A 288,358-nucleotide genomic window follows, 5' to 3' on the forward strand; every position below is an offset into this window, starting at 1 on the left:
GAAGAGAGTAAAGGGATTTGGCTCAAGGGACATTGAATTGGAAGTACGATGAAGACCACCTGATATGCGGACCAAGTCCCCAATGGGGATGATTTGGTAGGCCCACAATCCCTTGGTAACTCAACGAAAATCACAGTATAAACTTTTAAATGGGTAGACCCATGGTTCTAAATAAAAAACATTTCATTGGCATAAGGCTACTCCGCAACACAATGAAAACCATGATGAAGATCAATGAATGGGCGGACCCAATGAAAATTTCAAGATAAACTAATTCAGGGCTTTCAATGGAAATCATTCGAGAGACTCAAAACCTCTCTAGCAACATCATAAAATTTCAAGGGAAATCGTCAAAGAGATGCACAGTACAAATTTCTAAACAGATGAATCTAAAATTTTCAATGAGAATTATTTGCAGATTGGATCCTATCGATCCTAACAGAGGAGGAGAAATTTGCAGACTCTGTAGCTACCTCTAGCCAGTTATGTGGTCTGCCCGAGGTTCCACAAAAGGGGTGATTTAGTTCACCTATCCCGAAATTAAAACAATTATTTCAAAGAACAAGGCAAAGTAGAAACCCTCCTATATAACGACCCCAGTCGAAATTCTTTGCATCCATTTTACCAAATCGTGGGTCTATAGCACGTAGGGTTTTGAAATTTTCCCCAAAGCAGCTGGCATGCCTTAACATAATTTACTTGAAAACCGAACAAAACCTTAGAAATTTCATGCCAAATCACTTGATATTTTGTATTCTTCCCTAAACACACAATCAAATGAAAATTGGAATTGCAGCTGTTACTCCACCCTAATCAATATGAATTATGTATAAAAAAAATGAAATAAAAAAAGAGGCCAAGGACATCATTACCTGGACTGCTGGGCAAGGATAGTTAGAAGGATGTTTTGATGTTGGATTTGCTCAAGATAGGTGGCCGCTGCAAGCCCTTTTTCGGTTGTAATGGCGATCGGATCCGACGTGAGTTTTATTTTTTATTTTATTTTTTTGGGTAGATAGGGTCTGATGGAGAGTGATTTGGGTGTAGATGGTGGCTGGAGATCAAAGGATTGGGGTTTCCGTAAAAAAAAAACTTAGCAGAAATCAAATGGGTTTTGAAGTAGTATTGGCTGAAATAAATGGACAGAAATGAAGATAGTGATGGAGATGGCCATGATCGGAGAAGAGAGGGCTGTATATCTCAAATTTGACGGAGGGTTTGATGATTGACAAAGATGGGTTTGTAGATGTTAGAAGGTGTATTGCATAGCCTAAGGGCATAGTGGTCTTTGTATGTTCTCTTTATATATAAATACTATAGTAAGGGGGAGCATACCCTAACTTCTTCCTTTTCTCTCTAAACTCTTCTCCTCTCAACATGGTATCAAAGCCCTAGAGGTTTTTGTGCCCTAGGGACCATTGGAGGAGCTCTCCTTCTCCTTCTTCTCTCCTCCCTCCCTCCATCACGCTCCTTCTTTTTTATTTTTTCTCCTTCTTCTCGCCCACCCTTCCCACACGCCCTTGCTCCTGCTCCTCCTCCTCCCTCGCTCTCTCTCTCTGTCTTCCACCCCAATTCTTCCTCTTTCTTCCCATTTTCACCCTTCCCTTCATTTCCCTCATTAAAACCCTCATTTTTCCCTACTAATCACATTTCCTATCCCTCATGAAACCTTAAATCCCTAACCCTCCCACCCTAAGTTCTACCCCTCTTTCTCTCTATGGTCTAAATTTCTTCCGCCCCTCTTTTCTTCTTCGCTCCGCGACTCCGACGTTTCATCTTCTCCATTTATGCCCTAAAGGCCCTATTATGCCTTTTTTTTTCTCCTCTCCTTCGTCGGAGTCGCGCCACATTCTCTCACCACACATAGTGGTCTCTTTATGCCCTCGAGGCCTTCTCATTTCTCTTGTCCCTTACTTTGACGTCGTGTGTGGTCTATTTTGACTTCGTTCCTTCTATGGATCCTCCTATTGTAGACAATCCCTCTCTCGGGCAAACCTCTTCTTCTTCTACCCCTATTTCCCATTCATCGGGTGATGCCTCCTTCCTCCCGATGACCACGGTCAAGCTTGATGGTTCCAATTACATGAATTGGAAAGTGGCGGTGGAAGTTTATCTCATTGCCAAAAGGAAGGTCTACACCATACGTCGTGACCCTCCTGCGGCTTTGGATCCCACTTATGAGCAGTGGGAAACGGATGATGCTCATATCCGTAGTTTACTCTGGCAGAGTATGATCCCACAAATTTCAGGGACTATGATGCAGCTTCCGACTGCAAAGAGGATTTGGGATCATACTGCGGTTATGTTTTCAGGCGTTGGTAACCTCTCCCGTATTAGTGCCACATATTCTGCGTGGATGCATCTTCGGCGTAGTGACACCCCTCTTTCTACATATTATGGTCAGTTCGTCTCTCACTGTCAGCAGCTTGACATTTTTCTGCCCTTGACGACAGACTTAGCCGTCGCCGCTCGGCAGCGGGATCAGCTTCGCGTTGTTCAGTTTCTCAAGACCTTGGGCCCCGAATTTATGTTTTTTCGCCAGCAGATTTATGGTTCTGGCACTATGCCTTCCCTCGAGGAGGTCTATCAGCGGGCACAACAGTGTCTAGGTGGAGCCTCTCTTACTCCTGCTGTTTTTGATGGTCATGCTACCGCGGCATATGCAGTAGGAGATCGTCCTGCCCGTGGTGGTGGGATGTTTGGCCGAGGCCGTGGCCGTGACTCTAGTCGTGGCGGACGTACCATGGGTACGGATTTATCTAGTGGCAGGGGATATGGTGGCCGACCTCGTCCATATTGTACACATTGCCGGCGCGAGGGCCACCGTGATGAGACCTGTTATCTGCTACATCCTGAGCGTCGTCCCCCGCCGCCATCTCAGTTCGGGCGATCAGCGCACCTTTCTACTCTGGACGACTCTGATCCTCGAGCATCTTCCTCCGGCTTCAGCCCAGTTGTACCGTCTTTCACTCAGGCCGACTATGATGAGCTCCAGCGCCTACGCTTGGCCGCCCATCCTCCCAGTGCTGGCTTTGCACAGCCAGGTAGCACTCCTGCCTCTCTTCTCAGTAGCTCGAGCTCTTGGATCATTGATTCGGGAGCCTCGAACCATGTGACAGGTAGTCTATCATCACTCAGGTCTTTTCACCCTCTTTCCTCTCAGTCTATGACCCTCCCTGATGGCCGTACTACTCCCATTTCTGGTACAGGGAGTACCTCTCCCTACCCTGGTCTTACTCTCTCCTCTGTGCTTTGTGTTCCCCAGTCTCCCTTTAACTTACTTTCAGTCAGTCAGCTCACTAAATATCTTAACTGCTATGTCTCATTTTATCCATCTTATTGCTTATTACAGGATCTTGCGACTGGGAGGACGATTGGTAAAGGACGTGAGGTAGCTGGGTTGTATCGTCTGGATGAAGGTCCCCCCCGTACCATTTTACACAGTTCTGTCGACGCCTACCAGTGGCACTGCCGCCTTGGTCATCCATGCATTGAGCGCTTACGGCGCACCTCTATAGTTTCTGTTCCTATTCAGTCTTTTCAGTGCGAGGCCTGTGAACTTGGAAAACACCACCGTGTGTCTTTTCCCTCTAGGCTTGTTAGTCGGGCCTCGCACCCTTTTGCTTTAGTGCACTCTGATGTATGGGGTCCCCTGAGAACTCCTTCTATTTTTAGATATAGATATTTTGTTGTTTTCATTGATGACTATTCTCGCATGACTTGGCTGTATTTGCTTCACGATCGTTCTGAGGTTTTCTCTGCTTTTCGTACCTTTCATTCTGAGGTTACAAATCAGTTTGATTGTACCCTCAAATGCTTGCGCACAGATAATGCTAGAGAATATTTCTCCACTACCTATGGGTTCCAGGATTTTCTTTCCAGTTGGGGTATTCTCCACCAGTCTTCCTGTGCTCACACCTCTCAGCAGAATGGTGTGGCTGAAAGGAAGATGCGCTCTTTACTTGATGGGGCTCGCTCTCTTCTTATTCAGATGCGAGTTCCCAAGAGCTATTGGGGTGATGCTGTTCTTACTGCATGCCACCTTGCCAACCGGCTTCCATCTTCGGTTCTTGGTGGCTCTTCCCCCTTTGATGTGTTATACCCTGGTCATGACCCCTTTCCTATCACCCCTAGGGTCTTTGGGTGTGTGTGTTTTGTTCACCACCTTGGTCCTGGCTTTGATAAGCTGGACCCTTGGGCTGAACGATGCATCTTTCTTGGGTACTCCCGTACCCAGAAAGGTTATCACTGTTACAGTCCTCGCCTGCGTCGGTCCTTTGTGTCTGCTGATGTCACATTCTTCGAGTCTGAGTCCTACTTTGTATCTTCTCATGAGACTCCTTCCACAGGTCCTGACTCGGACCTTCCTCTTCCCCTCCCCACCCTTCAGGCTCCTCTCCTCTCCCCTCCTGTATTAGTTCCTGAGACTATTCCTGTTTGTGATCCCTCCTCTTCACTACAGGCTCCTGAGGCTACTGAGGCTCCTCCTCTCGCTCCTCCGCAGACATATCCTCGTCGGCCGAGATCTACAGCTCATCCTCGTCGACCGAGATCTATAGCTCATCCTCCTCCGCCTGCGCCATCGTCCTTGCAGCCGGAGATCACACCCCCCACATCTCAGGTACCTATCTCTCCTACTCCTACTTCAGATTCTCCCATTGCTTCTCGTACTCGTTCTCACAGTACTGCTCACCCGATTTCCTCTGTTATTTCATATGATTCTCTCACCCCGATGTTTCGGAGTTTTGTTTCCTCTTTGTCCTCTGTTTCTTTGCCACAGTCCTTACTAGCTGCACTTGATCATTTGGGATGGCGTGCGGCCATGGATCTTGAGATGGAGGCCCTCCAGGCCAATAAGACATGGGAGTTAGTTCCTCTTCCTCCTGGGGCTCGACCAGTTGGTTGTCGCTGGGTTTATGCCGTCAAACACTTACCTGACGGTACTATTGAGCGCCTTAAGGCGCGGTTGGTGGCAAAAGGCTATACTCAGACCTTTGGTGTTGATTATTTAGAGACTTTTTCGCCAGTCGCTAAGATTCCGTCTGTTCGTGTTCTTCTATCTCTTGCAGTTACACATGACTGGCCTCTGCATCAGTTAGATGTCAAAAATGCCTTTTTACATGGTGAGCTTACTGAGGAGGTGTATATGGAGCAACCTCCTGGGTATGTTGCTCAGGGGGCGATGTCCTCCTCAGTATGTCGGTTGCGGAAGTCTATATACGGTCTCAAGCAGTCTCCTAGAGCCTGGTTTGGACGATTTAGTGATGCTATCATGCACTATGGCATGAAGCAATGTGCAGTTGATCACTCCGTCTTCAGTTCTCATTCCACTACTGGTTGTGTGCTATTGATAGTATATGTCGATGACATCATCATTACAGGCAGTGATTCAGAGGGGATACGCAGGTTGAAAACCTTCTTGCAGAACGAGTTTTCAACCAAAGATTTGGGTCGTCTCAGATACTTTCTAGGCATTGAGGTTGCATATTCTACTAGAGGTCTCTCCCTCTCACAGAGGAAATATGTACTAGATCTTCTTGAGGAGACAGGTCACCTTGGAGTGAAACCTGCGTCTGTTCCGATGGACCCAAATGGGAAACTTCTTCCAGAAGAAGGAGATTTATTAGATGACCCTGGCAGATATAGGAGGCTGGTGGGTAAGCTCATATACCTTACAGTCACTCGTCCAGATATATCATTTGCTGTTGGCTCAGTCAGTCAACATATGAGCTCACCCCGTACTTCTCACTGGGCAGCAGTGATTCAGATTCTTCGCTAGAAGCACCAGGGAAAGGACTCCTATTCAAGAAGCTTGGTCATACCCGAGTAGAAGGCTTCTGTGATGCAGACTGGGCAGGATCTCCAGCAGATAGGAGATCTACCACTGGATATTGCACCTTTGTTGGTGGCAATCTAGTGTCGTGGAAAAGTAAGAAGCAGGACATAGTCTCCAAGTCGAGTGCCGAATCAGAGTATCGTGCTATGTCTCATACCAGCGGGGAGCTTATTTGGTTACGTTCTCTCCTTTCAGAGATTGGTTTCTCTTCATCTGCTCCAGCTCAGCTGTATTGTGACAATCAAGCTACAATTCATATAGCTACCAATCCAGTCTTTCATGAGAGAACCAAGCATATAGAGGTTGATTGCCACTTCATTCGCCAAAGGATACAAAGAGGCGAGATTCATGTTTCTTTCACGAGATCTGCTGATCAGTTAGCAGATGTGTTTACAAAGCCCTTAAGCTATACAAAATTGAGTGACATATGTAACAAGCTTGGAATGTACAATATATACATTCAAGCTTGAGGGGGAGTGTTAGAAGGTGTATTGCATAGCCTAAGGGCATAGTGGTCTTTGTATGTTCTCTTTATATATAAATACTAGAGTAAGGGGGAGCATACCCTAACTTCTTCCTTTTCTCTCTAAACTCTTCTCCTCTCAACAGTAGAGATGATGGTGGCATGCGCTGGAGGTGGAGGTAGAAGGTGGAAACGATGGCTGAAATTTAGGCAAGTAGAGAGAATGGGAATGGGTTTGGTAATGGTAGAAGGAGGTATTGGGATTTGATTTGCAGGGGAAAGGGTGGCCGGATTCCGGCGGGATGGCCGGAGAAGATGAAGGGTTGAGTCTAAATCTAACAAATCGGGAGTAGACCTAGGACTAGTTGGAGGTAGAAGATGGTGGTTGGGAGGAGGAGGTGAAGATGGTGGTAGATGAAGTGAGGAGGATGAAGAAAGGGTCGGATTCCGGCGAAATTGCCGGAATCAATGGAGATGGGAAATGGAAGAGGGTGATGGTGGTTGAGATGGTAGTGGTGGGTTTTGGAAAAATTGGCATGGGTTTGGTGGAATGGGTTTTGTGGTCGGAGGAGAGGGGATGGAGGTGGAGATAAGGACCGGCCGGAGAAGATGGACTCTCACCTCTTTTTTCTTTTTCTTTTTTTTTCTTTCCTGCTCTCCCTTTCTCTAAAATGAAAATGGGTCTTGCAGCTGTTGTTGGGTCAAGGTGGGGAAAACGGCTGGAGCTCCGGCAGCCTTGCCGGATTCAATGGAGTTGGCCGAGGTAGGGGCCCTGGCCGAAGCTCGGTGTGGTGGCGGTGGGTTGAGCTTGAGCCTCCTCTGCAAATCCCCTCTTCTTTTCCTTTTAATCTCCTCTCCCCTGCAACTCCCTCTCTTCCTATGCTCCCCCTGTTGGGAGCCGAAAATGGGGCTCCCCTCTTTGGGGAAGAAAAATGAAGCCGACCCTTTGGAAACCCAAGTTCATGGGTTTTATTCAAAGGAAAATGATATATTTAGCCTCCTTTTCTCCCATGGGCAGCCCCTACCAGTGTATTTATCACTACTCTCTTATGGCTAGGCAGAGGGGAGGGGCAAATATATCATTTCTCTTTTAGGACAAGGGATTGGTATTGGCAGTTTGGCACACATCCCTTGTCCAAAATAAATGCCCTTCTAGTCTTGTTTAACTAAGAAAATGATACGAGAACAACCATTTTTTTGGTAAACGCACTCCTCCAGCTCACCCTTTCTCTTTTGGGTTAAAAGTAGATGTGAACTGACATGGAGACATCTCTGCTTCGATAAGCCACCCTCCTTCAACATTGAATGAAGAAAAATGATATCAGTACCTGTTTCCGGGTTTTCAAAAATATTTTTTATGTAAACGGGGGAACTTTGGATTTTTCAGGCTCTTTCGCACTCAAGACTAGGGCTGCAACTCGAGCCGGGTTTTACCCGACCCGCATCGACCCAACCCGAAAATAGCCTGGGTTGGGTTCAGGTTTCATGGGTTTCGGGTCGAGCCGGGTTTGAAGGGGCTCGACCCGACCTGACCCGAGTTACATAAGTTATAGTATGTACATTTTTTTCTATTGTTAGTTAAAAGTTAAAAGTGAAAACCCACGCACCCACTGTTACTATATGTGAATGTAATTTCTTCTTCTATGAGTTGAGTTGATTCAAGTGTTTGATTCAGGATTGTTTGATTGTAATTACAACATTGTTTGATTCAAGTGTGATGTGAGTGTAATTACATCATTGTTTGATTCAAATGTAATGTGAGTGTAATTTCTGCTTCTATGAGTTGAGTTGCCTTGCCAAACAAGAATTTTCCTTAAAAAATTGCGTCAACGTGAAAAAACCCGACCTGACCCGAACCGACCCGAGATTTATCATGGGTAGGGCCGGGTTTGGGAATCGTGGGTTTTCCGAAAAAAAAACCCGACCCGAGATATTTCTTGGGTAAGGTTGGGCTCTCCAAAACCCGACCCGCCCGACCCGAGTTGCAGCCCTACTCAGGACTAGATTTTTTTTTTTTTAGAAATTTTGAGATCGATTTTGAGAATTTGAAATTGACTCTGAATTCGGTTTCGAAACTCGGGTTTTAGGAACTTTAATCAATTTCGGACACTTTAGGGTCCGGTCAAAATTGGATGTCTACAGTGTACACTAAAATTACATTTGTTGGACATGAGACCCATATCAATTCATGGATCCCATTATAAGGACAAATTAATATGATTAATGATCAAAAGGTGGAGACGCAAATAATCGAAGTAAGAACCACAAACAGAAAATAGAAAGAGGTATAAAAATGGGAGTTAAGTTCTCTTAAGTGAGAGGTAAAGCTAAAGCTTTCTCTTAAAGACTTCAATTAACCCCACTTATGCAGGTGGTGACCAGGAAATAAGTCCCAATGGTACAATGTCTAGAGAACAAGATTGCCCCTCAAGTTCAAGGCCACCTGTATGCCCATCCTTAGAGAAAAAAGACAAGTGAAAGAAGATAGTCTTATTAAAAATGAGACCTTAAGTGTGGCTTTCCACCCCTTAACTGCTTGGTTAAAAGGAAAAGAGGGTTGTTTCTTTTGCTGAGTATGATGGGCGTCCTCAAAAGAGGATATATTAGGAAAGTAAAAGTTGGATACATCACACAATATTCTATCAAGGAATATACAACAAAACTTTCCCAATATTCCTTAATAAAAAACTATCCGGTCCCACCTCTGTAAAAGTGTGCTCTTGGCTCGACTTGCTTATGGCCTTTGTTGAAACATAGCTAAAAAGATATAAAGTGTGAGGTAGTTGTCTATGAGATTTTGTGAGACAAGGTGATGTGTGTCCACTTACTAGGCATCAATGTGATTGCACTGTTCGGATTCAGTAGGCAAAAGCCCTCTAATCGGACATGGATCGCCCAATCAGTATGATATTAACAAAATTGTATATTCCTAATAGGGTCCCACACAATGTAGTTAAAAACTTGATCTTGTTGTTGGGCATGGTTGTAATTATATAAAAGGAGGGATTTGCTAGCGTCCATCGCAGGAGCCACGGATTGTTATCTGACACAGAGTATGTCTTCCGAGGGCCTCCCTATAAAGAAATCATAGCTCACGGATTGTTTAATTCCAATGATCTCTTTGGGTCCCACCTATGCCTTGTGGATATGATTAGGTGATTTGATTGGATGAGCAAACACAAGTCGAGAACATTGTCATTGGCTTGATTGGATGATCCTAAGCTTTGATTTGTGATAGACTTCCAATCTTACGGAAGGGAAGCTAAGCATTGGGCTAAGAACATGTGGGTCCCCTCATGAAGTTCCAGCAGATCACAATGGTCTAGATTGCACACATATCCTTTTGTGGGCCCAATATTCAGCCTGGGCAAGACATTGTTGCCATTATGAAGGTCTGTAGTGCCCAACCCCCCACGTTCCCATATTATCAACCCATCATCTTCTAAGCTATGTTAAACCCGGTGCTCTCTTTGGTTGCCGGGTTTTTTTGGTTCTTGGGATTTATGTGGGAGAAAAAAAATCCGAGGAGATTGGTGGGAAAAAAAGTCCTAGAAGTATCCCGGTAAAATAAAAATCACATGTTTGATTAACCGGACTATGGTGGGAAAAAAAAAGACTTCATTTAGTTGCTTGAACTGTTGGGAAGAAAAAAAGTCTTCTCAAGCTTATTTTTGGTTCCTGGGTTTATTTTTGTTCCTGAGATTATTTTGGGATGCGATGAAAAGGCAATCATTACAAAAGTGGGATTAAAAAATTCACCACACAAGCAATCATTACGAGAGTGGGATTAAAAAAACCTAGTGCTAAAAGGCAACCAAACATGGGATGAGACCAAAATTTTACTAAAACTTCCTGGGACAAAAATTTAACTAGCAACTAAACGGAGCATAGAACGCAAAAATCCTAAATCATTACAAAAGCAAAGCAAGTTAGTGCGGTCAATAACAAACAACTTACTTTTTTTCAAAGGAGATGATATATTCGACCCCCATTTTTACTTGGAACAGCCCCATCTAGTAGAGTACCGAGTAGTCATAAACATGGTTTAAAATTTCGACTGAAATATGAAATTTCGGACCAAAATTTCGGATACCGGTGGGGACCGAACCGAAAATTTCCGAAATTCAATTTTTTGCCTTTTACCAAATTTCGGATTTCGGTCCGAAATTTCGGTTTAAAGACATTATTTATATATAAAAAAAGGGGGAAATGTTATCAGCACTACTGTATTTTGATAAGGACACTCCTCACTTTATTAAAAGTACAGTATGGCCCACACCATAGTATGATCCAAACCGTACATTAGATGGGACATAGCCTAAATAGGTTGTGCCCCAAAAATTATTTCTATAGGTTGATTCTAACCCTCCGATCTATAGAGGGTTAGGATCAACCCTCAAACATTCAGATCAGAGGGTTAGGATCAGCCTATGGAAATGATTTTTGGGGCACAACCTATTTAGGCTGTGGCCCATCTAATGGACAGTTTCGATCATCCTATGGTGTGGGCCATACCGTACTTTTAATAAAGTGAGGAGTGCCCTCATCAAAATACAGTAGTGCTGATAACATTTCCCAAAAAAAATGTGTTACAAAATTTCGGAATTTCGGTCCGGAATTTGGAACCAAATTACCAAATTTCGGTTTTTGGCAGGGTCCGAAACGGTTACCGAAACCGAAATTTTAAACCATGGTCATAAATACACTAGAAGGGGCTGAACTAAGTTGAGAAAAGGGGGCGAATATATCACTTCCAGTTTTTAAAATGCATGTTCATATATTTGGGAAAATGGACATAGTTATAGTCATAGTCGCATGTCAAAGTTCTAAAATAAAACAGCATTATTCGGTATACCTGAGAAGAAGTGGGAAAAGGATAAGCTGGCCTGCACTGAAAATCAACAGCATTATTCGGTATCCTCTATTCCTCTTCTCCTACTTTCTAGGACGAAAATCGCGAAATTGCCATCTCAAATTGCTGAAAAAAATGGCATCAGGTTTGGGACCCTTCCTAATCTCATAGCCTTTTCTCTCTTTTTTTTGGTCTTCTGTTTAGGAATGACAACCATGGATCTTCATATCCCAACACAAATAAGATTCTGGAGGTCCGTTTAGCCTTGCATTCATTTGCATATATACAATTGTTTAATTGTGATGAGTGATGAATTCTGATTTTAATTATGCCAACTTCAAGCCTATGTTCTGTTGTTTAAAGTGAAAGCCTTGTTTTAGCATATTCTCTGAGGTATTGGCTATTAATTGTCTTTTATTTGTGAAGTGAGGAGCTGAATTACAAATAGCATTTTTGTTTTCCGGGATATGAATTCCAAATTCTTTTTTTTTTTTAATGATTAAGCTGGGGTTAGCCAGGACCCCTACCAGATATCATTGATAAGAAAAAGAAAGTTACAAATGGGGGCACTAAGGCCAGCAGGAAGGGGCTAATCGCCCAACAACAAAAACAGCAAACAGTCTCAATACCTCAGAGAACTATGCTATGAGATGAGGAAGGGTCCTAATCGCCCAAATTCTCAAATAGCCTGCAAAGGTCTCCAAAAATAAACACAATTTCAGTAGACTATAACTGATCTCAGGCTCAATTTCATCTCAATATTCACATTTCTGATAATTAATCACAAATTTCAAACCGAAAGGACCATGTGAAAAGTTTATAATTCTAAGAATAAGGTTGGACTCAAAGCTCGGTCTTGGTAACTTTCGAACTCGTCTTTTTCCCCCTCCACCACCCTTGTACCTGTTGTGATGCCTTGCTTAGATGCCTTCGTATTTTTATCCCTGTGTTTTTTATTCCTTCCACAATCCTCTGTTTCTAATCTGCCCTGCATATATTTTATCTCTCAACACTTTCCCCAATTTCGAAGGGAATATCTTTTTCACTGGTGTTTTGGAGGAACGTGAGATGGGTATCGATGGAATCAACATAGCAGAGAGTAGAATGATGGCTTGGCCGGAAAAAAACCGAAGAAGATGAACATATATGGAAATTACAGCCATTTTTTCGGGGAAGAAGAGATTTTTTTTTTGTTTTCGTAAGTATTGTGGCCCTAAACAATAGGAAAAGAAAAAAATGGCTTACCTGTTACCTAAACCATCCTGTTTTACCTCTTTTTAATATTACCCGTCAAACCGATCGAACGGCTCTGAAGTAGGCGACTGACTAACGCAATTGCGCTACGTCGCGATGCATGTAGAAATGTTGGGCGCATCAACTGAAAACAGAGAGTTCTCTGCAATTTTATCTGATCTGACTTGAGTTTCCAATATCTGAACTGATCTCCTTTTCTAATTTGCCATCATTTTATGATCGTTGCATTCATAAGTGTATAAATTTCTTCAACAGTTCAGTGCTACATTTGACTCTCTGTTTGAACCAAGATCCTTCAATTTAGGCAATTATTTTCATTAGGTAACTCTCATTTTCTTTAAATCGTTATTTAGAATGTATGATATGCTGAATTCGATTGTGAGATCATTGGATGTTTCTCTGATTTTTTTTACAAATTTCATTTTAATTTTTATGATCTCCATAAGAAGCATGACTTCATGATAATGTTCTGATTTTGTATTCCTAGAGGTATAAGAAAAGAAAATTAGTTACTTGATTTCATGGTTTGGCCTTAGTTGTGATGAGTTTCATGGAAAATATATTATAGATTGGCATCTTTATATTAAAATTCTTATTTTAGTTTCACGAATTGTGTTCATTACTAGTTGTATGGGATAATGGTCAATCGTTTGGTTTCATAAGGCGTTTCGATTTTAACAATTCTTCTGTTGATTTCTTTTTAAATGTGATAACAAACGAGGATCAGGTTTATGATTTTGTTGGATGCGTACTTTCTCTTGTTATATAAGAAAATGGAATGTTGTCATTATTTGATGCCCGAATGAAAGTAAGCTATGATAATGTAGAGAACAAAATGAGAGCAATGCCAATAGTGTTAAAGTAATGATAAGTAATTGCATCAGTTAGGCTTTTGTTTGTCATTTCAATTTGTTTTTTTTTTAATGACTGTTCTAGTAGTGATACAAGTAAGAGAGGTATGTTTAAGTCAAATGATGGTGGCACACTTGCATCAGACTCCCATGTTTTGATCAGTTTATTTCTAAGCTGTAATTTTTATTTGATCTACTCATCTTCTGCAGCCAACAACTTCAACATTGACTCGAGTCTACTCACCACACCCCATGGCTCATCTGGAGATAGGACATGGATTATCATCGGGGTCATTGTCGGGGGCATTGCCGGGGGCATTGCCGTTCTCGGCTGGTTAGCCACCGGTTGGTGGAAGAAAAAATGCGCTCAAGGGGCAGTGAATCCTGCCCCACAAGATGTCGAGCTGGGCCGAGCCTAAGCATGGGGTAGTTTATGTTAGTATTTGGTTATCATTGCCTCTTTTGTCTTGCTTTTTGGTTTATGTTGATTATCTATTCTGTATGGCACATTCTTACTTACTGCTTACTGTTGATCATCCATCCTTTATTTCTAAATTACATCTCGCTTTCTGATTAATTTTCAGCTCCCAACATAACTGCCATGCTTAATGAGGTAATGCCAAATGATATCTTAAAGATAAAAAACTTTGACTGAGAGCCTTATCTTTTTCAAATTTTGGTCGGATGACTTTACTAGAGCATGGGTGAGGGAACCCCGACTGGTTACTGAAGAGTATTTGGACCAGACCAATCATTCAAAAAGTTAAAAGAGTATTTGGACTACACCAATGGCAGATACCATCTGCTTGAAAGAATCTACAGAACTTTCCTTTTCGAATAACTTCACTGTAATGAAAAGAACCTACAGCAAGGCTTACTGAAATTTTCAGCAAAAAGAGAAGATATCACGATGAAGAAAATCCACCTCACAATTGGCTTCCTAGTAAGCATGTAGAAAATCACAATCCACACACCTAAAAATATCAAACACCAATCGAGTGAAATGATAAACAAGTACCTAGAGACAAAGATATATGAATGCATGGAGCACGAATACAACTGTTCGACAAATAGAATGAAGATCATACCACGGGTTTGGTTTTTCCTATTCTTCCCCTCCAGAGGATGGCAGTTGTGGTTGCTTAGCCAGATGGCTGAACTTAGTGGACTAGGCATGAGCATGACAAAATAATTACAAATCATCATAATTATTTATATTAATAATATAAAGATAATAAGGAAAGTAATAACAAAATAAAATATAATATTTGGAACAAATTCTGATTCTACCAAAGTTTCTGAATACGAGGTACATTATACAGAAGAATGGAAATTTTTCATCAAGAATATTAGAAAAGGATTAAAATTACGCAATTAGTAATTTTCCCATGATGGAGACCTACATTTGCAGGTAAACATGACTTGTTCATTATGGTTGATGCTATCCTAGTTAATGATATAGGTGCATAGAAAGACCTGTGTGTATTCTCCAAATGAAAGATTTCATAAAACAGTGCCAGTCATTAATTAAATGGATAATCTTTTCGATATCTGCAAGATTTTATTGTAATTACAGTCAAGTCCATGTACAATCTTCCAATGAAAGTTTTCTTAAAATGAGTTATTCATGCATTAATTGAATAATCTTTTTGAAATCTATTAAATGTTACTCTGTTTCAATACTTTTATTTTCATTGTATCTACACCTCAAAGCAGGATCGCAATCACCATAAGACAGTGTTGAAGCAAAGCTTACAAACAAAAGTTCGTTGATCAATCCTTATCTAGAAAAGAAGGTTAGTAATTCAATACTTGAACAAAGTAATGGCAGCTGTGATTCTTGGAGGGCTAACAGTACTTTTTTTCATGATTAGATGCAGAGGGGAAAAACAGGGTTATTGTGTAAAATCCTTTCTATAATGTCAACTTGGAGAATACATGCAGTGAAAATAGTCAGAAAAAAAATCAAACAGCTACGAAAAATATTTCTCAACCATCACTATACTGAACTTGCAAGGTAGGACACTACTGATACTTTTATTTCCTCCGGGATCTCAGACGCCATAATAAGAAAAGTAAATAAGGAGTAGAAACAACTCCAAGTTCCATTGATGAACACAGTATCTAAAATATTACATCAACAGAAAAAAGTCCAACATTTTTCATAAATTATACAAAAAAGAGTACCCCATAAAGCAGATCATATGTTCATTTGTGGCACTTAGGGTAAAGCCACACTGACACTGATCTGTTAATTTCAAGTTCTCCTTAAGAACTTGAAATTCCAATGGATCAACCCATATTATTTTCCACAACGTATAGATACATGGATTGGTAGTATACATTATGAAAGTGAGAAAGAGATTTTTTTTTTTTGCTTCTCATGCTAGAGTTTGATAGTTCAGGACATCATGTGTTGGATGGAGAATAAAAATGGAAACTTCCTTTGGAGTGACCATGATATCTAAGTTTAGTAACCATGTAGAACCAGAGCAAAAACCTTGATCACAGGGGAAGAATTGAGTTCCTGTTTCTGCCATATCTGGATAATAAGAACTTGCCACCACTTGAGAAAGATCTTTTCATGGAAACAGGCCCTTTCTGCAGAGAAGGCGATTTAGAACTGCTAGACATCAATCTGAATATGCTCGAATTTCGACCGTGCGTGGGAACAATAGCCTTCATCCTTGACAATTCAGTCAAATTGGATTTCTTATCACCTATTGATTGGGTCGATGAACTTCCTTCTGAAACTATTGGAAAAAGATTAGCCAATGATAGACAGATCATTGTGGCAGTTGGCGAATCCAACGAAACAGATCGCCTAATGGGCTGTCTCTTGTCATTTATAATATCCATTGCATATTTAGTAGGCCGGTGACCGTCTGTCAAATCGCTGAGAACCCTAAAACCATGATTCAAACCCTTAGCAGTTTCAATATTCCCTCTACCATTGTCATCCTCTAATTCAACTTCAACATCTAGTCCAAAGTTCTGATTCCTCCCACTTTCATCATTTTGATCACTTTCCAAACCCAAATTGTTACTCTGAGAATTCAAATTCTCCATCTGGGTTTCGCCCGCCAAATCAGAAGAATCCCTATTTGGGTCCGTAGAAGAACAACTCGCGGTATTAGAGACGATATTAGCACGGCACAACGGGCAATTGACATGGGATTCCAACCATGTATCTATGCAGGGGAGATGAAACGCATGGCTACACTTAGGCAAAAGCTTAAAATTCTCATCCTCTTGGAATTCATTCAAACAGACAGAACATTCAGTCCCTTCTACCAAACCCTCACCTCTTTTATATTTACATATAGTGATGGATTTTATGACAGATTCTTCAAGGCCAACAGTTCTAACATACCATATAAAATCCATTGGGTTCTGATTTTCTTCAATTTCTTCATGGGTTTCCTCAGATTGGGGTGGGGACCTTCTTGACCTTCTTCTGGTATTACATCTTGAACAGCACTTTATAAAGATTACGTAATAGCTAATAACGAGGAAAGTGCATGCAAGGATGGATATTATGATTATGAGAAGAGGGGTAAAAGGGTTCTTTGATGGGTCTTGTTGTGTAGGAGGAGGAGAGGGACATGGGAGAATTTCAGGACACAGAGTACAATCATACTGTGTTTCATTATTACATAGAGATGAATCTAACAAGCTCCAATGGAAAAAAGCCATGAAATAGAAAGAAGAAGAAAAAAAAGGGAGAATTACCTTTGATTTGAGGGAAGAGAGAGAGGTTATGCTCTGAAACAAAACCAGGTTCGGGGTTTCATTCTTTTGCTGCAACTCTCTTTTCCTTACTGCGTCAATGAATATTTTATTGCTGAAGTCAATGGTAGGTTGTGAATTGGAAAACTGTAGTGATATTGGCGCTACATGTTTTGATGATTGCACTGACGCATCTTGTCTTTTATCCTTTAAACAGCTGTCAAAAGTTACTACTACTCCCAAAAGGCAGTCACAGGCTAATTAAAAAGGAAAAGACAAGTTAATAGTGCCAATATCACTAGCCTTGGAAAATTACTGTATTTAAATAGGCTACTGATACTGGCACTACCATATTTTAATAATTGCACAAACACAGCTTGTCTTTTCCTTTTTATTGGCTTGTGAGAACTTTTGGAAACTGTGAAAACCTTGGACAGGTGTTTAAAAAATAAATAGACAGGGTGAGTTAAGTACAATTATCAAAACATGTTATATCAGTAGCCTTTAATTAGTGCAATTATAATGTTATGCACCTTGACGATTGGATCTACTCGATCTGATCCGTTCATCTGAGAACATTGATAGGCCCATTTTAAAAAAGGAAATGTTACAACACAACCATATTTTGATATTTGCACATACCCAGCTGTATTTTTTTTTTTCTTTAACTGGCTACTTGCCTACTTGGCTAGTGACAGCTTTTTGGGACATGTCACATGTGATATAGACAAATGGTTTGTGAAAATATCAAAATATGGTTGTGCTGATATCATTTCCCTTAAAAAATTGTGAAGTTAATCTGACCGTTTCAACGAGGCATGTAATGGACCCCACCTTCGGCTGATCCTGACCATGGATCTGTAGGACTTGCCTTGGATCTTTAATTGCCCCAAAAGCATATGAATCGGAATAGAAACGGTGTTCACATCCAACGGCCATATTATGATATTCTGATTGGCATGATTTCAGGTTACTTAAGACCGTCAATAGGTGCTATGAAATGGACGGTTAGGATCAGTCATGAGTCTGACCCACTAGGTATGGAAAGTTCGATTTGTCTTGTTCTTCCATCATTTGTTTTTTCTGGAGGGTATCTTCTTACATCACCAGTTATCCCTATTTCAAAGAAAGAATAATGGGATATGACTTTCATAATTGGTATTTGCTAGGGAATTTCGCCCAAAGGCATTTCGCGGCTGACTATTGCATAAGAGGACAGCTACCTCGTATTAATTACATGAATGAGACGAAATCCTCTGAAAAGTGAGTCTCTGGCTGTTCTCTTATGCAAAAGTCAGCTGCAAAATGCCTTTCCGCAGAATTCCCTAGCAAATCCCTTCCTAATTTTATCTTGGTATGACATTTTGTGGGGGATTCGCTATGCAATTTCAAGGAAAGCCATTTCAAGGCTCAATTTTTCAAGAGATAACAGCCACCTCAGATGAATTAAATGTGTAAGACAAAAATCTGCTTAAAAGTGAGCCTTTCTGGCTGTTCTTTCCTGCTAAAGTGATCCGCGAAATGCCTTTATGGGAAATTTGCTAACAAATCTCATTTTTTGGATATCGAGGAATACCAAACTGAAGGGCACCCTTGTAAAAACCAGCAGCAAGGGTGCCCTCATTGTATCCATGTCAACAAGTGCATTAAGGCTAAAAGTAAAAGAATAATGAATGCACTTTGGTGAGGTGGGTCCACTAACGTAGGTACTTATTTGACCATTAAAAAAAAAGTAGGCACTTATTTGCAAAAATGAGAAGAATGCTAAACTGAAGGGCGCCGCCTTTGCAAAAAATCAGCGGCAGAGGATCCAACAAATAGTATCTGTAATAGCACTGAAAAATAATGTAAATATTATGGAATAACTAGTCGCAGACCCGTGCGATGCACGGGCGCTAAAGAGAAAAATGAATTAACGGTATAAAGAGCAGTCGTCTATGGGCTAAAAAGTAAGAGTACGCAGTTTCACTTGTGTGTTCAATTTGTTCATTTTCTTGAATAAGCAGGTCAGAGCCTAAACATGAATTACCAGCTTCACCATGCACTGCTTGGGTTACTTGGGAAGTGATGCTGGAGCTGACACAATCCCAATTTGGGTCCTATTCATGCATTAGAAAACAAAGATTGCTACAACATATAAGACCATAAGAACATTGTAGGAACCAAACTAACCATACTTGGGAATACATGTTTGGACGAAAAGAAATACTCCAAACACTTTCCGGCAAACAGTAGAACTTGTGATTGGAATGACGGTATCAGGAAGTTATGCGAGGTAATACTTATTGACAGATGTAATCAAATTAATGAGAGAATATCATTTAGCTGAACCTATAATAGCAAATACCTTGCATTCAATGTAGCAAATACTCATATAAAGGGCTCATGGTAGTAGGAATTTGAAACGGAGATAAAGAGAAGTTTAGGAAAAGATTAAGAGACATTTATATTTATCTCCCTCTGTTTCTCAAATCAAGAATGCTTCAAATAAAAATCACAAATCAACAATAAACCCCCTCGAGTAAGACCAAAGTGACCATCAATAGAATGAGACCAGACTATCTGTCATGAACATTTTTTTTTTTTTTTGAAATGGTCTGTTACGAACATTAATAGAATTGCAATATTGAAAGAATAAGACTTAAGTAACCATGAATATAATGAAACCAAGCTAACCTTATGAACATTAATAGAATCAAACTATTGAATAAGCCTCGCAACATTTCCCCTCGAACTGATGCTTAGATGTATAATAGGTTTTTTTATAAGTATGAACTATGAAGTATCCTCACATCGTTTTGGTCTATCAAATTGCATGTATTTATAGAAGGATTTGCAAACGAATATGTTTTGGATTCTATCAGCTTCTATTCTATACTATCCTTGTTTAATGAAATTTGCGTCTCATATGACCCCAAAAAGTGATAAAGAAGAAGCATCAATGAAATAAAAACAAATTAGAGTACAAAGAAATTTAATAGTACGAAAGACTTCATTGCAGGTTTGTCTGTTAGCTGAATAGCTTGATGTAAGGATCTCTTAAAAGAATTTTCAAAATCCTACCTTTGAAAGGTCTGTCGACCAAACTAATGTGTCACTATTCAGACAACAACTTCAGATGTAATGGCAAAAAATATAATAGCAATTAACGTAAGCAATGGAAAAAAATAGAAATCATGGATATGATTTAACATTGGCGGAGTAGACAGGAAATACGCATTTCCCTTGCCGCATTGCAGACATCTTCATTGGTTGATTTTAGGTCCTTGATTAAAAAAAATGAAAGATAAATTGAACCACTGCATATCTATTCACTAATTAGTGTTTACCTTCAAGATACTCAATGGATCGTTTGCCATCATGTTCTTCAGACCTATCAAAAATGAAAGATAAACAACTTTTTATTGCAACAATCTAGAATGGAAAAATTTTTAAAAATTCACCATGCGATGCACGAATTGATATAAAAATCTCAAACCTAAAGCTTCATGATATATGAAAAAAAAAACATTCAAGCACCAATCCTAAAGCTTCGCGAAATATGAAACAAAAAATTGGTATCTGATTAAAAGGACTTGATTAAAAAGGACTTTACTTGAGTCCCTCTTTTGATTGCAAGAAAAACATTGTGACGGAAAATTTATCTTAGGAATAATGTTTATTTCAGTTGGTATTGCCATTTGGTTTGGTTCACAGTTCTTTTCATTCAAAATATACCCTTGTTTTTGGTAAAACTAATTGCATGTTGTATGAAATCATATAATATATACAACCATTAACTGTAATAATAAAGAGTAAACACCCAAACTCTATGTCAAGATGGAAATGAAAGAATCCAAATATACCAACTTAGATACCAGCAATTAACTGTAAAAGAAACGGAGATGACAACTGATTTAGAGATCTAACCTTCCATTTTTTTCAACTAAATGGTTTGGATAGTGAAAAAAGTGGGAGCCACCCATGCGAATGTAGAAAATAAGAACAGAAACACCCACATTATTTTGTTTATATTTTGTTTTTGGGGATTTATACTTTGATTTCAAGTTTCATATATTTTTGTAGGAAGGGTTGAGCTATATATTTTGACTCATATAGGTTTTCGTTGATTTTCGTATAGCATGCGAATGTAGAAAATACAAACAGAACCACCCACATTATTTTGTTTATATTTTGTTTTTGGCTCATTGATTTATACTTTGATTTCAAGTTTCATATATTTTTTGTAGGAAGGGTTGAGCTACATATTTTGACTCATATAGGTTTTCGTTGATTTTCGTATAGCATGCGAATGTAGAAAATACGAACAGAACCACCCACATTATTTTGTTTATATTTTGTTTTTGGCTCATTGATTTATACTTTGATTTCAAGTTTCATATGTTTTTATAGGAAGGGTTGAGCTACATGTTTTGACTCATATAGGTTTTCGTTGATTTTCTTATAGGTGTGGTTGCACTACAATCTGGGTGCCTAGGTTTATCTGGCATGGAATTTTTGGTTTTGGACTGTCAATTTCTTCTATGATCTGGCAGATATCTTCATCCGGAAAAGTGAAGAAGATATTTTGCTCATTGCGTAAATGGTGTAATTTTCATTCAACTAAAACCAATGAATAAAGGCCAATCATATTTGACTATATGTCGGAAAAGATTAGAAATAAAAGATAAAATATGCCATAATTCAAATTTGTTTCAATGAAAGAAGGAAATTGAATGAAACCAACGGCGTCAACGATTTGAATAACCTGGACCACAAAACAATTCAAGAACATGAGAGAGCTGAAGATGAGGTTGAAGAAATGGATCAAGAGTTATTTCAAGAACGAAACTATCCATAAATTTTTGGAGCAACTCTCTTTTGGGCTAAGTTGTAAAGAATTATAAAAAAAATCATAGACATCATTGAACAAAATTAATTCCACATCAAGAATCCCATGAAAATGGATGTGACATTATATGCAGCTAATAGAGGATGAAAGCAATGATATAAGAGACAACAGACATGGTATATCAAAAGGGGAAAAAAGTTACAGATGTTTTATTAAAACTATTATACTTGTAAGATGAGGCATGAATATACCCTAATTAAGATTACACAAAACAAAAAGGCCTTTTAAAGAAACGAAAACCACCATCAGCAGAAACCCACCACCCAAGACACCCGAGTAAGAAGCCGCATCGAACACCAAATTTCCTGAAGAGATCAACGATTCGGAGAGAAAACCTACATCCCTGTAATCCACGGAAAATCTTCAATAAACATAAAATCAATCCAACAAAGCCATAATATTCAACATAAAATCAATCCAACAAAACCATAATCATATCACCAGATAGAGAGGACCACCGGATGGTACAAACGAAACACCACTTACTTTTCTTTGGAGATTGCTACAGCCCACGAACAGAGAGAAAGGAAGAGGAAGTAGGTTTTGGAAATGGCAAAAGGATAGCATTAGTAAAACAGCCCTGAGCGTTAAGAATAAGGGTAGATAAGGCGTGTAGAGAGATCTATAGAGATATGGAATGACAAAAGGCAACCAATCATAAGACAACCCTTAATTGATTTCTTATAAATAAATGGAAACATGCTTTAAATTAGGGTTGCAACTCGGGTCGGGTTTTGAAGAACCCAACCCTACCCGAGAAATATCTCGGGTCGGGTCGGGTCGGGTTTTTTCCCGGAAAACCCACGATTCCCAAACCCGGCCCTACCCATGATAAATCTCGGGTCAAGTCGGGTAGGGTCGGGTTTTTTCACGTTGACGCAACTTTTTTAGGAAAACTCTTGTTTGGCAAGGCAACTCAGCTCATAGAAGTAGAAAAACTCAAGCATGACAAACTCTTTAATGCATTAACTAATAACTAGTCCAAAGAGAATAAATTGATGCATTATCAAATGAAAATGATAATACTCATATGAGATAAACAACAAACTATTTAGTGCATTAACTATTTAGTTGAAACTTGAACCCCTAGAGCTAAAGGGGGGAAACGAACAGAAGATGGAAAGAGCCCCTGTGGTTGCGTGCGTGCGTGAGTTTTACTTTTAAGTTTTCACTTTTAAAGTAACAAAGTTTTAGGAGAAAAAAAATACATACTATAACTTAAGTAACTCGGGTCGGATCGGGCCCCGTCAAACCCGGCTCGACCTGAGATTCATGCGAGCTTTTGGATCGTAGACCCGGCTTGACCCGAAACCCAAGAAACATGAACCCAACCCAAGCTATTTTCGGGTCGGGTCGATGCGGGTTGGGTAAAACCCGACCTTTACCGGACCCAAGTTGCAGCCCTACTTTAAATACTGATATAAGAAACTTCACATATAGAATGGCTTTTAGAGAGATGGAATGGCAAAAAGCAACCAATCATAAAAACAGCCGTTCCTTATAAATAAATGGAATTATGGAAACATGCTTTAAATACGTATATAAGAAACGTTTTTTAATTAATTTTTTTGAGAGACAAATCTATTTAATAGGACCCTTCAACGTTTATAAACTTATCAAAAATTACTTGCTAAATTAAATGACTAAATTAATGACTAATTAAAGCCATTATTGGAGAGGGGCTAACATGTGGCACCACCACGGCTTAGAGGATTCCGCTTTACTTATATATATATATATAGGATGAGGGATGCTAAACTCACAGGAGCCCTTGTAGAGATAGTCCAAACAAACGGGGAAACAAAAAAAAGACAAGCAAGAAAACAAGAAGGATCAAAACCTCCCCTCTCCTAATCTCCTCGAGTACATCTGCGAAGTGCCACAAATAACTTTTGCCCTCTTTAATCCATCTAATTACATTAAGAGAGTCTCGTTCAATGATAAGGCCATCCAAAAGAGAACAATCATGGAGACAAATATCTGCGAGGAGAGCTTGCATTTCACTCGCATTAGAATCATGTACCCCAATGGGGCTAGAATAAGCCAGAATGATCTCACCAATAGAATTACACAGAATACCTTCCAAGACTTGATTTGTCAAAATTCAGCTTGAGTGGCTAGAGGGAGGAGGTTCCACTTGAGAACATGTCAACCAGCAAGGACTCTGTTGATTAAAATCTCACCCTAACTAATTCTCTGAATTGGAGCATCATAGTAGGCCCAGGCCCACATTGGAGTTCAACTTACAAGAGAAAGCCTTTTCAATGTGTGTCACTAGACCTCACTTTCATCAACAAATCAACCATTGGCATCCCTCTACTTGAGCATAGTGTGTCAATCGGTAGACATTGATTACATTTATTATTGGCATATGTGGAATATTATTCTGTATAAGAGTTACATCTTACCAATCTTGTCTGAGATAAGATAGACAAGAGTAAATTAGGTTACTAGGCAAGAGTAGGTTATTATTAAGGAAGATTATTCCTGTACAAGTAGGGAGATTCCACCCAGGGAGATTCAAACCTGATCCCAGTAATATATATCAATATTTATCATATATGAACCCAAGGGAATGTTTGACAATAGTGAAAATTTATTTCATGGAATACTCGTTGGCTCAATTGTGAAAAGAGGAGATGAGGAGGGAGAGTAGACCCTTTGAGAGGTAGGAGTGGAGAGCAAGGGATAGAACAAGAGAATTCCCTAAGAACATTGAAAAAAAAAATACTCGACGTACTACAAATTGATTTTTTGTTTTCTTGTTTTTTGAGGGGCTTTTTATGCTCCCCTCACTGCCACACTCTCAAGTCTCTCCCTCTCTACAGATCCCTAGCTTACAAGTGGCCCCACTAATATTCCATGGAATATTTTTACATGGCTGCCAAGCATGCCTTAATTAATTGGGTCATGCATGTGCATATCTGGTGGGATTGCTTGCAATGCATGACAAAGCATATATGAATGAGTCCAAGTGTGATACATGGACCCCATATAAGAAGCGAGCTTTCTTGTATATGACTTGGCCTATGTTTGGCAACCATAAAAAAAAATCCATGGAATACTAGCCCAACCAATGGTGAGGAGGGATGGGAGGGGGAGAGACTTAAGAAGTTGAGAGTGATTGAGGTGAGCGTAAGAGAATAAAATGAAAATAAATTACATTAACTGAGGGAGAACAAGATAGCAAGATATCTTGGACACCAATGGTGGTCTACGCTAAGTCTCGAAGCTGTCAAGGGATAAAAGTACAAAAGATAAAGTAAAGACGATGGGTTTGGCAAGGCCCCTGAACCAATTCAATCGGAGGGTTTGGGTATTTATAGCATGCATCTTCTGGGGAGTTGTAACGTCTTTCGTCTTTAGAGTCTTTCAGTCTTCTTGCAAGTCTCACATACCATCGCTTCGTACCCGATGCATTGAGCTGGGGATGATGGTTTTGTGTGACGTGGGGCGCTACCCTCTCTCTATGGCTTAGGTAGTGGCCCCCATTTTGAAGCTTCTTCCACTCTTTCCTTGTGGTATATCTCTTGTGGTATGCCCGGGAATGATGATATGCAACATGATAAGCCTAAAAAATGGAGTAGATGCAGATGGGTGAGTTGCTAATAAAACAAATCTTCTCCAGGATGATCCTTTGGAAAATGAGGCACATTATAAAACCCCTATAAATCCTACGGTTAGGATCATCTGATGAAAATATTCAGGTTCATAACCTATCTAAGTCAGGCCCAACACAATACGTGGTAGGCCCACCATTTGACCAGTTCTGATCTCCATATAAGGACAAATATATAGGTGGTGGAGAGAGTAGCATCCACCAATTCAGGTGGACCCACGAACCAGTAATCAGAACTTCAGTAGCTAGCAATATAAAAATTTGGTAATGAAATCAGATAGAGGATTAGGTAATTACAGGGCAATTTTTTGTAAAAGGGAAGACCAGGGTCAAACAAGTAGTTGAGTGTTGCTTCTCATTGAGGAATGTTGGAACTCATGAAATGTAGTGGGGAGCAGGTGGCCCAACTAACCCTCACCAAACCAAAATTCTGATTCGGTGTGGTTCAGTCCCTTCGGGAGTCTCGTGTTTGGTGGGCCCCACCTATGATTTTAACCAGAGGCTGCCACGTCAGCAAGATCATTTCAATGTGGAATCTCCCTGGTGTTGTAGGTGTTGAATCTGAGACATGTTTATGGCATCCAAGCCGTTCATTTGGTGGGTCAAGCATGTATAGAAACTAATTAGTACTTGACAAAAAAATAATGCAAATATGCACTGCAGGAAGCTGTGATAATTAAACCCATCTGCAATACATTGATAATTGGGCCCACCCACATGATCTCATAATGATCTATGGAGGGTTAAGATCATCTCCAAGAATGATCCGACCGTCCGATCTGTAAATATTTCTAAAATGTGTCGTCCTACTCAAGATCGGAGGTTAGCATCATTGGCTTGCAACAAATCCAACAAATGAATGGCTTGGATCATTTAATAATATGGCCTACTGTACTTTATGAAAATACGCTAACGTACATGCGAACGCTGTATAAATACTCAATATCATATGGCACCATTGTGTCTAGAGCATTTTTTTCTGAAGGGAAATCCTTATTACTAAATTATGTATAAAATCAGTTACTAAGGAGTGTCTAACCCATTTCGCGGCTCCTTTTTTTCAAAGGGAAAGAACTAACTCAAAGTAAATTTATCATATTAATTTAATTTATGAGGTGGCACTTCTTATCTGAAAAAGAGGGGCTCCAAAAGTGCTTTTGCAAGCTATTTTTACGGTCGGGCATCATATAAATTATCTTTGCAAAATTGCTTAGACACTCCGCCCAGGTATTATATCTTGTGAGGCAAATTATATGATAAGCAACAATCCTTCATGTGAGAAGAAAATCATAAGAAAAAAGAAAAGGGGAGAATATAAGAAAAGTTGCCAACCACTTCCTTAGGAATGGAGTACAACTCAAGGAATCCCACTTTGAATAAATGCATGTAAGAATTTTTATTTTTTATTTTTTAAATTGAAAGGAAGAGCTTCTAAGAGGTGATATAAGGGAACCAGCTTTACTTGTTTCACTCAGCCTCCCCCCTATAAGATGCACAACCCTCAACCAACATAACACACCTCTCTCTCTCTCTCTCTCTCTCTCTCTCTCTCTCTCTCTCTCTCTCTCTCTCTCTCATGGCTATAGCCATGGCTAGAACCATGGGTGCTATAATAGTTCTGTGTTGTGTCGCGTCTGGCTCGGCCACGGTTTACACAGTAGGGGATACGAATGGTTGGGCGACGAACGTTGATTATAGCACATGGACAAGTGGCAAATCCTTTGCCGTTGGCGACAGCCTTGGTAAGTCCTCTCTAATCATATAAAAGTCTCAGCCATAAAAATAAAATATTTTTTCGATTGGTTGTTGATAGCATATTAAGTATTGGGATGCCATTAATAAACAAGGAGTGTGTATATAATATCCATTTATGATAATCTTACTATAATTTATTTTCCTTTGATTGAGGGCGTTCGATCATGTATTATTTTATGATAATTTACAAGTGTCTATAGATGTCCCTCTTAATTCTACATTATAAATTACAATAAAATAGCTGAAAAATTGTTTACAAAAAGATTATAAAAACCCTGCTTATAACTAAATCTCTTTAGGATTGTAAAAAAAACTATTTCTAGCGGAATTTTTTTTTTCATGGGAATTTTTTTTTCTTTCCATGATTTAGAGGGAAAAAAATGATGATGGTAAATTTAGAGGGATATTTGCATAGCTTGAAGAGAGTTGGAATTGCTCCCACCAGACATTATCATAAATCAAAGGTCCCTCTATTTAAAAGTTGAATAGGGTTGGTTCAAGTTTTTTTTCTGTGTGAAAAAAAGTAGAAAATTTTAGGAATATTTTTCTTTCCAAACTTTTCAGATAATTCCTACAATCCAAACAGGCCCTACGGATTAAAATTTTCTTTTACACTCCTTGTTATTCTATTTCAAATTCATATGGGTGATATTCCATTGATCTGAAACTATGATCCCCACCCACACGTTCATGTGTATTGTTGGGACCCGGGTAGGACTCACCCTAAAAAGCTAGCCGTTAAGGGGAGGGTGCCCAAGTCCTAATAAGCCCTTTCACATGCATTAACTTTTTCGATGTCTGATGTTTGATTTCGCATGAACCCTCCAACATGTATGTCAATGTAACATCTGTTGAAGTGTTTGATTAGGAGTTGTGCTTTCTTCTTCTTCTTCGTCCTCCTCCTCCCTGTCTCTCTCTCTAATAGGGTACATATCCATCAAATTGGATATAATGTCTTAAATGCATGACCCTCAAAGCTTCTTTTTTCACTTGTATTTTTGGCCATGACAGTGTTTAACTATGGAGGAGGTGCACATACCGTGGATGAGGTGAGCACAAGTGACTACAGTAGCTGCACCGTGGGGAATTCTATTACCACCGATAGTAGCGGAACGACAACTATAACTCTCAAGACGTCCGGAACTCATTATTTCATATGTGGAGTGGTCGGACATTGTAGCCAAGGGATGAAGTTGGCAGTCACAGTCGGAGGCGGAACAACTACAACACCTAGCACTCCCACTTCAACCACTCCGCCTTCCTCAACCACCACGACAAGCCCTACCACTACCACCACTACTACTACCACTCACTCAGATTCTAGCACACTCTCTCCTTCTATAGCCATTTTTATCTTTGGGGCGGCATTATTGAAGTTGGGTATCTACTAAACTAGTTAGACATGAAGTTGGCTTTCTACTAAGCTAGTCAGGATCGAGGCAGTGCACTCTCTCTCTCTCTCTCTCTCTCTCTCTCTCTCTCTCTCTCTCTCTCTCTCTCTCTCTCTCTCTCTCTCTCTCTCTCTCTCTCTCTCTCTCTCTCTCTCTCTCATGTTAGTAATTTATTCTCTTTTTTTTCCCCTATGTGTATGACAGAAGACATTTTCATCTTCACTTTTATTGAGTGTCTCGTTTATTTGAAACATTTAAAGGTGATATGTTAATCATTATATAGGCCAAGTTTAGCAACCATGAAAAAAACATATTCCATGGCGTAGGTGGACTTCGATGGAATGAGGGGCACTATGATATGAGCTTTCTCAGGTCCCATTGGGATCACTGACTCCAATGAAGCGAAAATAAGAGTGGTACATCAAAAAATTAGGATGATTGACCAAAATATTCTTGATTAGGTCATAATGGAGGGTGACTCCCTCAACGTGATAAAATTGAAGGACGGGAAGCGCACCCACCATCTTTGGTGCATGGCATGCAAATTGGATTAATGAGATCTTTGATCCAGTTGCATACATCCATCTCATTTCATCTTGTAAGAAGATCAGCTAATTGTGAGGCCGATAGTCTAGCTAGGAAGGGTGCCTCAAGGGCAGGAATGGAACCTCCCCCTTAGGGTCTAATGTATTGTAGTTGGCGTCTTTTCCTTTGTTTATTATTTGTATTTGATCATCTCGCCAGGGTTCTCCTTGTGTTTTATCATCACAATTCATTTTAAGGGCCCGTTTGGAGACCTCATATTTTGTATTTGGATTTGGAATTGAGTTTTGAATAAAAATTAATAGATCCGCCAGCTCATGCCGAGGGAGACAAATCGAGAGGAAAGGGGGTACTTCTTAGTGGAGGGGAGAGGTTGAGAAGCAAAGAGGGGGAAGGAGACTGCCACATTTGTGGATTTCCAATTACTTATTTCCACAGCATATTTTGGAAATCTGATCTTTTCCACTGTCAACATAATCTAGCAACTCAACTCAGTACTAGTTGTTGTGAGAATACAAAATCTAAAAAATTTCTTCTTGTTATATGGTATGTATAACTTTGGTCCAACATGGTGAAGATTTCATGTAACATTGATCGTGACTTACCTAGGTAGGCAATGGATCTTGGGTCCTAATACTAAAGTATTAAGTAAGTTGCCCGAAATCTGTCTTTCACTTTTTTGTGAAGAGTTGGGATTAATCTCACTAAAAACATGTTTTATAATCTCAGTCGGAAAAACAGAGTGAAAGGCTGATTTTCGGGCCACACACTTAGTTGGAATGGATGTGAAATACTCTAGTTTTTCAACGTACATCATTGACAAAAAATATATATTGGGTTTTAGGACTGGATTACTCGTCTGATTCTTAGTAGGGGTGTCAGCGGATCCACTTCGGATTGGATCCACCTATGATTTGGTCACGATCCGTTCAGATCTCTAACAGCTGGATTCTTTTAAGAGTGCATTTCAGACCCTACTTTCCAAGTCTAGATCATGATTGATTTCAAATTGGACCGTCCATTGGATTATCCTAGGTCCATTGACAACCATAATTTTTGGGCCTTGGAGATCAAGCCATTTCGCCCAAATCCGATCCATTATAGTTGAGTTTATTAAAAGAACAAAAAATGCAATACTTATATTTCTTTTTGATTATCCAGTTGGCATGATCAATCAACATCTTATTTCAATTTCTCCATGTCATTCCTTTCTTCAACAGTTACATACCTGAGCTGTGTCTTCATTGGAATTTTTTTGTTGGGTAGGGAATTAAAGGCATGCTAACTCTGTAGATTAATATGTGGGTAACCAACACCATTTCAAATAAATCTAGTTTCAAATGGTTGAATTGCGCCGAAAATTGAATTGGAGGTGCTACAGGGATTTTGAACCAGCTCTCTAATTGCTTGTGAAAATTCCTCAGGGAGTGCAGAATTCCAACTTCCATCTATAGTCATCTAGATGTCCTTGTTTAAGAGAAGCAGTTAATGTTGATAATATATTTCACAAGTTAATGTAAAGATTATTAACTATACAATTTTTGGGATGGTTTTAACGAGGTCTGAATATTAATTTCATGGTTGAACCTACCCTTGGTTGCATGTGTGGTTTGGTCTGAATTCGTTTTTTTATCCGTAGAAAGCAACCAATTGGGAGCCCACCTAGCAAGGAAGATGAATTAGTGAAGAAGCTGCTATCTTCCTATGGATCTTTAGCAGTCCATTTCATGCTTGCAACTATCTTCTTATGGATCTTTAGCTCAAATGGAAGAGCACTTGGGAAACATGGCCTAACCTGTGGTTCTCAAAAGTATGGTGGTTCGAATCCATCAAGATCCTTAATGAGGGTATTTTAGAAATATTTGTTTACCCTACGTCAGTACGTGCTTAGTTGACCACCCTTGATGAGGCTATTTTAGTTTTTGACTATCACAAATTGATGGTGCATGTACTTCTTCAGCTGAGAAATGTTCATTGTTCCCTCTCATTATTGACAAAATCATTCGCAGAGACAAGGAGAAAGAAAAGTCTTGCACTATGGTTGAAAGATCAAACTGAGTCCACAAATCTTGCTCAGGGGCTAATGAATAGCTTGGAAAGCTTGGAGAACAGGGGAAGCAAAAGAATCAACAGATTACTATGATCATTCAAGGCACGGACAGCTGTTGTGGAACTAGACACTCAGCACAATCTATGACCATAGGACATGAGAGAATATGCAAATAGAAATAGTGAGGACCATAACACAGTCCTACTCTTGATCAAGCTAGCATGCATGCAACAGACAGAAGAAACAGAATTTAAAAAAAAACAAAACAAAACATAACAAAACTGATGGTATGCATGTTGATGTAGAAATGTAACTTTATATCAATCGATGAATAGTTATACTTAAGAAAAAGCCAATGCTAAAGGTCAGTCAGTACAGGGTTTTCTTCTGAACAAAACATCAAATTGCACAGACAATTAGAAGTACAGCTAGTAATGGTAAATATTTAAAAGAAAGATAATGCAAAGTTTAAACATTTAATGCACTTGTTCAAAGTTCAAACATCCCAATCCTAACTTTGTAAGTGATGGAGTACTACATTGATGAATTCATGAACTCCATTAGAAGGCTCGGTGAAGATCAGAAACAACCTTGCTGATGCTATATCCATCTTTCAAGATAATTCATGATTTGTTTTGTTGATGTCATTGACGAAACTGAGAACATCACAATCAGTTTTGACTCAATTGTGACATTGAGAATGCACTGCCCAATTGTAAAAATCTCTTGCATTTTGTTCCTCTTTCATTAAAATAGTTCTTAAAATTGATATAAAAGATGGTAGAATATAGAGTTATGAAATGTCAGTAATTTTATGGGACCAAAATTAAATGGCAAAAAGAATGAAATGTATCAATAGAACATCTGCATAACACAGTTGATGGACATGAATCAATAGAATTTATGAAATTACGAAATGCTAGTAAAGCGAGGGAGTTCTCAAATCTCAACTAAGATGCTGAAAAACTTAGTAGAGGATGACAGTCCCCATTTAACATTCCTGAAATTGAATCGTTCTTCAGCCCTATATAAAACTAAAACAGAGTATTATGTGGGGTTAGAAAACATAGCAAGGTTTAAGAACTCAAAAACCAAGTTGGACTTGATACGTTGAGTTTGAATTCATCAACAATATAGATAACTACTCAATTAGAGCACTTCAAGATATAAAAATCTTTCTCAATTTAAAATTTCAAGTTTTCAACTGCAATTTTGGGTTCAGAAACTTTAAGTTGTGTCTTTTAACCCAATCCTACTCTTGATAAAGCTAGCATGCATGTAACAGACAGAAGCAAAGGAAAAAAAAAAACCAAAACTTTGGATACCTCAGATTTTTAAAACAAAGATCGATTGTGCCCGGAATATTTATCTCCCTGGTGTTGTAGGTGTTGAATCTGAGACATGTTTATGGCATCCAAGCCGTTCATTTGGTGGGTCAAGCATGTATAGAAACTAATTAGTACTTGACAAAAAAATAATGCAAATATGCACTGCAGGAAGCTGTGATAATTAAACCCATCTGCAATACATTGATAATTGGGCCCACCCACATGATCTCATAATGATCTATGGAGGGTTAAGATCATCTCCAAGAATGATCCGACCGTCCGATCTGTAAATATTTCTAAAATGTGTCGTCCTACTCAAGATCGGAGGTTAGCATCATTGGCTTGCAACAAATCCAACAAATGAATGGCTTGGATCATTTAATAATATGGCCTACTGTACTTTATGAAAATACGCTAACGTACATGCGAACGCTGTATAAATACTCAATATCATATGGCACCATTGTGTCTAGAGCATTTTTTTCTGAAGGGAAATCCTTATTACTAAATTATGTATAAAATCAGTTACTAAGGAGTGTCTAACCCATTTCGCGGCTCCTTTTTTTCAAAGGGAAAGAACTAACTCAAAGTAAATTTATCATATTAATTTAATTTATGAGGTGGCACTTCTTATCTGAAAAAGAGGGGCTCCAAAAGTGCTTTTGCAAGCTATTTTTACGGTCGGGCATCATATAAATTATCTTTGCAAAATTGCTTAGACACTCCGCCCAGGTATTATATCTTGTGAGGCAAATTATATGATAAGCAACAATCCTTCATGTGAGAAGAAAATCATAAGAAAAAAGAAAAGGGGAGAATATAAGAAAAGTTGCCAACCACTTCCTTAGGAATGGAGTACAACTCAAGGAATCCCACTTTGAATAAATGCATGTAAGAATTTTTATTTTTAATTTTTTAAATTGAAAGGAAGAGCTTCTAAGAGGTGATATAAGGGAACCAGCTTTACTTGTTTCACTCAGCCTCCCCCCTATAAGATGCACAACCCTCAACCAACATAACACACCTCTCTCTCTCTCTCTCTCTCTCTCTCTCTCTCTCTCTCTCTCTCTCTCTCTCTCTCTCTCATGGCTATAGCCATGGCTAGAACCATGGGTGCTATAATAGTTCTGTGTTGTGTCGCGTCTGGCTCGGCCACGGTTTACACAGTAGGGGATACGAATGGTTGGGCGACGAACGTTGATTATAGCACATGGACAAGTGGCAAATCCTTTGCCGTTGGCGACAGCCTTGGTAAGTCCTCTCTAATCATATAAAAGTCTCAGCCATAAAAATAAAATATTTTTTTGATTGGTTGTTGATAGCATATTAAGTATTGGGATGCCATTAATAAAGAAGGAGTGTGTATATAATATCCATTTATGATAATCTTACTATAATTTATTTTTCTTTGATTGAGGGCATTCGATCATGTATTATTTTATGATAATTTAGAAGTGTCTATAGATGTCCCTCTTAATTCTACATTATAAATTACAATAAAATAGCTGAAAAATTGTTTACAAAAAGATTATAAAAACCCTGCTTATAACTAAATCTCTTTATATTTTCAACCATTTGCACAATATTATTTTTGGCCCTGTTTGGATTGTAAAAAAAACTATTTCTAGCGGAATTTTTTTTTTCATGGGAATTTTTTTTCTTTCCATGATTTAGAGGGAAAAAAATGATGATGGTAAATTTAGAGGGATATTGGCATAGCTTGAAGAGAGTTGGAATTGCTCCCACCAGACATTATCATAAATCAAAGGTCCCTCTATTTAAAAGTTGAATAGGGTTGGTTCAAGTTTTTTTTTTTGTGTGAAAAAAGGTAGAAAATTTTAGGAATATTTTTCTTTCCAAACTTTTCAGATAATTCCTGCAATCCAAACATGCCCTACGGATTAAAATTTTCTTTTACACTCCTTGTTATTCTATTTCAAATTCATATGGGTGATATTCCATTGATCTGAAACTATGATCCCCACCCACACGTTCATGTGTATTGTTGGGACCCGGGTAGGACTCACCCTTAAAAGCTAGCCGTTAAGGGGAGGGTGCCCAAGTCCTAATAAGCCCTTTCACATGCATTAACTTTTTCGATGTCTGATCTTTGATTTCGCATGAACCCTCCAACATGTATGTCAATGTAACATCTGTTGAAGTGTTTGATTAGGAGTTGTGCTTTCTTCTTCTTCTTCGTCCTCCTCCTCCCTCTCTCTCTCTCTCTAATAGGGTACATATCCATCAAATTGGATATAATGTCTTAAATGCATGACCCTCAAAGCTTCTTTTTTCACTTGTATTTTTGGCCATGACAGTTTTTAACTATGGAGGAGGTGCACATACCGTGGATGAGGTGAGCACAAGTGACTACAGTAGCTGCACCGTGGGGAATTCTATTACCACCGATAGTAGCGGAACGACAACTATAACTCTCAAGACGTCCGGAACTCATTATTTCATATGTGGAGTGGTCGGACATTGTAGCCAAGGGATGAAGTTGTCAGTCACAGTCGGAGGCGGAACGACTACAACACCTAGCACTCCCACTTCAACCACTCCGCCTTCCTCAACCACCACGACAAGCCCTACCACTACTACTGCCACTCCCTCAGATTCTAGCACACTCTCTCCTTCTATAGCCATTTTTATCTTTGGGGCGGCATTATTGAAGTTGGGTATCTACTAAACTAGTTAGACATGAAGTTGGCTTTCTACCAAGCTAGTCAGGATCGAGGCAGTGCACTCTCTCTCTCTCTCTCTCTCTCTCTCTCTCTCTCTCTCTCTCTCTCTCTCTCTCTCTCTCTCTCTCATGTTAGTAATTTATTCTCTTTTTTTTCCCCTATGTGTATGACAGAAGACATTTTCATCTTCACTTTTATTGAGTGTCGTTTATTTGAAACATTTAAAGGTGATATGTTAATCATTATACAGGCCAAGTTTAGCAACCATGAAAAAAACATATTCCATGGCGTAGGTGGACTTCGATGGAATGAGGGGCACTATGATATGAGCTTTCTCAGTTCCCATTGGGATCACTGACTCCAATGAAGCGAAAATAAGAGTGGTACATCAAAGAATTAGGATGATTGACCAAAATATTCTTGATTAGGTCATAATGGAGGGTGACTCCCTCAACGTGATAAAATTGAAGGACGGGAAGCGCACCCACCATCTTTGGTGCATGGCATGCAAATTGGATTAATGAGATCTTTGATCCAGTTGCATACATCCATCTCATTTCATCTTGTAAGAAGATCAGCTAATTGTGAGGCCGATAGTCTAGCTAGGAAGGGTGCCTCAAGGGCAGGAATGGAACCTCCCCCTTAGGGTCTAATGTATTGTAGTTAGCATCTTTTCCTTTGTTTATTATTTGTATTTGATCATCTCGATCGCCAGGGTTCTCCTTGTGTTTTATCTTCACAATTAATTTTAAGGGCCCGTTTGGAGACCTCATATTTTGTATTTGGATTTGGAATTGAGTTTTGAATACAAAATGAATAGCTCCGCCAGCTCATGTTGAGGGAGACAAATCGAGAGGAAAGGGGGTACTTCTTACTAGAGGGGAGAGGTTGAGGAGCAAAGATGGGAAAGGAGACTGCCACATCTGTGGGTTTCCAATTACTTATTTCCACAGCATATTTTGGAAATCTGATCTTTTCCACTGTCAACAAAATCTAGCAACTCAACTCAGTACTAGTTGTTGTGAGAATACAAAATCTAAAAAATTTCTTCTTGTTATATGGTATGTGTAACTTTGGTCCAACATGGTGAAGATTTCATGTAACATTGATCGTGACTTACCTAGGTAGGCAATGGATCTTGGGTCCTAATACTAAAGTATTAAGTAAGTTGCCCGAAATCTGTCTTTCACTTTTTTTCTGAAGGGTTGGGATTAATCTCACTAAAAACATGTTTTATAATCTCAGTCGGAAAAAAAGAGTGAAAGGCTGATTTTCGGGCCACACACTTAGTTGGAATGGATGTGAAATACTCTAGTTTTTCAACTTACATCATTGACAAAAAAAATATATTGGGTTTTAGGATTGGATTACTCGTCTGATTCTTAGTAGGGGTGTCAGCGGATCCACTTCGGATTGGATCTACCTATGATTTGGTCACGATCCGTTCAGATCTCTTAACAGCTGGATTCTTTTAAGAGTGCATTTCAGACCCTACTTTACAAGTCTAGATCATGATTGATTTCAAATTGGACCGTCCATTGGATTATCCTAGGTCCTACTTACATTGTACATGGTATGGGCTTAGGGTTAAGGGTGGGAAGTGTGACGAAACTATAGATAGAAAAGAGGAGACTCGTCATTAGAACGAAAAGCGAAAAAATAAGGTTTGGTCATGATCCAAAAAAAAAAAAAAATTTGGACCTTAGGATTTGAATCCAATGGACATGTTTGGATCCAACCAATGTGCCCAAATCCCATCCATTAATGTTCTCATTCTCTAGATCCACCGGACCGTCTAGGTCCATTGACAACCATAATTTTTGGGCCTTGGAGATCAAGCCAATGCGCCCAAATCCGATCCATTATAGTTGAGTTTATTAAAAGAACAAAAAATGCAATACTTATATTTCTTTTTGATTATCCAGTTGGCATGCTCAATCAACATCTTATTTCAATTTCTCCATGTCATTCCTTTCTTCAACAGTTACATACCTGAGCTGTGTTTTCATTGGAATTTTTTTGTTGGATAGGGAATTAAAGGCATGCTAACTCTGTAGATTAATATGTGGGTAACCAACACCATTTCAAATAAATCTAGTTTCAAATGGTTGAATTGCGCCGAAAATTGAATTGGAGGTGCTACAGGGATTTTGAACCAGCTCTCTAATTGCTTGTGAAAATTCCTCAGGGAGTGCAGAATTCCAACTTCCATCTATAGTCATCTAGATGTCCTTGTTTAAGAGAAGCAGTTAATGTTGATAATATATTTCACAAGTTAATGTAAAGATTATTAACCATACAATTTTTGGGATGGTTTTAACGAGGTCTGAATATTAATTTCATGGTTGAACCTACCCTTGGTTACATGTGTGGTTTGGTCTGAATTCATTTTTTTATCCGTAGAAAGCAACCAATTGGGAGCCCACCTAGCAAGGAAGATGAATTAGTGAAGAAGCTGCTATCTTCCTATGGATCTTTAGCAGTCCATTTCATGCTTGCAACTATCTTCTTATGGATCTTTAGCTCAAATGGAAGAGCACTTGGGAAACATGGCCTAACCTGTGGTTCGCAAAAGTATGGTGGTTCGAATCCACCAAGATCCTTAATGAGGGTATTTTAGAAATAATTGTTTACCCTACGTCAGTACGTGCTTAGTTAACCACCCTTGATGAGGCTATTTTAGTTTTTGACCATCTCAAATTGATGGTGCATGTACTTCTTCAGCTGAGAAATGTTCATTGTTCCCTCTCATTATTGACAAAATCATTCGCAGAGACAAGGAGAAAGAAAAGCCCTGCACTATGGTTGAAAGATCAAACTAAGTCCACAAATCTTGCTCAGGGGCTAATGAATAGCTTGGAAAGGGTAGAGAATAGGGGAAGCAAAAGAATCAACAGATTACTATGATCATTCAAGGCACGGACAGCTGTTGTGGAACTAGACACTCAGCACAATCTATGACCATAGGACATGAGAGAATATGCAAATAGAAATAGTGAGGACCATAACACAGTCCTACTCTTGATCAAGCTAGCATGCATGCAACAGACAGAAGAAACAGAATTTAAAAAAAAACAAAACAAAACTGATGGTATGCATGTTGATGTAGAAATGTAACTTTATATCAAAATCAATGAATAGTTATACTTAAGAAAAAGCCAATGCTAAAGGTCAGTCAGTACAGGGTTTTCTTCTTAACAAAACATCAAATTGCACAGACAATTAGAAGTACAGCTAGTAATGGTAAATATTTAAAAGAAAGATAATGCAAAGTTTAAACATTTAATGCACTTGTTCAAAGTTCAAACATCCCAATCCTAACTTTGTAAGTGATGGAGTACTACATTGATGAATTCATGAACTCCATTAGAAGGCTCGGTGAAGATCAGAAACAACCTTGCTGATGCTATATCCATCTTTCAAGATAATTCATGATTTGTTTTGTTGCTGTCATTGACGAAACTGAGAACATCACAATCAGTTTTGACTCAATTGTGACATTGAGAATGCACTGCCCAATTGTAAAAATATCTTGCATTTTGTTCCTCTTTCATTAAAATAGTTCTTAAAATTGATATAAAAGATGGTAGAATATAGAGTTATGAAATGTCAGTAATTTTATGGGACCAAAATTAAATGGCAAAAAGAATGAAATGTATCAATAGAACATCTGCATAACACAGTTGATGGACATGAATCAATAGAATTTATGAAATTACCAAATGCTAGTAAAGCGAGGGAGTTCTCAAATCTCAACTAAGATGCTGAAAAACTTAGTAGAGGATGACAGTCCCCATTTAACATTCCTGAAATTGAATCGTTCTTCAGCCCTATATAAAACTAAAACAGAGTATTGTGTGGGGTTAGAAAACATAGCAAGGTTTAAGAACTCAAAAACCAAGTTGGACTTGATACGTTGAGTTTGAATTCATCAACAATATAGATAACTACTCAATTAGAGCACTTCAAGATATAAAAATCTTTCTCATTTTAAAATTTCAAGTTTTCAACTGCAATTTTGGGTTCAGAAACTTTAAGTTGTGTCTTTTAACCCAATCCTACTCTTGATAAAGCTAGCATGCATGTAACAGACAGAAGCAAAGGGGAAAAAAAAACCAAAACTTTGGATACCTCAGATTTTTAAAACAAAGATCGATTGTGCAAGGAATATTTATCTAGGAACCCGGGCGGCACTTTAAAATTTTGTTAATATAGAAAATTATTAGAGGAGGACATAGGACCTTGCCTCTAACCCACCAACATACAAGAAAAAAAAATGAAGTACAAATACATTGTGAAGTACAAGTAGAAATTAACGACTTAAAAATTCGAATCTTCATATTTCTTCAGGTGAGTCGGTTAGTCATCTTATCTTCTGTCTTGTGCTCTATCATCTGCATCCAACCAGTCCTTGAGGCATACGCATACGTCTACTGTTTTTGGTGACATTCCGCTTCGTGTGTCATCTAAGACCCTGTTACCTGCACTCAAAGCAGACTCCGATGCTACTGTGGACACCGGGGGGGGTTAGTAGATCACGTGCCATGGCGGATAGTACTGGATATATTTTTTCATGTTCTTTCCACCATGTCAAAACATCAAAAGTATCCCATTCATCAGGATCAATGTAGCTTGAATAATCATTTCCCAGATATAATGATAGCTCATCAGAAGATGTACTAGCACTATTTCTCGGTCTTTTTTAATTTATTAGTGACCAAAGTGGGTTATTTCTAAGTTGGTAGTTTTGTGAAGAACTCGGTCTTCTATGTCCATGTTCTGTCTCATACAATGCATACATAGAATGTAATAAATTTGTAATCTCATCTATATTATGCTCAGATCCAATACCTGCGTTTTCATTGCATGCATCTAAAATAACCTCTAAACCTTGTAACTTGATCCATGGGCCAATTATTGTACTTCAAAAATATAGAGGGGAAATTTCTTAAAAATATTTTCTAAATTTATCCTCCATTCTATGAAGTAGACTTCTATTTCTCACTCTCGATCTAATGTTTTTAAAACAAATAGTAATTTTATATATTTGACCCAAAATTAATTGTGAAGTTGGATAGTAAACACCGGAAAGAAGATAAGTTGCATTTAAAAATACTTCTAATAAATCTGCAATAATTTCACAATTGTTCCAATATTTTAGAGATGTAGTATGATTGCAAGGTGGAGGCATATGTGCTTAGCAAAATGTTGTAATTATAGTTTTGAACTCAAATGATGCTTTTAACATTTTATAAGTTGAATTCCACCTAGTTTTAATATCTAAGGGGATTTTTTTGTAATTTTTTTCAAAACTTTTACATAAAGCTTTAAATTCTTGTCTTCTATGCCCTGAAGACTGAATAAATTGAAGACAATTCTTAATAATCCCTATCTGTGGTGCAATTTTTGATAAACCATCTTGTACAGTTAAATTTAAAATATGACATGCAAATCTAATATAAAGTAGTTGTCCATCTAAAATAGGTTTCAATTGAGATTTTAATAACCCTATTGATGCAGTATTATTACTAGCATTATCGAAGCTAAAAGAAAAAAATTTATTTTGAATTTTAAAATCGTGAATAGTAGATAATATATATTTTGATATAGAATGACCATTATGTGGGAATTCTAATTGAGTAAAACTAAGTATTCTTTTTTCTAACATTCAGTTCGAATTAATATAATGTCATGTTACACAAATATAGCCTTCATTTTGTTTACTAGTCCAAATATCAAAAGTAAGTGCAATTTTTCCATTAAAATTTTCAAAACTTGAAATCAATTGTTCTTTGCTTTCAATAAATAATTTAAAGGAATCTGATTTTATAGTATTTCTAGTCACATTTTTAAAAGCAGGATTTAGAGCTCTTTGAATATATTTCTCAAATATTTTACTTTCGGTCATAATAAATGGTTGCTTATCTTGTATGATGTACGATGCTAGTTCTCTCCTATTCCTATCTTGAGAATAAGAAAAAGTTCTTAATGAACTAGAAGTGAGGCTTAATTGGGTTTGTTTAGGGTCTAATGACCCATGCTTTGCACTACAAACAGCGGAATGCCATGTTGTGGACCCCGATCCGAGATACGCTGAGGGAACGAGTCCTCCAACAGCCTCTGGATCCTCCACGTGAATAAGAGCTCTGCCAAGGAACTCTCGAAACGGTTGCCACCCTCATAGCATAGCACGAGTGGCGATATATACTAGATACCTCTTGATCCAAGGATAAATCCTCAAACCATGACGTACCTAAAATAACTCATAGTCGCCATCCATGGATAGGCTATGGAACCCCAAAATCAAATCCTCTGTAGAATGGATAACCAGAAATATATATGGGCTCGTGCCTGATTACTAATGGAGAAGGTCCGAAGAGCACCCCCAATTCGTCCGAGTGCAAGCACTTGGTCTCTTATGCCATTTATTATTAACCTCGAAGAGTTTCGGGCGAAAATCATATAAAATGGGAACAATCCTCAGGAGTCGTCTACCTAAACATGCATTTCCTGAGGATAAAGTAATAAGCATGCACAAAATAAAATGAAAGATGTATCACCTAAGCATAGCTAGGTTATAAGTGACATGCCTAATGAGTGTCTAAGTTCTGATGTGCAAACACATGCATGCTACAACTAAAGGTATAGGGTCTGTACAAGAAAGTAAGAAAACATAACCAAACACACAATCATAACAAATCCTAAAACTCTAAACCATTTAGCCCGAGTCCTTGGATAGTCTGATATTCATCCAAAGAAGCCTACGTATCCCCGCCTCCGCAAGAATCAGAGCAACGTAGTTCTTCGCGCTTATTCTAAGCTATGATGCCTAAGACACATAGACCTCTATCCTAGACTCGATCTAAAAGACCGGACCAGTTATTAAAGTTTCTTGTACGATTATTTAAATTCCAGTGAATTGTGGATTTTAGGACACCCTATATGCCCTAACTAAATGCAGATTAGCCCTAAGCTAATGCAGGTGGTTCCTACTACCTATGTGTAACTAGGCTGTGTTTCCTAAGGAAAACAAAGGGTGGACTAACGTATCATATTCTAGTCATCAATAGGCGATATGGATCGCCAACTGACCGGACAGAGGCGTTCCTATAACTCTAGGACAGACCCCTAACTCTAGAACAAGCACACAACAAACAAACAATCAAACACCCTATCAAAAGAAACTCATAACTCTAAAACTCTCTATCTAGGAGAAACTCCTAACTCTAGAGGAAGATCTTTTGAAAACAAAGTTTTAAAGGCTTTTGAAATTTTTTTAAAGTTTATTTACAAGGTTTGGCTGAACTCGGGATAAAGATCCCAAGCTGCACTACGTACCTCGTGAGAGATGATCAAGCCAACGTAGTTCAAAACGAACTCTCCTAATTACTACTTCTAAAACATTTAACACTTTAGATTCCTTTTCCTTAAGGTTTTTCAAATGTTTTTTATGTTTTTGAATTTTGAATGTTTTAAAATATTTTTGGATTTTAGATTTCTGATTTCACCCTTTTGGTCAAAGACCGGAGGGAACATACAAAGCAAAACCCTAGGGCCAAACCCTAGGGCAAATAGGGGAAACCCCTAAACAAGGTAAACTAATGATCAAGGATAAAGACAACGATCTAAAAACCCAAAAGGTAAAGCTCTAATGAGACTGTGCTAGTCCCTAACAAATAAGATGGACGACAACACTAAGGAGAAGCTCCTAAAAACAACTAAAAAAATGGGGGAAATTAGTCAAAGACTCTCTAATACCGCTATCATGGGCGAACGAGTCAAAGACTCTCTAATAAGGACAAATGAGTCAAAGACTCCCTAATAAGAACAAATGAATCAAAGACTCTCTAATAATACAACTAAAGAAAACAATGGAGTCAAAGACTCTCTAATAGAACACGAAAGAAAACAAATGAGTCAAAGACTATACAATAAAGACAAATGAGTCAAAGACTCACTCTAAAAGAAGGGAAACTCTAACATAACGCTGAGTAAGCCTCCTAAAAGGGGAAACTCCCTAATGAGACAAAGCCTGTCTCCAAATAGGGGCTCTAGATAACTCTCTCATTGCCCTTGCAATGAGGAATAGATTAATGAATAAGGGTGTTTAAAAGACTAAGTAAGTCTACTAAGTAAAGAGGGGAGTACTACTTGGACTGAGCAAGTCCCCTAAGGATGGGCTTGGGCTAGCTCCTTCATCGCCCTTTCGCAATGAATAGAGAACTAACACCTGAAGGCATCCAAAATACTAGGCAATTGCTTCATATACTCAGAGCACTCAAAGGAATGAGTTCTACTCAAAGACAATATTTCATAACATGCAAACTTAACTAAATTACAATTTCAAAGCCTATAAACTGCAAGACAATAATTATGCATTGATGGACAGCAACCATATATTATTTCACCTAGCCAAAATGACTACTACAGAGTATATAACCTGTGAGACAGCAACTATTCATTGTAGGGCAGCAGCCATATATTATTCAACAAGCTAAAATGACTACTACAGAGTATATAGCCTGTGAGACAGCAACTACTCATTGCAGGGCAGCAGCCATATGTTATTTCAACAAGCTAAAATGACTACTACAGAGTATATAGCCTGTGAGACAGCAACTACTCATTGCAGGGCAGCAACCATGTGCTTTTAACTCTACCAAAATCACAATTATGAAGCAAAGAAACTATAGGACAGCAGCTGTGAGTTTTTTTTTTCTTTTTTACCAAACAAGATCTCAATTGTTAAATGTATACCCTGTTGAACAGTGGCTATGCGATGCAAGGCAACAATTATATACTCTTATCTCAACCCCAAAATCACAAATCATGTAGTATATAACCTGTTGGAACAGCAGCTATACACTACATGATATCACATTTGCTTTTTCAAAACGCACATATAATCATACATATACATAAACACCTTCACATACACAAACACAAACCCACACACATACACCTTCACCGCCACACCCATTCATTGACATATATATTCATACGCACAGTTATGGTTGAGCTGAAATACAAAAATGGATTAACTGGTTTTGTATAATTACTAAAACATAGGCCGATCTACAACTGACATGGGCTGAAATACACATGGTAGTGATGACACAACTGAGCTAAAGTGGAACATATGACGGATGTTATAGACTTAGCTGAACTGAAATTGAGCATTCACATGATAATAGAAGCATAAGTGAACTGAAGTTGACTAAAACAGAAATATGCACAACTTGTACACAATCTCGTGAAGTATTTCTTAGCATTAATGGCCATTAGGATATCTCAGTAAACGATGCAAATATACTGTAGGTATTTGGAACTATTTATGCAAATATCAAGGATCCAAAGCAAACATTTCCATGTTACAACATCAGTACCACAACCTTAATGACCAAATTCCTTTGAGCACAATTCAAAGATTATGGTAAAAAACCTTAAAATCTAAGCCAACCTCGAAAATCCAACATTTATTCTTCTTACATTTTAAAGTCGATTTATTAGAAGAATTATTAGAATAACAAACAAGATTATCAACCAACAGATTTTTATCATATTCCAAAAGAAAATTAGTAATGTGCTCAATGAGACTGAGATAAGATTATAAGACCATCTCGCATATTCCAAGAAAAATTGACCATGCACACATGAGAATCATGGCAACAGTACGCAATCAAATTTATAAGAGGGCTATCATTAAGGCTGTCAATATCATAAAGGTATGGGTGATGATAGTTCTACCCGTAGGCAAGAATGTAATTCATTTTCATCTTTCCGTTTATTTTCAATAAGTCTGTGTGTTTGTTCTTTGTCTTTGTGATATTACAGACATGTAAACATCTCCCACAAGTAATGAAGTCTCCTTTGCGGTTATCTATCTCCAAAAATGATTACTCCATAAGCATTCTCCACGACGAGCGAGCTACGAACGAAGGATAAAGGATGTGACCCATAAACCGACGCCCCAAGAGGCTCGCTAGAGCGTCCATCTACCTAAAAGATGTGACCCATAAACCGACGCCCCCAAGAGGCTTGGTAGAGCATCCATCTACTTAAAAGATATGACCCATAAACCGACGCCCCAAGAGGCTCGGTAGAGCGTCCATCTACTTAAAAGACGTGACCCATAAACCGACGCCCCAAGAGGCTCGGTAGAGCGTCCATCTACTTAAAAGATGTGACCCATAAACCGACGCCCCAAGAGGCTCGGTAGAGCGTCCATCTACTTAAAAGATATGACCCATAAACCGATGCCCCAAAAGGTTCGGTAAAGAGTCTATCTAATTCAAGGGAAAGTTAAGCATTCTACGAGGATCGACAAAAAAGTCATCACCGCCAATGAAAGGTAAAAGTGTTTTAAGTGCATCTCCAAGAAAAGTAAGAGTATCTTAAAGTACATCACCAAAGTCACTTCGAAGGACAAACCCCTTCCATCCACAACAAAATAAAGTTAAGTTTTTACAGAACCAGATTATAAAAGGTAAAGATAAAATTTCAAGGGACCTGTCCCTAAGTTTCCTTCTCTAAAACTTCCTCGGTAAAAGGCGCCACAATAGCAGGGACCGATGATTCTATTCCAGGAGACGTAACCGCCAGATTTGCCTCATTGACTTCGGTCACCTCGGAATCCTCTCCCTCAGAAAGCTCAGTTCCTGGCGGTCCCTCCAGTCTTTCGATGGGAAAAGTAGAATCTATGGCCTTAATTTGGCTTTGACAGTCAACGAAACCTTTCGCCTCAAACTCCAGAACGTGGAGCGCCATATCCATTTGATACTCCTGAGATTGGCGGAATTCGGAGATCGCCCGGGACCGAACCTCCTCCTCTCACTCAGCGGCCTGTCCAGCGCCTTCTCTAGTTCAGCACGAATCTCCTTTTCACTGACAAGTTCGTTTTTGACCTTTTGGAGCTCAGCCTCAGCATTCGCCCGAACGTTCGCCAGGGAATCCTCGAACACCTTCTGGTCATTCGCACGAGCTTCCACTTGATTCTTCATCTCCTTGGAGGCATGAGCATAAAGTGAGTGGTACTTTTCCATTCGCCGCGAGGCATGGGTGCAAATATCTGACAACTACAAGCAAAAAGAGAAAAGGTAAATATGGTTGCAGGAACCAAAGGATATCCAGAAAAGTAAAAATAAAATACGCACCTTCCTTGCTACAACGACCATGTCCCGGCCTACGGCGGAGTGCGAACTTCTCTCCAAATCCGCCAAGTCTCTCGGTAGAACACTCGTCATCGCCATTTCTACAGCCACCCTGGGGTTCCAAAAGCCGGAATCTTCAGTACCCACTTTCGAGTTAGGGTCGAAATAAGACCCTTGTTGGGTCGCCTGATCTTTCGGAAGAGTCCCCGGCTTGAAATAAGCATGGGTTCCCTCGCAACCCTCGACGGGCAAAGACTCCTGGCTCACAACTTGGCATTTACCCTTACCCCCCTCTTCGATCGACTTACCCTTTTTACTGGGGCTCTTCTCCAACATTTCTGCCTGCCGCTTGCTATGCACGGATTTCTCCGGAGATGCGGCCCCCGTAGTCCCCACAGTCAGGGCCGGCCTTAGCTGCCTGGCGCTTCACGGCTCTGTACTTTTTTTGCCGAGCCACTTCCTCGGCCTTCAATCTCTTCGCCTCCTCCATTGCCGAGGTAGAAATATTAGTGCCTGGACCTTATGCCGCCATTTCTGCGATAAAACCAGAAAACCAGTCACAATACAATAGAAGGAGAGTGAGCAGAAATACGAAAAGGACGATCGGAGAAGAGAATCACCAGACTGACTCTCGTCAACACTTGTTCCGTATTCCTCCCCCTCGCTCCGAGCCTCGTCCTCCGAGTCTAACACGACGTTGCTCAAACCAAACTTCACCAATACATGTTCGGATTTGAAATCCCGAACGTTGAACCTCTCCTTCCCTACATCCACACACCTACCCACGACATCGTTGAAAATTAACTGACTCAAAGTCCCTAGAGAAAACTGCAACCCCATTTTCTCCCCATTGGGCTTTCTCCAATCAAAGGGGAATCGCCATCCAGCTGTTTGAGGCGATTTTATAAAAAAAGACCTCATTCTTCCACCATTTAATGGAAGAGGGCTCCGCCCATGATCATCAGCGTCCACCGCTGGGACACGTCTACCTAGTCCCCTTTCATCTTTATAAGGAAACACTTCCTGATAACATCCAATGATAGTGGGGCCCTCACCATTTTACTTTTCACTATGTACGCCAGAAGACCCCTCCACCCATTTGGAAAAATCTGGGAGGTGCCAGACCAAAAAAATCAAAAAAGTCTATCAGAATTGAGTGGAGAGGGAAGCGGACTCCCACTTCAACAACCTCCTTATAGAAGGTTGTCTCTCCCTTCGCACTACTACTACACGCACGTTCATCAGGGCTGGGACGCCGGACCTCATAATCGTCCGGAATGTGATACTTCTCCCGCAGATGATCAAGGTCTGAAGGTTGAAGGATACCTATCGAACCCATGACTACTTCAGGACGATATGCTACGCCATGGGGCATCCGAGGCTTATGAAATTCCACAGATTCCTGAGCCACAACTCTAGCCTGGACGTCCATCGGTGCCGACCGTGAATTGCTCCTAACCTCTCTTAAAGCGGCAATTACTGGTGCGTCACCCGGTATCGACTCCGCCACACCTGGAGGTTCGACTGGAAGAATCGGACCCACCTCCTTTCTTGGTCGTGGCGCTATCCTCTTCAATGATCCTCTGATCCTTGCGATCGTCATGCCACCACCAACCTTTTTGGTCTTAGTTGTAGGCCTCACCTCTGACGGCCGCCCCAAAGCGCTCCTCGCCTCTATCTCCGACGATTGCCCCAATATGCTCTCCACTTCCGTCTCCGACGAGACTTGGGGAGAAGGGGATGTTTCCTCCATCCCCATGGGCTCAATCAACTGATTTTGAGAATCCGTGTTCTCCAACATTATTACTCTAAAGAAACAAAATGAAAAGTTTGGGTTAAGAAACTCACCGATGAGATTGGAGGGAGGAAACCGTGAAACTCGCAGAAGAAGATGAGCCAGCACCTTGAAAGAAAAGAGAAATCAAGCCGAGAAGGAACTTAGCGCCCTCCAAATCTCCGGTTAACGCAAAAGAACGAATCTAAATGAGAGATTTTAACGGAAAAAAGGAAGTGAACCACCGGAGAAAAGATCTCGCCGGAGCAATGGACGAAAAGAGAAAAAAAGAGAAAAATGGTAGAAAAAAAGAAAAATGGGCAGGCTTTTATAGGTCCACGCGCGGGAAAACTCAAAAGTCACGTCACTCTGACGTTATACGACACGTGGCACCCCGTGACACTCGCACAATTACCAAAGTCATTAATGCGCCGTTTCGTTATCATTGTTCAAAGCGTCAAACCACTGTTTCCCAAAAAGCCACGACCGTTACACATGTCTCCTCGAAATACCCCTCAGAACGAATCGACAAACACTCCTCCGGTACCGAGTATCTCTTGATAAAGTCATACATTACACTCAAACTACGTTACGTCTGCGACGAGGTTAGAATATGCCCGGGACCGAACGTTCTCATTTGTGTCGTGAGCGTAACTCCAACTAAAATGACGTTCCTTCGCATGATGATGTGTAAGTCGCGATGTTCGATTCTGATTGTCATTAATACTAAGTTCACAGTTTATCTACAAGCTACTTGCGACATTGAATACAAACAATGCAGGAAGACATAGAAAATGACAAAAATCCTTTCATTCACAAGTGAAGGAACCTTTACAAAAGGTGGGCTTCTAGGCCAGATACAAGAAAAAGAAAATACATTCGGGACCGTGCTAAACTACGGCTAGCTAGAAAAGACAGGAAGGAATTGAGAAAAGTCGAAGCCCGGAGCTTCAGTATCCTATGTCTGGTGAACCGCCAAGCGCTACCGGACGTTGGACCTCAGCATCGCCACGGCGCCCACTTGGCACGATCTTCTTTGCCCCTGAAGGAGGCTTCAAAACCGACCGTGCCAAGGTCGTAGCCGAAGGTCTCATCATTTGCCTAGATCTTCCTCCTAATCTGCCTCCGGATCTTCTTCAGAGTCCTCCTCCGGCGAATTCGCCTCCAGATGAGGCTCGAGACCGGGCGACGCGGAGCCGGCCCTTGTGCCACCTTCGGCACTCCTTGCAGCATCACCCTTAGGGCCTCGTTCTCCATCTCCAACTTTTCGACTTTGGCCCTCAGCCGGAGAACCTCCAAGCCTTGCTGGAGAAGTTGATCCACCACCTCGTGTCCCCTCTCCATGGTATGCTTCAGGGACCGCTTATAATTGGCGACGAAGTGGGGAACGTCGCCAGGAGCAAGGAAATCCCTAAGAGCGGGGGGAACCCGAGTGTTCTGGGGTCTCCACCTTCCGCTTCTTCTTGCTTTGGGGGCCGTGACTCACCCCCTCAGCTCCAGCCGATGAGGATGCCACCGCCACCAGAGTTACTATTTTCGGCGGACTAAGCTCCACCGCCGGTGAATCCTTCAACCTCTGTGACCTCCTAGTTCTGCGGGCCACGGGAGGGTTTTATTCATCTCCGTCCGAAAGCAACTCCACTTCCACTACCGGGACTATCGCCCCTAGTTGATCATCACCGGCGGCCTCTTGAGACATTTTTTAATAGAAAAGTGACAAAAGGGGATAAAGAAAAGGAAAAAGATGACGGATATCTCTCTCCCTCACCGCCCTTTTATAAGTGCCATCAGGCGAAAAAATCTAGCGGGATTCAATGTCCCGCCGATTTTCGAAATCTCCTATAAAGCGGGAAATAATGGCCCGACCCGTTTTCCGAAAAAACATGTGGAAAATAGGCAGGAATTAAGTGTTTTTGTCGTTTCCCAAAAAACCTTAAGGATAGATAACGCGCCTATTAAATGAAGCGACATTGAGTTCCCCCGCCGATTCCCTAGAAAGACGCTTCGACTCCATCACCTCCAGAAGGTCGGCACCGGCCTACCACTTGAAAATTTAACTACTTCCTTGACCCTTACAAAGGGACAAGAAAGTAGGGGGGCAGTATGTTAGGGTATATTCGGCACCGAACCTCAAACCCCTTCTCCATTACTCAACTGGATCGACACAGTCCCCGCAGCAACACTCAGTAATGAACCTTGATTGGACCTCCTTGATACTCCTCCCTTGAACGGTACCGAGCTACCAAGGGAACCAAACACAATCGCGGAGATCTCGCCCCCAAATGGGAAATCCGGACGGCCGGTACGCGTAAGGCGCAATTTTCGAATTCAAAACATCCCGCCTAAATCACCATCCCCGATCTTCGCCCATAATCATCGGAAATCATATCTCCACGTGTTTATTCGCCAGCTATCAAGCTATACGTGGATCGAATCTAGGGTATGATTGATGTCTCCACGATCTTATTCTCCCGCCATCACGCTCCACATGGGCGAAACCAAAGGCACGATTGATATCTCCAAGATCGTGGATCTCCACCCCTACAAAAAGGATACTACGCACTCAAGCAAGGGGATCCAACCCACCCTCTCTTCTTCTCGGGTCTGTTAACTTGACTGAGCTCTCTCTCATTCCCTGTCTATTGTCTGTGATTGCCCGTCTCTGACTTGAGTGTCGAAGTGGCCGTCCGGAGCCACAACTCTGGGCCCGCTAACGCTTTTTCTATGAGCGCAGGATTATAAGTTCTGCGAAGTTAGATCGTGCAGTCAAATTTTGAGTGTCATCAATACGGATACCTGGGTTTTGTCGTTTGGGGGGGGGGTTTACAAAAATACGAAAACCATGGATTTCTAAAAAGGAAATTTTGGGGGTTTGTTCAAAACCCTAGACCCAATGGGAATTTTTGCAAACCTTCGAAACCCATGGATTTCTAAAAAAGAACATTTTGGGGGTTTGTTCAAAACCCTAGACCCAATGGGAAACGACAAATTGTCACAATGCCTGACAAGGACTCCCTCTGGTCTTTAACTTTTATTCCATTTTTGTATGGAAAGAAATATGGGTGTTAAGACTTCATGCCCCACCCTCTTATTTGGGGGGAGTTTTACAAAAATACGAAAACCGTGGATTTCTTAAAAAGGAAATTTTGGGGGTTTGTTCAAAACCCTAGACCCAATGGGAATTTTTGCAAACCTTAGAAAACCATGGGTTTCTAAAAAAGAAAATTCGGGGGGTTTGTTCAAAACCCTAGACCCAATGGGAAACGAAAAATTGTCACAATGCCTGACAAGGACTCCCTCTGGTCTTTAACTTTTATTCCATTTTTATATGGAAAGACCGAAAGAAATATGGGTGTTAAGACTTCATGCCCCACCCTGTTAAATTTGTTACAAACCCTAGAATCTCTCTCTCTCTCTCTCTCTCTCTCTCTCTCTCTCTCTCTCTCTCTCTCTCTCTCTCTCTCTCTCTCTCTCTGCATGATGACAAAAAAGAAGCCCTGAATTACCATTGAACTCATTCATTAATGAGAAAATTTAAATTATGAGGCAAAAGATCGAAGGATGCTTAAATACTTGGAAAATGTGAGAGGGAAAATCTTCCTCTTCAAAGTATTTGAGATTGTGAAGATTTCTAGAAGTCTTAATGCAAGAGCCGATGCTTTATCTAGAATGGCCTCCTCTGAAACAACTAGCTGGGGAAACGTGTATACTGAGGTCCTCTCCCGCCCCAGCATACAGAGAGAAGAAGTTACCCATATTGATCACGAACCCAGCTGGATGGATCCCATAATGTAGTACCTCAAAGATGATATCTTACCTGAGGACTGAAAGGAAGCAAGGAGAATCACTGCCAAACCCGCCCCTTATATCCTAAAAGGCGAAGTACTTTACAAGCGATCATTTTCTTGGCCACTACTAAAGTGTCTTAGACCAACAGACGCCGACCGAGCAATGGTTGAGGTACATGAAGGCATATGTGGATATCACTCGGGGGGCAAGGTGCTAGCTCACAAGATCCTTCGCCGAGGATTCTTTTGGCTGACTATACTTGAGGATGCTCAGAACTATGTCAGGAAGTGCGAACAGTGCCAAAAGTTTTCATCGGTACCTCGCCAGCCAGCAACCCAATACTCCCCTATCTCCAACCCAATTCCCTTTGCGATGTGGGGAATGGATCTATTATGCCCCTTCCCACCATCAATCGGCGGACACACAATGCTATATGTCGCGATAGACTATTTCACCAAATGGGTGGAGGCTAAGGCGGTTAAAAAGGCCACTTCTAAGGCAACAGAAACCTTCTTCTACCACGACATTATATGCAGATATGGTATACCAAGGGTGTTGGTTACCGACAATGGGCCCCAATTCGCTAGCAAACAATTCAGGAATTTTTGCGAAAAGGCTCATGATCGAACAGAGATTTACTTTGGTCGGTCACCCACAGGCAAATGGACAAGTTGAGGTAATCATTCGGATTCTCCTTCAAAGTTTCAGAAAGAGAGTTGAAGATGCCAAAAATACTTTTGCGTCGGAGTTACCAAATGTCCTATGGGCCTACCGACTACCCCACGCACCGCAACAGGTGAATCCCCATTCAACCTAGCATTCGGTGTCTAGGCAATTATTCCAATTGAGATAGCCATCCCTTCTCCAAGGGTCGAGAGCTATAATGAACAAATGAATGACGAACTCATGAGAAGCAGCTTGGACCTCGTTGAGGAGACCAGGGAGAAAGCTTGGATCAGATTCGCCGCATATCAGCAAAGGGTCGCTCGGTACTACAACCATCGGATGAAAGAAAGAGCTCTTAAGGAAGGAGATCTGGTACTCCGACGGGCAGAGGTTTAAGACCCAAGGAACGCCGGAAAACTCACTCCCTCATGGGAAGGGCCCTACAGAGTTATAAGAATCCTACGCTCCAGAGCCTGCCAATTGGAAAATCTGGATGGAACACCGATCCCCAGGGCATGGCATATGCAGAACTTAAGAAAATTCTATCAGTAAGTCTAGTTAGTTTTCTTTTATTTGCTTTTATTATTTCATTTCGTTTTTCTTTCAAATGCATGAATAAGTAGGGACAATTCTTTTTAAAGAATGTAATAAGGAATTTAGCTTAATGAAATAAAGTTTAAATCTTATTTCAAAAGTGTTCCTATTATGTTTCTATGTATGAAAAATGTTTCTATACATGCTTGACAAACATTAAATAATTTCAGTCCCCACCAGTCGCGTAGGCAAACTTATCAAACAAGGTAAAACGCTTGTCCGACCCTTAAAATGGGTAGAGACAAAGCTTATATATACTTATGTTTAAAAACATAAATCATATGGCTAACCTCATAAGGTTAATGCCCACCCACCGAGTATATAAACCGGCCGAGTAGGGTGAAGCACTCGTCCGACCCATGAGACTGGAGGACTCGATGCCATTACATTAATTAACCTCATAAGGTTAATGCCCACCGACTGAGTATATAAACCGGCCGAGTAGGGTTAGGCACTCGTCCGACCCAAAGGCAGGAGGACTCGATGCCCAGATCTTCGGATCAACCAGATGATATATGAAGTGCAACCGAGGTTGATCATCCCGGATGCCACTAAAAATATCACTGGATAAAGAGTTCCCTCCTCATAAAGGAGGGCGGGTCAGTCGACTTCGAATTGATCAATCGAAGAAAGACAACCGACGTGCAAAGCACAAAGGGAATACCCGAAAGTTGTTGCCTTTATAAAGGAAAGATAGAGTGTATCCCTAACTAACATGAGGAAAAAGGGAAAAGGACCTAACGTCCGACTCATTCCTCGCAAAGGAAACAGGATTGAATGTCCGACCCATCCTTTTACCTAGGTTCCCCCTTTTTTATTTTAAAATAAGAATGAGAGAGGAAATAACCAGCATAATAAAGAAAACCCCGCCCCTCATAGAGGAAAGGCAGGAGGTTCGTAAAATTGAAAGCACGATTCTCATTCCCCCCATAGAGATGAGGAATAGAACTTGTGTATCGTATCCATATAAACAAAAAGAAGGTACTTATAAGTACCAGATTGACAGTGCCGATAAAAGGCACGGTCCTACAAAGTATACACCCCACTAGAGAGGCAAATATTACAGACCAACAAAATAAATAAGTTTTACTCCAAAGTGCATCCAAAAAAAAAAAAAAACTTATAAAGTTAATGAAAAGAAGGACCTAAGAATCTGGATCGGTCACAAGCGGAGGATCGGGATCGACCGTACCAGAGGAAGGGGCGGTAAAGCGGTCGACGGTGAATTCCGACATAATTTCTAGGACTTGCCTCCTACACTGTGCGAACCCCTTCGCTTCAAAATCAAGAGCATAAAAGGCCATCTCAAAGCCGTATTCTTCGCTCTTCTTGAAATTGGCCACCACTGTGCGAACCCCTCCTACACTGTGCGAACCCCTTCGCTTCAAAATCAAGAGCCCCGGCCGCCGTTCGATCTTTGGTAAGCTCTTTAAGGGCCTCCTCGGACTCCTTAAACTTCTTCTCCGCACCTTCTAGATCGTTATATAAAGAACTTATGAGCTCCTGTAGACACCCCATTTTGACTGAACCCTAATAAGCTTTGTTAGGATAGTAAACTAGTGTTTTAGAGTCCCAAATTGTGCCTTAGGGTAGTTTAGGATCCCAAGTAGGTCCCTTCAAATTTTCGTTTAGATCCGTCAATGTTTGCCTAGCAAGTGAACATAATAGATAGCGTAGTTTAAAGTAGTGTAGGGGAGTGGTATGTCCAGTCTAGGGGTGGCTTAGCTAACTAATTTGTAGTATAGGGGGGATGTATAAGTATCAAAAGGGGTTGACTTGGGTAAGAAAGAGAATGGATATATCATTTCCATTTATAGTGATGAATTATCCTCAAAAAGCTAGCTGTTAAGGGGAGGGAACCAATGTCCCCCTCCATGTGGAAGCACCGTGGACAATCTCGCCCCTCCACGCTGCAGGAACGTGGGACTACGAGATCTTCCCCGAGGGATTTTTCCGTCCTCGGAGGCATACCGAGGTTACCGAGATCTTCCCCGAGGGATATTTCCGTCCTCGGAGGCTAAACCGGGGTTGCCACGTACCCGGCTTTGATACCACTTGTTGGGACCCGGGTAGAACTCGCCCTCAAAAAGCTAGTTGTTAAGGGGAGGGAACCCATTCCCTTATAAGCCCGTCCATATCGTTACACTTTTTCGATGTGGGACTATTTTGCTTTCACGTGGAACCCCCCAACACAAACAAGTCAACAAAGGCAATAATCATCGACAAAGCAAAGTACCCACCATAATATCAGATGTCCATAGTGTCAAATTTCTCTGAGAAGCTGCATGATCAATGTGATGCTCTTGTACGATTCCTTGCCCAAAGTGTCCAGCTCTGAGATAGCTTCATCAAAAGCCTGCAAGAATAAAAGTATCAGCATCATGTAAAATTTGACATGAGTTCAAGAGAAGGCTCTATTTTGGCTTGACAAACTTGTCTTGAATAGGATGAACAAGGACTATAATTGTAAGTTCTTATTTAATAAACTCAGTTTCACAATTATTTACAGAATTGAAGGATCTTGCAGGTGATGTTAAATGGTAGACTTGGTGTCACCTATACTAATCATCATGGGAAAGTAGTGGAACTCTCACCATTTTGGCCTCATTCTTCTAAAGAGGAAGCCCTTATGGCAGAGACTATAGAGTCAAGTCGTAGAATGAAATGTCTCCTTTCTAAAAATAGACGGAAAATAATTGATTTCATCTAACCGACTTTTGAATAGAGAAGAATTACAAGATTAAGACATAATACACACATAATACACAGATGGATCATCATCAATTCATCATCTTAACAATGCCTACACCTAAGTGCACCAACTAAATGGACTTCCATCTTTAGCCACTCATATCATCTTTTCATGTGGAAGCAGGAGACTCATCAGCAAATCTTTGACGTTTTATTTGGTCGAGGCTTAGTTGCAAATAAATTTCTCTGATTTGTGAGGGAAGATATTGCAGTATGTATCGATGTTAATTCGGGCAGTGACTCAACATGTTTCTTCTCTAATTTAAGTGAACACGGCTAGCTGCTTTATGTAGATGGAGAAATGTTTTTCATGTGTATATTCGGTGCAGTTAAGATCAAAAGTAGTTAAGACCATATTTAGCGCCATTTACATATTAGAAGGTCAATCTATAGCACATTGTATTTTGGATTGAGTGGATGCTGTTGTTAAGTGATTCATTGGGAAGTTTTCATTTCTGTATTATGTGATGATAAGAGGAAGATGCACTTCAGAGGTCTTGCCTCAAAGGGAAAAAAGATTCAAAGATGCATCTTCTTTGCCTGTCCACCACCAATGAAATTGAGTTACCCTGCCCCATCAGTCTATGGAGGGCATCTGTTCCCAGAAGTATGAGCTTCCTTGTTATGCCTTCAATCTTCTTAGTTTCCAAAAATACACAGTAAGGTATTGTTGCGGACTATGATCAACAGAAGAAAAAATTTGTATGGTGTTCAATTTAGTTTGACTGGTTTATGAGATAATATTGCTTTAGGCCCTGTTTGGATTGCTGGAAGTTTCTTCAAAAGCCTTTCAATTTATGATAATATCCCATTTAATTAACCATAATTATATCATTTCCCTGTAAATAGTAGAAAGAAAATATTTTCTTACGAAAAAAAAATTTCCCTCAGAAATGTTTTTGTTGCAATCCAAACAGGGTTATGAATAAAATTCTGTTTGTAGAACATGCTTCTGATCATTAAAAAAAATCAGCATAAATTAGCTTCGGATATACCTGACACTAATTTTGTATCTAATTTTCCACAAAATTGGTCACTAAAACGTCGCTCATCCACCTAACAAGAAAGCACATCATGGATGCTGAATCACAATTCACAAAGCAGCAAAGCAGAATTTCAGGAGGAATTCCTTGCAAAAGAAAAATAGGAACATCTAAGAAAAATGGAAACAAACCTTAACCTTGCATGAAGTTTACACCCTTTCAACCGTATGGTGGGAAGCTGGGATTGATCCCATTAACTTAACATTATGAGGCTCATAGCTATGGCAGAAAAGCAAGTTGAGTCTTGAGAGAGAGAGAGTTGCAGTCCAAAATGAACACAGAAAACTCAGGCTTAAAAGAAATTAATAAACGAAAAATCGCATGAAACAAAAAGTAAGAAAAAATCAACAAAAGAACAAACAAAAAACTATGAACTGGTTTAAAAGAAGGTGGCTGTTAGGCTGGTTGCTAACCTACTTTCTAGTCGTTTTATCTTATGTGAAATCAACGGTCCTGATTTCATCCTAAATAGGTTGTGCCCCAAAAATCATTTCCATACGATGATCCCAACCATCCAATCTATAGAAGTTTCCATAATGTGAGTCCGTTAGAATCATCCTATGGTAATGATTTTTTGGGCACAACCTATTTATGTTGTGGCCCATCAAATGGACGGTTTGGATCATCTTATGGTGTGGGCCGTACCGTCCATTTTTTAAAATAGTGGCTGTATTCAATTTAATTCCACTATTACAGCCACTCAAACCCAAAAAAAAAAAAAAAAACAATTCCGGGTACCCGCAGGTTCACCCGACGCAACCCCTGTTTTGGCGGGTTGGTTGAGCTGCGGGTCAACTTTGACGGGTCACTCAAATGTTAACCAGTACCTACAAATTTACAGGTGGGTTGGGTCGACCCGCGGGCACGGGTGGATTTTGCCAGGTCTAATTAAAAGACTAAAGAAAGATTAACGGTTTGGATTATCGAGAAAATTGGCCCCACTTGTACATTTACCCACTCTTAAAAGAACCACAAAAATGAGACCACCACAAGACTTGCCAAAGGGAAGGGGTCAAAGAGGTGACAACTGGAAAAGAAAAGAAAAAGAAAAACCATAGATAGCAAATGGAGGAGCAAAACGGTTGGAATTGAACGAACAAGCTTCTTGCCCGTTGAGACAGAGAACCTTTGCCAGCCTAAATTATTAGTCCAAACACTCACTCCTTGAATTAAAAACAAACACCAACCCTTCAAAATTCTAACCCCAATCAAAATAAATAGCCAGGATTTCTCCTCCTATTTTTACTTACTTTTAGAAAAAAAAAATCAAAAATAGCAGTTTTTGAATTGAACGGTCACTTTCTTCCCTCCCTCTTAACTAACTCTCCTCCTCTACTCCTATATATATATTTCCCCTTACACCCAAAAGACCCAACCCAAAAAAACCCATCTCTCTCTTCTTTCACTACTTCTCTCTCCTTAGAAAACCCCATCCCATTCTCCTCTCTCTCTATCAGAAGAAGATGGGGTTTTCTACCAAAACACTAGTTGCCCTCCTCATGATAGTGGGCCTACTAACCGGGTCCACTTTGGCCCAAGCTCCCGGAGCTGCCCCAGTAGCCGGGCCCACCACATCGGCCTCGTCCCCTCAGTCCTCTACGCCCGGGCCCACAACATCCACGCCGGCCGTTAACTCTCCGGCATCATCCCCGTCCGGCCCCACCGTCACGCCCCCCACAACCGCTCCTACCGCAGGCCCGGTTTCATCCGCCACATCACCTTCCCCCATGACCGTCAATTCTCCCCCGGCTCCACCCACATCCTCCCCCACGGCTTCATCTCCATTGTCCGATGAAGCATCGGCCCTCATCACTCCATCATCTGCACCGTCCGATTCTCCATCAGAGTCTGAGGTCAGTGGGGCCACCCTTCCTGCCTTCAGAATGGCAGTAGCCGGGACCGGCATCTTCGCTGCGGCTCTCTTGTTCTAAATCCGAGATATATCCACCGTTGATTAGTGGATGGTGCAGATCTAGAGTAATGGGACCCGAGCCAAGCAGTTTTTATTTATAATAATTTTTCATTCTCTCCTAAACAAGATTTTTTAACCATTGATTGTACTCTCAAGATTTATTTATAATTGAAATCTATTTGTTTATTCATTTTTGCCAAGTGAGGGTTCTAGTTATTTAATTATCAAGTTTAACATTTATTGAACATTTATTTAATTATCAAGTGAATTTTGGGTCGGGCTAGGGCGGGGTTGGCATTTCCATGGGTTGGGTTAGGGTTGAGGCCTGGGCAACTCGACCCGACCCAAACCTGACCTCCACCGTCTAATTTTATCTTGATTTTCTTTGGATTATTGTATTTTTCTATCCGGCCCAAGGTGAACCCGAACCAACCCGACTCAATCCGACCCGATTTTGAGTTAGATGGGTTGGGCTAAGGTTGAGGAATTTAGAGGTGGGTTGGGTTAGGGTTAACCATCCTCGACCCGAGGCTCAGGTTGGGTTGGGTTGGGTTGAGGGAATGCTATCTCGGGTTTGATTAGGGTTGGCCTCAACCCTATCCAACCCGACCGAGTTGCACCCCTACATAGAGCCGGCATAATGGGTGCCACATTCGATTGATCAATACTCGTATGATCCAAAAATTAGAGACAAAAAAAAAAAAAAAATTATTAGATTTTATGCTTGCATAATTAGTGTCATTTTTTGCCCTATTAAATGTTAAGCTCGCATAATTAGTGTCATTTTTGGCCTTAGGAGATCCAAAGGGAGAGATATCAAACGAGCCATTTGGATCAGACAACAATGGGACCCACTATGCCACATTCGTGGATCACATGGCATTGTTCGATCCGAAAAGCTTACAGACCACAGGAATTAATGGTCAGGATTGCTCGATCCCATTTCTTCGGCATCATCCCATGGGCCCTTCAGTTATGAGTTATGACCATGCAAATTGATGGTCATAACTAAAGGCTACACAACCTCTTGGTAGAGAATGCAAAATCCAAAGTTGAAATTTCACTCTGACTGTAATTTCCATGTATTTGGTTGCAATCTCAATCCTTTCAGAATCACTACACAATTTCTTGGTAGAAGATTTTCCTTCTCTACTGACTTGGCACAGATTTTTGGTCCTACCACTTTCCGCCCCATCAAAGCCGAAAATGAAATTTTCCACAGAAAATGCTTGAGCAAACAACGGAGAATTCCTCTAAATTAGTTACAAAACAAAATGATTGAAGAATGATAATGAGATTTTGATTAACATTTGCAGTACAGAATTTCTTTACATACTAAACAGGACTAAGCATCAAGCGAGACAAAGAATGGAATCCACAATACCTGCAATAAGAACAAAATTTTCAGATAGAATTAGTCAAAATTAAGCATGTTAAGATCAGTCTTTTAAGGACCAAAATTTTAAAAAAAACATAAGAGAAAACCCCCAAAAACAAAAGACATAAAATTATAAAATTCTATTAAAAATATAAAATTTTAGCAAAAAATTAGGAGAAGAAATAACATCCTATATTTATCGCTATATTTCAAGATATTTTAGGGGTAAAAAACAAAATATGAAGATTTCTCGATGATTTCAACATCTCGAGAAAATGTCGGGATTATGTCGTTTTATCAACAAAAAAAAACGTAAAATATAGCGATGTTTTCGAAAATGCAGAGATATTTGTTACTATACGATTAAGGCAAGGAGTATTGAAACAAGGATTTGAACATATCAGTAGAAAGAACAATTTAACTTTACCTCAATTGTTGTATTGCCAGTCTAATTTGGTTGCCAATGGCCAATATGTTGACTTTACCATCTTCCCCACAAAGGTACGGTTGTATCACAAAACCCTATTTGTCTGCAAGGACGCAGAGGCTGCCGAAGCCTCCGCTATTAAAGAGACCGGTTGGCGAGCCTGCAAGCAAGCGCCTATATCGAATGGGTGCAACTTAGATCCGTCAAAAATAAGATTTACCCCCGGAAGGACTACTTCTCTACTGTCAACATCATCAGGTTCAATTTTTACTGGAACTGATGACGATGATTCCTCTATAGGCCTTGTTGCTGCCTCATAAACAGGAGTGAGAGCATATGACCTGTACAAAGCCTTTCATAATCAGGTGGAGTTTGTAAGGTTTTTTTTTAAAGGGAAAATGGACACGGCTAAAAATTGAGATATGATTGGAAATATTCACAATGAAAATCAGTGTCAACCTAAAAATATGAATTTAAATATAGATTGGAGCGTGTCATATGCACCAAGTTAGGGTGGTAACTAGGTGTATTTTTGGACTATCAGATCATTAGTTTCAGGTGTTCATATTTTTGGAAGATTACATATAGTGAAAGGAGAATGATAGAACAGTGATAAATTTCATGGATTTTTTAATCAGAATTCTATGCACAGCTATAATTCTAACAATAAGATGTAGCCCGTGTGTTGTTGTCGTTGCAGTCTTCAATACTTTTCAAATCGTTTCACCCTCCCAGCTATTGGATTTTTTGGCATTTTCACGAATGTGAAAATGACTAAATATTCTGTATTATTAGAGCTATTTCCACATGCATGTTCTACTTGATTGTCTATTTATGCATTTTTTTAGAACATCCCCTAAACATGATAGTCCTTGTGACATTGTCTTACACGGTTATTGTGAAAAGAAGTATGGCCCTCGAGAAGCTTTTTGTGCTCAATTCGGATTTTTAGCATTTATCTTGTTCTTCTACAAGAATAGAGAGGTATAACACTATTGCCATTTGAGTTATAAGGCAGTTTGGTAACTCTTTTTTAGTTGAATGGTAAGTCAGAGAAGTTTTTATATCTATGTTTTCATTATTCTACTCATTATATTAAGAAGTAAGAACCAAAAGGTGAAGAGACTTGTTATATAAATGGAATGTCTCTAGGAAGCTAAACATGGATATTTTGTAATGAATAATCTGAAGTTAATGAAATATAATTTAGATATATAGAAAATTCATGATAGAAGAACATATTACAGATAAAAGGACATCTGCATGCAACCATATAAAAGAAGACAAATTAAAAGTACCTGAGGATGCTACCATCGAAACTTAAAATTTCAGAACGGCAACGGTTCCGATTAGCAAGTTTGAGCCGTTGATGGTCACTTGAGGTTCCAGATATTGGAGTTGAAGGGTCCACAAGTGGGTTCCACCTTCCACTCGCATAATTTATTAGTTGACAAGATGGCTCCTTTGCTTGTCCTCTGTTGTATAAGAGCTTTGAAATAGGACCTGTTGCTTGGTACTCACTACAAATTTCACGCAACCTTCTCCTTAAACCATGCATGGCTTCATGATGCTCAGAAAGTGAATCTGTTTGAAGTAAATGTGACGAAATTACCCTTTCACAAATACTATTGCATAATTTTGGACTGAAAAGAGGAATTCCAAATTCTAAGCTCAAAGGAACCCATTCATATTCTTCATTATCGGGGGCAAAAAAATTAGATTCCTTTTCTTTGAAAAGTTTCAATACACGGATATAACCCATTGTCCATAATTCTATCTTATTCGAGAGCTCGCTCAATAGTGAGTTTAACTTTGTATCTTTCTCTAGGCATAGCCCCATGTCCTTTCCCATATTTGCAATTGAACCATCAAAGTTCTTTAGGGGTAATGGAATATCCATTGTCATGGTCCTTCCAGACCCATCTAGGTCATATTTGCTCAGGGGCTGTACAAGCACAGCTGAGTAGCTGAGAAGTGAGTTTAAACAATGTAAGAGTATATTTCCTTTGACCAAGTTCCCTTCAAACTTGCCTCCTAACCCTCCAATTGTAGACCCATCCCAAGACCATATAAGGGCTTTCTCGCAACCTGCCAATGGTGCGGGAAGCATTCTAAGACATTGTCCTTTCATTAGGACAACCGATAGTGGACCATTACCCGCAGCTGAGTATAAAACAAGCTTCATCCAAGCCGTCATAGATGAATATGAGGGTGGGCCAAAGTGGATTGGACCCGCGGGTCCGGGTAAAACCGATGAAGAAGGAAGAGGAGCCATCGATACAATAATATCATAGTCACGATGAAATAACCGATCTAACGTGGCTGGTGCAAGAGCGGCCAAGCTTTCACAACGAAGAATATTTATATGATATTTTCTTTTCATCTTCAAATTGCCCTTTCCAGTATTCAAACCATCCAATGAGATCAAACCCTCCTCACTCTGAAAATCGTGGTCTGGTTTGATATCCTCATTTGAGCTTAGCTCTATGCTACTTTCTAAGGGGTAGTTATCACTGACTGCCACTGGTTCATTTGACTCCGAGTTATGAGAATCTACAAGAGAAATAGTCTCCTCTGTGATTGGAGATTGTATTTCCATTCTATCGTGGGCCCCTTCGACTATTGGATCCGTAGTTACTCCACCTGATTGGAGGCACTCCAATACACATCGAAGACTATATGCATGATTGGCAAATTCCTGCAATTCACCCTCAAATTTTGTTCCTTCTAATGTAGTCAGATCCTTGCAAAGTTCTGAAATGCTTGCGTCACCCAATTTTCCTGCTTCATATAGTGTCACAGCATGAGACTTCAAGCCTGCAAAAGAAATTGAAAAAATGGAGAATAATATCTTATGATAAGTTAGCATGCCATAGATATGCCTTTGAAGGGCTTACAGAGTATAAATTATGTGAATCCAAAAGTGCCAGCTATATAATTTAGACACAAGAAAACCTTTCTTGCCTTTCTCTCTTTGTTTCTATCTCTCTATTTTGGCCTCGAAATTTTCAGAAACACTTGGGATGAAACCAAGAACATGGCGGCGATTTAGATGTATACTAGAATCATATTTTAAGAGAAGCAAATGCCATTGCTTATTGTCACTCAAGAGAAGATTTTGAGGCAATTGGAGCCCTTACCCTACTTTTATGCGGTTTCATTTGAATATTTGTCTATTATCAGTAAATGAGTTAATTATCTAAGAAAGTATTGCAAAATGAGCCAGGTCGTTAGACTCGAGTGCACTTCATTGGCAGAAAAAATTAACAAATACACATTTTAGTGCTTGAAGTCATCGTATGAAAGAGTAATAGTTCTAAAATCAGCATCCATCTCACACTGACCTAACAAAATATAGCAAACAAACAGTGATAAACAATGAAATATATTTAGAAACCCAAAAGTATTTCTGGTCGACCGACCAGATAACTTATCTGGTCCGTCGACCAGAAATGGAGTGAGGCTCACATTATTAGGGTGACCCAAACCATTCCTTTGTTGGGCCCTGGCGTAGATGGGGGTGTGCCCAAAAAAATTTCTCAATAGGATGATCCTAACCTTCTAATCCGTGGAGGTATCTATACTGTGCTGTCAATTTTAAAACTCCGTAAATCGGAAGGTTAGGATCACCCTATGGAGAAGATTATTTTGGGCACGCCCTATCTACTACAGGGCCCAACAAGGATCACCCAAACAATGTGGGCCCCACTCTATTTAATGCAACGGACCGGATAGGACCGGATAAGTTATCTGATTGGTTGACCAGAAAATAGGACCCATTTAGAAAATGCTATACATGAAAGAAAGATCTAACCTGGTGAAAGGGAACCCATCATCAGGTATGATGTTATATTAGCATCAACAACGAAAGCAACACGAACAGGACCAGAAATTGTCCTAGAAATTGCCCGATTGTTTTCCGCCCCAAGACCGTCTACTTGTAAAGTAGTATTGGCATCACCAGATATGTTTGCAGAGCTTACACTAGCATGTGAACCATCCTCTTCATCACTGAGTAAATTAGAAGGAGAGCCAGGTAAGCTCGAATCATGGAGAACAGAGGCAGGGTCAATTACTTTTACGGCCCAGCCGAGACGACAAGCAAAAGATGCGGCAGCCTGCAGCTGAGAAAGGTCAGCTTGTAATGTTGCAGCCAATTCGGCAACAGTTGCATTCTCACTTGAAACCACAAAAACAGCATATAGTAACCTGGATAGGGGACTTCAAACATATTAGGATTAAATTCCCTGCAAGCCTAAGCACATTCATGGGGAATAGAAGGTATCCAGGCTATGAAAACGTGGACTGTAATAGTATTAAAAAACATGTAATGGAGATAGAAGAAACTTACTCTGTGGACTGTTATAGTATTTAGAAACAAGTAATGGAGATAGAAGAAACTTACTCTTCAATAGGGTCTTCGTACGACTGCTCCCTATTGGAAACGAATCCTTCCAGCCTGGAAACTAAATTGCTATAGAGATCAAAAAATCGAACTTGCACATGTAAATAAAGAGATAATTAAAATTTTCAAAAAAATAAAAATAAAAAGAGACAATTATATGAAATGGATAACCTAAAGATAGTCAGACATAACTTTGTGAAAACATCTTCAATTTAATCACGACTTCTAACATAACTTGGATGAACCTCCAACTCAACATTTTCACAGACGAAAGTGATAGCCGATCCCAATGTACAATCTTGGCATGAAAACCAGATTTTGAGACAGCTTATTGGTTATTGGCACTCTAGTTATCACAGTAAAAGACATGAGTATTCAATCTCAAATGAAGCTCATATAAGAGGTGTTCAACCACATAAGCTCCAATGTATGGATGCCATAGCATTATATTTGACCCCTGTACTCTATTTGGCCATTTGTCCTCTATTCTTGTTGCTCCATTAGATTATGCAACCATTAAACAAAATGCAAAACTAGGAAGAACACAAGTTTTACTAGGCTGGCCACCGACTGGAGATAGTTTAACGGACTTCCTTTATGAGTGTTTCTTTTTCATCAATCACTCTAATGAGCCATTGCCTACCAAACAGCTACAAACAAAAGAAAAAAAAAGGAGAAAAAAACATTATCTGCCACTCTTTCTTCGATCAACATTTTGTTTGTTGGGGTCCTTCCCATATTGCCTGCCATTTTCTATAAAGGTGATAGTGGTTTGCTCCACTATATGTTCTATGAGGCGGGGCGGTGAATTGCCGCAATCTGGTAGAGGGCAAATGAGAAGTAAATATGACCTTGGTTGAAAGGGCTGGGTGAGTGAAATAAAAAAAATACCAACGATAACAGGAAGGTGTTCCATTTCCCCTTATATAATTTTTGTTATATAAACACATGACTGCAGTAAAAGTTCTATCCAAGGACCCATAAGTCTACCAAAAATAGAGATTTGGTTAAGTTGATGATATACAAAGAATATTTCTTGATATGTGAAACACAAAGCTACATGATTCCGAAACCGAAAAGGGGTAACTGATCAACATAACAAAGCTTTAAAAGAAGAGTGTAGGTGTTATACCTTTAAATCGGTCATCAGGATAAACCGGGACATCAAAATATATCAATCCTCTTCGGAACAGACCCTTTACAATTTCAGGATCAAAAAGAACAAATGAATTTGCCTCCTCCTTACAAACTTTGTCTATGGTAGCCATCTCTTCTTCCGTGAGTTTCTGTAGAATTGCAAAAGGCAATCTAAATTCAAGAAAAGAAAACAAGAATTTCAAGGGCATGAATATATGTCTTCATACTTGCACTTTTGTGAATGTATTGAACTTCAAATCCATCGGAGAAGCTTATTAAGTTATTTACTTGATTTTTGTTATAGAAACAGAACAAAAGAGCAGCAATAATAACAACTCTCACCTTAAATTCTTCCAATGTGAAGTTAACAAGGCAAACTCCCCACCACGGTTCAATTGAAAAGTCCACAGGTTGTGTAGGCAATAATTCTTTTGCAATTGATTTGTTCAGCTTCCACATAATTTTCTGGACGACTCCAAGTAAGCATGTGACAGTCAAGACAAGTAAATAAAAATGAAAATAAAAGAGACGATAGTCACTATATTCAATAGGGATAGTGAAATGAACTAAAAAGAAAGTGCTTGGGATAAAATAATCCTCAAGCAAAATTCGTTATATGATATACTCATATTCATGAAATTGAAAAACATGGCAAGAAACCCGTGTAAAAAAATTCTGTTATTACATAATGGTGAATATAATTGTCAGGTCAAACAGAACATGAATCTTATGCAATAACGACATAATGACTGTAAAATTGGCCTGGAATGTCAAATATCTTCTTTTGATGCTATGGGCCTAAATGATGCAGTCGACATGCACAACCTAACAAAACAACCAGTCAGTTAATTTTGCAAAATTTCCATCATTTAGATGGTTGCTTCCATGTAAGGAATATTTTGGCACAATTCCAACAAGTTTCCTACTTGTATTAGATTTGGTAAGTTGTAGACATCTTTTTGTTAAATACACATAAATAAGTCCCTTCTGTCGTACTTCAAGTTGGAGTTGAATTAAGAAATTAAGTGTAGTGCTTAAAAGATAGTTTTGCATCAAATTTTTTTACCCTTCTCCCATGAAATTCTTCTATGGTTCCTGCATCATCTGGTATCAGAGCATGTTTGAGTTGGAACAACAATACCTGATGCGTAAGGTGCTCGTAGAGTATACACTGACAACACCAACCTTATCCAACAGGTACAACAACAGAGGTATCAGCTAATGCAACTCCTCTTGACTTTCTTGTCGAATGTACGAGACATCACCGAAGTCTAAAGATATAGAGACTGATGAGTTCAACCTTTTGGGCTAATATGGAAAGTCTATGTGCAGCATTGAGATCAGTGGGGACAAAAACAGGTAGAAATGTCGAGCCAGAATCTGAAGGTCCCTAGGATGATCAACTTCCACAATGGAAGCAAAGAACTTTGGAAGAGTGAGTTCATGTCCTTGAGAGAGATGGTGATAGAGGGAATCGAGACAGTTTCGATTATCCAAAGAATTTCGTGATATGATGAATAGCATGGAGAAAAAAAAATTATTCGGAAGACTCAGATGGATGACACAGAGTTCAACTTTGTAGTAACTAGTACCAAATTGAAGGGCCACGCAGCAATATGGTGGGATCAGGTGTGGGAGATTCATAGTAAAATGTGAAGGAGCCAATAAACAAATAAAATCAGATGTGAATCAGAATGCAAAAGAAATTCCTTCCCCTGTTTCAACAATTCTATAACCTGCGACAGGAGAAAATATTAGGTGAATATAAAGTGGAGCTCTACCAGCTATCCATCAGTTCGCTTCAAATGAGGCTGATTAACAAAGTGAAATGGTTTAAGGCTCTCCATTCTAGATAAATATCCATTCAAGACTGATGAACGGACCAACTGTCCTTGTGATGCAAGCTTGTAGCCCCATAAGCAGCATATGCGCTCATTAGGACTTTTACGGATTTATTTTCATGTTATTTAATTTCTAGGACATTTATTTCCATGTTATTTAGAGTCAGTGATTTTGTTTTCATGGAATTTCATTTCCATTGCCAATATATTGGCCACATTTATTAGAGATTTTAATTTTTGGATGAATTAATTGAGAATACATTTCTCCCCTATTTCTCATCTTCATTCCCTTCTTCGTCTTCCTTCCCTCTTTCTCCTTTCTTCCCCCTCTTTCTCCTCTACTCTTCTCTTTCTCTATTCTCTATTCTTCTTCTTCTTCTTCTTCTTCTTCTTCTTCTTCTTCTTCTTCTTGTCTCTATCTTCTATTTCTCCTCCCAAGATCACATCAGTTTGGTCCTCTTAGTCTTCTTCTTCCCTTATTCCTCTTCTCTTCCCCTTCTTCAACCCTTTTCCCCTCTTTCTTCTCTACTTCCCCTCCCCTTGGTCACATCAACTAACTACAACTAAGCGGGTGCATCTTTTTATTTTGAAGAATAAAAAGTAGGAGATGAGATTCAAGTTTGATCTTGATGTACGAAATATACCTTGTAAGTCCTGTGTATGCATGTTTAAATAGATGTCTGTAAGCATTTGAATGTAAGCATATGTACATGAATAAGTCTTCTCATACAATGTTCCCAATTAGTAATCCATACAAAAGCAATACAAAATTATTTATTTTAAAATCTAAACGATAATTCATCTCTAGTAGACCTGAAAAAAATGAAAGTAAAAGTTACCTTAGATCTACACTTGTTCATGATATCAATAAATTCATTTCTTCCTATTCCTGTAAGCCTCAAGGCATCTGCAGCACTGAAATTTGGGATGCTGTCATATGGTTGTTCTGTGAGAAATATAAGAAACATTAGAATGCTTCCAGATGTGTGCTCACAAAACAAATATGAATTTCTCATGCGCTATGATACAATGGCTAGTGTCAGAAATTAAAGAGATAATCTGCAATGCAAAAGCCAATAAAAAAAAAAGCAACAAAAAGGGATATCGTCAAACAAAGAGAGAAAACAAAAAAATCAGACTCTTTGGCCGTAAGGCTTTACAATCTAGACTCATAAAGGCTTCCATTAGAGGGTTCCAAAATCCTAATATAAGTGGACGGTGGACCCTCAAACCAAAACCCTAACTTCTAGAGACTTCCCACACAAAACCTAAGAAAATAAGAAGATCCTACTCTTTTCTACAAATATAAAAGCTCCCCTCTAAACCTACGATTTAAAGGCTACTAATATCCCACAACCATATTTTGATAATGGGGAGAACTCACCTTGTTATACATTGTTTAACCAGCTGTCAAAAGGCTATCACCATCCCCAGAAGGCTCTCGGCAGTCAATAAGACAGTAAAACAAAGTGAGTTCGCCCCATCATCAAAACATTGTCGTGGGGATATAAGTATCCGATTTAAAGCGCCCACCCTTTTTAGAAATCGTAAAACTAGATGGGCCCCATCCTTGATATGAATTCGCTTAAATGATTTAGGAATTCAAAAGATTAAATACCGTCTAATGACTTAACTCTCTCCCCACATAAAACATGTCATTGGAAATAGGAGGGGCCTATCTTATTTCAAAACTAACTTAAGCAACTTTAAGTGAATTGAAAGAGAAAAGACTCAATTGCCCTTACTGAACTAAAGTGACCTACATGACTCAATTAAAACTCTGACTGAAATAATAACGACACTTAAGTACTCTAATGATGATCCCCGTCATCATTTTCTCAATCTTCATGACAATTATTCCCCATTACGTTCCTTTGCTACGTTCTTAGTGGCAAAATTCTCACCAGTCTCGTTACTAGAGGAATCTATGAGGCTTGGGAATAAATGCAATGTGGTGTCACACTAGTATACCCCATTCATCTATTTATTCGTTGTCCTAGAACAGTCCAGATATGAAGTTAGTTCAATTTGTTTATTGTTAGTCCTGAAGTTTCAATATTATCATCAGATGAGTCCTTTATGTAAGCCGTGGCATAAGGCCATAGGCAAAAAAAAAGACTTGATTGCCTATGGAAAAACCTGCTCCCTTCATCAGTTTGGATTATGTGGAAGGATATGAATGAGAGTATTTTTAACAATAAAATTAACCCAATCGATAAAATCATCAAATGATTATTGTTGAAGTTTTGAACATGTTTCAAAAGTTGAATGCTTTGAAAGTCCATGTGGTGATTGTGGTGCGGCAAAGACTGAAGTTCAATCTGTTTGGAATGGGAACGGATTAGTTTCTCGGACTGGAGTTGAGAAGTTGTGCAACATGATTCGGTGACTTAAAATGGTAGGTAAGAGAAATAGAAGAATAAGAGGAGAGAAGAAGAATAGGAGAGGAAGGAAAGAGCAGGAGAAGAATAGACGAAGACATGGAAAATACATGGAAAATAAAAGCCCTAAAAACTAAAAACATGGAATTAAAAAAAAATCCTAGAAACTAAATAACATGGAAATAAAAATCCTATAAATCCTAATGGGCAAATATGCCACTTATTTGGCCTACAATCTGCATCAAAACCCCTTCCATGGAAGTTTAAGGCATTGCATAGAGAGATTATTAATTTATTAAGAAACGTTGAATTTTCTTGCTCCCATAGCCATCGAGAAGGAAATTCCTATGTTAATCATTTGGCCAATTTTGGTGTCTTGTACCGGTCCGACGGTCTGGCACAACTTGTAGGTCACTATTTTTTTCATTTTATGTTGTCTTGCTCTTTGTATTCCACGATTTTGCCATGGCGTACTGCATTATTTACAAAATCTCAATTGTTCAAATATATGTATATATAATATAAATACGGGATGAAACTTTCACCTCCTTTTCCACTTCTTTGCTTTCTCTTTTTTACTTTTGGCGTGTAACAATCTCCTAGGTTTCCTAGGTTTCATAGTAGAGCATACAAGTTGGATATTTTGGATGTTGAAACTATTGAAGTCAATAAATCATCAAATTATAGCTCCAAATGTAACTCATGATTCTAATTCCTAACTAACGGACACTCATATTGAAAATTAATTGCACAGCTAATTAAAAAAAAAACAGCAAATGGAAAGATGATAGGGATCTAAAACAGAAGAAGTGTTGGATGGAAATATGAAACCAACTTTTCCATTTTATGCAACTAAAATAAGAGTAACTTTCAACAAGTTAACACGAGGATACATAGAAAATCAGTTAATGAAACAAAGTTATCAAACCAGAAAATCACACAAAGGACACCAAGAGATTGTTATCAGATAACACTGATCTCTAAAAGGATAATTCTTAATTACCATTTCTCATAACCTCAAAGATCATGTCACAGTAATATCTGAAAGGTGAGACCCTCATCACTCGACAGACATACTCCGCAAGGTGATAAGGAAATAGCTGCAAGAATATCACAAAAAGTAAAGTTTATTTTACCAAAAAAGTTAACCAGGTGCTTGCATGGTAGATAGATATTAAGGTTTCTCATAAATAGAAATTTCAACAAGTGTCACATAATCACAGAAGGCATATAGGACTGCCTAATGCAATGGAGAATAGGACATAATGATCACACAATCGAGGTCACAAGTTCAGTCCCAGCTTACACCAAGGTTTTAAATCTCGGTTTTGGTTTCGGTCATCAGCGAAACCGAAACATTTCGGTACAAAATTTCGGACGAAATCTTGTAAAATCAGAGAAGCGAAATGTCCGAAATTTCACCGAAATTTTGTAGTTTTCCGACTGTGAAACGAAATTCGAGGTGAAATTTCAAAAACGTTTCGGCCAAAATTTCTGAAATTTCACCGAAATTTTGTACTTTTCCAAAAATTTGTGCATTTCGTTTCGTTTTCTACCGAAACTGAAATATTTTGGCCGAAACGTTTGCCGAAATTTAAAACCATGGCTTACACACCAAAATAAATAAAGTTAAGGCGGGTGGCAATAAATAAGATGAGATTGATGGTAAGCAGCAACCTATGTCACAGATATCTCCGATATTTTCAAAATATCGTGTTTTTATCCCAACATTTTGATAAAACGACAAAATCCTGAAATAATCCCGAGTGTTTTTATCACCTCCTTTTCCACTTCTTTGTTTTTATCACGATATTATCTGAATATTTTTATGATATTTTTATTTTATATATTTCCTAAAATTTTATATATTTATATATTTTTTAATTATTTTTTTATCATTTCTTTCCCGATATAAACCCGAAAAAAAAAAAAAAAAAAAAATTTATCCCGAGATTTTCCTTTGCCGAGAAATTCCCGAGAACGATATTTGTGACATAGGTGGTAACCGACAAAGAAAAAATGCCCTTTCAGAGCGGATCATCATAACAAGAAACAACAATTACAGTGACAGAATATAACTATAGGAAATTGCACTCAGGCATATGAATAGAACAAACCCAGGTGGGTCTCAATCCGCACCGCTAGATTTCTACGCAAATAACGCATCATCTCTTCATAATATTCGCCTTCTTTGCATACTTTGCGGGCAAAACAAGTGTTCCATTGGAGTCGTTTTCTTATGCAATGGTCTATAACTCTGTGAGCAGATAACAAAGGAGACACAATCAAAGAGAACCCAAACAAACCAAGCAGATGATGAACAAAAGCGCAAAACGATAGTTATAATATTAAAACAAACGTTAAATTAAGCAATCAAGGAATGGAATCCGGAACCATAAATAAGCAAGAAAAATGAAAAATGGAATATTATAAAAATTCACTCATTAATATGACAACCACTGAAGAGACACTTAACATTTGGACCATGATATCAATTGAAACTAAAATTGCATAACGCTATGAAAGATCACTTAATCACAACTGTAACACAAGACGTTCATTTGCAATTGATTAATACTTTTCTTTTTCCAATCAAAATATATAGAAAGTTAATTTAAGAGGATTAAACTTGACCACATTAAGTAGCCTCCAAAGAGCTTATGGGCCAAAACTTTTGGCACATACTTGCACAATACTAATGCTGGACAGCATACAGAGTATGTTCTGTGTTTATGCCAGTTGGCTGACTAATACAAAAATATGAGAAATCCTTCAGACTCAGCAGCAGTAACAAGTCATGTCAACCATAGAGTAAAAAAGGCGGAGTATATTACATTAATCTCTTCTCACTCAAGCAGCACCGACAGAATTTTTTATTTTTTATTTTTTTGAATGGTTCCAACAGTATTTTCTAAAGATAATGGCGTAGTAAAAGGCTCCAGTTTCAGGAGATCAAACTTTTCCACTGTCTTTCATTAATGGAAGTCAAATAACAGGAAGACTGGAGTTATTGAGCATATTACAAAGTCCAGATTCAGGAATTATTCTGGGAGGCATATGTACAAAAATATCAGGAAAAGATTGCTAATTCAGAAAAAAAAAAATAGCTTATTAGATGTGCACCTGTGTGTATGTATGCTTATATAATAATGATACGAGTGACTTGATAATACGTTGGTGAAGTGTGTTCTCTTGTCAATGAAGGTCATGGGTTCTAGAGCAACTAGATTAAGTTTAACAGGAAATTGAACTTTTATGAGATTAACAAATTTCATAAATTACTAAAAAGTTTGTGTTTTTATATAAAGTGTGGAGATTTGGAAATTGTTGCCATATTTAAACATGAAATCATGCCATGGAAATTTCACAAATTAAACTTTTCACCAAATTTTGTAACTATGTTCTCATGTTCAACTATAGATGTTCTCATCCTTTCTTTAGTAGGTAAGCTGGGATTGAACCTCTAACCACAAGGTTGAAGAGCTGAGAGCTAAGTCTTAACCAAATGAGCTAGAGGCCCAACCCCTGGATGTTCCCATCCTAAAAACCCTTCTTATTCTATTGGCTGCTATATGGTTTCCAATAACCCTAGGCCTAGCCTCTCTCAATCCATCAAGTTAAGAAAAGATTTTACAATCATGCAAGTCATCAGACAACTCTGCCCAACCATAACAAAAAAGAGGTTATAGATCTGAATGGTTTTGTTTCATTGACCAATATATCCAAATAATTCCTCAAGGAACAGCCCAATGATAACTCAATATGATGGTCCATGATGTAAGTTCCAAGACCAAAAGAAAATGTGTAATAACGAGATCCCATATCCTACTTTCATACCATAACCACGAGAATGCTAAGCTCCATTTCAGAGAGAGAGAGAGAGCACGACAATGCCAAGCTAGGATGCTCCAAAAGATGGACTATAGTAAAAGGAGTCCCATAAATTATGAACTACTTCTGCAAAGGTAATGCAGTGTTTTCACATTTCATTCAATAGCGTAAATGTCATGCCCAAACAAAATGAAAACAAAATGAACTATCAGAATATTTCACCCAATACCCTATAGTGTTCTATTTAATGTAACATTTGCGAGACATTTATTTTTGTGAGCTTAAATGAATTATCCATATTCATTCTCCTCTCCATTGAATATGAGTTAACCAACGAAATAACTTCAACAAAAAATCAAAAGAAGAACATAAAGAAAGATGGCTAAAAAATATGAGCAAAAGTAACAACTTAGAGATAATAACCTCTTGTGCCATTCTTCTTTAGAAGACAAGGTTGCTTGAAGTCGTTTTGGAAGGGTTTCCCAAGGACATTCCTCCTTGATTGATTTTAAAAGAAGTTGTTCTTCAATAGTGTTAGGAATGTGTTGCATCGTGTACTCCCTAATAGAAAGCAAGGAAAAAAGAAAGGTCATGAATCAAACAAGGGAAAATGATATAGAATTGACATACAATGTAGTTTTCATACATCACTCAGTACAAATTTTAAAAAAAAAAATCAACAATTTAAGTGCTTGTAAATCAGATTTTAATGTATCATGACAAAAAGGTTAGAAAGGATAATGAAATCATGGTTTTAAATTTCGGCCAACGTTTCGGCCGAAATATTTCGGTTTCCGTTGGAAAAGGAAACGAAATCCACATTGAGTCGGAAAAGTACCAAACTTCGCCGAAACGTTTCGGAAATTTCGGAAATTTCGGTGAGATGTTTCGGAAATTTCGGTGAAATTTTTACAAGATTTCGTCCGAAATTTCATACCGAAACCGAAACGTTTCGGTTTCGCTGATGACAGAAACCAAGATTTAAAACCTTGAATGAAATAAAGCAAATGAAGAAAAATAAGAGAAAAAATGATAATATATTCCAACCCACAGTTACAAGCAGCCTCTTCCAAAAAAAGCGGAGTTAAATATAGTTAATATTACTCAGTGCTTCAATCAATTGGTGTATAATATTCTAAAGAAAATGTCATTATGAGCAAAGCCCAAGAATGAATATTGGCAAAATATCTAGTCCCCAGATTTATCCCCCAGCAAAGGCCACTAAGAGGGTTCAGCAGCCTTTTCTAAATGAAGTAACATGAGAGAATTAATAACATGCCGATGTTGAAATATGTGTACTATAGTGATTTATTAATCTCTTTAGGGGCATTCTGGTTGATTGTACATTTTCATATTGTGTTTTCCTTTGCATGAAGTGTACTTTCCATTATGCAATAACAGACTAACCATGAAAAGTGAATAAAAGAAAATATACTATCAATAAGCTTGGTAGACCTGTGTGTTCCCTTTCACCAAAACTCTTGAACCTCTCATATTTAATTTATTGTGTCACTAGAGAAGAAGTTGAAAAGGTTGTTTAAATGCTCTCAACAAGTGGGTCTAGACACCCACACCCACACCCACACACCCACACCCCCACCCACCCACCCACGCCCACAGACCCACACCCACCCACCCACGCACTATGCAATAACCTATGTTGTGTATATATATATATTTAAATTTTTTATTTTGAAAACTTTATTTTATTTAAAAATTACTGAATCCGAATCATTCTTTTGGGGCTTTCCGAATCCAAGACCTCGAATCCGTGTCGGATCCCGACAAGCGAATCCGAATCCATGCAACATAGGCAATAACAGACTCACCATGAAAAGTGAATAAAAGAAAATATACTATCAATAAGCTTGGTAGACCTACGTGTTCCCTTTCACCAAAACTCTTGAACCTCTCATATCTAATTTATTGTGTCACTAGAGAAGAAGTTGAAAAGGTCATTTAAATGCATTCAACAAGTGGGTCTAGACCCCCCCGACCCACCCCCCCCAACACACACAACCCACCCCACACCCCCACGCACACACACATACGAGTTTTTATATGGTGCCCGCCCAACATGTACCGTCAAAACAGTACCACCCTTTATGTTTGATCCAACAGCAGCCCATTTTTAAAGAAGCTGCTGTTGGATCAAATATCAAGGGTGGTACTTTTAAGGTACCACCTTCACAGGACTTGACCGTCGACCACCATATAATTTCTCCACATATACAATGTTTTGAAAATTCAAAATCCAATCATAAATCATACTAGGGATCAAATCATATCTAATCGTAAATCATATTATAAATTGTAAGATTAATTCACACACACACACACACACACACACACACACACACACACACTATATATATATATATATATATATATATATATATATAGAGAGAGAGAGAGAGAGAACGGTTCCTACACATATGTGTAGATAAGTTATCTACACACTAGCTTAAAATACAGTGGGGGCCCACATTGTTTGGGTGATCCAAACCATTCATTTTTAAGGCCCTCACATAGATAGGGTGTCCATAAAAAATCAGATCCATAGGATCATCCTAACCATTCGAACTGTGGAGGCAAAAAAATGGACTAATTTGTGAAGATTTAAAGACATCCATTTTACCTCCACAAATCGTAGGGTTGGGATGATCCTATGGATCTGATTTTTTGTAGACACCCTATCTATGTGAGGGCCTTTAAAATGGATGGCTTGGATCACCCAAACAATTTGGGCTCCCACTGTATTTTAAGCTAGTGTGTAGAGAACTCTCTACACATATGTGTAGGAACCGTTTTCTCATATATATATATATCAAAAAAAATATAAACAAATGAGAGATAATAATAAAAGATATAAATTTATATCAATTCTCAAAGTCTCAAACATCAAAAAATACCAACAATCACAAACTGTCTAGTCATCACTGCTATCCTCATTATCATTGTTTCCCCCCTTGATGTGAGTAATGCCCAAGCTGACATGTAGTCCCACTTCTAATAACAGCAAAGAAAATTGCATATAGTCCCACCTAGTTCTAATATAAGTGTGTAGAATAATAAAAGAAAAAGGTGGCGTTCGACAACCATTCTCCACGGTGTTTTTGTGCTTTTTCGTGTAGTGAATGAAAAAAAAATTAAAACCCAGGTTGCAATCCTCACTCACAACACTCCTTTTCTCCAAATCCCGCCTTTTAAGTGGTAAAAAGTACGGTTTTTTAAGAGATGAGGATTTGTTTCAGTCGATTCTCATTCTCTTATTTCTGGTCATTTCTTCTGCTTGGAACGAGGGGCAATGAGAAGCTTTGGCGAACGAAGACGAAGTGCATATGCTGACTTATAGTCCCCACCTACTTCTAATCTCAACCAAATGTAGGAAAAAACAAAACGACTTATTCAAGTGGAAGGCGACAATGGTCACAAGGTATTTTTTTCCTTCATCTTTGCCATCGTCTTCTCCTTCTTTTTCTGATGGTTCAAAACGGTTGAAATTTTTGTTTGATTGGTTTGAACCAAGGTTGCCACGGCGGGAATCGAAAGCGGGAATCAAAAGCTCCCGGAATGGTCGGAAGCAGGAATCATGAAGTCGCAGGAGAGTCGCCGGAGAGTCGTCGGGGAATCGTTGGGGAGATGGGAATCGCAAAGGAATCTCCGGGGAATCGCGTTTCACATAACATTAAACCGCGGTTCCCAAAAGTGGGAATCACGTTTCCGGGGATTCATAAACCGCGATTCCCAAAAGTGGGAATCGGGTTTCCCGCGAATCCAAGCCAGGATTCCTAGTTTTTGGGGATTCGAGAAGATTTCTGTTTCAGATTCGTGAACCGGAGAATCGCGGTTCCCCACTCCCAGGGAAGAATCCTGCTTCCTTGGTTTGCACTGGTTCAACTGCTTCAAGCAGAACCGGTTTCAACTGATCATTTCCCTTTTTCTTCTTCCTCTTCTTATTTTTCTTTTTCTCCCTCCTGTTGGTTCAAACGGGTTTGGTTCACTCAAGCTCCTTCTATTTCTTTTTCTGTCTCACGAGAAGGTTTTCGGGGGCTTCTAAGGTAAGAGGGAAAGAGGGTATTTCGAATGAAGGTCTTATTTTCTTTTATTTTTTTGAATGGCGAAGAATTAAATTAATAGATTCAAAAACATGGGGAGAGGCCGGCGATCAAGAGGATCAAATACAACAAAGAAACAAAGGGAAAAAAACAAACAAAATACCATAACCACTCATGGAAGGGAGGAAATCAAAGGTTTCCAACTCTGCCCTAGAGGCAACCTTCCTAGCTAGCCTACTGGCCTCACTATTCGTTGATCTTCTAACATGATGAAATGAAATGGATGTGCCTGCCACTCTATCCAAGATCTCGGCCATCCAACAAGCAAACCGCCAAGGCTAAGGAAAGCTTCCCTTCAACCACTTTATCGCATTCAGTGAGCACCACTCCATTATGACCTTATCAAGAATATTATGATCTAACGTCCTTATTCCTTGATGAGCCGCTCTTATCTCCACCTCATTGGAGTTGACAATTCCAATGTGGCCTGAGAAAGCCCATATCGTGGCCCCAATGTCATTTCTTAGAAGGCCACCTACTCCCACTAGCCCAGGATTCCCCAAACTAGAGCCATCAGAGTACAAGTTTAGGAAGCCACTGCTAGGAGGCTCCCAAGCCCATGAGATGACCACCATCATCTCAATGCTATCACATATCTCTAATCACCCTTGCGGCAAGTCATGCACGGAGATGAATCGAAAACTAGGCAGAGCTCTAACCCAAGCAATTGTCAATGTTACTACCTTTTATGAATAGGAAAAGAGGGGTCTAAATTATACCTCCAGACACCCTGGCATTTCTCTTTCCATAACACCCAGATGGTCGCTAGGACTAATAGGATACTGCTTCTTTTGCACAATGGAACAGAAGACCAACTTCCCACTACCTCTAAAAGCTTGGCTAGGAATACCTATGATATGCCAAATCTACTTAGTAGGATAAATCGCATGAATCATACGAAATAGTACGATGCAATAAAAAAATCGCATGATTAATGTAAATTTAGATTTAATCATGGGACTCAGGTCGAAATCCATAAGACTTGATTTGAAGTATAAATCATAAGCTTTCAAAGCAATGTCTCTCTCTCTCTCTCTCTCTCTCTCTCTCTCTCTCTCTCTCTCTCTCTCTCTCTCTCTCTCTCTCTCTATATATATATATATATATATATATATATATATATATATACATACTAGTAAAAAACCCCGTGCGATGCACAAATCGACAAAGAACTGTACGGACCACATCATAGGTTGATCCAAACTGTCCATGTGATGGAACACAACATCAATACGTTGTGCCCGTAAAATCATTTCCATAGGCTGATCCTAGCCCTCCAATCTATAGAGGTTTCCATAATATGTTGTTCCTCTTAAGGTGCCCGGAATTCGTAAATATTTTTTAAGGTGTGTGTTAGGTCTAAAATTGGTAATAGGTTATGGTAGGGCCGGAAGGGCTGATCTGGCAGGCCACAGCTGAAAGGCTAATGGAGTCCTGCGCTGCACAAGGGCACAGAGAAGAAAACAAAGGGTCAGAGGACCAACCGGGAGTGGTGCTCCGGACGGGCGCTTCGACACTCAAGTCAGTATGAGCAGGAGTGCAGAGCAATGTCAGAGCAAAAGCTTAGGGTTTTGATTTTCAGATCCCTCACCTTAGCACAAGTGAAGGCTATTTATAGTGATTCTGAGCCACCTGTCCAGGACAGGTGGTAGTTCTGAGCCACCTATCCAGGACAGGTGGAGGCCTCTGTATGGACCAGGTCTCATACCTAGGAGAGGCAGGTGGAAGTCCCTGATTGGCCCAGGTGTCACACCTAGCAGGGACAGGTGTTGGCTTTGTAGCGGTCCCTGTGAGGGCCACGCATCAACAGCCAATTGGTTGCTGAGTTCGGACCCATCAGTGCTGAGTTCGGACCCATCAGTGCTGAGTTCGGACCCCATCAGTGTGCGAAATTCGTAATATCCTCAAAAAATTACTAAGGAAAAGTAGTTTTTTCGTAATTGTCATATTTCGATACATCTTCTTTGTAGTTTTTTCCGTAATTGTCATATACAGGTACTCGTTGTCCATAATTTCCCTGCGTAATGATTATTATTGCTAGCTTCTTTCGGTACTTATTATTGCTAGCCACCTTTCAAGAAATAGTATTTCCGTGCAATTTTTCACCACGTCTAATAAGACAAATCTCTGAACACATACAATTGCAAAGAATGGGCGAGACGTAGCCTTTGCAGAAGGTGGCTAGCAAATCATGATTTGCTTTTTCAAATAATTCCAAAAATGGGTAGGATTGAAATTATGTGGCTTTAATGGGTGCCTTTGTTAAAAAGCATAAAGGAGGGGGTAGGATTGAAAATATGTGGGTTGAATGGGTGCCTGTGTTAAAAAAGTCAAAAAAAGTGATGTGTGTGTGTGTGTGTGTGTGTGTGTGTGTATATAAAACCATCGGGACCCAAGGCACCCCCTCCATCCATGGAGAAAACAGCATCTTTCACTTCAAAGGAGGGATTTCCCAAAGGCGGGAAAATTCTATGGCTCGAATCTTTAGTATTCTCTTATTTATCATTTGTGTCTACTATTTAGGCAGAATACCGTCGCCTATTGTCACTAAGAAACTGAAAGAAATGGAAGAAATGGGGGAAAGTGAGGAAGAAACAGATGTAGAAATAGAAAGAACTTCCGAAATGAAGGGGACTAAATAGGAACAAGAGGGTCCAGTAAGGGATCGGATCAAGAAGCAGGAGGGAGTGACCGCCCACAAGTGCGGCCCATAGCATTGTGCGGGGTCCGTGGGCTGGCAACACGGCCAGTTGAGAGAGGATCTCAAGCCATGTTGTGAACTGGCTCCGATCATTGCTATTCTCTGATCCATAGTGAAATTCTATTCCCATATTGCTGTAGTCCAAAGGCCAGGGAATCCTAAGTGATATAGGTTGCCTATCTCACAACGGACGAGTCGTCCAATTGGTCTGGATGTCTCTACATTTACCGGATCATATCATCCTGCCTCCAGTCGCATGGATGCGGACGACTTACTGAGAGTTGCCGCGAGGGACAGTACCCAACGGTTCACAAGCGGTTGAGTATTCATTCCATAAGGGCTTATTCGATTCAATCGTGCCGTGTAATCCTTTAAAGAGTGTTCTGAGTGAATTATTTCAGCTACATGGTTTCTTTCCTTTGAATCAAAATTAAAGCACCACAATATTCGTCCTTTTGGGGTTAATGCTCTCAATTTATTTGATCCCCTCTCCTGCAAAGAAACTTGCAAGACCAACCCCATTCGGAATTCCATCAATTACTCTTCTATCAAAAAAATGAGTTAGTTCGGCTAATCCTCTTATGCCCTGAGTTAAAGATGTTGCATATGTTAGAATAGCTTTCCTTGAAATTCCTCGAATTAAAAAGGATGAAAATCAAATTTTCAAATAAATTATATAAAGCTCCAAAAGTGGGAAAGAACCCTTTGAGGATTTTAAAGTTCAATGGGAACTAAGCCCTAAGTCTCCATTCGGGAGCAGTGTCAGAACCTAATTGCAATTTCCGAAAGATTTGAAATTTTGAATCTTACATATATTTATCCATAAACGAGATACAAGGATTTTATAATCCAGAATTGTCAAATCATGGATTTTAAAAGCTAAAATCTGGAATTTATAAGCTAAAAACCTAGATTTTAAAAGCTAACACCTTGATTGTACATTCTCAGGATTGTAAAACCCAGGTTTAGCTTATAAAATTCCGCTTTTAGTTTATAAAATCCAAGTTCAGCTTGTAAAATTAAGGATTTTACAATCTAAAATCCTGAATTACAAAATCCATGCATCCAAACAGCCTCTTTAAGATGTGTCACAATTTTTCAGTAACTAAAAAACTCATCTAGCATTTTTTCCATGAAAATATACAAAATTACATGAGATATATATATATATATATATATATATATATATATATATTCTTGTGCTTCACTGCCTATAACAGAATGCATTACATACCTTGATTGAAAATGTACAATCAAAGGTTTTAGGTTTTAAAATCTAGGTTATACTGTTATAGCTTATAAAATCCAGATTTTAGCCTTTTAATGTCGATGATTTGACAGTACTGGACTATAAAATCCTTGTATCACAAATTTTCAGTAACTAAAAAAGTCACCGTGCAATGTTTCCATGAAATTGGATCAAATTCCATGAAAAAAGAAAGAAAGAAAGATCACTTCTTCTCCTTCACTAACGAAAAGCAGTATGGATCATGTGTTAATGGTATAGAATCTAAACGACACTTTTTTGCCCTAAAACAAATAATAAAGATCGCATATTCTAATGCTGCTATCTTTCTCTGTAATTGTATGGTTATAAGATCTAGAAGTTCGAAAATTGTCTCAGATTGGAATGATTTCAGAAACTCAAAAGGTAGAGTAAGAGAAAATTACCTGGAGATTAACGAGAAGAGATCTAATTGTGAGAGGGATTTTGAGATTTATTTTCTTTGAATGATCTTCTTATAGGGTTTGAAGTGTTTACAAGGAAGACCATAACAGTACTCTTATAGGTGGGCCAGTTGGGCCCCACCGAGAATACCCAAGCTACCTACATTGTTTTGGGAATTTGGGTACACGGACGGACAGACGCGTCTCGCGATTGGCGATATCATTTCTTCGTGTTACAGAAATTTCTTAGTTATATACTAGCATCATTCGCGCGTCTGAGAAAGAAGTATGTAAGCCTCCAAAATGACATTGGGAGTTAATGAAAACAAAAGGAAAATGTTATCAGCACTGCTGTATTTTGATGAGGGCACTCCTCACTTTATTCAAAGTAAGGTATGGCCCGCACCATAGGATGATCCAAACTGTCCATTAGATGGGGCACAGCCTAAATAGGTTGTGCCCCAAAAATCATTTCCGTAGGTTGATCCTAACCCTCCGATCTGAATGTTAGAGGGTTAGGATCAACCTGTGGAAATCTTTTTTAGGGCACAGCCTATTTAGGCTGTGGCCCATCTAATGGACGGTTTAGATCATCCTATGGCGCGGGTCATAGTAGGGGTGGACATGGTTCGGTTCGGTTCGGTTGGGTTTTGGGGCATAACCAGAACCAAACCATATATAATCGGTTCCCTAAAATTGGAACCAGAACCGAACCATATAAGTTTGGAACCAAACCGAACCAGAACCATATATAATCAGTTCGGTTCGGTTCTGAGTTTACCCAACCGAACTACAAACAGCCAAACAGGTATATATGGACTACAAACATGCCCTATCAAATTATATGTGAATAGGTATATATGGACTACAAACGGGTATATACCATTTGTATCAAAGTTTTGGGCAATTCCTAATATACAATATCCAATGCATATCAAAGTTGGGATAACATTTATATATGTGGACTACAAATAGGCCCTATCAAATTATATATGAAGTTATGAACTACAAATCGGTAAAAGGGGGCCGAGTTAAAATTTTAAAGGCAAAGGAAAACGTTACAGACGGGTGAATTAAATGGGGGAGGAGTGATTTTATCGAATCCCTAAGTAATTAGTGTCGGTTCTCGGTTCCAGGATCTCAAACCCAGAACCGAACTGAATATCCACCGGTTCCAAATTTTTAGAACCGGAACCGAACCATATGTAGCTGGAACCGAACCGAACCAAACCAAATGTGCCAGTTCGGTTCGGTTCCCCGGTTCAAACCGGAACCATGTCCACCCCTAGGTCATACAGTACTTTTAATAAAGTGCATCAAAATACAGTAGTACCGATAACATTTCCCAAACAAAAAGGGATGATTTATAAACGTGCTTTAGCAAAAATGGATGACATTGGGTTCCTGTAATCTTTTTTTTTGTGTATGTAAAAAGGTAAGAAAATTTAGAAATATTTTCCTTTCTAAACTTTTCCAAAAAATTCTTGCAATCCAAAGAGGGGTTTAGCTAAAATAACAAAGATCGAGATTACCCATATGATTATTCTCATTGGATTCAAGCAGAACCTTCACATTCTCCCAATAAATCAATCCATTTACCAGAAAACATCAATCGCCACATAAACCAAAGCATCATGGCCTACTTAAACTCGTAAAATCACAATCGTCAGATAAAAAATAACAAGGAAAAGAATAAAAAACTAGATCATCCAGACAAACCCTGGATCTACAAGCCCATATCCTTACCCGAAAAGATCACAAAAATGTGAAGATCAGGTACAAAGACTTCGAAGAATTATCGGGGACTTGAGGAATAATGCCTTCGTCCCTCCCGACTTTTTTTTTTGAAATATTCGTCCCTCCCGACTTAGGTGAGTATAGAGAGCCCACATATATCCATGATAGGCCACTAGACCTGGCAAAAGTGACCCGTGCCCGCGGGTCGACCCGGCCCACCCGCAAATTTGCGGGCACGGGTCTAAGTTTCCGTGACCCGTCAAAAACCAACCCGCAGGTGACCCAACCCGCAAAAACATGGGTCGGGTCGGGTCAACCCGCGGGCACCCACATTTTTACAGTATTTTTTTATCTTTTTGAGAATGTTATCATCACTGCTGTTTGTTTTTTATGAGTAACTCCTCACTTTATAAAAAGTACGGTATGTCCTGCACAGTAGGATTATCCAAAGTTCCAAACCGTCCATTAGATGGGCCATACCCTAAATAGGTTATGCCCCAAAATTATTTCCATCGGTTGATTCTAACCCTCCGATCTATAGAGGGTTAGGATCAACCCTCTAACATTCAGATTGGAGGGATATGATCATCCTATGGAAATGATTTTTGGAGCATAACCTATTTAGGCTATGGCCCAACTAATGGACGGTTTGGATCATCCTATGGTGTGGGCCATACATAAAGTGAGAGTGCCCAGTAGTGTTGATAACATTTAAATGTGGTTTTTATTTTATTAGAATTTGCTATCAAGCTTCTCCTTTGGCAATTTCTCGGCAAGTGGCCTTTGTGTATGCAAAGATGCGCGCATCCAAATGTTGCTAAAATGTTCCTAGAAAATGTAAAAAAGTAATCATTACACCACAAAAAGTAAATTAGCTAAATTATAAAGTTTTGAATGAAAAATTACCTAGAAAAGGTTATAAAATTTTAAAATTACGAAAAAAATACCAAATCACATATACAATTACGGGAAAAATAGAGGCTGTCAAATCAAAATAATTATTACAATCCCATATTTGCGGCATATTTGTGGGTGACCCGCGGGTTGACCCGGCCCACCCGCGGGCCACGCGGGTCACGTAAATTTTGACCCGCCAAAATGCGGGTCATTTTCTCACCCGACCCGTGGACCCGCACCCGCATCACCCGCGGGTTGACCCGGCCCGACCCACCCGTTTGCCAGGTCTATAGGCCACAACACTGGTTTATGTGGACCCACTATGAGGACGCACAAACTTTCCAATGTAATGTGTGAAAATTGGAATGTAAAACTTTTTAGTACTTTAGGGGCTGTTTGGATACGCAGATTTTAGAATCTTGGATTTCCCCAAAATCCTAGATGGGAGACTGCTTGTTTCGCTGCTCCTTAGGGGCAGTTTGGATACGCGGATTTTAGAATCCGGCATTTCTTCAAAATTGTAGATAAGAGACGAGAAGAAGCGGACCTAGGGGTGCAACTCGCGTCGGGTTGGGTCAGGTTGAGGCTAACCCGACCCAACCCAGAAACCTCAACCTCCAACCCAACCCAACTCTTAATCCGGTTTGGTTAACCCGACCCAACCCGGATTTGTTTTTCCCCAACCCGAACCCGAACCGACCCAAGCTGATTTCCTAAGCGGGTTGGGTTGGGTTGACCCGTTGAGCAGATGCTTGTTACCTAGAAAAGCAAAGCAACCTATCATTGTTCCACTCTATTGGCACCATACATCATTCATTTTCAAAGTCTATATTTGTTTTGTCTTTTTTTTTTTTACATAATACAATTATCAAATATGAATATGCAATACAAAATGAATTAATGAATCAACTGTAAATTGTGTTTTCCAAGTCAACAACATTCGAGAAACCCCCAAAACAGCAAAACTCATAACAAACATGAAATATCAATACACATTACTATATTAGTCGGGTTACGAGTCGGGTCGGGTTGCTCGATACCCCACCCCAACCCAACGCAACCTGATTTTCGGTCGAGCTGACAATTACCAACCCGGACCCAAACCCAACCCGGAAAAGTTCAACCCAACCTGCCCAAAAAAATCAGGTTGAACCCGTTGGGTTCGGGTTGACCCGCCCCAAGTTGCACTCCTAAGCAGACTAGCTGTCGTTTTTGACTTCTCACCCTTCTTTCCGTCAGCAAGAGAGTAGCAGATCCTCCCATATTTCCAGGTTTTTAAAACCTAAATTTCTCACTTAAAATCCAAGAAATGCTGTCAGAACAGCATACAATAGCTTTATCATGAACCCTCTTTTACATTGTTTTCAAACTAAAAACCTGGATTCTAAAATCCGAGTATCCAAACGGCCCCTTAGAATCTTCGATTTTAAGTAAGAAATTCAAGTTTTAGAAATCTCTCCCCCCATCGTGAGATTTCTAAAATCTAGAAACATGAGATGATCACCTACTCCCTTGCTGATGGAAAGAAGGGCGAGGAATCAGAAAAGAACGGCCAGTCTCCTCCTTCTCTCATCTCTCTTCTCTCACCTACGATTTTGAGGAAATCCAAGATTCTAAAACCTAAGTATCCAAACAGCCCCTTAGAGTCTCATTTTTTATATGTGGTCCCACATTTGGGAGCCACAAACTCCCCGTATAATGGTGAAAATTGAAATGAAACCTTTTTAAGGAGTCTCATTTCTTCATGACTAACTAGGGACTTCATAGACCCTGCACCCTAAAATTCATGTTGAAGACTCCCAAACATTCTCCATTATAATGACCCACAGTTTGGGAAATCCATTGGGATTCAAATTGTCGCGCGACTAGCTAAGCAAGTAAATGACTCCCCAGTAACTCTTTGCTCATAAATTTGTTGGAAAATTGATTTTTTGGCATTATTCATTTAAATGCATTAAAAATTACATTTCTCATTCCAATCTATATATACGTGGGCCATCTCAAATGTATATTTGGCAACATCCTACCTAGGAAGCACATTGATTGGTAAATATTTGAAGGAAGTTATATAATTGCCCTTTTTTAACTGGGACAACCCCCTACAGTCTATTTATGACTCCTCTTTCAAGGAAAGTTGTTTTTCTAAGAAAGTAGAACATGTTTTTTTTCTAAGAAAATAGAAACCCTACATCCGCACATGTTCTAAGAAAATTGATTACACTTGTACTTTTATTAATTATTACTTAAGAGTGGGTAAATTCAGTAATTTTCGCACTCAAGTCTTCCTTTCAATCCTGACCGTAAATCTTAACGATCTATGATCGCCCGATTAGATCTTACAATTCATTCATATCAATCTGTGTTATCCCACTGAATGATCTATATAGATGTAATGCCTTGCCACGTGTACGGTCGTAAATGATTGTGACTTTGCAGCCCCTCCGTCTAGGGTTCGGACCCACACCTCCCAAAAGAGGCAAACAAAAAAAAAAAAAAAAACGAAGAAGAACGCGACTGATATTCGCGCCATCGGGTTTTTTATAATTACACTAACTCACCTTGTCTTTTCAGTTTTAACTGGCCTATGAGGGCTTTTGCGCATTGTAATAGACGTTTGACATGTGGATAATAAGAAATAAAAGGCAAGGTGAGTTAGTGTGATTATCAAAACATTGTAGTGCCAATATTATTACCCTAAAAGATGAACAAGTCACATTCCGCGTGAGAACTTCCAGCCGGCAGAGGAGACTCGAATCGTGTGGACTTCTTCTTCCGTGTATGTTCTCTTCTCTTCTCCGTTCCAGTGCCATTACGGTCGGAACAAAAACCAGGCCGCGCATACACTGTAAGTTTTCTGTATATACTCTTGCTTTCGCCCTGTTTTTTTTTTTTTTTTTGTTGAGCATTTCCTTTATGGGAGTTGGCAACCTCCTCTGTTTTGATACTTGCACTCTCTTTGAGGCAACGTATGGAAGCGGTTGAATATGATTAGAAAATTATAAACAATCGACAGAGATGATGAATGAGGAGTTTGAAAATTACAAGCAATGCTCGATTTTAAAGATCTCCAAATAAGTCATTTACTCCTCGAATGCTCTACAAAATTGGAGTTTGAATGTCATGCTGTCACGCCCCTGAGCCACACACGACACAAGGCCTAGGGACGCGACAGCGCCGTATACTCTATAAGTATACAAGGCTAGCAGAACAATATCAGATCCAAGTATATCATGACTACTAATGTAAAGAAATTAAACAATGTCTTTTACAAGTTTTACATGGTTTTGGTAATAGCCTTTTTTCTCTTCTTTCTCATTAGTGGTTGAAGATAAACTGGAAGAACTTGTTAAGATTTGACCAACTTTTTTTTTTGGTATAAGGAACCCATATGGTTCTGAAATACCCTGCTGAATTGAAGATGGTTCACGATGAAGGAGTCTCTTCTTGGATAGAAGCCTCTCACATACCCTCCTTGCACCTACATGTCACTAATCACGAGGCAAAGAGCCTCCACGCCTAATATGAGTAGATAAGAAGAGAGGGGATCCCCTAATATGAATAGATACGAAGAGAACAAGTCCCCTTGTTTTGAATGTAGTCAATGAAGTCCCGATCCATGTAATCGTAGGCCTTTTCTAATTCCATCTTGAACACAAGAACCAGGGTTCGCTATCTCTTTTTCGAGTCAATAGATTCTTTAGCAATGAGACTTCCATTGAGAATTCATTTGTCTTTTATGAAAGCACTTTGGGTGGGGAAAATAACATCACTAATGACCTCTTTCATTCTCCTTGCTAAAACCTTAGTAATAATTTTATATAAACTATGAATGAGACAGCTGTGAGGAAGCATGCTTCAGGAGTTCCGTGCGATCGTAAAATACCTACCAAGTTGAAGGGAAAGTTTTATAAGACAGCTGTGAGGCCAGCCATGTTGTATGCCTCAGAATGTTGGGCCACCAAGAAGCAACATGTGCATAAGATGAGTGTAGCGGAGATGCAAATGCTTAGATGGATGTGTGGCCACTCAAGGTTAGATCGAATTAAAAATGAAGACATCCGTAAAAAGGTGTTGGTGGCACCAATTGAGGAGAAGATGACAGAGCACCGCTTAAGACGGTTAGGGCATATCCAACGTAGGCCTTTGGATGCTCTAGTGAGAAGAAGTGACTCGTGCCAAGTTGATGGAGTAAAAAGAGGTAGGGGCAGACTGAAAACAACTCGGGTACAAACAGTGAGGAAAGAATTGAGGGCTGGCAATATAACAGAGAACATGACCTTGGAGCAGATGCTTTCTCTTTGTATTGATTTTGTGTTGGACTTGAGCATGGCATATTGATCGCTATATACTCCTATGGGTTAGAATTGAATCTTAGAACTTAGTTTTGACTAGAAGTTCCTGGCCTGTGGATATTCTTAATGCTAGTTCCTTTTTACATCACCCAATTCTTAAACCCAATACAATCAAAAGTTAATCCTTTGATTTTTCTTCTCTTCTGTTCTTTTGCATATGCTTGTGCAACATTTTTATGCCACATGCCATACTTTGTTAATGTTGTTATACATGCTATTATTTACTTGTAGGTTCAAAAGGGGAGAGAACTGCTCACACAATGGCGCTTCGTTTTGAGGTATAGCCAATTGGGTGTTTTCTGTAGTGCTTTCAAAAAATTAAATTCACTCGAGAGAACATGTTTCCTTTGACTATGGTCTTTCCACTTCAGATCTTCTATCATATTTTAATATTGAATAAGGTTTAACATATGTTGCAGGTTTAATGTTTACGTGTCTTATATTCGTGTCTTATATTCCTGCACACACATGCATTGTGCTTGTTGTGGCAGCATGGGGTCTGAGCTAAGGGAAGAATAGATTATGATCATTCCATGTGGTGTTGGAGACTCATTGTTGTCATGTTGTTTTCTTTTCTTTGACATTTTTTATTAACAAGCAAGAAAAATTATTATTCAAAGTCATGCAAAGTATTACAAAACCCATGGAGTTCCTCACCACTGCTAAGGCCCTGCTGGGTCACTTCTCAAATACCCTGCTGGGTCACTTCTCAAATACTAAGACAGGAAATCCAACATCCCAATCAGAAAACAAATCGGTTTTGTGATTCTAGGAGATTAGTCAGGATCAGTCATTGACCAAATTAGGAGTTTCCTAGAATTTTGCAACATTTGTTGCTTATAATCCATCATGTTGTGTTTGGACTTGCATGTTAGTGAGACAGAAAAAACAAAGCCTCACTACATATGCATTCAAATTTTCGTGATATAAGTTTTATTTATGCTATATTTTCTTATACTTGTTTTTATTTTATCCCTGTACTGTAACTATATGGATATGCAGGCACGTCAGATGACTTGGGTTGCCATACTGCATACATCATGCATATGCATTTAATTTTTCACGGTGTAATGATCTTTATGCTATATTTCAAAATATTATGATATTATTATATTTATGCTATATTTACTTGTACTTATTTTTTATTTTATGTCTGTACTCTAAATATACGGATATGCTGGCGTGCATGGTTTTAAATTTTGGCTGAAATACTGAAATTTTGGTCTGGACCGACACTGAAAGCACATTGATTCGGTGCCGGTCCAAATTTTGGCCAAATTCGAAAATTGATTTTTCCATCTTTTTTTCCGAAATTTCCAGAAACCCCAATTTTTTTTTACTTAATTTCAGCCGAAACAGAAAAATTTCGGATTCGGTTGTGGCAGAAACCGACATTTAAGGGGTGGCATGGGCTGCCACGCTGTGCACATTATATCATGCATACATCTGACAATTGTATTGGTGCTTAGTAGAAGCTGGTTGAGGGTTTTGGTTATCATTTTTATTGTCTGATCCCGAATGATCAAGATGTTGGTACTCAACTCAACTCAACTAAGCCTTTGTCCCAAACTAGTTGGGGTCGGCTAATGAATCCTTTAGAAAAGTTTCATAAAGAAGGTACTATAAAAAGTTATTTTAGGACTTGGAAGTTGGAACTATAAAGTGGTTACTTCTGTTTAAAGTTTCTCCATTGTTTACAGTTGCCACATTGAGAACTTCTATACTTTTATGAATTATTTATTGAAACTCATCACTTATTACAGCTTCATGTCTGCAGGTACTAGGGAGGTTCAATCGTGCTCGTGCAGCTCAACTGACGCTTCCTCACTTTGTATGTCAGACACCATTGTTTATGCCTGTTGGAACACAAGGTCAGCATTCCAAATATCTTGTTTTGTCTTAATCTTGTTGGTAAATAATAATCTGTTTTTTCATCAAGTTTTTTCTCACTGCTTATGCTATAATGAAGGATGACTACAAGCGAGGGTGGTACGTCAAGTCTCCTATATTCATGGTTTTAAATTTCGGCCGAAATCTGAAATTTCGGTTGAAACCGAAACCGAAATGAAATCCGAAATTTTGGGTTTACCAAATTTCGGCCGAAAGTTCGGTTGAATCTGCTGAAATTTGGGAAAGAATAAAAATAATACTTTTTTTATTACTAGATTTCGGCCAAGGCTGAAACTGAAACCGAAACTGAAATTTAAATCCATGCCTATATTATAATTTCTCTGTCTTATGTGTGCTTTTGATGGTGCTTTTATAAGCTCTAGATAGATGTATGTTGGTGGTGGAAACATTCATTACCAAAGAACAAATCCAATAATTTAAAGAACCAATGTTTAATATTTTTTTATTGGGAATCTGTTGTATGGCTTCTGCTGCATAATTTACTCTATGGTACACTATAGACACTAACATTTTATTAAAAAAAATTGCTCTGGGTATTCTTTGGAGCTCTTACACTTTATTATTGGAAAGTATTTATTCCTTTGTCGTATTCTGTTCGTATTATACCATTGGAGAACTTCAATGGTATTCCTTACGTTCTTCTCTTTTCTGTTTTTAGCCAGCCATGCTAGAAATATTTGTTGTTAATATTGATTTCACTTGATGAATTAAAGGTATTTCTCATTGACAATTGCAAAGTAGGATTTTGTTAGGGTTTGATGTCTTCAATAATAAATACATTGGGGTTTTGAAGGAATGGATTTCAATTTGTGGTTGATTTCTTTTGTTGTAGGTACAATAAAAGGTTTAACAAATAGCCAGCTTGAGGATATTGGTTGCCAGATAATACTTGGAAATACCTACCATTTGCAACTTCGTCCTACTTCTGAATTGATTGATGAGTTGGGGGGCCTACATAAATTTATGAATTGGCCAAGAGCATTGCTTACTGACTCTGGCGGGTTTCAAATGGTTGTCAATAGCGAATTATTTGATTCACATTGTTTCTTGCCATGCATCCATTCCATATAATGTTTACGTTTACATGGCCATTGTATTAATTGACTAATTTATCATCATTTATTTTTGAGTTAGCCCATTAAATTTCTTGCCCTATATATTTGGGTTTCTTGTAAGATTTGTATCTTTACTTGAACAAATGATTGAGTTGAATGCTCTATAGGATGAGCTGAAAATCTTTTTACAATTATGTTGCAAGATTTCTTCTTAAGAACTGGGAACTCCTTATCATTTGGATCTTACCAGATGGATAGTTCGAATGTTAACCTTTAATCAACAATCTAATATATGTTTGGTCCTCTCGTAAGTTATGGGTTATATAAATCGAAAATAGTAGCTTGATGGAAGCAATGCATGTTTCATCGAATGATGAACTTTATTCCAATTTCTATCATGAGAATTTATGCTAAACAATCTCACATGTGTGAGCAATTTTTCTATATTTGGCTTTTGCACTTATCTTTCCACTATGTGCAAATGCACTATATATATCTAATTATGGATCATTTATCTGTGGGAGATCTAGTTCAATCAGCATCTTAGTAAGTCTAAACACAAAGATGTCCATTAGAGGCATAGAGACTGCCTTTTCATGGAGTTGATTTGAGATGCCTTTAGGTTTTCCACACAGCTTCTAAATGACGGGCCCGAATAGCAGGCATATATTAGCCTACAACTCCCACAAACATATACCAGATTTGGTCTACAAATATTTTAACATGCCTTCCATATACCTATCCTTGAACCAGTTCTTCCATGCTTGGACAGAGAATAGAGTTTAACTAGCATTCAATAGAGAGAAGGATGTGAAATAATGAAACCAGGCCAGTTTATGCGCATATGAATAGTTGGCTCGTATATTCTCTAATCACTGTTTATTAACATCATCCTTGTACATGTGACTAGATTCAAATGTTCCATTATCAACTTGATAGGGAATGTTGAGATATTAATGTAGTCTTTTTGCAACGTAGGACATTTAGGCATTGTATGAAAAAACAATACCAACCCTTTGGGTGATGAACTCCACTTTTCAATTTGTTTTGTAGAGATGACTCTCTTAAATCGTGTTTAACCCATTAGCACTAAAAACACCTATTGATTCAAGGGATGTGCTTAAGTTTGCTCGATAGAGGTGTCACGTGTCAATGGAAAGTAAACAAATGATTTTTCAGTGTTTTCTTTGACATCCTCAAGCTAGATGTATCCTGGAAGGAAGGTCTAAATCACAAGCAAAAGCAACCTAGGTGAGCTGATACCAGTGTGATAATGTGATCCTTTCTTCTATCGGAATTGTATCCCGTAGTCCTTTAGTGTTTTTCCTCAAAGATCTATGCCAAACCTTATATGAGGAAAGTTTTTCTAGTCGGCCGACTAGAGAACCTTCTCTAGTCCGCCGACCAAAAAACACAGTGTGCCCACATTATTTGGATAATCCAAAACATTCATTTGATAGGCCCTGGCATAGATAGGGTGTGCCCAAAAAATCAGCTGCATAGGATCATCCTAACCCTTTGATTTGTGGAGGTTAAAAATGGACAAATTTGTGGAGTTTATACCCGTCCATTTTAACCGCCATAAATCGAAGGGTTAGGATGATCCTATGGAGATGATTTTTTAGGCACATCCTATCTATGACAGGGCCCATCAAATGAATGCTTTGGATCATCAAAACAACGTGGGCTCACTGTGTTTTTAACCTCCACTGTCCATTTTTAACCTCCACAAATCGAAGGGCTAGGATGATCCTATGGAGCTGATTTTTTGGACACACCCTATCTATGGCAGGGCCCGTCAAATGAATGCTTTGGATCTTTCAAACAACATGGGCCCACTGTGTTTTTGGTCGGCGGACTAGAGAAGGTTCTCTAGTCGGCCGACTAGAAAAACTTTCCTCACACACACACACACACACACACACATATATATATATATATGAGGAAAATGAGGAAAATGATTCTGCGCTCGAGCGCATATAAGCTTATATGTGCTCTAGGGCCCAAACACACGGGTCCCACATTTTTTGTGGTGATCAAAACCATTCATTTGCAAGGCCCCATCATAGATAGGGTGTCTACAAAAAATCAGCTCCATTGGATCATCCTAACCCCTCCAAAAGTGGAGGGCAAAAATGGGTAGATTTGTGGCAAACGGTTTTTGCCCATTTTGCCCTCCACTTTTGGATGGGTTAGGATGATCCTATGGAGCTGATTTTTTGTACACACCCTATCTATGTAAGAGTCTTTCAAATGAATGCTTTGGATCATCCTAACAATGTGGGCCCACGTGAGTTGTGTGCCCTCGAGCGCATATAAGCTATATGGTGTGCCCTCGAGCGCATATAAGCTATATGGTGTGCCCTCGAGCGCATATAAGCTATATGGTGTGCCCTCGAGCGCATATAAGCTATATGCGCTCGAGTGCACAATCATATTCCTCTCTCTCTCTCTCTCTCTATATATATATATATATATATATATATATATATATATATATAGAAGAAGAGAAAAGGAGAAAATTATTTGAATTTCTCTCAAAATTTTATGAGAATTACACATCACTTTTTTTTACTTTTTTTAACAAAGGCACCCATTCAACCCACATATTTTCAATCCTACCCCCTCCTTTATGTTTTTTAACAAAGGCACCCATTAAAGCCACATAATTTCAATCCTACCCCCCTCCTTTATTCTTTTTTAATTATGGAAACCTCTATAGATTGGAGGGCTAAGATTAGCCTATGGAAATGATTTTACGGGCACAAACTATTGATGTTGTGTTCCATCACATGGATGGTTTGAATCAACCTATGATGTGGTCCGTACAGTTCTTTGTCGGCCCGTGCATCGCACGGGTTTTTTTACTAGTGTATATATATATATATATATATATATATATATATATATATATATATATATATAGAGAGAGAGAGAGAGAGAGAGAGAGAGAGAGAGAGAGAGAGAGAGAGAGAATAGAGTTCCTAAGGTGTCACCTCATATAGCTTATATGAGGTGGCGCTCACAAAACATAAGGGGCCCACATTTTTGGGGTAATCCAAACCACTCATTTGAAAGGCCCTTAGATGGATATGGTGCCTACAAAAAATCAGGTCCATAGGATCATTCTAACCCTTCCATTTATGGAGGTTAAAAATGGGCAGATTTATGGAGGTTTATACCCATCCATTTCAACCTCCACAAATCGAAGGGTTAGGATGATCCTATGAAGTTGATTTTTTGGGTACACCCTATCTATGTGAGGGCCTATCAAATGAATGCTTTGGATCATCCAAACAAAGTGGGCCCCTTATGTTTTTAAGCGCCACCTCATATAAGCTATATGAGGTGACACCTTAGGAACTCTATTCTCATATATATATATATATATATATATATATGAGAAAACTGTTGAGCGCACCAATTTTTTGGTGCGCTTAAGTTGTTATAACGCCTCCCATACGTTTAAATGTTTGGGTCCCGCTAAAGCGCACCAATGGGAGGCGTTATAACAACTTAAGCGCACCAACACTTCTCTCCCTCTCTCTCTCTCTCTCTCTCTATATATATATATATATATATATATATATATATATATATATATATATATCAGGAAAAGGTTATGAGGTATCGCTCACCCTGAGCAGCCCTCTAAATTCCCTATCTCCCATAGTTGGTTGACTCATCCACCCCATTAGTTTTGTAGGTTATAGGTAGGATTATGGTTATGGTTATGGGTTCTGGTTATGGTTAAGATTAGTGGAGGTTTTCAAATGGATGGCTAGTAATTATTTGGGTTATGGTTATGGTTAGGATACTAGGGCACATAATTTTTGAAAGATTCCATGTTGGACACATGTCAAAAAGGTTGTTGAATATACATTGTTAAATGATCAAGAAACTGCCTAGTACAAAAACTCACTGAATGTCTAGGTAATAATTATACTGGTTACTTGGTTAGAGGCAGACTTCATACCACGTCGGCATTTTAGGAGCAAGCATCTTACTAACAGAGGTTAATAACAACACATGGAACCTCTTTCTTGTGATAAGATTTCAAAATGATTATGGAAGATGAGATTCTAATCAATATATGTCAAATTTAGGTTATGTTTCTTCCTCAAAGTTATTTCTTATTGTTGTTTCTTATTATTTTCTTTGTTGTGACATCGATGCTATAAGTTATATCATGCTGCTATTCTATGTAATTAATTCAGTGAGCTGCTTTCATGATCACGGGCTCTCTAAGTCTACGATACATGTTACTTTTGCCATATGTTTCCACTTCAAAATGATATGATATGCATACTTTCTTATATCAAGATGATAATCATTATTAACATTGACATAATGGTTGTAATAATTATTTTAATTTATTCTGTTTCAGGTCTCCTTGTTGCATTTAGCTGACATTACTGAAAAGGGTGTAACATTTCAGGTAAATTTTTTATGTCGCTACTGTTGACCTCTGTGATGGTAGTTTGTTGGTTTTCGTGCTCAAGCAGTTAATAGGTCAATGCAAATTTATTTATTTATTATTTTTAATCATATGGAGATCTTATTAAGTTATTAACTGTGGCAAAAAAAAATGTCAAATATCACTACACTTGAACATCACAGCAACAATAAATGCACTCAGTAATCTTGGTTGTTATACCAAGCTACAAAAGAAAATTGGGATTTAAGTCAAAGAGCGTCTTTCCCGCCAACCCTCCTTAGGGAAGGGAATCTTGCCTTCCTCGGATAACTATTGTTGAGAAAAAACGAAGTTTGATGGGTTCTCTTGATGGAATCCGTTAGATTTTTTATATTTTTTTTTTGAAGTTACTGTTATTCTATGCCTATTAAGAAATGGATATTGGCAATCAATGTTCCCAGCTTTGCCGAGTAAAATTTTAGAAACCCTTGCACTTCAAGGTGGCTTCAAATAACTCGTGTGTCATTTGATCCAATTCTTGAAATGACATTATGGTGTTAAGTGCCAGGACATTATAGTCCTCGTATTAGTTTCATATTCCTTATTTCAAATGTCTGGAGACAATCAATTTGGGTGTTCAATTAATGATCCCCATAAGTGGGATTGAGAACCTTCCCAGACCCAAAAAGTGTATTACTTTATTTCTTTTAGAGCAAGAAATAACACGGAAGGCTATGCTAACCATGAATCCATGACCTTCTAGAGGGTACTGACAGAATCACCTTATCTGTTAAGAAACAGAATAACAAAGGCCCATTCTTAGTTTGCCAGAGTTTTCCAATGACAGATTTCTTCTACATCATTAGATTTTGACTACAAATATCTACATGAATATTCAATACATAAGTTCCGTCACCCTGAATGCTCAAGGAAAGGGATAAACCCTCCTCCTTCAAAGCTCCATTGGAAATCTCCACATAGGTGGGATTCTTAGATGCGAGGAAGATGAGAGTCGGGTTTTTTTGTAACCTCACACGATCTCAAGGAACCAAAGGCCTTCTTGACCAAGTAGCCTGGGCGCCAGGTTGATTTCGGATAGGGAAATTCTGGAGTCGTTCTATAGCCTGGCCAATCGACCTATCTACACGACATTAGCAACACTCCTATCAAATTACCATCCTGACCTCAATCCATCCAAAGCTGATGAAAGAGATTCGTGTGGACAATTGAATTGTTGGGATGATTGGTAGTAAGCCCGCTTTCACATATATCTTTGGGGAAGTTCAAGTTTTGGTGATCTGTTATTGTAATGAAATAACTGCAAGTACAGTTGCAATGTGTTGTGCACATGGTTTTAAATTTTGGCCGAAATCCGAAATTTCAGGGACCGAAACCGAAGTCCCCCGAAATCCGAAAGTTCGTATTTTTCTGAAATTTCGAGAAATTGATTTTTTTTCTTCAAAACTATAGTATTTTTCTGAAATTTCCGAAATAATAAATTAATTCTTTTTTTTTTTACCGGAGTTATGGCTGAAATTTTGGTTCGTCCAAGGCCGAAACTGAAATTTAAATCCATGGTTGTGCAGATGTCTCTTATTTTGACAGTGTTTCATCACCCTGGTAGATTAATGCGTGCAATGCAGACACTGGTGGAGCTGGGTGGTCAGCTTGCTAGGGTGGAGGGGCAGCACGCCCTTGCCAGAGTTTTTGAGGTAGCGCATTGGAAGGAAACTTTAATTTTCGGTTTGCACTATAAGGGTATTTTGGTAATTCTTGATGCAGTGACATCAATATATATGTATATGACACATAGGGTTATGTGTGAGTTTTTGGGCATCTGTGGCTGATAGAAAAAGCTAGAAAAGTGATTTTGTAACCCTAATGCCGAAATAGTGAATCCCTCTTCTCACGTGGACGTAGGCACACCATCGAACCACATAAATCTTGTGTTTCTTGATATTTGTTTGTGTTTTTTGCATCTCAGTTTGCCATTAGCTGCACATAGAGTTTGATCCAGTTTTGGGGAGATTTGAGTGAACTCGGTTCTCTACACAATGGAAATATCTAGCAAAAGGGAAAAAAAGATGGAATTCGTTAAATAAAAGATGTGCTTCTCACCCTGTTAATAATTAACTGACATATATAACAAAGAATTCATTCACATACTAAAATTTGGAGAGGCATATGCAACCGACAGGAACTAAAAGGCCTGGTTCTTTTTGTATTCTAATTGTACCTTTTTTGGTTGCTGAAATTTGAGTTCTTATGTCAAATTTGTTGTCACATGCATGAAATGTTTAATATGGAATGTATTTTGCTACTATCCGGATGTGTGTTGCCTAATTTTTTTTCCTCGCTTAATCGCAGTCACCTGTTGATGGAAAGCCAATGCTCTTAACACCTGAAGAGTCAATCCAAATCCAGGTATGTGCTATAAACTTGGTACCGTGAATCATATGAGATGTATAACATCTATTAGGCCACGTTTGGGTACCTCATGTTTTTGTGTTTGGATTTGGATTTTGGATACAAAATACATCAATCATCCTCAAGATCATGTTGTATGAGAGAGAGAGAGAGAGAGAGAGAGAGAGAGAGAGAGAGAGAGAGAGAGAGAGAGAGAGAGAGAGAGAGAGAGAGAGAGAGAGAGAGAGGGAGGGAGGTCTCGCTGCTGCTGCTGCAAGGTTGAGGAGCAGCGAGGGTGAAGGTAGCCACCAATATTGATTTCCAAATAATGTCTTGCAGAACATATTTGAAAATCGGATTTTTTTCACTGTTGTAGCTGATTTGGAAATGTAAGAATCTGATCCAGTTCCAAATTTGAACTGCAAATGTGAGAAATCCAAATCTAAATCTTGTGGGTATCAAAATGTGGCCTTGTTGAATATCATTTGGATTTGCAACTTTGATGTCATCGGCTTCTCACCAGGGCATAACTCATTCATGTAAATATTGAAGCCAGAAAGATAACCTGCAAATATTTTAGACATATATATATATATATATATATATTTATATGCATGCAATGTGTGTGTGTTTATTTTTTGTGCAAAAATGATTCACTTTTTCAAGCATTATCAATTTATCAGTGTTTATGTGATTGTTCTGTGGTTCTTGCTACCATTATTTGTGCATTCAAGGATGTACTTACCTAGGTTCCCTTCAGCATAACAGAAAGCATACCCTTTATGTCCTCACACAACTTTGCTTTTACCCAGCGTTTTAAATTTCAGTCGAAATCCGAAATTTCAGATTTCGGTTGGGTCCGAAATCTGAAATATTGGATTTTGGTTTGGATTTCAGTTTTCTGGTTTATATGTTCTATAATTCAGTAATTTTACATCTGACAGCATCATTTTCTGCTTATATGCCATATTTTTCTAAGTTTTACTCGCTATATTTGCAGAATAAAATAGGAGCAGATATAATCATGGCTCTAGATGATGTTGTGAAAACAACAATTACTGGACCTCGAATTGAGGAGGCAATGTATCGCACTCTTCGTTGGATAGACAGATGTATAGCTGGTAAGAGCTATTTAAGAAAATAACTGGCTGAGATGTATCTTGCACAATTTGTTTAATTGTGGCCATATTCTCTTCATATGTATAAAATTTCTGTCTTTATATTTGTGTTTTATTTTTATTTTTTCCATGTAAGCTGTTCCTTTCATATATAAGCGTATTGATTACAATTAATGCTTTAACATGTTCTGGAACTAAGACATTGGTTGGGGAAAAATAAGAGTGAGGAAGTCAATGTTAAACATCAACTAAGACATAGATCACAAATTCACAACCATGCTTTAATGCATCAGCTGTCTGTTACGTATTTTTTTCCACTAGATGGGTCCCACGTAGAGTGGAAAAAATAATTGATTTGGTGTTTTAGAGAAATAAGATCTTATTTCTTAACACTGTCACATACCAGATTTCAGGGAGTCTAAATTATAATCAAACCCCCATATAAGTCCTTCAGTGAAGATCATTGGTGTATTGGCCGTATTGGCTGTATGGTAGGTGTTTGGACTAGTACGACCACATGGATGAATCCACCTGCTATATCGAGTTGGGATCATGTGCATTGGCGCAAGCCAAACCTCATTGCTTCACTTCTTTTTCTCAAAGGGGTTTTTATGAATTTGTAGTCGTTTGACCCAAAAAAGACATTTCTACTGACTTCAAACACACGAAATTAGATTTGAAAAACATAGATCACTTAATTGGTTTTTGAGGAATGCTTAACTCAGGGGCGCTCTTGCAAAAATGGGCTGAAATGACTCCCTCATTGGTTGCACGTCACCATGGTGCATTTATAATGGCTGCAAGTCAAAGAGTATTTAATGCAAAATAGTGATGTGCAGCCAATGGGGGCGCTCTTTCAGCCCATTCTTTCAAGGGTGCCCTTGAGTTTAGCACATCTCTTGTTTTTTTTTTCTGTTTTTTTTTTCAAATATTCTCTCTTCTAATGTATGATATATGTCTCTCTCTCTCTCTCTCTATATATATATATATATATATATATAGAGAGAGAGAGAGAGAGAGAGAGAGAGAGAGAGAGAGAGAGAGAGAGAGAGAAGAGAAGAGAAGGTACTCCCTCGAGTAGATAACTTATCTACTCCCTACCTTAAAATAACAGTTGGGGCCACATGGTTTGGGTGATCCAAAGCATTCATTTGATGGGCCCTCACATAGATAGGGAGTGCCCAAAAAATCAGCTCTATAGGATCATCCTAACCCTATGAACTGTAGAGGCAAAAATGGACGTGTATAAACCTGCACAAATCTGTCCATTTTTTGCCCCGTCCATTTTTTGCCCCCACAGTTCATAGGGTTAGGATGATCCTATCGAGCTGATTTTTTGGGCACACCCTATCTATGTGAAGGCGCATCAAATGAATGCTTTGGATCATCCAAACAATGTGGCCCCAACTGTTATTTTAAGGTAGGGAGTAGATAAGTTATCTACTCCAGGGAGTACCTTCTCTTTTCTCCTATATATATATATATATATATATATATATATATATGAGGAATAAGATTGTGCGGTCGACCGCACCTAAGCTTAGGTGTGGTCGAGGGCCCAACCGCATGGGTCCCACATTTTTGTGTTGATCAAAACTGTTCATTTGCAAGGTCCCATCATAGATAGGGTGTGTACAAAAAATCAGGTCCATTGGATCATCCTAACCCCTCCAAAGTGGAGGGTAAAAATGGGCAGATTTGTGGCAAGCGGTGTCTGTCCATTTTGCCCTCCACTTTTGGATTGTTTAGGATGATCCTATGGAGCTGATTTTTTGTACATTATCCATCTATGTAAGGGCCTTTCAAATGAATGCTTTCGATCATCCTAACAAAGTGGGTCCACATGAGTTTGGCGCCCTCGACTGCACACTCCTTTTTCTCTCTCTCTCTCTCTCTCTATATATATATATATATATATATATATATATATATATATATATATATATATATATATATGAGAAAAGTGTTCCTGCTGTTTCAAAAACTCATGTGGCCCCACATTTTTGAGGTGATCTAAAGCATTCATTTGGAAGGCCCTTCCATGGATAGGGTGTGTACCAAAAATGAGCCCTTTAGGATCATCCTAACCCTGCCATTTGTGGAGGCAAAAAATGGTCAGAAACAGTGTCTGTCCATTTTCCCCTCCACCTTTGATTGGGTTAGGATGATCCTATAGGGCTGATTTTTGGTACGCACCCTATCCATGGAAGGGCCTTTCAAATGAATGCTTTGGATCACGCCAAAAATGTGGGCCACATGAGTTTTTGAAGCAGCTGCGCATGAACACTATTCTCTCTCTCTCTCTCTCTATATATATATATATATATATATATATATATATATATATATATATATATATATATATATATAGACTAGAAAGAGAAAGACTACTCATTTTTGCTGCTTTTTCCTTTTATATAAACTATAGAGAGAGAGACTATTCATTTTTACTGCTTTTGCCTTTTTGGATTCTTTTTTTTTTCTATTTTCCCCTAATATTCCATTCTTCAATTTTTACCCATTTCTTGGGTTCTTTCTATGTATTATTGATCATTATGTGATTTTTTATACATCCATTAGTCTACTTGTATCATGGCATGCATGTTTTGGTGTTTTTCTTTTATTTGTTATGCATGCTTTGGTGTTTTCCTTCATTTTATTTATTATTTTTTTATTTTCTATTTATTATTTTCCATTTTATCTAACAGATGCTATTTTCCAGTTGTTATGGACCAGGTCTACACGTTTTTAGCATGATTAACATTATCCTTTTGACTAATATGTAGTTTTCTAAATTTAATTAGTCGGACTGTGAATACACTATTAGTTCAAGTAGTAGCAAAAAACTTTGCAGACAAACAAACATGTGGCTCATCTGCTTAGGAACACAATAATATTTGTTAACTTACCAACTTCTCCAAAAGCTTAAGCTGTTGGAGAAAAGGCGTTATTTATCTTTTATACTTTAACACTCACCCGCACGTGTGGCCCACTTGGCAAACACGTGGCACATGTGGTCCCACTTTGGGCCGACCATCGCATGTGGATTTTTTTGCTATTCGGGAGGTTTGAACTCGAGACCTTTGGCTCTGATACCATGTTAACTTACCAACTTCTCCAAAAGCTTAAGCTGTTGGAGAAAGGCGTTATTTATCTTTTATACTTTAACAATATTATTATAAAGGGAAATGATATCAGCACAACCATGTTTTAATAATTGCACAAACTTGGCTTCTCCTTTCTTTTCTAATTGGCTTGTGAGCTTTATCATGTTATTATCAAATTATTGTCATTAGTTGAAGACTTGAAGTAAATAAGCAAAATTTATTTAAAAATAAAAGTAAACACAAATATGTGGTAACATTGCGTATCGCCTTGTTTCTAAGAGCTTGAGAAACGGTATCACCCGATTCACAGGCTTATCACCGATACGAGTACGACCCATTTGTATTCCAGATATGGCATTTCGGCCTCCGCCCGATATGTTGACTAATATGGATGCTTTGAACCTTGATCACACGGCTTGCTTACTTAATACAAATGTTGCTTACATATCGTGCAAGAACATAAAAATACAAATAAATATCTCTGTCTGTAGAACTTGGGTAGTTGACTGTATCAATTGCATTGATGAATGGAAAGTTGTGGTTTGTCGTTCAGTGAAATAGTAAATTAGTAAACTTAACACGTAATGTTGAGCATAATTATGCAAAGGGGAGTGATAAATCAACCCCCATATATCTTAAATTGACCCCTTTTAACGGAAAACGTTAGGGCGGTGAGTTGTACACTTGTACGGTGTTTAACGGCTGATGAAAACTTTATCCACACTCCCTAATGTTTTCCGTTAAAAGGGGTCGATTTAAGATATATGGGGATCGATTTATCACTTCAATTATGCAAAAATTAGCGCTATTTTGGATTTGACATGTCTCGCAAACACCACTTTTTACTGATAATGTATTCTTTTTCCCTTCTTATCTTGCCTGTATTATGCTCTGGCTTCATGTTTGTTTCTTAGCAGGCTCTCTTTTTATTACAGATTTACAGTTTCTACCAGATTAGTGTTTTTTTATTATTTGTATCAGAAATTACTGGTACTATCACATGCATTGAGTTTTAACAATGTTTAACCTACTGATTGGTGTTTGTCTACATTGAATAACAGCTCATGAGAAGCCCAATGAACAGAACTTATTTGGAATTGTACAAGGAGGATTAGATCCCGTCCTTAGGTGATTGAGAACTTGATCTTGGATTTTCACTACTCTATACATAGAACAATGGTATATGTTAGTATCATAGACGATGAAATTACTTTGAATACTATTTTCAGTAATAAGATGAGTTCACTGAATGGTATCTTTTAATTGGTATTTTTTAATTGATTTTATGACGCCCTATTGTTCGCAGAGATATATGTGTGAGAGGCTTGGTTGACCGCAATTTACCGGGGTATGCCAATATTCCTATCAGCTATTACCTCTTGAAATGCAAGCATGGTAGTATAGCTTTATGTGAAAAACAATATGGCCAATCAACAATCAGGCCCTACAATTTTTTTGGTGATTACTTGTTTTTTTTTTTATCATGCTATATGCAATGGTTGTGATGTGCCTGACCATAGTTACTGGAAACTTCCTAGTTGGACGGGAAGCTCGCTTCCCTGGAAACTTGCTTCGGAAGCTAAGTTCTTCTCACTTCCCAAATTTAGGAGAAGCACGCTTCCTAGACATTCCCACATGTTTCCTCTTAATTAAGAGTGCGCTTGGATAGGATAATGACCTTGGATAGGATAGAATGGAAGAAAATGATCCACGTAGAAGAACCCAACTAGAGCCAGGATTAGAGCTGGGTAGATTCCTTTCACCTTCTTCATGAAATTTTTCTAAAGGATTCATTTAGCCGACCCCAACTAGTTTGGGACAAAGGCTTTGTTGAGTTGAGTTGATAATGTCGAAGGAGCATAATCATCTCATAGATTTGTAATGTAAGCCACGGGGTACAAAGTTTGAGCCAGATCTGATCACGTTTCCTTTACATATCACTTTTCCTTTACATATCACTTTCAGGTCCTTGGGAAATGCATCCTGCTTTAAAATAACTTGCACTGTTGGCCCCTTGAAAAAATCGGAAGATAGAAAGAATAAAGGGGAAGGGACTGATCGTACCAATCCTGAAGGGTCCACCAAGAAACGCATCAAGTAGATTATGGTGAAGTTCATTTTGTCATACAGTCATACAATGCTCATGAGCCTTTCCCAAATGATAAAAAAAGCAATTATTCTATTTTTTTTGAATGATATGATTATTGCATTCTGGTCCCTATTAAAAAAAAAAATGAAAGTTGACATTTACAAGAATTTGCAGTGGCTTTGATCAATGTTGGAAAATTCAGGGCTTGGGCTCATTGCTCAAGTCATTCAAGGTCTAAAAGTTATGACTCAGGAGAGTCAACGGCTACTTGGACGAGTCAAGATATATCTAAAAAGCCATTTAATACATAAGTGTAAAAGTGTTGATAAATGTTATTACAAACACTTTTATGCTTCGTATACTTGGTGGTTTGGAATATCTTATGACCAGATATGTCTCATGTTTTACTTATTTGATCCAGTTTGTATGAGAAGTGGGGCAACCTAAAGTGAGGCCACCAATACTGGACTGTCAACATTTAAAATTTCCTATGCAGATACTCCACTCCTCGGACAACATCAAGTGGTATAATACTTCTTCCTTTCCAAGTGAGAGGATCATAGCCATTCTCCTGATAATGAAACAAATGTTGCTCCACACTTCCATTTGGCATATACTCGTACACTAATAGTCACTCATTCCCCTCAACACAAAAATCTAACAGAGAGACCAAATGTCGGTGCCTGACCTTGGTAGAGACGGAAATGTCGGCTTGAAACTGCCGCATACCTCACTTACTAATTACACTTTTTATTCTTTTCACTGCAATCACTCTCCCACTCAAGGAAGCATGAATCTCTACTCAGAAAGGGGGAATCGAGATTCCCCACAACGTGATTCAGAAACAGGAATCTTCTTGATTACCCAATTTTTGGGAATCCCTTTTCGGAAACGTGGGAAATGCTATTTCCACTCTATGGGAAATGTGTATCCCACTATGAGAAGCGCGTTTCCTATCTACCCTCCCACCAAACTCCCCTATATACACAACCCCAAATCCTCCGCTGCCTAGTGCTTTATCTTCACTGAAATCTTTGTCGAGGTTTGAAATTTCGCTTTTGGTTACTGACATAAGAATGATAGTAAATATTATTCAATATTAATTGTATAATATTTACATTTTACCTATTGTAATATTTGAGTTAGTAAAAAATATAATTTACTAATTCAAATATTGTAGCCCAACTTACAAATTTGAAAACTCCCTTTTGGGATACGGCCACTATCTCCTTCATTTTCTTTGGCCACCCCAAACCCAATCTTCAGCTTCTTCTTCATCTTCCCGACCCCCATCTTCTTCTTCCTCTTCCAATTCGCTTCTCTCTTTAATCTCCCTTCATAATTTCAGGCTTGATTTTTTCCTTTAGCAAGCAAGTTAGGTTTTGTGCCAAGGCTAACCCTCAATCAGTAGTTCGTTGACAGAAAACAGAGTAAAGGTATGACAGAAGTAAAAATCATCTTTTTTTTTTGAGACGGTAGAAAAAGAATATATTAAGAATCGAGTTGGTTCACAGCAAGATACAGAAAAAGAGAGAGAGAAAATACAAAATCAAGGAGGGAGATAATCAAACCGCTCCAAGCTAGGCCTAAATACACCACTCCGAGGTAGGGAGTCAGCCTCTGAATTAGCTGATCTCCTCACATGCCTAAAGGATATAGACGAGAGAAGAACTAAATCATCTAGTTCCTCAAAGAGAGATAAAAAACGCCACGGAGGAGAGGCTGCGCCCAGAAGCCAGAGAATAACATTAGAGGAATCCCCTTCCACTATCACCTTATCTAACACAGACATATCCAACGACTTAATCCCACAATGAACAGCTCTCACTTCCGCTTCATTCGAATCCTCCACTCCAATGGAGCCCGAGAAAGCCCAGAGAACATCCCCCTTGGAATTTCTGCATAAACCCCCAATCCCTGCATCACCAGGATTGCCAAGAGAGGATCCATCGAAATTTAGCTTTATCATTCCCTCAGGAGGAGGGAGCCAGGGTTGAGTAATTTTAACTTTGGTAATCCCCTCCTTGCAAATAATCTGCCAACCCTCCCAAAGATCATACGTTGAGACGAAATGAAACATAGGAAGGCTTCTAGCCAAAGAAATAACCTCGGAAATGATATTGATAAATATCCAGTAAGACGATTTTGCCACACCTTCAAACACTCGGGAATTTCTTTCCTTCCAAATGAACCACCAAGAAGCCACCATACACATCTTCCATAGCAACTTACCCTTTCTTTTCCAGGGGCACCATTCCCAGCTTTTAATAAAATCAGATATGGTGTTAGAGAGAGCCCAAGATACCCCAAAGCGAGATAGAATATAACCCCATATATCTCGAGCAAATTTACAGTGAATGAAAAGATGATTAATGGATTCACCATCTGAAGAACATAAAGGGCAATGGTTGACGATAATCATCCCTCTCTTCCGCAGGAAGTCTATTGTCTGGATACGACCACAACATACTGCCCACGCAAAAAAGGAAATCCTTGGCAGGCAAGAAAACTTCCAGATCGAAGCATAAGGAGCCTCCACTTCGCGACACACCAACTGATGATAGAATGATTTAACAGAGAAAAATCCGGATGTGCACCAAAACCATACGCGGGAATCACTCCCACTCCTCTTAATATAACACCCTTCTATCAAGGCCATTAATTCAAGGACGGAATTCAACTCCCGATCAAAAAAATTCCGTCCGAACTGCGGCTTCCAAACCACGACTGAGTTCACCCTTTCAAAAAAATCCGCCACCCATCCCGTCTTTTGAGAAGACACTAGATACAGATCAGGGAACATTTCCTTGAGAGGAGCTGCTGAACACCACAGATCTGACCAGAAACGGATTCTATCCCCTACATAAGCTTTAAAGCGAATACCTTTGGAGAATGGAACCTCAACCTTCAAAATATCCCGCCAAACAGTTAGACCTTTGAACTTAAAATTATCCGCAGTACACCAATTCCCTTCCCTCACCCCATATTTGCTCCCTACTACTCTTACCCATAAAGCAGAGGGTTCTGACCCAAACCGCCACAACCATTTGCCCAATAAAGCCATGTTAAAGCCTCTTATTCTCCGAATCCCTAAACCTCCATTTTCTCCATGTTAAAGCCCAATAAAGCAGAAGTAAAAATCATCTTCCTCTTCATTTTCTCCCTTGCTTTCCTCTTTCTGCTTTCCTCTCCACTCTGTCACAGCCAGAGATGCTCCACAAAAGGTATCCAGACTAAGTTCGGCCAGACATGGTCCATCGATCTGTTTGGTTGGGGTAAAGGATCATCATCCCTTGGTCTATGGTGGCTTGTTTGGCTGTTGGTTGTGGCTGTAAGTTGTGTTATTGTAGTATTTTGTTTAATCCTTTTCATATTTCTAAAATTCTGCCGGAAACCCAAGTCTATCTAGATCCCTCAAAATTAGTCAGAAATGGTTAACATTGTCCAAGTGTGTATGCCCTTTTCATTCGAAGACCTACAACAAGCCACCAAAGATTTTAGTGAAGATAGTGCACTAGGCAGTGAAGGATTTGGGTTGTGCATAGAGGGGAATTTCGTGGGAGAGTGATTGCAGTGAAAAAAATGAAAAGTGTAATTAGTAAGCGAGGTATGCGACAATTTTAAGCCGAAATTTCCTTTCCGATAAGGTCAAGCATAGACATTTGGTCTCTCTGTTAGGTTTTGTGTTGAGGGGAATAGAAGACTATTAGGGTACGATTATATGTCAAATGGAACTGTGGAGCAACATTTGTTTCATTATTAGGAGAATGGCTATGATCCTCACACTTGAAAAGAAAGAAGTATTACAACACTTGATGTCGCCTGAGGAGTGGAGTATATGCGTAGGAAATATTAACTGTTGACAGTCCACAATTGGTTGCTCTACTTCTCTGAGTGGCTATGTCATTTAGTATGTGGAAATATTAATTGTTGTCTTCTCTTCGCTTCCTCTTCACCTATGGAATTGATTGCTTATTCTCATGCCAGCTTAGATAGCTATCTTGATTGTCAACAGTCCACTATTGGTTGCTTTCTACAACTTGGCAGAATGCGAGCAGGTTATTTCAAACTCTAGTGTTGTGGCTGAATATCAAACTATTTCATCAACCTCAAATGAGATCACATTGCTACTATTGCTTATAAGTGATCTTGGCTTTCATCTTTATACCCTCACTGCTCTTATGCTGATAATACTAGAGCTATTTGATTTGAATCAAACTTTGCCTTCTTGAGCGGAATAAGCCCATTTTGGCAGATGGCATATGTTCAGGATAATTACAACTACAACAGGGTCAAATAACCCTGCCCATGTCTTTCCAGTAATACAGTTTTCGGATTAAATTTCTTGTTAACAAACTAATACTCATTCCTTCTACTACATCATTATGAGGAAATTGTTATGATCTTGCATATTTCCTCTTACTGTTGTTTATATGTTTTCAATTAATACTCATTCCTTCTACTACATCAGTATGTGGAAATTGTTATGATATCGCATATTTCCTCTTACTGTTATTTATATGCTTTCACTTGTTTCTTTATTTTCTATTAATTTCTCTTTCACGTATTGCAGTATTACTTTTTGGCTAATTTATGCCGTAGTGATTGTTGGACATTCTGGCTCCCTGGGAAAGGTCTTACAACGACCATTTATTCCTTTTTATCATATTTTCTATCAAATACTTAGTTGTCTGTTAGAATTTATTATAAATTAGGCATACTCCGAACCCAGTTACCCATACAATGCTTTTCTTCCATCAGAATTGCATGGAGATTTTAAGGTTTATTATTAAAAGGAGCTGATTTAAAATTTTTACTTTGTGACAGCTATGCTATTGGTGGTCTTTCAGGCGGTGAAGATAAAGACTCATTTTGGCGTGTTGTTGCTCAGTGCGCCGCTGCATTGCCTGAGGATAAACCCCGCTATGTTATGGTGCAAATAACCTTATTTTTTCACCTCAATATTTATCTTTATTTACCATCTAGGGTTCATTGAAACTGCAGAACCATGCATAATTGGGCTGTCTCTTTCTTTCTTTCTTTTTCTTTTTTTTAACGTTTGGATACATTTTTTGCAGGGTGTTGGCTATCCACTTGATATTGTAGTTTGTAGTGCTTTAGGTGCTGACATGTATGATTGTGTTTATCCTACTCGTACTGCTCGTTTTGGCACTGCCCTTGTACCTGAGGTAGGTAATCTATGATGTATGATGCACATTATAGTTTTGGATCTCTCTTTCTTACTTAATAGACAATGATTGATGTCCATGTAGATGATATTGTGATAAAAAAGGGGTAATGATAAATCGACCCCCAAATATCTTAAATTGACCCCCATGTGCAGGGGCGGAGGCACATATAGCTTGAGGGGGAGCATGCACCCCCCATGACTTGCAAAATTCCTTTATATGGTGCATGGCTATACATGCATGCCAAGCTAGTTTAGTGGCCATTGCCCCCCTTCCCCCCCCCCCCCCCCCCAACTGTAAATTCCTGGCTCCGCCCCTGCCCATGTGTCTCTCCTCTCTCTCTCTCTCTAACCCAGAGGAGAGAGAAAGAGACATAGGGGTCGATTTAAGATATTTGGGGGTCGATTTATCACTGCCCTAAGAAAAAGGTCTATATTTCATTTAGGCACATGATAGTACTCCATGAGATCAGCACAAATTCACTACATCCCATCATAACTCTGATTTTTTATTTATTTATTATTATTTTTGAAACGGTTCAGAAATCAGAACTCCGAAGTTAAGTGTGCTTGATTACTTCTTTTCCATCATGTTACACTCTTTATTTACTTGTTCAAAGCACACATACATACAATAACATAATTAAATCCAGCATCAATTTTTGTTGGTAATTATCTTTAGACATTATTCGCTTGAAGCACATGCTAACTAATCCCGCTGTAATTACTTTCATAAATGCTACCATTTTGACCATTGTGATGGCAAGATATAAACATCACGCACACATCCACTTAGAATCTGGGATCCAGATTCTCCTATCCGGCTCTATGAGTGAACTATACATCTTGTCAAGGATTCTAAGGAGGGGGAGGAGTTGGTCAGTTTCCTCTTTGAGGTTATGCTAACAAAGCTATGTTCATATCTCTGAGTGAAATATGCATCTTGTCAAAGGATGAATGGGTGCTTTCTTACGAGTTGGAATCTCCGTTTTTCTCTTATGGAGACTTTAATATGAGGTTTCGGGGGCTAGGCATAGTCCTGTTCATTTTGATTTGATCTTTCTGGGTGTCCCACGCAAAACAATATATCCCACATCGGAAAGATAAAATGGATGCGGATGGGTTATAAGGGAATGGGCACCCTCCCCTTAACCGCTAGCTTTTAAGCGTGAGTTCTACCTTTTTTCCTATAGATCTACCCAGACATGGCACTCTTAGTTTATCATGACATAACAAAAGTTAGGGGAGTCTAGCCACTTTCATACTGCAGTTTCACAGGGTGCTTTTTGCATATGAATGTGGCCACACCATAGCGATCAAACATGTCACCTAAATTTTAGGGGACATGCACAAAAGCACCCTGCAAAATTTCGAAGTGCCAAAGTGGCTAAACTCTCTCATTAGTGTTATAGATGTTCTACATTTTAATTATATATGATTATAACATTATAATACGCTAATAATTTACTGGATATGTCTGTATAGAGGTTAAAAAAGAAGTTATATAGAATTGTATTGGGTTCTGCATTATCACTTACATCATTTTTTTTTGGAGAAAGATAACAAAACTTACATCAATTATAAACCCATGCCCACCTGTGCATCATACTTTTCATTTGGTCCGTGTTTTAGTTGGAGCGTATAAATGTTCATAGCAACTAGTACATTACTACTGTATGGTTCTTGCTCTTGATGTATTCAAATGCTAACTCTAAGTCAGAGCTATCTTATATTAACGCAAACTTGTTTCATCTATCTTTGTTGACGTAATCGCCTTTTTGAAGTTATAGTCGTGAGATGGTTTAAATCAAACTGTGGCATCCCCTTTTAGGGTTTCATGGATTTGAGAAGGTAAAATTGCCCTTCACTATGCTCATGTTTTATTTTCTGTCCACAGGGAGTGCTTAAGCTGAAACATTCAGTAATGGCTAATGATATTCGTCCTATTGATTCTACATGCTCGTGTATGGTATGCCATTACCTTGTTTCATATTTTATTGAAGAACGGAATTTCGATTTCCCTAGTGATGTGTTCCTCGGTGTTCTGTTAGGTCTGCAAGAATTATACTAGAGCTTACATCCATTGCCTTGTAACGAAAAATGCTATGGGCTCTCAACTTCTATCATATCACAATTTGGCATACATGATGAGGGTAAAATTCTTTTTAGTTATTTTAGCTTCGCTGTCCCTTTTCATTTGGAGAGTAAATTCTTTCTGATGTTCAGCTTAGCAAGGACCTGCACACGTCAATAATTCAGGGTTGTTTTCCAGAGTATGTAGCCTTCATTGCTTATTTTAGTTGCCTTTCATTTCGCAGATAACTGTTAGGTGGAGCAAATTGCAGATTGAGACTATCTGATATTCTTTTCTTTTTTTGTGGTTGTGTCTATTTTACAGGTTTGTGCGTGGGTTCTTGCAGAAACAGGTATGCCATGCATCCGTACTTATTTTCCTTTTTCTGCTTGAGATTTTGCACTTATTTTTACATCGAGTTGCGTTCTGTGCATGATTTCAAAGTCGGTTTAGTCACGAATCCACAATTACTATGCTAGCGATTGTCTTTTCATTGGATCATATATTCATAGCCAAACGGGATGAAACAATGTCTTAGTTTTCCGCTATGTCACAAATATTTCCGATATTTTCAAAATATAGTGATTTTATCGCGACATTTTGATAAAACGAAAAAATCCTGAAATAATCCCGATAATTTTAAAAATATAGTTATATTTTCATTTACCACGATAATATTGCGATAATATCACGAGATTTTTCACTGTATTTTAACGATATTTTATATTTTTTTCTTATCTTATATATTTTTAAATAATTTTATTTTTATTGTTTTTCCCGATATAAACCCAAAAAAAAAAACAAATTTAATATGTCCAGAGATTTTTCCCTTGCCGAGAAATTACCGAGAATGATATTTGTGACTTAGGTTTTCATAGTTGTACCTCACCTACAAGAAAGTTGAAGAGAAATCTCGAACCACAGTATAAAGTAGTAACGATAAAGTGTCAGAGCAAATCACTAGGGAGGGTGTTTCTGTTACAAAACTTTAAATTCCTTCTATCTGCCTGAAGCTAATTTTCGAACCCTTGATATGGTCATAAACCCCTTAACAATTTAGAAATTAAATTTTAGGATTTATTTTATGTGTTCTGACTAATTAAGTATTCCCGTACACTTAAACAATGAGGTAAATTATGGGAAAATCGGAATCGTGATGACCTCAAATTTGATTATTTGAATGATGATGATTGTATATTTTCATTTGTGTTGCAGTTCCCTAAGGGTGATGTCCCGGAATGGGTTTGCAATGCCATGGAGGTTGCTGGCATTGACATCTCTTCGTGTTGCGCTCCATTTTCATCATCCGAAGACTATCAACCAATATACTGACACAGAAATATACGGTTATATAGGTGTTTAACATCTCTGCTTTCCAAAATGATGGTGGTGAAGATTTTTGCAATACACAGCAGCATATTTTTTGTAGCCAATGCTGCTTGAGAAGGAAAACCCATTCAAGAAAGTTTTCATTTTAGTTTCTAGGCATTTTGTTCAATGCTCTAAGCATTTCAGCTCATTTATTTCACATTGTTGTATCAAAGGATGGAAGCAAATATTTAATGGCCAAGCAGCTTGTGAGGATTCTTTTCTACTACATGTTTTATGAGTTCTTTCTGTCTCTGGCCTGCATCTTTTTATATGTCTACTTCAATTTCGCTCTGTATCTTCTGCATATGGAGAAGAATAAATGAACAGGGAAATCAGGAGGGAACATATTATTATGCAACATACTTGCATTTTGATCAATTCAGACTGTCCATCTGGTGGAGCCCCACCTTGGACTGCCCATGTTACAGAGCTTGAGAAGTTAGTAAGAGCCCGTTTGGATACCTGATATTTTGTATTTGGATTTGGAATTGAGTTTTGAATACAAAATGAATAGATCCGCCAACTCATGTTGAGGGAGACAGAGGGAAGGAAACTGCCAGATCTGTGGATTTCCAATTACTTATTTCCACAGCATAATTGGAAATCTGATTTTTTTCAGTGTGATTTGGAAATCCGAGGATTTGATCCGGTCCAAATCATAACGCAAAATGGGCTGCAAATCTGAGAAATCCAAATCAAAATCTTCTCGGCATCCAAACGGGCCCTAAGGGTACTTGGCCTAAAATGGGCATTGAGACTTAAAGAGGTAGAACGTGTTAGAAAATCAATTGAGGATGCCTCAAAATTCATACCTAACTTTATTGGCAAATGGGCCTTATTAGTTGATTTTGATCTACATGTGGGCCTATTTTCTTATGGTCATGGCTCCCACTATCTGGCACCCACTGGTGTGAGTCACTAATTAGTATGGGGCAGCGATAAAGTGACCCCGTCTCTCTCTCTCTCTCTCTAAGCAATGCCCTAAATGGGGATCGATTTGTCACTGCCCTTAATATGTCATTCCCTTTTTTGAGTACTCCATCTGGCCCCGCAAGTGGACTAGTCAGTGGTCTCTAAATGGGCCCGATTGGCTTTATTGAAGGTTGGGCTTTTTTGTGGGCTTCAGTAATAGAGATGACATGGCCATAAAATTTCATTATTTAACTTTGACGATCTGAATTGTTTGATCAGCAACTTGAAAATGCATGCTAAAAACAATGAGTGAGAGGTCGGCCCAGGTTATGTTCGGCAACAAGTTATAGAATGAATGGGCATACAAACACGTAAAGTTAGTACGATGGAAGTACCACCCTCGATATTTGATCCAACAGCAGCTTCTAAACAAGTGAACTACTGTTGGATCAAATATCAAGGATGGGATGATGAGTATGTGTTTGTACACCCCTTTTCATCATATAATTTCTTTGGCTCGGTAACTAAAAAGTCAGCACTTATGTGAAATGCCTCCCCCGTGAAATCCCCTAGCAAATATCATATATATGATATTTGCTAGGGGAATTGCTAGCGTCCATCGCAAAAAGGGTTTTCGCGGCTGGTCTGTCGCACATCAGACCAACCACCTGGTTAATGAAGACAACAACTTTTCTCTTCATTCACGAGGTGGCTGGTCTGACGAGCAACAGAGCATCTGCGAAAAGCCTTTTGCGATAGAGCTTAGCAAATCCCATTTGTTTGAGATTAGAAGATATTAATTAATGGAAAGCTACTTAAGACATCATTACAAATAAAAATAGAAAAGAGAAGGTTAATATTTTTGGATTTGTCACTCCTTTGACATTTCCAAGTGCCTATGTCCCATAGCCTGAAAGGTAAAGACTACATCGAAAACAACCCTAACCATTTGCTTTTTAATACTTGAATGCGATGGATCGATTAGAAGACATCAATCAAATGGTTGAGATTGTTCGATAATTACACTAGAGGAGGCTGGCCCGGGAAGAAAAGGCTGCAAATATATCACTTCCCTTCTTTAACAATTCGATACAGTCAGCCCTTCAAATGAAAGGATACAGTGGGCCCATCGAATGAAAGGTCAGGATCATACAATTACGGTGTAGGTGGGCCCCATGGCCCATGATATAATAATTCGTGAAATGATTTATCCGACCCTTATTTTTACTAGGAGCATCCCTTTCTAGTGTAAAAGAGTACTAATAAATATACTAAACAGGGCTGTCCCAAGTAAAAAATAAATAAAATGGGGCCGAATACATCACTAAGGTGAGCGTTAAGTCGTTAACCTCCTTCACCAAAATCCAATGTCGTTACTTCCAATGAAAAAATATTCCGACTCCAAAAATAAAATACAGATAAAAACATCAGTTTTCACGAGAAACAGACCGCTTTATAAAAAACGTAAAGTATATGCGTACTACGCACCCCGCGCATCATATCACTTTATAAAAGGTCCTCTCCTTTTAAAATCTCATTCACATATTCACCTTGAAGATTCCGCTCCACAAAAACACAGAAGAAATGGAGAGCTTAGCATTCTACTCTTCTTCTTCCTTCTCTCGTTTCTCTCTCTCCCGTCCATCTCTCATTCAATCTCAACCGTCTATCTCTCTCCACATCAACGGTCTCAGATCTCCCTCTCCTAAACTCTTCTTCGGTTCTCCTCTCCATCTCAAAACCAAAACCTTTCTCTCCCCTCTAAAATCCTCCCAAAAACAAATCAAATCCCAAAAACTAAACAACCCTAACCCTAACCCTAAAGGAGCAAAACTCATACCCTTCACGATCTCCGTAGCCGTTGGATTAATCGTCAGATTTTTAATTCCAAAACCGATCGAGGTCTCTCTTCAAGCATGGCAATTACTCTCAATTTTCTTATCTACGATTGCAGGACTAATTCTAAGTCCTCTTCCCGTTGGATCTTGGGCGTTTATTGGATTAACGGTCTCGGTCATTTCTAAAACTCTAAGCTTTTCCTCAGCTTTTGCTGCTTTTACAAATGAGGTGATTTGGTTGATTGTAATCTCGTTTTTTTTCGCACGAGGGTTTGTAAAAACGGGGCTTGGGGATCGGATTGCTACGTATTTTGTGAAGTGGTTAGGGAAAAGTACGTTAGGGTTATCGTATGGATTGACGATTAGTGAGACGATTATTGCTCCTGCTATGCCGAGTACTACGGCTAGGGCTGGAGGTGTGTTCTTACCAATAATTAAGTCGCTTTCTCTTTCTGCTGGGAGTAAGCCTGGGGATCCTTCGGCTAAGAAGCTTGGTGCTTATCTCGTGCAATCTCAGTTTCAGGTAAAAACTCCTTTTATGGATTATGCGCACCCCTTTTAAAGTGTAGAAACTCCTTTTATGGAAGGGAGATAATTTTTTCGCACCCCCTATAGGATTATGCGCCCCTCTTGTAAAGTGTAGAAACTCTTTTTATGGAAGGAGGATGATTTTTTCGCACCAACTATAGGATTATGCGCCCCCCCCCCCTTTTAAAGTGAATTGTGGGCAGACTTTGAGCCTTTTTTACGTCAAATCACGTTACAGGGGGGCGAAAAAAAATCAAAGAATGAATGGAACCCGTTTTTTATTTAGGATGCTGATATTGGTACTGCTATTGTTTTGGTAATTGAACTAAGTCACCTCGTCTTTTCTTTATTTAATTGGGTTTCGAGAGCTTTTTGATATTGGTTTGCTGTGTTTTGATAATTGCAGTAATTCACCTTGTATTTTCTTTATTTAAGTGGGTTTTGTGTATGGAAATGATATTTGCACGAAGACAGCTTGTCTTTTCTTCTTTAATTTGCTCCTGAGAGCTTTTTGGGAAGGGAAATGATATTCCCCCCCTTTTAACGTTATCTGTCAACTTTCAAAGGGAAGGAAAAACGTTAAAGGGGGTGAATTTATCCTCGAGTAGTGAACCATTTTCACCCATAACGTTAAAGGGGGGAGATTTTATCGGTCAAAGGGGGGGAAATATCATTCCCGATAACCTTTTGACAGCTCTTTAAATTCTAAAAGACAAGAGGGGTTAATGAAAATATCAAAACATGGTTGTGCTGAAATCATTTCTCCTCTGAGAATTGACAGCTGGTTAACTAATAAAAGACAAGGTGAGTTAGTGCAATTATCAAAACATGGCAGTGTAAATATCATTAGCCTTTCTTTATCAGTTGATCCTCTGGACAGTTGATGTGGCTGGAAAAATGCTGAAATGTGTATTTAATCCTACACAAGTATTTCGTATATGATGCACCGACAATTTTAGTTTCCTTTAAATTTTTATTAGTTTCATTATCAATTGTCAGGACTTAAAAGTTCATAAGAGTTTTCAGTCTATTCATACGAGTCACTTGTATTGAGCTCATGGTGCCTAACATTTGCAATGCTAAAATTTACAGGCTGTGGGTACCATATATACATTAATGACCTCTACGTGGATCTTTTTTTCTAAATGATAATCAGATATTAATAAAGCACAAAAGAGCAAGAGAAACACCAAGACCAAGGATGTCTCTAAAAAGAGCAGATCAACTAACAAAATGAAAAATGCAACAAAATAGAAAAATAGAACACCACAACATCATCAGGGAAGAAGCTAATCAAAAGATTCTATCTCGTCTCTATTGATTACTGAACGAGCCAGCCGATCAACAACACTCTTGGCAGATCACCAAACATGTCGAATCTTCATATTATGACCCTCAATCACATCCGGAATCTCTTCGATAGCATTCACGAACCTCCAAGAGTAACAATCCCTATCTCTCACATATCTAATAACATTGAGAAACCACCCTCGAGAATCCTTATCCACGATCTGAATATCTGATCACATTGGTCTATCAAATCCTTATCCACGAGTTGAATATCAAGGAGGAAGGCCTGCACCTAAGCCTCACTAGAGCCCTTTTTGCCAATAGAACCTGGAAAATCCCATACAATTTTCTCTTTTTGTCTGGAAATAATTTGTCATCATATGATATCTTTGTGACTAATTCTTTAATTGTATTTGATCCATGACAGTAAACTGTAACTCAAGTGCTTTGCTTTATGCCCATGGTTGACTGTATTAAGCCCAATGCATACCTAAAAGTTTCTCCTTAAATCTACCTCATACAGTAGTGTATGCTCACGAAGGACGTCTGTTGCCTCATTAATACTTGTTTCCTCATTTGTTGTACTGAATCTACATCCGAAGGGTTCTACAATTAGTTATTCAATATTGTGATATTCTCTTCTTCGGAAGAAGAAATGAAATGGCGCGTTAATTTTATCATCATCGTCATCATCTCTGTAATAACCATAGATCATTCATCCAGTTCTATCATTTAGAAAAAAAATATAGGTCAATCCTCCAGTTAATTTTGTGAATTGGATATGTTATTTGTTCTCTTGATCTTTTTTGTTCATCATGGGATATTTTTGCGACTTATTCATTGCTTGTGTGTTATGTAACAGTCATCTGGTAACTCGAGTGCTCTTTTCCTAACTGCTGCAGCTCAAAACCTTCTGTGCCTCAAACTAGCAGAGGAACTTGGGATCAAAATTGCAAATCCATGGGTATCCTGGTTTAAGGCTGCTAGTCTACCTGCAGTTATTTGTCTTCTAGTGACTCCATATGTTCTATACAAGATCTTTCCACCTGAAACCAAAGACACACCAGATGCACCTGCTATGGCAACAAAGAAATTGGAGCAGATGGGACCCGTCACAAGGAATGAATGGGTGATGGTTGGTACAATGCTTCTTGCTGTCTCGTTGTGGGTTTTTGGGTAAGTTCTCCTTATTTATATGTTGCATTATATTGAACAGGGATAATGACTTCTTTCTTTTTTACAATTAGTGATTGAGTAGTTAATTTTTTTTAATACTAACACAAACATGATTTTATTTAGTCTTCAAAGTTCGTATACACCCCAAGGTCATTGGTCTTACCTTTTTTGGGCATTTTTCTTTTGTTTGAATAATGGAAACCTCTGCATAATGGAAGGAACTTTAGAAAAGGTGACCAACATGTTTACTCGTGAAGAATTATGCTATAAAACACTTGAAAAAAAAAAACTCATACTAATTGTTTTCATGCCCGAATCAGCTGGTAAGAGTTGGGTTGCGTTCATATGCTTAATGGTTAATCACTGGCTTTGGTGGCTTAGAGAAGACTTTATGATTCCTTTTGAAAAACGCACGTGTTAGCTTGGTTGAAGGTACTAAATGCAGAAAGCAAATCATGAACCAAACATAGTCATCTGCTGATATAAGCAGTATGTATGCTGGGTTTTAGAAGTTTTAGAAAAATTGCAAACGGATCACTGTGAGGTTTCTTCAAAATCTCCAGGGGTCTTCACTATGGAGACCTTCTCTCCCCATTTCTATTTATGATTATTGCTTAGACGCTTACTAAGATGATGCCCAAGGATAGAGCTGGTGGCTTGATTCGGGGCTTCGTGATTTCATCAGCTAGATTTGAAATTTCCCATTTTCATTTTCCGGATGACATGTTCGTATTTAGTAAAGATTTTGAAGAGAATCATAGAAATATGAAAGTAGAGGCAGTTACTCGTCAAGATGTTAATTTTCACAAGTCATCGGTCATGTGAGTTAGAGATCATGTGAGTTAGAGATCAAGGGATGGTAAACTACTTCACGTAGTTGTTGGGATGTAGAACTGTTGTTATTTCTAATGCATACTTGAGCTTTCTGTTATCTTTTGGCTGCCCTTCAAAGAGTTTGTGGAGTTGGTTAGGTTTTCGTAATCCACTGTAGCTTCAGGCAGATTAGGAAGTATATTTTTTTATGTGATTTAATCTTAAGCTTAGGAGTAGTTCATTGGTGGGCATCATTTTTTTTTTTTTACATTTTAGGATTTTATTTTTGTCTATAGTTGCATTTTTATGGCCATGGATGTGGGGACGTCCACATCAATCTATGGCCTGCCATGACCCATTACCCATAGCCCGACTACCCAAAAACCTAGGCCCAAATTCACTTAAAACCATTATAAGCCCATTGGCCCTCCACACCATGGGCACACTTGCCCCATTTATTTTTTATATCTTGTAATTAAACAGCCATTAACCTGAATGGGTTATTGATTGGCACATTTTTGTTCCAAAAATAGTTATAATACATCTGTGAATGAGTTTTCTGAATGGTTCAAGGATTTTGGTCATGTGGTAGGATGCGCTAGTCATTGAATAGTTTAGTCATTTGTGTATCTGTTCGAATGTATGGCTCATACGATAAGATTCAAATGTATGTGTTTGAATTTATGTTTCATATTTTATCAGTTCTCCAACGTTGGATATATAGTCCTCTTGACTCTTGAGCATGATACTAAGGTCACCTACTATATATATTGTTTATCTTGACCTTTTCTTTTATTGAGATATTGGAGAACTGATAAAATTTAGTGTTGGACAGAGAGGCTCTTGGCATAGCAAGTGTTGTCACAGCAATGCTTGGTTTATCCTTGCTTTTGCTGCTAGGAGTACTAGATTGGGATGATTGTTTAAGTGAGAAATCGGCATGGGATACCTTGGCTTGGTTTGCGGTTCTAGTGGGCATGGCGGGCCAACTCACAAATCTCGGAATCGTAACATGGATGTCCGATTGTGTCGCAAAGTCCCTTATGTCTTTCTCATTGAGCTGGCCGGTCGCTTTTTGTGTTCTTCAGGCGGCTTATTTCTTCATCCACTATTTATTTGCAAGTCAAACTGGGCATGTGGGCGCCTTGTACTCTGCATTCCTTGCCATGAACTTGGCGGCTGGAGTACCCGGTATGTTGGCGGCACTTGCTTTGGCGTACAACACAAACCTATTTGGTGCATTAACCCATTATAGCAGCGGCCAGGCGGCTGTATATTATGGAGGTATGGGTTGTTTCTTCTTTTTTGTCTTTACGAATTACGATGTCATTCTTATTTACGCTTCTTGATCACGTTATTGAATTTGACACAGCCTAATTCAGCTTGAGCAAATGATTTCTTTATAGCATTTATTTATTTATTTTTGGAAGGAGGAGAGGGGGGGGGGGGGGGGGGGGGGGGGAGGGTGTTGTTTCTAACCACCTATTCCAAGGGCACCATTTGTCATTATAGTGCAATTAGTCCATAGTTGTGTAATTCTTTTTGCCTAATGTTTTTCGCTAATATCCTTGATGGATTTGAAACTGATAATTGTTCTTTTCCTCTTTCTCAGCTGGATATGTAGAGCTTCCAGATGTTTTCAAAATGGGCTTTATAACAGCTCTAATCAATGCTGTGATCTGGGGAGTGGTCGGGACCTTCTGGTGGAAGTTCTTGGGCCTCTACTAAGTTTCAGTGGTAGCATAAGTGAAATTATTTTTTCCTCATTACCTTGTGCCTTAATGTTTATGGCTTAGTTCGAAGCATCATATTCTTTTAGAAGAAAATCTCTAATGTCTGGCTAGGCTTTCAAACTCTGAGTAAAAGAAAATCTCTAATGTCTGGCTAGGCTTTCAAACTCTGAGTTCCTATCAGCATTGCACTATTGCGTTAATGGGCTGCGGAAGCTGAAAGATAAATCCAATTCCCAAATTCATAGTTCATCTTACATTTTTCTTCTTTTCTTTTACCTTCTGTATGCCCAAAGACATAAAACCACCTCATTTGTGGTGATGTTTAGCTATTGCTCCATTGAGATGTTTTTCTTTGTTTCATTGTTATTATTATCATTTTTTGACATAAAATCTGAAATACTCATCTGGGCAATTGTTTTGAACTCTTTTTCTTCAAACTTGTATACCTCCCTCTCATGCCGGGATTGCTGATTGAATTCTTTTTTTCCCCATATTGGCTTGATTTTTGTTACTTATGTATTCATTTATTTGCTTCCAAGTCCCTGATATAGGTTGACATCCATTAATATAGAAGGTTTGATTCATCTCAATCCACTGTTTATAAACTCTCCTATGTAGAAACCGAGAAATTTATTCTCAAATAGGATCAAACATGATATGTAGCAAACGTCTAGAAAAAGATGCGAGAAATACAATCACACAAGATTTACTTGGTTCAGCAGTGTGCTTACTTCCACTGGAAAAGAGTTTCACTATTTTGGTTCAGGGCTGCAATATTGCCCTTCATAGCCAAGAAAACTCAAAGAAAAACCTGGTAATTTTCGGTAATTTTCACGATGCAACTTTAACACCTGGGCTTCATGCAACTGTGATTTTCATACTTGTATAGTCTCCAGACATTTATACAGCGAGATCAATCCAAATGTTGCAATTGTCAACTTCCAGTGTTATGTCGAGATTCTAAGAACATAGTTGTTATATTTTCCGTTTCATGGCGGGTTATTGTTCAAGTTTAGTTTGCTTAGGCTAGAAGGGATTTGAGCTTTGTAACACATCCTTTTGATTTTGGAATCAAAGAAAAACATTTGAGAAGCTTCCCAATCTTTTTTGTAGTGTCCATTGCGAAAGGCATTTGGCAGATGGTTTGTCGCACGTCAGATCAGCCACCTCGTGAATGAAGACCAACGAACTTTAACAGATTTAGCCTTTATTTTCTGTCTTGTGACCCTTAACTTCGGATGCATATACTTTTTCAGTTTTGATTTTCTTTCTTGTGTTACTACCCATTTGTTGTTGTTTCTTTGTCTTGAATCTTTTTTTTTTTCTCACATTCTGTAGATGAGATTTCACAAGATTTCGTATAGTATTTTTAAGGTGTTCTTTTGTTGATCTTGATTAATCTGTTGGGAGTTAATTGCATATCATCACGTACCATGTCATATGATTTCTGTCTCTAGAAAGTTCTTTATTTCCATGGAAAACATATTCAAGGGAAGAGTAGGTTTACAATTCTCCTATTTTGGAAAAAATTTCCATTGAAATAATTTATGAAACACCTGAAAACTCTATTTTTCATGGAGAAAAGTGACATTCTCCAACATGCTTTTCTCTTTTTCTTTTTCTTAACTGAGAATGAAAACAATGGAAGATTTGGACAAATCACGATGGGCAACCTCAAAAATGTTCCTACAATCGAGAGAGATACAGTTATGCAAGCAAACTAAGCTAGATAAGAAAAGAAGAAAAAGAGTGATATGGGTCTACCATCTTGTATGCTACACTATTTGGTGGGGTTAATAAATCCTCAAATAAGCTATTTTTGGGATTGGCTAGCCTGTTTGGATTATTTTATCTTAAAAATAAACCTCTGGGATTGGCTACAGCCAGAATAGTATATCCTATCCACTGTGGCTATTCTTAACAAGCCTATCCATGGATAAAATAAATACACAATACCCCGAATTTTGGTTAAGCTTTTATCATAAAATCGTGTTGGAAATTGGAATGATGGAATCTGGTTGATTCCAATTTATTTTTTAGCAAAAGCTCAAGCCAACATGACCCAAGTTCTGGTCCTCGAGAATTTTAAGCCGCATTGCAAGCATCATTGGGAACCCCTCTATATGGACACCCCCCTACAGCTGAATCCACGAGACTGGATTATGCCAGGATGTGCATTCTTGTTCAGGCTGGACCAGAATTAATTAACCTCAGATCATCCTCTAGCGTGATGACCCAAAAAATAGTCTATGATTGGAAACCTGAGGCATGTAGTTCCTGCTTGGACTTTAGCCTCAAGTCTAGGGAGTGTCCCTTTGAATCTATCAAGTTGCCCCTGCTCCAAAACAATTTTGGAGACCTGTTTCAAGAATGGCCGAGGACACCCAGCAAAAAAGGGTTATTGAGAACCCAATTCAGCCCAAACCCTCTCTTGAATCCTCTTCCAGCAGGAAAATTGTCCCAAATGGGAAAAATTTACACTCAACAGATTTATCTACACAACCCCTCGAGCATGGAAACAGATTCTCAGCTCTAGAAGACTTGGAATGCAATAAAACCATCATAGAAGATGTTGAAGATAAGTGGCAAAAGGTGCAGAGGAAGAAAGGGAAATCTTCAGCTATGTTGCTCCGACCCCCTCCTTCTTGCATTCTTCCCTCCTTCTCCAAGCCCCCTCTAAAATTAGGCTAGCTTTCTTTTGGCCATGAGGTAGTGAGGCTGTGCTGTAGCTCTGTTTTCTTGCTTAGCTTGTTTTGGATTCTTGTTGTAGCTCAGTTGAGCCTTCAGTCTTTGTTTTTTTGCTTTCCCTACTCTAATAGTAGGGTGGTTGTTGATCTTCATGTATTCTCCTTTTTTCTCTTAATATATCTGGTTGGGGTCCTGCCTAACCCAGCTTACCTATCAATAAAAAAAGAAGACATGACCCTAATTGCACCCTGATTTTGCTATTTGCACCCGGCAAGGGCTACTGCCCCTTGATTTAACAGCAAGGGTCATTTGCTCAATGTGACTTTTATGCCATCCACCACAAGAAAGAGTAGCGTTCATATTGGATTCCTCAGATCAATTGTACACTGTACCCTGATGTTCACTGTTATGATCATTGTTACAATCATCCACAGGGAGAAGTGTGTGTAATTACATACCATAGTGAGCCAATCCACATGGTTTTGGCCCACTGGCAATCAAACATCCCATTCAAACAAACACCCCATAAAATTTGTTTCACGAAAACCCGTCTTTTGTGAGTGTTTTACTTAGGTTTTGGGTGTCACATCATAAAAAAGTAAAAACTTCTGTTTTGCCATTTGATGAATGTAATCCCTTGAGACCACAAGGGATGTCTCCTGGTTGTTTACTTCTTGTCTTCGGATGAAGCTTCAAATCTGTTTCCTCCCAATAAAATCCAAGCAAAAAATTTAAAAAGAAAAGTGGTTTTTTTACTTGGATTTCTTGACAGCCATGTTTTTTTCTCTCTTTTCCCTCTTCTTTTTCCCTATAATGGTAATGACACCCCGTACTGCTCTATAAGGTTGATAACCAAACACCACCTTCCATATTCTACGAAGTTAGTCCCAGGCAAATCCTAGGCTTGTCTCCCGTGTTGATTACTTACACCATCACCTCGCGGCCAACGGTGCCCAATAGACCAAGAGGCTAGAATCATCCGATCATGGGGTGCCAACAGTAATGGGGACAGAAAAATGATAGTAGAAAGGACCATAAGAAACATTTTTATAATTTTTTAAGGGTGGTGATAAATTCACCCCCTTCTAGGATAAATTCCCCCCCTTTTACCTCTTGTTTCCTCAAAACCGGTAAACACTTTTGTACAATATGCTCTCTCTCTCTCTCTACTAATTTTAGAGATGGAGCTCATATTTAGGATCCAAGACTAGTTTCTTATTTGGTAGGCGTGCCACATATCATACTTTTATAGGAGAGACTGATTTTACACCTAACACTGAGGGGCCGTTGGATACGCGGAATTTAGAATCTTGGATTTCCTCAAAATTGAAGATGGGAGACGAGAGAAGAAAGAGACCAGCTGCCGATTTCTCGCCCTTCTTTCCTGACACCAAGAGAGGAGGAGATCGTACCATGTCTCCAAGTTTTAGAAATCTCATAATGGGAGAGAGATTTCTAAAACATGGCTTGCTTACTTAAAATCCAAGAAATGCTATCAGGACAGCATACAACAGCTCTATCATGAACCCTCTTTTTCATTGTTTTCAAACAGAAACCTGGATTCTTAAATCCGCACATCCAAACGGCCCCTAAGAAATATTTGAAAAACAAGAATCCATAAATCACCTTTAATTGGTCAAGTTTTTCAAAAATGGGCTTAAAATTTTTTTATGCCAATATTTAAATTTAAAATGGGCATAATATTGGGGGATTTGCGAGGGACTGTCGCAGAAGGCATTTCGCGGACCGGCTGTTGCATGAGAAAGCAGCAACCTAGGTCATAGGCTCAGATTTTGTCTCATTTATTTAATTCATCTGAGGTGGCTGCTCTCTCATATAACAACGGGTCTACAAAATACCTTCTGTGATGGCCCCTAGCAAATCCTTAAAATTTGTTTTATGCCCTCAGTTATGAAACCACAAGATGACTATGGTAAATAAAAGGGTGAACTAATCATTTACCTTTAAGTCCATGTTTGGCAACCTTGGAAAAAATATTCCATGGAATATTTGTTGGAGCAATTGTGAGAGAGATGGTGGAAGAGGGAGAAGTTGAGAGTGTATTAATGAGGAGAAAATGAAAACTTCTGCTCTCCACTCCCACCAACTCAAGTTTCTCAGCAACATCTTCACGCTGCTCAGATGCCTCGACATCTTGACCAGAATGCATAGGGTTTCAAGCGAACCATCTGCTCCTGTGAAATAATATTTCATGGTTGCCAAACATGGCCTAAATCATCCTTTTTGAGGGACCACTGTTTTTCGAGTGGTAACCCTAGGCAACAAGTAAATGATCTACAAGCGTGGACCGTCCGTTTCAGTGCCAAAAAGTCTATTTTGTACTCATTTTGTGTACATCAATTCCAAGTAGGGCCCACAAGTGGACCGTCCAAATCATCCATGACCCCACTATCCATTCTGGTGGAATTTATGTGGGACCCACATTACCTCTGACTCGCGGACCACAGTCGTCTTAAAAAAGACAAAAAGAAAAAGAGAAAGAGAAAAAGAAAAAGAAAAAGAAAACCCACGAATGCTTTACTATTTAACACCAGTCAGATGCTATCACAATTCCCTAAAAAGCTTTCATAAGCTAATTAAAAGCAAAATACAAAGTGAGTTAGTGTGATTATCAAAACATGGTACTGCCAATATCAATACCAAAAGTAAATAAATAAAAATGAGAAATGATATATCCACCCCCTCTAGTCTAAAACGAGTAGTCATAAATAAACTAGACGGGGGTGGTCCTAAGAAAAAAATAAAAAAACACTAAAAACTCAATTTACTATTTTGTCTACAAACGCCGCTGTAAATAAAAACCGACACCAAACCAACTAAACCGAATTCTTACTCCACTCCCTCCATTTCCAAAAGCGCACTCACATGACCCCAGTCAACACTTTGCTCCACTAACGTGCGCCATGGGCGATCCAAACTCCGGCAAGACCTTCCGGTCTCTGGTAGAAAAACCGACCGGAATTTCTCTAGGGTTCAAAACCTCCCCTCTCACCAAATCCTCACCCGTGGGTCCCATCATTCTTTCCACAAAGTCTTCAAAGCCTACACAAAGCTATGGAAATTCCAACAAGAGAATCGGCAAAAACTCGTTGACTCGGGCTTGGCTCGGTGTGAAATCGGCGAGATCGCGTCTCGGATCGGACAGTTATATTATGGACAGTATTTGAGGACGAGCGAGTCCAGATTTTTGCTCGAATCGTATGTTTTTTATGAGGCGATTCTTAATAGAAGGTATTTTGAAGGCGGTGGGAAGGATTTTGGACTCAGATGTAAGGAATTGAGGTTTTTCGCGAGGTTTTTGACTGTTTCGTTATTGATGAATCGGATGGAGATGGTGAGGATTCTTGTGGATCGGTTTAAGGCCTTGGTTGATGATAGTAGGGCTGCTTTTCCGGTAATTTGCTTGATTTTAGCTTCTAGATGTAGATTTTATTGAGACTTAGGGTTTTGAGGTGATGTTATTAGGTGCGGATTTGTTGATGTTGAGATTTAGTGTTAATTCGCTTCCCTCCAGCTTCAGGATGGAGATTTTATTGAGATTTAGGGTTTTGAGGTGATTTTTTTACTTGCGGATTTGTTGATGTTGAGATTTAGTGTTAATTCGCTTCCTTCCAGCTTCTGGAAGGAGATTTTATTGAGATTTAGGGTTTTGAGGTGATTTTATTAGGTGCGGATTTGTTGATGTTGTAATTTAGTGTTAATTCGCTTCCTTCCAGCTTCTGGATGGAGATTTTATTGAGATTTAGGGTTTTGAGGTGATTTTTTTACTTGCGGATTCATCGAAATTGAAATTTATGGTTTTGATGTGTTTTTATCATGGTTTAAAATTTCGACAGAAATCTGAAATTTCGGATACCGGTGGGGACCGAAATCAAAAATTTCCAAAATTCAATTTTTCGTCATTTACCAAATTTCGGTTTAATGACATTATTTATTAAAAAAATAAAGTGTTGAAATTTCGGAATTTCGAAATTTGGGTCCGGAATTTGGAACCAAATTACCAAATTTTGGACAGAAATTTCGGCGAAATCCGAAATTTCGGTTTTTGGTGGGGTCCGAAACGGTTACCGAAACCGAAATTTTAAACCTTGGTTTTTATTACTTGCTGATTCGTTGAAATTGAAATTTATGGTTTTCAGGTGATTTTATTACTTGCGGATCTGTTGATATTGTGATTTAGGGTTTTGAGGTGATTTTATTAAGTGCGTATTTGTTGATGTTGAGATTTAGGGTTTTGAGGTGATTTTATTTGGTGTGGATTTGTTGATGCTGAGATTTATGGTTTTGAGGTGATTTTATAATGCTTGGATTCGCCGTCGGTATTTTTTTTTTCAAATTGGGAATTTATGTGTTGTTGGAATGAGTCGCCATGTTTGATGCTGCGTGATGTTTGTTTTGCGGAGCAGGATTGCAAGTGCTTACTTTGTAGAGAAGAATCATGTATGATAAAGGAGTGATCTTTTATTGTTATTTTTTATTGATGGAAAGGTTCTATGGCATTTTGGATTTTTTTTGTAGAGGTGTAATCACTATTTTAATTGAATTTAGTTATTTTTTTTTTGGAGTTGGGATTGATAAGTTAGAGTTAACTAGGCCATGGTGAGCTGCCATGTGGTTCTTTTTTGTTGATTTGTAAATTGTGAGCTTTATGGTTCATTTATCTTGAAATAGTATTTGGTTATGAACTATATGTTGTTGATTTTCAAATGTTTTCAAATGTATGGTTTTTTCTATCCATATTGTGGTGTTAGTTATGGTAAATTACAAAAGACTTTCCTTCTATCAGTCATACATATTTTGGAAGAAGATAATAATTAGATCCATAATAACATTAGAAATGCACAAAAAGTTATAGAGGGGTGCAGATGTTGATTCTTGTCATTTTAGTGGACTTCATGTTTGCCCCTGTCCTCTTCCCCAAATTTTTAATTTTTGCATTTACCCTCTAATTTCATTGTTTGACCTTGTGATTTTACCACAAGAATTTCTAAGCTTGACCATGCGTTTGTTCTTCTTAAAAGTAATTACTCATTTGCTTTTATTACACATTCATCATGAATTCGTTTGTAAAGTTGTAAACTCTACCTGAAACTTTGTAAGTAATTTTTGAACCATGTCTGACCAGGAGACAAACTTTAAAGAATGGAAGCAAGTGGTGCAAGAAATTGTCAGGTTTTTGAAAGCTGATACAGATTTTATGAATATGAGGCCTTTGCGATATTGCATTCTGTTTGATTCGAACCCAGATTCCCTTCGATACGTCGTCCATTTCCAGGCAAAGACAAAGAGAGTTCTAAGGCTTCAGGAAGCATTGCTTACTAGCTATCGTCGGAATGAGGTTAGCATATTCTTCATGCTTTAAGAATAACATATCTTTCTATGAAGGTTGCAGTTATTCCCCAGTACTGTACATGGTTTTAAATTTCGGTCCTGAAACCGAAACCACATGAAACTGAAATTTCGGCCAGAGTCCCAAACTAGTTGGGGTCGGCTAATGAATCCTTTAGAAAATTTTCATGAAGGGTGAAAGGTTCCACACTGCTCAAATTGACTAAGTGTACTCCTGACACTAGTTGGGTTCGTCTACATGGATCATTTAAATGAAATTTCGGGAAATTGTAATTTAAAAAAAAAAATCAAAATTTCGGCTGAAATTATGGCACAAATTTGATTTTTTTTTTACCGAATTTCGGCTGAAATTTCGGTTCCGGCTATATGTCTGAAACTGAAACTGAAATCTAAAAACCTTGGTACTGTAAGCTTTGTTGGTTAATAACTTAATCATTGAGAGACTTGTATGGTATGGAAAGAGGCACGCATATCATTGTTTTTTGACTTTTTTAGAAATTACTTGTGTGTCCATTAGTTATGGTTTTTGTATTTTGCTCTTTCAGGTCAAGTTTACGGAGCTTACTCTGGACACTTTCAGAATGATACAGTGTTTGGAGTGGGAGCCCAGTGGATCCTTCTACCAATTGCGTACAAAAGAATTGAGCGATAATGGTGCTCTTAGTAATCAGTCTGGAGCCTCTGAACTCATTGATATAAACCTTGTTGCTGATATGACTGATCCAACTTTGCCTTCAAATCCACGGAAAGCTGTTCTTTATCGTCCTTCTGTCTCACATTTGATTGCAGTGAGTGTCTACGCTACAACATTTGTTATGTTCCTCGCTTCCTTATTTTGTTTGCCTATCAATTTTGTGTTTTGGATTGACGTTCAATTCTTTTGGAGGTTATATTTTGCGCTTCTCCTTGGTTTTCCCAACCAAAGTTTCTTGTGTCCGGTACACATGTTGGATAATGAAGACTACTCATTTTGGCCGACTTAAGCCATATGAATCAAGCAATGTGCCACACTTTAAGGCCTACACATGCAAATATGATGGTTTGGGAACCTTATCAAGAGCACCAAGCAGTCAAAAATATGGTTCTCCAACACGGCAACAATAGAGTACCACGTTTATTGTTATAAGTTAGGTTTGTTCACTATGGGAATAGAAATCCTTGGATAAGTTGTTCTTTGGATTGGCTAGTGATGTAAACATAAAAGTAAACGGTTTAATTTCTGGGAACTTAGGAGTATAGAAATGTTTTCTAGTTCAATTTAATAACAACATGCATTCCCAAAACTGAATAACTGCACATAATAGTTAATAAAGAGCCAAGACTTTTAATAAGGATTCATAGCATTTTAAAATTCCGCCATTAAAAAGCCAATCAGCCAAGTGAGTTTCGAACAATAGATCCCCAATTAAGGAAATCCGATCATTAACCAATAACAATAAAGTCTCTAAACATGTGTCTCAAACAATTCAAATATATAAAAATAAACTCTCTAACTATGGCCCAAAGAAATCTAGAAGGGATGAGGGATAAGTGCAGGGTAAAGGATTAAGGAGAATGAGGGTAGTGATGGGGATCATAAGCGCCTGCTTCAGACTTACTCTAGGTGAACATACTCTAGGCACGGTGAAAAACACGTGGGGGCCCAATAAGTGCAATATTTATACTTAGAGATTTTATTTCTATTTAATTTGTTGATTCTCTATTGCCCATAAATATGGGGGCTTATGTATTGGACATTTAGGTTTTTGGAATATGCGTTACATTACTTTCTTCTCTTACCATCTTTCTTTCCCTACTATTTCTCTATTTCCTTTTTCTCTTTCTTTCCCTACTATTTCTCTATTTCCTTTTTCTCTTTCTCCCCCTTCTCTTCCCCGTAAGACAAGCAAGGGTGTAAAACTAATGGGGGAGGCTCAAAGTGGGAAATACTAGTAGGTTGTAATGAAAAAAAGAATGAAGTGGAAATCCGTACCTAGGTGGTGTACGGATTGAGATTAAGAAACAATGATAATCAAATATTAGGAAAAGATAAGGAAAAATGAAAGAAGGAAAGAAAGATCAAGAAACAATCAAATATTAGAAAGAGAATGGAAGATCAAGATCCAGAAAGGATTGAGATTAAGAGAATAGGGTCAAGAAAAAAAAAATCAGTGTCCCGAAAAGATTAGGAAGAAAAGGGAAACAGTTTATGGACCCAACCGGAAAGTGCAAAAAGGAAGGAAAAAATGATATATGAATGTAAGCAGGGAAAATGAACGGGGAAAGAAACAAAGAACGAGACAAAGAAGCAAGGAGTGGAAGGCATGTATGTAAGAATGGAGGAAGGTGCTGAGATGGATAGCGGAAGGTGAATGGGAGAAGGGGGAAAGCGTAGTAGTGGAGGCAGAGAAGAAAAAAAGGGGAGGGGGGCCTTGAATGCAGGTGAAGGGAAGATGTCGACCAGGGGTTGATCCTACCTACCTAAAGACAACACTAAAGACTCGCTCTAATACCAATCTGATTCAAACCTATAGGTTCACAGATTAATTTCCGGGAACTTAGGAGTGTAGAAATGATTTCTTATTCAATTTAATAGCAACATATATTCTCAAAACTAAATAACAACACATAATAGGCAATAAACAACTGAGATTTTAATAAAGATTCATATCCTTTTAAAATTCTTTATCGAAAGAACCAATCAGCCCAGTTATTTCAAAACAATAGATTCCAATCTTGGAAATCAAATCACTAACATCACGTCTCTAAACGGGTATGTCAAACAATTCTGTTCTATAAAAATAAATTTCCTAACTTTGGCCCAAAGAAATCTAGAAGGGATAAGGGGTAAGGGATGTGTGTGGGGTATAGGTTTAAGAAGGATGAGGGTAGGCTGGTTAAGACAAGCAAGGGTGTAAAACTAATGGGGAAGGCTCAAAGAAGGAAATACTAGTAGGATGTACTGAAAATAATAAATTAGGGAAAATCTGTACCTGGAGAGTGTGCATAACCTCAGCCTTAGTTGTCCAGATGTAGGTAACCTCCAAGAGATGGAGAGATAGGTAGAGATATGAGGAGGGATTTATCTCAGTTAAGATAAGGAGAGAAGGAAAGAAGATCAAAATCATAATAAGAAAGGGTAAAGAAGCAAAGAACGGGGAAAAGAACCAAGAAGGAAGTGAAAAGGTTGAATATAAGAAGGGGGGAGAGTGGTGAGATGGATATAGTGGAAGGTGAGGGGAGAAGGCAGAAATTGTAGTAGTGGAGAGAGAGAGAGAGAGAGAGAGAGAGAGAGAGGTGATCGGCGCGGGGGGGGGGGGGGGGGGATGGGGCTGGGCTTTCCACGATTTCAGGAATTATGTTTCTGGTGTGTTTAGGGCTTATTTATAGGGCTTCTTGGGACTTAAGTGGAGAGTCACTGTTTTAGGCTAATAAGTTATGAGTTATGTAGGCAAGGGTTAAGACTATAAAAGGTGGGTAAAAGATGGTTATGGAAAAGGGTAAGTGGTTTATATGTTGATGTGGACGTCCCCCACATCTAGACTAAATAAAATGCTAATAATCCAAATAAAATGTTGATAAAGAAATCATATATGTCCTATAATAAATAAATAAAACCTCTAACGGCTAAGATGACTGCACATCAGGATAAGTTTATCTTGAAATTAGCTTGTCCTAGTTCATCAATTTTGTTCTAGTAATAATGTTTTGCAAGAACAAAGGTCTGTGTGTTAAACCCTGGCTTGCTCTCTACGTGGAAACAGCCCCATTATCATACTTACAATATTTAGGGAACAATACCTTGCTGTAAGATATAAACTGTCACCTTAGATCCATCAAATAAATATTCCTTGCTATTCTCAAAAGTCTTTTCCTTTATCAGGTGGCATTACTTCCTATTGCTTTAGTCACCTATTATTTTCTCTTCTGAATATATGGTGCTCTTGATATTGCAAACTCTATCGTTGAAACTCTTCGTTCACCAATTTTGTTCTAGTAATAATTTTTTGCAAGAACAAAGGTCTGTGCGTTAAACCCTGGCTTGCTATCTACGTGGGAACAGCCCCATTATCATACTTACAATATTTAGGGAACAATACCTTGCTGTAAGATATAAACTGTCACCTTAGATCCATCAAATAAATATTCCTTGCTATTCTCAAATGTCTTTTCCTTTATTAGGTGGCATTACTTCCTATTGCTTTTAGTCACCTATTTTCTCCTCTGAATATATGGTGCTCTTGAAATTGCAAACTCTTTTGTTGAAACTCTTTTAAAGGTTACATGCTGTATGGCAGGTACTTGCTACGATTTGTGAAGAGCTCCCTCTAGATAGCATTTTGCTCATATATATCTCCGCATCAGGTTTCTTATTGCTTCCTTATTTACTGGTCAAATAATCTGCTAATGATTGTCTAACCATTATTAATTAGTTACTCCTATGTATCTCTGCAGGAAAAACTTGTCATAATAATGTGTCTCAGATGGAGATTTCTCGAGCTTCCACAAACACTTCAAAAACGATCGGTGTTTCCCATACACACCACCACCATGATAGCTCACTACCTCAACCCCCCGAAAAAGAAGAGGGGCATTTGTCTGACTATCATGGGACTTATCTATTATTGGGTTCTCGAGGAAGGGGAGGTATGTACCATCATGAGGCTTACCCACAATTTAGTGCATGATAGGACTGGTTCTTTGCTGTCTAAAGATTCTTTTACAGAATTCTGTAAGCAAAAAAGGAACTATGCATTAACTTTTTGAAAACATTTGGATTTTGCTGCTGTTTCTATGCAAATTTCCTAGCTTTTATCTTGGATTCTTTGATTTTCCTTTGCAAAATGCTAAATCAGTCAAGGTATTCTTACTTCCTGTTCATTCTTACTGAGAGGCCATTCTAATTTTCAGGTTTGAATAACCTTTACCCTGGTGATATAATTCCTTTCACGAGGAGGCCACTTTTCCTAATTATTGACAGTGACAATAGCCATGCATTCAAGGCAGGTTTGTTAAAACTTGTACCTGCTTGCTAGATCTTTGGCTTTATCTTGAAGCACCCTATCAATTGTAAAATTGGCGTTGCTTTGTAATGTCGATTCAAAATGCATGCCACTAAAATTGTGATGCTTTTCTTAACCCTAAATTTGAATATGATGGTATTATCTCTGACCTGAAGCCAGTTCATCTATTCCATGAAATGGACAGCCGTATATGGCCCCATCCCCATAAAGTGGTGGCACCTAAACAAGCCTTAACCAAATTCTCTCTGAGGACCCCTCCTTTAGTTTTATGTATCAAATGGTTGGATAAATTTGTCTGCCCATATTTATATTCATTATATTCTTATGAATTGTTGTTTCATTTTGACCTTTTTTTTTTTCAACTTTAAAGATCTAATATTTTAAAGTTTTCCAGGTTATACATGGTGCGGAAAAGGGCGAGACAGCTGCCCTTCTTCTTGCTCCTGAGAGGCCGTCATTTCACAACCCTTCTATAGCTGACCTAACACAAAATGGAAGTCAGTTCACATTTTTTCTAACTTCTCCTTTTCAAGCTTTCTGCCAATTGGTTGGCCTCCCCGCCTCCAATATGGATATGGTAATTTTGAGCTGAAACTTAAAATTTTATGTCGAATATCTATCTAGTTACTTTGCTTGATACATTCTGTGGGCACTTTCAGAATGCATATAACAAGGCAGACACCACACTTTCCTCTGCCTTCTCCGACTGGGAAGTTATACTTTGTACTTCGGATTGTTTGGATCCGGTTTGGGCTCAAGTTTTATGCGATCCATTTCTACGGCGGCTGATTATTAGGTATTTATGGTTTTATTTCCTCATGACATAAAGAGTTTGGTTTTTTTGCAAAAGAGCATACTCGAGTTTCATCTTCTATAGGTAATGGTAACCCACATTGGAGTGAACTACAACCATGGCCTCTTGTTGTGAAGACAAAAATGAGACGGTGTTCGGGAAATATGGATCATCTTGACTGACCCAGGGCTTTGATATGTAGGAATTATCAATGTTACACCCTAGTTAGCAAAATGAATGAAGGCCCAAAAAAAACACCAAGCCGTAAAAAAATGGTTTAAAATGTCTCACTCAAAAAACAGAGGAAAAAAAAGGAAAGTGGAAAAAACCAATGAGTGAAAAAAAAAGGTTTAAAACAATGCGTTGTTAATAAAGTATGATAAAATAACTTGTCTATAATATATGCCTTCAAAATTCTAAAATACCTATCAATTCATGTCATCAAAATTCTAAAATCTAAAATAGTAGTGCAGGATTCATCAATTCCTCAACATATTTAACTAACCAAATTATATATAAAAATTAAAACATGTTAAGACTTACCAAAGCCCTATTCTTTGGAGAGTTGCTCCCCTCCAGATCCAGATCTATTGAGGAGCTCTGTCAGCCCTCGCAGAGGATACCTTTTAGAGGCTAGCCCAAAAGAGGGGCCACATGTGCCACTTGTAGGCCAAAAAGGGGCCACACGTGAGGGGGAGTGTTAAAGTATAAAAGATTAAATAACGCCTTCTTCAACAGCTTAAGCTTTTGGAGTAATTGGTTGTTTCATAAACACACTACGAGTCAGAAAAAAAAATTTGGTTAGAACAATATGATTCTGAAAAATATTTGGTTAGAACATATTTTTTGGTAAAAAAACAGTTTTTCTTACATAGGTTACACTGATGTTCACAAGTGCAGGGGTATCAGAGGGTTTCATAATGAACATGCACATTTCCTACATATTCCTTTGCTGGATGGTATATCAAGAGCTTCCTGGAAAGTCGATCTTAGATTCTGTCGTTTAATCCAGAATATTCTGGGCATAAAATACTCTTAGATCGATTAGTACTTCAGTCTGATGTGCATTGCCAGAATTTATTATATTAGGAATGGCAGGTACTGAACAACAAGATAGACTAAGTAGTTAATACCCAAGGGGTTTACCAAATCTGAGGTGTGCACCCAGTGAATTCACCCACACTATCTGTCACCCTGGGGGTATTTTTAAGTCCAGAAACTTGTTGAGTCACAATGCAGAACACTACATGATGGCCTACAGAAATCTCTGATTTCTCTGCATATGATTGCTTGTTTTTGTACATTTTCATCTCTCATTTTTATGATTTCTTTGTCCAGGTTCATATTCTGTAGATCCGTGCTTTCTCTCTTCAGCTCTCCAGGATTTAGCAATCAATACCTACCTGATTGCCTACCCCACCTTCCCGATTCCGTCTCTCCAAATTCCACCGCAGTTCAAATCAATGTCCTGCGGCTTGCAAACAACCTCGGGGTCGATAGCCATTTTCACTTCCCAGATTCCGTGAAATCAGCTATTCACAGTAAATCAGTAGAATCAGAGGAAGTTTTAAGAAGCATGTAGATAAATCTGTGGTCTTTTTATATCCAAATTTTCATTTTTTTCAAAGGTCCCCAATACGTGACGATAGAGCTCAACAACTTCCATCGGCAGGGCGCTGGGATGAAGCTGAATGGTACCCGGAATCCGGCAATGTATCAACATGTAATTTTAGATGATATGCTTTGGTTGTCTCAGTACCAAGGGACATCCAAATTTGAGTTGTTTCTTAGTTATTTTAGTGGTGGTCAAGCTGTGTTTTGTAAGTTATAATTTTCCCTGTAATAGAAAAAATCATTTTAAAATGAGGTGAATTTTTATCTTTATCTTCCCCCATTTCAGTTGGAATTCTTCAAAGCAAATGTTTCTTCGTTCACATCATGAAGAGTAAATCAGTAAGAATGAAATTTTATTAAAAAACAGGGAAATTTTTGTTTCAGAAAAAAATAATCCATTGCCTTTCTAAGTTTTAACTATATTGATCGCAGAGCTTCGGCCTACAATTGACAGTCTTGAAAGTTATATAATCGCCCCCTGTTCTTCCCTTGCCCACCACATCTAGTGTATTTATGACTACTCTTTTATACGACATTGGATTGGGCCGGAAAAGTGATCCTCTGTTTTCTATTGCACAGGCATATATTAGAACCACCCTCTCATACACCACCTTCTTAATCTCTAATGGTAATGCACGAAGTTAGCCAAGAGAGCAACGCAATAACGGCATCTAGCTTTCCTCATCAATTTTGCAACGCCAGAGCTATAAAGAGAACCACTTATGCCAAATGACCATAACATGGAAAATGCTTGCACGAAATCATACCCCAGAAACAAGAATAGCACAAAATTACATAGGGGAATGATAATTGCCCCCTTTTTTACTTAGTACATTCCCCTATAGTATAAAAGAATAGCCATATAGACAGACATGCTAGAGCGACTGTTCAAAGTAAAACGGGCCCAATATTTTTCTCCTCAAAAGTAACAGGATTCATTCATTGCTAAAGTACATACAATCAAGGGAGGGCAGTGATAAATCGACTCCCCAAATGGATAGATTGACTCCCCATGCGTCTATCTCTCTCCTATTTCTCTCTAACCTAGAGGAGAGAGAAAGACACATGGGGAGTCCATTTATCACTCACTCCCCTAAAGGGAGCAAGCAGTCCCAATTTGATATCATGATCGAAAGAAACCATTAAACCATTAGGGATGTTAGTTTTAATTCCTTGATAAACTTTTCCAAACGGGATGTTAGTTTACCAAGTGAATAGAGAGTGGTCGCAGAGGATTTGGGCAGAGAGATGACAATGAGGAAAACGAGTGAATGAAGGGTTAGAAGTAGGTACAAAGAAGGATGAAAAATCATATTTTGAGGAGTTTTTCTTCCATCTGGTTGCATAAAAATGCTTTACATTGTAGAAAGAACACGAATTAAGTTGCACAAAACACTGAATCTGCATTGACAGAACACACAACAAAATATTCCACATGTTTAAAACCAGCCAAACGAGATAAAGCACTACATGTCTATATTGTTCATAACCCAACGTTGTTAAGGTAATCCAACTTAAAACCAGTAAAACGAGATACAGCACTACATGTCTACATTGTTCATTACCCAACGTTGTTAAGGTAATCCAACTTAAAACCAGTAAAACGAGATACAGCACTACATGTCTATATTGTTCATTACCCAACGCTGTTAAGGTAATCCAACTACCTACCTACTGCCCACTGCTAATATGCATAAGACGAGAGAATGAGCCTAACGAGAGAGGGAGATCGAATGAAATTGTCCATGAGGTGAGGGATGAATGAAATCGTGGAGGGAGATCAAGCCCTCTCACCACGGATCCTCCTGGCAAGCTGGATGTCTTTGGGCATAATAGTCACCCGCTTAGCATGGATTGCACAGAGATTAGTGTCCTCAAACAGGCCCACCAAGTATGCCTCTGCAGCCTCTTGCAGAGCAAGAACTGCATGGCTCTGGAAGCGAAGATCAGTCTGTGGCACAAACAACAAAATACCAATCAGCCGCCACTAAAACAAGAGACAGAGGAACACCCAGATAAAAAAAAAACTCAAATTAACACACAACAACAAACACCATGAGAAGAACTCCAATGCAGCCACCACAATAAGAAGGGAGGGAGGAGCCCAGATAAAAAGAACTCAGAATGAACACAAACACCACGAGAAGAAATACCAATGTCACCACTACAACAAGTGAAATGGAGGAGCCCAGATAAAAGAAATCAGAATTAACACAAACAAAAAACACCATGGGAATAACCACCAATGCAAACACTAAAGCAAAAGAAAGGGAAGAACCCAGATAAAAGAACTCAGAATTAACACAAACAACAAACCCCATGAGAAGAACTACCAAAATAAGCCACTTCAACAAGCAAAAGAGAAGAACACATACTAAAGAATTCAGAATTCCCCACTGACCTTGAAGTCCTGGGCAATTTCACGGACCAGCCTCTGGAATGGCAATTTCCTGATAAGGAGTTCAGTACTCTTCTGATACTTACGGATTTCACTGGAACAAATAAGTGAAACAACGTCAAAAGCTGTGAAATAAGACATACCCAATAATAACAAAAAAAGAATAAGAAGGAAACAACCTAAAAAACCTCTAAAGATTACTTCTTCAACCTAAAAACAAGTAAATGGAAAAAAGAAAAAGAAAAAGGGATCAACACACCGAAGAGCAACAGTTCCTGGGCGATATCGGTGGGGCTTCTTCACCCCTCCAGTGGTCGGAGCAGACTTACGGGCAGCCTAAAATACAAAAAAGATAATTAGCTGTATTACTTTTCCTTCTTTTTTTTTTTTTAAATGATAGCAAATTATAATTAACTTTATTTCATGGAAGGGAAAAAAAGAAGAGAGGATTGAACATCAATAAGAACAGCTGACCTTTGTTGCAAGCTGCTTCCGGGGAGCCTTTCCTCCAGTGGATTTACGAGCAGTCTGCTTCGTACGGGCCATCTGAGAATGCAAGATTCTTCATCAGAATTTAAACAATTATACACAATACCCTTAAGACTTAAAAATAATTATAGAACAAATTATGGAGTTTTGAAATGAGAAATTAATAAAATCTTTCCTAAATGAGATTCTTTCAACAAAAGCTTTCCCAAACAGAGAGTCAATAAATAGAACTAACCCCACGAGAGAAAAATCACACAATAAAACACAGAAACCCTAATTCTTCCACCATAGAAACATCTGAAGATAGGAAAACCTAACCCTAGATCCACTTGAAAAATCCTATACCACTAAAAACCTAAACCCAACCCTAACAAAATCCACAGAAATGTAATAACACCACCAAACCCAAACCCTAACCCTAACATGTTTCAAAAGAAAGAGCACATACAGTGAAGAAAAGACAATCTTGCTAAAAATTCAAACGAATAACAACAAAGAAGAAAAAACCGAAGAAAAACAAAGAAAAGAATCAAACCCTAATCCTAACCCTATATGCTTAAAAAAGAAAGAGCACATACAGAGAATAAAAAGACATTCTTCCCGAAAATTCAAACGAATAACTTACAAAAAAGAAGAAAATGCAAAAGAAAAACAAAGAAAAAGATTCAAACCCTAACCCTAGCATGTTTAAAAAAGAAAGAGCAAATACAGTGGGAAAAAAACAGAAAATTTTTTCCTGAAAATTCAAACGAATTACAGTAACAAACAACAAAGAAGAAAATACAGGAAAAAAAAAAACATGGAAAATAATAAAAAACTAACCTCTAATTTTCCTCAAAGAAGACGCTCTGAGAAACGTAAAAACAAGAAAACGAGAGAGAGAGAGAGAATGAGAAATTTCAATATAAGATGAGGCGACCCCTTATTTATAGTTTCTCTGAACGTGTGATATATGAACGGTTGATACGAATTCGTACATATCGAACGGTCAGAAATCGTTCTAGGTGTGTTTCTTCAGTTGGGAATCTAACGGTTAAAATCTTACGCGGGTGTTTTTCTTTGCATTGTATCCAACGGTTGAGACTTGTTTGGTGTGCTCGGTTCGGATCGTGGTGGGTAAAATGCTCGCTTTCTATTGGTTGGAAGACCAAAGGAAATTTTAGGTAAGTAATTGAGCAATTTTATTATGACTCAGATAGAAAGAAAGATGGATTAATTTTGTGGAAATAAAAACCACTGTATAAATTAACCAAACAATATGCCCTCTACTGTATTTTAAGCTAGTGTGTAGATAACTTATTAACACATGTGTGTAGAAACCGTTTTCTCATTTAAGAATAGTAATTTAGTAGAAAGCCCTGGCACACTTTTGTAGCAGAGATTGAGAGAATAGCCACTTTATATGAATTAAATGAATAAGACAAAATATGCTAAAAGGTGCCTTCAAAGTAGGGGTCTTACTTGGGACGGGTTCAACCCGATTTAGGCTCAGTTTGGGTTGGGTTGGGTTAGGATCGGAAAAAGCCAAGGGTTGAGGCCTTGGCGACCCAAACCCGACCTCTGTCCTCTAATTTCATCTTGATTTTCTTTGGGTTATTGTAATCTTTATAAAAAAAAAATGTAATCTTTGTAAAAAAAAATAGAAAAAATATTTATATTAGATTTTAGACTTTTTTTTTTTTAAAAACAATCCCATTAATTTTTGATAAAATTGTTGCCTTTATCAAAAAAAAAATTTGAAAATTATTTATATTAGATTTTAGATCAAGTTTTGTTGTTGCCAGCAAACGAGAAATTATATGATGAAGGGCCGTATAAACACGTAAAGGTGTTATGCTAGAAGTACCACCCATGATCTATTTTTTTTTAAAATAGATCTGATTTAAAAAAATAATCCAATTAATGTTTAATAAAATTGTTATCTTTATCAAAAAAATAGAAAAACATTTATATTAGATTTTAGATCTGATTTTTTGTTGCCCGCAACAGAGAAATTATATGACGAAGGGCCGTATAAACACATAAAGGTGGTACGCTAGAAGTACCATCCTTGATATCTAATCCAACAGCAGCTCCTCAGAAAGTGAGTTGCTCCTTGATCTTTGATGGGATGATGAGTTCGTTTTTATACAGGCCCTTCATCTTATAATTTCTCAATTTGACCCTTGGATAAGGGTATTCTAATCTTTGTTACTTTTATTTTCACGGAAATGGGATCCTATTAAACATGGTTTGAAATTTCCATCTGAACTCATGTCAACCACAATGGGTCGAACATAAACATTTTTTTTTTAGGTAGGATCAAAGGGTCACAACAATAGATTATTTAGTTTCACACCATCATACCAAGCTAAAAGTCCGCCCCTATTTCAATAAAAAGGCCCAGCTTATTTCGGATCTTCAGAACCGATTGGGAGCCCAAAACTGACTATTGGACTCAAATCTTAGCATAATTTTGAGTGCAACAATCAGTTTTGGACACAATCGATTATCGAAATCCAAAAAAAACAGGGCCCGAAACCGGATTATCGAACCACACACTGAAAGATTATAACCCAATGCACTGATTTAAGAAATCTACAGTAAGGCACCAACAAAGAAATTCAAATATCTTGATGGCCCCATAGAATCCCCATCGGGACCATCTGTTCCTGCTACAAGCAGATTTCACAATAACAATCATAGTAAAAAGTGCAGCAAATGCTTAAGTAGAACATAGGAAGGCAAATTTTCAAAAGGAACACAATCTCTTCTTGTTAACCCTGGACATTAATGTTACCAAAGTAGCATTTGCTAATAATTAAAACACATTGGCCAACACAGATGAAAGAGGTGATGGAGAAGAAAATGCTTGAGAGCAATGACTGGCATAAAACCAACAGCTCTGCTTTATGTTAAAACATGTTTCACAATCAGTGGAAGCAACAAACAAGCCAAAATTTTTATTCTCTGTTCTGAATAGGACTCTTTAATAGTCTCCCCTCATATATGAAACTCATCTACCAGTTTCAGTAACAAAACCTGGAAATAAGGGTTTTTTCCTGAATGTTGGAGCACTCTATAGAGGACCTGGAAAGGTTCCATTCTCCCTTTGCTCGTTCCATCTTTCTATCTGCATGTGTGTAGGTGGGTTAATATGATCAGGTCAATAGAAGAATCTTTATCAAAACAGAATTTTAAAGTGAAATTGTAAGACAAGAATGTAAACAAATATAAGAAACGGTTTACATGGATGGTAGTGTGTTTGAGACTGCAAGTAAAGAAATATAAGAAATGGTTTAGATGGATGTGAATGCAATTCAAGTTTCAAGAAAAGAAAAATCAAAAGCCAGTATTTAAAAACGCAGAGGCGGCACGGAACGCGGCCAAAGAAATGGGAGAATTTTATAATAGCTCTTAGTCACTTTCCCCAAAAAACTCAAGTACTCATCTATCTAGTCCTCCTTGAACTCAACCTCAAAACCTACCTAGACTCAAATACACAATGTGGAAATGGGAGAATTTTTCTCTTTTCTAAATCCCGGCTCTTCCTCAAATATTATATAGTAATTTAACCCAAATAGAAACATCTGGGTTTCTTGCTTTCCTTGGATTCAGTTGTTGACTGAGAGTCCTTATCATCTTCAAACATGTAAGAGACGTGGACTATGTCAGTTTGCCAGCTCATCTTATTCCAAGGAATAATACTAACATACCATATAAATCCTCTATTAAATGACCACACATCATAATCAAGTTCACCATTGCAAACTAGCAAAATACATCTCTGCTATTAGGAAGGGGAGCATCTCACACCTTTGCAAAAGGAGACAGGCTACCTTCCACAAAAGAAACAGGGGTGACATGATAGAAAATGCAATCAGTGATCCCACAACAACATCCTTAATCTATCCCCTTCCTTGAAACAATGGTATACAATAATTCCTAATTGAACTCCCTAGAAACTAAAGTTCCACCTACAAGGATGGGGTGACTGAAGTCTTAAGACGTCAAGATACCTTCTTTGACACTACCATAAATGTTCTATGGTAAATAATTGCACCCAACCAACAGCCTCTCAAAACCTCACTCTATTCACATATCCACTTTGAGCCTAATACGAAACCTAAACAAATCAATCGCCTTGCACATAGAGCTCCAAAATCTGAAGTCAATATCTCTAATGATCACCAAAGTAATTAAATAAGAATCCTTTTCTGTTTTGGAGTACTGGTCTTCTTTGTTTTTCCTTTCTCTTCGAGATCCCCCCACCCCGGTCTTGTACTTTAATGTTTTTTTTTAAATATTTATTGCCATTCAAAAAGAAAAAAACCTTTACATCTACTACCCCTTTTTGGAATCCTCCATACATTTATATTTCAGATATGGAAGTCTTGCATGAGAATTTGTCATAAAGGAAACAAAAAAATAAAATAAAATAACATACCCATTCACCAGGGCAAAGTGAACGATAGTACTTTGCAAACTTGTCGCATTCAGGAGCACCTTCCCCTTTTGCAGCCACACACCTGAATATAAACACTATCCTTCATTATATGAATTAAAAATCAGACGAAATAAATATATTTTTGACATAGCATAGAATAAAAACTGGACAACAGAGCCAAAATATACATAGTACCAATGATGATAGAAGTGCCTAACTCACCTATGATACTCAATATAACGTGTAAAGCAATGCCTTGTCTGATTTGTTGTCGGGAAACGAAAATCAGCTGGTGCTGTCTCAAGCTGAAGTCCAACCACAATATTTCAATGAACAAATATACCAAATTTCTGCATTGTACTATCATTATGTAGTCAAAACTTCCGAACAATACCTTTATTACTGGCTTCTCCTCCTCCACTTCTTGCTCTTCCGGCTCTTCCGGCTCTGGAGCTTCGGTGTTTTCCTCAGTAGTGGGAATTTCCTCCATTTTTTCTATCACTACTTCCTCAGGAGAATTTGTTGGCTTTTCATCTTCTGTTGCTTCCACGGGAACTTCACCCTGATCTGGTTGCTCCTCTTTCTCCTGCAGTAACCATTGCTGCATGTAACAACATTCTAATTAAGCCCCATGTTTAAAAGCTCAGTGGGTTAACCATAGACTTGACCAAGTGTCAGGCTTTTGGCCAACTGAGCCTATTAATAACTCATTTGATTTGACTCACCCATGTCAATAAAAAACTCATCAGGTCATTTGGCGCGGGGGGGTAAGTATTGTAAGGAGAGGGGCTGTAAGGTTTAGGGTTAGCGAGGGGGGGAAGAAGAAGAGGTTCTATGGGGTCCCTAGGGGATCAAAACCCTAGGGCTCTGATACCATGTTGAGATGAAAAGATGGGAGAAGAAAAGCTGGGAGCTGTTGTGGTGTATCTTCTTCCCGATCAACAAGGGGGAAGTCCACCACCACCCCCACCCCCCCCCCCCAACAACACCAAAGGCACCCATTCAACCCACATATTTTCAATCCTACCCCCTCCTTTATGTTCTTTGTCGGCCCGTGCATCGCACGGGTTTTTTTACTAGTATATATATATATATGTATATGGGGAGAGAGAGAGAGAGAGAGAGAGAGAGAGAGAGAGAGAGAGAGACTAAAAAATTGAGCAGAACAAAGTCACACAATCAGATCTTGAAAGTCCAGTATATCGTCGACAAATCTATGTCAAAATAGTTAGACGACCTCTCTATGAAATTGAAGTTGGAGGCAAATCATTAGCAATGGTTTAGTGGAGAATCCATTCAAGTATTTTCCAAATCAATATTGGCAAAGTGTTCCAAACCTTGGAGTCAAGTACAGCCTATAAAATTGTCATTATAAAGTTCTTCATAAATATGTCAACACTTGTATGTGAATCTACTAGCAACAATCAGTGACTCACTGAAACAGATAATTGAATATTGAGATCGACTGACAAAATTACATCATAAATCCGCTGAGAAAAGATGGAATTTAAGTTGAAGTTGGAGAAAAAAAATCTATAGGTGTAAAAATCCATGAGGATATGAGCAAGAGCAAGATAGGAGTACAAATCAGCCAAGCTCTAGCTCTCAGATACGCGTTAGCGAAGTGGGAGTGAGGTCAAGCTCTAGGTATAGATATCTAGCTTATATGGTGGGGCAAACCTAGGTTCACATATTAAATTCTGAGAATATAGGAGCATAGAAGTGGTTTATAGTTCAATTTAATAGCAACATGGATTCTCAAAAGATAAATAACAACAAATAATAGTCAATAAACAGCCAACATTTTCAATAAAGATTCATAGTCTTTTATAATTCCAACAAATAATAGTCAATTCCATCTCAGATCAAAGAAATCAGCCCATTAGTCAATAATAATCACGCCTTTAAACAGGTATGTGAAACAAATCAGATCTATATGTCAAAGCAAAGCACTAACTATGGCTCAAAAGAAATCAAGAAGGGGCACGAAGATACGGGTGAGGGTTATGTATGGAATGTAGGTTTTAGGGGGTACTAAAGAGATCGGATGCTTCGTTCTTGCAACTAGGGAAGACTTTTTCTACTATTTCCAAAAAAATATCTTTCTTGGGGTGTTTAGGAGTACGTATATAAGGTGGCTTGGGACTTAAGTGGTGGGCCTTGGTTTTGGGCTAATAAGTTATAAGTTAATTAAAAATATGAGTAAGTGGGCCAGGGTAAAGGCTGTAAATGTGGGTACGTGCAGCTATGGGACCAAGCTTTCACTTCATATATAGACATAGTCTAGGCAAATTGGTCTTTCAAACGTGCCATAAATTAGTAAAGGCTCAGCAAGAAGTAGCTATATATTTTAAGCAAGCATGTGCTGATATAGAACTTCCAAGGCGTATGCCAAGGAACACTTCTCAATCCCTCATCCATTATAACATAACTTCGCCTAAAAGTTCTCCAATCGATGACTCTATCTTACTAACATCTACACTTCCCATTGAAACCAATCCACCAAATCAGGTTAAAAATCTTTAATTCCAGCAAAACAAAAGGAAAGACTCCGCATTTGAGCTATATCCTCCCTGCCTAACCCCTAAACTACACATTTAATAGTTTCTCCTCACCAATCTATCTTTCACCTTCTGTCCAAATTCCTTCATTAGATTCAAAGCTTCAAATCTAAAGTCAATTACTAATCGCTTGTTCCTGAAAAACTCAACAATATCTACTTGACCCAATCACAAGCCAAAAAAAAATAATACACAAATCAATAAAGCCTATGAATTGAATGAGTCAATTTGTTCAATATAAACACAAATATAAAGAAGAGAATGTCTGATTACAACAATTCAAGGATTTTTCAACAGATCTAGATAACTCATTACGAGAATCGCGGATCCGATGCTTCGTTTTCAAACAAAACCCTAATAATAAAAAAAAAAACTCTCATTAACAGTAATCGAACCTGAGTTAGGGTTAGGGTTTTCTCCTGCTCAGCTTCTGCCATTATTGCTGAAGAGAGAGAGAGAGAGAGAGAGAGAGTCTGTTCCTCTTATCGCAACAATTCTGGAAACCACGTGATATCTTTGGTGACTGGAAGAAAATGAGAGATGAGTTTTTTGAACAGGGTGAAATCTGGAATTTTAGATGGTGAGTAGTCCAGTAATTTTCAAATGGACAGTGGGGCCCACTGTATAGGATGATCTAAACCGTTCATTTAAGGGGCCGGAATAGGAATGGCTGGACCCCATCGATCATCTCTATAAGATGATCCAAACTTTCTGATCTTTAGAGGTTTTTATAAAGTGCAGTCCCTCTACAGATCGAAGGGTTAAGATCATCCTATGGAAATGAGTTTTGGGGCACAACCTATTTACTTTCAGGCCAAACAAATGAACGGTTTTGATCATCCTATGAAGTGGCGGAACATTATTTTTTTTAAAATATAAGGGAATGGTATATTCGCCCATTTTCTTCCCAAGGCCACCCCCCCTTTAGTGCAAAAGGCACCCCTTGAAATGAGGATACGTGGCAGACTGTAACGAGTTTTTAACGTGACAGTGGTGCGAATTATCCCACGGGGGTGCCAAGCCCTTATATAAAGGGTTTTGCCCATCAAATGAACGGTTTGGATCATCCAAACAAGTGGACCCACTATACAGTTAAAAAACACAGGACTTCAGGCGCACCCATGTATGTTGTATGCGCCTAGTTACACTGGGCCCACTTGTTACAATGATCCAAACCGTTCATATAAAACCACAAAATTCCAGGATTTTCGACCCTGCTAGATAGTAGGAGATAAGCCGATAAGTGATATATCTGCCACATTTCTTCCCTTACCCACCCTCCTCTAGCGTATTTAGTATTTATTCCTACGCTTTACAAGCGGTGGCCTTGGGAAGAAAAAGGGGCGAATATATCATTATTTTACCCTATATATATATCTAACACAAGACACCTGTATTCCCTCCCTTGTCAGCACCTGTCCGTGAAGTCAGCTAATGGCTGCTGCTTCACTCATTTCCTCTCTACTCCCTTCCCCATCTTCTCCCTCCCTTCCAAAGAAACCCTCTCTCAAAACCCTAATTCCCTTCAAATCGCTCCTCAACAAAAACCCTAGCTTCCCTTCAATTCCAATCATCCTCCTTCATCTCAACCCTAACCAAAACCCTAAATTCATTACCAACAATGAGAACAAATCAAACCCCGTCATACCCTCCTCCTCCTTTCTCGATTCCCTTTTTATTTTCTGTACCTCACTCGCCTTGTCTTTTTCTCTCCTCATTGCTGACGTGGACTCCGCCGCAGGATTTGTAGTCACCCCTCCGAGGAAACTCCAGTCCGACGAACTCGCCACCGTCCGTCTCTTCCAAGAGAATACTCCGTCTGTTGTTTATATTACGAATCTCGCCGTTCGGTAATTTGAATTCTACTCAGTTTTGTCATTTTTAGGCTGTTTGGATACATAGATTTTATAATCTAGGATTGTAATTTCAAGCTAAACCCTGGATTTTATAAGTTACAGCACCGTTTGGATGCATAGATTTTATAGTCCAGGATTGTAAAATCTTGGATTTTCAAGCTAAAACCTTGATTTTATAGGTTAAAACGCAGTTTGGATACATGGGTTTTATAATCCTGGATTTTATATGGTAAAACTTGGATTTTATATACTAAAACCTGGAATTTATAAGCTAAAACCTGGATTTTGCAATCCTGGAAATGTGCAATCCAGGTTTTAGCCACCGCCCGTCTCTTCCGGGAGATCACTAATCTCGCCTTTCAGTAATTCTCTCTTATACCCATGCAATTGTACTCAAGCTCACCATTTTGAGCCCTAATTGGTTGTTTTTGTGAAACAACCAATTACCCCAAAAACTTAAGCTGTTAGAGTTTGTGTTATTTAATCATTTATACTTGAACGCTCCCACCTCACATGTAGCTCCTCTTCTTGGATTGGCCATACGCGTGAATTTTTAATGTTAAGGTGTTGTTGGGTTTTGAACCTATAACCTGCCGTGAGGCAATAGCTCTTATACCATGTGAAAACAACAAACGCTTAAGCTGTTAGAGTTGACGTTATTTAATCATTTATAATTGAAATGTTTTTGCTTTTTGGATATGGTGATTGATTAGGTTTTTGTTTGTTGGATTGGTTTCCCCTTTTTTCTATTTTCTTTTAGGCAAGATGCATTTACATTGGATGTACTGGAGGTGCCACAAGGATCCGGATCCGGCTTCGTTTGGGATAAAGATGGACACATTGTCACAAATTATCATGTCATTCGCGGCGCATCTGATCTCAGGTTTTTGGTGTTTTCGCATAAAATTCATCTTACTTTATCACATGGTTCTTTCACAATGGGTTTTTTTCTAGGGAAAAAAGTAATGCTACTTAGAGGGTTGATTGTCTTCTGTGTTACTGGTATTTCAAGAATGGTAGGTATCCATTAAGAGACTAATTCTTACAGTGTTTGAGTAATTGCAGATTTTGTAATGCTATCGGTTTTCGTTGTATAAAGTACTTCGATGCATTTTTCTTTTGTTTTTACTTTCATATTTCGAGGAACTTGGTTTAAAGTCATCAGACTGCTTAAAGGTTGACTTTCTGAGTTTTCTTAGTCTTAATGTGTGGATTGACAGCTATTACCAATCGCCTTCGAATTGAAGAGTGCTGGATTTGAGATTGAAGCAAAACTGGGTGGTGGCAAAAATTGTATTTAGGTTTCTTGTACGGGAACAAAGAAAATTATATTAGTGTAATATTAAATGAAACAAAGATGAAGATTGGTGTGCCCCCAAATGTTTCAACAGCTTTATTTCTGTTGCGGACCTTGAAGTTGAGGAGCTATTATAAAAAAAAGGGCGGCTTAGTGCACTAGGCTCCCGCCTTTGCAGGGTCTGGGGAGGGCTAGATGTACGCAGCCTTACCCCTGCTTTGCAGAGAGGCTGTTTCCGTGACTTGAACCCGTGACCACCGGGTCGCAATGGGAGCCACCTTACCGTTGCGCCAAGGCTCGAAGTTGAGGAGTTATTTTGCCAAAAAAAAATAAAAAATAAAAAATCTTTACAAGCCTTTATACAAAATTCAGTTTTGCTTATCGAGGAGATTTGGGCACAATATACCTAATTTCACCTCCTTCTAGGATTGGTTTTGTATATGGAATTGTTGGTGAAGAAGGGACTTGTTCTCCTTAAATTTTCATCTAAGGACGATAGTAGCAAGCTGGTACCAACAATGAGTGAGTTCCATTGTTGCGACACTAGTTTGAGGAATCACTTTTGTGAGGAGTGAAGACAATCTTCAAGTGGGTATCTTTGGCCTCTCTATTTAGTGCTGGTGAACCATCATGCCTCCCATGTGAATGCCTCTATGCTGGGGAGAAACCAAAGGAGGCTCACTTTTGTGAGGTAGTTGGTTAAGATACTGTGTGGCTGTTCTTCTGCCTTCTATTTCTGTGTTCTACATGGGATGTTCTGTGGCGTTGGATTAGTAGGCGTTGGATTTGAGCGGCTCTTCTAGCATGGAACGGATGGTGGCAGTCATGAAGTGACGTGACACTTTCATCTCCTTTCCTATAGTTATGTTCAAGGGGCAAAGTTGGTTTCCTATATCCCTCCCTCTGCTTTCACTTTTCAAATCTCTTATATCTATTCATTCGACCTACTCCAAACCCTCTACCATCCATTCTAGATATCAATAATGCCCCTCTCTAGCCGAGTGACAGAGAGCAGCTCTCTACTGTGTGAGGTACAGGATCGATTCTTATGTATGAAGTATGAACTGGCTACTTATGAAAAAGAAATAAAAAGTCTATGTCAATTTCCTGCCACATTGATCTTGTTTTTAATATTTTTTTTTGAATGGTTTGTTTTTAATATTTTGTTCTATTATGTAATGCTTTTCTGATGCTTTGGTGCAATATTTTGGCGCAACATCGTATTCTGGTGTTGAAAAGTTTCTAGCATTCACTTCTTTTTATTCAGGATTTTTATTGTCAATCTTATTTTGGAATCAAAATCATTTTCTAAAAAAAAATGGAATCAAAATGTTGGTAGTTATATTCAAAGGTCACCCTCTTTATTTTTCTTTCGGTATGTGCAGGGTCACTCTTGCTGACCAATCAACATATGATGCAAAAGTTGTTGGATTTGATCAAGATAAGGATGTTGCTGTGTTGCGTGTTGATGCACCAAAAGATAAACTAAGACCCATACCTGTTGGTATTTCTGCCGACCTGCTTGTTGGTCAGAAAGTATATGCTATTGGAAATCCAGTGAGTATGATTTCTCCTTTGCTTGTCAATGTTGTAGCATAGTTAAAAATTGGTCCATTTCCTTTTTCATTTATTTATTGAACTCATAAATGTTTCCTTTCCATGCTATGATCTGCTGAGGCTATTGGGTAACTGCACTATAGTACCTGCATGTTACTAATCTATTTTGGTGTTTTAGACCATTTTTTCCGATAAATGTTACTTGTTTCAATAATTTCAAGCTATGTTGCATGGATTCTTTGCCCCCTATGCCGAATCCGTGTTGACATGTTTCGACACGCGAATCATTCACAGAGTCGCTTGGGACACTCCCGGATTCTTGTCGTAGCCGTGTCCAGCACGGATCCGGTTTTTTCAGACGAATCCGACACATCCTTATCTCTTTTAAAATGTGAATCCTGTATATTTCCCTCTTGACGCGTTTTCTTCTTATAAATCAATTTATAAATCAAATGCATTAGTCAAGAATGAATGAGACATTGGGTGACAAAAGTATGACATTTCTATGCAACAATTTATAAATCAAATGCATTAGTCAAGAATTTCCTCCCACTCTAATGATCATGGCTGTATATTTTGGTGGCAGCAAACATACTATTGGAAGTGACCCCCCATTTTTAACACTTCAGTCATATACTCATATACCTATAGTTTTCATATTTGGGAAGAATTTGCAAATGGAAATGTTCTTTTATGCCATGAGGTTGTTTTGGTGTCTGCCACATCTCTTTGAGTTGAAATCTTATCATTTGTTTGACATTCAATGATTTTGGAAAATACGTGGGTGGTAGTAGCAAACGGGTGTCTGTGATTTCGCTTTCCAAAATCCACTTCCCCACCCAAAATAAAGTCAAACCAAAATATAAAATTCATTCTCCCAGGAAAGAAATGCAAGACATATGAAGCTAAGAAAGGAAATGAAACTTCCCATAATTTTCTGTTTTTGTGTGAGTGATACAAAATTTTGACAAAGCAATAATAGGACCTGATTGACTCACTCAAACGAATCAAACTCTACATTTACCTATGTATATTGTTTTCTAAATTTTCTTATACTTTCTGCATTGTTACTATCCCTTGTTATTTCCTACCCGACAGCCAATGAAAGACATTTAAAATAAATAAAGCCCATTAGTAGTGTCTCTATAGAAACAAGTGGGGTGTCAATATCTGATCCTTGTTCTTAGTTGTTGACTATCAATAAACACAAAATTGTTACATGTATGGTTCTCCTCACAAGGCAGTCCAGCAACTCACCTTTCCTTCCATTTATGAAGTTATCATTGGTTGTATATTTGCCTTTGTTGCCTGGCTCTCAAGAATTTTCTTCAAACAATAGATTCATTTCTTAAAGAAAACAGTTGAGGTTAGACAGAGATCTTGTAGCTGAAATATGAAAACCAAATGTCTAGTCTTCTTCCCTCGCCTGCTTCCACTCCAAGAATGTGACTGTAGACAATAGTACCTTGTTATTAAAATTTCAATAAATTTTAATCCCATCTTTAGGGTGAAAGGATTACATCCTTTAAATTTTAGTCTGAGGCATTGCTTATTTTATTCACTGGAATGTAAAAGTTTCACATAAGTGGCTTCTGTTGATATTGACCTACATAACTGACTAGAGGACTGATGTGTTTTTTTACCTGTACATCTTTGCAGTTTGGCCTTGACCATACACTCACAACTGGCGTTATCAGGTAGCAGGTTTTTGTAGTTATTATTCACCTCTTCTTTTGTTTGTGAAAAACAGGAACATGGTATATTTTCTGATTTATACCACTGATCAACAAATATAAATTTATTAAGTGAAGTGAATGTAGCATTAGCTGATGTCTGGATGTACTTGTGAAAGATGCACTGTTTCATTTGTAATGTCTCTAGAAATTAATTTTATCATAATCAATTTCCTTAATTTTGAAGAGAGAAGAAAATAAGAACAAAAAGTTGTTCAATAGTGTGACAAGGGAAGAAAGAAGATGGGATTAGCGACTCACCGGTCAACTCATTGCTCTAATAAAACAATCATTGAGTCATCTATATAGAATTTACAAAAAAAAGAAGACAAAAAAGCCCTTACACAAAGCTAATAAGGGCATAGATAATACAAAGAAAAATCTCCCAACACTCCCTCTCAAGTTGCAGCATAGATAATATATGTAATGTAATAGATGCATACACATGTGCGCGTGTGCACACACACTCCATGTGCAGCTTGGGAAGAGTTTTAATCAGATATAGGGAACACAAACTTCATTCATTTTTTCTCTCTTGTCAGTCAATTTGAGTATGTTTTGTTCCCTCGTCTATCACTGGATTGGAGGATATGTGAATTATTGGATGATTATCATAATACTCTCTCAAGGAAGTCTAACCATAACTCCCAATTTCATAATAAAGTTCTGAACCATATCAACTCCCATGTGCCATGTGTCATAGCTCTATATTCAACTTCAACATTGAATCGAACCACTAGAGACTCTTTTTTGCTTTCTCCATATCAACTCTCATGTGCCAGCCTTATTGTCTGTCCAATCTGCACCAATAAATCTTCTACTTCCACGTTTCTATGATTAGCTTAACAAAATCCTTTTCCAGGAGTAAACTTCAGATATCACATGATACAACAAACAACATCTAATGACAAACATAAATAGGATGCATAATAGTGACATATACAGAACAAGCTATATCTAGTAGACTGATTGTGTGATAAAGCTGTTTTCCCAACTAATTTTTGGCACATTCCCATACCTTTAAGAACATTGCTCTCATTTATACAAAGAGAGTGATTTGATTCCATATTTCCATTGGTGTATCTACCAGTTTAGCCCTAATCTTTCTTTGTCTCATTCAAAATATCAAGTACAACAGTGTTAAAAAACTATGGAGAAAGGTCCAGATACTACGGAGTTGGAGTTGATGGTGGAGATTTCAAGGGTCACCTTAACCCTCATGAATTCTTAGAGTGGGTAGACAGTGTAGATCACTTCTTTGAGTGGAAAGATCTCCATGAGGATAAAAAAGTTAGATTCGATGTCATGAAACTTAAGGTTGCTGCCCTTGTATGTTGGAAACAAATCCAAACCAGGACCCAAAGAGGAAAAGCGAAGATTGATAACTAGGCCAAGATGAAGGGGAAGATGAAAAGTAAATACTTGCCATCTGACTTTAGGGCCACACTCTACCAAAGACTTTTTGGCCTTAAGCAAGGAACTAGTTTCATGTGTGAATACATGGAAGAGTTTCATCTCTTGACGACCCGTAATGCTTTAATTAAAGATGATGAGCAAGTGACCGCTTGATATATTAGTAGGCTGTGCTTTTAGCTCTAGCAGCCAGTCTCCCTTCACACTCTCCTCGTTGTTGATGATGCCTTTTGATTAGCATGGAAGGCTGAGAAGATAGCACATAGTTCTTAGCGAATGGACACTGCCAGAGCCCCCTCTAGTTCAGCTATTAGAAATCCCGTGTCTAGTCATTTGAACCCTCTCACCCTCCTAAGAGCATTGCCACAAGACCCTCTGTAAGTTAGACGAACAAAGGGACATAGTGATGACATTCCTTTGATGTGATTGATTCGTGATTGGCGCCTATTATTATCAGCATATTGGAAACCCATTGAGGATTTTGTTGGAGGTATCTAGATCCTTGGCGATGACTTGGTAGAGTTACGACGACTCTGTGAGAAGTGAGAACCCATATCAGCATATTTGAGACATCTACTCGACGGAATCAAGTTCTTCCCATGTTGGGGGGAACTGCTGTGATCTAGCTTTAGGATTATCTTGTGTTTATTGACATATTTTGTTTTTTTTCGATCTACGAGCTTTCATTGGGCGCCTTTAAAAGTTAGCCTTATGAAAGATGACGCCACACACAAGTCCTTCCCTAGTTCCTCTTGGGTCGTTATACCATATCCTTATGAAGGTAAATAAGGGAGTAATCTAGAGTTACCTATCTCTATTGCACCTCTGACACAAATTGTATGAGAAGAAAATTAGTATTAAAAGGAAGAAAAAGAAGTTTATGATACCGTGACAAGAAAAGAAGACGGGTTAACGAGTCTCTATGACTCAAAGTCATCTATATGGAAACTAAAGGAATACCTTTACACAAAGGTTAGTTAAGGACCTAGAGTTACCTATCTCTATTGCACCTCTGACACAAATTGTATGAGGAGAAGAAAAATATAATTAAAAAGGAAGAAAAAGAAGTTTATGATACTGTGACAAGAAATGAAGATGGGTTAAATAGTCTCTAATTTACTCAAAGTCATCTATATGGAAACTAAAGGAAAACCTTTACACAAAGGTTAGTTAAGGATGCTGTTCACGGAGGCTTCGGTCTCCGGCTTCCCCTTTCATAATAGGGCATCAAGTCACCAACTTCCTTGACCTTCCGGCATTGGGCAGGCATCAGTCCCCATACACGGTCTTATGACTTTGTGGGAAACACTTCCCCATTCTGATTGATTGGCCGGATTGATCTTTTCTTGAGCAAGCAGTCAATGGCTTGACTTTCCTCCAGCTTTGGAACGGGTACCGGATAGACTGGAGTGATTTATCAGTTTTTTTCAATAACTGATGAAATGAATTGGAAACCCACTCCAAGTCTTAAATGAAATGAGTGACTTGATTGAATCAGCAGCATATAGATCCAATACAGTAGAGTGTGGTATAAAGAACTAGATGTACATTTCCAGAGTGATATAATAATAATAATAAAAGGAACAAACTCCAACACTTTTTCTGACAGATGTCACCCCTGTAGACTGTTAGTAAATTGCCTGTGTTGAGATTAAAAAACTTAAACATCTGCTGGTGCAAATTTCATTAACACAGTTGCTTTGATGTGAAATATTTTATCATTTTTTATGTTAATAGTTACATATAAATTTTCCATGAGGCTTTATTATGGCACAACAACCTTTTGTGTGCCAGGCTCAAGTAACAAGATAGTGTTTATCCTTTTATTAAGATCATGTTTTGCTTTGACTGAGGCCTTCTATATGTCATATGCAGTGGACTTCGCAGAGAAATCAGTTCCGCTGCCACTGGACGTCCAATACAAGATGTCATACAGACTGATGCCGCCATAAACCCTGGGAATAGTGGGGGCCCACTTCTTGATAGTTCAGGAAGCTTAATTGGGATAAATACAGCCATTTACTCTCCATCGGGAGCCTCCTCTGGCGTGGGATTTTCAATTCCAGTAGACACAGTCCGTCCTTTTTTCATCTTTCGACTTTCACACATTAGAAAATAATCATGCCTATAAATGTCGTGTGATATCTTTTTTTATGACGGAATAATTCATATCTTATTTTCTGTTATAAATAATTGAGCTGCAATTTTTTCTCACTTTTCCAGGTGAATGGCATTGTTGAACAGTTGGTGAGGTTTGGAAAAGTCACAAGACCTATTTTAGGGATTAAATTTGCACCAGACCAGTCTGTGGAGCAACTTGGGGTTAGTGGGGTGCTTGTTCTAGATGCTCCTGCAAATGGTCCAGCTGGCAAAGCGGTATATATTTTATCTTATATTGCATATTGCTTCCGAGGTTTGAAATTTTGGTTTCCCGAAGCCGAAATTTTGGCTGAAATCATGTAAAATTTCTGAAAATAATTTCTGTATTTTAGAAGATTTCGGTGGAAATTTCAGTAATTTCAGCACTTTAGGTGGGAATCTTAAAATTTCGGTAGAAAATTTTAAAATTTCGGCAAATTTCGGATTTGGGCAAAATTTCGCTGGAATTTCGGATTCAGGTACTTTCGATGTTGGTCCTGGCCGAAATCTGAATTTTTGGCTGAAATTTCAAACCATGATTGCTTCATCAATTGTCTGTTTGTGTCATGCACGCTGTGAGAGTTTTGTGTACTTCTTCTGAACTGAAAAAGAGAAGCACACAATTCATCTAATTGATAATGCATGCAAAAAGAAACCATTGTTCTTAGTGTATTATAGAAATAAACAAACAGAGAGAGAGAGAGAGAGAGAGAGAGAGAGAGAGAGAGAGAGAGAGAGAGAGAGAGAGAGTATAGCCTGCGGAAGCAATGAGTGATGATTTTTAAAATTTTGCAGGGACTGCTACCAACCAAACGAGATACCTATGGCCGACTTATATTGGGTGACATCATCACTTCTGTGAATGGGAAAAAGATCAATAACGGGAGTGACTTGTACAGAGTCCTTGACCAATGTAAAGTAGGCGATACGGTATGATTTTCATTTTATGTTGCTAACTCTGCTACCTTATTTGCATTTCATTTTCAAAGGGCTAGTATTTTCTTACTTTTGGACATTCTTTAAGTCTTCCTTTGGTTGCCTCCCCTTGGTGGAATGGAAAGTGAGAAAGGCCAGTTTGAATGGTTGTGATGAAATTAATCTGTCCGTTTTCCACTTTCTTTTCCCAGGAAAAACAAAACACACTTATGGTATAATTCTTTATTTTTTCTTTGTTAAAAGATTTTTACCTGATATGCAGGTCACCAAATTTCAGAAAATTCAATTTTCATGGAAAGTTTTTTTTTCAGGAAAATTTTCAGCATAGCCAGCATATGCCCTAAAGATCTTCAATGTGCTTTTATGGCTCTAAGCTGGAATTAATATTATAAATTAAGGAAAACAATACTAGTATACATGCCAAATGGATGGGAAAAACTGACATTACTTACTGGTTATTTACCATTAAAAAAACATACTGGTTATTTAGCCTTTCGGTGTTCGCTTATAATTGTTTGAGTCATTCAGTCTATTGACTGGAAACTGTTGGTGTGGTTATGCTATCCTTGTTTTGCTTTTATGGCAGGGCACAGAAAATGAAATAATATTTAATCACAGAAATAAATCAAAGTTAAATTAAACTTGACATTTTCCATTTGTCATTTAAGGTACAATTGAAATGGAAGAGAACGAAAAAGGAAACACACTTTAGAAGGAATGATGGTGTCCATCACTAGGCTTGAGCACCATCTCAGTTGGATGGTGCTTTGTGTTGCAATGCAACCCTCAGGTTATGGATTCAAGACAGCTTACCTACCCAAAAAAGGTGTCCATTGTGCGTTGTGTTCACTTTCGGAATGACCCAAAGGGTGGGGCTATTCTTGGTTAATATTGCACCAATCATCTGACCGGAGTGACCTAAAGGTCTTGCAGATTATGAATGTGGGGCATGGGATTTAGTGAGTTGTGATGTAATTCTATATCATTAGCTTCCATTTTAGCATTCGAGATGAGATCTTTCTGATCACTCAATACAGTATCACCCATGAGATGAGGGGGGTTTCCTGTCTTTGAGGGATGGTATCTTTCTGGAGTTACCAGAATTCCGCCGATTTAAACTTTGCTGCTCTTTCTTTTAGTGTCTTCCCAAGCTCCATCATCCAGTTTCAAAGATACTATTGGGATGGTTTCTCTGTGTTACAGTAAGGTGGGTGAAAAAGGGATGCAAGTCCCATTAGTTTGGATCGGGGTTGATCTTATAAAGGACCTTGTTACTCAATTGGGCTCTCCCCTTTATAATGTTTATAGTATTTGGCTGGTGAGGGGAGAGATTCTATGAGGGACACCCCGCTTGGAAGAACTGTGGAATAATAGAATTTTCTGTTATAGTGAGAAGATGAAGAATGATGCTTTTGTGGTTAGCCTGGGTAGGTTTGAATCTAAACCTTAATTGAAACTTGGGCTTTTCTGTTATGGGGAGAAGATTAACAGGAATGCTATTGTGGATAGCCTGGGTAGGTTTGAATCTAAATCCCAATTGCAATTTGGGCTTTTTAGTTTGTAGCTTGTGTGTAAATTCTAGTCGTCTTCTGCTTAAGATGCACTCTATACTGCACCCTTGGCATTAAGTCTAATTAGATGAACTTGTCTTGTGGGTTGGGGGCTCTTTTAAGTTCAGCTACTTTTGCTACTATCTAATTTGATATCATGGAATCCACTTACATTCACTCGTTGATGTACTCCATGCATAAACTCATGAAACCCTTTTTAGAGCACCATTTTCTTCTTGCTTAAACTAAATTCAATTGAAATTATAGTGGATAATCAAAGAAACAGGTGAACATGCAATAACTTAAGATGGGTTTTTCCCAAAATAAACGCCAATTGGGCGAAAATTATTCAATGTGTGTGTTTACTTGAAATATTTAGGTGACTGTGGAGGTATTGCGAGGTGACCATAAAGAGAAAATCCCAGTAGTCCTTGAACCAAAACCCGATGAATCATGATCATCTCGAGCGAGGAGAATCCAACGGTGGATCCATGCTCTCTAGTATTTTATCAAGACATGTAAGTATACATTTAACAGATGTCTAATGCTTTGTGTATTCATTTCTTGCATAATCTGTCAACATCTTGTATATATATTTCAACTATTGGTTCTGGAAAATTTACAGATTACTTTCTAAGAGCTTGCCTGCTAGAGAATTTATGTATGAAGCTCATTGTACAAGAAAAAAAAGGACTACTATATAACAAAGAAAACTGATATCATCTCGTCCATCCATGTTCCATGTCCCAATGTCAGCAGCTATAGAAATGCTTAGATCAATGGTCCAGATTGGAACCCATATGCCATGTTCATGGTGGGGCCAAGAAGATGGCAAACTCAAACTATTTGTGAAGGGCTTAGTAAGCTCCACCGTACAAAGATTTAAGATGATTGATTATGGGATGACCCTAGTCGTCCAATTGATGGCCTGCAGATAAACGTTCTAGACAAAATTGACTGACGATGGGCCTGTGGCCATGCATTGTGGGGCCCAGCTAGGCGTGTAACCTACCAACCAGAGATTGTCGATGTGGGTTCCACTAGATAACAACACGTGTTAGCAGTGGCCAACCAGCAACATTTGGATCATCAAATAGATGGGACCCACTAGCGGGTCTTCCAAACTAATAATCTGGACTGTAAAATCTCATGGGTCCCACTATTTCCAAAGACCCAATAATGAAATCTTCGCTTTTTATGTTGACCGTGAGAGTGGGCCTCACAGAAGATTTTAGGATCTCCTAATCTGAATATGAGGGGTCAAGGTCGGCTAGTGAGACGATAGGGAATAAGCTTTATCATCGAGAGGGAACAGCCCGGATCACCAGCTCAGTGATAGAGGAGGTAGGGGTGCAGAGATAGCAAGGAGGCTTGCCTAGAAGCAGCCACCCTTGAAAGAGTGCGTAAAAGGAAAGGTCCTACCCTTTTGGGTCGGTTGTGGGCGACGGTTGTGGCGACGAGGGATTCGAACCCCTGACACCAGGATTCGTAGCCACATGTGGGTTGCGCCATACATATGAAAGAGTATACAATAATGATGTATTTGGCGAATCAAATACCATGGTCTAATAATGAACCATTCTAATTAGTTGATAGTTGATAATATTAGTTGATAATTTTGTGAAAGATTCTTGGATTTATTAATTTAATTTAAATAGAAAAAGTGATACAGAGCCAATTCCAATAGACTTATTGAACGTTCCCATTGGCGTGCATCCAGTAGGAATTGAACCTACGAATTTGCCAATTATGAGTTGGGCGCTTTAACCATTGAGCCATGGATGCTTAACAAGGATCATCGTACACCGCGAATAATCAAATTCCAAAATAAGGATCCTATGTATTTGCATATATCTTGCATAAAATCAATATGTACATACCTTACCTATATAGACAAGATATAAATACAAGATAAGATCTCGCAGGTTGGTTATTCGTCAGCATGGGTTTAGCTTATGATGTGTTTGGAAGCCCTCGACCAAACGAGTATTTCACAGAGAGCCGACAGCATAAGCATTTCAGTATTTAAATGAATGAATTTTTTTTGTTATTTTCTCTTTTCATCGAAGTATCATGATCATCCATCCAATAAGAAGGGTTTCAATTTATTCAAATGAACGATTTGAACGTGAAAACGGGGTTGTGGGAGAGCAATACAAGCGTCGTGCCTAGTTATTTTAGTTAGTTTATTTGGAGTCATTGACTAATTCATTCTGGAATTGATTGATTGGCAAGTTCAACGTTAGCCGGACAACATTTATAGGAGAATCCATAGAGATATTTATTAATATTGATCTTTTCTCAATATCATGAATAAGATCCAAGAATAAGATTCATAGATAGTTCTAAAACTGTATAGGAACAATGATCAATTTTAGCTCGAATGGTTTGTAGGGGAACCCTACCTTCTCTGATCCATTCGACACGTGCAATTTCTTTTCCGTCGCCATTGGTGTTTTTTTCGATTTCTTCAATTTCTTTTCCGTCGCCATTGGTGTTTTTTCCAATTTCTTTTAAGTACGATAAAATGACCATAAAGTTACCGTTAACCTTTTTTTTATTTTTTTGGTTTGTTTTGGAATTTGAGAATTGATTTTGAGTCCAAAATTGATTATTGTACTTAAATTTGCATTTGATTTTGAGTCCAATAATCAGTTTTGGACTCGAAGCCAATTCTCAAAATCCAAAGCAAATAGGGCCTAAATGTGGGTTGATAGATCAAGGGCCTATAATCTTCTGATCAAGGTGTTCTCAATGGCATTTAGGCATTGTTTGTTTTAGATTCTGTGAACCGATTGTGAGTCCAAAACTGATTAATGGACCCAAAATTGCGTTGATATTTTTAGTTTAATAAACAGTTTTGAACCCACAGACTGTTCTGATAATCCAAAACAAACACAGCCCTAGTTCCTTAGTTTCAACACTCGGGTCAGATTATCAGATTCAAGGAATGTTACTGTCCCGAGTGGGGGCCTGCCTAGGTATGGGACTAGTGGGATCCAGCATGGTATGGGACAGGCTTAAATGGCCTAGCAAAAAAAGTTCCATCAGCTCCAAAGCTTTTGGCATATTGGTTAGTACCTAAAAGGTCGGCTTTTCCCAATCCTAACCCAATGGAGGGCCAACCCAACCCAACCCAAGCCGAAATTAAGTTAAACCAGTTGGGTTCGGTTCGGCCGAGCATAGGTTGCACCCTTACTAAAGCCTAAACAAGGTGAAGACACTCACCCCAGTGTTGTGGCATGATTTTCTATGGTGCCAAAGAAACCCTACGGCCTAAGTTGCACCCGTACCAAAGCCTAAACAAGGTGAAGACACTCCTCATCATTGTGGCATCATTTTATCTGAAGTCACATAAACCCCATGAAAATGACTCAACGAGGGCTTCCATAACCACACATGATTTTGAGTAAAGAGAGAATCCAGACCATACAAATCAAAAGTTAGGCTTAAAAACAAAACAGGCTAGCATGGTGTGGACAAAATTTCTCGTACGACTTCTCTTTTACCTTCATGTTCATATGGATCCTGAAAACACACTTATTACAGAAAAGGGTCCAAAACAAATTTCAAAAATAGATATATTAACATTGCATATATAGTTGTATACATCTCTACACAATAGACCCATGTCCAGAAGTCTTGCTAGGAACACAACTCTCTCTCTCTCCGGCCAACTCAAATGGAAGAAACTCACTACAAGAAGGGTTTCTGGACAGCAGAGGAAGACAAGATTCTGGAGGATTATATAAGAGTTCATGGAAAAGGGCGGTGGAATCGAATTGCCAAGACGACAGGTCACGATTTTTTTTTTTTAGTTTTTTTACAGAGAAATTTGGTTTCACTACAAGAAATATCCAGGCTTAAATCCATTGCCAATTTTCATAAAACCATCCCCAAAAAAAAACTGTTTTAGTGATGAATTGTTTTAATCTGTAGCCTAAATATTAATAAAGCAAGGCGGAAATTATATTCTAGCTTTTATAGTGACGTTAAATTAGCGACCGAAATATTTCCGTCGCGAAATCCTCTTTCTCTTGTAGTGACTTAGATTTTGTATGTGGGTCTTATTAATTGCTACAGAATATACATATAAATTCTCTTTGTTTGTTTTGTTTTGGTGGGTGTAGATTTGAAGAGGTGTGGGAGGAGTTGCAGGTTAAGGTGGTTGAATTATCTATGCCCCAACGTGAAGAAAGGTGACTTTTCTGAGGAAGAAGATGACCTCATCATTCGTCTTCATAAGCTCCTTGGAAACAGGTCTCAATCTTTTCCTCACCACAGTACTACTGTGTGAAATGTGATCTGATTTTCTCTGAGCTTTTAAACTTCTTAGTCCTTACTTTATTTTAAACTTCTCTGATTAGCTTTTAAAGGCTCTTGCTTTTATATATATATATATATAAGAAAAAAAACCTATCAACAGCCAATCAGAAAAGTATTTTATAAAACAAGGAGTGCCATTATAAAAACAAATTAAAGATGATGGTTCCTATACTATGATGCCGAATTGCACGATTAATTTTCCTAGAGCTGTTTGTACTACTTTAGGGCCTCTCTCAATCTCAATCCCACTGAAATTTGTCCTTATTTGAAAATATGATTATCTTAATTTCATCTTATTGCAAATGGGACAATAAGGCCTCCTTGGGCAACCCCTAGTAGTGTAAAAAGAGTAGTCATAAATACATTAGAGGGAGGTGACCTGGGGAAGAAAAGAGGGTGAATATATCACTTCCCTAGTTAAAAATTAAAATAATCGTGTATGTAGATAAACCCATTTTTGTGGCATCCAAAAAGGCCTGCAAAGAGGCCCTTAACTAGTATTATTATCATTAGCAATTTCTCCCTCCTCTATTTCTTACTACACTAGTGCTACTCTATGGTCACAATCATCAAGCTGAAACTAATTATCTCAGTAGTGAAAAAAAAATTGAATTTTCATGATTGTAGGTGGTCTCTAATCGCGGGTCGCATCCCCGGACGAACGGACAATCAAGTGAAGAATCACTGGAACACTCATTTGAACAAGAAGCTTGGTATCAGAAAGAAGCACAATATTGGACCCAGCTCATTGACACTAAGCCAAGAAGGTAGAGATGGAGAGGAGACACCGAGACTTCTTCTTGGTTCAATTTCAGAGCTGCCTATCAATAGCGGAGTTGGTGGATTCGTGGGATCCCAAGCCGTGGAGGATTCAAAAGACCCCACCATGGCCCCAAACCAACATGAGATCGAGTGTTTAGAGGGTCTTCATTGGGTTCCTAATGACAATTTAGGCCTAAGTACCTCGTGCGTAATGGAGTTTCTAGATGGGTACCTTCTTGATGATGTTTGGCTTGACTTGTGTCCAGTTTTTGGACCTGTAAGTAATTAATGAACCGATCTCACCTTTTAATTTTTGTTATAATTTTAGTGTTCTATCACGTGCAAAGCAAAAGAGCTCTTTTTTATGGAGGCATTTTTTAATTCACCAACTTCTACTTTGTACAAAGCCAAGTTCGGGTGAAGGAAACTTTTCCATTTTTCTATACAGAAGATATTATGCATGATAAAGCATAAAAAAATAATACATATCCTAAAAAGAATCCAACCTTTACACCAAGGATATGTTTGGATTGCAAGAAATCATTTCTGACGGAATTTTTGTTTTGTGGGAAATTTTTTCCTTTCCATGATTTAGAGGGAAACTATAAGATTATGGTCCGTGAAGATGTACATTATCATAATTTGAAGGTCACTCTTAGTAAAAATTTAATAGGGTCGACCCCTGTTTGGATTGCAAGATAAAAATTTCTGTTATCGGGGAAGAAATTTCTTTCAATAATTTGGAAGGAAATTATATTATTGTGGTTAATTTAGAGGGATATCATCATAAGTGGAAGGTCCCTAGGATAACAATTGAATAAGTTGGTTCAAGTTATCCTTTTTCGTGTGTAAAACAAGTAGGAACTTTTCGAAATAATTTTCCTTTCCAAACTTTTCTAGAAAACTACTGCAATCCGGATATAAAAAAAGCAAGAACTTTTTGAAATATTTTTCCTTTCCAAACTTTTCCAAAAAAAGGAAATGTCCTGCAATCTAAACAGGTTTCAAAATAAAAGTGTTTTGAAAAAGGCTTTATATTTGAAAAAACGGAGCTTTTTGAAAGAGGTATAAATATGGCTATGTGAAGACTAAAAGTTTAGTCCCACATTGGAAAATAAGAACAGTGAAGAAGGGTTAATGAGCATCCCTCCACTCTTATTTATTGTTTTAAAACACATGGCTATTGCAAATGGTGGGATCAAAGGGACGTTGCAATGCACCATCTGCCCACGAACACGTGGCATGGGCAATGAAGTTTCTCAAGACTTGACTAAAATCAGAAGGTAGGTCTATTTCCGTGGAGTTTCTCAAGACTTGTAAAAAATCCAAAGGTTTTTCGGGTCTATTTCTGTTCGTGCATAATACCCAACATACATCAGTAGTGTTTTTCTACTGGGCTTCGCGAATTTCCTGCGCACATCAATTACACAATTGGTGCAGACATTGTCTTAAGAAAAGCAACTAGAGTTCTTCTTCATTCTCTATCAATTTTTTCCAACAAGTTACACATCTTTATATAGAAAGAGAGAACTGTGAAACAACCAATTACTCCAAAAGCTTAAGCTGTTGGAGATGGCGTTATTTAATATTATATACTTTAACACTCCCCCTCACATGTGGCACATGGTGAAGCTATACCCCCTTGCATTGGCTTCGGAGCGCTTTATCCTAAGTGAATCTGGCCATAGAATGAGTTTTCAGCTATCAATGATAGAAGTACTACTCCTTATCTTTTTAGGGTTGGCCTAGGCACAAGTGTCCCCTCTTTTGGGTTGGCCATTGCTCTAATACTAGGGCTGCAACTCGAGCCGGGTTTTACCCGACCCGCATCGACCCGACCCGAAAATAGCCTGGGTTGGGTTCAGGTTTCATGGGTTTTGGGTCGAGCCGGGTTGAGCATTCAAAAGCCCGCATGAATCTCGGGTCGAGCCGGGTTTGAAGGGGCCCGACCCGACCCGAGTTACATAAGTTATAGTATGTACATTTTTTTCTATTGTTAGTTAAAAGTTAAAAGTGAAAACCCATGCACCCACTGTTATTGTATGTGAGTGTAATTTCTGCTTCTATGATTTGAGTTGATTCAAGTGTTTGACTCAGCATTGTTTGATTATAATTACAACATTGTTTGCTTACAGCATTGTTTGATTCAAGTGTAATGTGAGTGTAATTACATCATTGTTTGATTCAAATGTAATGTGAGAGTAATTTATGCTTCTATGAGTTGAGTTGCCTTGCCAAACAAGAATTTTCCTTAAAAAATTGCGTCAACGTGAAAAAACCCGACCCGACCCGAGGTTTATCATGGGTAGGGCCGGGTTTGGGAATCGTGGGTTTTCCGAAAAAAAACCCGACCCGACCCGAGATATTTCTCGGGTAGGGTTGGGTTCTCCAAAACCCGACCCGCCCGACCCGAGTTGCAACCCTATCTAATACCATGCTGTTGGAGATGACGATAGTTAATCTTTTATACTTTAACAAGAACAATAATGAATATAAAAGACTAATTGACCTTTATCTAATATAGTTGTAACCTAATAAAACTCAGTAAAAAATGAGACATGATACAAAATAATGAGACAAAATACCCTTATCAGAATTGGTATGAAGTCAACTGGGCCATTAGGCTTTCATAAGATAAATCTTGCAGTAATATGTGGTATTCATTTCTCTAACAGTCTTTACATTTCTCAGTCACCATCTTCCATCTTCTCAATGTACCTCTAACAAGCAATTTCTCGACTCATATCATAGTCTCTTGAAGGCTGCCTCAAGGACAGCTTCAAAGAAAAGATATGACTTTTGACCTTTCAAAATTTTTAATCAGGGACCACAAGGTACCTTCACATGTTGCAACATTCAAATTCATTAGGAAAGCAGCCCCATTACCTTTTAGGACAATAGAGATGCCTTCCATTCTATATTGTCACAATTGAGATAGAGATGCTTTCTGTTCTCTTTCATATAAAATGTCGTTATGTGATCTGGATTGGTTAATCTTGAGAAGAAGAAAAGGTAGGAAACTGATATTTATTACCTCTTTTTTTGATAGATACACCCTCTTTGTTTTTCACTATTTTCATTTTGTTGTTATGAAACTCATTGAGTAGACGGCCATTCCTTTCTCCTTAATGGGCATTCTGAGTATTTTAGAGAAGGTAAGATTGTCAAATAATCATCCTAAGGTTGCCATGTGTACTAAATTAGGGGCAAATTTATTATTTGCTTAAAAGAAAGGTGTTTTTTTTTCATGAAAAAACAGTTGTTAATGTTGTTTTGTAAGCATGGAGCAATATAGATGGTTGTTAGGGACTTCCCTGATGCATGTATGTCGTTCTATCAACTCTCAAACTAAGAACAAGGAACCCAATTCAACCTAAACCAGCCATTTTCAGTCATGTTTGATCAAATGGGCAGAAGTTTCAAAAAACTAATTGAACCAGCTAACACTTAGTAGCCAATTTTGTCTTATTCATTTAATTCATCTTAGCTTCTTAAGTGGCTATTCTATGCTGTAAAAGTGAGCTGCAAAATGGCTTTCTGAGAAATTGACTAGCAAGTGTCCTCATTAATAAATAGAAAAACGAATTTAAGGCTACTTGTTTCATTAATTTTTCAATGTATAAAATTAGAAGTTGGATTTCCATCTGATCAATATTATGTAATTTATTTTTCTAATTTTATCTATTTTTCATATTTTTATTTAAATTTTTTTATTTTTAAATAGCTTTAGCAATAAGCGTTCTTAGAAGATTTTAGTCAATCCTAAGTTATAGTACAGACTGTGGCTACGATATCCACAGAAAACCAAAGATTTCATACAAACCTATTGTAGAAGCGACAAAGATATTTGAATTGTGGGATATACTGATCAATAGTCTGGTGGCTGCACAATAGTCACTTGCATTCATAATAACCGCAATCTCTTTGATTTACAACTGATGTAGGAGCATCTAGCCAGACAGCACAGATAAACAGTTCAGATCGGCAATCAAGCCTAGCATATTTCCAACTCAGTGCATTGAATCAAATTGATTGGATTGAAGAGTGAGCCGAAGATTACCAACAGAAGATGGATCATCCTAAGACCGGTGATCCCAAAAGCTCCAGGATCAACGGCTTATCATGAGCCCATGAAAGATGATGTGGCATGAATGGGTGACATGACATGTGAGTAGCAAGCTTGCGTTTCCAAACTACAAAACCGTCAAGATTAGAATATTTCTAATTTGTTGGCTTGAGTTAGATATAGAAACCTTTTCTAATTCAAGGTTCTTCTAGCAATTCACAACTTTCTATTTTCCCTTAGTTGTTCTAAGTTAAGCAACTTTCTTATTTTGGTTTTAGATCTCTTGCATCGACAACTTTATATTCTGTCTTAGAATGTTTTAGATATCAACTTCCTATTCTTCTAAGTTGTTTTTAGGTAGTTGTTATGAATAGGATTTAGGAGTTATTTTCTTTAGTTGCTTCTTTTAATATTACTAGTAATTGGAAAGAGAGCTTAGCTCTGTAAAGATGGTCAGGTGAATCAAGAAGAGAGCTTTTTTGGGACAGTTAAACATGAATTGAAAGTATGTTTTGTAGAGAAAAGGTTTTCTTACACTTGTTTCTTGGAGTTTCACTCCAAATGTGGTTTAGCATTCAAGCCCCACGATTATCATCCGTAATCTTTTCCTGTTCAAAAAATAAATAAAAAATCATCCGTAATCTTTTGATCGGATTGTCTTCTTCGTTATTACGGTGCTCCTACTTCAACAACCTTTAATTATAATCATTTTAATCCATTTGATAAAAATAACTGAAGCCCACTATGATTTTTGATTTCTTAATCACTTCTAAGAAAGACAATTACACACTCCCATATAAAAAGAAAGAACAGTAGTAAATAGAAAAGACTATTCTACCTTTACGTATATATCAGTAATCATATAAAACTTACAAAAGAAGTGTGACAAGAAACAAAATAATGAGGCAAAACACCCTTGTCAGAATTGGCATGAAGTTAACTGGAGTTAGGTTTTTATACAATAAAGCTTGCAGAAATATGTGGTTTTGATTGTTGTAACATTCTTTAGTCACCATCTTCCATTTTCCCAATGTACCTCTAACAAGCTATTTCTGAACTCATATCATGGTCTCTGGAAAGCTGCCTCAAGGATAGCTTCAAAATTTTAATGAGGACTCACAAGGTACCTTCACATGTTGAAACTTTTAAATTGATCAGGAAACCAGCATCAGTACCTTTTACGACAATAGAGATGCCTTCCATTCTATTTAGACACTACGGATAGAGATTCTTTCTATCTCTCTGATATATCTTAGATATATTTATACCCTCTTGTTTTGATACATACACCCCTCTTTGTTTTGCACTATATTCATTTTCCTGATACAATCTTTGAGTAGACTGCCTTTCCTTTTTCCTTAATGGGCATTATGTGTATTTTGAATCAATGAGGCCTGTAATGAAAATTAAATAACAAGTAAGTTGCATTTTCAAGCTATAAAGACAGTCGTTGTAGGATTGTTGGAAAGAGCCATCATAAGATTGTCACGTGTACAAAATTACTAAACTTTGGGGTAATTTTTATGTGAAAAAATGGACATAAAGTTTGTTTTACGCCCATATTTTACGTTGAGAGAAACAGAGCCTTAGTCTGTATGAGGGGAGCTCCTACAATGGTTCCTATTGATGAATCTGCAGAGGTTAGTTCATTTAAATTGAAGACACAAGAAGATGAGATGAATAACACAGTGATCGCGAAAAACGGGGTTGAGGTGAGCCAAGGCTGTGGATCTATTCCAACAATGGGGCTAGTGGCAGAGGGATTTCTGCAAAATGGCTTTCCGCAAAACTGCCTAACAAATCCCTCGTTGGTTGTTGTTGTTAGTGTTAGTGATTTTCTAGGCAATTTCATGGAAATCCAATATTGGCACTACCATGTTTTTATAATGGGGAACGATAATTTCGCGGAAAGCCATTTCGCTGCTGACTTTTGCATGACAATTACATCCCTGACTCCAAGATTTTCATCACTACATGCTGGCTTAAAAGCCAAAGACAATGAGATACTTGAGTCCAAGATTTTCATCAATACATGCTGACTTAAACACCAAAGAAGGCATCAAGTCTCGTATGTAATATATCTTCATTTTCTAAAAAGTTTATGTTTGGGGACTCAAATGTTAAAACTAGCACACAGAAATTAAAGAGGGAGGTAGCAACAGATGCTCTAGAATAACACATACAAAAATAAAACTAATAAAGATAACTGAGGCTCTTGAAAAGTGAAGTTTGGAAAGTCAATACTTGGAACTGTAACTCATCAACAAACATGATATCTTTTGTATGAGAAACAACAATGAGTTTAACAAATAATGTGTAACATATTATATGCCAAGGGGATGTTTAACAAATTGTCCTACAGTACAATTTTCTACACTGGGGATTTGACTCTTCTAAAATCAAAATGCACTCTATCAATGTCTCCCAACTCCAAAAACATCTCTATGAATGGGGAATGTGGACTTATAAATCAGGATTGATTATGGAGCATTGAAGGCACTATTTCCATCAGTATTTGTAATGATCTTCCCTTGGAACCACCACCCAGCCAGTGTAGAGTTCTTTCTCCATAAGATGCTAGTTAAAAGGAATTTCATTGATAGGGCATTTCTACACAATTTTGCTTACTCCATGGATTCTTTAAAAAGGCTGTCAATGACATTAATTCATTGACTCTTCTGTGTGTGTGTGTGTGTGTGTGTGTTATCACACCACACCTCGACCTTTCGAGAGCTCTTCAGCTTTTCCATGTTTGCAGTTAGTATTTCAACAGAAGAAATATTTGTAGCATTCTAGTTACGAGGTATTGAAGATAGAAGTGTCTCTGCCCCAAAAATCCTAGGAACATTCATTGCAGATAGAAGAGTTCAATCAGTCTCAACAATATTATGCCATTTTTATTCTACTAAATTGCCTCTTATAAAGAAAATCATATCCATCTGCAATAACTCCATGTACCAACTTGTAAAAATTCACTGCCTTCAAGACTTTGAAAGAAACAAAATCAGAAACTCATGATAATTAACATGCACAGTAAAGAGGTGGGCTAAAGAAAGACAATCCCCATTCTTATTAGCCTTGGTGGGAATCAGGGATAAAAAATTGTATTAGGATGGGGAGTGAATTGCCTCTCTAAAGTACTCACCATTGACCGCGTTATTTGGAAAAATTGTATTAGTCTTTGTCACTTTTGTTTAAGGTTTGCCACCTCAGCTGAAGGTTCGTCCAAAGCGTTTGGTAGTGTTTGGATTCGGGTATGGGCCCACATTATTTGGATGATCCAAAGCGTTCATTTGATGGGTCCTGACATAGATAGGGTGTGCCCAAAAAATCAGCTCCATCGGATCATCCTAACCCTTCAATCTATGGACGAACCTTCAGCTGAGGTGGCAAACCTTAAACAAAACGAAACTAGAGGGGATGTCTTTGTCACTTTTTAAACTATAGGGGTCGAAGTGGATGTGTCAGAAACTAGAGGGGGTGTAAATGTAATTATCCCAAAAAAAAAATACAGTGTAATAAAACTACGAAGACTGGGTTTAGATAGATGCAAATATTATCTTTTATGTTTTAAAATAAATATTGAAGAATTAAAAGAAGCAAAATACATGCCAAGAGCTGCACAATAAATTAAGGAGGATTGCTAAGGACAAGCAGATGAGGCCCGCTTGAAACCACACAGTTTAAAGTTGGTCAAGTTTGCCCCTAAACAAAGTCCTTTGTCTCCACTCGTGACAACCTTTTAATACGAAACACTCAAGTTATTACCAAGTCAACGTATGGCCCCATTTGGTCAGTTCATAAAAAAGGAGTCATGTGGGGTTGAAAGCATGGTTTAAAATTTCGACTGAAATCCTAAATTCGGTGGGGGACTGAAACCTGTATTTGGAGAAATTAAATATTTCGCCATTTACCTGTCCGGAATTTCGAACCGGAGTACCAAATTTCGACCGAAATTTCAGAAATTCGGTCAAAATTTCGGTTTCCCGAATGTCCGACACGGTTACCGAAACCGAAATTTTAAACCATGGTTGAAAGACGAGTTTGTTTACTAGCCAACTCGTTTTATAGTGTGAGTTAACTATGTGAGTCATAAAACGATTCAGTAAGTGGGTCAAGTTGAGTCAACTCAGTTGAGAAAACGAGCTACTCTTGACCCGATAAAAACTCGACGAAATTATCATAATAATGTAGGTAAATTCAACAGATATATTTATATTGGGATTTGTGTCCATCGCAAAAGGCATTTCGCGGATGGTCTGTTGCATTTGACCGCAGCCACCTCGTGAATGAAGACAAAATCTGATGAAAAGGGAGCCTGTGTGGCTCCTGTCAAATGTAAAAGACCATCCACGAAATGCCTTTTGCGATGGCCGCTAGCAAATCCCACTTATAGTTCAGTGTGCGGTTTCACTATCCATACGTGCCGAGTTTTTTGACGAGCCAACTCATTTTACAATGCGAGTTTCGAGTTAACTCAGAACTCATCTGAGTTGACTCGACTAGGTTTGGTACTATGGAGTTGCCTTTCAATGGTATAAGACCTCTTTCAACTAGCTGTCCACAATGGACATATCCCCAGAAACCACAAGCGCTTGGGGTCCAAAACAAAACCTCTGGAATTCGAAGTTCCTCTGCGGCGTCCAATGTGAAGCTCATGGCCCCATCAGAAACTATGCAACTGATTTGAGGTGTATTTGGAGTATCATTAAGCTCGGTTAGAAGGCGACGAAAGGGAGCTAAGCAAGTCTTACTTGTAGAGTTGCAGATGGCAGGAATGTCTTGAGTCGTGTTGGAATCTGATTCCGGCAGGCCGTCGGGTATGGCTCGGAATCGGAAATCATCGAGACCCGTTAGAGATTCAGGGCCTCTAGATCTAAGTAGACGTCTGTGATTGAACTCAGTGTTGACAAAAGTGATGTAAAAGCCTCTAGTATGGAGGATTTTTGCTAGTTTTAGCATGGGATTTATATGACCTTGTGCTGGATATGGAATGCAAACGGCATGAGGCCTCTGGAATCCCATCCTCTCTCCCTCCATCACACTATGTGGAATGAGGTAAGAAGAGTACTGGGCTTTTATATAGAAAGTTAACAGTTCAAGAAGCATTTGAATAGTGAGGAATGTTCAATGCTTCGGATGATTTGAGCGTGATTTTTCGACCAAAAAGTTGATCTGTTACCGATTTTAGGCCTAACACGTCATACATTAAATTTTGAAAAGAATGTGTCCCAAGAATGTGTCCCATGTTATATCCTTAGCCGAGGCACAAAAAGTTGATCTGGGCGCATCATAAAGTAAAGCCAAGACCAAGTGGGACTCTTCTATTTATGGTCTGTTCTGATTCATTGGCCTACATTGTGACCATACAATGACTGCTATTGATAAAAATTATTGAATTCATATGAATTTTTTTTTTGGCAACTGATATTGGCACTTCCATAGTTTTAATAATCCCCCAAACTCATCTACTCTTTTCTTTTTTAATTGGCCTCTAGGCATAGCATTGCAAGCAAATAGAGCAGAGAGCTTACCGTTTGTTTCTATTAGAGTCGCGAGCTTGTTGTAGTCGGTCCTAAAGGGAGAACCTTGCTGCTTACTTGCTATATCCCCGCGTCCTTGCACGGCTCGTTCTTCGAGCCCTGCTTCTCCCTTCCCCCTCTCCCCAGGGCCCTCTCACGGAAGGGCCGTATGGAGTATAGCCATGTGGTAAGGCATCGGTTTTTGGTACCGGCATGCAAAGGTTCGAATCCTTTTACTCTCACGACGTTCTAAACCCAACTCACGTACCACTTGAATCGGCGAACAACCGAACCCTTGGGACCTTCTTCAACCCCAGGATGTGATGAGTCGACATCGGGGCTGTTGGCTCAGAGAAGGTTTGCTCGGGGAAGGAGTAAAAAAAAGCTTTTAAGGCTGAAGAATAAAGGCTTAGGGCTTTTTTTGGGAACTGTAATAACCTTTGACAGGTGTTTAGATATGAAAGACAAGTTAAGATAGAGAAACTTAGTCTTTAATGTTGTTTGGCAACTTCAAAACTGTATGTGGTGGGGACTTAGTTAAAAAAACTTGGTAACTTGGGTTGTTTTATTAAAGTTGTTTGGCCACATTGTATCACTTTTCATTCAATGATATCTGGTGGATGATGGCCACGTGAACCGAAAAAATACAGAGGGCCATATTGTAAAGGGTCCATTCATTTGTTAGGCCTGGATAAGGCCGGGCCAGGGCCTCCTAATAGTATTCTCTATATTTTCTGAAATGATATATTCGATCTCTTTATTACTTGGGACAGGCTCATCTAGTGTGAACAAGTAGTCATAAATACACAAGAAGGGGCTGTCCCATGTAAGAAAAGGGGGTGAATATGTCACTTCCCTATATTTGCTAGGGACCATCGCAGAAGGCTTTTCGCGGGCTGGCTGTTGCTAGGGACCATCGCGGAAGGCATTTTGTGGGCTGGCTGTTGCATCAGAGAGCAGCAACCTATGATGAATTATATTAATAAGACAAAATCTGTGCCTGAGTGGCTGCTCTCTTATGCAGCAGCCGGCCCGTGAAATGCTTTCTGCGATGGTCCCTAGCAAATCTCTTTCTCAAAATTAGAAAATACAAACAAAAGAGAGTTCGTCTTTTCATAAAAATGGAAAAAAAAAAAAGACAAACAGAAAAACAAGTTGTTTGTTTCGTTAAGCTGAAGATCCGGAATCCAATGAGAACACATCACATGGCACCAAACAGTTTGGGAAACTCCAAACTAGGGGTGCAACTTGGGTAGGTTCAGGTTGAGGCCAACCCTAACCCAACCACCTCCAAATCGGGCTGGGTTGAGTGGGGTTGGATTCGGGTACATCTTGGGCCAAACAGAAAAATACAAGAAAAAAAACATAATCCTAAGAAAACTATGATAAAATTAGACAACAAAGGTCTGGTTCGGTCGGGTCGGGTTGCCAAGGCCTCAACCATAACCCAACCCGAAACTAAATCAGGTTGGCTTTTCCCAAACCTAACCCAACCCAACCCGAGAAAATGCCAACCCAACCTGAGCAAAAATCGGGTTGAAGCCACTGGGTTGAGCCCGAACCAAGTTGAACCCCTACTACAAACGCCCAGTACAGGAGTCGAGGGCAAGAAGGTCATTCCACATCTCCCCCTCGAGCTACGGACAATTTTTTCTACTGAAAATGAAGTTACTCTCAAGAAAAGACAAACATAAAAGGAGTTTTTTTTTTTTTTTTTTTCTTAAAAATGGTGGAAATGCAAAAAATAGGATGGAAATATAATTTCTTAAAAAAAATGAACTCTTTATCAGTTAAATTCGAAAAGTAGTTAAAATTATCAGGTTCACTTTCCACATTTTATCTTTTTCTTCCTTTTGAAAATGTTCTCTTTATTTCAGGATATTCGTGCGCGACTCATAGACAGGTTTGGTGCAAGGGCAACATGGCGTTGCGGGGCTCTCCAGGCAGTGCTCCAGAAGGAAAATTTTGTTTTGGGTTTCCGTTTCTTTCTATTCTTCTTCTTCTTCTTTCTCCTTGTCGAATCTCCAAGGTTATTTACATTTTTTTTTCTGTTTTTTTATAGGTAAGGTAAGCTGGGGTTTAGCGGGGACCCCTACCGGTTTATTAAAATGAGAACAGTATTACAATCAGCAAACACAACATTGACCCTATTCTTGCAAACCAAGAGAGCGTAACAAAGGGAAAGTGAAAACACAAAAGATCTCTAGAGCCAAGATGTGTCTCATCCTCTAACTTAACTTCCTGGATCTCTAGCTCTTCCTCAAACTATGATGGCCTTGATGAGGAATGGGAGAGTGCTTCTTTCTACTCACCTCCTGCCACACTATATTTTCTTGGAGTGGGTCTCCTTTTGCTTTAACAACTTCCAACAGTTCTGGTCAGGATCTTCTCCATCTAGAGGCTTGTTCTCAGAGCAGGACTAGCTTACGACATATTGCTCTTCGAGTAGAGATGTGTAGCTCTCGGTCACCAATGAAAATGGATACGCCCCACGATCCATGAATTATGCTTGAGTTGAGTGCGACTAATTTCCGCCTGGGAGCGTTGGAGTGCCAACAGTTAAGGGAAAGTGACATACAGCGTGGCTGCATGCGGCTGTGCGATTGATGCATTTCTTGTGGTAATAGAAATAGAAGAAGAGAGGGAGAGAAAAGAAGGACAGACGAAGAAATCCCCCATTAGTAAGGCTATTAAAGGTTGTGATTATAAAGAAAGGGAAATGATATATGTGCCAAGGTGTTTCGATAAACAAGCGCTCCACTTGTTTGTCGTGTAGTATTTAAAGGGTTTAAAGAGCTTTTTGAGAACCGTAATATCCTCTGAAATCCCTTTAAATACTACACGACAAACAAGTGGAGTGCTTGTTTATCAAAACACCTTAGTGCAGATATCATTTCTAGCTGCAAGAAAAGAAAAGAAAGGAAAAGAATATGACGTGGAAAACTGGAAAATAAAGGAAAAGAAACTGTGAGAAAATTCCTTTTGTGAGAAAATTTCGTTGTTCACTTGGCCAAGAAAGGAAAAGAAATGATGCAGGCAAAGTGGTTTTCTTAGGAAAGTGATTTTCTCATCTTTTTGGTGAGAAGATTTAGAGGGAAAGTGCAAGAAAGTTGGTTTTCCACGTCATTATTTATATTTTCCACCTGTGTAATTCCGCTTTCCCGATAAAACGAGTGAACGGCGGAAAATGTCAAATCATGTCCAATCACGGGAAAATTTGGCTTACTTTCTTCTCCTTTCCTTTCTCAAGAAGGCAAGTGAACAGAGCCTAACGAAATCATGGAATATGAAATGAATTCTTTTGGTTTTGCTCGGTTGTATGCATTTGGAAAGGATCCGGCGAGAAATCCTAGAATTAGAAAGAAATCGACAAGAACCGGCGAGAAATCCTAGAATTAGAGAGAAATTGATAAGAACCGACAAGAAATCCTGGAATACAAAACAAATTTGTTTTGTTTAGGATTTTTGTGAGATTAATGCTACAATTTTTATTTTTATTTTTGAATGGCAAATGCCACATTTGTCAACCATGAATTTTTTTCCCCACGGAATATTAGTTTATCAAGGAGTGAGAGTGATGCAGGAGAATCCCTGAAAATTTTACATCTGCCTTCATAGCTCATTAACATATAGCTGATTTTTTTTTTTTTTTTTTTTGGAATGGATTTAGTATATAGCTCATTAGAATAGGATTTTCTGTGTCATTAATAATAGCCATACGGCCCATATAGTGGTAGTTAAGGGTGTCAATTTTGGCTCGGGCTCGGAAGCTCGCTCGAGCTTGGCTCGAATCCTTAACAAGCTGAGCCCGAGTTAGGCCAGGCTCGGCTCGGCTCGTTAAGAATTTAATATATTTAAATATATATATTATATATTAATATATACATTAAAAGGGTTGTCCATGGAGTGAAAGGGGGGGGGGGGCAAAATATGTCACTTCATTTTTGAAACCCCATTTGTTACTAGGACCACCCCCATAGTGTAAAAAAAGTAGTCAAATTACACTAGTAGGGCTGTCCAGGGAAGATGAGGGGTGTGAAGATAATATAACCCGAGCTCGGTAAGGCTCGCGAGCCTGACCGAGCCGAGCCTCACTTGTGAGCTTAACGAGCCGAGCCGAGCCTGGCCAAGCTTGGCTCGGCTCGTTTACACCCCTAGTGGTAGTTTAGTCATTTGTATTTTTACATGTCCTTTTATGTCTTTTAGCTTAAGGATAATCTAGTTTTTTTTTTTTTACATCATGTAAGACTCGTTTCCCTCCTCGTAATAACCGTTGGATTTGATTTTTGAAAATGGAGTTAGATCTTGAATCTAGTAGAGAATTTGGAGGAATTTTTCTCCTTCGCAAGGGAAGTTCTTGTTTGCTTTCTCCATGGAAAAAGGAGGATTACAAGCTTAACTCTTCATCTTTGCTTCTTAATCCATCTTTATTTTTTGTTGTGCTAGCAAGGATCTTCTTAATCAGATCAGTTGGATGTTAGAATTACCCCATTGCATGATATTTGGGCCATTGGAGATCCAAAAACAGGAGTTTCAACTCATTTCACCCTTTTTTCTATTAATGCAGGATGATATTACCCCTTAAACTACTCAAAATAGAAGCTTAAGATAATTTTATCAAAAGCAAGCATAAAAATCTATAATACAATCACCCACTAAAACAAACATTACAATGCCCCATCAAGTGAATATCATCAGCAGAAAAAGAAACGTGGAACAGATAGCCACTGAACTTAGCCTCTCCAAGAAGCTCGTATCCACAACAGTTAATAAATAGTCAATACTGTGTGCTGAAATTTAGTCATTATGAAATCTTTGGGCACTGGATTGTTCACTTCTGCTAGAGAGGTGGTTTAGTTAGGAACGGCATCCACTGTAAACCATGCCCAAAGTAACCTTTGTGCTCATCTCAAAGGTCCAATATGGGAACCATTGCAATAGAATTAACTGCTACTTTCTTTAGGTCATTAGGGTAAATATGTTCTCCTTCCATAAACACTGGTGTGATGTTTCTGTATTTCCTACTCATTTTTTATTCGCACCATGTCCTGAACTTGTAGGTTATGGCTTTCCTAAAATTACACTAAAAAGACACAGTTGCCTTCTCTTTCCAGTATTTAGTATTCACAACAGTCATCTAGATGTTCCAAACTTCAAATCTTAACGTTGGGTTTCTTTTCATGTTTACACTTCTCGCCCACGCTCCCCAGACCCTCGAGAAGAATTAGGATTTGTTTACTATTTATGGTTTTTCATTTTCTAAAATTTCTCCATGTGAAAATGAAAGAAATTCTCCACGCAGACACCAGCTGCCTCCTCTTATTATTTTACTCTCCCTCCCTAAGGTAGCTTTCTTCCATCATTTAACCCTATAATGGTTAATTTTCTATTTACTTATCTGTGAACTGAAATGGTGGGTTAATTTTTTTATTCCATTTAGGTACAAAATTCAGTGACCATTGCAAAATACAGCAATTGATTAGTTTCTTAAAAAAAAATTAAAACAAGAGAATCATTATATAAAAAACGGAGAGGGTAATATATATTGGTAGAAATATCAATCAAGGAGGGCAATGATTCGCCATTACAGACCCAAGAAAGTCATAAAAGCCCATTAATAAAAAGAAGGCAGTGATAGCTTGACATAAGAAGACATAGTTCCAACATGCTGACTGAAAACACAACTTCAGACTTGGCAAAGTAAGAAGAAAAACAAAAAGAAAAACAGGACTAAAAAACCAAACTCGCAAAAGTCGATACCTTGGAGGTTGGGGAATCTAAGAAGAAACAACTAAAAAGTCACCAAGGGCGAAAAACACAGTAATAAGTTCTCTCCTATTCAAAACATACGGGGAAGAGAAACCCTAACCAGAAACTAGATTTCTCTGCTACTATTCATCATCACGCTTGGGTGCTTCTTTGATCTCATCTACTCCTCCATCATCCTGAAAAAAAAACAGCAATGAATTTAAAGTCCAAAAAAGAAGAGACCAAATGGATGATAGAGGAAAAAGATCAGGGTAGATCCAAGACCTGCATATCTGAAGTCCACAAGGTGAGATTATCTCGAAGAAGCTGCATTATCAGAGTGCTATCCTTGTACGATTCCTCCCCTAGAGTATCCAGCTCAGCGATCGCTTCATCAAATGCCTAAACAAACAAACAAAAAACAAACTTTAAAAAAAAAAAAGATTCTAGAAACATTTCAAGATCTACTACATTCGTCAATTCATAAATAGTACCAGAAGAAGAAAAAAACTAAAGCAGAGACCCTAGACTTTTCAAATCTCATTCAACTCAAAAAATCATTAAAAGTCCAAATCAAATAAAAAACTAAGATCACGGCTCAAATCCGTTTCCAAGAACAAAAAGCCTAAGATAGCCAGCCAGATAGATCCAAAAAATCAACATGACAAAGCAAATCCCTAGATTGATTAACAATCAACATCAAGAACAAGATCCCTATATTGATTAAAAATCAACATCAGAACAAATCCCTATATTGATTAAAAATAAACATCACGAACCAAATCAGTAGATTGGTTAAACCTACAAAAATTCATTTCGTATCTCATTTAAGCCGAAAGAAACATTAAAAGGCCAAATGTACTCAGAAACCAAGAACAAGATTCAAATCCGTTCCAAGATCAAAAAGCCCTAAGTAACCTGACCAGATCGATTAAAAAAATCAATATGACAAACCAAATCACTAGATTGATTAAAAATCAACATCAAGAATCAGACCCTATATTGATAAAATCATAAAAAGAACCAGATCCCTATATTAATTACCAATAAACATCACAAACCAAATCCCTAATTGATTAAACATCAACATCACAACCCACAACCCTATATAGATTAAAAGATAAACATCAAAACTAAATCAAGATTGATTAAAAACAAACATCAAGCACCAAATTCCTAGCTAAGATCTTTCAAAAAAAAAAATTCCTAGCCAAGATCCTATTTTCTTTCGTGATTTTTCTCTTCCCATTTAGATTACCAACCAAACTAAGAATAAAACGAAAAACATAAAATTTTCTTTACCATTGTAATCCGCAGATTAGAGCTATCCGTTCACCATTCAAAAAAATATATACAGAGAGAGGAGGGAAGAGAGATTGAATCCTATCCCTTTGTTGAATAAAAATCAACATCAAGAACCAAATCCCTGTATTAATTAAAAATCAACATAGCGAACCAAACCCCTAAGGGCCCGTTTGGATACCTCGTATTTTGTATTTGGATTTGGAATTGAGTTTTGAATACAAAATAAATAGATCCACCAGCTCATGTTGAGGGAGACAGAGAAGGAAGGGGATACTTCCTACTAGAGGGGAGAGGTTGAAGATCGAAGAGGGTGAAGGAAACTGCCACATCTGTGGATTTTCAATTACTTATTTTCACAGCATATTTGGAAATCTGATTTTTTCCACTGTCGCTGAATTGGAAATCCAAGAATTTGATCCGGATCCAATTGACAATGCAAAAAGGGCTGCAAATGTGAGAAATCCAAATCAAAATCTTCTCGGCATAGAAACGGGTCCTAAATGATTAAAAATCAACATCACAAACCAAATCACTAGATTGATTAAATAACAATATCACGAACCAAATTCCAAGCCAAGATAGTGTTTTCTTTCCGTGATTTTTCTCTTCCTATCAAGATTACCAACCAAACTACCATAAGAAGAAAATGAAAAACATATAATTTTCTTTGACAACGTAATCTGCAGATCAGTACTCTCCGTTAACCATTAAAAAAAATAGACACATACACAGAGAGAGAGAGAGAGAGAGAGAGAGAGAGAGAGAGAGGAGTTAAATTTCTCTTTGATTAAAAATACATATCACAATCAAAATCACTAGATTGATTAAAAATAAAGATCACATACAAATTCCTAGCCAAGATCCTGTTTTCTTTTCGGGAATTTTCTTTTCCCATCTAGACTACCAAGAAAACAACCATAAGAAGAAAATGAAAAACATAAAATTATCTTCACCATTGTAACCTGCAGATTAGAGCTCCCCATTCACCATTAAAAAAGATAAAGATAAAGATAGAGAGTTAGGGTTTCAAATCCGATCTGATTCAATCCTCACCTGTTTGGCAAGAGTACAAGCTCGATCCGGAGAATTCAAGATCTCATAATAAAAAACAGAGAAGTTGAGCGCCAACCCTAGCCGGATGGGGTGCGTCGGAGCCAGCTCCGTTGCCGCAATGTCCTGAAATACACAAAAAAATTATCAAAAACCCTAAACCTAACCCTAACCCTAATTCACAAACCTGTGCTTATTTGAAGGCAGCACAGGTCCTGAAATACAATACTTCTTACAAAATAAATTGGACAAAGAAAAAAAAAAAGCCCTAACCCTAACCCTAATGTGTGAATTAGTATTAGGGTTAGGGTTTTTGAAATTTTTTATTTTTTTTGGTGTATTTCAGGACATTGCTGGTTTGTAGGTATCACAGGTCCTGAAATACAAACTTCCAATGTCCTGAAATACAATACTTTTTACAAAAAAATGAACAAAGAAAAAACGCTAATTCACAAACCTGTGCAGACTTATACGCAGCAAGAGTACTCTCAGCAGCCTCCTTCCTCTCAGATCCGATCTTAAACTCAGCCAAATACCGATGATAATCTCCCTTCATCTTCAAATAAAAAACCTTCGAATCTCCATTCGAAGAACAAGGAATAAGCCTCGAATCAAGCAATCGGAGTATTCCATCACAGATCGAGCTAAGTTCGGACTCGATCTTGGCCCGGTAATCTCGGATCGTGGCCACGTGATCGGTATTTCCACGATTCTCTTCCTTTTGTTCGATTGATGAGATGATCCGCCAAGAGGCCCGACGGGCTCCGATGACGTTTTTGTAAGCTACGGAAAGGAGATTTCTTTCTTCTATAGTGAGTTCTTCGGACTCTACTGAGGCTGTTACTTTCTCCATGAAATCTACCATTTCTTCGTAGCGTTCGGCTTGTTCTGATAGTTTTGCCATGTACACGTTCTCTTCTCGGGAAGATTGATTGGTGGACGCCATTGATGAGTGCTCTGAAGAGGGGTTGAGATTTGATTAGGGTTTCAAGGGAGTGAATTTATCCTCAAGCAGTGAACCATTCTCCCATAAACCTTAGAAGTTTCTTTTCTGTTTTGAGAGAGAGAGGCCCAGCTGGAAGGATGAGGAACAGCTGTCGTAAATGGTAATATCTGGCCTTTTTGTTAATAGTCTGATATTGGCACTGCGGTGTTTTAATACTTGCACTAAGTCAGTTTGTTTTTTAGTAATTAAAGAGCTGTCAAACGTTCTTACAGTTCCAGAAAGCTCTCAGAAAGTCAGAAGTCAATTTAAAATAAAGAGCCAAGATGACTTAGTGTAATTATCAAAATATGCTAGTGCCAACGTTAGTATCATATTTTAATTGTTCTCTCAAATGTTATTGGGTACTTATTATATTGGCACACCACTTTTTGATACTTGCTCTCACTCACCTTGTCCTTTTTATTTCTGATTGGCTTATAAGAGCTTTTTCCGAATTTTTTTTTTTTTTTTTTTTTATGGGTATAGACACGAGGAACAGTGGTCGTAAACTCGTACTAAGCAGGCTTTTATTTAAGATACTGATATTGGCACCACCATGTTTTGATAATCGCACTTAAAAATGCTCCTTAACCCTAATAGGTAGGGGTAAGAAAAGAGATGCTTTTGAGGAGTGTCGATATCAAATCAACTATACTTACTATTTAACTATGCTAATAATAGAAAGCTATTTTTGATATAGACACCCTCTTAGCTTCAATCTTTTTTTCTTGATGTTGACAAAAGTAGCGGCATTTAGCAAAACACCGGTCAAAGGTTATGAAAGAGACAAACTGAGGTAACACAATTATCAAAACATGGTAAGTCCCAACATCAGTATCCCTGTCGTTGTCACTCAATTTTTATTGGCGTCTGATATTGACGCTTGCTACCCTACTACTTTTTGTACCTTTTTGGATAAGCAAGCTGGAGTTATGTAGACGGTGGACCCGGAAATGCTAGGGCCATAGCAAAAGGCATTTCCAGGATGCTCTGTCGCATGTCAGATCAGCCACCTCGTGATGGAAGACAACAAATCCCTTTAAAAAATTAGGAAATATAATCTCATATAATTGCATCTTTGATCCATCTTCCATTACAATGTCTTAACTTTTTCATACTTGCTCTAACTCACCTTGTCTTTCCTTTTTTAATGGCTTATGAGCATGGTTTAAAATTTCGGTTTCGGTAACCGTTTCGGACCCCACCAAAAATCAAAATTTCGGTCGGAATTACTGAAATTTCGGTCAGAATTTTGTAACACTTTTTTTTTTAATAAATAATGACATTTAATCGAAATTTCGGACCGAAATTACCGAAATTTCGGATTTCGGTTGAAATTTAAAACCATGCTTATGAGAGCTTTTGGGAATCATCACAAACCTTTGCTGGTTAAGTAATTAAAGAGAAGGAAAGTTAGTGCAATTATCAAAATATGGTGGTGCAAATATCTGCAGCCTTTTTATTTTTTCCTAAATTTAAAATAGTCGGGTGATCTGTTTACATTTCACCTTGGTTTGGTACCCTGTGGAATCATCTCAAATTGATGTTCCCTACCTTTGATTGGAGCTGAAAGATCTACATGAGGGCAAAAATAGATGATTCAGATCGATCAAAGGGGAGACCTACAGTTATAGTAGGGTCGCCTCATTGTGTGACAATGGCTCGCCATAGGTGAACCCACTACGAAACCGAATTTTGGACCTTGATAAACTGAAATTTCAATGTAATTTCGGCCGTAATTTTGTAAAACAATAAAAATATTATTGTATCAAAAATTTAGCCAAAATTTCTAAAATTCCAACCGAAATTTTGTACATTTCGGAAGTTTCAGTTTCGGTATGTTTCGGTTTGAAATTTAAAACCATGCCTGAAACCAGATCGGGCTAGGTTTGGGTTCACCGACGGGGCCAAATAAAAAATAACAATAACTCAAAGAAAATCAAGATAAAATTAGAGGACAAAGGTTTGATTCCGTTGGTGTCATGAGGCCTCAACCCTAACCCAACCCGAAATTAAATCGGGTTGGCTTTTCCCCGACCCTAGCACAACCCAACCCGAGGAAATGCCAACCTGGGGTTGTACCCGTCTGGTTCAGGATGAGCCTGACCTATTACCCAAGTTGCACCCTTACTCATAAATTACCCTACAGAGGGCTGGCGCAGGAAACCAAAAGGGGCGAATATATCTCTTCCCGAGAAAACCACGGGATTGAATAGTTCTTGGCTTGCGAGGGGTGGGCCCCATGCTATCTACAATTTTGGACTGAAAACATTAGCTGTGTTTTCAAGTGAGAATGGTTTGAAATTTTTTAGAGCATATATGAAAAAATAACTATTCTAGGCAATTTTTTAGAGCAAATGTGAAAAAAAATAACAAAATAAAGAAGAGAAGAAGAATGAAGGCCTAGCTTGTTTGTTCATACCTTAGAAATCCCAAATCTCTCCCTCCCTCTTTTCTTCTCACTCTCATCTTCCAACCTTTTTTTCTTATAGATGCTTGATTTCAAAATCTAGAAAGCCAAAAGAGATCAAAGCACAGAATGGCTAACATTTTCCTTCTTGTGCCACATCTAGGCAGCATTTACAAGAGATTCAATTGTCATAGTCACAAAAGTTGAGTTTTTGGCATGAGCTAGATGGACGAGTGCAGGCTTTCTTCATCACCGATGTGGTTGGTGATCTCTTCTTCTCCTTCTTCGATGCGAATTCGCATGACAAGCAAGGAAGGTCAAACCCTGGCACTAGTAAGGAAGGGCAAAACCAGTGCGACTTGTGCTCCATTTTTGCATCATTTTTTTCCATGTTGCATTGTTTTTCTTTTTAATGAAATGATGAGGAAATTCACCATAAACTCACTTTCCATGAGGTGAAATTCACTTTACATGCCCGGCTAGATATTAGGGATTCAAATTTTAAATGAAAGGGAACCATTTGAGTCGGTGAAAAAGGGACATTACCCATTAAGTTACATATTAAATTAGGGAGATGACATTTTCACCCCCTCTGCAGTACGCATTAACCCCCCTTATAACGATAACACTGGGCGACTTTAACGCTTTTTGACATCAAATCACGTTAAAAGGGAAATTCACTTTACATGCCGGGCTAGATATTAGGGATTCAAATTTTAAATGAAGGGGAACCATTTGAGTTGCTGAAAAAGGGACATTTACCCATTAAGTTACATATTAGATTAGGGAGATGATATTTTCACCCCTTCTGCAGTACGCATTAACCCCCCTTATAATGATAACACTGGGCAACTTTAACTCTTTTTGACGTCAAATCACGTTAAAAGGGAAATTCACTTTACATGCCAGGTTAGATATTAGGGATTCAAATTTTAAATGAAGGGGAGCCATTTGAGTCAGTGAAAAAGGGACATTTACCCATTAAGTTACATATTAGATTAGGGAGATGATATTTTCACCCCCTCTGCAGTACGCATTAATCCCCCCCTTATAACGATAACACTGGGCAACTTTAACATTTTTTGACGTCAAATCACGTTAAAAGGGGGGCGAATGCGTACCGAGGGGGGGGGGGGGTTGAAAATATCCTCGCCATTTCCTTATTGAGGCATCATTTGAGTGGGCCCTGAGTGGAGCTTCCCACAATTAGGGCTTCTTATAATATTATTTGCTTTGTTTTGGGGGGTTCTAATATCCACATTACCATATTTTGATAACGACGCAGCCCACTTTGATTTGTATTCTTTTTAATAGGCTTTTCACAGCTGTACAACTAGTTTTTTGCTCCATATCAATTCGGGGAGCAACTTGGGTCGGGCTCAAGCTGATTTTAACTTGAGTTGGGTTGGCACGTGCTCGGGTCAGATTGGGTCAAGGTTGAGGCATTGGACAACCCGATCTGACAGAAAACCTAAATTTGTGGACATTTTCGCAATCAACCGATTACCTAACTTAACATAAAATGTTGAGTTAATAATCTAAGGAAAGGGATATATTCACCCATTTTCTTCCCTATGCCGCACCCTGTACTGTTTGGTTGCACAATATCCAAGGTTTTTAGGGTGTTTGTGTAGGTTTTTGTTGTCATGTCATCAAAATATTTTGTTCTGTTGCATGCAGAGTTTCAAACTACCACGAGACTACTTGCTTCTGGTTCTTGTCTCTCCCTGTCTGTCCACATGGCATATCAAGCTACTATGACAAAATCCAAGCAAAAGGTCTTTTTTCGCTAATAGTCTTAGGACTTATGCTTTCTCTCTTCTTTTTCTATATTACTAATGATACCCCTACCACTACTTATGAGGTTGGCAACCAAAATGATGCAAATTGATCTTGCACGGTCACGAAGATCAATATGGTCAAGATCATTCAGACCTTAATCGGATCGTCCAGGACCCTCGGATCGGAAGATGTAAGAGGGCGTCTACAAACCTGCCATCTTTCCCAAGGTCAGAGACAAGCCTTCTACCCAAGTTTTCCATCCCAAATTGCCACAAAAGATTAACTATTCTGTACCCCTTTCCCCTATATTTCAGCCCATTCAGCCGAGACCCCTTTGCCTTCTTTTACATCTCACTTAGCAGCCCCAAAACTACATTTAACCCATAGTCTCATCCTCCATAAAATCCACCAAAAAAAATAATAATAATTCCCTTATCCTTGTTTTCCTCTTCTTTTTTACTTCCAATTTCCTTTAGCTTCCGCATCATATACGCCCCTGCATTACAAAACCACTTACAACTACTACTGTATCAAGTAACTACGAAGAGACTACTTGGATTGGGGTGGCCCATGGAAAAAAAACGGGCGAACATATCATTGATATTTTCGAACAATAATTTAGGTGTAATGGTACTTTCCCCCGCCCCCCCTAAATGGATAAAATCCCCTCCTTTTAACGGTTTCTGTGAGAATAGTGAGGATAAATTCACCCCTTTAATGTTTTCCTTTGCCTTTAAAATTTAAAGATTTTTTTTTTTTTTGGGGGGGGAGGGGAAGTCCCCTAATTTAGATGTTGATTCTTCAGGGCCTCGCTTCGTGGATGATATATGAATCCTAAGCATCAGAATAAACTTCAACATGCAATGTTGCATTTTCCTATCCATTCCATTCCACTACAAGTCCGAGATCGAATGGTTCAGATATGCCATTGTCCTGGTGGGACCGACCTAGCTAAATGACTAATTCACGTGTCCGGCAGGTGGGTGGGCCCAAATTAGGTTTTAATCGTCCTTGGAGTGGTGAGTGTACATACAAGTGATACAAGAGATTGGAGAATCTCATCAAATGGCAACAGTTGTGACTTGTGAGTGCATGGACATGAGTCCTAGGTGGGACCTACCCACCTAGGACTGGTTGGGACCCCGACGACTGCTATCTTATCCTCAAAATCTGTAACCCAATCATATATCCCCATCGCAAAACACGTTGTTTAAATTTTTGTACAGATTTTTTTCGTGGGGCGCTGATATTTCCCCCCCCCTTCATTACGCATGCACCACCTTATGCCGTTATTTGGCGTCAAATCACGTTATAATGGGAGCGCATGCGTAATGCAGGGGGAGTGAAAATAACATGTGGAAAATCTTGTGCACATGTATCACACCGTGATAGAGTGTATACGCGGCTTTCTTTTTATCTAATGTCGGTCACATTAACAGTGTTTATTTAAACGCCACTTCGTACTGTAGACCAGAGTACAGAGATAGAAGGAAAGAGAAGTCCATGGCTTCAACGGTGCAGATGCTGTCTAAGGAAACCCATGAAGATAGTGATGAACGGCTAGATCTGCTCCACGTGGCAGATCTTTCGATGACCCTTTCCCTTCCCACTGAGTCGTTTCTCAAGGCCGCTATCTCCCTCAAGGATGAGGTATTCTTTAATTTCTTCCTCTTCTGATTTTTCTCAAATATTTTTTTTATGGGGGGTGTCTATTGAAATTGGGGGGGCTATTTTTGGTGTTTTTTAAGATTGTGGAAACTACATGGAGAGAAGGGCGTGGGCTGATTATTGATCCCACTGTGTACACGGGTTTGCTTGGAACGGCTTTCACATGCTTGAGGGCGTACGAGGCGACCGGAAACCAGCAGGATCTGCTATTGTGGGCCGAGATAGTCGAGACGTGTGCTGTAGTCGCACGTACCACCAAAAGGTCTCTCTCTCATACCAGGAAACCAGAAGTGGGGCCCACTTTTTTCTTAAAGTCGGTGCCCCTCCACTTCATAGGATGATCCAAACTGTTCATTTGTTGGGCCACAGTGTAAATAAATTGCACCACATAAATCATCTTCATAGCTTGATCCTAACCCTTCAATTTACAATGTGATTGCCCGTTGTATAAACCTCTATAGATCAGATGGTTAGATCATCCTATGGAGATGATTTACCCAGTGCAGCCAACAAATGAACGGTTTCGATCATCCCACGCACACACAACATATAAAAATCTCGGCTAAATCACCAACTTTAGTGGGGCCCACACATCAGAATATGCAGAGTAAATAGTGGGCTCGTTACATCAAAATATAATCAGTTAATTGTGGGTTCCACCTTATGCATGGACATTAGGGAGAGATGGTGGACCCCAAATGTGGGTCCCAACATGCTAGCAAATTCTTGGCTCCGCCCAATATTTTAACGAAAGAACGGTTGGGATTAACAGAAATCATCTGATAAGATGCTAAAATCTTTCGATGATGAGGATTTTGGGTCTAGAAGTGGTAGCTATATTGGGGCCCACTTCACGTGGTTCCCAGACGTGTGGAAACGAGTCACGAGAACATGGTTGCTTTTTTTTTTTTTTTGGGACAATTACCCAGGACAAAAATTAGGCGGAATTATCAATAGTCTCATCATTTAGCTACCACTGGAGGCGGGAAAGCTCCAAAACTTGAAATGTGAGTTTATTCCCATCTATCTCTCTATATCTAGGTTTTTTTTCCTATTAGGGTTTTGCATTTCTCCTTCTCCCTTTCAATGGAGGATGAGGAAGATGAATTGTAGGGTATAAAGAAAAATAACAATGAAAATGAACGAGTGAAAAAAAACAGGAAGTAAAAACGTGTTTATAAGAGACTTGATAAGCCAATTTGGATTTTGGTAACCCCATTTTGATACTGGATAACCCCAACCCCAGAGACTTGTAAACCCCCTTCCAAAACTCCAGCACCGTTGGGCAATTTTAAGGGACTTGATAAGCCCATTCGTAAATTGGTAACCCCATTTTGATACTAGATAACTCCAATCCCAAATACTTGAAAACCCCCTTCCAAAACTCTAGTACCCTCGACCAATTTTCAGGGACTTGATAAGCCCATTCGAAAATTGGTAACCTCATTTTAATACTTGATAACCCAATCCCAGAGACTTGAAAACCCCCCTCCAAAACTCCAGTACTCTCGGCCAATTTTCAAGGACTTGATAAGCACACTCGGAAATTGGTAACCCCATTTTTGATACTAGATAACCGCATTCCCAGAGACTTGAAAACCCCCTTCCAAAATTCCAGTACCCTTGGCTAATTTTTAGGGACTTGATCACCTCATTCAGAAATTGGTAACCCCATTTTTTATACTAGATAACCCCAATCCTAGAGACTTAAAAACCCCATTCCAAAACTCCAGTACCCTCGGCCAATTTTCAAACACTTGCTAAGCCCGTTCGAAAATTGGTAACCCTACTTTTGAGAGTTACTAACCTCCTTCCAGAGAGTTGATAAACCCCTTCTGCTACAAAACCCCTACCTATAGCAACTCTTCTAATGGCATTACAATTCTGCTCATGATAGAAATAACAAAAGAAATGGATGTTGTTTTCATTAAATGTGCTTCATATATTACATCCCAATTTGTGTATTACAAAAAAAACTTTTAAGTAAATCAAAAAATGTGTATCCGTCCATTCATGTATTACATCAACTTTTTCTTATACAACCACTTGTCTTCCAAAAAAGTGAGTGAAGCCATTCATGCATTATCTCTAGTACACACCCTAAAATACAAACCGCTTAAACCCTAAACAAGATAAATCAGAAACAGTGGAATGAAAAATAGTGCAAAACCCTAAAATAAATAGAAAAACAAAACCTAGATATAAATGGTAAGAACTCAACATTCAAGTTTTCAAGATTTGCCAGCAACAATGGTGGCTGAACAAGGAGGAAGATGACTAGTAGGGTAAAAAATCAAAAAAGTGATAATGGAAAAGTAAAAGAAGAGAGAAGAAGATAAAAACAAGGTCAAAATGTGTTGTAAATGCCAAAGGGCATTTTCATCTAGCTTTTACTGACGAGACCTCTTTTGTCTGATAATTTTGAAAAGCATGGGTCTCTTGATAATTTTGCCCAATGTTTGTCCCTCATGTAATTGTTCCTTTTTTCTTTTTCTTTTTTGATGAGTGGGTCCCTAGTCGGCCACCTCTTAATTATCGTCCTTACCATAACCATAATTATAGCCCTTGTTTGATAGATGCAGCCCTCTCTCTCTTTACTCTTGGACTGTATTTGAAATTAATTGACTCTGATGGGCTCTTGGGAAAGTGATATTGACACCACTTTATTTTGATATTATTACAGGCATGTGACGTTCTTATGTGGTAGGGCAGGTGTCTATGCCCTAGGGGCTGTCGTAGCTAAATACAGAGGTGACCATCAACGGCGGGACCTCTTCCTGGACTTATTCGTTGAGGTATTCTTCTTCTTTGATATTATTTTTTATCACCCACCTTCATCAAAATGATATTTACACCCCCATTAGATGCTCTGATTTTTCTCTTTCCTTCTTGATTTTTTTTTCCTACCTAAATAAATATCTAGAACACAGAGAACATTTTCGAATCTGGACCCAACAAAGACTCATAATAGTGAAAGAGAAAGCCCTCACTGGGGCTGCAACACGGTCGGGTTGGGTTGGGTTTTTCAAAACCCTAGCCCAACCCTAGAACACATTATCTTGGCCCTGACCCGCTCTGACCCTGAGTGCAAATACCTGTTAAGAGTGCCAAAATAAAAGCAACCACTTATCATATAGAACAAAATGATCAATAAACAGAGAAAGGGAACAAAATAAGACAATATGAATTCAACAACATGACGGGCAACAGAGACAATTAATAATAATAATATAAAGAAACATCAATCCAAGATAATAGAAAACATTAACAAAAGAAACATGCACAGATGGTTCAATTCTATAATAGAAAACTTAGGACTGGATCAGGGTACCCAAGGCATTAACCCAGAATCCAACCCAAGCTGAGTCAGGGTCTAAAAAAATGAACCCTGACCCGCCCTCAAGGTTGGAAAATCCAGCCCTGACTCTGTTCGGGCTCAGGGTGGGTCAGGCTGACAGGGCCAAACTTGCACCCGTAGCCCTCACTATGGACTTTATAAAAGCAGGAATAAGATAGGCTAGCTTTATAATGGTCATGATACTTTAGACTTTTTAGAGAGGATAAAACAGTCATTTTAACGTTATGCCAAGTGTCCTTATATGTCAATCATACACGTGTCTTTGCATTGTGATCTTTGTCGTCAGTGGGTTGGACTCACGTCAATGAAAATGGGCCTTGATGGTGAAATGGATTGGATGGTCCAGGTATTTGTGTCCTTATTGGTTAAAAAAACCTGGTAAAAAACGGAAATACAAAAAAATCATTTAAAATTTTGTAATTTACAAAATATAGTATGGCAAAGTTGGAAAGTTGCCTAAATAAATCCATTTAATACGTTTAAACGTGTATAAAACATCTAAACCTAGTGTAAAATGGTAGACTCACCATATGCATGGATTTGAGTAGAGATGGTGCCGGATTTGAGTAGAGATGGTGCCGTATGCATGGGTTTGGGTAGAGATGGTGGCTCCTACGGTATCAAAATCTGGAGTGTAAAATTGTAGTCCCCGCCCATGCTATGGATTGGGACCCTTGCAAAATACCTGCTCCAAGGGCGCCCCCATTGGACCATCGCACCAAAGTGCATTTATTATTCCTTTAATTTTTCATTTTTTGTGCCATTATAAATGTACTCTGGTTAGATGGTCCAGTGCGGGTGTCCTTGTAGCTGGTTTTTTCAAGGGCAAATAATCATACTTAACTTCAAAACCACCCATGGGGCCTTGTAGTTGGGTTTTCAAGGGCAAATAATATCATACTTAACTTCAAAACCACCAGTGGGGGCGCCCTTGTAGCTGGTTTTTTCTAGGGCAAATAATCATACTTAACTTCAAAACCACCCACCAGCTACAAGGGCTAGTAATCACACTTAACTTCAAAACCATCAGCGGGAGCGCCATTGTAGCTGGTTCTTTCAAGGGCAAATAATCATACTTAACTCCAAAACCATTTGCATTCACCTTCAACTAAGCTACTCCATCACCTCTCTTCTCTTTGAGTTTTATTCTCTTATTTTTGGACCTTCAGAAGTTTGGTCTGATTGAATTTGGGCTTAATGAAATATAGGTGGCACAAGATGAGGGCGGATTCGGCATGTCATATGAGCTTCTCTACGGCCGAGCTGGATTTCTATGGGCCGCACTGTTCATAAACAAGCATCTTGGAGAAGAAACACTACCTACAACCCTTCTAATGCCGATCGTGGAGGCCGTGTTGGCCGGAGGCCGGGTCGGAGCGTCTGACAACTCAGCTTGCCCATTGATGTATAGGTGGCATGGGACTCGATATTGGGGTGCGGCCCACGGCCTCGCCGGAATCTTACACACACTCCTTCACTTCCCACTCTCCAACAAAGACATGGAAGATGTGAAGGAGACATTGAGGTATGTGAAACAACCAATTACTCCAAAAGCTTAAGCTGTTAGAATTGGTGTTATTTAACTATTTATACTTAACCTCTTTTTTTGGGTTGACATACACGTGACTTTTTAATATCAATGAGTTGTTGGGTTTTGACCAAAATATAACCATTGACCAATTACCCCAATCGCTTAAGCTGTTAAAGTTGGTTTTATTTAATTATTTATACCTCAACAGGTATATGGTGAGGAACCGGTTTCGGCACAGTGGGAATTACCCGTCTACCGAAGGAAACCAGAGGGACAAGCTAGTGCAGTGGTCCCATGGCGCCACCGGCGTGGCCATCACCCTTTGCAAGGCTGCACAGGTTATTCCTCTTCTTTAATTTGCTTTAGTAAACACAATTTTAACATGAGTTTTTCTTTCGAAGTTCAGTTTATTCTGAACTCCCTGAGATGTTAGGACTGTAGCTTTTGATTTCAGAGTAATGTATAATAGTTGACCTACTACAGGTAGGCCCTGTTTGTTTTGGATCTTGAAAACCTATTGTGAGCCCAAAAACTGTTTATTGGATCCATATTTACATTTAGGGCCGGTTTGTTTTCGATTTTGAGAGCTGATTGTGAGTCCAAAAGCTGATTAATGTGTTGGGGTGGTTGACACATGGCCTCATCTTATTGAATTGGGAGTTTCTTCTTCTGATATCCTTCATGTTGCAAATTTACGTTTAGGCCCTGTTGGTTTATTATTTTGAGAATGGATTGTGAGTCCAAAGCTGATTATCAGACTCAAATTTATGTTTAATTTTGAGTCCAATAATTATTTTTGGACTCAACAAATAGGGCCTAAACATAAAATTGAGTACAATAATCAGCTTTGCACTCACAGTCGGTTCTCAAAATCCAAAACAAGCAGGGCCTAACTTGGTTACCCTTAGGATCTTTATCGAAGGAACTAAGTTAAATTTGAGTCCAATAATCAGCTTTGGACACTCAATAGGTTGTCAAAATCCAGGAAAAAAGGCCTAAATGTAAATTTGAGTCCATTAATCAGCTTTGGACTTCCAATAGGCTCTCAAAATCCCAAACAATTAGGGCCTAAACGTAAATTTGAGTCCAATAATAGTTTTAGACTTACAATTGATCCTCAAAATCCAAATCAAACAAGGCCTAAACATAACTCCATTAATCAGTTTTGAACTCGCAATCGATTCTTAAAATCCAAAACAAACAGGGCCTTAATGTTGAGACCCAGGTAGAATTCACCCTTAAAAGCTGGCCATTAAGAGAGAGAGAGAGAGAGAGAGAGAGAGAGGGGGGAGGATTGCCCAGAGTCCTTGGGAGTACACCCGGGTTACAAAGATCTTCCCTGAGAGAATTTTTCCATCGTTGAGGGGACGGGGGAGTTATCATGATTCATTACCTAACTCTTATACCACTTATTGGGACCCAGGTAGAACTCACCCTTAAAAGCTAGCCGTTAAGGGGAAGGTGCCTCTTTATAAGCCCATACATCTCCATTCACTTTTCCAATCTGGGATCTTTACTTTGCATGGAACACCCAATACTTAATTACTACTGATTATAAACATTAAATCATATAAATTGATTTTTCTGATCTACAGTAAATAAACAGTGTGAGATGTTAGTATAAAATCTATTTTTTTTCTTTCTTTCGAGAGTGTGTAATGGGTGATCTGTGAGAGAACTTGAAAAAATGTAGGAAAAATAGGAAGAAAACCCAATACAATTGTGGGTGTTTGGATTATATTTATAGAGGCCATTGCAAGTAGTTTTACATGAGACACATGAAAAACATGTGCTTAACTACCTTAACTACCTATATTTAAAATTCAAAATACGTGCGTAAAAATTACTAAAAATCATTTTTTTGTATTTCTTCAGGTATTTTCTAGTGACAGGGAGTTCCGAGATGCCGCGATCGAAGCAGGGGAGGTCGTGTGGAAGAAAGGGTTGGTTTCAAAGGTGGGCCTTGCCGACGGGATATGTGGGAATGCTTACGCCTTCCTTTCGCTCTATCGGCTTACAAAGGAGGAACTGTACAAAGAGCGGTGTAAGGCGTTTGCCGGCTTTTTGTATCACAATGCAAAGAAACTTGCAACGGCAGGGGACTTGCGAGGCGGCAACCACACTTATTCACTCTTCCAAGGGCTAGCTGGAACCGCGTGCCTCTGGTTCGACATAGTCTCGCCGGAGAACTCTAGGTTTCCTGGGTTTGAGCTATAGGGGAGAATGAAGCCTTGTTAGGGCTTGTGGGGCTTGAGCATGTGTTAAGGCATTTGGCTCACTCTTTGCTTATCTGTGGAAGTTATGTCTACTTGGGGTTGAGCCCTCTCTTGTTAGTTCAAAGGTACATATGGGGTTTGTTATAGGGAGTTAGTGGGAGAGTGGGTTATAAAAGCTTTGCTAATGAACTTGTAATTAGTCCGCCGAAGAACTATATAGTTTCTCACGATGCTACTATCATGTCTACAATGAAATGTTAAGAAGGGCGTGAAGGTGTTGCTCATGTAACAGCTTTTTGTTACTACTAAATCTCTCTCTCTCTCTCTCTCTCTCTCTCTCTCTCTCTCTCTCCTCTAAGCATCATTTGTTAAATACATTATTTTTGTGTGTTTTCATTTACTAGTAAAAAATGCGCGTGCATTGCCCGTGCGGCCTAGGAATTATATAACAAGGTAAAAAACTTCGACTGTGGATATTTCCATTTTTTTTTTAAACCGACTAAAATGACAACTTGTGAACAGTTGAACAGGTTTTTCAAACAGAAAATCTGATTCTTTTTTTTTTGAAATAGGTAAGCTAGGGTTAGGCGGACCCCGACCAGATATATTAAAAAGATCAATAAAGATACTACAAGAAAACAGAAAATCTGATTCTTATCATAATCCCTACGCGGGATTTGCTAAGTCGGCCAAAACCAATGTAAATTTCTTGTGCTCTTAGTTTGTTATTTTCTTTCTTGGGAATTTCACAGCACTCTTGATTTGTTGCACGCAATCTTTTGAGCTAATTCTGTAGGTTGCCGGAGGCTATTTGGAATTGTTTGGTTCGAGTAGTCTCTGATAATTGGATTTCTAGCGGCGGGGTCTTGCCGCAACTGACCCGACCTCCGTCTAATTTTATCTTGATTTGCTTTGGGTCATTGTATTTATCTATTTGGCCCAAGGTGAACCCGAACCAACCTGACTCAACCTGACCTGATTTCGCGTTAGATGGGTTGGGTTAGGGTTGAGAAATTTAGAGGAGGGTTGGGTTAGGGTTGACCATCCTTAGCCTGAGTCTCGGATTGGGTTGGGTTAGGGTTGGCCTCAACCCGATCCGAGTTGCACCCGTACTAAATATCACTTAATTCGCACCAACATCTACCGTCACTCTCCCCTCTTGAATTGTGTTTTGCTTCTTTTGATCTGGTGGACCATCCCTTTCTGATGTGTCAGATAGCGATTGGATGATCTTTTGCTATGGGATTTTTCATCTTCTTTTTTCCAAATTTTGGTGGCCCAAAGATCAACCACTAGATCCCCACACATGTTATGTGGGCCCGCGGGCAAGAAAAGATGATTTTGTTTTAGTGCATTTAAAATTTTTCTAAAAAGAAGAATATGGTTCCTGTCTAAAAGACCCTTTTAACCAGACACCAGGTATGGCGCCTAGTTCCGGGAATGTAACCATAGTCTTTTTACCCACGACTGTGTTTCTTTGCTAATGTGTCGGAAAGTTTAGGGAAAAGACAGCTGCAGTTTTGGTCAAGTCAACGAAACAAGTACTAAGTAGGGGTGCACCTCGGGTCGGGTTGAGGCCAACCCGAACCCAACCCGAGGAACCATTTACTCAACCCGACCCGACTCGAGTTCCAACCCGATGAGGTTTAACCTGACCTGAGAAACCCTTTTCCCTACCCGAACCTGACCCGACCGGAGTTCAACCCAAATTTTTAAGCTTACTTTTTTTTAAAAATGATAAAAAAAAACCGGGTTACACTCGGGTTGGGTTGCCCAAGCCCTACATCTGAACCCGGCCCAAACTCAACCCGGGTTGGGAAAACTCAACTCGAACCTGACCCGACCCGACCCAACCCGACTTTTTTCGGGTTGAGCCCGACTTGAGTTGCACCCCTAAATTGCTAAGTGAGTAAATAGGGAAATGATTTTTTCACCCCCCCGCCCCCCCCTGTAGGATTATGCTCCCTCCTTTTAACTGAATTGTGGCAGGCTTTAATCTTTTTTATGTCAAATTACTTTAAAAGGGGGGCATATAATCCTACAGGTGGGTGAAAAAATCATTGTCCCAATAAAAAAATGTAAACGCCCATGATATTGTGGTTATTTATTAAAATACATTTGGTTCGGACATCACTGGAGTTGAGCCGGACGAACAAAGAACATTAGCATGAAGGTATTCTTGTAAATATCTTCAAAACCTAGGGCTTTGCTAATAGTCTAATTAATACTACATTATCTCAAAACCTGAGAACCATTTCAGGCGCTCATATCCCCCCCCCCCCGTAGGCTATTTACGCCCCCTTAACGGCCCACTAACTATAAAGCACGTTTCTTTCCATGGTTTTAAATTTCGAACCGAAATTTTAGATTTCGGTGAGATCTCGAATGCAGGATAAATCCCCTCATCCTCGATCTCCACACGAGAAGGAGAGTTCCGTTGAGGCTCCCTCAAAGTATAGTGCCCTAACAGCATGAGTCATGGAGGGTGCGATACCTCTTGAATCAGAGTCAAAGCTCGGAACCAAGACGTACCTAAATATAAAGAAGAGTCGCCATCCAGAGATTAAGGTATTGGAACCCATAATATGCTCTGTGCAATGGATAACTAGAAACAATCGGGTATGTGCATGGTTACTAGTGGGGAAGGTGTTAGGCACCTCACTCGCCCGAGCGCACTCTGTCTCTTATGCCATTTTTATTATTTTTGAAGAATTTTAGGCAAAAATCATGTTAAATGGGAACGGACATCTCCGAGAATATGTCTACCTAAGCATGCATGACCCGGGGATGGGCAAATATGATACAAAAAAAGGAAAAAAACATTCACATCCTATATAGGGTTGATATCAGTATCACCTGACATTGGAATAAACACTAGTCTTCTCCGCCTCCTCATGAGTGATGTGAGGATATTTTGATGTAACCGAAACCAAAATTCCCGAAATTTACCAAATTTCGTTCGAAATTTCTGGAATTTCGTCGAAATTGATATTAAAATAATAATATTTTATTACGTTAAAGTGTTTCGAACGAAATTACCGAAATTTCGTCCTAAAACTCCCAAATTTCGGGATTTCGGCTAAAATTTTGGTTTCAGATAAGTCCAAAATTTTAGCCAAAACCGAAATTTAAAACCATGTTCCTATCTACTTTTAACCGGCTAAGCATTCACTCCTTTTTTCTTTCGCCATCTAGGATAAAACCACCCCCCTCTACTTTACAGCCGTACAACACTACATCATGCAAGGTTAGGCCCCACCATAGGATGATCCAAACCATCCATTCGATGGCCGACAACGTAAATAGGTTGCACACCAAAATACTATGGAAACCTTATAGATTAGAGGGTTGCGATCATCCCGTGGAAATGATTTTGGGGGCACAACCTATTTACACTGTGGCCCATCAAATGGATGGTTTGGATCATGTTATGGTTCATGTCGTACAGTAACATTAAGGCCCAATTGTAGGCCCTACTTATATTTTTCAAAATAAAGTGTACGGTCCACACAATAGGATTATCTCAATTGCAACAACCCATCCGTGAAATGCCTTTTGCGATGGACGCTAGCAATTATATAGAATTTCAAGTATAGCTACCTAGACTAGGTACAACGTAATCTATATCTAGCCCGGTGCAATTTATTAAATATATTGAGCTATTAATAATTCTAGACTGCTCAAGTTAGATCATAATATGTTCATTCATTGCATTTAGAATGATTTTTGGGCCATAAGGAGATCCAAAGCAAAGCCTCGCAATGAATGGTTTGGATCAATCAAAGGCGAGACTCACTATGCTATAGAGGGGTGCCCCACTTGATCTCCTTTATACATTAATCATGTCCTATTCATCAATTTTATCTAATTTTTTTATTAAGCTTTCGGTATTATGTGGGAGTTTGCCCTAGTTGACATGGTTATATGATCTCTCTCTCTCTCTCTCTCTCTCTTATTTTTCTTCAACACGCCACATTTGCGTGAATATATCAGATGTCATGTAGGGCTGCAACTTAGGTCGGGTTGAGGCTAACCCAACCCAACCCGGGGAACCCTTTTTGCCAACCCGATTTCCAACCTACAAGTTTCAACCCGACCCGAGCTCAACCTGACCCAACCCGAGTTTTAAAGCTTACAAAGAAAATTTTGATAAAAATGTCGGGTTTCACTTGGATCGGGTTGCCCAAACTCTCAACCCGAAACTGAACTCAACCCGGGTTGGGAAAACTCAACCCGGGTTGGGAAAACTCAACCCGAAGCCGACCCAACTTTTTTTGAGTTGGACCCAACCCGAGTTGCACCCCTAGTTCACACGCCATAAAGAAGGTGACGTGGTGATCGGGGATTGGGAAGATGATTACTACAAGAAGGAAACTCTAGAGTTGTGCGAAGGAAGCCCAGAGTACAATCCCACATAGCCTCTTAGTGGGATGTAGAATAGAACGAGGAAATTCTGTGCTAAGAGTAGAACCAAGCAAGGAACCCCTTCAATCCCTGCAAGCTACGTCTCTCTTACTAGAGTCCCATAGGATGATCCAAACCGTCCATTTTATAGAGCAGAGTGTAAATAGGATGTAACCCATTTTTTTAAAGTCCCACAGGATGATCTTAACCGTTCCTTTTATGGAGCAGAGTGTAAATGTTAAAGATTTTTCAAAATCAAGTGTTTTTGGTCAAAACAATTTTTGGAAAATATTTTCTTTAAGTGTGTTTTGGAAAAAGAAAAACTTTTCTTTGGAAATAGTTGCTTTTTGCAAGAGAAAGAGAATAGTGTAATGTAGTTGAAAAGATAGTCCCAAATCGGATGAGAGAAAAGAAAGAGAAGGGCTTATAAAGCACTACACTTTTCTATTACTTGTTTGATTGCACATTGGGTTGAACCCATGGTTGGACCCGCAGGACGGTGCAACGCACCGTTCGCGCACGCGCACGCGCACGCGCGGCGTGGGCAATGGGCTATTGGGCGCATAGTGGCGCTTTTTTAGGCGCACTTTGTATCGTAGCGAGGAGCGATTGGAGCCTTTAATTTTTCCAGATCTGATCTGGACCGTTGGATCTAGACGATTGTGGATCGGTCTAGTGGGTGGGCCGAATAGTTCAAAGGCCCATCAAGCCCAAGCCCAGTGTACTTTTCACACTGATCTGGAAAAACTCTATACAGGGGTACTTTTCACACTGAAAAGACACCAGAGGCTCTATAAAAGTTGCAGAACCCAACCATTTCAAAGTACATTTACCCATTTCTGGATAAATTCTTAAGACTTCTAGTGCATTATACTCTCTTTCTTGCTCCCACCAAAATTCGTTTTACTAAACTATTTTCTTATTGTTTATCTAATTACTGTTATACTGCAGTAACAGAAATTAGACTGATTCTCTCAGGCTTGTAAGATTCTAAGGGCATTTCGGATTTGACTCCGCTTGTACATAGCGTCGTCAAATTAGTAGGATATTCCTACTGGCTTCATTATATCTTGGAGGCAGTTCGCGGATCCCCCTTTGCACACTTCTAGTGGGGGCGAAATCTGTCTTAAGGAAAGCGATTTCGCGCCTTGAAGCAAACTGGTTACTGCTTTTTCTTTCCAACAGATACAGAATTATTTCTCTAACAGTAAATAGGTTGTACCCCACCCATTTTCTTCTTTTTTTTAAGTTTAATAATTTTAAAATAGAAAAACTGTTTAAAAATTTTATTTATGGGCCCGCATCATTTTTCAAATAGAAAAACTGTTTCACAACGGATGAAACAGAAGAAGTCAGTTGTTGCCACCTCATTACAAGTGATTTTCCATTGTGATTAGGAAACTCACCAAACGACTATTTGCTAAGAATGAAAGGTAACAAATCAGTTTCACTGTGATTAGGAAACTCTCATATCATTGTCGTTAGGAAACACACGTAATGTGTTCCACTGTGATTAGGAAACTCACCAAACGAAAGGGAAAACTTTCCATCCTCTATAAAAGGTCGAGAAGTCATCTTTTCGTTGTTGTTTCATACTAGCCTACTTCAGCTGTGTGTCGAGCTTTCACTAGAAAAAAAAGCCATGGAATCTAGATGCTTTCCCTCTGAAACAGGCGCTTGGCTTGTATTTCCCTCAGAAAATAGCCAAACATTCTTCAGCATATCTAAAGGTAAATATGATGAGAAAAACATATCTGAAATTTGTGGGAAAACTTTATGGAAGTCCTCTCATGGGTGGTTGGTGATTGAGGATGAGTCCCATGACTACTTTTTAATGCTTCTAGAGCCTATATCCATGGAAACGATCAAGATACCGTTACCACCATGGGAAGAAGAGTATTCTGATGACGAATTCGATTACATTCTCCCGTTGCCGCCATCTGATCCCAACTACGTGATCTTTTTTACTAGCTTCAAGAGTCCATTCTTTATGTGCATTATTAAGCATATAGTCAGCTGCAATGGGAAGTTGTATGCCTCTACCACTAGAAGTAGTAAGGTAGCAGTTGTTGAAATTTTTCCCAGTCCTAGTTTTACCTTCCTGGAAGTAGAGATAGTGTCAGAATTGCCAAATGAACATAGTATCACTACTTATTTAATGGAATCTCGTGGAAACATCTTCCTTGTTTACAAGCATTACTATTGGGATACCACAACAACGTATAGTTTAATGGTTTTCCAGATGGATTTGTCTAAAATGGTGTGGGTGAAGGTGGAAAGCATTGGTGCTGATCGTGTCTTCTTCTTAGGCTTAGGTGTTAAGGGTTATTGGGATTGTCACACGACAACCACACACCCTGGAGGAGTTAAAGGAGACGTTATCTACTTCTTCCACTACTACGAAGACCACAACAAAGCCCTTTATGCATTTTACTTAGAAGACGGAAGTCTCTCTGTTGATTTATATTGTAACAACAGAGTTGCCAATGATATCTGTGACACCCCATTTTGGCTAGTGCCCTCTTTTGAATACGTGAGTCAATACTTCCCTCTTACTGTTGTTTGAGATACTATGAAAGTTAATTTTGGTAATTCTGTCATTAGAGTAGTTTTATAATTTTGAAGAATTCTCTATAAAAGAGATTCTAGAGAACAAGTAAAGAAAATCCTACAGTCTTCCATTTGGAGGAAGAAAGAAATAATTCCTGCTTTTAAGATGAAACTCTGTGGTAAAGATATTTAAAAGTGTCAGGCGTTTAATAGCTAAAAGAAATTTCACATTTATAAGGTTCTTATGACCTTGCTGCCAACCAAGTTTTATTATTATATGGGATTTGCTAGGGATCATCGCAGCATGAGAAAGCAGCCACCTCATGAATAAAGACAAAATCTGTTGAAAAGTGAGCATATGTGGCTGCTCTCTCATGAAACGGACCATCCGTGACATGCCTTCTGCGATGGTCCCCAGCAAATCCCTTATTATATATATAGCAATATGCATATGTAATTTAATATCTTGTATTTGCAGTGGTTGAATGTGTTGGAAAAAATTGAGGGTACTGTTGTTGATAGAAAACAGAAACTTGTTGCTTCAAGGCGTGATATCACTTTCCTTAGGACAAGATTCGCCCCCACTAGTAGTGTGCAAAGGGGATCCGCGAATTGCCTCCAAGATATAATGAAGCCTAGTAGGGAAGCCCTACTAATGTTTGATGACGCGTAGCACTAGCGGAATCAAACCCGAAATGCCCTTCCGAAATTTCAATCCTTAGAGAAATTTCTAGATACTGTATCTGCAGAAAAACAGTATCTAGAACAGTAAACAAAAGAAAAACAGTATGTAGAAATACTTGGGGATTTTGTAGGAGTGTAGAAGAGAGTGTAGAGTCTGTCAGAATTGCCAATTCGTTTTTTTATATGAAATGACCGAATTCTGCACATTTTGTAGACCGCACATTTTGTAGACCACCTGGTGTTTTTTCAGTGTGAAAAACACCTCTACAGGGCACCTTTCCAGAATGTTTGAAATCTGACCGTTAGATCGCACCTATTGATATTGAACGGTTCTGATCGATCATAGAGGTGACTGTTGGTTTGAGTAAAACCTCTCTCTAACCCAGTCATCATTAGATCAACCATCTATGGTGTGGATCGCACCCCATTGGCACTTGACCGTTGGGGGAAGGGACACAACCCATTTGATCAAGTGCAAAGTACGCCTAAAAAAGCGCCACTATGGGCCCTATAGCCCATTACCCAAGCCGCGCGTGCGCGAACGGTGCATTGCACCGTCCCGCGGGTTCAGCCATGGGTTCAACCCAATGTGCAATCAACAAGTATTAGAAAAGTGTAGTGCTTTATAAGCCCTTCTCTTTCCTTTCTCTCATCCGGTACGGGACTATCTTTTCAACTACACTTCTACATCCTTTTGTAAAAGCAAATCTTTCCAAGAAAACATTTTCTTTTTCCCAAACGCTTTTGACAAAATATTTTCCAAAACACTAAAACATGCAAAATACATGATTTTGAAAATCCAAAATCACTAACAGAAGGTTCCATCAAGTGACAATGAAGAAGAAAGCATGGTGGAAGGAAATCCGGGTAAGGGGACTAAGCGATGAACCTCTTCCACCAGAAACGAGGTGGAGAATATGGATGGGAAAGAGAGAAATTGGTCAGAGCTTCAATATAACATTATAGAGTTGATAAGATCATGTTTATTTCTATGTAGAGATCACATCCAATTCAGTGAAGTATCTAAGAGTTGGAGATTGATCAACCCTCTAGTACATTTATCTGGGAGACCAATGCTCTTGTTCAACCACAAACGAGATGGTCTGTGCAAGTTCTTTGATTCGTGGTATAACAGGATTTATGACTATGCCATCTCCCACCTAAAGGATACTGAATTCCATTTCTCCAAGGATGGTTGGTTCCTACTAGCTCAACCCCCTCACGGTGATTTTTCCTTTTCCTTGTTTAATCCCCTTACAATGAAAAAGGTCGGTCTCCCATATTGCCGGAACAAAAATTTTATGCCTGATAAGCCTTTTGGCTTCTCTTTCGCATCTCGGCCCATGTCTCTAGATTTCATTGTTTTCAGCATTCATAACTTTTTGATTCTTATGTCCATATCTACATATAACGTAATGGTGACAAAAAATGGATGAAAAAACAATACCAAAATCGTCTGCCTTTCCTTGTTGGCCATAACCACCCTGTTTACCATGATGGGCTTTTCGATTCCTTGAGCAAGGACGGGAAGTTGGGTGTTTTTTATCCCAGCAAAGAAACTTGGGATGTTCTTGACAAGCCTAAAGGACTCGAAAACAAGGCCACTAAGGCTCAAAACTATATGGTAGAGTCCAATAGAGAGCTGTTGTCAGTATTCACAGACCATCTCAAATGTTCAATTCATGTTTTTCAGTTGGACCGTCATAGGATGGAGTGGGTAGCAACAAACGACTTGAGAAAGCAAACGCTATTTGTCAGCCTCAGGCAATCTCTTTCTGCAAGGCTAAGAGGGATGGAGAACAGGATATATTTTCCGACGCATTGTAGTATGTATCAAAGTGATTTCACTAACAGTTGCTTGTTCTACTCCATGGAAACAGAGTCCTGTACACTAGATTTCCACTACTCCAAGAGTTATGGCAATAGCATCTGGATTTACAACCAGAGTGGTTGATTATACTAGTGGAAGGTTGAATTGGAATAGTGCTAAGGTGATTAGTTCAGGTAAAATTTATGTACTAGATTTTTTGTTGGTAAGTTTATCTGTTGGCATTTTTGGTGATGTCCCGAGTTAAAATTTGGTGAAAACAGTGGGATGTGAGCACTTATAAAGTCTATTTATTATATATTTCTTTCCTTCTTTTGAATTAATAGTCATCTTTCATTTTATTATCATGTACTATTACATTTGGCCTTTTGTTTCCTTCCACTTTTCAGAAGTAATATTCAACTGGAGATCTTGGTTCTCATTCAATTTTTACTTTTCCTTCACATACCCAATTCTATTCATCATATCATTCCATAATGAGAACAACAAATATGGTACAAAGAATACCTTCAAATAGACAGAGAATTAGCTTATAAACTTCACTCTATTTCTGCTTGTTTTCAGATCATCTACTTAAAAAATTGAAAAGGAATTGGAGGTGAAAAAGACAAAGGTGTTAGAATGTGTCCCGTTTTAGTAGCCTTGCAAAGGCCTAGAATTAAACAAGCTAAGCTGTTTGGGCAAGGATATGTGTGCTGGAAACCTCCTAGCATGGTCTGTATATAGTGCCCTTTGGTCCCTCTTCCCGCACCACATTTTCACTCCATCGAGGCTTTCTTGGGTCTAGTCAAGATCTGGTGTTAGATATTAACAATTTTGCCTGAAATACCCTAGATCTAGTGTTTTCTCTAATACGAAATCGAGAAGAAATTAGAATAGAAAGTAGAAAATGAAGGAAACCGTGCTTGGGAAACCAATGTGTCCAAGACACATGACACATATTTGAAACTTCTCCATCCCATTGGGTAAGTGGACCTACACTAGAAGATTGTAGAATTGGAAAATAAATAAAAGACTACAAAAATCAGCAAAAAAGTGATGTATATGATCAACCATGGAGCATAGATTTCAAATTTTCATAAACATAAGAAAGCATCCAATATTTTCTTGAAAAATCACACAAAACTAACATACATACTTCCAAAAATCAACCATATATCTTATTTTAACCTCAATTAGCTCCATAGACTAATTCAACCTTAGTAGAACCAAATAAACCTATCCTAGTGACTTGAAGATCAAGACGATGTGATAGTTAAAAAAACAAAAAAGATGATGTGATAATAAATCCATTAAAAGCATGTAAAACAAGCTCTTGCTTAACTAACTCAAATAAGCACCACCATCACAGGATACGCACTTAACACCCCCCAAAACCCAACCACGAACTAGAGCTCGAAGGCATTCTCCGAGGACTTCTCATGGCAATCGAGCACATGGTTTCTTTGATTGCGGTTAATATAGTTAATGGAACCATCAAATGACCCTAGAGGAAGAAACCAACATTGGCAAACATTTCTCAGATTCTCTCCCACTTCACCTCTTGGACAGTTTTCCACATTTATGAGGCAGATGGGGCTGCTGATTTCTTGTCTAAAGTAGACTGTCCTTGTAAAGGAGAGAACCTCCCTTCTGAGATTCTTACCTCCTCTCCATGAAATCGTTTTTAATGACTCTTTGGGAGTCCAATACCCTATATTGTAAATCTTTTCTTCATATGTAATCCACTAGTTGGGGTCTACCAAACCCCGGTTTACCCATAAAAACAAACAATAAGAATGGTATCACCGCAGATTTATTTTGATCTCTTTGCTCTTCTTTTCCATTTTTCTGCTTTGATTTTAACTCCAATGTATCATAGCGTTTAAAGGATAATCAAGAGGGGTGTTCTCTGATCTTCACTAAGACAATGCCTGAGAATCCATGAGCATAGCATGGTAATTTAGATTCAAGTTCAGAAGTTCACTGGAATTGGGTTGACACAAAAAAAATATGCTTTAATACAAAGATTGAAATAAAACTCAATTTCAAAACTCAAATTGCCGAATCAGATCTAGAAGGTCTTCGTTTAATGAGATTTCAGATGAGGCTTTGAAAGAAATTTTGTTAGTAGATCTGTATAGGAATATGATCAAAGTCATTAGATCAGCTTTGCTGTCATGATCCAACCATTTGTATTTGAAGCATCAAATTTGGTTTAAAACTCAGATTCCGAGGAGGATGAGTTGGATCCATGACTAAGCATTATGAAGGATACAAATTAATGGCAGGAAAACTGAAGTTTCATGTATAAAAGAACAAAAAGAGAAGAAACATAACCAAAATCAAGATCGGGACGGACACGTGAATTGTAATTGATCAATAAAAGGAATGTTTACAATCGAGATAGGAATCAGAGGGGAGAAGGTTCTTCTTACAAGAACTCCATGTAGGGGAGAGAAGGGCCTTATTCCACCAAGGTGCTTTCTCTCAACCTTAAGAACCCTTCTCGGTTTCTTAGGAACAACTCACATGAAAAGAAAAATTCCCTCCCAAGCTCACATGACCAACTATTTTTCAATTCATCATCAAAACCTGATGATTCAAAAAAAAAAAAAATGTCAAAACTGCTCAAATGAGAGCCTCACTCCCCTATTTATAGATGGAACAAGGGAACTAGGAGGCTCCTTTGGGGTGACAGCTGCCTCCCACTTGGATGAGAGATAATGTGGCACTCTAGGACACAGCCAACCTCCTATTACATGATGACATGTTTGTAAGTGTTCGATACAATATGAACACCGGCAACGGATCTTAGCGATTCAACATTGAGAAAATCACATGTAACAATATGGAATAAATTGAAATGAGAAAAAGACATACCGGAAGCCATGAATCTTATTTTTCTTTCTCTTAAGGTTTCTCTTTGCTACACAATAGTCGGTGATGGGGACCGGTTTCCTTTCTCTTCAAGCGTGGATTCTCAAAGTTTGGAAACAAATTCGTTGTGTGCAAATAGGACCCAAGAGTACTTTTTATAAGCGTTTGTGGGAAGAGATGCGACTCCTCATCGCGCCGATCCCTCTCCCCAAACGTCTCTTTACGTTTATACATTTTCACATAAAGTCTTTTCATTAATGACTTTTCACAAAAGTAATTAACTAACCAAATGATCTTGACCGTCGATCTTGCAAAAGCCACATCCACCGTTAGGATTATTTCCTAACATTCTCCCACTTGGCTAGCAAGATCTTTGAGCCAAACATAAGGATCATAACTTTAAATTAGTTAGATAATAAACCCAACATTCCGTTTAGCAAAAACTACCAACAATAAACCATGTAACCATTGGGTCACCAACTCTACCCAATAGCCTACCCCATGATTATATTATTAGTAATTCTTACTAACATGAATGTAAAAGCATACATGCATAAGATGTAAACATGGTCCAAAATAGTCTACAGACATTCTACCTCTTACTCACAATCCATTTACGTAATGTGCACAAAATGGAGCGGTAGAAAATAATATATATCAGAATCATAAAATAAAATGTGATCACAACAGTGTATCTCAATACCTAATGCAGACTCCCACTGTCATAGGCTATCAAAAGTGTCAACCAACCTTATGCGCGCTACATGCTCTCTGAAGAGCTTTGGTGACAAGCCCTCAGTCAAAGGATCTGCCAACATAAGTGCGGTGCTTATGTAATCTTCAGATACACACTGATTCTGAACTTCCTCACGACAATATGTCAATACATTGACCACATTACTTGATTTGTCGTTCTTGGAATTGTAAAACCGCAGCGGAATTATCACAATACATTCCCAGTAACTTGTCGACTATCAAGAAGATAAAACCCTGAGATAAAATTCCGCGACTTCAATGCATAGTACAAGGCTTTTAAGTACACAATAAACTCCGTACCCAAGGTGGAAGCAACTGAGTGTCAATTTGACATTCTTCCACGATTTAGGACTTTCTGCAAAATATATTAGAGCAGAACTCTAGGTGTTCCGACAACAGTCGGAATTAGATTAACCAATCACACTATGGTTATCTCATTTACTTTATGTGAGCATTAAACCTTTAGTCCCTTACAGACAATATATAACATTTTGGCAAATTTCCAATGATCCATACATAAATAACATTGGTACTTTCTAAATTTGCCCACCATATAGGTTATACACAGATAGGTGCAGATTTAAATATTCAATAGACCCCAATTGCGGAACTATTAGGGAACCTCTTTATCTACTCCTATAATGAATCGATCCTGGGACCTTGGAACTGACTGAATATATCACCCTTAACTATAGGAACACTACAAATTGAGTAATTTATCCATGTTCAATACTTAGGACTTTACCAAGATAGACTTTCTGCAATCTCAGCAATCCTCGAGTCCCAACTAGGTGAATCTAAACTCCTATTATGTAGGATGCTTCACCTGAATTCTTTTGTATGAATATCATTGAACATGGCTAAGTACTACTAGCAAGTAGTATACCATCAACACATAACACGAGGAAAATAATATTACTACTCCGACCTTAAGATATATCCATTATCCTGTGACAATTCCTTAAAACTTAACATAGAGAAAATCACATGTAACAATATGGAATAAATTGAAATGAGAAAAAGACATACCGGAAGCCATGAATCTTATTTTTCTTTCTCTTAAGGTTTCTCTTTGCTACACAATAGTCGGTGATGGGGACCGGTTTCCTTTCTCTTCAAGCGTGGATTCTCAAAGTTTGGAAACAAATTCGTTGTATGCAAATAGGACCCAAGAGTACTTTTTATAAGCGTTTGTGGGAAGAGATGCGACTCCTCATCGCGCCGATCCCTCTCCCCAAACGTCTCTTTACGTTTATACATTTTCACATAAAGTCTTTTCATTAATGACTTTTCACAAAAGTAATTAACTAACCAAATGATCTTGACCGTCGATCTTGCAAAAGCCACATCCACCGTTAGGATTATTTCCTAACAATGTTCCCTTTCACATGGCAGATGATGTGGCGGCAACTTGCCACATCACTAATGGCTTCCTCTTCATCACCCACACTCCTTAGATTCCCACTAGATGGAAATAGGGTGCATACGGCGGCTCCATTGGTGATGTTGATCATGATTGTAAATCAGTACTCAAAAAAATATTCCGAAATGGAGATTTCTTGCAGCCACTCAAACTTCTATAGTTTGTAAGATTGACATTAGATGGAAGTGCCTTTCCTGGATGCTACAGGAGTGAATTAAGTGAGGCTGGGCAAGGGTTACAAAACCATCCCTGCTAAAATCTGTGTTCATATTTCGAATGACAAGTGAACTCGGAATGCCAAATGTGAAATGTCCAATTCCAAGCCCCAACCAACTTCTGATCTGTCACTGGTTCATTTCTGAAAATGGACCAGTACTTTATAGTTTTTGGATATTGAATGGACAAGCCCAATCCCAAGAATGAGAATTTCTTTGCTGAGAATTCAAAACTAAGTCCAGAATTCTAACTAGTTCTGAACTAGTTGTGTTAAGGCTCTCGGTTGGGATGTTCTCTTCACCATTATGAAACTAAGCTCCAACAACCTCTCTCAGCTGTGTGCTCTAGGGATAATCAGAAAACCAGTTTGTTACACCAACTCTTGGACCTAGGAGTATCCTTGGCTGAGATTAAAGGCTAATACCATTACAGCCTGTAAGTCACTTGAATTAAACGACTAATAGGAGCTCATCAATCTTCAGGAATCATAGGTGAACGAGATTCTCGGTTGGTGATGCCTTCTTACTTGAACTATGCTACCATGGAAAGATTTGTTGTCACATCTGTGATGACTGGAGATTGGAAGATGACCGCTTGGTTTGTATAAAGAGAGCCTATGAAAGGGATCCGGATGGACTCCTCGGATCCAAATGATATCCTCCTCAGGCAAATGAGTCCAGCTCTAGTTCCGACTCCATCTGAATATAGGGGTGTCAATGGATCCAGACGGTCTGATGGATCGTCCGAATCCGAACGTTAATGAACGGGATCTAAACATATGAATAGGATCCATGGGCATATTTCGGATCATCAAATATGGGATCCGAAAATTTTTGGATTGTGTATGGGCACGCCACAAATGCCCATTGGATAGTCACGATCCGAAATGGTTTACAAAAATACCCTCCAAATTTTGTTAATGCTAACCGTTCTATGAAGGGTATTTTGGTCAAAACCTCTCTTATCACTTAATGAATCGGATGGGAATGCGATTTCACTCATTTCAGTCGTTTCATTTCATACTTTCACGAAGGAAAAGAGAGAAGGGTTTTGTTCTTTATGCATCATATTCTTTGATAATAGTTATACATTATATTTGTGTATGTAATTTTGATTAGTTTTATTGTTTACAAGCATTATTATACAAATAGATTAAACATAGATAAATTTTTAATTTAGTTGAAGAAAACACATAGAGACACTAATAGTGGACTGCCATTCTGTCTCTTTTTTTTAAAAAATTAATTGTTTACCTAGCTTAGTGGGACACAATAGGACACTCTGATGGACGGTCCGAATTAAAATGGATCGTGATCATGACGTGGAAAGTAGGATCTGATGAACAATCCGACTCCGGCCTGACCAATAAGGAATTTGAATGGATCGTGACTGTGACATAGGTGGATCAGACCGAAGTGGATCCGTTGACACCCCTATCTGAATAGCTCCTTCTTCAAAACTCCAGAAAACGCTGGCTTTGACTCAACTCCCAATCGAATCAGATCCTTCCTTGTTTGATCCGAAGATCAATGTTCAAGCTTTAGTTTGCAACTTCCAGCAACTTGAAGTCAAAACACTTATGTGAAGAACGAACAAGGGAATTGAAAAAAAGGGAACTCAGGATCAGAGAGAAATAACGCTTTTTTTTCCCCTCAGTCTCTTGATCTGATGGCAAATGATGCAGATTGAGACCGCAGAAATCTTCTAGCAATGGAAATGTTTCAATTCAACTTGATGACATTCGACACTCGATTTCTATAATCTAGAGTCTAGACCCACAATTAAAGACTTGCGATGAGCAATTTATATGAAGTCTCCTAGAGGGAATTCCAGCAACTGAAACTAACACTCATGAAGATCGAGTAAATAAAAGGAGTCCAGTGGATTCATAGCAGACCTCTGATTTTGTTTTGATCCAAATGAGACCAATTTAAGTTCTGATATAACTCCAAGGTATCCTAGCCATTAAAGGATAACCAAGAGAAGTGTTCTCTGATCTACACTAAGACAATGCCTGATAATCCATTAGCATAGCATGGTAATACCCTCTAAATCAATAACAAGATTCTTTAAAAAAGGCCATACAAAAATAATCCGGCCCAGAAGCTTTAGACTCCATCAGAAACTAACATTTGATAGAGAAACAAAGTCATAATTCCCCTGAATACATTCCATGCTCTCCAACAACTACAAATTGAAAAGTTACATTAAGCAGCTAATTTAAATTCAGCATATTGAATAATGCATTCAGATACAACAAACATGCTAGGCTAAATGGTATGGGACAACATCATCTGCTGCAAATATAAGGTACACAATGTATTTTCCCAATTTTACTCTGTTTTGAAAATTCTACAATTATTATACCAAACATCCCAACAGAAAGCTAGACTTTTCAAATGATTCTATTGCTATAAAAACAATTATGGAAATGCTTGATGACTGCACCAAACATAGAATATTCACTAAATTGCTCTAAGAAGAGAGAATTGAAAATAGAATTTAAGTATAGAATATTAAAGGAGATATTTCTCAACAAGACATCTAGGAACTTTGTTAGAAACTTGCCGACTTCTCCAAAAGCTTATTTATCTTTTAAGCTTTTGGAGAAAGGCATTATTTATCTTTTATACTTTAACACTCTTCATGCACGTGTGGCTTACTTGGCAAACACATGGCACATGTGGTCCCACTTTGGACCGAACATCGCATGTGGATTCTTTTGCTATCCGGGAGATTTGAACTCGAGACCTTTGGGGTCTCACACCATGTTAGAAACTTACCGACTTTAAGCTTTCGGAGAAAGGCGTTATTTATCTTTTATACTTTAACAAACTTGGACCGGTTAAAAGATCACCTCCACCTACACAAAAACTCTAATAAACAAAACAAAAAGGCAGATGATATTTTCACCCCTCCTGCATTACGTGCACACCCCTCTTATAACCTGATTTGATGTGAAAAGTGGGCAACTTTATGTCAAATCACGTTATAAGGGGGGTGTACAGGTACTGTAGGGGGGAAGGGGGTAGAAAATATCATCACCCAAAAAAAATGGCGGCATACAGGTTACCTTTTTTGAAAAGTACTATCACGAAGGTCTTCCAAAAGACAACGATAAACCCATAGATGTTACAAACTCAGAGTCAACTCAACTCGACTCGACTCAACAAAGCCTTTGTCCCAAACTAGTTGGCCTAAGCTAGGCTAAATGATTCCTTTAGAAAAAATTCATGAAGAAGGTGAAAGAAATCTACCCGGCTCTAATCCATGTTACAAACTCAGTAGAACCCGTAAATAAAAAAAACTCCCAACCCAAGGCCACAGGGGTAATGGCCAAACGTTTTGTCTGCATATTTTATCTGTAGAGAGGTCTTAAACCCAACGGTGGATTGCCAGTTTTTGTCTGCATATTCAAAGTCAAGGCTTACATGCATGGATGAATATATGCATACATGCATGTTCTATTCATACACGCATGCATCCATATATAAATAGAGGTCATCTTCAACTACAAACAGGCCCCTACTCGGTCACGTGCAAAGCCGTAACCACAAAACACGTCAGTGGCTAAAAATGAAGAATATGCCCCCATTTGAAAGGTCTGGATCAAAAGGAACCTTATTAATAGACGGTTCAGATGCTCAAGAAAATAAGCTCCTGCGTATCTTTCTGGTCCGTTAGATCAAATGAGATCTGAACCATTGATTTCCCTAGACCTAGGCCATTCATTAAGGGGCCCATTAATCATGACGATCGAACGATCTTAAACCGTCGGATCAGAAGACTTTTTAGGGTTTTTAGAAAAAAGTGTTTTTCAATGTTTTTTTAGCTCCCCAGCTCATTTTCTAGTCTTGGCTAAACAGTCAGTTCTGCAGTTACCATTTATGTCGTGGAATATATTCCTGGATAAAATTAAGGGGAGTAGTATATTATCCCCCTTTTCTTCCCTGGGCCACCACCACTTGCAGTTTATTTATGAATACTCTTTTTACACTACAAGGGGGTGGGGACGCCCGGGGAAGAAAAAGTGGCGAATATATCATTTATCTAAAATCAATTGGCGTTAAATTTTCATTAATTGATAGCTAAAAATGAGGGAAATAGCTTTTATGAGATGGAGAGAAATCAGTAATATAAGCATTAATTTTCAATAACTAGCTAAAAATTAGGGTACAGACAATGAGCGTAGCCACAATGGTAGAGTGGGTCCCACTTCTGAGTGATCTAAACCATCCATCTCACAGTCGACCTTGCTTTCGAATCTCTATGGCCCAAAAATTACACCAATGATTTAATCACAACATCCAATACCTGTAATTTTTCCATTGAATCTCAACCATTTGGCTTCATAAATTTGATGTTAGATTTGATTTATGCCATCCCGCAAGACGGGGCAAAATCAACCTGTGCCCGCGGGTCGACGCAACCCACCCGCAAATTTGAAAGGTATGGGTTGGCATTTGAGTGACCCGTCAAAATTGATCCGCGGGTCACCCAGCCAACCAAAACATGGGTTAGGTCGGGTGAACCCACGGGTACCCGCATTTCGTTTTTTTTTCTTGGTTCGAGTAGATATCGGCCGCATTTCCTAACTTGCAACAAATGGCAGATTTCAGATAAAAGAGGAGATTTCTCTCATTTGGAGGGTACTCCAGGCATTTTGTGTTACTTCAATGAGAAGCAATACATATGAACCGTGAGATCAAAGAAAAAGAGAAATGGACGGTCTAGATTACGAGGATTGTCTTTGTTGCTATAATTTTCTTATTCACCAAAAAAAAAAAAAAACTCTTTGGCAAAAAATGGCGGGTTACCCATGGGTTGACCCAACCCACCCGCAGTGGGTGCGGGTCACCTAAGTGCTGACCCGTAGGGATGCGGGTCATTTTTTACCCACCCATTTGACCCGCACCCGCATGACCCAAAGGTAACCCAACCCAACCCAACCCGCCTGTTTGCCAGGTCTACATCCCGCCCTGTGCCCTAAGGATGCATATTTTAAATTTCTAAAACTATTATAACCATTAGAGATTTGCTAGGGAATTTCGCAGATAGCCATTTTGTAGCTCACTTTGGTATGAGAGAACAGCCACTCAGGCACACTTTTTAGCAGTTTTTTTTGTCTAATTTATTTAAGGGAAAAATACAAATTCACCCCCTGTGGTTTGGCCATTTTCCACTTTTAAAGCCGTGGTTTGGAAGTTACCAACGACACCCCTTCAACATTCTGACATTTTTAAGTAGACCCCCTCCGTTGACGGTCCGTTAGTTTAATCTGACGGAATGACTAAAACTAACCATGGTTAATATTTTGAGGACATAAACACCCTTGTCATTTAGTTTAACCATGGTTAATACTTTGCAGAAGGATTAGGGTTACACCATTTCCCACCCCCGCCGTCGCCATCTCCGGCCACCGCCGTCGCCTCCACCACAGACAATGAAACTCCACCCCATGGCTACATCAAACCAACATTTCAAGAAAAATTGATAGAAACAAAAACAAAAACCCTAAAATATTGGGTTTCTGTGCAAATCATGATAATGATGTGAATGAAGACAAATAAAACCCGTAAATCGAGGGTTTGTGTTGGTAAATAAACGAGGGTTTGAATCAAACTCTAATTTTCAGTTTTCAGGTATGAAAAATCTAATTTTTAGTTAAGGAAGACGAGGGCATTATAGTTACTTCCCCCTCTCTGTCCACCCCGTCACGTTAAAATAACCGATGGAAAGTTGAGGGGGTATCGTTGGTAACTTCCAAACCACGGGGTTAAAAGTGAAAAATGGCCAAACCATAGGGGGTGTATCTGTATTTTTCCCTCTATTTAATTCATCTCAGTTGGTTGTTCACTAATGCAAAAGTGAACCACAAAATTAGCAGTGCAACTTGGGTCAATTTTTGGGAGATCGGGTTGAGCTTTTTTACCTTAAAATCGGGTTGGGTTCATGCTGATTCCAATTCATTTTAAAGCAAAAACTCAACCATCTCCACCCAAGTAGCACCCCGATGGCAGCAGTCGGATTTCTTTTTCTTTTCTTTTCTTTTTTTTGTGAATTTGGGATGTCATTCCTCGTTTAGTTGCCAGTATTGCGTTGAACTCCATAGAGACTACCTGGATGTCATTATTGCATGCTTGATAACGTGGAATTCGTATCCCCTCCATATAATTTTCAAGTCAAATTCCACAATAGAAAGGTGGAATTCAACTAGAAAAATCTTGAGTATGGTGCTTCTTTTCTCTCTTCTCTCTTTATTAGTAACAACACCCCCTACGTATTCCGTTGACTCTGAGTCTATGCCATGTAACTAAACACTACTTACCACTATTCTCTGAGGTAATTCCAAGCAAATCGAATGCTAGTCTCCTTATGTTGACTTCTTATTCCACCCATGCCATGCATCCAAACAGCGTGTTTGGTTAACAACTACCTCATTGGATTGAGAAGGGACCACTACTTACCACTATTCTCCGAGGTAATTCCAAGCAATGCTTGTCTCCTTATGTTGACTTCTTATTCCACCCATGCCATGCATCCAAACAGCGTGTTTGGTTAACATCTACCTCATTGGATTGAGAAGGGACCCAACTTCCATGGACAAATGGCTGGGTCCATGTGCACCAGCCATAGGTCATTCGACACCTTGTTTGACAAAATATTTGCAATATGACACTAGGGTTACAAACTTGGCCCCTTAGACTACCATCACTCGCGTACATACCTACAACAAGGCTAACAAGCAATGGCCGTAGTGGACCAAACTCCATAGAAAGGATCAATGATTCAACCTGTAAACTCCTTTTGCATTTCTTTTTTGGGTTGCACCGGCATTGTGGAGTTTTCCTCCAATTATGAGTTTTACTGGGTTTGTAACATGTTTTTAAATTTCGACATTCCGAAATCCACAATACACGAAATGGTATTGGATTTCGCCCAATTTCGTTAATTTAGACCAAATTTTCGGATTTCACCCGAAATGGGCGAATCTCAAAATTTTAAACCCAAAAAACTAAAATTTCCTAATAATATAGAGTGTTAGTCCGAAATTTCGGCCAAAATTACCCAAAATTTTAAATTTCGGTAATTTCAATGAGGGCCGTAACCATGGTTTTAAATTTCGACCGGATTTCGGTGTCGACCGACACCGAAATCGATAAAAACCAAAACGGTCATTTATTTCAGCCAAAATTTTGGAATTTCGGTGAAATTTCAGTTTTTCCGAAATTTGCCCCAAAAAATCTGTTTTTTTAATATTAATTTAATATTTCACAGAAATTTCGACCGAAATTACCGAAATTTAATATTGAATAAAATATTAGTTTCAGGTTTTCTTCCTGATTTCGACCGAAATTTCCAAATTTCAAGGTCCGAAACTGGTACCGAAACCGAAATTTTAAACCTTGGCCGTAACACATACCGAAACCGAAATTTAAAGCTACGGTTTGTAAAAACCATTTTGAGAAAATGACTAAAAAAAAGGGCTTTGATATGACAATAACCTATCAAGGGAGGAGAGTTGGAAATAACCAATCTAGAGTGATGGTGACTGGTTTGCATGGGTTTAGGACAAAAATACCCTCATTTTTAAAATACCGTCACCTCTCTCTCTCTCTCTCTCTCTCTCTCTCTCTCTCATGGGATGATCCCAACCATCAATTAGAGGGCCACAATTCCTCTCTCTTTCTCTCTCATGGGATGATCCCAACAGTCCATTAGAGGGCCACAATGCCCCCCCCTCTCTCTCTCTCTAGTGGGATGATCCCAACCGTCCATTAGAGGGCCCCAATGCCCTCTCTCTCTCTCTCTCATGGGATGATCCCAACCGTCCATTAAATGGCCACAATGCCCCCTCTCTCTCATGGGATGATCCCAACCGTCCATTAGAGGGCCACAATGCCCCTCTCTCTCATGGGATGATCCCAACCGTCCATTAGAGGGCCACAATGCGCTCTTTCTTTCATGGGATGATCCCAACCTTCCATTAGAGGGTCACAATGCCCCGCAGGTTCGTGCACCTCTCTCCGGTATCCTCTGATTCTGAGTGAACCTCCTCTTACAGGTTGGTAGTCTCTCCCTCTCAGTTGTTTAAACCCCTAATTTTTTAGAAATCTATGGTTTAAAGCCCTAAAGTTTGGTTTAAACCCCTAATTTTTCACAGATTATTGGTTTAAACCTCCAAGTTTGGTTTAGAAATTCAGTTTAGAAAACCCTATATTTTCCCAAATCAGTTGAGAAAACCGTATATTTTGGAAAATCAATTTAGAAAACTCTATAGTTTTTCCAAATCAGTTTAGACTCAAACCAATAAGTTAGGGTTGGTACTCTCTCTCTTTCAGTTTGGAAAATCAGCAACTAAAACCCTAATTTTTTTAAGAAATCTATGGTTTAAAGCCCTAAAGTTTGGTTATGTTTTTTAGAAATATATGGTTTAAAGTCCTAAAGTTTTGTTTGAACCCCTAATTTCTTAGAATTGTTTGGTTTAGAGCCCTAAAGTTTGGTTTAAACCCCTAATTGCTTCTAATTTTTCACAAATTATGTGTTTAAACCCCCAAAGTTTGGTTTAAACCAATAATTTGTTAGAAATCATTGGTTTAAAATTGAGAAAATGAGTTTAGGAAACCCTATATTTTTCCAAATCAGTTGAGAAAATCCTATATTTTCGAAATCAGCCCCTAAATTTTGAAAAGCAATAGTTTCAACCAATATTTGATAGAAATATTTTGTTAAAAACCCTATTCAGTTTAGAGAACCACTAATTTTTTAGAATTGTATGGTTTGAACCAATAATTCTCACACATTATTGGTTTAAACCCTTAAATGTTGAATAATAAATTGTTTAAACTAATAATGTTTGAAAAATCATTGGTTTGAATCACTTCTATTTCAAAAAACACATTGAATCCCTTCTATTTCGGAAAACAGCCCTTAAGTTTTGAAAAATGATGGTTTAAACCAATATTTCATATAAATCATTGGTTAAAACCTCTATTTTTCAAAAATCAGTTGAGAAAACTTGTAATTTTTCAAAAATATATGGTTTAAACCAATAATTTCTCACACCTTATTGGTTTAAACCCCTAAATCTTGAATAATAAATGGTTTAAATCAATAATTTATGACAAATCATTTGTTTAAACCCCTTCTATTTCGAAAATCAGCCCCTAAGTTTTGAAAAATAATGGTTTAAACCAATATTTGATATAAATAATTGGTTTAAACTCCTAAATCTTGAAAAATCAATAGTTTAAACCAATAATTTATGAGAAATCATTAGTTTAAACCCATAATATTTGAGAAATCAGTTGGTTTAAATCAGTTGTTAACATTTTTTCATCACATTCGGTCTGAACAGGTCCAAATCTATTTTATTGGATTTGATTCCATCTTTTCCACCTAGTGACCATCTCATCAAACCACGGTAATTCCTCCGTTATTCTTTTAAGCCTTGTATTTTTTAAAATGTTGTATATATCTGATAATTGTTTGTTTTGCAGGCGTCTTAGCTACGTCGAGATACTGCCCCTCTAAGTTTCACGACTTCTTCAGGTTCCTTAAGTTGAGGAAAGCACATACTGATATGTTAGACAGCAGCCCATTTGGGGCATTGCTTAATCTAGAAGGTCTGAAATTGCACAAGGCAATAGTGACCGTCCTCGTACGATCTTGGATACCGAAGTCGAGGGCATTTAAAATAGGTGGCATATTAGTCCCCTTTGAGGTCAGGGATTTAGCATTGGCATTTAGCCTAAGCCTTATAGGGGATAAAATACGGGTAGACTGGCATTCGACAGAGGAGGTCGAAGGTTGGAGGTTTTCCGGTGCTTGGGCGAGATTTGGTGAGATTGCAGATGTTATCAGGGCAGAGTCCAGATCAGATGAGATTGCATCGGTCCAGGCAATAGTGAGACATGTGTTGCTGCTCTGTGCTTTTTGCATGGGCTGACCCGGTGGATCACAGGACGAAATCCTGCCTCTTCCCCTACTTAAGAGCAGAGACCGTGAGGAGAATTGTGTGGGCATACCCCGTCTACGACTTCCTGGTGAAGTCATTGGATTCATATTCCAAAAACGGGAAGACGGGATATATCACAAGATGCGCTATTGTGCTACAGGTAAAGAGTACATATATTATATACATGATTACTCTTTTGTTAGTTTGGTTTTTTGTTCTCTAAAGACTGACTGTCTGTCTTCATTCCAGGTGTGGCTCTTCGAGCATACTACCCTGTGGGCACCTTCAGCTCCAGATGCACATCCACGCCTATTAAAGTGGATCACAGGGATCGAAACACGAAGGAGTGACCAGGCAGCCCTTATCAGACAGATCCGTGATGGGTGGGCACCTTTAGCCATCTGTTGATTTGAACAGTATTAGGATTTTCTTTTTGGATGGTTGTTGGATCTTTTTGGGCTGTATTAGCTTTATATTTCTATAGTTGCTATATGATGGTTGGATCCCTTGGATGTATTAGGCTTATCCCTTGTGCTTTGACCCTAGATTATATCTTGAGAGACCTTAGGCTTTTCATTTGTATATCTTTTTCTTGTTAGAGTGAGTGTGCTTCATTCATGGAGAGAAATATAGAGAGAGTAAATAATTTTCTTAGGCGCAAATCCAACGCCGGAGATGTTATATAATCAACCATTTTCTGGGTACAAATTCAAGCCTGTAGATTATAGGGTATAAAACAATAAAATTTCTCAAAAAGCATATCTAGACATAATGCTAGGTCATTCCCATATAACTTCATAATCTTCAGATGAATCCTCACTGGTTGAATTGCTCAGTTTACGACCCCGGACTTCTTGAAGAAATCTAACATTGAAACTGTATTGGGAGAAAAAACAGGTCACCTACATGGAAAATTCAACACGCCAGCAAGTTGGTTAAATGTTTCATCTGATTTTATGCATGGTCTTGAGAACCTTCAAGATACGCGCTGGCCCAATTTCGTTTAGGAATCTCCAATATCCATTTCTCTGCACTTTTACTCATGCTTTTAATACTCTCCATCGCATCCTTAAAAGCACCCTCCCTTAGGGAATATGCAGCATTCATAAAAAGTTTTCAGAGATCTTTACTCTTAAATTTTCCATGGAAGTTGGCACTGAGGTGGTGGATGCAATAGAAATGGTGCGACCCTGACAGAGCCTCCGCTACGGCTCTAGGCAACCCCTTCATCCAGTCGGACCCAATCGTGATGGCATCTCGTCCTGCTGAAATGAAAATCTGACGGAACAAATGCAGGAACCATACCCAGCTATCATACGTCTCGGCCTCGACTACTGCAAGAGCCAGCGGGAATATCATATAAGATGATCTGAGATCAAGGTCGTCGTCATTTCGAGTATCATATAAGATGATCTGAGATGGGTCAAAAATATATCGACACTTTATAGATAGAGAAACCTCACTTCGATTGGTCCCAATTTTGCTATTAATTAGATTGTCAAAATCTCTACATTTTGTTCCCCGACCCACAATAAGAGGCAACTTCTTCCCGCCGACGTATTAAAATGATATCGCATCCTTCAGAATGCCGTCGACATGTAAGACAAAAGAAGCCCTTCGTTCCTTTCTCCTGTAAAGACAAAATTAAAAAATGATTAGAAGTTATTTAAAGCAATTTAAACGTGCTAAAAATGGAAAGAGAGGAGAATGGAAAGGGAACTACATACCTTTCCATGGAAGAGAGGTTAGTATTGGTGCAATGTAATGGAATGGTGCTTTGGAGTGAAGCAATCGAATGGTGGTTTATGCCCCTACAAAGGAAGCAATGGAATGATGGTTTAAACCAGTGATTTTTTAACAATTACGGGCTTTCTCAACTGATTTCTCAAACTTCAGTGTTTAAAACAACTGATTTCTCACAAATTATTGGTTTAAACCATTATTTTTTTCAAACTTTTGAGATTTAAACCGATAATGTGTAACGATTTATAGGTTTAAACCATTGATTTCTAAAAAATTAGAGGTTATCTTAACTGATTTCAGAAATATTATGTCTTTAAACATATAATTTCTAACCAATTATTGGTTTAAACTATTGACCTTTCAAAGTTTAAGGGTTTTCTCAATTGATTTCCTAAATACGAAGGGTTTGACCAATGATTTCTTAACAATTATTAGTTTAAACCATTGATTTTCAAAACTTTACGGGTTTAAACCAATAATTTCTGAGAAACTAATGGTTTAAACAATTGATCGTTCAAAACCTACAACTGCTTTTTGATATATTACGGGTTTTAATTAATGATTTCTCAAAAATATTGGTTTAAACTATTGTTTTTCAAAACTTAGAGGTTTAAACCATTAATGTTTGAGAAATTATTGATTTAAACCATTGATCTTTGAAACAATAGGGGTTTTCTCAACTAATTTTGAAAATATTGGTGGTTTAAACATATGATAACTCACAAATTATTGGTTTAAACTATTGATTTTTCAAACTTTAGGGGTTTAAACCAATAACGTGTGAGAAATTATTTGTATAAATAATTGATCTTTAAAAGATTATGAGTTTTCTTACCTGGTTTGTTATATATTACGGGTTTAACCCAATGAATTCTCAAAAATAATTGCTTCAAACCATTTATTTCTCAAACTTTAGGGGTTTAACCAAATAATGGGTTAGAAACTATAGGTTTTAAACCATTGATTTTTTTAAAAATTAGGAGTTTCCTCAGGTGGTTTCAGAAATATTAGGGGTTTAAACCAATGATTTCTCATAATTTAAGTGTTTCAACCAATAATGTATGTGAACTTATAAGTTTAAACCATTGATTTGTGAAAATTTAGGTCTTTATCAACTGATATACAAAATACTTACGGTTTAAACCAATAATTTGTTATCAATTGTTTGTCTAAACCATTAATTTTTAAAAAATTAGGAGTTTTCTCAACTGATGTTGGGGTTTAAGCCAAATATTTCTCCCAAAGTATTGGTTTAAAATATTAATAGTTCAAAACTTAGTGGTCTAAATCAATAATTTCTGACAAACTGTAGGTTTAGACTATGAAGTTTTAAGACATTAGGGGTTTTCTCAACTGATTTTGAAAATATTAGTGGTTTAAACATATGATATCTCACAAATGAGTGGTTTAAACCATTGATTTTTTAAAATTTAGGGGTTGAAACCAATAATGTGTCAGAAATTATTTGTATAAACCATTGATCTTTAAAAGATTAGGACTTTTCTGAACTAATTTGTTATATATTACGGGTTTAACCTAATGAATTCTCAAAAATTATTGCTTCAAACCATTTATTTCTCAAACTTTAGGGGTTTAACCAATAATGGGTTAAAAACTATAGGTTTTAGACCATTGATTTTTTAAAAATTAGGGGTTTTCTCAAGTGGTTTCAGAAATATTAAAGGTTTAAACCAATGATTTCTCACAATTTAAGTGTTTCAACCAATAATGTATGTGAACTTTTAAGTTTAAACCATTTGTGAAATTTAGGTCTTTATTAACTGATTTACAAAATACTTAGGGTTTAAACCAATAATTTGTTATCGATTGTTTGTCTAAACGATTAATTTTTGAAAAATTAGGGGTTTTCTCAACTGATTTTGGGGTTTAGATCAGATATTTCTCCCAAAGTATTGGTTTAAACCATTAATAGTTCAAAACTTAGTAGTTTAAATCAATAATTTTTGACAAACTGTAGGTTTAAACCATGAATGTTTCAAAAAATAGATATTTCCCAACTGATTTTCTAAAAATATGTTGTTTAAACCAATGAGTGTTCACAGATTGTTGGTTTAAACCATTGATATTCCAAAATTTAGGTGTTTAAACCAATAATGTCTGAGAAATTATTAGTTCAAACTATACATTTTCCAATAATGTGTTCCCAATAACTTAAGGAGAACAATAACTTAAAAAAATTAGAGGTTTTCCAGAATTTATGGGAACAATAACTGAAAAAATTGAAGGAGAAAGTGACGGGTAACAACCAAGCCGCCATGTGGGGAGCGCCTTCTTTTGTGCCGGTGACAGGGAGAGAGAGGGCCTGCGAGAGACTGCCATAGAGAGAGAGAGAGAGAGAGAGAGAGAAGTGGTTTGGGGTTTTGAAAATAAAACAGGAGAGAGAGAGAGAGAGAGAGAGAGAGAGAGAGAATTCGTTTGGGGTTTTGAAAATAAAAAAGTGAAAGGTAATCATCATTAATTTGATTTGATAGGGGGAGAGAGAAAAACGTACAATGAGGTGCATTCTCGTCAAAAAAACTTCACATTGGTCATTTCCAAGTCTCTCCCTTTGACAGGTCATTGTCATATCAGAGTCCTTTTTTTTGTCATTTTCTCAACCATTTTTTGTGTAAAAATGTTCTGAAAATAAAATAAATGCTTCTAACCCATTGGATCGAGAATGGGCCCGCATAGCCATAGGCTACATGACATTAGACAAATAGTGAGAATCATTTATGTGGGAGAAAAAAATACCCTGGGAGATAGGTGGGAAAAAAAAAGTCCTGGAAGTATCCTGGTAAAATAAAAATCCCATGTTTGGTTATGTGGGAGAAAAAAATACCCTGGGAGATATGGTGGGAGAAAAAAAAACCTTTGTTTGGTTGCTTGAACTGTTGGGTAGAAAAAAAAATTCTTCTCAAGCTTATTTTTGGTTCCTGAGTTTATTTTTGTTCCTGGGGTTATCTTGGGATGGGATGAAAAGGCAATCATTACAAAAGTGGGATTAAAAAATTCACCCCACAAGTAATCATTACAAGAGTGGGATTAAAATAAACCTAATGCTAAAAGGCAACCAAACATGGGATGGGACCAAAATTTAACTTACTCTCCCACAAAACTCCCAGGCACAAAAAAAACCCAGCAACCAAACGGAGCATTACAGGAGCCAAACACCGTGCCACAGGTGTCAGACAAATTAATTGCAACAGCTCACTAGGGTGCAAACTTGCTTCCTGATGCTACGACCACTCGCGCAGTTGTCCCCAATAAGGCTAACATACATGTCCTTGGTGGGCCCCACAAAGTCATTAGTTAAGGAATGTAGGATCAATGAGGCATCTAATCTCCTTTTGCCTTTCTTTTTGGGTCGTCTATCGGATAAGATTAGTACAAAGCCGTTATTAGACATTTTTTAATCCTCCAAAAAACAAATTAAACAATTTTATTTAAATGACATTTTACGAATTAAAGAGGAATAAGTATAAAAAATTATGGGTAACTAATAATTAAGAGGAATGATAGATACAAGGGAGCCATTGCATAAAGAGCCGCGAAAGGGCTCGTGATTGGACCCACATCATCAAATGTAATTAATTTTTCTTTTTCAACTAGTTTTTAAAATGTAACGGAAAATGACGTGGATCCAATGAATAACCCTTTTACCCCTCTTTATACAAGGGCTCCCTTGTATCTATCATTGCTCAATAATTAATTATACCATAATTAAAATCTAGTCACACAGTATTAGTATTGTATCAACATCATACCTACTAATGTTCCACCAATATGGTATCGTACTGATGCCATTAAAAATTTGGGCGGACCTTGGAATTTTCCTTTCCGCGTGCTTGTCTTTGGATTTTAGCCCCTGCTTGGATCGAAAATGCTTTCTTGGAAATTTTCCCTTTCCATGATTTAGAGAGAAATGATATGATTATGGTTAATTTAGAGGGATATCATATTATCATATATTATTGAATGTCTCTCTCAGTAAAAATTGAATTGATTTGGCTAAAGTTTTCTTTTTTTTCATGTGTAAAATGATATATTCACCCCCTTTTCTTTCTGGGGCCACCACCTTGTAGTATAAATTCCTAAAAGAGTAGTCACAACTAAACTAGGGGCAGCTCCCGGGATGAAAAAAGAAGAGGGGGGTTAATATATCATTCCTTCAATTTTCCATATGGTGCCACAAGTGAAAGCACAAGACAAAATAATTGCAAGAGAGTACTAATGGTCCCTCACATGTCCTCAGGATACTAGGTTGGACCTTGCAACAGAGTACTAACGTCACGCAGTTTGAAATGAAGTTTTCCTAAATATGGTTGCAAAGACACAAAATTGTTTTAGCATATATTCTGCACCTTTATCCCTGTTATATAGTAGATATCTAAGCGAAATATGAAGATTTCATATGTGAGTTCACAAAATTAAGAGCTCCTCACTCTCTTAATTACATTTCTCCAATCTTTCAACAGTCCAAATGCAGGTTTGTTCACCACCCTACAATTCCTCCGTATCTCACCGGGCCGGTCTGATTGTAGGTCCCCGAGCTTCACCATGCCCTCTACAAAAGCCGAGAAGAACCCGTCTTGATCCCAACTAAAATGTCGGACCACCTCGCGAGTCCGAGCATCTCCTGAGTACAATGACTGGTCTGAATTGAGGAAACCGCGTTGGTTAACCAAGTCCTTGAAGTACTGGTTATCAAAGACGTGTGGGGTCGCATCCAAGTCTCCGGTCACATTACCATCTCCACCAATCGGGCATAGTCGGTCGAGTTTGTTTTGGTAATTGGGGTCCATATTCGGGTCGGGTTGGCCCGAACCCGATTGGTTATAGAGACGATAGACAACTGAGAAACATCGGCCCTTGCCGATCGAGTGGGACCCAGATAGGGCAACTAGATCTGTGACCGTTAGATTGAAATTGTGGAATAGATCGATGAGGGATGTGGCATTGGCTCTAGGGCTTGGCATGACTTGGTTGGAATCTTCTTGGCTGGCTGTTAGACTGTCTTTTCGCCCCAATTTAACTTCCCAACTTGGTCCTCCGCTCTGTACCACCAAAACAATTCCCCATAAAGATTTTGCTTCTCCTTTGTTTTGGGTGATGATAAATTCTCACCCCTTGCAGGGATAATTCGGACCCCTTTAACGTGATTTGACGTCTAAAAGAGTTAAAGTCTGCCACAATTCATGTTATCTTGGAGGCGTATTATCCTACAGAAGTGCGAATTTATCATCTCCCTTTGTTTTCTGTGCCTGCTTTTGCCATAGTCAGTTATCCACCGTCCATTCCAAAACAATAAACATCTTAATTCATCCACAGAGAGATTTTATAGGGTATGTGGCCTGTACATGGCCGTAAAGTCCAGTATATTGTTAAAAAGTACATTGGGCCCACGTGGATGATCTAAGCTGCTTATTTGTTGGGCTTTATACCCCAAAATTCGTGTCTATAGGTTGGTTATAGGTTGATCCTAACGCTCCGATCAGCAGATGGACTGTACATAATGTAAACATCTACACATCGGACGGTTAGGATCATCATATCAAGATGATCTATGGAGTAGGGTCTATTTACGTTGTGGCCCAACAAATGAGCGGCTTGGATCGTCCTATGAAGTGGGCTCCACTGTACTTTTGAAAAATACTCGCACTTCAGTGCCACACCAGTATAAAATCTCGTCCAAGGGATACAAATCACTTCTAGGAAGCAGAATTCTTCGATTCCCATTTTCCAAGAAGGGGAACAGCAGAATCACTTCCAGGAATTCAGCACAAATCCAAGCCAAATGCCTCAAAGAAACAGAAATTGGAGAAACAGGCAAGATGGGTTAGATTTGTCAGACGTGGTTCTTCATTTTTTTTCATTCTTACCAACAAAAAAACCTGAAAAAAACACAGCCAAGAAGGGTTAAAGAACATAACCTTAGTCTCCCTAACTTGGGATATAGATTTCTATCCTAACAGAAAGAAGTGATATCCTTCCTTCTTATTGATTTTGAGTCCAAAACTGATCATTGAACTTAAAATCGCGTTTAATTTCAAGACTAATAATAATGGGTTTTGGACTCAAAATCAATTCTAAAAATCCAAAAATGAAAAGGGGCTATGAATTTTTATCAATATTACCAAGGCAACAGCATCTCTGGCGGCCATGATTACAATGTCTGCACACGAAACAACTTCAGGGCAGACTCGTTCCACGGCCTCCTTCGCCTCGTCGATCACTTCATAAGATCTCAGAGAATTAATATTGGAAAGCGCCAATTTCTCCCCTAACATGTTGGGTGTATCATCTAGTAATAAAGAAGCATCACAACCCTTCAACACCCCCAAAAAAAAAAAAAAATTTAAGTATAAGAACAATCAAATAACTCGTGTGTACAGTGAAATTCAATGAATTAACCACTTATAAATCAAAATTTTCTCAACCCATCTTGTTGCAGTGACCTGATTATAGAGATTTATATGGTGCCCAAGCGTACCGCCCTTGGTATTTGATCCAACAGCAGCTCACTTTTTAAGAGGATGGTACTTCGGGGATTGAGCCTCTGGCTGAATGGTAAAGGCTTTGCCTTTTCACCTAGAGATCAGAGGTTCGATCCGAGATTACCAACCAAAAAAAGGGCGGTACTTCAGACGTACTACCTACACTGGACTTAACGCTCAGGCACCATATAATTTTTCCAGATTATAACTTACATTGACTAAACAATCGTGAAATTGTAATCGCATTACAGACGCGGCGCTTCTGGGTTCTCTGATCATGGATCTCAAGATCACCTCCCGGACTAAGGATTCTGCATCCGGACAGGTCCGAGAGTAAAACCCGGGCTTCAATTGGGCCATAGCAGCCATGGTTGTGTGAGTAAGGAGGAGAAGGGAGAAGAAAAGGAAACGGAATTGAGGCATTTGAGCTTTGAAAAGATAGCGAGCAGAATGAGTTAGCGCCTTTAATTTTTCTTATTTATAGCCATAGCTATGTATGTATGTATGTATGGGGTGGGTGGAATTTATGTATGGATATTATTACATTGGTCATTAGATTCATGCATGGGGAGTGTCAGCTTTTACAAGGGTCAAAAGTTGTTTGGCATTTGTTCTTGTGGGGCCCACCATTTTGGGTCACCATCTGTTGGCTGCGACATCCACGATGGAACCAATTATATGAACAGTCTCAGTGAAAACTGTCCCTGAATATTAATACCCTCTGTTTTTTGTATGGAAATGAGGGATTCTTGTTTTGGCCTTCCATAGTGAGTGGGAAAAGTGGTTGAAATTTTGGAGAGAGCTTGGTTGGAGGAATGATAAGGTGAGATCTGTAATCGTGAGAGCTTCTCCTAAGATCTCAAGATTGGGCCCACCAACACATGTTATTAGGATTCTTCTCTTTCATTGGTTGGGTCCCACTATTGGGATGTTATAGCCCTAATCTTACTTGCAATTAGACAATCCGGATTATTATAAATAGGATTATTGGATGATCCAAACCGTTCATTTGTGGGGCAGCCTCAACTTAAATAGGTGCAGCCTCTCCTATCTGAGCATCCTACGTAGATTATTTTCGGGGCACTGCCTATCTGAATTGGGGCCCAACAATTGAATGGTATGGATCATCTAATAGTGTGGCCCCCACTAAGTTTTTTTCCTTGGGTATGTCAATTATTAGTTACAACAGAAGATGAACCAATGCTGATGCGTCTTTTTAAGGTTTTTCAGTGAGAGGGGTCTCCTTCTATGTTTTATCATTTCCTTTTTTCGGAAAATAACAAAGAACTGAATTGTGATACTCTTTGTTCCCTTGACTAATTTCATACTCTAGTTCCTAGAGCTCTTTAAATTTTTCTCTCTTTGTTCCCTTGAGGCCTTCACTAATTTCGTACTCTTTGTTCCCTTGACAAGAGGGAGTGGCCCTGGGAAGAAAAGGGGGCGAATGTACAAGTTCCCTTACAATATCTCTGCTCTCTTATCTTATGGTGGTCCAGAGGTAGAAATCTCAAATCTTACCGTGCGTCGGTAATCCAACTCTTCTGGTTTCGGGGTATAATATTGATAATGCCACCCCATTTATTGTTTTTAAATTCATTCATCGGCTGATTACAATTTCCAACAAGCTCATACGTACCTACCATAAAATGAGGTTTATCCGTTACACTGTACCCAAGGCCAATGGGTACTGAACCCAGGATGTTTCATCGTGTAGTGACACGTGTACGTGGCTGTATAGTCTTAAAATCTGAGCTGTCCATTTGATGGGCCCCACCATGTTACAATAGATGATTAATCAAGCTAAAACCAAAGGCGTGGGTAAACATGTGATGGGATGATAATCCGAAGGGCGCCCTTGCAAAAGCATGGTTTTAAATTTCGGTGGGGGTGGGGACCGAAACCGAAATTAACCCAAAATTTCGGATTTCGCCCATTTGTCCATCTCAAAAAAGTGCATTTATAAAAAAAAGGGTGATGATAAATTCGCACCCCCTGTAGGAAAATTCGCACCCCTTTAAACGCCAAAAAGCTTTGTTATGGGGGCAAAATCACCTTATCTTACATGTTTTAACCAGCTAACAAAGACCTTTTTGGGAATTATACTAAACCCTACGGTGCTAGTTAAACAATGTAAGACAACGTGAGCTCACCCCATTATCAAGAATAGTCGTGGGGACATCAGTAGCCAAAGTTTAATAACAAAATTAATACTAAGTTATATCGTGAATTTATACCTCATTATCAAAACATGGTCGTGTGGATATCTGGTAGGGGTCCTGCCTAACCCCAGCTTACCCAACAAGAAAAAAATGAGTAAGAAAACAGTAACTCCCATTGAATCTTATCAACAGGAAAAGTCCAATGGAAAATAGGAAAAGGGAAGAAAACAAATCCAGAGTGGGGTGGGGGGGACGCCACTTTGAAGTCTTTTTGAGAACACGAATATAATTCAAAGGTCTGAAATTTTATAAAGTTTTGTTCAAAAGAATGTCAACAATACTTTTCTAGGGAAAAATGGAAAGAAATTGCATACTTGGAAATTTAAAAAAGTAAAAGTTTTGATAACATAGGTAAGTGGTGCAGATTTTTTTTAAAAGAAGGAATGTTTAACACTGAGATGATCTGAAAAAGATGCACTGCTCTTCTAATAGAAAAGATTAAAACCATAAATCATATTCTATAACATTACCATTCAATAATCAATTATTAGATAGATACCAAGATTATCAGTGGCAAAGCATAATTATCGGTCTGCTCACCAATTCTAGTCAATTGATGTGCAACAAGCATTCACTGCATAAATGAGGCTTGGTAGTTGTTCAACACTCCCCACACAGTCTCCTCAACTTCTTCCCATGACTTTGCCATTCTCAGTTCTTTCCATAAACTGAATATGGCTCCCAAGATATCTTCCTCATGTAAGATACAATAACACCTGCAAGAATAGAAAATAAAAAATAATTGATAAAAAGGGTTGCATTATTGGTCTAGTTGTCTTCAAATGTCTTGAATGAGATGAAAACAAGATAATAATGACTATGATAGTGATGACAACATTAACACAAGAAGTAAAACGGCGGTAATAAGATATTCACCATGTCGCTTAAAAATAAGCTAATAACTGGCTCACACCTAAAAATTTACTGTAAAGTTCAATTTACCCCCTAGCGGTTAGAAAAAACTTTGGCTAGTGTCAATGCATGCCATTCTAAGGCTCAAGATGTTGGTTTTAGTATCAAACAATATTAGCATTGTTAGTACCAAGTCCCCATTTGTGCCCAGGTGAGTCCATCATCTGGAGTCTCCATGTAACATGAACAGAAGTATTGTGGTGTTTAATGAAATGTAAAAAGCATTAATCTAGAAAATCAGCTGGTGATTGCAAGCAAAGATTTAAATATTAGTTTCGGCCACCACCATAATTGAAATATTTCAGTTTCGGTGGAAATTTCGGCCGAATCATGTAAAATTTGGTAAAAAATCTCGGTAGAAATCTTAAAATTTTGGAGGAAATTTTAAAATTTTCGAAGGAAATCTTGTAAATTGCGCCGAAATCCTGTACAAAAACCGATTCAAAGTACATTCAGTTTCTGCCTAAACCAAAACCGAAATATTTCAGCTGAAATTTTGGATTTCAGACGAAATTTAAAACTATGATTGCAAGCTGATTTAATTCATTTCGAAATTCCGAAATGTCGGCCGAAATTTTGTAACATTTCTTTTTAAAAAAAAATTGCATTTTCTCGAAATTTCGGAACGAGATTCCTGAAATTTCGGACCGAAATTCTCGAAATTCTGAAATTTCGCCAAATTTCGGTTTCGGTCCCCACCGAAATCAGAAATTTCGGTCCAAAATTTCGGATTTCGGTCGAAATTTAAAACCATGATTGCAAGTATAGAAATGACTTGTGCATTAACATACATGGCATGGTATGAGATTCGTCCAAACTTCTCCCCACCCGCCAAGAGCATGCCATGTTGTGAGGGTCGTCTCACCAAAGGAAGTTTGTAACTTTCCAGAAGCTTCTTAAGCAAACTTGAGTCTCCTCTAAATACATCCAGATGTATCGGAATCAAGTCACATAGAGGATCACCTAAACAAATGAATGACAAATTAAATATATAGAATCCAATATAAGATTAATGGCTAGCCATGAAAAAGAGAAGGGACACATTTTTCTTTCAACAATGTATACATACTGTTACGGAGCTTTAAATAACCATATTTCGGCATTTAAATTGCATGAGTTGATCTTGGATGTTTACAATTGTTATAGGAACATAAAATGTGTGTGTGTATGTGCGCGCGCATGTGTGTGCGTGTGTGTGTGTGAAGGGATGGGTTATGTGTCAAAATCTAAACAATAGCAAGTTTGATGCCTTCAATCAATTCTTTGGATACCTGATACGGCATACAATTCACCATTACGCAAGGATCACATGATTTGGGCATGGGTACCAGATTCTAATGAGATCTTTAACTCTTTTTCACTGTCTCAATGTGGTGAAAGATTTTCCTTCTCTTGGAACCACATTTGGATGTCCCAAATTTATCCTAGGGTCTATGCTTTTGGGTGGATGTGAAAAATATTAACATTAAAATATTAATAAAATCTTAATTCTGCCTCAAAAAAGAGTCAAGCTAGACAATGACGTGACACAACAGTAAAGAGTAGAAAATATTAACATTAAAATATGAAACTTAAAATGTGGGAGAAATCAAATAAGCAAATCCTATATACAATGAATATGAATTGCGTAGAATTCAATAATACAAAGAAAATATATTTAGAGTCAAATGCTATTATTAGAATCTAATTAGATGGGACTAATTTTTAAACCTTAAAACAAGTTTATATAGTTTTGCCATATTCATGCCCCTTAAGCTACACTAAGTTCAACGCTCGTCATGTTAAATTTCCATAACTAGATTAAATGAAAGAATTGCTTCAATCACTCAAATTATAAATAAAGGGGCATGATTGAAAGAAGATAAAATCAGTGTAGGATTCACCTATAGACAGATCACTGAAATCAAGAATGTGGCTAGGATTACATTCCCTTTTCTTTCCATCATCATCATAGCCGTTAAATGTACCATTAAATATTGAGCTCGGGACATTCTCATCCAAGCAATGAGAGACCAAACATGGCTCCATCTGTATATTGTCATCCATAATGTCTGAGTGCACCCAAGTTTGAGACTTACCAACCTTGTGTAGACCATTTTCATCCTAATACAAGAATGTTAAATGTTAATAGAAGTTCAAATGATGGTAAATTTATCAAGAGGATAAACCCAGGTTGCAGGAAAGGACCTTGAATATGTTGAGTAACATAGCAGGATTTTGTGGAATGTATTCTTCAACTTTCTCTATCAAAATGCTAGGAATAGGATCCCCCCTGCAAATTGGAAATAAAGATCATCAGATCATCCATATTTATTCTTTAATTTCATTATTAAATCATTTAGAAACTGTAAGGACAGGGTTCAAGTGCCATATTTAGTAAATTAATAAACTCGAGTTTCTGAGCAGTAAATTAATAAACTCGAGTTTCTAAACGTTAAGGTGGGGTCCTCCAAATCCCAGCTTAAATACCAAATAAATAAATAATATTTTAATTTTTAAAATATTTATGGCTCCACAACTTCTGCTATATTGACAGTTGATGAAATTCTGTTAATATGGATTCAAGTGGCCAAAGACATTACTTTTTAACTATACTATTCTGTACGCAGAATTTTATTATTTATTACTAGTTCTGTCAATTTGCATGCTTGAACAAAGTTCCATCTTACATAGATTTTTCTAATTTTTTCCATTTTCCTTAAATCATTCTCTATTCAGAGTTCAAACTTCAAACACTACATTTCCATGCAAGGACCAGCCAGAGTTTTAGGTGAAGCGGGACTTAGCTTCTACAATCCTTGCAGAACACCAAGAACCAATATACCACACTAATAGTCGATTTATTTATTTTTTAAATTAGAAATTTTTTTTTTTTGGTGGAGTCTGCTAGTCACTGACAATGCTGAGAACATGCAAAGGAGTTCCCATAGTTAAATAGGCCCGCTCACACAAAGATATCCTCTTTCTTTTATTATCTGCTCTGCCTTTAAAAGATAAGCTTTCTCTTTACAGTGAGTCAGTGACAATAAAATTAACTAACTATTTCACAACTCATGCTCCGTTATTGCAACTAAAATAGTCAGACCTAACAATGTATGCATGTCATGAACCAACTAAACTGCAAAAACTCGTGGCCAGGGTTTTAAATTTCGGCAGATTTCAGTTGGGACCGAAATTTGATTTCCCCATAGATTTTGGCCAAAATTAGGTCATTTCAGCCTTCTTCTTTTTTTTTTTTTTTAATTTTGGCCGAAATGACCAAAATTTTTAAAAAAAATCGGTCAAAACCAAAATTTGAATCCTTGCGCATGGCTACAATATTTAGTTAGAAGAAACTTGAGTATACTACGGACAGAAACATGGGCAATTCATCTTAGTAATTTGTCATTCCTAATTTTATGGTTCACCAGAAGAACAATCACCTACCACTTCGCTAAACGATCTGAGACGTCCTTTTTCCTTTTGGCTATAGTTCCAATGAAAAGCTCCCATTCTACTGGAATGCTAAAACTCAAATTGTTAATGGTTGTTCTTGTCAGATCGATTTTCTGTTTGACATCTGAACACAAGGCATCATGCAAAGATGGCAATGGCAAGAGGTGAAGGTTACGCAATTGATCTCCCAAAAATGAAGCAAGATTAAGAACAGCATCCCTTGACAATTTGTCTCTTCTGCAAATGGTAAAAATAAAATTATTTAAAAAATATGTAAAAATATAAATTTAAGTAAAAAAATAAAACAAAAATATCAGGATAATATCATGATATGATTGCGATATTTTATTTTAAAATGAAAATATCGCTATATTTTTAAAATATCGGGATTTTCAATTTTGTTGTTTTATCAAAATGTTGAGATAAAAATGCAATATTTTGAAAATATCGGAGATATTTGTGACATAGAATCAAAGTCAGGGACCCTAAAATGCACCTCGCATTCCCTATAATGAAAAATTGAACTCAAATTTGGAATATCAAAAAGTCAAGTGCATGTTCCAGCATTTGAATTTAATCGAAAGAGGATTAAACAACTTACAAATGAGCAAATATATCCCCTTTGCATCTTTTTGTTATTATATATGGCCATGTCCTTGTTGATGCAGTAGAATTGGAAGGTCCATTTTTATTTCCAGCCTTTTCGAATTCAAATTGTGTTTTGCTCCATACACCAAAAGAGAAACCATCCCCCATATGATTTCCAAAAATAAAATTGCCCATAGAAATTGCATCAGGCACTCCTTTACCATCCCATGGCATGGTTCTATACGAATCATTTTCATGGACGAGAATACCACTTGCCAAAACTTCAGGAATGTGATCTCTTAGAGGTGATTTGACCTTTGAAAGTAGACCATAGAACTCAAGCTGCAAATACATGGTCTCATAGCATGTCAACGGAGAACAGAATTAATGTTAATGCTGGAAAAGGCTAAATAAAAACTTAAGTCATACCTCAGTTCCCAAACTATGGATCGAAGATTCCAACCCTCCTTCAACATAGATCTTAATTGCATGGTCACCAATGAGATAAACCTGTAGAGAGACACGCAGAGGGCTATCGTATTTATGTATCAAGACGTGTAACGCTATGACAGAACAAAAGAAGCTACAAAGTTTGTTTCATAAAGGCAAGTTTGAAAATAGATGGCATTGTGGAAAATCACACGATTTTCCATCCTCGGTTATCTCCTTCCTTGGTTAATTTATAACAAGATGGACAATGCAGAGAAGAGATGCATAGTGTGAGTAAGGGTTATTAGGAATTCCCAAAATAAAAGTAGAGCTAAAGCTACAAAACCCATGGAATATCAAATAAGGCTACTGATGTTGCACTTGAATGGATTTAAATTTCAGTTTCGGTCCCAATTTCGGCCGAAATCCGGTAATAAAAAATGAAATTTCATTTCTTTTGTACCGAAATTTTGTAATTTCGGCCGAAATCTTGTAAAAAAAATTAAAAAACAGCATTTCAATGAAATTTCAGCCCAAATTTCCGAAATTTAAAACCATGAGTTTTGATAATGGACCTAACTTACAAACCCTGTCTTTTATTAATTAAGTAACTGTCAAAAGCTATTACAATTCCCAAAAAACTGTCAGTAGCCAACTAAAACAGAAAGGGCAAGCTGAGTTCGGCTCATTATCAAAACATGGTAGTACAAATATCAGTACCCGTAAGTAATTCTCTTGTGACCTTTTTAGGACTTTGGTGGAAAAATGTGTGGGTTCAGTTACTATAATACTAAGTCAGGGCAGTGCTTTAGCATGTCAGAGGAACTGGAGCTCATTCGAGGCAGTTCACGGAAAGAAAATAAACATGTTGGAGTTTAGCAGATCAGTGTTGATAAATTACTTTTGGAAGTAATTTGATACTTTGGTTGAAATTTAAGAGTTTAGATAAAAGAGTTGAAATCATATATACTAATTATTTAATCATGGGATTATCTAGAGAGCTGCAATACTGCAAGTTATAAGCCAAAAGTAGACAATTTAGCATTTAATATACCTTCAAAGCAGACTATGTGTCAGTTTCTACATGCAAATGGGAAATACAGGTTGGAGTGTATATTAGATTTTCAAACAACCCGTATCAACAAAATAGAAGACCAGAAGCTCACTTACAGGATTGCTACCTGTGCCAACAGGAAACCTCTCACCATCCAACGGAGAAGGCAAATTATGAGAAGCACAAATTTCCGCAATGCATGCAAACCACCTGTCAGCATTTAGTGCAAGACAAGCTCCCTATAAAAAACAAGTTAGCATCTCGGGCATGGAAAAATTAATATTACAGAAAAGATACGAAAAGGACACACTGGTTGATTGAACGAAGGCATAAAATGAATAAAGAATCAATCCAAAGACGGTTTCATGCAATAAAGGATCAAAAGACCTCTTATAATCTCCCCAGCTTGGTTAATTTTAACGAAACACGAGTAGGAGAATAAAACATGACATGGCTGAAAAGGAAAATTATACAAAATTTACCTTCCATATTAATTCACGCATCCCTGGTTTTACAACCCAAAGCTTGTGCAGCCACTGTCTCAAATCTCTATCTCCTATGCAATTGCTTGGACTCCAAATAGAGTTGTAGTGATCTCTATCTTCATCCAAAAACATAGATAAGAATTTTATATCATAGAAAAAAGCTTGATTCTGCAAGTTATTAGTAATTTTGACGTCTCCATTTGTCACATGTCCATTAATGTCATTAATGCAGGGATTTAGTCCAGGTTTGGAGAGTCGGAGCCTCTTTTCTTTCCGGGTCATGTCTGGGAAATTCAACCGGTCTGTATCACTAAATAAGTCCGCTTTGACATTTCCAAAACTGTTTTCATGGATAGCAAGCAATCCAGCACGGCAGACTCCTTTATGATGATGGCCAGGAGCCATATCCAGGCATACAAATTCAAAGTTTGATGTATTCACAAAGTTCTGAGTAACAGCAAGAGTCACTTCCAGATTCAGCACACAATGCCACCACCCACTTGGCACAAATACTGTCTCTCCAGGTAGTTGGGTGAACTCTAACGGCTTGTCATGGTCTGCAAGAAGGGGATAAACATCCAGCCACCACTGCGAGCATGCAAAAAGAAAGTATAAGAAGAAGAAAGCTCAGTACCTTACATACATATGAGAGAACATACAACTAAAGTCCAGGCTACGGGTTAAGCTATAATCAATACTTCATGGTTATGTCGGACTATGTCAAAAATATCGTTCTTGGGAATTTTTCGGCAAGGGAAAATTTTGGGATATTTTTTTTTTCTTTTTTCGGGTTTATATCGGGAAAAACCGGTAGAAATAAATTAATTTATAAATATAAAATATCAAATATATACATTTTTTTAATTCGGAATTAGAGTTAGGTAGAAGGTTTTAGGATGTTTGAGAGATTTTTAGAGTGAATGAGAAGTTTAAGATATTTTTTGAAGTCAACCCCCAATTTATTGCGACCAATTGCGATAAATAGCGAGAAATCCAATTTATCATGATAAAATTCAATTTCTCGCAATAAAAAGTATTTTTATTGTTTAATCAAAATATCGCAATTTTCTCGCGAGAAATTCAATTTTTATAGGTCACGAAAATTGCGGCATAGATGTAGCAAGGTAAGAACTAGGAAAAATACCTGCAATGATGATGGAGTCTCAATATTAACATCACCATCTTCATCATTCACATGTACTGTAACTCCCAGAGGTACTTTACCTGGAGGGTACAATGCCCATCTACGAAAAACATCAGCAAGAAAATTACCCTTTGGAGATAAATTGTTTCAGGCACGGCAAGAAAAACCAAAAGAAAGAAGATACACATATGAAAAGGAAGAAGATTATACAGAAAAAAAAACATAAAAATTTAACGCGGCCCATATATGCTAAAAATATCAAGGCACCAAGAGGTGTGAGGAAGCCAGTAGAACAATAAACATTGTTATATCCAGTTTTCGTGACCTATCTTTAATCAGATAAAATCAGAAAGTTAGATTCTAAAATGATGTGAAGTGTTGATGTCACAAAGTAAATATCTTAGTTAGTTCTGTATCAAATGTAATTAGTCACATTAATGATAAAATACAACCTGTTACTGCTTCACACCATACAAACAAAATATCAAATTTATGAATCTTGGATAGAAAGCAGTTTTTTTCTTTTTTTGAATGGTAGAAAGCAGTTAATAAGTATAAAGCACGGAAACATGTATTGAAGTCGGACACTGCTACATTGGGGAAGCTGCTATACCAGCATGTTCACACAAATAAATTGCAATATTAAACTAGATTCTAATAATATAATATAATGTAAGAGAGAAAACATAAATAAAGGTTTATGTATAAATATATCCAAAATGTGTATAATCACTATAAAATGCGAGCGAAAAGGTTAGATTCAGTTTTCCTTTATTCCAAATTAGACATGGTTAACTGAGGCATAGGAAATATATTAAATTTAAAGATGTAGAAAAGAACAAAAATGTATGGGAAAAGGTTAGAGTTTTAACTAATTAAAATAAAGGACATGAAGATTTTTCAAAAAAGGACAAGTGGTTCCCACATAGCTTGCCGTAGATGGGACCTAATCTTAAGCAGATCCCATACATGTTTTCATGAGCAGATAAAGAAAAAGGAAATTTTTTACCTTGACTAGAATAGAACAAGAAGTAGAAGAAATGTAGCAAATTTATCAGCCTTTCGACCAATAGCCAATGCATTCCCAACTAGACATGGTTAACTGAGATACATGGAGATACACAAAATTTAAAGACAGAAAATAATGGAAAAATGCATGTCACAAGATTACTCCTTTTACCTAATAACCATGAATAGCATGGCAATTTTTCCAGAAAAGTGTTTCTTACAGTGAAGTAAACATAATGTGAGCAGATAGTTAGCTACTAGTCATGGCTGATTAAAGAAAAAGGACACCAGCGTACATTTATGGCCTCGAGTAAAATGGAGAAATAGGAAAACAGAAGAAATGGCAACAAATTATCAACCCTTCAACGAACATAAATTGTTTATTGTGACCTTTGACAACATCGCATAAATACACGCAGTGGAATATGTTCATGCCCCCAGTGAAAGATTTACCTTTTCCGTCCAGATAGAAGAGTGTTCCAGGCACTGGTAAGGGCCGGATCTACATGCCAAGATGCACCAGACCTCTCTGGCCCAATAATTAGCCATCTAAAAGGTGGACGCTGATCTCTATCTAAGACATCAAATAAGTCTTCTTCAAATAGATGAGGCACATTATAATCTTTCAACAAATCTGGTGCAGCTTCTCCAAACTGTGCGAGTGTCTAGTCAGTAATCTCAAACAGCTTTAAATAGCATTACAATTACAATTCAATAATAACTTTGGGAGCAAAGAGGCACCTGATCGTCAAAAATGTAGAGAGGGTCTTCATCATGCTGCCTATTCATGTATGAGACATAATCCTTGACTTTCATAGTTATTTTCTTTCCACTCTTTTGAGACAACCTGAATGCTGTATCTCCATAGTTGCGCAATAGCTGATCAGTAGTCCAAGTACTTCTTGCAGGCCAAGTTTCTGCCAGTTCAGTAAGCAAAACCTGGAGCAATGATCATGCATAATGAGGTTTTGAATAGGCTGCTGAACAGAATTTAGCTATGATCAAGGTTTAAAATTTTGGTTTCGGTTTCAGACATAGCCAAAATGCAGAAATTCGGTAAAAAAAACATATTTTATCATTATTGTGCCGAAATTTTGGAGATTGGCCGGAATTTCGGATTTAGGTGGTTCGGTGTCGGTCCCAACCAGAATCTAAAATTTCGGTATTTCGGCAGAAATTTAAAACCATGGCTATGATCCAGCATGAACAACAGAAACAACACAGTGATGGAATTTTCCATTGCTTCAATCCAAAAATATTTCAAAGCAAGTAAATGGTTAATAAACATATGGAAGAGCCCGATAGAAAATAACAGGTAATTGTGTCTCCAATTACTTATAAAACGAAAAGCTAACTAGAAAAGGTTTTTATGAGGTTGTCGATAGATGTGCAAGATTTATGTCAATCATTCACATAAAAAGACGGAAGCAAAGCATTGTGTAGCTAATTAGTTATAAAGAAGTATGTGACGATGAAAACAGTTAAAGATTTGATTTAGACAAATAAACAAAGCCCTCTCTGTGCATGAAACCCTTTCATGCCACCAATGTTAGACAAAAATCCACATCGGCATACTTGGAGATGATCCAATCATTTCCACCATGAACCAAGCAACTAATGCCTAGCCATTTCCGAGGTACATAGAAACATGCTCCATCACCGTCCAATGCTCAGGACCTGGGTCAAACCAATATCTATGGACCCTCACAGAGTGAGAGACATCCAGCTTAGTAAATAGCACAGCATGCATCAGACTTCCCACAGCAAATGTATCGGATTAAGAGTAAGAAACCTTTAACAGAAGCAACGAACACCCTGGAGCATACTCTTATAAGGAGTCAACAAAAAGCTTTACCGGTTTTCGTCCATCATACTGTTGACGAAACTCCTCTAGGGAGAGGTTCTTCTTTCTTTCCAAATCACCTCTGTCCGTGGAGAATGCATCCAAAGCAGTATGACGCCTGTACCATCTTTTGTATAGGAATAAAGAATTGAATCCTGCAGAATATTAATGAAAACTACCATGAAGAGAACATTTATGATATGGTAATATAGGAAATGCCTCCAGAAATAAATATATTGAAACAATATCCACAGAGTAAAATAACACATTACCATCAAAATGCAAAGGTTTTCTGCAAGACTCATCAAATTCAATGCGTGGATGTTGTCTGACAAAATAGCAAAGTATCCTTCAATTGGCAACATTATAAGCACTCAACCAAAAAGAACTACAAAAGTTGATCAATGGTACAATGCCTATAAGCTCCAAAGTCACAGTTCAAAAACTCTGCATCAACAGAACATGTGATATTAATACATACCGGTGCAGTGTCGTCTCTTTCCAGGAATTTTTGTACTCAAGTAGACCCCCAGCACTGTTAAGGCATAAAGTCATCCATAGGGGTTCTTCTTTGCACAATATGTACATCACGCTGTGGATTTAAATGTAACAATTCAAATTAAAAAGTAGCAAATACTGAATGCTTAAAATTTTCAGTGTTCCAACTAAGAGAGGTAGAGAACTCAACCCTGTTCATTATAGACTAACACGTGTAGCCGATGAGAGAAGGCTTTTAATGCCTATGATGCACATGTAAGACGAAAAAGTACATAGCTACTGCAAATTTACAATGATGTGGAGGAGCGTCGCAAGAGAAACATACAGAAATAGATCTCCGGCAAATGTAGATTCTCAAACTTTAAATGCAGAGTTGCTTGTGAGGCAAGCTATTTTCCTGCCTAGATATTTTTTTTATGGTAATGATGTATTAATTAAAAAGCAAAGAGGCCAATGGCTGAGGACCGAGATGGTCAGTACCAAGCAAGGACAAACAAGTCTAGAAAACAATTGAAAGACAAATAAAGGGGAGATAAAAATAAAAAAGCTCCAAGGATTGCCAATTCCAGCCTGGGCACTAATGTCCCATTCAGGTCTGGATCAGTTGGAGGTGGCCATGGCAGACCTCGGTCGGAAGTTCAGGCTCCCCATGCAAGGGATCCTGGCTAGATAAGAGAGACGCATCGCTCTCCTTGGTGGGTACAAGAGGAGCCCACACCTGACTTGTCCTTGGGCGATCATGCTGTCCCATGTTATAAGGACCCTATCCTCCCTAACTCTTTCATGCCTCCAATGTTAAGGCGCCGCACGGGTTTGTCCACACACACACAAAAAAAGGGCTCCTGATAGATGGTATCAGAGCAGCCAACACGTCACATGTTCAAGTCACAGAAGGGGCGACCTGTGAAAAGGGTGACTTAGAAAAAAAGGTCAGAGTGAAAGCCGCCATAGAGTGGGCTGCTGAGGATGGTGGATACGGAAGTTTGGTGGAATGTTAGGGTCCTAAGTGACGGCTTGCCTATGTACGGGACTAGGTGGGACCCAGTATGGTATGGGATAGGTTTAAAGAGCCTACCCTAATGCGTTCCATTAGCTCCGGTGCTTTTGGCATATTGGTTAGGTACCTAACAAGAAGCTATAAATATTGGTTGCCATACTTTTACAAAACAGGGGAAAATGAAGGCTGCAACATGCGGAGCACCTAGAAGGTCACCCATCCTAGTGCTACTCCTGCCCAGGCAGGTAGGCTTAACTACAGAGTTCTAATGGGATCTAGTGCATTATTGAACCATATATTAGCAGGCATTTAAAAAATGAGACCTATATATGGCACTTCCAATCATATCTCTGTTCTTTGTATGATGATGAAATGAAAAAGGCGAGATTAATTATTCTAATAAAAGTATCGAATACAAATACATAGGCCTGTTTTGCACGTTAGCTGTTTGAATTTATGCCTATGAAACCAAAAAAAAAAAAAAAAACAGAATTACGTTAGAAGCTGCATATAATTCAAGCCCCACACAAACATTCCATCGAACAAAACACCCCATCTCGAAGAAACAACGCTGTATTTACAAAAAATCTAGTAATTTTCTAAGAAACAAAGAGAGGGTGAAAAAAGGGACCTGCTAACGCAGGAAAGGCGAGCGAGCTGGTGAGGGGTCAGATTCTCTAAGATGGCGCAGAGGAGTTCGTCGGAAAGGACTTGAAGGTCTCCGAGAGCTTCAGACCGACGATCTTTAGGCTGAGATTGGGGATTTTCCATTGATGAGACCACGTTAGAAGGAGTGATAATACAGGTGTTTCGTTTTATGAAATTGTGCGAGGGTTTTGTTTTGCTTCACCCTTGCGTTTTTTGCGTGAAAACGGCACCCAGATTTACACCTTTTTCATTTTTTTCTTTGTTAACAACAAGGTCGCGTTGGAGACATACGAGGTTCGAATCCTGTTTCTATTACCTTGGAAAGGGAATGCAAAAACACAAAAAAATTATTAAATATTTTAATTCGAGAAAATTTTAGTTCGATTTAGGCCGAATTAGAATATCACCTATTGGGAAGGGAAACAGATTCCGGGATTTTTTTATTTTTTTATTTTTACATTTAATTTCACCTTGGTGTTACTTATTTCCGCCCCTTCATTCTGTTCATTTTTTTTTTTTAAGCAAATGCTAGAATCAGAATAGGATACCGATTCCGGCTCTAATTCCTGAAGTCTACGGACAGTTATCTAGGTTTTAACTTTTTAAAAAGAGATAGGCTGGGAAGACACACTAATGCAAGAGCTGCTCCTAATGGCCCCCCTTTGTTATAGTAACGGGCCGTTTGGATAGGGAGATTTTAGAATCCGGGATTTCTTCAAAATTGTAGCTAAGAGACAAGAGAAGAAGCAGACAAGCCGTCGTTTTTTACTTCTCGCCCTTCTTTCCGATAGCAAGAGAGTAGCAGATCCTTCCATATTTCCTGGTTTTAGAAATCTCAGGATGCAGGAGAGATTTTTAAAACCTTAATTTCTCAATTTTAAAAAAAAAAATGCTATCAGGACAGCAAACAGCTGCTTGATCATGAACCCTCTTTTACATTGTTTTCAAACTAAAAACCTGGATTCTAAAACCCGCGTATCCAAACGGCCCTTAAGGTTGTGTCTCTTTCGACGTAAAATGGATGTAAAACAAATTTTATGCTTGTTTTTAAGTGGAAAATGAGCATAAAATTTGTATTACGCCCATTTATGTTGAAAGAAACAGAACCTATTAAAAAAATCCTATACATTAGCAATCCTTTTTCTATGAAAAAAAATCCTGTATTTTGATGAAGTGGAGTGATACATTAACCCTCTTTTCTTCCCTGGAAACCCAGTTACACTAGAAGAGGGTAGATCGGGGAAGAAAAGGGGGTAAAGATATCATTTCCCTGTTCTTTGGTTAAGTAGGTAGGATTGAACCTCCAACCTCAATGTTGAATAACAAAGCCTTAACCAGTTGAGCTAGAGGCTTAACCACATCATTCCTCTTGATGTAACAATAAAGATCCTTAGAGGGGTGATGGGGACAAACTTGGCACGAGAAGCTCTTCAGACTAGACCATTAAATATTACTTAGGTCAATGTACAAAAAACCAGGCTACTGATATTGGCACTGCCATGTTTTGATAATTGCACAAACTTAGCTTTCCTTTCCTTTTTAGTTAGCTTCTGAGAGCTTCTTCTCTTGACTCGCTCCAATGGCAATGGGCTGTGTAGGCGTAGCTTCATTGTTTTTATTAGTATCGAAAGGGTTTCAGAAGGTTGCATGCATGCCTTTGTTACGAACCCAAATCGGTTCGCTGCATGATTGATCTTGATCAGCCTCTTAACCCACTTCGAGGGAATGATCAGTCCTCCTTTGTGCATAAAGACACACTTTTTAGAACAAGTTTCGATTTATAAAAAAGCTATTTACATGTTATTTATCCATTCAAAATATAAAAAAACATGTTTTTTATAGAAAACACTTGACCACTTTCTCTAAAATTTCTACGCAAGCCAATCTAGACAACCCTTATCTCTTAGACTTCCATCCATAACAAACAACTAGAGAGAAAATACCACAAAATATAAATTAACAGCCTTGACACAATGACACTCGCCCCTGCTATTGTAGCCGCCTTAATTTTTCTTAATACAACATCTGTAACTGCTAAAAAAAAAAGGTTACGTACACTTATAGAACCCAGGAATTTATATTACTAAGTACTAACAAGTTAGAGCACAAAACCAACCCTCTTAAGTCTTACCTTCACCTACTTTGGAGTAAAATGTAATAATATACGGTCCAACCACACACTATGCGGCTCCCTTGAATGAATATCTATGAAACAACTTCAGTGGAGAGGTTGATTTGGGGCAGCAAAAGATAAACCATTCACTCAAAAGTTTCCCATCAAAGGTTCCACAACAGGGCTGAAAGAGCTTGAACATAAGATCAAGAAGGAGATGAATCAAATAGCAAGCAGGAAAAAAACGTTTAAGCTTTTGGGCTACCTTCAATACAAGCATAGAGAAATAGCAAGTTTTTTTCTAACCTGTGATTCAGATGATCAAAAAGCCACCTGATGTTGTAAACCTTCCATGCAGTTTTTATCTGAGGTGATCCACATGGAGGTCCACCTCAGTTTTTAAGTTTTTCACCAATCGTCCACTCTGTAACCAACAAATTACCTTTCCAACTCCAGACGATTCGCAACGTTTTGCTTCCCAAGGAAAGATATTTATGGTTGCCCAAGGTAACAATGCCTGACCAAAATACTACTGATTTCTGGTTATATGCTGTGCTACTTATTTGTATTATATTAGTATTAATCGGGTATGATTTTGCTTAGTGTAGTTTAGACCGGGTGTTTAAATAGCATATCGTCTACAATATGGGGTATGCATCAAAGTCTAGCACAAGGTACAAGAAATACTGTAATGTATCATGAATCTTCTTCTAAAAGAAATTGTTAAGGATATTAATACCAACAGTATGCTACACACTGAATGGGCTGGTACATGGAATTTGGAAAGACATTTTTTTTTTAATGGTAATTGGGAAAAACATTTTACACTTTACTCTTCGAGGTGTTCATAGTCAAGCATTTTGAGCTGTATCTTTTCGTTTCTGCTTGATAAAATTTCTTATTGTTTCAAAAAAGAAGTCATACATTTAACTCTCTTTTCATCCTTACTCTTTATTTTAAGGGGCATTTCCACCAATAATGTAGATTTTAAGGTTCGCCAGAGGCTACAATAGAGTACGGAGACAGTACATCACAAGCAAGTCGTATAACCCTGAGATTATATGAAGTAATAGAATTCATGAAATTCATGTGAAAAAAGAACACAATACTATGATAAATGTAGAGCTCATTCGCCTAGACGGATACTAATTCATCTACAAGCGTGTATCTGAAGCTCCAACCCTATCACGAGGTATGAGACGCAGTTCTGAGCCATGTTTAAGGAAGACATTGCCTGAAAATGACAATTGAACTCATACGTAAGTGTTACAGGATTTAAATGAAATGAAGCATCGACTCTTGGAGCAGTGCCAAACCGAAATAGTGTATTACAAAGCCAAGGCATAAAACAGAAATTAAAATGCATATTCATGTTGCATATTTACTAAGATAAATATAGTGATAACCTAGAGTTACGGGGTCATGAAATGTGAATCATTGTAAATGTGTACCACTGTACTAAAAGCATCCAATTCAGCATGCCCAGGACATGAGTTTACATGTAATTTGTCCATATTATGGTACACATGACATAGATGTGTACCATAAATGTGTACCACTGTACTAAAAGCATCCAATTCAGCATGCCCAGGACATGAGTTTACATGTAATTTGTCCACATTATGGTACACATGACATAGCATATCAACCCATTTGGTAGGTACCATACAAATACATAAATGTAAGTTGTCTATAAAGTTACAAACATATATCATTACTAAGAATACTAGTAATAGAATGACTATATGCTGGTATTAGGGTGACATGAAATGTGTAACAGGGTATCTATATATAAGAATATTCAATTCAACATGCACAGGCCATGCCACTAAGTGTAACTTGTCCGTATTATCATAAGAATAGCCAAGTATTGCATATTTTCGGTCTCCCTGTGTAGACGCGTCTTCAACATCTCTAAAGGGTGGGCCCTGCGGAGTGGGTTGGGCACAGTTAGTGCTGGCGTGCTGCTGAAAAACAAAACCAGGAGGGTAGAAGACCCAGAACCGGACAATATTTACACAATGGGGTTGGGGCGTGACAGGTACCATATGAATAGATATACTATATGCTTGGGTACGAAACACACAGTATTCAACTGATGTTACATTTATCTCTGGATATATGAATTATTGCAAATATGATTGTTCATCCTTATTTATGCAACGTCATAATTCTCGGTAAGAATTTTGAGTTTCGGACCTTTATGTTGCTTTTAAGCATAGCATATTGTACCAGTATATGTTTTGGGGTAGATACCATATGAATACATATACTGTATGCTTGGGTACAAAACATACATCATTCAACTTATGTTACGTTTATCTCTGGATATATAGATTATGGGCCCTATCATATACAAAACCTCATAGACAAGAAGCCGACATATACGAAACCACATAAAAGAGGCCGAGAAAAATAAAAAAAAAGGACCCAGATGGTGCATACAGATGATGACCTCGGCAGTTAGCCCTATCCGTGTCAGTTTGGGTTGAGATTTTGTAGACTTGCTTATTATTATTTTAAAAGATATTTAATGAATTCTAACTAAATTTAGCAGCGAGTTTAGGTTGACTTAAGTAGGGTCTATCAATAAAAAAGAGGGAGTTGTGCTTTTGGGTTTAGAATTTTTCTGTTTGGAGTATGGATTTTGTATTTGTCCACTTGTAGTGTTTCAAGATTACAGAATAACACTCATATTATCGCCTTTTGCAAACATCCACACAAGTTTTTTAGGTACTTTCCGTAAATAAATCTGGTGTTAAGTTATTTAAGGATTGGTCAGTGGCATAACCATTTCCGGCGAGGAAAGAATAAAATATCCTTCAACATTTGAAAAAAATAAAACATAAATTCTTTTTATTTTCTCCCTCCCTCTTATAAAACCCTTGGACATCACAATCATCCACCCCCTCTCTTATTCTTTTCTTCTCTTCTTTACTCTTTCTGCTAGCAAATTCAACGAGGAAGGCACAACTAGCGATGGTGACTATGCCCCATTCGTTTTGCAAGCAGAGGGAGAACGAAAGAGAAATGGGAAAAAAATAGGGACAGTCTGTTGCTCAAGGGTTTTGTAGGAGAGATGAGAATAAATTTTATTTTATATATCCAAGGGCATTTTGTGGTCTTTTTTCACCACAAATGGGTTTGGTGCTGACCATTTTAATAAATACGTAAAGTCATGTGTTTTCTTGCAAAATACCTCAAAAACTTGGATGGCTAATTGGCTATTGGCAAAAGGTGATACTACAAGTGGTCCCAGCGCTACATACAGGCATCGTCAACAGAATCGCTAAAGCTATACCATCCAATAAAACAGCAATCTCTTTAGTAGAATTAGACTCCACAATATCAATAGTCTGCTCGAGGATCTCAGCGGCACGCGCTTTACAATATTGAAATACTAAATGTGATAATATGATGGATGGATGGGATTTTGAAAGATGTCTTAGGGTCATTTAGAATCTCACATATAACATATAGTTATTTTGAACGAAGTTTCTTAGCTACTTCCTTTTTTTTCTAGTTTTCTTCTATCCTGTAAATGGTTTAAGGATTCATAGCAATAAACTTGCATCAAGTAAAATCTTTGCAACTTTATCCATGGGACTTCATTGAGGAATTGAGATGGTATCGATGAGATCCGTGAATAGTTATTCGGACAAGTCGAGCAAGGGGAGCAAGTGGACTAAAGCTAAAATTTAAAGCTAGTCAACTCATGCAAATCACATTGCATGAAAAGAATACAGGGAACAACGATGATAATTCCAAGGCGATCAGTGATGTTGGGAGACCTGACATCAACCCCTTCTATCACCATTGATGTATGGCTCAAGAATGAGAACTAGATAGATTTTGAGATAAAGATCATAATCAATATGGTGGTTGGGATCATGACTGAGGTAGAGATCAAGATGAATATGGATATCGGGGAGATAAATCCATAAATGATAATGGATCAATGGTGGGCATATCTTTGGATTTGGAGGGAATGCTTAAGATGAATTTAGGAGCGGACAACCTTGGATATGGACATAATGCTTAAGTCAAATTTACGAAAAAGCTCATCAAAGCAACTGACATGGATTGAGTCAAGTATCTGAACTTTCAAAGAGGGAAGTTAACAATGACTGGATCAGAATCATTTAAGAAGCTCATAGAGTCAAACAAAAAGCTATAATGCAGTGAGAGGCAACATCTAATTGTCAACATCCATACAATAAGAAGAAATATTAAAGATATAAGCATTTGGTATCTAATTAACAATAGCTCTCTCCCTCAAAGGTTCAAACCAATAAGAAAAGCTTCGTAATCAATAAATCTAAGATAACACTACTAAGAAAGTCCACTAATTACTACAATAAAAATTGTGTGGTAGAATAGAAAATTCCAAATAAAAAAGAAGCAAATAACAAAATGGAAAACAGATTAACAGAGACATACCAGCACTTTGCTGTGGGTTAATCCCTACCCCATCTGTGTCCAAACCAAACAAAAAAAAAACCTCAGACACAATAAAGAAATATCATTGAAAAAAAAAACCCAACATCCAAAGCATGGAAAACAAATAAAATTTGTACAAAATAGGTGGTGCCTGCACATATACAAAACCCTAATCGGATAATTTCAGCCCAAAATCATATGTTTAAGTGCAAAAAGAAAGAAAGAAACTCAATTGTTTCAAACTGGGTAATCAAGAATAAAGAAAAAAATCCATTATTACTATAGAATCAAATTAATATTGAAATTCCAAAATAAATAAATAAAAGAACCCTAAAAAAGGAAGAGAAGAAGAAAAGAGGGTTTACCATTGGTGATAATGGCACTAGTTTGAGGGGGTACTTTGAATTCCTCTGCTGCGTATTTAAGAACGGCCGTGAAAGGGGCAGCTTCTGGAACGCTAAAACTGCAATCAAAATTCAAAAAAAAAAAAAAAAGAGGAATTCAATGGATTTGAAGATCAGAAAAAGGAAAAGGAAAAGGAAAGGAAAGGAAAAAGGGAAATGAGAGAAAACCCAAGAAAAGGAAAAAGGGTTACACTTTGAAAGGGAGCTTGGGGTCGGAGGTGAGAGTCACTTTGAACGAAACCTTTCCCCCACTTGCCATTTGATTCTGATTTGAGAGAGAGAGAGAGAGAGAGAGAGAGAGAGAGAGGGCCTATTTTTTATAATATGCACTAGCTCACCTTGTCTTCTTATATGCTTTAAGTTAACTATCCCATGGTATGAGCTCGTATAGTCCAGTATTTTTTAAAATACGGCCCACACAGTAGGATGATCCAAACCGTCCATTTGATGGGCCAAAACGTAAATAGGTTTTGTCTGAAGAAATTATTTCCATAGGATGATCCTAGCCCTATGATCTATAGAGCATAGGCTTGGGATCATACTGTGGAAATGACTTTTAGGGCACAACCTATTTACAATATGGCCCATTAAATGGACGGTTTGGATCATCCTGATGATAGAAACCATTCATCTGTTGGTCCTCCTGTAGAAAGATCGTGTCTTGATGCTGCTTAAATATGCATCTGAGTGTAAACGGGATTGACTGATCCTTCATCCGAGGGGTGTACATCTAACCTGTATCCTACACCAAAAAACAAGGGGTTAAGGACCACTCGAAGTAGGAACTTTGGGGAGAACCTTCAACACTCGAGTCAGATCGACGTGCCGGAGGAAAAGAGAATTGGAATGGAATGGGTAGACGGTGGCGCACCTGGCGGGGGTTTCTTACCGTAACCCTACGATGCTAGAGGTCTTTTTTTGTATTATGGAGTTCTCCCAAGTATCACAAATGCAGTGTCTTTTCTTTTTGAGAAACACATCTAAAACGGGATCCCGTGATGGAAATAAAGAGGGGATGATAGTTGCCCAACGATTTGATGATTTTGCACTTGTGGAGATCATGTGCCTCATTTATTTTTGTTATATGCACACATGTCACGATGGTATCCTGTGCTTTTTTTTTCAGCACAGGATCCCGTCTTCCTAGCATTGCTCTTTCCTTTTGAGCAAGGAAAACGGAATCCCGTTTTGGGGAAAAACGGGCATTAACCAGCTCAAATCCCCATAAAAGCAATAAATACACATTAAAATTTAAAAGGGTCAAATCATCGGTCTGTTTTATTTTTCAGACGGATTCCGTTTTCAAAGTGTTTTTGTTAAAGCTTTCTCTTTCATTATCACAACTAACCGATTTTCAGCTGAAATGAAAAAATTAGCCTCTTCCGATAGTAGGCGATTAGGCCCTAATAGACCCTTACTAGGTTTGGATTATTAGCTGAAATGGGAAAATTAGCCTCTTCCAATAGTAGGTGTTTAGGCCTTAGTAAACCCTTATTAGGTTTGGATTATCAGCTGACATGGGAAAATTAGCCTCTTCCCGTTGAGGTTATTTAACTCGTTCGAACAAGTTATAATAACTTCTTGCTTATTCAATTAACGGTTTTGTTTGAACTTGTTCGAAGATCTAAACGGTTCATTGTTTGGCATCAATGTACACAGGCTATGTCGCAAAAATCATCTATATTGGATGATACTAACCCTCCAATATGTCAATGAACGGTTTGGATCTTCAAACAAAGTGGGTCCAAGTGATTTTTTTCTTTAAATATTGAAAGAGTCTACAGAGAAAGGTTAGTTTACCTCTCTCCATTACATCTTTTGTGAGTTCATCAGCCCGATCAGATGGCCATATGCCATATCTGATTGTTTTTACTTGTTTCATTCACTGTGGGAACGGCCACCAATCTCCATCCACAACCAAAGAGGCAAAAAGGTTCACAAAAGACAAAAAAAAAAAAAAAAAAAAATCTGGTTTCAAGCTTATGTACTCTTGTGATGGAGTGATCTAGTCTCAGTCGCGTTGGATCATGTGTATGTCATCTTGTAATGAAGTGTTTTTTATGCAACTCAGTATGTCGTGGCATTAAAAGTATCTAATGCCACTCTTCGGCAAAACAAGATACTTAGTAAGGCTACTGACATTTGCACTACGATGCTTTATTAATTGCACAAGCTCAGTTTGTCTTTTCTTTTTTACCGGGCTTCGTAGAGCTTGAAATAAGCTTTGATAGCTGTTTAAATAATAAAAGATAATATGAGTTAGTGCAATGTCTCAGGGACAAGTGAGTTTCCGTATATGGTGTGCCACCATGCACACTTGAACACAGCTCCCTCTGGTGTAAAAGGGTAGTCATAAATACACTGGAGTGGGTTGTCCCAAGTAAAAAAGGAGGGCATATATTTTACTTCCCACCTAAAAAATATATTAGCTGCACAGCTGTCTCCTTGAATAATGACTATTAACGGGCCTTTTAAACCCTGCAACAACAGTTAAATTGTCATTCAATTATTATTATTATTATTCTTCTTCTTCTACTTCTACTTCTACTCCCTCTCTCTCTCTCTCTCTCTCTCTCTCTCTCACACACACACATACATGGCTTCAACTATTAGGGTTCCTAGATGGACACCTAATCCAACCCCACCAATGTCGCCTCCCCATGAACACTTGCCACCAACATGGAAAGATGACATGAATAGCTATGAGTCTCAAGAAGACAGCATGTCTATCAGTGTTGAAGGGTTCTTCCCTTTTACCACACTTTCACCTCCTACTCGTCTTCCTCATCCTCCTCCTCCTCCTCTTCAAACCACGCCAACTCTCACTGGACCCATCTATGTTGGACCTTCATCACCTTCATTACGATCATTCAACGTAGAATCGGACATAAACAGCCCTGCACAGTCAGAAACGGTGGCAGTACCAAACCAAGGAAATGCGGGTCATGATCGAATTGGCCCGGCCCAGAAGGCGAACGGTGTTTTATTGAGGTGGGACGATCTTTGGGTGACGGCTTCAAACGGTAAACTTTCGTGCCGGGCGATCCTCCAGGGTCTCAAAGGCTATGCTCAGCCTGGTGAGATCTTGGCCATCATGGGACCTTCTGGTTGTGGCAAGTCTACACTTTTGGATGCCTTGGCAGGTATTTAGTGATTGAAATTTTGAATTTTCTTGTTCTTTATCAAGAACCAATTATGAATTTCTTTGCTAGTACATTGGAATTTTTTAGGTAAATGCAAAATAACATAGACCCACATTAAGAAATGCTTGGGTCCTGTTTGTTTTGGATTTTGAAAATTGATTTTGATTCCAAAACTGATTGTTGGCAGAATTGGATCGATTCTACTTCCCAGCAAAAATACACATATTACTGGGATGTAGAATCAATTTGGGTCCAATTGTATCTGCTCATTCTCAAAGATCTTATACCGGCAGTGTTAAGAGACCGCCGATAAAACCAAGGAGGGAAACGAAATCCGCAGGAAAGTAGGCCTGGGCGGGGAAATTCATTATCGGTGCTCCCTTGAAACAGCCGGTATAAGATCTTTTTAGTGCCGGTTTTAGTGACACCCCCCCCCCCCCCCGGTACACAATAAAAAGTAAAAACTGACCCATTGGCCCCTTTTAAGTGACATTTCTACCCCATGTTGTTAGACTTTCCTTAAGAATGACTTTAGGGCCCGTTTGGATACCTCATATTTTGAATTTGGATTTGGAATTGAGTTTTGAATACAAAATAAATAGATCCGGCAGCTAATGTTGTGTGTGTGTGTGTGTGTGTGTGTGTGTGTGTGAGAGAGAGAGAGAGAGAGAGAGAGAGAGAGAGAGAAGGGGGGCGAGGGGGAGGGGGTGCTTCCTACTGGAGGGGAGAGGTTGAGGAGGAAAGAGGGTGAAAGAAACAGTCGCTGATTTGGAAATCCAAGGATTTGATCCGGATCCAAATCACAACGCAAAATGGGCTGCAAATGTTAGGAATCCAAATCAAATCTTCTTGGCATCCAAACGGGCCCTTAGTTCCATCAATTTGTATTTGTCTTTTCCTGAAAATAACTTCATTTTTAGTAAAAGGCGAACAAAATGGGATGGAAATGCTGGGAAAGTGGGTGGAAATATCATTTACCATACATAAATATGATGTTTGTATGTGCAGTAACCTTGAGGCATTATCAGCAGGGTTGAGCCTCTAACTCAATTAGACGACAGTCGCAGCCTTGATGTCATGCTTCAATCCAAACTTACCTACTTTGATGCCATTGTTCATCTATCATCAACCAACTACTATAAAACTGATCTTGAGCATATGGTTTTAAATTTCCACCGAAATCGATATGAAACAGCCGAAATGTTTTCATTTTCATCCCCGCCCTATATTGAAATTGAAACGATCAAAATGTATAAACCAAAATCGTAAGTGTAATAATGGTTTGATGTATCACTACGTATTAATTATTATATTTACATGAATTGCTTGCGGAAATGTTGGGTATGTATTACACACAATTATTTATATGAATTTAAAATTTAGTATGTACTAAATTAACAGATATGCACAATAGTGTATGTCAGTAGCTGTTCAATATTTTTAAACTGTTATGGATGATTGTATTTCTTATGTGATGGTTTCTAAGTGGATATTTGTGCTTATTCTATCATTTCCTAACGTCTCATCTTTAAATTCTATCTTTTGCATATATTTCCGTGATTTTATAAGATTTTTACCGAAATTTCCAACCGAAACTGAAATATTTCCATTTCCGTGGCGACTGAAACTGAAAGCAATATTTAAAAACCTTGATCTTGAGACACTAGATGATAGCACAGTATCTTGTGATGCTCTCTTGGATGATCGGTTATACACTAAATCATCAACCATCAATTTATTGAGAAGATCTTGATACTAACACACCTTTTTGAGATCTGCCTAAAGATCTATGACCACACCAAAGTTTGGACCGATTTCGAATGGTTGACCATATGTTAACCAATGGTGAACATTTATGCACCTTATTATTCTTAATTTCAAAAACTATCAATTGTTATAAGGGTGGCTTTTCATTGATTTTAGGCTTATGTGACCCAAGATGACACTCTAATGACAACACTAACAGTAAGAGAAGCTGTGTACTCCTCTGCTCAACTTCAACTTCCTAATTCTATGTCAAAAGCTGAGAAGAAACAGAGAGCAGAGATGACAATCAAGGAAATGGGATTGCAAGATGCAGTGAACACTAGAATTGGAGGGTGGGCCTCTAAAGGACTCAGCGGCGGTCAGAGAAGGAGGGTGACGATTTGTATGGAGATCCTAACACGCCCAAAGCTTCTCTTCCTAGACGAGCCAACGAGTGGCCTCGATAGTGCAGCATCGTACCACGTCATGAACCGAATCTCAGGCATCGCACGAAAGGACGGGCGAACAGTCATCACATCCATCCATCAGCCGAGCGGCGATGTCTTCGAGCTCTTCCAAAATCTCTGTCTTCTCTCCACTGGTAGAACAGTTTATTTTGGCCCTGCTTCCAGTGCCAATGAGGTATGAACCTGATTAATTTCCTAGCATTATTGGCCTATGCTATGCATCGGTGTAAAATAATGGGCCCCACTCCATCAGGCCATGAGGTGTAAAATAAAAGGGCCCGCTGCATCAAAATATTATGTGCAGATGGTGGAACGGATTCCACTCTATGCATGGGTTTGAGTGGAGTTGGTGGGAACCACCCTATCAAAACATTGTATAAAATGGTAGGCCCCACCCTATGCATGGATTGGGTGGTGGTGGGCCCACTTATTTGTGCACATAGTGGGCCCTGCCATATGCATGGGCATGGTTAGAGCTGTTGGGCCATACCATATCACAAAATGAGATGTGAAATGGGGGCCCCAACCATGTTATTCATGGGCGTAAAATGATGGGTCTCACCTTATATATCAAAATATGTTTTGTAAAAATAGACCCCACCTTCGCTTATGCATGAGCAGTAAAAAATCCTACACAGAAAAAATTCTAGTAAATTTTTTTTATGAAAAAGAGTTTTTCAATATAAAATCTTCATGAAAAGAAACATCATTAGTATATATTATAGATACTTATATGTAAAATTGATTGCAATATACATTAATTTCTTTGTTCTAATTAGATAATGAGATGCTTGGGTTTTTTCTTCCTTTTTTCTGTAATTTCTTGAAAAATACTGCATGTTTGTTTATTTGATCCTTAGTAAAAGTACTTAAAGCTTAGCAAAAAAATTGCACTGATTAAAAGTTCTTGCATTGAATTTGTTCTAGTTCTTCGCATTGAATGGTTTCCCGTGCCCATCATTGAGGAACCCTTCTGATCACTATCTTAGAACCATAAACAAAGACTTTGATCAGGTGATAGAAAATTCTTGTTTTTGTGTTTTGATACTCTTAAGCTTATATGTTCATCTTCTCAAATGAAAATCCCTTCTGTTTCTCATTAGGACATTGAGCAAGGCCCTGGTGGAAAATCAACCTCTCAAGCTATTGACATTCTCGTAAATTCATACAAATCATCTGTTACTAGCCAACAAGTATCAAACCGGATAGCTGAGATTTGTAAAATGGTAAGCGCATAACCGGATAGCTGAGATTTGTAAAATGGTAAGCGCATAATCAGATTTGATTCTTGCTTGTTCTCATAATCAGTTTAAAATGGCGTGCATTACTTATTTTAATGAGATCCTTAGGGGACCTATTCCTTTTGTAGGAAGGAAAAGCTTTGGACAAGATGGGAAGTCAAGCTAGCTTTATTACTCAGTCTTGGGTCCTCACTAGAAGATCCTTTGTGAACATGTATAGGGATCTAGGCTACTACTGGCTACGTCTAGCAATTTACGTTGCACTATGTGTATGTGTAGGCACCATCTTTTATAAAATTGGCCACAATTTTGGGTCAATTCAGGTGAGATAGTGAATCCAATTGTTTTATGCATTTGTTGTCCTATAATTATCATGCAAACACTATAACTAAATATAAAGGAGGTAAATTTGAAATGGTAGTATGCTTTGGCCTTCGGCCTTTCTCCATATGAAAAAAAAAATCATGTTAGCCAAAATAAGGGTAAGATTTGATAGAATTTCATAAACAAAATCACTAAACCAATAATAGAATCATTGCTTATATAAATCATAATTTAAACACAAAAACAAAAAATATGATTGAGAGTAAAGTTGAGATACATTACAAATACGCTATCCTTAATATAAATACCCTCTCTCCAGAATAGAAAATTTAGATGCAGTCAAGTTTGACAACGATTAGCCTCCAAGATACAACAACCCTCTGCTCAATCTGATTCCTTGGCGAACACAGTTGCAACTTTCCCATGGGAAAAGAAAAATGTTTAAAACAATTCAAAGAGGGGCGATGATATTTTCACTCCCCCTGCTGTACGCGTTCGCTCTCATTAATGCTTTTTTACGTCAAATCACGTTAAAAGGGGAGCAAATGCGTACTGTTAGGTCTAAAATTGGTAACAGGTTATGGTAGGGCCGGAAGGGCTGATCTAGCAGGCCACAGCTGAAAGGCTAATGGAGTCCTACGCTGCACAAGGGCACAGAGAAGAAAACAAAGGGTCAGAGGACCAACCCGGAGTGGTGCTCCGGACGGGCGCTTCGACACTCAGGTCAGTATGAGCAGGAGTGCAGAGCAATGTCAGAGCAAAAGCTTAGGGTTTTGATTTTCAGATCCCTCACCTTAGCACAAGTGAAGGCTATTTATAGTGATTCTGAGCCACCTGTCTAGGACAGGTGGTAGTTCTGAGCCACCTGTCCAGGACAGGTGGAGGCCTCTGTATGGACCAGGTCTCATACCTAGGAGAGGCAGGTGGAAGTCCCTGATTGGCCCAGGTGTCACACCTAGCAGGGACAGGTGTTGGCTTTGTAGCGGTCCCTGTGAGGGCCACGCGTCAACAACCAATTGGTTGCTGAGTTCGGACCCATCAGTGCTGAGTTCGGACCCCATCAGTTGCCCCCTGGTTCCCCGAGTCGTGACAGCGGCTAGGGGAAGCAAAAAGAGGGTTAAAATAGCATCTGGCCGGCCTTAAGGCCTCTGGGCAGCTGAGGCCGGCCTCAAGCAGGGGCCAGGAAAAACCGCGGTGGCCGGGGGCCTCTAGGCGGCCTAGTCCGGCCTTGAAACTTGGCCTGAAGGAGCACGGCCGGGCAGGAGCCCCTGTGCAATCCAGTCCCGCCGAAATTTGAACCAGAAGTCTGGCCGGCCAAACCTCCTGGGCGTCGTGGCCGGGCAGATTTCCTGGACGGGGCGGCTAGGCCGGACAGGTCCTCTGTCGCCTAGTGAGTGCGCCGCATCCTGTCCGGCTCCGGCTAAGGCGTTGGACGGCCAGGCCGGACAGATCTTTTGTCTTCTAGCAAACGCGTCATATCCTGTCTGGCTAAGCCTTCTAAGCGGCTAGGCCGGGCAGGTCTTTTGTCGCGTAGCGATTGCGCCATATCCTGTCCGGCTTCGGCTAAGGCGTTGGACAGCCAAGCCTGACAGATCTTTTGTCTTCTAGCAAACGCGTCATATCCTGTCCGGCTAAGCCTTCTTGGCGGCTAGGCCGGGCAGGTCTTTTGTCGCGTAGCGATTGCGCCATATCCTGACCGGCTTCGGCAAAGGCGTTGGACGGCCAGGCCGGACAGATCTCTTGTCTTCTGGCGAACGCGTTATATCCTGTCCGGCTAAGCCTTCTGGGCGGCTAGGCCGGGCAGGTCTTTTGTCGCGTAGCGATTGCGCCATATCCTGACCGGCTTCGGCAAAAGCGTTGGACGGCCAGGCCGGACAGATTTCTTGTCTTCTGGCGTCATCACTTTGCACTTTGGAACTTGTACCTCGCATTTAATGCGGACGGTGCATTTAATGCGAGCGGCGCATTTAATGCGGTAGGTGACGTGGCGCACTCCGGCTGGTGGGAAAATGGCTGAGTTCGGACCCATCAGTGCTGAGTTTGGACCCCATCACGTACTATAGGGGGGAGTGAAAATATCATTGCCCTTCAAAGAGATAATCACCATTTTCCTATATCTAACAAGAGAGGGAAGCTTCTCTAATATTGATTATAACTTTTAAGCTTTAAACACTCTTAAAGCTCTACATGAAACAGTTCTAAACAGTCAAATTATTAAACACAAAAACTATTTCAAAACAAGTTAAGTGAGGTTGAAATATCATATCAATAAATAAAATTCGAATCAAGACTTTAAAATTCATAAAATTTCTAATAAATCATTCCTAACGTAAGGAACCTAAATGGAAGAAAGCAAAACAAATAAGGATTACCATCTAATGTGGGGGTCTGTCTAGGTATGTGACTAGGTAGGACCCAAACTAGTATGAGACATGTTTAAAGGGCCGCCTAGCCTAACATGTTCTATCAGTTCTGTAGCTTTTGGCGTATATGTTAGGTATCTAACATTTGGTATCATAGCAACACTAATATTTTTCCACATTTACAGATCTTTGGACGTGAGAGACTAAATGGACACTATGGTGTCACTGCATTTGTCATTGGCAATACACTTTCTTCTATCCCCTGCTTGCTTCTCATATCTGTGTTACCTGGATCCATAGCTTATTACTTAGTTGGCCTTCAGATAGGTGTTGAGCACTTCTTGTTCTTCACTTTGGTTTTGTTCATGTGCATGATGTTGGTTGAGAGCCTAATGATGATTGTTGCAAGCATCGTGCCGGATTTCCTCATGGGTATTATCACCGGTGCTGGAATCCAAGGGGTGATGATGTTGAATGGCGGCTTCTTCCGATTGCCAGACGATCTTCCCAAGCCTTTTTGGCGATACCCAATGTATTATATTGCCTTCCACAAGTATGCAAACCAAGGATTCTACAAGAATGAATTTATAGGACTCATTTTCCCTAACAATCAAGCAGGAGGACAACCCACCATTAGTGATGATGAAATTCTGAGAAATATTTGGCAAGTTGAGATGGGTTACTCCAAATGGGTTGATCTTGGTATCTTGTTTGGAATGGTAGTTCTATATAGACTCATGTTCTTGAGTATTATAAAGATCAGTGAGAAAAATTAAGCCCACGGTAAGAGGTTTCTTAGCTGGCCCTCCCAAGCAAGCCTCTTTAGTCATGGAGAAGCCCTTGACACCTTCACAAGAAGAAGATTAGTGCGTCTTCTCCACTACAAGAAAGTTCACCTTCAGCGGCGCTCTTTTACCAACGTTCCAAAAAAACGTCCCTAAATGATATAATTACCGGCGTTTATTTGGTTAACGCCAGTGCATGTAAATTTCATGCGGTCCCGTTGCTAGGAATATTCACCGACGTTCACAAAACGTCCCTAAATGTTGCTAATCAGCGACGTTTGCTATCAAAACGTCGCAAAACATGCGTTTATCCCATGACTTGGACCAAATTTTGTCTTTGTTTTCAACGACGTTTTGTTAAACGTCGGTAAATCGAGGAATAATCACTTTCTGGCTTTGTTTTCAGCTACGTTCAATGAAACGTCGGTTATTCTTATTACACCGGCGGGTTTTATTGACCCTCGGTGAAGGTCTCAGTAAAAACCCAAAATTAAAAGAAATGGACCACGCACGCAAATCCCTTTTCTCCCTCCCGCGAACTGTTTTCACCCTCCTCTTTGTGGACTATCTCTCCGGTAACCCTTTCTCTCCGGCGAGTATCTCTCCGGCATCTTCCTCAATAGGTAGGTATTTGTGATTTTATTTCTAGGGTTTTGATTTGCTTTTAAGGGTTTTGATATTCATTTTCAATTGTCTTTTTTCTAGGGTTTTGGTTTCTTTAAGAGAAGGGGTTTTGAATCTGGTTTTCTCACAAAAGAAGGCGAAGGAGAAAGGGTATGAATCTCATTTATTCACATTGCCCTAGGGTTTTGAATCTCCTTTTTTTTTTCCCTTGGAAAATAAGGGTTTTGAATCTCATCTTAGATTTATCTTAAATCTAGGGTTTTGATTTCAGTTTCAATTGTTTTTTCTAGGGTTTTGGTTTCAATAGAAGGGGCTTCCCTTCACAAAAGAAGGCGAAGAAGAAAGAGTATGAATCTCGTTTATTTACAGTGCCCTAGGATTTTGAATCTCGTTTTCTATTTTTTTTCTCTTGGAAATTAGGGTTTTGAATCTCCTTTTTAGAGATTTATCTTAAATCACTAATCTCTTCTTTACTCTTTTGGAAAGAGTAAAGAGATGGCGCAAAGAGATGAATTTTATTTCGTACCAACCATTTCTACCCGCTACATGTTTGTAGAAATGGCGCAAAGAGATGTTTCGATGCTCTTCTCCATATGTTTTTTGAAGCAGTGCCATGTTGTGCTTAAAGTTTGACTAGAAATACTATTTATATGATTGCTTTGTGTTATAATTGTGATTTATTTGTGGGTTTTTTCCATTTTGAAATCCTGTTTTAAGGATCTCTTTAGTGTTACAAATGCGATTTGTTTGTGGGTTGTTGCCATTTTTTAGTGTGGATTTGGGTGTGGGTTTTGGACTATCCCATTTTTCAACACAAGTTCCTTCTGGCATTGTTTCCAGTACAAACACATGATTATCTCAGAATTTTGGCACCGACTAGCAGCCCATTCATCAAACTCGACAAACATTGTTATTACTTATGTTTGGTAAGCAATCAAGGAGCCATGTTTCAATATTTATTATGTGCTACCATTTTAACATGGAATGGTTGGTAATAAATGTCAAACAACCTAAATATAAAGCAATCCATGCTTATTTTTTGCAAACTGACTATGCATTCAAAATACTTTATGAACCCAATAGAATTTTAGCAAATGGTCAATAGAAAACCATGATTTTATAGAACTTCAATAAATCATTGTGCGAAAATGTTCCAACTCACATCTCTCACCTTCCCCGTTTTTTAGTACATATTATAATTTTATCAAAATGTGATGGTGGGAATGTGTGTGTATAAAACTGTTTATTCTTGCATGTCAATTTTTCCATCTCAGATATAAAAAATTATCAGTCTGTCCAACACTAGATTTCGAGTTCTGTTACCATAGATTATAGGTTGGACAATGTTTTATAGACTAAAGAGATATGACCCTTGATGTCCTAATGTTTTGTGTTAAATAACCAGTTAATCCAAAAGCTTAAGTTGTTGGAGAAAGTGTTATTAAATCTTTTATACTTTAAAATCAGTTTCCCTTGTTTTTACATTACCTTATGGTGCTTGTTTTTATACTTTAAAATCTGTCTCACTGCTGCCTTGGTGCTTGTTTGGATCAAATGTTTATTCAATTCAATTTGGACCCATTTGGTATCTTATTTCATGACAGAGCACGGAACAAACATTTGAAACTTTATGTGTTTCCACTCTTTGACAGGTTCTACTGAACTTAACAAATGATAATCCTGTAGGCTGTCAGAAAATTACTGGTGTATGTAATATTACACCGAATTTATAAGCTCCCTTTGTCATCTGAATGTGTCTTAGTCATCTTGAAATCGTCTCTCCCAATAGGTTGATCTTCTTCCTCCCTGTTTTATTATTATTATTTTTTTGCCCTTGCAGATTGTTTAGAAGAGAGAGGTCTTACAAGGGTGATTGATTTTGTTTCCTCTCTTAACGGCATCTGCGGTATGCCTCAAACCTATAGTCTTTCATCTCATATCTCTCATTTCACATATCAAATCTCTCATCTATCTATTAATTTCTCAGCTATTATGGTCTTTATGGGGGTTTTTTCGGTGATCAAGACAGCTGTGCTCAATTGTCCTCTGATACCATGTAAGGAATCTATCACAGGTTCCACTAGAGAAACCAAGAGAAGAGGAGCACAGTAGATACATAGAGAAGACAATGTCAGTGGAGATATACTACTAACCTCTTGGTTGCTGAATTTCTCAATTAATAAATATAATGTTGCAACATATTGAGCAACAATAAATATTACAAGATATTACAAGGATAGGAAAAGAAAGGTGTTGGTGATTGACCAAACTCAAAAGGACAGAGAGGTGGCTGATTGCCAAACTCTAAAGATAGAAAGTGATAAAGTTGGCCGGTAGCCAAACCCTTAAGATGGAAAAGACAAAAACGAAGACATAATGTTTTTTGAGAAAACTTTTAAAACAAGGATGGAATCCGCAAAGTGATATGTTATCTCTTAAAATCCCCCCACCTTCGGAGCTGATCCCATGAAGAGATAGCACTGAGGTCACGCTCCTCCGAGAGAGGTTTCTGTTACCGGTGAATACGTGAACAATGGGTCAAATGGGACTTATCATAGCTCTAAAATTACTGCTGTCACCAAACTGGCAATTCTTTTCTTCTTTCACCAGTGACTTGCGTGATTTAAGTTCAGAATTTCTGTACAATATGATTCAATTTGGATCACCATCATTTTTTGGGAGATTTGAATCTAATTGTAGAATTGTAACAATTTTTTTGCAACCTTATACTGATAAACTCATTTCTTTGACATCAAGATTTTCATCTCCTCATATACGAGTATGAGATTTGTTCTTATTCTGTAACACTACTATAGATACTGTTTTTTCACAGCTTAAAGAGAAAGGTTATTTTTTCATTAAGCCCATTACTGTTTTATATTTGGGTCATGCATAAGCAATATTCTTTATGTGTTCCTTTCCTTAAGCTTGTATGCATGCATTCAATTACCCTGTGTAAACTTGTAATGGAAGGAGCTTTTTTTTTGGTAGGTGCAATTGAAGGAGGTGACTGATTAGATTTTTGGATTTGATACAAGTTACTGGATGTTTTGGGATGCAAATTCACCCTTGAATTTGTTTGCAATCATAGTGAAAAGGATGTTGAAGGAGATCACAGACGTAATGCTAGTGTAGGTTTACATATCATTTTCTGAATTTCTGGGAACTTTGGAAAGTAGAAATTGTTTCTACTTCAATCAAATAGCAACATGCAATCTGAAATCAAACTAATAATCAAAAGCAGCTAGAATTATATAGAGATGAAGAGCTTTTACAGTACTTCATCAATAGAAAACAACTCATCCAAGTAAAGTCCCAACAATAAGTTATAACCGAGGGGAAAATCAACTATAATTAAAAGAAATCAGATCTCAATATATGTCTACCAAACGAATCCGATCTACTAAATAATATCCATGGCCCAAAAAGGTGTCTAACAGGATATAAGACTAATGGAAGTTAATAGGATAAGACTTCATAGTATGGTGAAAAGCAAATAGGCAAGGAATAAGGTTTATTAAAAAGCTGTGTTTTATGGATTTGGTAGCTATCTTATTCCAAACACTGGTTGACTTTGGATGCTTTTGAAATCCTTCCTTGCAGGATGTGTTCAATCTACTTCCAAATCTAAATGTGAGTGAACTAATCAAGGCTTTTGCAGATAATGGCATCAATGTTGCTGAAAACTGTATTTTGGCCTTTCATTCATCATCTTGTAATTGTTACATCTAACGTTTTACTCTTGCAGTGAAAAAGAATGATATGATTTTTTTTGAAATAGAAAAAGAAGAAGAAAGAAGAAAGAATGATATGATGCTGGTTATTTTCCTTTCGTCCCTCATTTGGAGCGTAATTGTACTCCACAACCTGATAAACAACAGGGTAATGTTGTTTCTCATGATATCAATGCTCAGTTTTTAATCTAAATTCATACTCTTAAATTTTTGCCTCCATGTAGTGGCCAATTCATTATAAATTATGGGCTCTGTTAAAAATGAAAATTGTTGATAAGTTGATAACTATTTGAATTTCATAACTACTTGAAGATTCACCTCTCTCTCTCTCTCTCTCTCTCTCTCTCTCTCTCTCACACACACACACACACACAGAGAATTGTACGGTGTAAGCCCGTATAGTCCAGTATTTCTCAAAAAGTACAGTAGAGCCCACACCGTAGGATGATCCAAACTGTCCATTTGATGGGCCACAACGTAAATAGGTTGTGCCCAAAAAAATCATTTCCATAGGATGATCCTAGCACTCACATCTATAGATGAATTGCATATTATGGAAACCTCTAGAGATCAGAGGGTTGGGATCATCATATGGAAATGATTATTTGGGCACAACCTATTTACATTGTGGATCATCCTATGGTATGGCCTTTTATCGTCGATCTATGGATTTTTAGAGGAAGGGATGGAACCTTTTATATAATTTTGTTTCTTGTCATTGTATTTGAAACGATGGATGCCATTATAGTGTCATTTAATGTCCTTTACATAGTCTTTTTTTAGTACTGTTGGATGTCACACTGAGGAAGAAGTTGTTGGTATATTGGGTGATTTTAGATGGAGATGGAGATGGTTGGTTTGATGATTTTTGTTTGGAGGACCTTCTTGGGTTTAATTTAAATGGAAATGGTGGTTTGATGACTTTGGATGCTTTTTTTTTCTATCGTTTGGATGCCAATATGTGTATATATATGTTACTTTCTTATGGTGGTACAGGTTTTATTCAGGTTCATATTCACTGTGCTGCTTTATTTCCAAAAAAAAAAAAAATGCTAATCACCGGCGGTCATAAAACCGTCGGTGAATAATAAAAAGAAAACGTCTCTACATATTTTACCGACGGTCCAGAACGCCGGTGTATGTCATCTACACCGACGGTTCCAATGAACGTCGGTATAGTTTAAAGAGAAAGTCCTAATTTTTAGTCTCATTTACCGACGCTCTTGGCCGTCGGTGTAAAAAAACCTTTACCGACGTTGTTAACAACCATCGGTGAATGTCCTTTTTCCGGCTCTTTCACCCCTTTTTTACCGACGTTTAAAACCGTCGGTATAACATCATACAACGATGGTTTATTAGAACCGTCGGTAAAAGGGTTTAGTCATGGTAGCATTACCGACGCTATGACAAACCGTCGGTGTTACGTTCACCGATGTTTTTACGACGTTTTACCGATGCTCGTGAACGTCGCTAAATGTCCTTTTTCTTGTAGTGCTCTCACTTACTGGTTTTGGTGAGGTTGTTTTTTTTTTCTTTCAATGATCATTGAGAGGAAACTTTGGATTGATTTTCATATGTGAAACATTAGTTTATCTTTTTCTTTTGTAATGTGCTTGACAATAAAAAAAAATGACTCAACTCAAATAAATTGTGTTGGTCTTTATTCTTAATAAAGATATACTAATTGGAAATGATAAGTTCTTATCTAACTTCTCTTTGATATTTTGAAATGTTCTTATTAATAAGTTCTTAAGCAAGATATAGGGCAGTGATAAATCGACTCCCAAATATCTTAAATGGACTCCCTATGTGTCTTCCTCTCTCCTCTGGGTTAGAGAGAGAAAAAGGAGAGAGAGATATAGACACATGCGGGTCGATTTAGGATATATGGGAGTCCATTTATCACTCCCCAAGATATACTATAGGGAAAGTCTAGGCAATTTCACAGAAGCAATTTTGCAGCCCCACTTTTCTCAAGAGAAATGCTACCTCATATGAATATACATGAATAAAACAAACTCATCTATGAGGTGGCTATTCTCTCTGAGTTCTTATTGTTTTATTATATCGCATTTGAACTACGAACACATCGGATTTGCTACTTACTAGGCATGCAATTCCACTTAGCTTACTTTTGCAGGAGAGAACAGACACGTCTGATGATTAAATGAGTGAGACAAAAACTGCTAAAAAGTGAGCCTGTGGCTATTCTCAGGTGCAACAAGTGGGCCACCAAATGGGTTTCCGTGAAATTGCATAGCAAATCGCCCAACACATGTTTGACAAGAGAACTATGCGTGGGTGTTATACGGTCCACATGTTTTATAACTTATTATAAGGACTATTTTTGTTTTGGGAAATGATATATTCGCCCACTTCTCTTCGGGCCACCCTTTTTAGTGTAAAAGGAGTTAGTCGTAGATACACTAGAGGGGTGTGGCCGGGGAAGAAAAGCTTTTAGGTGATCTGTTGGGGTTCCATGTGAAAGCAAATTATCCAACATAGTAAAAAATGGGCGGATGTGGATGAGTTATAAGGGAATGGGCACCCTCCCTCTAAAGGCTAGCTTTTAGGTAAGAGACTATGATCCAACTACTCGATACAACGATCTATTAGATCGTGTCCTTAGGCACTGAGATGCAATCATATGCAATCATATCACATCTCAACTGAGCATGTATATTTCTAGGCTTTCACAGTTTTGGCTCCTTTTAGGGGTGAGTTCTACTTGGTTAAATTTCTTAACAAATGGTATCAGAGCTAGAGTGTCGTAATTAACCCTGGTGTTGCCTCCGGGGACGGAAAAGTCCCTCAGAAAGATCTCGAAAATCTGGTATTGTATCTCGTGGTTCCCACGTTGCCGCTGCATAGGGGGGGTGAGATTCTCCACGTTGCTTCCATGCATGTGGAGGGGGAGATTATTAGGGTTCCACATGAAAGCAAATTATCCCTCCTCGAAAAAAATGGGTGGAAGTGGATGGGTTATAAGGGAATTGGCACCCTACCTCTAACGGCTAGCTTTTAGGTGTGAGTTCTACCCGGGTCCCTAACATGATGCAACATGTTCATTTGGTGGTCCCCACTATAGATGGAACATTTCCTAAGAACATCTCATTAGATGATCACAACCATCTCAACAATGGCTCAATTTGTTTACACACGAAAAAAAAAAAAAGATAACTTGGACCAACTGTACGTATTCAATTTTTTACCTAGAAGCTTCAATTTTTAGTGATAATCATATCATTTTGCTCTGGTCAGTAAGAAATTTTTTTTGTCAAAATTGTTTTTTCTTGGAATCTAAACAGGGAACTAGAAAACAAGTTGAAATTTCTATTACAAGACCTACTATGCTCATAGAGGGTTGCTAGCAAAACGGGAATCTCATTTAGAAGAAAACAACAAGAGCCTATCTCGTGACACGTGGGCAAGAATCCAAAGAAGGAGCACGGATCCCTACAAAGGCTAAAAATCACTTTGAAATTGACCAAATCATCAGTCAATTTCATCACCTTCTTTATTTTCGAAATAGGATCCCGTTCTAGAAGTGTTTTCTTATGCTCATATGGTATTGAGGTTGGCTAGTACCAAAGATCCATCTTGAGCATAAGGCTAAGTGAACAAATCAAATTCTCTTTATATGTTCCTAGAAATACCGATTTCTATTTTGATTCTTTGAGCCGGTCTGATTCAGTAGAACTGGACCTGTTTTCTCAATTATTGAAGCCTTGGACCTTGATGTATTTTCACTTAGGACCCATTTGGATACCTCATATTTTGTATTTGGATTTGGATTTGAGTTTTGAATACAAAATGAATAAGTCCGCCAGCCTATGTTGAAGGAGACGGAGAGGGAAGGGGGTACTTCCTACTGGAGGAGAGGATAGGGAGCAAAGAGGGTTAAGGAAACTGCCAGATATGTGGATTTCCAATTACTTATTTCCACAGCATATTTGGAAATCTGATTTTTTTCACTGTCAGTCGCTGATTTGAAAATCCAAGGATTTGATCCGGATCCAAATCACAACGCAAAAAGGTAGCAAATGTGAGAAATCCAAATCAAAATCTTCTCGGCATCCAAATGGCTTCATGAAATCAAGTGAATCATGATGATCATTGAGATGCATAGCCTGGGGATCCTCAGTCTTTGTCTATAAGGATTATTTGTATTTCTTATTTTTATGCAGTCTTTAAACTTTACATGTCGTCTTTGTCTTGTAATCCTGTTTCTGAATTCCTTTTGATTTCTCTAATAAAATCATCGGCCCCACAATTCCTGGGTAGAAAAAAATTGGGTCAAGAGATTTGAGAGGAACCCATTTTATTTAGATTTTTTTCAAAGGAAATTACGGCTGAGAGAGAGAGAGTGTCATGTCAGAGTGCCATTACTTGTGTAGAATTGATCCCTTTCTTCAAGAATAAATGAGGATTGGTGGCAACATTCGCTCCATTTGGAAATCATATGATCTGCGTGCTCTTATTGGGAAAGGAGATATGGCTAATACTCCATTTGGTGGCATTTCCAACTGTAATGGCAGCATCGTACGCGCCAATAAATGCCAACAAGTAACGTTAATGGGGCTGTCCGTTAATGGGGCTGTCCGGGATTGTAAACCTAGGATTATTTTAGGTCGATGATATTTTCACTCCCCCTACATTACGCGCACGCTCCCCTTATAACGTGATTTGACGTGAAAAGTGGGCAACATTAACTCTTTTTGACGTCAAATCACATTATAAGGGGAGCTTGCGCATAATGCAGGAGGGGTGAAAATATCATCTCCCTTATTTTATACTTGGATGGGCTTTACCATCCTCTGGTCACCCCAATAAGCAGAGAGGGAGAGACCATGTTATAGAAAACTCTACAGATCATATAGGGTTAAGGTAATCCTATGGAGATGACTTTGGCATGCAGCCTATTTACGTTTTGATCTAGCAAATGAACAGATCGGATCATCCTATAAAGTGGGCCTCGCTATGTTTTAAAATGCGAGCATGTCCGCGCGGACATCATATTAAAACTCTAAAAATGGACTGCAAATAACAGATTGGAATATATTGACAAATAGCCCCCAAATATCCCATCTTGGTAGCTCTCCCATCATCATCAGTCTCAAACTGTCACTCCTTTTCTCAATTTTTCCTTTTTCCTTTCTCATTTTATCACTTTATCAATGTTATATCTAAAATTTCATTTTTTGTGTGTGACTGATTAGTAGTAGGTTGAGAAGTTGGGGTCAAGGATTTGATCACTACTCACCTTGAAAGTACATAAAAAGGCAAATCCGACAAGGGAGGTGAAATAAACCATCAAACAACTATTTCCTATTATTATTATTGTGTCATGGTAGCTTCATTAAATATATAAAATAAAACATAGTCCTCACCAGAACTAGGGCAGTTTTCAGGTGTTTGTCATATACACGCAATATATGTGTACGCATTTTTTCTAATTTGGGTGGCTAATATGTTTTGGTAGTTTCACCAGAATTGAAGATAAATTAAACAAAGAATAATACACATGAGAGTTTGTGTGTATGTGCAGTTGGGAAATGGCAATCTTTTTTTGTTCTGAGGGTCACATCCAAGGCCCAAATGCATGTGGAGTGTTCACATCATCTCTGATTACCACAACCCTCTTGAGACAGGGCAACACCCTCTTTCTCTTTATCAAATAAGCATCCATGCATGTGGAGTGTTCACATCATCTCTGATTACCACAACCCTCTTGAGACAGGGCAACACCCTCTTTCTCTTTATCAAATAAGCATCCATGTGATCTCTTCATTGAGTTGACATTTGGTCCAAAATAATTGAATGAATGCATCCCACAATGTGAGTGATATTAAATCATGAATAGCTTGGAAAGGCCCATGAAAGATTTGAGGTCAGAGCTCTACCGAAAGCTAGTCTTAATATTGCCCACAGACCCAAATATGTGCTATCTATTCATGACCAAGATGAAAATTTGGCGTAACTAAGTGGAGGTTCGAATCAACTGATGTTGAAGAATTAGTAGATGATTTGCGGTTCTGGGTGAAATGTGTCTCGAACAAAAAATTTGAGTAGATTCATTCAACTGGACTATAATCAACATTAAGTGAAAGAAATCATGATTAGGGTGACTATGTTTTCAGGTTCAGTTAGGGTGACTTAGTTCTCTCTAGACTATAATCAACATTAAGTGAAAGAAATCATGATTAGGGTGACTTTGTTTTCAGGTTCACTTAGGGTGACTTAGCTCTCTCTCTCTCTCTCTCTCTCTCTCTCTCTCTCTCTCTCTCTCTCTCTCTCTCTCTCTCTCTCTCTCTCTCTCTCTCTCTCTCTCTCTCTCTCTCTCTCTCTCTCTCTCTCTCTCTCTCTCTCCAGTCTTCATTTCTTTGAACTTCTTTATGCATATTCTTAGGATTCCTTTTTCAGGTTTTTACATAAGAATAGAGATTTTTTTTGTTTGTTTTAAGTGCCCTTCATTTTTAAAGGTGATGGCAAAAGAAAGAGAAATGATATATTCACTCCTATATTTTTACTTGGGACAACCCCGTCTAGTGTAAAAGAGTCGTCATGCATACACTGGATGAGGCTGTCCCAAGGCAAAAAAAGGGGGACAAATATGCAAGGGAATCTCATAGAGGCAAATGACTTTGCATGTAGACTATTTTAGACACAAGTGTAGTACCGTGAGGAATGTTTATTGATTATACTGTGGGCCCCAGTTTTAGTTGATTCCTTATGTCAGATTTCTACCACCCTATAAATCACACCAAATTGGAAAATGATAAAAAAAAAAACCTCTATCTCATGGAAAATTAGAGTGCATTTGGATTGCTGGAATCCGGTGTTGGAATCGAGATCTGATTCCAATTCCACTTCCATTAGGTTAAAAAAAATGGAATGAAGGTGCGGAATTGACACTAGGATCGAATTAGAAGGGGAAAAACGCCCAAATCTGTTACCCGTCCCAAGAGGTGGTATTCTTATTCCGCCCCAGTCGAAATAGAATTTTTATTAGTATTTTTTGTGAAATAAGATTTTTATTTTATTCTTTTAAATCCATTTAAGGGAGCATTGGAATAGGAATCTGATTCCAAGAATTTGACTCACCTGCCAATATTGCCCCTCATAAAATTCTCCTTCTGAGAATTTATATGATGGGTGGCCGTGAAAACACGTGAAATCTGAAAAAAGTAGGTACAGCCCACTTTTTTCGATGATCCAAACCGTTCATTTGTTTGGGCACAACTGAGATTTCCAAAAATCATTTATGGAATCTTCTACATATGAGAGGGTTAGGGTCATCCTATGGAAATGATTTTTGGGGCACAACCTATTTACGTTGTGCCCAAACAGATGAACGGTTTGGATCATCGAAAAAAGTGGGCTGTACCTACTTTTTTCAGACTTCACGTATTTTCACGGCCACCCATCATATAAATTCTCCGTCTTCAGTATCCAGAGATAAGATAAGTCTACCGGGGTGCGAATTATCCTACAGGGGTGCGAATTTATCATCGTCGTCCAAAATAAATACGTCTCTAAAAATTCGTCCGACACGTTTGCTGCATGGTCCACCGACACACAAAATGCGCGTGGTGTGGGCCCCACTTCCCTCCCCATAAAGTCACATAAAACGTCGGTGCATGTGATCCTTCTCCACTCTCACCGTTGGCTACTAAATTATAAACAGAGGAGTGCGAATATTAACGAAAGGTCGTGCGAATATTTTCTTTGTTTTTTTTGGAATGATATTTGCTTTAGTTTGTTTATTTTTACAATAATTTCTCTTTTGACTCCTTCAGTGGTTCTTGGAATAATTAAGTGGAAAATCTGTAATTAATTAGTGCATTGGAATCCTTCACTACATTGATAGTAAATATTTTGTTTTGTAGCGTGATTTGTTGGTAAATGTTGGGTAGAGAAGTTGAAATTTATGGATGATTTGAGCTCTGATTTACCAAAATGTAGTGTTTTGGTTGAGTATTTCACTTCTGTTTTGTTGAAATTAAAAAAAAAATGACTGCATATAATAAGATTTACAAATGTGAATATTTAATAAATTACAAGACATACAAGGAAGATACGTGTTAATGTGATTTGATAAGATTGCCTATATCCATAGGAGAGAAATCATCTTCTACTACGAGCAACAAAGATAAGACCTGTATCCAAATAGCAAAAATACCCTCTGCCTCCCTTCAATTTCCTAATTTTCGTGAAGGGGGGCAAATATCTTTATGGTAATTGTATACCCTTTTTCGTCCAAAAGCCATTTGTGGCTTTTTTTCCTTTCCAAAAGGGGAGTGATAAATCGACTACCCATTTATCGTTATCTCTCCTCTTTCTCTCTCTAACCGAGAGGAGAGAGAAAGACACATGGGGAGTCGATTTATCACTGCCCTTTCGAAAATAGCAAGATCTTAGAGATTTATTTCCAATATTTTACTAATTCTCTCACGATTTTCTCTCTCTCTCTCTCCAAACCGACGAACAAAAAGATACTAAAGGCTTGGGACACACTCAGTTCTCAAAATCCAGAACAAACAGCCTCTCTCTCTCTCTCCACGCAAGTCTCAGGAAAATGCTTACAAATTACTAAATTGGAATCTTAAACTGTTTATGCATTTTGATTTCTCTTCTTTTAAGTCTTAAGTCCGAGCCAACTCTCAAGGTATGTAACACTCGTGTACACTAGATGAACTAATAGATAGTAGACTAATTTTGCTAGTTTGTTAAATCTAATTATTTTGTAGTTTGTAACGACGCAACATTAATTCAATAACTATGGACTAAATTGGTTTGCTGAATCTAATTTGTTTAAGGTGAGGAGGTATAAGCTCTTAACAGAATTGAACCAGTTAGCCATTACTTTTAGTGAGTTGTTATATGATGCTTGTACAGATTTTCCCATGGACATGATCGAGTTTGATGATCAGATTGGTGAACACAAGCCTCTCTATTGTTGTTATGCCCTCCTTACTTGAATGATTGGCTCTTGATGGTTTTTAACCATTGATCACATTATAGACTTTTAAAATTGATCCAATTTCTACGTATTATTATGATATTAAATGATCAATGGACAAGATTAAATCTCTAAGAGCATATCAGTCGTAAAATTAGCATGATACTTACGAATTATCAATGTAAAATACCATTCCTTTTAGATCCCGAATTTGTTCTTATAAGATTTTTTGTGATCAATTTTTTTTTTTTGTTGCCCCTCCGCTGAGCAAATTCCTGGCTCCGCCCCTGGGTATGATCATCTATTTTTAAACTTAACCCACAAGCTCAACCCTCACAATAGAGATGAGCAAATTCAAACCGTCCTCATGTCCAAAAGAAAACTCTAATAGCCTCTTTTCTTTTTTTTTGGCATATGATTTAACAACCTTTGTTATATAGCCTAGGTCACCGACCTATGTCTTCACATAGATAGTCAAAACTAACCAAATTGCTCCCTATTTGTTTCCTATTCAAATAAAAGAAATCCCAAGAGGAAAGAAAGTCACAGTCAAACTAGGATAGGTCCCACTTGTCTATAGTCAAGTCTTAGCCAGTTAAGTTAAGTAAGAAGAAGGACATTCACTCCGTCAACATACACTTGTGTGGAGTCTGTTTGGTTGCCAGTAAAATTTAAAACCTATGAAGTTTTTAGTAAAATTTTCATCCCATCCCATGTTTGGTTGCCTTTTAGCACTAGAATTTTTTTAATCCCACTCTTGTAATGATTGCTTAGGAGTATGACATGGACTCCTTGTCCCCTCTTTTTCTTTCCTAGGGAATGATGTCGTCTCTCTTCCCTTTCTCTCCTCCCTTCCCATATTTAGTAATGACACCCATAAATTTTGGTGGGAATTTTAGGAATTGTAGAAAAAAAAAAAAAAAACCTAGCAAATCCCGTTGACTTCACTGTTGGGATTAAAAAGCTCCTATTGGAAACTCTCAAACTCCATTAGTTTTTAAAAACATACAGTGAGGTCCACTTCATAGGGGATGATCCAGGCCGATAATTTATTGGGCTAGGCTGTACCAAAAAATATCTCCAGGGTACAGCCTATTTACATTGGGGCCTAACAAAAGAATGGTTTGGATCATCACTTGTGTTTTTGAAAAAAAATACTGGACTTCACTTGCACATATAATATAGAATCTTGTTTTTATACGGTGTAAGCCCGTACAGTTCAGTATTTTTCAAAAAGTACTGTACAACCCAAACCATAGGTTGACCCAAACGGTCCATTTGATGGGCCACCACGTATATAGGTTATGCCGAAAAAAATCATTCCCATATGATGTCAGCCCTCCCATCTACTTAGGAGAAATTATATGATAGTGGCCTTACGGACCCATATTTTTCAAAAAGTACGATACTGCCCACTCCATAGAATGATCCAAACTGTCCAATTGTTCAGCCACAATAGAAATAGGTTGTGCCCAAAAAAACATTTCCATAGGATGATCCTAACTCTTGGATCTATAAATTGGAGGGTTAGGATCATCCTGTGGAAATGATTTTTGGGCACAATGTATTTACGTTGTGGCCCAACCCAACAAATGGACGGTTTGGATCATCCTATGGAGTGGGCCCAGTACTAGGGGTGTAAACGGATCGAATTCGGAGCGGATATGGCTATATCCGAATTCGATTACAGTATACACTATCCGAATTCGGATTCGACGGATATTTAATATCTATTACCGATTTCGTATCCGTCGGATATTGTTCGAATTCGGATATTATCCGTATCCGTTTATCTGGTAAATTCGAACATTTTATTACAGCACTTTATCTTTTTTCTCCTACTTACTCGAATGAATTTTTCAAACCCTAAAACTAGACCTCTACATTCTCTTCACAAAATTAACTCTCAAACCCTAAAATATATGAGATCCTCTTCTTCCTTTTAAAGCAAAGGCAGAGAGAGAGAGAGGGAGGCGATGGGGATGGGGATGGATGATAGTGTTGGTAGTGGTCTTTAGGTTTTTCCTTCTTTTTTTTATATGATGGAATGGGTTTGGACTATTTTTGTTTTTATTTTATTTTTTCTAAAAAGAATATTCACTTTTCTCAAAGAAACAAAAGATAGTGTGTCATTACTAAAAATAAGTATTAATGATATTATTAATAATAAATAAAAAGGATTTCCTTCTCGGATTCGGATGTTAAACGGATCGGATATACCATTTACCAGATCCGCATCCGCTAAGAGCCGGATATCTCATAAACGGATTCGGATAATATCCGCTTGAAACAGATTCGGATAATATTCGCTTTAAATGGATTCGGATGCGGATGGTAATCGAATTTCCGAATATCCATTTACACCCCGAGGGCCCACCATACTTTTTTGAAAAATACGGGTTTGTACGGCCACCCATTATATAATTTTTCAGATATGAGTCCTGTAATCTTAAATTAATAAAAGTAGTGTTCCTGAAAGTAGAAAAAATTATTTTACTGGATTTGAACTATATTATTATTAAGGAACAACGTGGGGTTTAAGTCCCTGGCATTTGGGGTTTTGTGGGCTCTTTTTCTTTTCTATACCTCCCTAATGCATATCCATCTTTCTTGGATAGATATAAGGTCTCAAAAGTCAAAACCAGCTTGTTAATCAACAATAGCCCTGTTTTCCTTTAGTTGAATCTCTTGATCTAGATGGGAATTTTCTCCATTTGGGTTACCTTTAATCTTAAACCTAAGTACTGAACCAAACTTCCCCTTTTTCTCCTCTTGAAAGACTAATATGGTTTACCTTCTTTGGTAATTGTTCTTCAGAATTGGAGTTGATATTCAGGTGAGAATGTTCTTTCAATTTTTTTGTAGTGTTTTTTAGGATCTGGGTTTGATAAATTGCATGTGGATCTTATCTTGAATAGCCCTTTTCTTCTTACCCCTTGTTTTTTTTTGTTTTTGCAAGGGAAGAAGAAGCAGCTTTCTGGGTTTGTATTTCTGTTTTTAGTTAAAAAATCTCTTCATGTTGGACGGTTATTGTTTCCTTTTAGAGAGGTTCTTTTTGTTTTGTTTTTTTTTTTTTTGGGGGGGGGGCGCGGGGTTATTAGTCCAACTTGTATTTTAGCCCTGAGTAGTTAGTTTAGACTTTAGAGGAGTTTGGATAGAATTATGGAAGGGAGATTGAGGAGGATTCAAAGAGAGGAAAGTTTTGATGTTTATAAGTATGAGACTTTTGGGCGTGTTAAAAAGTTGATCTTTCATTGAGTTTCAAATTTTATCACTTATTTCCTTGTGGATTCAGGGGTTTTTATTAAAGTTTTGATGTTTATAAATATGGGGTGTTTGGGTTTGTGAAAGTCGATCTTTCGTTGAATACAATTGAGTTTCAAATTTTTTTTTTTTTTTTGAATAAAAATGAGTTCCAAATTTTATCATTTATTTCCTTATGGATTCAAGTGTTTTTAACAAGGGACACGGCGTTCTTCTTTGACAGGTTGAATGTGGTGATCTTCGCCTTCTTTCTGCACGCTTGGGCCGTGCCATTTCTCAATCTACTTATCGTCATTTGTAGGTGGGAGAATGTCGCGGCCGCTTCATCGCGGCATCTCTATCGGACCAATTGTCGATAATAATCGAGAGAATGGTGATTCTCAAATGAAAGATAGAATCGAAAAAGAGAAGGAAGATACCGGTAGAGCTGGTTCCCCTCGTGATCATACATTGTTATCCTTTTGTTTCCTTGCCAATTTAGTCCTCCCACAAAATTCTTCTTCCAAATCTAGTTTAATAGAGAATGGTTTCGCATCCAGTTCCCCAATTTCAGGAATTTCTAAAAGTAGACATAGCTTTAACCTTTTGTTTCTAAAGTTCAGTTTAGTTGTAATTGTGATACTTGCTCTTTTTGGGTCCCTTTGGTGGACGATCTCCATCTCGAATTCGTCGAGTGGAAACATCTTTGGGGGATATACGAGAATCCAAGAACAGCTTATCACAGACCTTTCTGACATTGGAGTGCTTTCCCTTGGTATGGCGAAGTTAAAAGAGGTTGAATTATGTCCACAGGGGTATGAAAACTATGTTCCATGTTTCAATTCTTCGGAAAATTTGGGTTCTGATGGCAGTGAATATGAGCTTCAATGTCATCTTGGATCGATACAAGGTTGCTTGGTTCTTCCACCTATGAACTATGGAATTCCTCTTAGGTGGCCTACCGGGCGAGACGTAATTTGGATAGCGAATGTGAAAATTACTGCCAAAGAAGTTCTTTCCTCTGGAAGCTTGACCAAGAGGTTGGTGGTGGTTTTTTTTTTTTTTCTTTTTACTAAATTTCTGTGAACCAGCTTTCCTTTTTTTAACCCCGAATTTATCTAGGAACCCGAGGCATCACCTTTAAATTTTATTAATACGAAAAAATAGTTACAAGAGGAGGACATAGAACCTTGCCTCTAACCCACCAAGAGACAAAGAAAGAGAGAAAAAAAACCCTTTATCCCTATACAAAAAACAAACAGCATTTATTTAGTGCGAATATAAGGAATACATAATTGGTCGCATCTAATAGCTCATCTAGAGTTATTGGGCAGAGTGTTTGATATTGATTATCTATTTGACTACAGGATGATGATGTTGGAGAAAGATCAGGTATCTTTTCGTTCGGACTCTCTCATGGTGGATGGAGTTGAAGACTATTCGCATCAAATAGCAGAAATGATTGGGCTGAGAAGCGAATCTAATTTCTTTCAAGCTGGCGTGAGTGAATACTTTCCTATAATTAGAGCTTACTGATTTATTCTTTGTAGCACTAGCACACATGAATATGTTGAATGAAATTTCAATATTGTTAAGTGAAAAATCATTGTGACTCTAATTCTCTTGCACTTGAAAATTTTAATCTAGTTATGGATGGATTTCTTTTTAAAAGTAAATACCATTAGATTGTTGTGAAACTTGCGGGTACGAAATAATGACGGCAAGCTAGAGAAGCTTTGGCGCATTTGCTTTTTGATGCATTTCCAACTATTTATGGTGTGAAGTTTTGAGATGTCTATATAGAAATTGGATACTCTTATCTGAAGGGGGGCCATTTTATGGTTGCCTCTGTTTTTTATCCATTTTTCCATATTTTTAGTCTCTATGCACTTACTTCAGAAGTCTTATGCATTCATCTCGGGGCTAGTGACTCAGTGCTAGGTAGAAACACGGCCTAGAAATGAACAAGCGGACCCATATAATTTAAGGAGTACTTGAAAAATGCTTAGGTATGTATGGCTAAAAGTACCTTTAGATAATCTTTTATATGCTGTACAGCATCTATAAATTATTTTGATGATTATAGTATAACATTATAAGCATTAATATAGCATGCAATGTGATCAATTTGAAATTAGAATGCGGTTCTTTTAAATCATTTACCGATTTCCAGATCTACCTCATAACTTATTTATTTCTTTTAAATCATAATGCAGGTTAGAACTGTCTTAGATATAGGATGTGGTTATGGTAGCTTTGGAGCACACCTCTTCTCTAAACAGTTGCTGACAATGTGCATAGCAAACTATGAGGTCTCTGGTAGTCAAGTTCAACTAACTCTGGAAAGAGGCCTTCCTGCAATGATTGGTTCTTTTACATCAAAACAGTTGCCATATCCATCTCTCTCCTTCGACATGTTGCATTGTGCACGATGCGGGGTTGACTGGGAGCAGAAAGGTACCAATTATATGTTTGCTTTAGAATTATATCTTTTGGTTTCTTATTTGTATTATTTTGTTTGCTTTTTTGTCCTCTATTGGGACTTCTACTTGATAAATAATGTCCTTATGATATTCAAATTTGTTGTGGGGTTCCATGCCTTTGGTTTTCGAATGTTTTGCACAAAAGTACATAATTCTTTTGTTTTTTTATCATAAAAAAAGCTTGCCTACTATAATGGGGAATTGCTTTGGATGTCTGTGATTGTATTTCCTGATTATTTCTTAAACATGAAACACAACCTATCAAGGAAATGGTCAAATAATAGCATGATGGCAACCTTTTCTCATTTTGCCCCTAAACAATAGTTTAAGTATCTGAATTGTGCTATGAATAGGACACCTTGGAATCCAATTTGCATTGCACCATAACGCCTTAGACAAACATTGTTTTGGACTAATGGTAATATGTTTAGGTAATCTGTAAATGTCAAGCGGTGCACACACACCTTTTTTGTCTTTGTATGCCTCTAATCATCTATGTATGCCTCTAATTTAATTACAAAATATGAAAAAAATAATATAAAATGCATGTATTTATGCATAAAAACTTGTAGAAACTTGAAATTAACAATGTCCAAATCTACAAACAAGCACAAAAATGTACAAAAACTTGTCAAAATACATAGTAAAAGAAAAAATTAGGGTAATAAGATAAAAATAACTAAAATAAAAATAAAAACATATATCTTAGTGACATTCCATCACCAGGCCAAGACTTGTGACAATGTTGAATATATATCTTAGTGCATGGTAGGAAAGAACTTCCTCTCCTTGACAATCAATCAAGGATGGTTATGGAAACGTTGTTGCAGATTAGATTCTGCAAGAGTGCTTAGAAGTTCTAGATCAAGCCATGGGGAAATCCATCAAGAGGACATTTTACCACCTCTGAAGATGCGATTCATTGATTAAACCGTTGATCAACATCCCAAACCATTGGGGACTTTCTGTAGGTCTCCGTAATTATGTTCTCAAATTCCAACCCCTGGGTTCATATTTTCAACCATCATCCTTAATCAATCGATAAAATCCTGCATTCGCCAAATTAGGAACCATTTTTCTCTAGATTGGTTGTCAACCTCAATTTCAAACTAGCATTAAGAATTAACTCAGCTATTGCAGGGGATGTTGGAGTTGCAATATCATTTCTTTTATCAATGATCTCCTATACCACCGGTTTATATTTTCTTATGTTTCCATCACTGTTTAAAAACATCCTGCATCAATTGTCTACTGTCCGAATCAACTCCCTTTTACCTTGGCCAAGTTCTCATCCCAATCTGAGTGTTTTCCCTACCATGTCCATCAAACCTCCTTTGACTTGCCCAAGTCAATGAAAAATTGACTGTGTCAATTGTAGACTTTCCCTTGACTCCCTTTTACCGTTGCCAAATTCTTGTTCAAGTCTGAGTTTTGAAACATTGATTTCTATTAAAGCAGACCCATATCTCGTTGCCTGGTTTGCCTTGTAAATTTAGCTCGGGCTGTGCTTCTGATTAATAGCAAATCGCCAGCCTCAAAATGGAAAACCTGGAGGATTCCTGATCATCTTGTATTTACCCAAAGTTCAAGAGAGGAAAAATGGAAAGCTTGTTGGGGTTTTCAGGTATATGCATTTAATATCATTTATCTAAATATGTTGTCTAGTCACCGAGTGTTACAATCAAGTTGGCAATTATTCCATACAGCCAAATTTATGGTATGACAAATATTTAAGATACTTGACGAAAAATTCACGCCTAATTAGTTCCTTGGTTGAATAGTCTCCGAGGTTTTTTCAATCTGATGCCTGGTGCGATGAAATGAAATTCCTTTGTTGAAGATGCATGGGGAAAATAAATAATAAGTTCTATAATATATTGCTTGTTTTACCTGTATCTTGGCTTCTTTTGAATCATACCTTTGGAACTATTTACTGACTTGATTTTATTACATTCGCACAGATGGTATTTACTTAGTTGAAGTCGATAGAGTTTTAAAGCCTGGTGGTTACTTTGTCTGGACTTCGCCACCTACAAACGCTCAGAGGTCTCTGCGTAACAAGGAGAATCAAAAGAAGTGGACACTTGTTCTCTCTTTTGCGGAAAATCTATGCTGGGACATGTTATCACAACAGGATGAAACTGTTGTGTGGAAAAAGACCAGTAAAAAGGACTGCTATGCTTCTCGGTGAGGCGACCAACTTTTGTATGTCATTTAGTTATTATGATGCAACTCTTTCCTTTATAATATTTTTTTGGGAAGGTAACAGGTAATTTTTATTAATAAACAGCCAAACCGCTTACAAAGACAGGGGACATGGAGTCCCCCACAATGTAAAATCTCTTGCTTCATAATCACAGATTGAAAAAATAGTTGTATCATTCAAAAAAAAAATTGAAAAAATAGTTGTGTTTAATTTAAGTACTTCAATACATGATGAATATGAGCAGTCCTTGTTTACAACAGTAATATTATGCGTGCTTTTGTAGGAAGTCCGGCCCCTCTATTTGTATTATGGGCCATGATGTTGAATCTCCATATTACCAACCTCTCGAATTCTGCATAGGAGGAACTCAAAGCCGTCGATGGATTCCTATTGAAGAAAGAACAACCTGGCCTTCCCGGTCTAAGTTGAATTCAAGTGAACTCGATATATATGGTACTGTATATGTCAAAGAATCATCCTATTTTCTTCTGTGCTTATTCTCCATTTCATAGGCACCGTCATAGTGTCATGGGAAAGCAATTTACAGGTCATTGCACTAAAAATAGAGATGAAATAAAACCATTTTAGCATTTTACCAAACAACATCCCCTCATCTCTCTCTCTCTCTCTCTCTCTCTCTCTCTCTCTCTCTCTCTCTCTCTCCCTGCTGTTTTACCTGTTAATGATCTTTTTTTTCTTAAGCAGGTGTACATCCAGAAAACTTTGCTGATGATGCACTAAACTGGGACTCGGTGATTCGTAATTATTGGTCTCTTCTCTCACCGTCGATATTCTCAGATCATCCAAAGAGACCTTGGGATGAGGATCCTTCCCCACCCTTTAACATGCTAAGAAATGTACTAGACATGAATGCACAGTATGGTGGTTTTAATGCCGCTTTATTGGATGCTGGAAAGACTGTGTGGGTCATGAATGTGGTCCCTACAACTGGTCCCAACTACCTACCCCTAATCCTTGATAGAGGATTTGTTGGTGTTTTGCATGATTGGTATGTAACACTTTCTTTCTAGGGGTATATTATTTGTTGTTCATATATTATTTCCAAACCTAGAAAAAAATATAGGATGATACACACAATGTTATAACTTCTAGAAATCTTCTTGCTTAAGACCCATATGCTATGATCTTTTTTTTATTCATTTTGACTACTAAACCATCCTACATTTTGTTCCATGTTTTCAACTCATTTCATATTTCCATTTCTCTATAATAATGCCCGTGCTCATCATATTCCCCACTGTTTCCCCTTCAGGTCCGTTTGTTTGTACCAAAAATTGGGAAAAATCTAAGTAAAATGACATGTTTTCCTTTTCCTAGCATTGTTTGGCTGCCATTTACTATTCACACGACAGTCCTTGTTGGCTGTAAATTTTCCAATGCAAGCCCTCTTTTACCGTTTGACTTTCCTGTCAAATCAAGAGGAAAAGGAAAGTAAAGAAATGGGAATCTATTTTCCTTTCCTTCTACTTCTATATTACTTACATCCAAATGGACACTTTCAGATTACTATTTAGAACTATTTGATTTGCCTGAATGTTTCTACTGGGAAGAAATCTTCTTTTTCCTTCCTAGGGGAATTAATGTTTCTACCTATTTTCTTAGTTCAGTTTGTGGAGGTTGGTGCAAACAGATATATTTCTATTGTTTCTTTGTCTGCTTGTTTAATATTGTTGATATCCTTTTATCAGGTGTGAGGCATTTCCAACATATCCTAGAACTTATGATATGGTGCATGCCGAAGGACTGCTATCACTTGAAACTGGTCGGAAGCACAGGTGCACCATGCTTGATTTGTTCTTGGAGATAGACCGTATCCTTCGGCCAGAGGTACCCTCTTCATTATGCCTCGTCTTGAATTTCACATGATAATCATGCAATATTATCATTTTTTTACTAATATTCAGTAATGAACAGTATTAAATTCATACTAATTGATCCAATGTGCATGTAAAACTTAGAGTGGGTACATACACTAACAGGTAAACCAAGCAGTTCTAAGTTTTTTTTTATTTGCTTCACTAGTCCTTGGGAAGTGGGGCTTGGACTGAACTGGACTTCTAACACCCCAAGAATGATTATACCTTGGTGGCATTGGAATTTGGAAGTACGGATAGAAGTTGGGTATAATCTTCTAGGATGTGATAGATTCTAGATTAGCTCTTGGTAGTAACCCTGTCGAGTGGCTTTCAACTCATCTTAATTTGAACTACTTATACACATGCAGGGTTGGGTGATACTCCGGGACACGGCTACTTTTATCGAAACAGCCAGAGCTCTTGCAATGCAGCTGAGATGGGATGCACGAGTGGTGGAGATCGAGAGTAACAGTGATGAGAGACTTTTGGTCTGCCAGAAGCCCTTCATCAAGAAACTACAGAAATAAATACAGTTTCCTAAGGCGGCCCGATAAAGCACATTACATATAGTATTCATTAATTTTTCAGATTCTAGTTAGTTGTCATAAAGCTCCACCAAAGGAGAATTGCGAGTTTTAGTCAGAGAAAAGAAGCGAAGAGAGAGAAAGAGAAAAAAGAAGACGATTCGGGTGGACGCGACCACGAACTCCTATGGAACCGCAAGGTGTCCGTGGGGCCTTTGTAATTATAAGAATAGGCTAAATTTTCATGTCAGTTCATTATAAGAATATGACCATGAAGAAGGTGAAAATTATTCGATTGTTGAGAAGATTAACAAATAAATATTTGATGATTTAGTGCATTTACTAATGTTTAATGCATTATGTGAAGGAATTCTTTTGCCGTTGTCTCTCGTTGTACTGAGTTGACTCTATACATATCTTCATTGTATACTTGTACAAGAGTAAAATCGTCCAAACAGCACCAGGAAAATCTGAAACCACTGTTTTCGGTTAAGTGTTTAATTTGCACGGAACATTTTCTGTTTTTCATTTCTTGCAATGGGTCCTAGTACTTAGAGGTGGGACTCCAACCTGATGTGACATTACCTCTACCCTAACCCAGCCCAGCCCGAACCTCTGGTCGAGTAGGTTCATCCCTACCCAACCTAACCCGATTTTCTAAATTGGGTCAGGTTGGCTTGTGGCAGAAAAAGAACAAAATATGAAAAAAACCATGAACCTAAGATTTTGAAAATCCCAATAAAATTAGGGAAAAGGGGAAAGGGGAAAGGGGTCGGGTTGGGTTGAGTTGCTCAAAGGCCTAACCCAACCTGAAATTAAATCCGGTGGGCTTTTTCCAAGCCAACACAAGGAAATGCAACCCAATCCGAGCTGAAATCAACCTGTCGGATTCGAGTTGAGCCCAACCCAAGTTGCACCTCTAAGTAGTACTTAGTCTTTTGGGCACATTTTTGGCACTCAGATCTATTGAAGTTGATACTGTGCCTCACCATATATTGCTTGTACCACCATCTGGGCCTATCACCACTGTTAATTGTTCTTGAGAAGCGTTTAATTCTCCAATATCTGACTTTCAAGCGGCAGCAAAGCGGAGTCGCACCAAGTGATTTTGTTCCATCCAACTCCAAAGTTTGGAGAATCAGATGTGTTGAAGAACGCGGCCGTACATTCTTAGAAATATGTCTTTCTTATCAAGGTATTGAACTATTGATCAAAGGTTTGGAGCAAGAAACCATCTTGTGATAGCATAACATTGGAATCAATCCAGTCACTTCTATAATTCTACGACATGGAGAGTAAAAATTCCTAGCAGCTCCCAAAAAGCTCTCAGACGACAATGTAAAAAGAAAAGACAAGATAAGTTAGTGAAATTATCGAAACATGGTAGGCCAATATCAGTTGCCTTAAAAAATTCTTGAAAAAAAAAATCTGAAAGGGCCGTTCAAAGCTTTAAAAAAATTCAGAATCTTTAAAATATTCTTGCAACTTATATTGAGTTTTTCCTGATGAAACCTGAACTTTCTATATTAAATGTGAATTTGGCAAATAATTCATTAATCTCTCATATGTTATGTGTAAATTTCACATGCAATCCAAAATCACATCCTAATCTGGCACACATGCACTTAACCAGTCTTTCATGCTTTTTATTTGAAATGTTTATAGCTAGATTAACCAAGTTCATGTTCATGCACTGATATCAGTCTCTTTTTTTTATTAAAAGGGATTGGATATACCATATGAACTTATTGTAGATCTGTAGCAATGCCTAGAGAAGTTGTTAATTTTCTAATCAAACCAAGCACATTAGTTTCTGCTGTCTGAGGCTTTGCTGTTTGAGTTTGATGATTTTATAGTCAGTTCTCCTAGTCTGAGCAACATCAGAAAACTCAATTTCCAAGGTCACTCTATATACATCCATTCTGGATTCCTAGTGAGATTTCCTGATTAGACACAATTTTTGTTACCAATGGAGGAATATATGGGCTATTTGAGGCAATTAGGATACCAGATTACTGTGTTTTGACCTTCCATCCATTCCTAGTTTATATGTCTCAAACCCACTAGATTGCAAATTCTGTGAACTTATTTAAGGACTTATTGGACTGTTTGGTTTGCAAACTGT

The 288,358-nt window shown here is 38.4% G+C and overlaps 16 protein-coding genes, 1 long non-coding RNA gene and 3 pseudogenes across 28 annotated transcripts; 11 read left to right on the top strand and 9 right to left on the bottom strand.

Moving 5' to 3' along the window:
- Positions 1-15,332: 15,332 nt before the first annotated feature.
- LOC143890698 (RING-H2 finger protein ATL52-like) lies at positions 15,333-22,422 on the bottom strand. The gene is made up of 5 exons (XM_077395380.1): positions 22,363-22,422; positions 22,137-22,219; positions 20,315-20,358; positions 19,015-19,084; positions 15,333-17,077 (listed from the first exon to the last, which is right to left on the bottom strand). The coding sequence occupies exons 3-5, from the start codon at positions 20,345-20,347 to the stop codon at positions 15,762-15,764; spliced, it is 1,419 nt and encodes a 472-aa protein (XP_077251495.1). The 5' UTR covers positions 20,348-20,358; positions 22,137-22,219; positions 22,363-22,422; the 3' UTR covers positions 15,333-15,761.
- Positions 22,423-26,953: 4,531 nt separating this feature from the next.
- Positions 26,954-28,919, top strand: LOC143890699 (blue copper protein-like). Its single transcript, XM_077395381.1, has 2 exons — positions 26,954-27,237; positions 28,262-28,919. The coding sequence occupies exons 1-2, from the start codon at positions 27,072-27,074 to the stop codon at positions 28,639-28,641; spliced, it is 546 nt and encodes a 181-aa protein (XP_077251496.1). The 5' UTR covers positions 26,954-27,071; the 3' UTR covers positions 28,642-28,919.
- Positions 28,920-33,554: 4,635 nt separating this feature from the next.
- On the top strand, positions 33,555-35,501 carry LOC143890700 (blue copper protein-like). The gene is made up of 2 exons (XM_077395382.1): positions 33,555-33,813; positions 34,881-35,501. Exons 1-2 carry the CDS (start codon positions 33,648-33,650, stop codon positions 35,249-35,251), a joined length of 537 nt encoding a protein of 178 aa, XP_077251497.1. The 5' UTR covers positions 33,555-33,647; the 3' UTR covers positions 35,252-35,501.
- A 24,620-nt stretch (positions 35,502-60,121) lies between these two features.
- Positions 60,122-82,968, bottom strand: LOC143889534 (FAM91 carboxy-terminus protein). 3 transcript variants are annotated; one of them, XM_077393776.1, is made up of 12 exons: positions 82,816-82,968; positions 74,749-74,886; positions 72,634-72,751; positions 71,498-71,594; positions 68,953-69,059; positions 66,615-66,737; positions 66,268-66,421; positions 65,136-65,196; positions 64,545-64,939; positions 62,029-63,547; positions 60,731-61,071; positions 60,122-60,309 (listed from the first exon to the last, which is right to left on the bottom strand). In XM_077393776.1, exons 2-11 carry the CDS (start codon positions 74,874-74,876, stop codon positions 60,816-60,818), a joined length of 2,958 nt encoding a protein of 985 aa, XP_077249891.1. In that variant the 5' UTR covers positions 74,877-74,886; positions 82,816-82,968; the 3' UTR covers positions 60,122-60,309; positions 60,731-60,815. The 3 variants fall into 3 exon arrangements, with proteins under 3 accessions (XP_077249891.1, XP_077249892.1, XP_077249893.1); XM_077393777.1 differs by lacking the exon at positions 74,749-74,886 and having other exon boundaries at positions 82,816-82,880; XM_077393778.1 differs by lacking the exons at positions 74,749-74,886; positions 82,816-82,968 and having other exon boundaries at positions 72,612-72,748.
- A 5,206-nt stretch (positions 82,969-88,174) lies between these two features.
- On the top strand, positions 88,175-114,757 carry LOC143889535 (uncharacterized). Of its 2 annotated transcripts, none has more exons than XM_077393779.1 (16): positions 88,175-88,291; positions 90,030-90,076; positions 91,576-91,669; positions 92,542-92,720; positions 97,152-97,202; positions 99,549-99,605; positions 100,588-100,708; positions 104,874-104,940; positions 105,119-105,160; positions 110,729-110,834; positions 110,980-111,090; positions 112,987-113,058; positions 113,141-113,242; positions 113,316-113,362; positions 113,488-113,515; positions 114,379-114,757. In XM_077393779.1, exons 1-16 carry the CDS (start codon positions 88,225-88,227, stop codon positions 114,493-114,495), a joined length of 1,308 nt encoding a protein of 435 aa, XP_077249894.1. In that variant the 5' UTR covers positions 88,175-88,224; the 3' UTR covers positions 114,496-114,757. The 2 variants fall into 2 exon arrangements, with proteins under 2 accessions (XP_077249894.1, XP_077249895.1); XM_077393780.1 differs by having other exon boundaries at positions 88,198-88,291; positions 91,562-91,669.
- A 2,220-nt stretch (positions 114,758-116,977) lies between these two features.
- LOC143889536 (dicarboxylate transporter 2.1, chloroplastic-like) lies at positions 116,978-124,211 on the top strand. 2 transcript variants are annotated; one of them, XM_077393782.1, is made up of 5 exons: positions 116,978-117,807; positions 119,965-120,278; positions 121,927-122,375; positions 122,704-122,828; positions 123,938-124,211. In XM_077393782.1, the coding sequence occupies exons 1-4, from the start codon at positions 117,031-117,033 to the stop codon at positions 122,817-122,819; spliced, it is 1,656 nt and encodes a 551-aa protein (XP_077249897.1). In that variant the 5' UTR covers positions 116,978-117,030; the 3' UTR covers positions 122,820-122,828; positions 123,938-124,211. The 2 variants fall into 2 exon arrangements, with proteins under 2 accessions (XP_077249897.1, XP_077249896.1); XM_077393781.1 differs by lacking the exon at positions 123,938-124,211 and having other exon boundaries at positions 116,979-117,807; positions 122,704-123,246.
- Positions 124,212-128,343: 4,132 nt separating this feature from the next.
- Positions 128,344-138,577, top strand: LOC143889537 (uncharacterized; annotated as a pseudogene). The gene is made up of 9 exons (XR_013254853.1): positions 128,344-128,927; positions 130,659-130,871; positions 131,428-131,670; positions 135,160-135,226; positions 135,317-135,508; positions 135,773-135,864; positions 136,280-136,462; positions 136,545-136,681; positions 138,017-138,577. The product of XR_013254853.1 is annotated as an uncharacterized LOC143889537 (transcript).
- A 1,098-nt stretch (positions 138,578-139,675) lies between these two features.
- On the bottom strand, positions 139,676-142,089 carry LOC143889538 (histone H3.3). Its single transcript, XM_077393783.1, has 5 exons — positions 142,002-142,089; positions 141,165-141,236; positions 140,950-141,026; positions 140,694-140,784; positions 139,676-140,243 (listed from the first exon to the last, which is right to left on the bottom strand). The coding sequence occupies exons 2-5, from the start codon at positions 141,234-141,236 to the stop codon at positions 140,073-140,075; spliced, it is 411 nt and encodes a 136-aa protein (XP_077249898.1). The 5' UTR covers positions 142,002-142,089; the 3' UTR covers positions 139,676-140,072.
- A 1,928-nt stretch (positions 142,090-144,017) lies between these two features.
- LOC143889540 (cytochrome c oxidase subunit 6b-1-like) lies at positions 144,018-148,709 on the bottom strand. Of its 2 annotated transcripts, none has more exons than XM_077393785.1 (5): positions 148,562-148,709; positions 146,000-146,206; positions 145,828-145,910; positions 145,606-145,687; positions 144,018-144,291 (listed from the first exon to the last, which is right to left on the bottom strand). In XM_077393785.1, the coding sequence occupies exons 1-5, from the start codon at positions 148,601-148,603 to the stop codon at positions 144,238-144,240; spliced, it is 468 nt and encodes a 155-aa protein (XP_077249900.1). In that variant the 5' UTR covers positions 148,604-148,709; the 3' UTR covers positions 144,018-144,237. The 2 variants fall into 2 exon arrangements, with proteins under 2 accessions (XP_077249900.1, XP_077249901.1); XM_077393786.1 differs by having other exon boundaries at positions 146,000-146,191; positions 148,562-148,703.
- Positions 148,710-149,564: 855 nt separating this feature from the next.
- On the top strand, positions 149,565-161,378 carry LOC143889539 (protease Do-like 1, chloroplastic). 2 transcript variants are annotated; one of them, XR_013254854.1, is made up of 9 exons: positions 149,565-150,016; positions 150,783-150,905; positions 152,705-152,876; positions 154,536-154,573; positions 157,898-158,096; positions 158,246-158,398; positions 158,957-159,091; positions 161,027-161,165; positions 161,273-161,378. XR_013254854.1 is itself a non-coding variant. In XM_077393784.1 (8 exons), exons 1-8 carry the CDS (start codon positions 149,601-149,603, stop codon positions 161,102-161,104), a joined length of 1,314 nt encoding a protein of 437 aa, XP_077249899.1. In that variant the 5' UTR covers positions 149,565-149,600; the 3' UTR covers positions 161,105-161,378. The 2 variants fall into 2 exon arrangements, 1 of the variants encoding a protein (XP_077249899.1); XM_077393784.1 differs by having other exon boundaries at positions 161,027-161,378.
- Positions 161,379-164,204: 2,826 nt separating this feature from the next.
- On the top strand, positions 164,205-166,124 carry LOC143890701 (transcription factor WER-like). The gene is made up of 3 exons (XM_077395383.1): positions 164,205-164,444; positions 164,778-164,907; positions 165,601-166,124. The coding sequence occupies exons 1-3, from the start codon at positions 164,330-164,332 to the stop codon at positions 166,022-166,024; spliced, it is 669 nt and encodes a 222-aa protein (XP_077251498.1). The 5' UTR covers positions 164,205-164,329; the 3' UTR covers positions 166,025-166,124.
- Positions 166,125-174,214: 8,090 nt separating this feature from the next.
- On the bottom strand, positions 174,215-174,841 carry LOC143890603 (7-deoxyloganetin glucosyltransferase pseudogene; annotated as a pseudogene).
- Positions 174,842-180,923: 6,082 nt separating this feature from the next.
- LOC143889541 (14-3-3-like protein) lies at positions 180,924-184,520 on the bottom strand. Its single transcript, XM_077393787.1, has 4 exons — positions 183,884-184,520; positions 183,430-183,552; positions 181,357-181,473; positions 180,924-181,268 (listed from the first exon to the last, which is right to left on the bottom strand). The coding sequence occupies exons 1-4, from the start codon at positions 184,370-184,372 to the stop codon at positions 181,215-181,217; spliced, it is 783 nt and encodes a 260-aa protein (XP_077249902.1). The 5' UTR covers positions 184,373-184,520; the 3' UTR covers positions 180,924-181,214.
- Positions 184,521-190,042: 5,522 nt separating this feature from the next.
- GCL1 (GCR2-like 1) lies at positions 190,043-197,719 on the top strand. The gene is made up of 6 exons (XM_077393788.1): positions 190,043-190,253; positions 190,352-190,533; positions 192,955-193,066; positions 194,838-195,154; positions 195,369-195,498; positions 197,036-197,719. Exons 1-6 carry the CDS (start codon positions 190,107-190,109, stop codon positions 197,375-197,377), a joined length of 1,230 nt encoding a protein of 409 aa, XP_077249903.1. The 5' UTR covers positions 190,043-190,106; the 3' UTR covers positions 197,378-197,719.
- Positions 197,720-228,186: 30,467 nt separating this feature from the next.
- On the bottom strand, positions 228,187-230,756 carry LOC143889543 (Peroxidase superfamily protein). The gene is made up of 3 exons (XM_077393789.1): positions 230,508-230,756; positions 229,935-230,126; positions 228,187-228,854 (listed from the first exon to the last, which is right to left on the bottom strand). Exons 1-3 carry the CDS (start codon positions 230,715-230,717, stop codon positions 228,228-228,230), a joined length of 1,029 nt encoding a protein of 342 aa, XP_077249904.1. The 5' UTR covers positions 230,718-230,756; the 3' UTR covers positions 228,187-228,227.
- A 2,156-nt stretch (positions 230,757-232,912) lies between these two features.
- Positions 232,913-245,856, bottom strand: LOC143889545 (transferases, transferring glycosyl groups). 2 transcript variants are annotated; one of them, XM_077393791.1, is made up of 16 exons: positions 245,538-245,856; positions 243,893-244,003; positions 243,684-243,739; positions 243,424-243,566; positions 242,310-242,507; positions 242,022-242,221; positions 240,561-240,660; positions 239,414-240,004; positions 239,048-239,170; positions 237,878-237,958; positions 237,462-237,790; positions 236,852-237,097; positions 235,613-235,697; positions 235,309-235,528; positions 234,258-234,388; positions 232,913-233,229 (listed from the first exon to the last, which is right to left on the bottom strand). In XM_077393791.1, exons 1-16 carry the CDS (start codon positions 245,675-245,677, stop codon positions 233,209-233,211), a joined length of 2,775 nt encoding a protein of 924 aa, XP_077249906.1. In that variant the 5' UTR covers positions 245,678-245,856; the 3' UTR covers positions 232,913-233,208. The 2 variants fall into 2 exon arrangements, with proteins under 2 accessions (XP_077249906.1, XP_077249905.1); XM_077393790.1 differs by having other exon boundaries at positions 234,217-234,388; positions 245,538-245,855.
- A 2,732-nt stretch (positions 245,857-248,588) lies between these two features.
- LOC143889546 (ubiquitin-fold modifier 1-like) lies at positions 248,589-252,836 on the bottom strand. Its single transcript, XM_077393792.1, has 4 exons — positions 252,703-252,836; positions 252,473-252,570; positions 252,108-252,140; positions 248,589-248,901 (listed from the first exon to the last, which is right to left on the bottom strand). Exons 1-4 carry the CDS (start codon positions 252,768-252,770, stop codon positions 248,822-248,824), a joined length of 279 nt encoding a protein of 92 aa, XP_077249907.1. The 5' UTR covers positions 252,771-252,836; the 3' UTR covers positions 248,589-248,821.
- Positions 252,837-255,107: 2,271 nt separating this feature from the next.
- LOC143890604 (ABC transporter G family member 1-like) lies at positions 255,108-262,662 on the top strand (annotated as a pseudogene).
- Positions 262,663-263,019: 357 nt separating this feature from the next.
- On the top strand, positions 263,020-266,871 carry LOC143890702 (uncharacterized). 3 transcript variants are annotated; one of them, XR_013255219.1, is made up of 7 exons: positions 263,020-263,155; positions 263,286-263,354; positions 263,495-263,550; positions 264,857-264,910; positions 265,045-265,110; positions 266,196-266,335; positions 266,752-266,837. It is a non-coding gene; the product is annotated as an uncharacterized LOC143890702 (long non-coding RNA). The 3 variants fall into 3 exon arrangements; XR_013255218.1 differs by having other exon boundaries at positions 266,808-266,836; XR_013255217.1 differs by having other exon boundaries at positions 266,196-266,871.
- Positions 266,872-278,444: 11,573 nt separating this feature from the next.
- LOC143889547 (putative pectin methyltransferase QUA2) lies at positions 278,445-286,619 on the top strand. 2 transcript variants are annotated; one of them, XM_077393795.1, is made up of 10 exons: positions 278,445-278,736; positions 278,860-278,881; positions 279,388-280,183; positions 280,511-280,643; positions 281,360-281,600; positions 283,588-283,813; positions 284,116-284,285; positions 284,538-284,841; positions 285,542-285,680; positions 286,078-286,619. In XM_077393795.1, the coding sequence occupies exons 3-10, from the start codon at positions 279,474-279,476 to the stop codon at positions 286,234-286,236; spliced, it is 2,082 nt and encodes a 693-aa protein (XP_077249910.1). In that variant the 5' UTR covers positions 278,445-278,736; positions 278,860-278,881; positions 279,388-279,473; the 3' UTR covers positions 286,237-286,619. The 2 variants fall into 2 exon arrangements, with proteins under 2 accessions (XP_077249910.1, XP_077249909.1); XM_077393794.1 differs by lacking the exon at positions 278,860-278,881.
- The last annotated feature ends 1,739 nt before the right edge of the window (positions 286,620-288,358 follow it).

The sequence above is a fragment of the Tasmannia lanceolata genome, unplaced genomic scaffold (assembly GCF_043159265.1).
Source record: "Tasmannia lanceolata isolate RefF3 unplaced genomic scaffold, GAP_Taslan_0.1 ptg000013l, whole genome shotgun sequence".
Taxonomy (NCBI): domain Eukaryota; kingdom Viridiplantae; phylum Streptophyta; class Magnoliopsida; order Canellales; family Winteraceae; genus Tasmannia; species Tasmannia lanceolata.

Bases quoted from the DNA above. Each gene is read 5' to 3' on its own strand.
- LOC143889539 (XM_077393784.1), top strand. From the start codon at position 149,601: ATGGCTGCTGCTTCACTCATTTCCTCTCTACTCCCTTCCCCATCTTCT. The intron at 154,574-157,897 runs GTAGCAGGTTTT...TGTCATATGCAG, and splicing joins CTCACAACTGGCGTTATCAG to TGGACTTCGCAGAGAAATCA. The intron at 159,092-161,026 runs GTATGATTTTCA...TGAAATATTTAG, and splicing joins AATGTAAAGTAGGCGATACG to GTGACTGTGGAGGTATTGCG.
- LOC143889546 (XM_077393792.1), bottom strand. From the start codon at position 252,770: ATGGCAAGTGGGGGAAAGGTTTCGTTCAAAGTGACTCTCACCTCCGAC. The intron at 252,141-252,472 runs GTAAACCCTCTT...GTTTGGACACAG, and splicing joins TAGTGCCATTATCACCAATG to ATGGGGTAGGGATTAACCCA. The intron at 248,902-252,107 runs GTATGTCTCTGT...TGTCATTTTCAG, and splicing joins TAACCCACAGCAAAGTGCTG to GCAATGTCTTCCTTAAACAT.
- LOC143889540 (XM_077393785.1), bottom strand. From the start codon at position 148,603: ATGGCAGAAGCTGAGCAGGAGAAAACCCTAACCCTAACTCAG. The intron at 146,207-148,561 runs GTTCGATTACTG...TGTTACATGCAG, and splicing joins AAACCCTAACCCTAACTCAG to CAATGGTTACTGCAGGAGAA. The intron at 145,911-145,999 runs GTATTGTTCGGA...GTTGGACTTCAG, and splicing joins AGGAGAAGCCAGTAATAAAG to CTTGAGACAGCACCAGCTGA.
- LOC143889534 (XM_077393776.1), bottom strand. From the start codon at position 74,876: ATGCAACACATTCCTAACACTATTGAAGAACAACTTCTTTTAAAATCA. The intron at 66,422-66,614 runs GTGAGAGTTGTT...GCAATTCTACAG, and splicing joins TCACATTGGAAGAATTTAAG to AAACTCACGGAAGAAGAGAT. The intron at 61,072-62,028 runs GTACTTTTAATT...GGCTTTGTACAG, and splicing joins TTCGATGGTAGCATCCTCAG to GTCATATGCTCTCACTCCTG.
- LOC143889543 (XM_077393789.1), bottom strand. From the start codon at position 230,717: ATGCCTCAATTCCGTTTCCTTTTCTTCTCCCTTCTCCTCCTTACTCAC. The intron at 230,127-230,507 runs GTAAGTTATAAT...GGGGTGTTGAAG, and splicing joins TTCACGATTGTTTAGTCAAT to GGTTGTGATGCTTCTTTATT. The intron at 228,855-229,934 runs GTAATATTGATA...TTGGTGGTACAG, and splicing joins CCAGAGATGCTGTTGCCTTG to AGCGGAGGACCAAGTTGGGA.
- LOC143890699 (XM_077395381.1), top strand. From the start codon at position 27,072: ATGGCTATAGCCATGGCTAGAACCATGGGTGCTATAATAGTTCTGTGT. The intron at 27,238-28,261 runs GTAAGTCCTCTC...TGGCCATGACAG, and splicing joins TGCCGTTGGCGACAGCCTTG to TGTTTAACTATGGAGGAGGT.
- LOC143889536 (XM_077393782.1), top strand. From the start codon at position 117,031: ATGGAGAGCTTAGCATTCTACTCTTCTTCTTCCTTCTCTCGTTTCTCT. The intron at 117,808-119,964 runs GTAAAAACTCCT...GTTATGTAACAG, and splicing joins TCGTGCAATCTCAGTTTCAG to TCATCTGGTAACTCGAGTGC. The intron at 120,279-121,926 runs GTAAGTTCTCCT...AGTGTTGGACAG, and splicing joins GTCTCGTTGTGGGTTTTTGG to AGAGGCTCTTGGCATAGCAA.
- LOC143889538 (XM_077393783.1), bottom strand. From the start codon at position 141,236: ATGGCCCGTACGAAGCAGACTGCTCGTAAATCCACTGGAGGAAAGGCT. The intron at 141,027-141,164 runs GTCAGCTGTTCT...TTTGTATTTTAG, and splicing joins GGAAGCAGCTTGCAACAAAG to GCTGCCCGTAAGTCTGCTCC. The intron at 140,785-140,949 runs GTGTGTTGATCC...TATTTGTTCCAG, and splicing joins CCAGGAACTGTTGCTCTTCG to TGAAATCCGTAAGTATCAGA.
- LOC143890698 (XM_077395380.1), bottom strand. From the start codon at position 20,347: ATGATGGCAAACGATCCATTGAGTATCTTGAAG. The intron at 19,085-20,314 runs GTAAACACTAAT...ATGCATGAATAG, and splicing joins ATCCATTGAGTATCTTGAAG to GACCCAAATTGGGATTGTGT. The intron at 17,078-19,014 runs GTAATTCATGTT...TCATTGACGCAG, and splicing joins AGCAGTGCATGGTGAAGCTG to TAAGGAAAAGAGAGTTGCAG.
- LOC143889541 (XM_077393787.1), bottom strand. From the start codon at position 184,372: ATGGCGTCCACCAATCAATCTTCCCGAGAAGAGAACGTGTACATGGCA. The intron at 183,553-183,883 runs GTTTGTGAATTA...TGTGTATTTCAG, and splicing joins CTGCGTATAAGTCTGCACAG to GACATTGCGGCAACGGAGCT. The intron at 181,474-183,429 runs GTGAGGATTGAA...TTGTTTGTTTAG, and splicing joins CTTGTACTCTTGCCAAACAG to GCATTTGATGAAGCGATCGC.
- LOC143889535 (XM_077393779.1), top strand. From the start codon at position 88,225: ATGTTCTCTTCTCTTCTCCGTTCCAGTGCCATTACGGTCGGAACAAAA. The intron at 88,292-90,029 runs GTAAGTTTTCTG...ATTTACTTGTAG, and splicing joins AACCAGGCCGCGCATACACT to GTTCAAAAGGGGAGAGAACT. The intron at 90,077-91,575 runs GTATAGCCAATT...TCATGTCTGCAG, and splicing joins CAATGGCGCTTCGTTTTGAG to GTACTAGGGAGGTTCAATCG.
- LOC143889547 (XM_077393795.1), top strand. From the start codon at position 279,474: ATGTCGCGGCCGCTTCATCGCGGCATCTCTATCGGACCAATTGTCGAT. The intron at 284,842-285,541 runs GTATGTAACACT...TCCTTTTATCAG, and splicing joins GTTGGTGTTTTGCATGATTG to GTGTGAGGCATTTCCAACAT. The intron at 285,681-286,077 runs GTACCCTCTTCA...ATACACATGCAG, and splicing joins ACCGTATCCTTCGGCCAGAG to GGTTGGGTGATACTCCGGGA.
- LOC143890701 (XM_077395383.1), top strand. From the start codon at position 164,330: ATGGAAGAAACTCACTACAAGAAGGGTTTCTGGACAGCAGAGGAAGAC. The intron at 164,445-164,777 runs GTCACGATTTTT...TGGTGGGTGTAG, and splicing joins TCGAATTGCCAAGACGACAG to ATTTGAAGAGGTGTGGGAGG. The intron at 164,908-165,600 runs GTCTCAATCTTT...TCATGATTGTAG, and splicing joins CATAAGCTCCTTGGAAACAG to GTGGTCTCTAATCGCGGGTC.
- LOC143890700 (XM_077395382.1), top strand. From the start codon at position 33,648: ATGGCTATAGCCATGGCTAGAACCATGGGTGCTATAATAGTTCTGTGT. The intron at 33,814-34,880 runs GTAAGTCCTCTC...TGGCCATGACAG, and splicing joins TGCCGTTGGCGACAGCCTTG to TTTTTAACTATGGAGGAGGT.
- LOC143889545 (XM_077393790.1), bottom strand. From the start codon at position 245,677: ATGGAAAATCCCCAATCTCAGCCTAAAGATCGTCGGTCTGAAGCTCTC. The intron at 243,567-243,683 runs GTAATGTGTTAT...AATATTCTGCAG, and splicing joins AAAACCTTTGCATTTTGATG to GATTCAATTCTTTATTCCTA. The intron at 237,791-237,877 runs GTATGACTTAAG...ATGTATTTGCAG, and splicing joins TCCATAGTTTGGGAACTGAG to CTTGAGTTCTATGGTCTACT.
- GCL1 (XM_077393788.1), top strand. From the start codon at position 190,107: ATGGCTTCAACGGTGCAGATGCTGTCTAAGGAAACCCATGAAGATAGT. The intron at 190,254-190,351 runs GTATTCTTTAAT...GTGTTTTTTAAG, and splicing joins CTATCTCCCTCAAGGATGAG to ATTGTGGAAACTACATGGAG. The intron at 195,499-197,035 runs GTTATTCCTCTT...GTATTTCTTCAG, and splicing joins CCCTTTGCAAGGCTGCACAG to GTATTTTCTAGTGACAGGGA.